Here is a 288,358-nt window from a genome sequence, read left to right on the forward strand (position 1 = left end):
GAGATTTACTCTTACTTTCCCGATGGCCCAGTATTTGAGTTACACTCAGGTAGTGAACCCCATCCAGCACAGGCTGAAGGGATTCTCTCTGCCTTTCCAGGCCTCCGCGTTGTCCTTTCTGAGGACCTCTTAAAGGAAGTAAAGTCAGGCTCCCCTTGGATCCTGTCTCCCTTTCAAATGCTGTGTCAAGGCTATGACAGTATTTCTCCTAAGCATGGGCGGATTTCGCGGATCCACGATCCGTATATTTGCGTATTTAAGGATCCGCAAAATCCGCAAATTTGCGGATTTGGATTGCGCTCGTGAAAGTCAAGGAAACAAAGGCCTCTATCCAGCATCACAGCTGATTTTCGACGGTAGATTTGGGAAGAAGGCACACCTGCCCAGCCTCGACGACGCTCACAATTGTTTTTGGGCTGATGAATAAATCACTGAATTTGAGCTTCAACTAGTTCCAGCGACCATGTGTGTGTTACTATGCAATCGCCCCGAAGGGCGCAGGGGTCCCTTGAGTGAGCTGTCAACCTATAATCCTATAAATATTTTAGGATGGCGCCGGCAAGCTGTCAGCGCCATCCTAAAATAGTTACTAAATTAGCTTCATCAGGAAACACTAATAGATAAAATAAAGCCGGTGCTCGAGCACCTGCTTTATTTTATCTATTAGTGCTTCCTGTTGAAGCTAACTTAGTAACTATTTTAGGATGGCGCTGGCAGCTTGCCGGCGCCATCCTAAAATAGTTACAACTTCAAGCTTGAAGGCTAGAACTTTTGCCCCCCGAATCCGCCGCTCGCTGATTCGCGGATTTTCGGTAAATTCGCGGGAGTTCGCGGATTGCGGATTTACCGAAAATCCGCTAAACGGATTTTGCGCTCACACTTAATTTCTCTCACCTTAGTGGACTTGTTAAATCTCTCCCTCGTTCGTGGACAGGTTCCAGCACAAAGGAAGCATGCTGTGGTCATGCCACTTTAAAAAAAGTGAGGGTTAGACCCTGTCTGCTGTAGCAACTTTAGGCCAATCTCATTGCTGCCAGGCTCCTGGAAGCTTCTGGAGAAGCATATTAATAGACATTTCTGCACCGACCTTGAGTCCAATGAAATCCTCCACCCAACCCAAACGGGGTTTAGGCCACAGCATAACCCTGAATTTGATTTTCTGACTTTCGTTGAGGAACTTACATACTTTTTGCCTGAGTGCGGCCTTCGACACAGTAGAACATGCCACTCTTATCCATAGGGTGATGTGTCATTGGCCATGCCTTCAAATGGCTTTCCTCATTCGTGGGGATAAATCATTCTAGGCGCTGGACCTTTCTTGGTTCTCTCACAGTCTCCACCTAAACTGTGGAGTGATACAGGGGTCCTCCCTGAGCCTCACCTTTTTAATCTTTTCCTTCTATCCCCATTGCTGAGATTGTTCACGCCTTTGATTTGTCATTGGTGTCCTACACCAATGACACTGGTTTCCTGTCTTCATGAGGTGGCCAGCTGAATGGCCAACTGTAAATTAAAGCTCAATAAAGAGAAGATTATGCTAGTGGGCTTATTACCTCATTGAGAGTGTTCTAACTCTTGTGCCTGATTGCTTGGAAGGACTCCCAGCTCCAAAGTGATGATAAAGAGTCTCAGAAGGAGGCTCGATTCCAGTCTTACCACGGAGCACCAAGCAAAAAAAACTGGTGGCTAACTGTTTTGGTGCCCTTTGACTGCAAAGAAAAGTGCTAAACCTAGCCAGAAGACTAATAGTTCAGGCCGTCATTATCTCCCGCCTCGATTATGGGAATGTTTTGTACCTTGGGCCACCTCAATATGTGACAAAAGGCAGCACACATAGAAGTTGCAAAATGGCTATTTTATTGATTGTTTATGTGCAGGAAGTGACACCACTCTCCACATAAACAATCAATGGCATTTAGCTGCTTCTATGTGTGCTGCACACCGCAACACACATAGAAACAGTAAAAACAGGGAGAAACAAGATATTTCTCCACGTTTCACCAGGGTAAGACAGGTTTTCCCTGGTCTTAATTTTGTCACTGCCTCATATTTACCCCACCCTTGGTAACATGGTGCAGCATCCAAATCAATGGGTGTTGTGGTGGAACGCCCACTACAACACCCATTGCCCTCCCCTTTATTTATTTATTTATTTATTTTGGGGGTTTAATATAGTGCTGGCTAGACCGGAGGTATCGTAGCACTTTACATAAGAGAGAACATGGGCTGTACATCGGTTACAAACAATAGACACACAACATCAATTTCCAACACTAAAAGTAAAGAGTAAGGGAAAGATCACAGTTACATTTAGCAAAGTGGAGAGGGGGCACTGGAATAAGGCAGATGGTATTATGAAGGAGAGTTCCAATCCAGCTGACCGTCCCCAACAGGGGGCGGTGGGGGGGGGGGGACCCGAGGTCAGTCTATCCAACCAGGCACGAACATAGGCAGTCCAATATGAGCATGGTGAGCAACCCACAGGAGGGTTTTGGTTGAGGCCAGCAGCGCAGTTGGAGAGATCTGTTTACCGCGCCGAAAACAGCCAAAGCCACTGCAAAGGCTGTTAGAGGGGGTAAAATTGCCACTTTGCCGTCCCCCGTGAAACTCACCAGATAAGGAAAGGCTGATCCTACACCTGGACCGCAGGGGGGCAGCCAGGGAGGTGAAAAAAACGGCTGAATACAGAAAAACCAGATCTCTCTCTACCCTTGAATCTTGGGAAATCCTCTAGGTGATCGCAACATCTATGGCAGGAAAACGATCAAGGCCGCTGTCTCGAGGGAGATCCACGTGAGTGAAATCCAGTAAGAAAATAGTTGAGGCAGGATGTGGATTATAAGAGTAAATTTGTCCGTGTTCGGAAGGTCAGTGATAGCCAGGAGGAAGACCTGATCCTGTCTCCTCTCAGCTGCAAAGCGCAGCTCAACCGGACGATCAGCCAAAGTATAGCGTGAAAGGGTGCTTTATTAACAAGGCAGTGTTAAGCCACATTAAGTGGCTTAACACTGCCTTGCAAAATAAGGTGAAGCCCATATCGCCACAGAAACCCCACTGCAAGTGACGTTCATGTGGTGATAGGGGCTTGTAAATATTCCCCAGAGTAAATTTAATGTTTCAAACGGCATAGTAGATTCTGTATACAGAGATGTATACTGGATAAATAGTCAAGCTGAGTGAATTCACGTATACTGTTGAAGGTATCTATTCAAGTCAAGTCAAGTCAGAAATTTATATAGCGCGCTACATACCCAGAGGGTCTCAAGGCGCTTGGGGAGGGGGAAGGGAGTTACTTGTCGAATATCCAGGTTTTATGTTGCTTTCTGAATGCTAGGTGGTTCTGTGTGAGACGTAGGTGGTTGGGGAGAGAGTTCCAGGTTTTAGCTGCAAGGTAGGAGAAGGATCTACCTCCCATTGTGGTTTTAATGATGCGAGGAATGGTAGCAAGGGCTTGGTTGGAAGATCGAAGCTGGCGAGGGGGGCGTAGAAGGAAAGTCGTGTGTTGAGGCATTCGGGTCCAAGTTCGTAGAGTGCTTTGTGGGCGTGGGTTAGGAGTCGGAAAGTAATCCTCTTATTGACAGGGAGCCAGTGGAGGTTTTTCAGGTGGCTAGAGATATGGTCTTTGCGTGGGATGTCTAGTATGAGTCTGGCTGAAGCGTTCTGGATGCGTTGGAGTTTTTTCTGGAGTTTTGCGGTGATACCGGCGTATAGGGTGTTTCCGTAGTCCAGGCGACTTGTAACAAGTGCATGGGTGACTGTCTTTCTGGTTTCGGTGGGGATCCAGCGAAATGTTTTTTGAGCATGCGGAGGATGTTGAAGCGTGAAGATGAGACAGCGTTGACTTGTCTGTTCATCGAGAGAGAGGAGTCCAGGATGACGCCCAGGTTGCGTGCGTGGTCCGTCGGGATGGGTGCTTTTCCAAGGCCCTCTGGCCACCAAGAGTCATCCCAAGCGGAGGGGGAGGTGCCTAAGATAAGGACTTCTGTTTTGTCTGAGTTCAGTTTCAGACGGCTGTGCTTCATCCACTCTGCTACTTCTTTCATGCCTTCATGTAGGTTGGTTTTGGCGGTGCTGGGGTCTTTGGTGAGTGATAGGATCAGTTGGGTGTCGTCTGCATAGGAGATGATGTTGAGGTTGTGTTGGCGAGCGATGGTTGCGAGGGGGCTCATGTATACGTTGAAGAGGGTGGGGCTGAGTGAGGAACCTTGGGGTACGCCGCAGATGACTTCAGTGGCCTCGGACTTGAAAGGTGGGAGGCGGACTCTCTGGGTTCTTCCGGTGAGGAATGAGGTGATCCATTCCAGTGCTTTTCCTTGGATCCCGATGTTGTTGAGGCGCTGTAGGAGAGTGCTATGGCAGACTGTGTCGAAGGCTGCGGAGAGGTCGAGGAGGATGAGGGCGATTGTGTCTCCGTTGTCTAGTAGAGTTCGAATGTCATCTGTTGCTGCGACGAGAGCGGTCTCCGTGCTGTGTTTGGCTTGGAAGCCGGACTGTGAGGAGTCGAGGGATTTGTTGCTTTCGAGGATGGCGGCAAGCTGGTTGTTGACGGCTTTTTCGATGACTTTGGCCGGGAATGGTAGGAGCGAGATGGGGCGGTAGTTTTTGAGTTCGGTGAGATCCGCTGTGGGTTTTTTCAGAAGGGCGCTGAGTTCGGCGTGTTTCCAGTTTTCCGGGAAGGTGGCGGAGTTGAGGGAGCAGTTGATGACGTCTCGGAGGTGTGGTGCTATGATGGAGTCTGCTTTGTTGAAAATGTGGTGAGGACATGGGTCTGTGGGGGATCCTGAGTGGATGGAGTTCATCAGGCGGATGGTGTCCTCGGTGGAGATTGGGTTCCAGTTGTTAAGGATGTTCGAGGGGGGTGCAGGTACGGCAGAAGATTGGGTGGGATGGTTTCCGGGTTGGAGGTCGAAGCTGTTGTGGATGTCTGCAATTTTGTTGTGGAAGAATGAGGCTAGGGAGTCGCAGAGGGCTTGCGAGGGGGTGATGTCGTTGGAGTTGGCTGAGGGGTTGGTGAATTCTTTGACGATGTTGAATAGTTCCTTGCTGTTGTGGGCGTTGTTGTCTAGTCGGTCTTTGAATGCAGCTTTCTTGGCAGTCCGGATCAGTTGGTGGTGTATGCGGGTGGCGTTTTTGAAGGCGTCCCTGGTGCTGGAGTTTGGGTCTTTTTTCCAGGCCTTCTCCAGGGAGCGACAGAGTTTCTTGGATTTCTTAAGATCATCATTGAACCAGGAAGCGTTTTTGCTGCCAAGTTTGATTTGACGTTTTTTCGGCGGTGCTAGGATGTCGGCGCTGTTGGATAGCCATTGGGTGAGGTTAAATGCTGCTTGGTCGGGGTTTGAGGAGTGGGTAGGTGGGTTTTGAAGAAGCGAAGAGGAGATCTGGTCGATGGTGATTTTGTTCCAGTTTCTTCGTAGAGTAGGTTGAAGTCGGTTGTGAGTGGTGGTTTTATTGTAAAAAAAGTGTACGCAGCTGTGATCCGTCCACTGGAGGGAAGTGGTGTGACTGAAGGAGACATGTTTGCTGGAGGTGAAGATGGGGTCAAGTGTGTGACCTGCGATGTGGGTGGGCGTAGAGACAAGTTGTTTGAGTCCGTGGTTCGCGGGATTCTCCCGAAGGGAGGTGGTGTTGCTGTCGTTGCTCTTTTCCAGGTGAAAGTTGAGGTCTCCCAGTAGGATGTATTCCTCGGAGGGGAGGGCGTGTGGGGTGATGAAGTCGGTGATAACGTCGCTGAATTTTGCACGGGGTCCTGGAGGCCTGTAGAGGAGAGTGCCTCTGAGTGTAGTCTTGGGGTCGGTGTGGATCTGGAAGTGAAGGTGTTCGGCGCTAGCTAGGTTGACGTCTGAGCTGGTTGAGATGCGGATGGAGTTCTTATGGATGATAGCGATGCCTCCTCCTGTTTGATCGATGCGATCCTTACGGATGATCTTGTATCCTTCCGGGATGGCAATGGTGATGTCAGGGGCTGATGAGGCGTTCATCCATGTTTCTGTCAGGAAGGCGATGTCGGGAGAGATGGTGTCTAGTAGATTCCAAAGTTCGATGGCGTGTCTGTGGACTGAGCGGGTGTTGAGCAGGATGCATTTTAGGTGGTTGGAGTCGGGTCTCAGCTTGGAGTCGGTGGATGTGGAGTTGGTTTTGGTGCCGTCGAACTTGCAGGAGTTGCATGAGAAGGGTCCATGGGTGTGTCCAGGAGCGGCTTGGACGCAGTTGGGGGAACGGCCGGGGTTAAGGGCTAGGAGGGTGGAGGCGTCGTAAGTATTGCGGGAGGGTTGGACGTTACGAGGACCAGGGGCTCTGGCGCTGGGCGCGGTCCAGGCGCGGACGGGCGTAGACGGGCTTACCTTTGGCGCACCTTCGGCGCGACTGCGGCGCGATCGCTGCGCGTGACCGCTACGCGGAAAGGCATCTGTCATATATGGGTAGCGGGAGGGGGAGGGGCGAGGTAGGATCCTATGGGAGGCGGTTGCGTGGTGGAGGGGGCGGTCTCAGGGCAACAACAACAACAGAGCAAATGGCGGCGGCAATACCAGGCGAGCAGACCGACTTACAGGCAACTTGGAGCGTAATAGAATAAAACACTATCTCAGCAGTGAGCAAAGCAGCTTTCATGCACAGGGTTACAAAAACATGAGTCTTAGCAGATACAATTGTGCACAACCCGGCAGGCACGTTCGAGCGCTAAGCGTGGGCAGCAGCGCTATGTGGGCTGAGTTTCAAAGTGAGGAGAGCAGCGTTAGCAAGGCTAGCAGCACAATGAAAACGATACCAGGTAGCTGAGTCAGCGAGGGCAGGAGGGAGCGACCGTGCTCAACCAGGTCGAGGCGGTCACGGCGCTATGGAGGACAGGGGTGAGCCTAAATACAAAGTAGTCGAGGGATTACATCTTGTATCAGGAAGCATTGCATTCCATGTGCTTGGGACAAGACCAGAAAAGAAGCAGTTATAAGTTTAATTTTTGTTGAACTTCTGTGACTTCAACCCTAGAAAATTAGTACTTCTTCGGGGACCACTCTCACCAGATAGTTCAATTTTTTTTTGCCAAGTAGATAAGAGTGTTATGATGAAGAGTCTTATGCGTCATGCAGGCCATCTTCAACTGAATCCATGCTTCACACAGGAGCCAATTGAGATGTATTGGATCTAGTGCAATGTGGTCACATTTACTGGATTCCGTGATGAGCCTTGCAGCCAAGTTCATTGTGGCCCTATATGGAGCCAGCCTAGCTTTGGGTAATCCTGCATATGTTTATTAGTGCCATGCACACTGGTTCATTTAACTTTATTTTTATTAGCAACCCACCCTGTATGAATATAATGCTTTTTTGTGTTTGTTTGCTAGCAGAGATTTTATTATTGTGTCTTTTTTTAATCTGGTAAATAGAGTTCCACCTCAAATGAAGGGAGGTTGTATGGAGTACGATCATTCGTCACATCACAATTGTGATATCTGAGATACTTCACTCAAAATAAATCAGCTTTATTCGATTTCATGTTAAGAATCATAAAAACATACAGATGATAAAATGTTTTTGCACTTTATCAGTCTATGTTTACAAAATATATTTAATGTAAAAAAACAGACAGACATTTTAAGTGCAAAGTGCGAAAAAAAGTCTGGGTGCCAATAAAAAACAAAATTCTTGTCACCACCATGCAGCCATTCTAAGCAATAAAATGTTCCTGCGCTGTAACACAGTACAGAAATAACTAGCCACAGAGAGCAGACCGAAAGAGACAGAAACGATTGCGGGAATAAATAGGCGGGTGGCATTGCTTACATTTTAAATCACATCAAATAGGTAATATTAAACAATTTCTCAGGTTCTTAAAACACCACCAAAGAACAAAGTGTGCAAATAACTATAAACAAATATAATATTACATGGGCATTTGGGTAAATCAGACCAATCATTTTAAATTGGAAATGATACCAAGCAGTGAAATATGTTAAGTCTGAAGCGAGTCAGGACAAACTTTTGACAACTGTTATGAACATATTTAAGATAAAGTTGCCAATCAAAGTAAACAAAATAAATTATTTTTTAATGAAACTGGGTTTTGTTAGTTCTGTAGCCACATCTTGTGTAATTACTTCCTGGATATTGACATTAAAGTATTAGGGTGTTCAAAAAATCAGGATGCCCCACATCCAAGCACATCTGTTTAACATAATTCAGCCATGGCATTTGAAAGGATGCCTACAGTTTAAAACAATCATCGATCACCTTACGGTTTTAAAGAGTGTTGTCGCAAGACCAAATGTTATACTACAGAAGGATTGGATGGGGTAGAGCCATGTCAGCTATGGATGACGCGTATTTAGTTCTGAATGACAAACCAGGGATGAACAACTCTGGGGTACTGAGAGTAAAATCTAAAGAAATCATTCTGAACTAATCGGAGGTAGTTGGTGTCACCATATCCCCACCCCATACAGTGCGATTGATACACTCTTGGGGCCCCATTAGGATGGCAGGCGGATTGCCCCCACCAGGCCGGCGGTTGTCATCGCCGGCCCCACTGGGGCAATCTGCCTGCCATCAATGCAGAAAAGTCACCCCCACCATATTATTATGGCTCGGGGGTCCGTGGCGGGCGGAAAGACCGTCTGCTGCATTTCCGCCCCAGTCGACTTGCGACCGGGGCGGAAAAGGCTGCAATATGTTGGTGGTGTCTTTCAGACACAGCCAGCCATATTACAATGTGTGTGTGGAAATGTCTTTCCATGGCAGTAACGCCGCCACGGAAAGGCATGCAGAGTCTGCTAGGGGGGGTCTGATGCGGGCCCCCAAGGTCTGTGGGGGGTGCACATGGGTGGCACCTATGGCATCACCCCATGAAGTTCCATGCGCAGCATGGAAGGCACCACGCAGTGCCTGCCATGTTGTGCATGGAAGTGCACAACATACCTCCCTAACATTGTGGCGGGCGGTGCTGTGTGCACCGCCCGCCACAATGTTAGGGATGCAGGATGCGCCAGCCACTGTGGTGGGCGCATCCTAATGGCAGGCCTTATGGCCTTATGGTGGGCGGTCCCTCAGTACGACGGGATGGCAGGCAGATCTTATATATGGTTAACATATTGTTCACAGGTTTTTACCAATTTTGTGTGAAGTTTAACAGTGCAGAAGTGACTTTTGGGAACTTTAACTTCCTGGCATTGATGGTATGCTTCCTTTAGCCACTCTCCGAGAACAAAATTCCCAGATAAGAACACAAGGTAGTAAACCTTAATTTGGTTTTAACAACAAAGAGGTCTAAACATCTCACAGTACCCTTCCCAAATTTCATTAAGAATGTCTTACCCAAATTAATTGTTAAGCCCAGGTCCTGCATACAATTAGAGAAACTAGTAAGTAAGTGTTATAGACCTGTAGGGGTACAAGTCGTAAGAACAACATCATCCTCAGAAAGAGGGCTGGAAATTGGGGGATGGCCAATCTCAGGGAAATCCCTGCAATTTTGCATCAAAATAATAACTGTTGATATTCAGGGTAAACATGAACGGTGCAAGGACGAAGCCCTGTCTAACCCCGGCTCTACTCTAAGGAGGAACTACATTTGCCCCTGACACCATACCATCCTCTAGCCCTACTCCCTGAGTACAGTTCAATAGGAAACACTATTATGGGTGTGTCTACTTCTAGTTTTACGAAAATGGACAACAATGTATCATGAATAATGCAATCAAACTCACTATATAGGCCCGCCAAAGCTAAAAACATATTACTATTCTTACCAAGTGTGTACTTCCCAATTAACAAATTAAGATTTAGGCCTTGCTCAATCAACCCCAAACCTCCATGAAAACCATACTAGATGTCTGACAGTATCTCATTAATTCCTGCCTACTCCTCTAGTCTATCCAGTAGGATTCTGCCTACAACTTTTGTCAAAGAATTGAGTACAGAAATCGTGCAATACAAGCTGGATTAGAGTGATCACCTTTCTTATAATTGCGGATGATTAGAGAATCTTACCAGGTACTCAGGAAACCTGAACTGCAACATGCCTTTAACACAACAGTTAAGATAGACCCCAAAATAATATGTTGGTTTTGAAAAAATCAACTTGAATGCTATCAGGGCCTGGGGCTTTACAGCCCTTACTGGTCATAAGGGCCCTGTTTATCTCCGATAAAGTAAAAGGAAGGTTGGATGAACTGCAAGGCAGATCCATAGAGACAGCTAGCTTGGCAGCCTCCTGCCCCAGTAGCAATAATGTAGAATTCAAATACATTTTTACAGAAAGGACCACCCACCCAGGGTGGTGATGTCAGTCTCCAGTCACGGAGACCTTTCATCCCTTAAAAAAGAGCTATTTATAACACGCCAAAAAGTTGAGCTATCTTTAACTAGACAAGATTCTATTAATGCATCCCAGGTTCCAGCCATTAAGTCATATTTTCTATTCTTTAGGGTCTTGCCTAAACATCTGCACCTCCATGCTACACCGTGGAGATTAGTGAAAAGCAGCTTTAATTTCTTATGTTCCTTGGAACATTCGAAATTGAACCATCCTTGCTTAGGTTGACTTGCCTTGGGGGCTACCGCCACACAGACATTCTTTAATCCCCTTAGAAATATTGAGGAAGGTGCTCACACTGTCCTTGGAATTGGATGGTTCATCCAAACAAATGACACAAGTTCACCCTATATTTAATAACCAGATTTTCCAAGAAATTGTTCAAATTCATCTCAGACCAATGTAAGGAAATACTTAATACACATAATTACATGATGCTATTTCAGTATTCTCAACAACAGACAGATTATCTATATTCACTTGGTTTAAAAGGGAACTACAGTTGAGACTAGTCCAGGATGACCACAATATCCAAAATCCCTCTCCATTGTGTTTCAAGTTACTTTGGTTTTAAAGCATTCACTGTTATGCACTCCAAAATTCCTCCAAACTTGAATATCCTTATATCTAACTCTCTAATTGCAGTAAGCATTTAGCAGATCTAATTGGACTTGTTATTTCCTGTAACTCAACATCTTTTAACAATGCTTTATCATGTAATCATGACAGATACCCCATATGCAAGGGGTTTCTTGGATTTTATTTAATTTATTTATAAAGTTTTATATAGTGGGAACATGACCCACGGGGGTATCAGAGCGCTTTACAGTACATAATTATCAAATATTATTCATACAATCGGGGAATCGTATATGATACAAATGAGGTAGACATTGCTGTTTTAGTAAAATTGGTGGCAATTAGGCATCAGAAAGTAAAAGGTTTAGGAAGTTAATTTGTTCAAGAGAAATATTTTTGCTTCTTTTTTGAAGGCAGTAACAGAGAGATTCTGCGTACGTCTGCGGGAAGGTTGTTCCAAATCTTCAGTGCGATACCTGAGAAACCTCTGCACCCAGTTCTCTTTTTGTGGAAGGATTGAGGTGTTAGCAGTAGTGAGCTCGCGCTTCGCGAGTGTCTACAGCCTCCCGACCGCTCTAGCTTTTGTGCTAAATTGCGGGGGGTGTTGCTATGTAGGGCTTCGTGTGTCATGCAGGCGATCTTTAGTTGTATTCTCGACTCGTAAGGTAGCCAGTTCAAAGCCTTAGGGCCGGGGTGATGTGGTTATTTCTTTTTATTCTGGAGATCAGCCTGGTCGCAGCGTTAAGTGATGCCCTGATCGGAGCTAGCTTGTATTTTAGAAGACCGCATAGAGTGGTGCTTCCATAGTCTAGTCTTGGTTGTACTAGAGCTTGGGGTTGAGAGAATGATTGCTTCAGCTTAATTCTTTGGGTTCTGTTGCTTAGGAAGGAGGTAAACCATTGTAACATTGGACCTGTTAAGCCCATCCTTCGTTCAAGTAGGGACAATAGATTGTCGTGTTTAAATGCGTCGAAAGTGGAAGATAGGTCAAGAAGTATCAATAAAGTGCAAAAAAACTATGGATTTAGGCCCAGATCTCTGTACTGGGGTGAATGTATGACATTGTTTTGCATTCTGTCCATCAACTGTTGTTTTTGCATTTGTCACCCCAAGTGGGATGGGTATGCTCAGACATGAGTCCCATGCTCTCTCCAGCACCGGAGTCAAGCTATCCTGGCTGAAGACGGCTGATAGCCAGAAACCGGTCCTAGGATGCTTGATTCCGGTCCGGTAAAGACATGGCTTGGCAGTTCGGACTGGACTGTTTCCATGAGGCACAGGGTCAAGGCTGATTTGCATATGGCCATGTCTGAAGTGGGGTGGTGTGGAGTGCAAAAAAACGATGGATTTAGGCCCAGATCTCTGTACTGGGGTGAAAGTATGACCTTGTTCTGCATTCTGTCCATCAACTGTTTTTTTTGCATTTGTCACCCCGAGTGGGATGGGTATGCTCTGACGTGAGTCCCATGCTCTTCACAGCACTGGAGCCAAGCTATCCTGGCTGAATACGGCTGATAGCCGGAAACCAGTCCTAGGATGCTTGATTCCGGTCCACTAAAGACATAGCTTGGCAGTTCGGACTGGACTGTTCCCATGAGGCACAGGGTCAAGGCTAATTTGCATATGGCCATGTCTTAACTGGGGTGGTGTGGAGTACAAAAAATGATGGATTTAGGCCCAGATCTCTGTACTTGGGTGAATGTATGACATTGATCTGCATTCTGTCAATCAACTGTTGTTTTTGTATTTGTCACCCCGAGTGGGATGAGTATGCTCAGACGTGAGTCCCACGCTCTCCACACCACTGGAGTCAAGCTATCCTGGCTGAAGACGGCTGATAGCAAGAAACCAGTCCTAGGATGCTTGATTCCGGTCCAGTAAAGACATAGCTTGGCAATTCGGGCTGGACTGTTCCCATGAGGCACAGGGTCAAGGCTGATTTGCATATGGCCATGTCTGAACTGGGTGGTTTGGAGAGCAAAAAAACAATGGATTTAGGCCCAGATCTCTGTACTGGGGTGAATATATGACATTGTTCTGCATTCTGTCCGTCAACTGTTGTTTTTGCATTTGGCACCCCGAGTGGGATGGGTATGCTCAGACGTGAGTCCCATGCTCTCCACACCACTTGAGTCAAGCTATCCGGGCTGAAGACGGCTGATAGCCAGAAACCGGTCCTAGGATGCTTGATTCCGGTCCAGTAAAGACATGGCTTGGCAGTTCGGGCTGGACTGGTTCGGTGAGGCACAGGGTCAAGGCTAATTTGCATATGGCCATGTCTGATCTGGGGTGGTGTGGAGTGCAAAAAAAAAGGTTGGATTCAGGCCGGGATCTCTGTACTACAGGTGAATGAATGACATTGTTCTGCATTCTATTCATCAACTGTTATGTTTGCATTTGTCACCCCGAGTGGGATGGGTATGCTCAGACGTAAATCCCATGCTCTTCACGCCACTGGAGTCAAGCTATCCTGGCTGAAGACGGCTGATAGCCAGAAACCGGTCCTAGGATGCTTGATTCCGGTCCAGTAAAGACTTGGCTTGGCAGTTCGGGCTGGACTGTTCCCATAAGTGACAGGGTCAAGGCAGATTTGCATATGGCCATGTCTGACCTGGGGTGGCCTGGAGTGCAAAGAAACGATGGATTTAGGCCCAGATCTCTGTACTGGGGTGAAAGTATGACATTGTTCTGCATTCTGTCCATCAACTGTAGTTTTTGCATTTGTCACCCCGAGTGGGATGGGTATGCTCAGACGTGAGTCCCATGCTCTCCACACCACTGGAGTCAAGCTGTCCTGGCTAAAGACGGCTGATAGCCAGAAACCGGTCCTAGGATGCTTGATTCCGGTCTAGTAAAGACATGGCTTGGCAGTTCCGGCTGGACTGTTCCCAAGAGGTACAGGGTCAAGGCTGATTTGCATATGGCCATGTCTGAACTGGGGTGGTGTGGAGTGCAAAAAAACGATGGATTTAGGTCCAGATCTCTGTGCTGGGGTGAATGTAGGACATTGTTCTGCATTCTGTCCATCAACTGTTGTTTTTGCATTTGTCACCCCAAGTGGGATGGGTATGCTCAGACGTGAGTCTCATGCTCTCCACACCACTGGAGTCAAGCTATCCTGGCTGAAGACGGCTGTTAGCCAGAAACTGGTCCTAGGATGCTTGATTCCGGTCCAGTAAAAACATGGCCTCTCAGTTCGGTCTGGACTGTTCCCATGAGGCACAGGATCAAGGCTGATTTGCATATGGCCATGTCTGAACTGGGGTGGTGTGGAGTACAAAAAAATGATGGATTTAGGCCCAGATCTCTGTACTTGGGTGAATGTATGACATTGATCTGCATTCTGTCAATCAACTGTTGTTTTTGTATTTGTCACCCCGAGTGGGATGAGTATGCTCAGACGTGAGTCCCACGCTCTCCACACCACTGGAGTCAAGCTATCCTGGCTGAAGACGGCTGATAGCAAGAAACCAGTCCTAGGATGCTTGATTCCGGTCCAGTAAAGACATAGCTTGGCAATTCGGGCTGGACTGTTCCCATGAGGCACAGGGTCAAGGCTGATTTGCATATGGCCATGTCTGAACTGGGTGGTTTGGAGAGCAAAAAAACAATGGATTTAGGCCCAGATCTCTGTACTGGGGTGAATGTATGACATTGTTCTGCATTCTGTCCATCAACTGTTGTTTTTGCATTTGTCACCCCGAGTGGGATGGGTATGCTCAGACGTGAGTCCCATGCTCTCCACACCACTTGAGTCAAGCTATCCGGGCTGAAGACGGCTGATAGCCAGAAACCGGTCCTAGGATGCTTGATTCCGGTCCAGTAAAGACATGGCTTGGCAGTTCGGGCTGGACTGGTTCGGTGAGGCACAGGGTCAAGGCTAATTTGCATATGGCCATGTCTGATCTGGGGTGGTGTGGAGTGCAAAAAAAAGGTTGGATTCAGGCCGGGATCTCTGTACTACAGGTGAATGAATGCCATTGTTCTGCATTCTATTCATCAACTGTTATTTTTGCATTCGTCACCCCGAGTGGGATGGGTATGCTCAGACGTAAATCCCATGCTCTTCACACCACTGGAGTCAAGCTATCCTGGCTGAAGACGGCTGATAGCCAGAAACCGGTCCTAGGATGCTTGATTCCGGTCCAGTAAAGACTTGGCTTGGCAGTTCGGGCTGGACTGTTCCCATAAGTGACAGGGTCAAGGCAGATTTGCATATGGCCATGTCTGACCTGGGGTGGTGTGGAGTGCAAAAAAACGATGGATTTAGGCCCAGGTCTCTGTACTGGGGTGGATGTATGAAATTGTTCTGCATTCTGTCCATCAACTGTAGTTTTTGCATTTGTCACCCCGAGTGGGATGGGTATGCTCAGACGTGAGTCTCATGCTCTCCACACCACTGGAGTCAAGCTATCCTGGCTGAAGACGGCTGATAGCCAGAATCTGGTCCTAGGATTCTTGATTCCTGTCTAGTAAAGACATGGCTTGGCAGTTCGGGCTGGACTGTTCCCATGAGGCACAGGGTCAAGGCTGATTTGCATATGGCCATGTCTGAACTGGGGTGGTGTGGAGTGCAAAAAAACGATAGATTTAGGCCCAGATCTCTGTACTGGGGTGAATGTATGACATTGTTCTGCATTCTGTCTATCAACTGTTGTTTTTGCATTTGTCACCCCGAGTGGGATGTTTATGCTCAGACGTGAGTCCCATGCTCTCCACACCACTGGAATCAAGCTATCCTGGCTGAAGATGGCTGCTAGCCAGAAACCGGTCCTAGGATGCTTGATTCCGGTCCAGTAAAGACATGGCTTGGCAGATCAGGCTGGACTGTTCCCATGAGGCACAGGGTCAAGGATGATTTGCATATAGCCATGTCTGAACTGGGGTGGTGTGGAGTGCAAAAAAATGATGTATTTATGCCCAGATCTCTGTACTGGGGTGAATGTATGACATTATTCTGCATTCTGTCCATCAACTGTTGTTTTTGCAAGAAGTATCAATAGGCATGATTTTTTATGATCTAACATTTTTAAAATGCCATCCATTATATGGGTGAGAGCAGATTAAGTACTGTGGCCTTGATGGAAGCCGGATTGGTGCTTATCTAGGAGGTTGAAGTTCTTGATGTGATTGCAAAGCTGAATTTGTACACATTTTCCAATAACTTAGCTAGAGTGGGAATGCTGGATATAGGACAATAGTTGTTGAGGTCTGTGGAGAGGGAGTTGGCTTTCTTTCATATAGGTGTGACCTGCCCTATTTTCAGACAGTCCGGTATGGAACCTTGCCTCAGAGAAGCGTTGACAATTTTCCCCAAATTGGTAGAATGGAGAACGATAGTGGTTAGTGGAGAAGTGTGGATAGTGGAGAAGTGTGGCTCAGGGGTTAGAGGCAGCAGACCCGGAAGCTGAGATCGGCCCTGGACCAGGGTTCAATTCCCCGCCCCGACGGGGGTTGGGCTCAATAATTCCAAGGACTCGATAATTCTCGCTCCGGTGCCTACTCGACTCACGGGTTCACACTCTGTGACTCTGGGCAATAGCTTGCTTAATCTCCACAACGGCCCCTCGCGGCGGGATGCCTGGCTTTCACCTTGTGGATACCCTGCCGGGGTATCTCACAGGGGAATACCAGGACGGGTTCCCTAAGCAAGCGCATAGATGCCTGCGATGTGGGCGATTTGCGCTATATATATACATGTACATTTAGAATACAGATGGGGGTAGGGGATCGGAGAAATGATTGGAAGGGTTGATCGCTAGCAGATTTCGTGTTCAGTGATGGGCGAGAAGTAGTGCCAGTTGGTATTGATCTTTGGAACTTCGCTCTGCAGGTTGAAAAGGTCCCTGATCTGTGAGTAGAGAGTTTTTTCCTTGTCAGTAGATAGTTGGTGTTCTTTCTTGGATTGGATGTCATATTCAATGGTTCTAGTCTTTTCTAGGCAGAATTTGGCAAGCTCATCGCAGTCAAGGTAGCCGGGTTGCTTATGATTTGTTAGCTGCAGCTCAATCAAATTAGTTTGTACACAGAGAGGAGGAAAGTCATTAATGGCTGCGGAAAAGTAATCCTTTTTGCCCTGATCACCCTAATTTGTTTGACTGAAACTGGTGGTAACTGATTCTGACTGTGCCATGGGCTCAGAAACAAGGCTCAAGGCCAGTGCTCTGATTAAAACCTATTTGCTAATTAAGTGTAATTAAAATTGATACTGACAACCTGTAAGTCCCTGGTATTAAGTAGGCCATGTAGGTTTAGTGGCTTGGCAGCTTTTAGTGCAGTGCTTTGTTGCCTGCTGTCATTTTAAATGTCAGCCCTGCTTTGTAAGCATTTTTAAACTGAAATTACATCCACATTCGATTTTTTATTTAAAGGTACTTCCAAGTATTAAACAACCTTGCCTTTAGATATATGTCACCCTTAAGGTCTACCCTAGTTGACCCCAGGGTAAGGTGCCATGTTGAAAATAGGTTGGACGTTTTAAACAATGTTTTATACGCCCTGGAGAGTAAAAAACTACCAACTTCGTTTTTCCCTATTGTAGCATTTTAGCTCCATAGGCCAACATGGGAATACTGTAATACAGTATGACTATTGGTAGGTGTGAGCTAAAATAATGTTTCACGGACTTAAAATATTGGTAATGATAAATCCATCAACTTGCCAGTGTTGAACCTATCATGACTAGACTAGTGCAGAAAATAAGTTATAGAACTATCTTTTCTGAGAGCCACAATCCAGCTTTCTAGAAGCCTCTTCTGTTTGGCCAGTCTTGACAGACTGAGACAAACTGCTTTGATGAGGGGATATGTGGCCTGTATAGCAACAGAGATTATCTGGTATGGGGAGCTCTGCATCAGCAGAGAACAGCACATGAAGGGGGCTGGGTAAACAGACTGTTCTTTAAAGAGAGCAGGACGTTAAGGAATGCCAGGGAGGCGTACCACCTCTTCCTGCAATCCCAGGCCAGATGGGAGACCCAGGAATGGAATTTGCAGGGGGTCTGTAAGGAATGTGTTAAGACAAATGAGCCACACCACTAGGTTGGTTTAGCCAGAACCTAACCCCAAAGAGAAAGTTTCTGCATTTTGAATTTGAAAGTACAGTGCTGTCATACTTTTGGGTGACACTCGGTACCTCATTGGTCAGGGGTGCCCCCGTTTGTCGTCCCAGGACACAAGATAAATATGTGAGAGCTGCATAGCCATTCAGATCCCCTGCCCTAAACTAAAAGAAGAACTGCCCTGCTGGAACCCTGGCCTGCACCAAATCTGACTGCACTACAAATGACTGCACCCGTAGCACACTAAGGACCTAGAGAACTAAGGACTTTTCCTTGATTCAAAAACAAAAGGAGCAAATTCCCTGTAAGCAAAAGCTCAAGAAAAAGCTCCACCTGCATCATGTCCAGTATAAAAAACCCAGCTGACCACCTTCTGCTGGAAAGATTTGGCCAGGTGCATTCTTAGAACTCTAGTACCAACTTCTGAGGAACAACTTGGAGACTCTGGAACCTTTGATTTTGTATGTGAACAACTTGAATCCCCAAAAGAAACTTTAGGAAGCACCTCCTGAAGTTTGGAGAACTTTTGTTAAAAAACTCCATAAGGTACCGACTCGTCGATTAGAACCACACCGCCGATGTCAAACCGCAACTCATCTTGGATTTCAGATTCTGCCCGCTGAAATCTCTGGAGCACAAGACTTGCAGGATTTCACAGAGGCCTTGCGCAAATCCAAGCTGACCTCGTTGTCGACTTGAACCCTGGCCTGTAGAGGAGCCTCACTCAATGACGGGTGAAAATCTTTCAGAAACTTTGTGTTGGTTGTGGATTTTTATTGATTAGGATTATTATGAAGCTTATTAATATAATTAGGCAATCTTTGGGGATCCTTGAAATATTGGTCCTGACGAAAGCCCCTGTATCTTCTAGGAAGGCTGAAACATGTAGATCACGAGGAAGTATACTTAGGTAATTAGACCCCTTATAGTATCCACATTTGTTTTGACACTGCCAAAACAATATTCTGATAATAAAGTTTGGTGCAGGTATGCCTCAGGCAGCCTTTTAACCATTTACTGCTAGGATCCCTTGAAATATTTATGAGTGCACCTTGAAAGAGATCAGGTCGAAGCCTGTTGTGAAGTATTAGACTCCAGTATGAAAACTCTGTAATTAAGCATGCTTTCAGGATTTGATGGATGAGAGTTGTATAGTAAAATCACCCATGTGCCGGTACCATCCAGACAGACTGTACTTGTAGGGGACCCCTCGTTTTGATTTACATATGGTAATTTAAGGGAATTTGGGGGATCCAAACTGGTCATCTATCTTCCTCCCTTTAATCATTTAGGACCAGAACCATACATCCTGCCTACTATACAAATGTCTGAAACAAGGAAAAACACAACATTGGAAACTATATAACACTATATAACCCTTGGGTATCCTTGGACATAGGGCCTGTGAATCTTTGGAGGAGTGCTAATAATTCAAGCACTGTTTCTGAAAAAAACCGTACCAACTCTATTAGTGGCATGCTTCATCATCAGGTCAAATTCTGTTAGACTAGATACGTAAACGTAAATGGTCGACGTAAATGGTCGACCTTCTTGGACGGAGCACAGATATTTATTGTTGTGCAGGGGGATATAGAGAATACAAAATGCCTAGGGACTGCTTTGGTTTTACTACTCGAAACGTCATTTCATCTATTTTCAAGAGCTTGGACTAGGCACCGGCTTTGTATGCGTTCTTTTGTATGATCCATCTCCTTTGGTTGATGATTAACCTTAATGTTAATTAAATGTTTCAGTTTATGTCTGAATAAAACAGACTGAGTTAATTCACAATCCATTGCAGAATTATAAGGATGGCTTAACTTTCAATGGAAAACTCTGCATGGGACGAGTTCCATGCTCTTCAAAGCGTTAGTGCATTTTGGATGCTAAACTGCAAAATGTGTCTGGACAGAGTAGTATTGGCAAATTTTCCACACTCAAAACCTAGATGTAGCACTTTCCACCCAAGTATCACTCTTTAAGTGTTCAAGTCATAAAACTGTCACATTGTGCTATGCAAATAATATTTTTTATTCTAAAGAACTTCTCTTTTAATAGAATCAAAAACAAAAAAAACACGTGTTCCTGTACCGAGAGAGAGAGGGAAAGAGCTACAACTGTTGAATTTCAGTGTTTTTTTTGTTAAAAAACTGACATTTTCACCTAACAATTCCCTCACTTTAATCTACATATACTCTCTTGTAGTAAATGGAAATAGAATTAGCACTCTAGATAAATGGGATTGTAAAACTTTTAGCCTAATTTCAAACTGTCTTCAAATACTGCCAACATGTGTTACACAACTGTGTATGTAAAGTACGTAGATCAAAGGCTTTGTTGTTACTAACAACATAAATTAGATTAACATGGTCTAAATTTGTTGACATATGGATCATCATTCAACAAATAATCACTTTGTAATCCAAACTTTAAAACATATCCTTGTTATTATTCACTTCAAATCTTTAGACTCACAATGCATCACTACTCATCTTTTCGTTTGTGAGATTCCCATGTCCTAGTACCTGAAGTATCCACCATCTCGATTGTGTCTGAACTCGTGGTGTCTGGTAGACGTTTATAACTTTTCTAAGTTACATTTGAAGTTATTTTCACTTATTAAGCGATGTGCTCCAAGGCCATATGATCTTTAGAGCTGAATTTCACATATCCAATCAGTTAAGGGACGTACATTCACTCAGGAAGAGAACTAGCAACCTGTGAATAGCCTTTACTTAGTAAGAGAGCATGACATCATTTTTATATTAATATAGGTAGCCAAAAGCTCTCTTATCTTGTATTGATCCACACTCTAAATAATAAGTACATTCAAGTTGGTATAGTGAATCTGCCTCATTACAGAACCGATTTTTGTTAATAAAAGGCAATCTTATATTGCTTGATTCTTAGTCTGATGGCTGACAGCAATTCATGTAACCGTGATCATAAGGTGTAAATCCTACAATTATAATTTTGACAATTGTAAATTTTATATGGAAAGAATTAGGTTACATGAACCTTAATATCGTGACAAGGACCACTGCTGAGGTCAAATGTGAATATTTAAAACTGTGCATATTTAAAACTGTGTGCATTCAGATATGACTTGATAGCAGGCCTCAATGCATGAAATGAAATGCCTGGACCCTGCGCCGGTATATGGATCCATGTTAAAATATCAATATCAAAATTATCAATGACAAAAATATCGATGTAAAAATATAGATAACAAAAATATCGCCCCCCCCCCCTATAAACCCTTAACTGCTGCTGACGGCCAACGGTCGTCACGAGCACTACCTCCCCAGTGCTGTGCACGACCGTTGGCCGTCGAGCCAGCATTCGTTCTTCGCACGTTCAGCACTGGGCGCTGAACGTTCGAAGCTCTGATGAGGTTAATTAAAAAGGTAAGTAAAGTAATATCGACTCAAAAATGCTGATTTAAAAAAATCTAGAAGGAAAAAATATCGACTTTAAAAAATGGCATAACTGAAATTAAATTAATTAAATATTATTATTATTATTAACAAATTAAATTAATTTTAATATATATTTTAACTAATTATAACAAATAAACTAAATGTATTTAATATAAACACAAAAAGTGTACATATACATAAATTTACTTAAATAAATGTTATTAACTATTATCTTTATTTAATTTATAAACTTTATTATTGTATAAAAATAAAATAAAAACATATGAATAATTAAAAATAAATAAGAATATTTAATACATTCTATATTTAATTAACACATTAAACTAAAAAATAATGCATACCGTATTTTCCGGCGTATAGGACGACCCGGCGTATAAGACGACCCCCTACTTTTCTTCATGAAATGTAGGTTTCATGCTATACTCGCCGTATAAGACTACCCCCACTTCCAGCGCAGTACTGTATTGCCGGCGGGAACTTTCTACAGTCCCCTTTCAATGCCCATGAACTGAGGAGATGACGTACGGTACTGACGCTCCTCTCCTTCCGATGAACGTGAGTTTTATGGCCACATCGGAAGGAGAGAGAGACGCCAGATCAGCGCATGTGCCCGCTGTAGCTCTAGACTGAATACGCAGTTCGAAAAAACCGAAATGCCCCGTGAGATCCTGCTCCCATCGGCACTACTGCACTACAGGACTGTAAGAGACTGCGCACTATTGTCATTTTTGATTCATGTGCCGTAACTTAACGTAACGTTTGCTTTTGTAATTTGTTCTGTTGTAATTATCTCCTCATGTATCATTACTAGTCCTATTGTGAAGCGCTCTGACACCTTCGGGTAAAGTCCGCGCTATATAAAATCGCATACGGTAAATAGAGTACCGTACAGCTAGAGGGGATTGTAGTATGACTCACATAAGCACGAATAGGGTATAAGGGGGATCAGTAGCAGGGAGCGAGAGATTAGAGAGACGCCAGATCAGCGCAGAGAGAGACGCCAGATCAGCACATGTGCCCGCCCGCTGTGTCTCTAGACTGAGCACGCAGTTCGAACATACCGAAACATTGCTTCCACTCCTAAAAATTTGGTACCCGGCGTATAAGACGACCCCCGACTTTGGAGAATATTTTAAGGGGTTAAAAAGTCGTCTTATACGCCGGAAAATACGGTAGTTAAAACATTACATAGCGGGAGGATAAAAAGTTACTATTCCCACTCCAGTGAGTGCAACAGTAGGGAAAGTGCTGGATAGCGTAGGGGTAAAAATTACTATTCACACTCCAGCGAGTGCAACAGTAGGGAAAGTGCTGTATAGCATAGGGGTAAAAATTACTATTCCCACTCCAGTGATTGCAACAGTAGGGAAAGCGCTGGATAGCGTAGGGGTAAAATGTACTATTCCCACTCCAGAGAGTGCAACAGTAGGGAAAGCGCTGGATAGCTTAGGTGTAAATATTACTATACCCACTCCAGTGAGTGCAACAGTAGGGAAAGCGCTGGATAGCATGGGGGTAAAATTTACTATTCCCACTTCAGTGAGTGCAACAGTAGGGAAAGCGCCGGATAGCGTAGGGGTAAAATTTACTATTCCCACTCCAGAGAGTGCAACAGTAGGGAAAGCACTGCATAGCGTAGGGGTAACATTTACTATTCCCACTCCATTGAGTGCAACAGTAGGGAAAGCGCTGGATAGCGTAGAGGTAAAATGTACGATTCCCAATCCAGTGAGTGCAACAGTAAGGAAAGCGCTGCATAGCGTAGGGGTAAAAATTACTATTCCCACTCCAGTGAGTGCAACAGTAGGGATAGAGCTGGATAGCATAAGGGTAACATTTAATATTCCCCCTCCAGAGAGTGCAACAGTAGGGAAAGCACTGGATAGCGTCGGGGTAAAAATTACTATTCACACTCCAGTGATTGTAACAGTAAGGAAAGCACTGGATAGCGTAGGGGTAACATTTTCTATTCCCACTCCAGTGAGTGCAACTGTAGGGAAAGCGCTGGATAGCCTAGGGGTAAAAATTACAATACCCACTCCAATGAGTGCAACAGTAGGGAAAGCGCAGGATAGCGGGGGGTAAAAATTACTAATTCCCACTTCAGTGAGTGCAACAGTAGGGGAAGTGCTGGATAGCGTAGGGGTAACAATTACCATCCCCACTCCAGTGAGTGCAACAGTAGGGAAAGCGCAAGATCCAAAAACAATAACCAATAAAAATATCAAACTTTTTCAATAAATTTGATTTCTAATGTTAACATAATTAATATATAAGTACAAATATACTATTAGTAACAAATATTAAAAAAATAATATTTAGCACTATAAAATCCACAACAAACACCTACAATTAATTACACAATTACATTTAATATTTACTAATTATTTATTGAAAATTCATTTTTTATTATTTAATAACTAAACAATTCATTATTGCCAGCTGTCACACCATTTACACATATAAACACAACACACACCTAAAATTAATTACACAATTACAATTAATATTCATTAAATAATTAATAGATATTAATGTTAAACTATTTAATAATTAATCAATAAAAAAATTAATTACCTACCACCCATCACACCATTTACATATATAAACACCACAACACACACCTAAAATAAATAACCAATCAACATACTTAATATTTAATTAACAAATTGAAATTAATTACCAACGAATTATTAAACTATAATTAATTAATAAATTAACACATTAATTAATTAATACATTAATTAATACATTAATTTCACATAATAAAATTACTTCCCACCCTAAGTCCCCTATAAACACTACGGAACTAATAATGCAAAATTAAACTTAAAATAAATAATAATTCAAAACATTCTAAAATATAATAAAATGACAAACATCTTATTAAAAACACTAAAATACATAACATTAGTACAAAATCGATATTTTAGTAAACTATATTTTTGTAAACAAAATTTATTGCAACAATATTTTTGTAATCAATATTACTTACCTGTCAGTCGACATTCTTGTCATCTATAATTTTGTGGTCGATATTTCTTCCAAACGATTTTCCTGCGGCAATATTTTTGTCCCACGATATTTCCCCGTCGATATTCCTGCTCTGCACCCCAGTATATGCCCAGACATGGGTCCCAGACTCACTTTGCCATTGGATTCATGCTAGCCTGGCTGATGTGGGGTGTTACCCCGAAACCGGTCCCAGGAAGACCTGGATTGACAGTTCGTGCTGGACTCTTCTCATGAGGAACTACGTCAAGAAAGATTTGCATATATCTGGGTCTGAACTGGGGTGGCAAAGTGAGCTAAAGAATGATAATGGATTTAGCTCTGATCTGTGACTCGGGGTGAGTATCTAAAAAGTTTCAGCACTCCATCTATCATTTCCTTGTGTTCGCTATCCATGGAAGTGGCAGCTGTGGAGGTCGCTAACTGGAGTCTGGTTGGTAGGTTTGGTTCTTCATTCCCAGTGGTCTATGGTCGTTGGCAAGATATCTTACGGTCACAGCGTAATTCAAACTGGGTCAGAGGTCACGGGCCACAAAAGGCACTTTTCAAGGTAGTAGTGAAGCTCTGACATCACTCTCAGCAATGAGAAAGTGGCTTGGTCCACAGTGGGGTCAGCCTCTAGGTACTTGAGGACAGGGACATAGTTGATGTCCCCTCATCTCTGGAAAGTTGGCTGTTATGCAGACATGAGCTCCAGTTGCACAATAATCATCTCAATGTTCTCTGATGCAGCCCCTTCTTTGATCAAAGAGAACTTGAAACTGAAACAAGTGGGTCAGTATGTCTAATGTTTAAACAGATAAAGGAAACAAAGTATCAAGATCCTCTGTGTGCACTCTCAGAACTGGTCTGGGTTAGTTCTACTTTGCCCTCGCCAGTCTGTCAGTGAGACCAAGTACTGTCAAGTAATCATCCTCACATAAGGGTCAGCTCAAGTTTGGAGCACCCACAACAAAGGCATAATAAAGTATGAGCTTTCTTGCGTCAGGCTATCAATAGCTACTCTTATCAGTAAAATAGAAATAATTCTTGACATATCACACTCTGAAGACCAGAGACTGTTGACCCTCACTGTAAGAAAGTTGGTTGTTAATTAAGAGTGGTGAGGACCCTACTCAAACAACAACCACAATCCTTGCCAGGGTGAACCACAACAGTCACCAAATTACCTTGTGCTCAATCCTCTAATAACTTGGCACACAAGCAGTCAGGCTTAATTTAGAGGCAATGTGAAAAGTATTTATGCAGCACACAACCAGGAGTAAAATGAAAACACAAGAAAAATCCAAACCCAATTTTGGAAAATAGGATACACATTAATGAACTAAAGTAACACCCAAAAATATCCAATCAGAAGAAGTGAAATTATGACTTTTTTTTTTCTTTTTTGTGTGTGAAATCTAGTTGCTGAAAGATCAAAGTGCCAGCTGCATGTATCTGGCCACATGAGATGGGGACAAAGTGAGAAGTTAACGCTGACAGCAATAAAGCACAGGCCGCACACACACAGTCTATTGGGCTCAGTCTCAGCGAACCTTCGGACTTAGAAAAAATCCTTAAGAAAAGTGCAGGACGAGGTAGAATAGTGCAGGGTAAGGCAGCATGCTGTGTCTGAGGAGCCAGCGATGGCGGGAAAAGGAACAGAGCAAGAAACTAAGGATTTCCAGGCTGAGCAGGTTGTTGTCATCGATAGGGAGCCTGTCACCATCAAGTCCAGTGAAGATTTTTACCTGCAGACTTAGACAACGTTTTCAAAGTATAAAACATCCAGTGGGATGAAGCTGTGGAATATAGCCAGGAGACCTGAACAGGATTTGCTGTTGTGGAGAAGAACGTAACAGGAGCTACTGCAAAGTCAGGCTGACTTGCGATGCACCTTCGGCAGATTGGATGGAAGGTAGGGCCCGGTCTTCTGTTGGTTCTTATGGCACTTTTCGGTGAAGTGTTTTCTAAGTACTAAGTTTAGGTTTAGGCATGAGCAGCACCTCTAACACATTTAGGACCTGGAGGCACATCTTAGGGGGTTTGGGCTTAATCTAGCAAAGTCCATTTGCAGGGTTAAGCTCTCCAGACTTTGGGCCAGATGTAGGTATCCAAATACCAATCGGAAACGGCCGAAAATACCGATTTTTGGATGTTTCCGACTGGTATTTGGACATTGAGATGTAGGGGCATGTTAAATTACAGAATCAGTAATTTTACTGAATTTGTAATTTTTCCGATTCGTTAAAATATTGAATTGGTAAAATTACCAATTCTGTAATGCAACATGTAGGTAACACTGTAATCAGTGCTACTAGAGTTTAAGAATTCGTTATTTACCACCAACTAGAAGTTGGTGGTAAAAAGCATTTTTTTTGCTTTAAAAAACGTGCCATGTTGCAGACATACATGCTGGGCATGTATGTCAGCAACATGTGCACCCATGCACAATTGAGGGGTGCAACAGGGTGTCAAAGTGAAACCCTGTACCCCTTGCAAATTCGGGCCCATAGGAATCAATGCCAATTACCAAATCGGTAAATACCGATTCGGTAATTACCGAATCATTGCGATTCGGTAATTTCAAAAGTGAAATTACCTACATCCCATTTACCTACTCTTAAATACCGAATCGGTATGATTCAGTATTTAAGAGTAGGTAAATCAAGATTACCTACATCTGGCCCTTTGTGTCCAGCCAGGAGGCCAACCAAATAGCCCATGGAGTCATTCTGGTGATCCTGGAATCAAGGAGATTATACAGTTCTCCTTCAAACTGCAAGGCAGGCATTCAAGCAGCAGAGCAGTCCTGCCGGGAGCAAAGCAGCCCTTAATCAGAAGGATAGTCCTCTGGTGGTAACAGGACAGTCTTCTGGGCACAGGTCAGGCCACAAGTAGCAGGGAAGTCCCCTGGGGAACAAGGTCGACATTCTGAAGTCTTCCACAGGTTCAGAAGAGTACTGAAGAGGTGTTCTGAGGGTCAAATATGTATGCCTGGTTCCAGTCGTTGAGGTGGAGGAATTTTTCCAGACCATCAGTATGTCTTGTTCAGGAAAGTTGTCCCTTCCCCTCCCAAGGGTTGAAGAAGTCTGGGGTAACAAAAGGCTAGTGTCAGGTTCCTTTGTGTGTGCTGGAGGCAAGCCCTTTGCAGTGTAAGTGTAGAAGGGAACAGCTATGCCATCAGCCATCCTGGCAGGATGGCCTCTTCTGCCAACAGCTGGCCCCCTTGGTATCACTGTCTGGGACGAATACACAAAGCCCACAGGAAATCCATTCACAACTGTCATCTGAGAAACAAGCAGCAGGCACCAGATGGTTAGGAGAAGAAAATGTCAACTTTCTAAGAGTGGTGTTTTCAGCATTGTGACATAAAATCTGACTTTGCCTTTGAAGAGAATTTTAAATTACAAACTTGACAACCCTATCCTGTATGCTGCCAATCACAATGTTACACTTACTAAATGTAAGGTAACCCAATGTTATCCAATGGTAGAGATTGGCTTTACAATAGTGAAAAACAAATTTAGGAGTTTTACACTACCTGGGCATGTATAATTTATGAACATGTGTACTGCTCTTTAAATACAATACAGACACTCTACTGGCCTTTAGGGGCTGCTACATGGCTGACTAATATATGTGAAAAAAAGGAAGATTTAGACCAGGCAAAAGCTTTATTTCGCTATGTTGAAATGGCAGTTATAACTATTATCAGCTGCAATGGCAGGTTTGAGAAATGTTTTAATTAGCTACTTTTGTGGGTGGCCCAATTAGTGCAGCAGGCCCACTAGTAGCATTTAATTTACAGGCCCTGGTTACATGTGGTACCATATACTAGGAACTTAAAAGTAAATTAAATGTTCCAATCAGATGTAGGCCAATTTTAACAGGGTTTAGCCCGCAAGCACAAGCACTTTAGCACTGATTAGCAAATTCAAAAACAGTGGAGTGAAGGCAAAAACTTTGGGGGAAGACCACATAAGTATGTCAGGGCTAGCACACAGGACCACCTTTCCATCTACCAAATTGCAGTACTCAGGGGGGCTAATTAGCAGCACCTTGCCGAAACAAGACCTAATCAAATGTCTAAAGAGAGCCCTGACTCCAATTTCCACACTTCACGATCTAGGTCCCTTCCCTCCAGCTTCAGGATTGTCAGCAATATTGTTCAAGATTTTTTGAAAACAGCCTCACCTCCATAAGGCACACATGAAAATGGAACCGCAGACCAACATTAATCTAGTTCAATCACAAACATAATATATGCACCAGGCAGGCCACCCATAAACATTGCAATGGTATGTTAACACTAGGACCCGGATTATTGTGTAGCAGTGGAACTTTACATGAGTTGGCCAGTCTATCTCCACTCCATTGACACAGAGAAAATGTTCTGGTCAAAACTAACTGTAGGAAATTGGGTTACTGGTTGACGTGGTGAAACACTAATCAAGCAGCAACCACAATTCTTGTCAAGGGGAAACACAAGCAAACCTTCAATTAACCTGTGCTCAACTCTCTGGTAGATTGGCTCAAAAGCATTGAGGCTTGGTTAGAGGTAATATTTACAGTATTATGCAGCACTTCAAACAGTAATAAAATGAACACAACACAAGAAAAATACCGCACTAATTTAGAAGAATAGAGTAGAATTTAATAACTTATTTGAGCTCAAAATAACAAATATTCAATAAGTAAAACTGGAGATATGCAATTAAAAAAATGCAAGTGACTAGCATGCTAAGTAACACAAAGTGCCAACTGTGGGTATCTGGTCGTGCCGGATCAGGACAAAGTTTTAAGTACAGGCCAGCCATAATGGATCTTGCACCAGATACAGGGACCAAGTAAGGACTTAATTCCTGGTGTGAGTTTGCCTGCGTCAAGTTGCATTGCATTGTGCTGGTTCTGTTGAGACTCTGTTACAAGGCTTTGCATGGCTTTGAGTCAAGCTGCATCAGTTTAGATGGACTGTCAACTGAACGTAGAGGGTTGGCAGGACTTTGCGTTGCTCTGCTTCAATTCCGTTGAGGCTAGCAGCTGTGCGGCAAGGTTCTGCAGGGCTTTACCTTACTTGGTGTCTGATCTGATGAAGCTTGTAGCTGTGCGGCAAGGATTTCTGTCGCTTCTTACCCGATTTGGTGTAGATCACAGCTGGGCTGGGCAAGCACCTCTATTCCAACTTCCAAGGTTCCAGGACTGGAGGGGCATCACTTGTGGGGTTAGCACTCACATCAGGCAGAGTCCAGATGCAGGGTGCTAGAGAGCTTGAGCCGTTTCCGTCCCTGAGGCTCTGATCAGGAGGACTGCCAACTATCCCTTTGAGTCTCTCTAGTGGTCCTCGGTTAAATATCGAGGTCCAGTCCTTCTCACTCAAACAGCAGGGCAGCAGAGTAAGAAGGCAGCAGAGTATCAGTCCTTCATGAAGCAGAGCAGCACAGCAGTCCTTCTGAGTGTGAGCCACAGGCCCAGAGGTGTACTGAAGAGTTGGGCCTGAGAGTCCACTATTTTTCTTTGGTGCCAGCTTTGAAGTAGGAAATGGTTCTGGAGGTTTTCACCACCCAGATTTTCAGGGGGCACAAAAGAGTAGAGCCAACCCCTTTGTGAGTGTGCTGAGGCAGGGCCTATGTGATGTGTGAGTGTAAACTCCGTCCCCATATCAAGTCAGAGCCAACACCTATTCTCCCTTTGTCTCACTGTCTGGGAGCAGTCCACAAAGACAAACGCTCAGCTACATTTAATCATTTGACCCAGGATACAGGATACAGGCACCAAATGGTTGGGACAAGAAAACCACAACTTTATAAAAGTGGCATTTTCAGACTTTGTCTTAAAATCTGACTTTTCCAATGAATAGGGTTTTATAATTCCTTAGAGACCAAACTTGACTGTCTTACCAGCTCACAATTGAAAGTTATCACTTATTATATGTGATAAGGTAAGAGGGAGAGGAAGGCCTTGCAGTAGTGAAAACCCCATTTAACAGTTTTTCACTAACAGGACATGTAAAACTTTTAAAACATGGTGTTGGAAAATGGCCCTTTCGGCAGGGTCACGACAAACTTTTTCCCTACCTCCTCTACTTTTCTGACCTTGGTTTTGCTGGCTTTAGGAGTATGTACACTTTACCACTGCTTAAAAGTGCTAGCGTGCCTGTGCTCTCTCCCCTAAAGATGGTAATATTGACTCAACCCCAGTTGGCATATTTACTTTCCTTATAAATCTCTAGTAAAGTGCACTACATGGGCCCATGGCCTGTACCTGTAAAGAGCTGAAAACTCTCCTGTTCCATAAGTCCTAATTTTCCAGAGCATGTCTTGAGATACCTCTCTAAGCTGCTGTTCAGTCCTTGATAGCGCGGGGACACACCGCCAGGTGTAACCAGGCGCTTTAAAAACTCAGAATTATTATTATTATTATTATTACTTTAAATGCACTGCTTGTGCCACTCTCTAACCATTTCGCAGGCCTGCCTGTGCAGTGCTTCTGTGTGAAGTTTACATGGCCATTTTGACTTAGCAAGATAAACCTCTTACCAGGCTCAAACCTTCCCTTTGTTTTACATATAAGGCACCCCCTAAGGTAGGCCCGGGGCAACCTAAGTGGCAGGGTCCAATGTATTTAAAAGGCAGGATATGTACTTTTAGGTTTCAACTGTCCTGGTAGTGAAAAACTCTCAAATTCGTTTTTCACTATTACAAGGCCTTGTCCAACACTACATGACTCCCAAAACATGGCACGTTGCCTCCATCGCTCTTAATGATAACCCAAGACACTGAGTTATCCACTTTTAAACAAATGTGGGCACGCTTTATGCACAACTCCTAGTTCATTACATGTCCAAGACCTCACTCATATCAAAGGTCAAGCCTAGGCCTTAGTGCACACTAGATTACCGTAAGGCTGGAACCAAAATCAAAAACCAGGATACCAGATACTCACAGTGGGGTATTATTATTATTATTATTGCATTTATTGAGCGCACAGCTACCCGGAGGTTTCCCGGCGCTTGCCTTGGGAACCCGTCCTGGCTTTTCCCTGTGAGATAGCCCCTACAGGGCATCCCCAAGGTGAAAGCCAGGCATCCCGCCGCAGGGGGGCCGTTGTGGAGATTAAGCAAGCTTAATGCCCAGAGTTACAGAGTGAGAACCCATGATTAGAGCAGGCACCGAAGCGAGAATTATCAAGTCCGTTGACATTTAAGCGCAAGACCCTGCCGCGTCGGGAATTGAACCCTGGTCCCGGGTCTGACCTCAGCTTCCGGGTCTGCCTACTCTACACCGTGAGCCACACTTCTCAGGAACATGGATCACAACTATACGCCATGCAGTAGAACATTCATGTCCCAAGAAACTATGTGACTTGTTAATCTTAAATTTCCAATATCTAGAGAACTGTAAAGACTAGAAACAAGTTTCAAATTGTTTGGAATGCCGGACATCCTTCTATATCCAGCAAGATCGGGCTGCACTGCAGGGGTGTTATGACCAAAGGACTCCTGGTCTTCAGTGGCTGAGAAAAGTTAGGAACTGGCATTTCTTGTTATACAGCCTCAGTACTTTAGATGTTGAAGGTGATGGAGCAAGTCCTGATCCATTTAATGGTCTTCCTTCCACATGGGCAGCTGAACCAAGGTCACCATGTTGCTAATTGTTAGGTTCAGATCATCAATCTGTTCTCAAGACATGCTTTCCAGTCAACCTGTTATTGTGCTAGCTTCTTGAAGGTCAAGTCACACATCATAGAAGATGTAATGCTGCTCCTTTTGCAGGCAGTTTTTTTTCTGCAAGATCTGACCACTGCATTTCATACTGCCTTCAATGAGATTTGATAAGGACAAAACAAAAAAAGAGATGTTGATCCATTGACTGACCCGGCACCGCATCAGAGACCAAGTCCACTCTTGACTTAATTGTTTTTTATATGATTGAAAACAGGCAATAACAGTTGCTCCTTATCTTTTAGCTTTTACACCTCTTACTTGAGGGGTACCACAGGGCTCTTTCCTCATCTCCATGCAAGTATAACCTTTACATCTGTCCTATAATCCCTCTCTACAAATAGTTTTGCTTTTCTTTTATGACCTAGACTAATGATACCCTTTTATTTGTGTCTTTTAAAGATTACTGGTTAATGGACATTGCCACAAAATGTCAATCATATGTCTTGGAGGAAGCCAATTGGATACCACTAAACTCCTTGAAACTGTACAGTGATAAAACAGAAGTTATGTTTTGAGGCAGACCTCCCTCAGTTTTAGATTATGCTTGGTAGCTGCCTGATCTAGTTAGTTCCTCCTCCTGTTCTATAGAACCATTATATAGAAATGATCTATGATGCTGCACATTCCTTTGGAAGCCATCAGAAAGCTACTGAAAATCGTGACTTTTCTGTGAGATGTAATATATAGCAGTATTTTATGGTAGCAACATTTATTGTTAAAATGAATTTAATGTCAAGGTTGCTGCAGATGAATAATGTGCTTTACAAATTCCAAATATAAATAAATAAATATAACCAAGACAGCAACAACAAGTTTCTTTCATCTGAGTATTGTACATAAAGCCATCCCTTTTGCAAACTGTTTGTTGTAAAGTTGCCATTAATGCAAATATTACTGGAAGGGTTGTTTATTCTAATTTATTTTTTCTGGGTTTCGATTCTTACCGCATTCAACAGCAGCAGCTGGTAAAAAACACCACTGTCTTTTTAATTGGATTCCCTCATTGCTCCTCCATCTCAGAGCAGTTAGTTCATGGCTTTGGTTACTAGTGGTCAACCACTCAGTCTTTAATGCCCTCTCTGTGTGACAAAGTCCCTGTTACCATTGCTCCTTTCTATCTTCAAAGGCTTACTGCTTGGCGTACCCTTCCTGGATTGTTTTACTCTGGCTCAGCCAATTTTCTTCAAGTCCTTAAATTTAAGAGATCCAGATGAGGCGGCACATCTTTTAATGTTCTTATAGAATTTGTTTTTAATAGTATATAACTGGGAATTTAGTCAACTTCGAATCATTCTCAATTTAGAAAAAAAGTTGAGACTTGGTTGTGCTCAGTAGTACAGTTGTTTAGCACTGCTTGGCACCAGCACATTATGGGGTAGATTCATATTCGGGAAACAAATCTGTACTATGATTAATTTTCGTGGCCGTTTCCGTACGAATTGCACGATTACGTCTGAATCGCATAGTATGATCCATTGCGAGAAAATACGTCTGAATCATTGAGAACTGTACAAAAATAAAGGGTAAATCTGTACGACATTGACCCACCCATGAACTGTACGATTTGTAAAAATGCTTTACGACCCGCCAAGTACGATCCGGACTGTGGAATGAGTACGCGATTTGTACGGTAAATGTTGCATATGAGCAATTCCTACACTATCACATACGCACCGTACCCTTAAAATCAAGGAGTGTACTCACGGGGTGTACGCACCGTACACCTACGACCTTGGGGTGTACGAACCGTACCCCTACGGTCCATACACCTACGACCATGGGGTGTACGCACGGGGACATATGCACCGTACCCCTGAAATCCAGGGGTGTACGCACCATACCCCAATGCACCGTACCCCTGCAATCATGAAGTGTACACAACGCACCTGGGGGAGTCAGTTTCGTACGCATTTCAAGGCTAAATCTGCTTTTACGGACGTTTTAAGCTCCCGTAGAAAAAGAGTTGTACGGAATGTTGTTGATACGATTCGTACTTGCTCGGTTGGATAATGCAGCTTCGATCCGTACAGACATCACGTACTGCACGTTCCGAATGCGATTCGTACGGATTAGTGAGTTGTACGGTCTTCGGTATGATTCGTATGGAGAACTGCACTGGGTACACATCGTACTACATCGTGCGTACGAGTACGGTTCTGCATACGATTCGTATGGGAAAAAAACTCTGTACGGCTATTCGGAGGGCATTTTACCGAATCGAAATTGGCTCCTATATGTTGGGCAGAATACACTTTATAAGTGATGTTCATACATTCATTCATTGTTTTATTTTTTCGGCCAAACACCTTGGGGCATATTATCAAGGAACGGCATTAAAATTATCGCTGCTTTAACGGTGGGAAAATGCCGCTAAAACGGCAATAATGGGCTTGATAATATGCCATAGAGAATTCCAATAGAAGCCCATGTTAACACCAGAACATGAGCTTCTATTGGAATTCTCATGGGCATATTATCAAGCCCGTTATTGCCGCTTTAGCGCTAGGAAACTGGCGCTAAAGTGGTGATAATTTTAACACCGTTCCTTGATAGTAAGTCCTCTAGTTTTTACAGATTTAGATCCCGCCTGAAAGGAGAATGTCAACCCAGGAGGTGTTTTGTTCCTGGTATTGCTTCCTTACATATGTGCAATGTTCCCTCAAGTTGTTTTCCTCTATGTGTGGTAATGAAGGAGATCTGTGAACTGCAGCTTGGGCTGCATACACTGAAGACCAGCAATAACTTAATACTCAAGCATGTACGGTGTGCAAGCTACCGAAATTAGTAGCATAGTAAGGGTGCCACGGGCCCTAATGCAAACCAGAAAAGAATACCTTCCTCCCCTCTTCAATTGGTATTAAAAAACACTCAGTTGCATTAGCTTAAAAGTAAAAACACAAATTGTCCTAATAATATTGACAAATACCTGGGTAGAAATTCTGATCCAGATTTACTAACACTTTGTGCTGAGTTCGCGTCACAAAAGTGACACAAACCCAGCACAAGTGTTGTGGTAGGATTTACTGTCCAAATAAAATCATGATTTGTGAGGGGAAGTTGCCTTCAGAAGCGCAAAGTAGCAGTTTGCCCTACCTTGCTCTACTTTGAATCAAAGAGGCGTGACAAGGGTGGTACTTGGGCAACCACCTGTGAGTTTTGAGACAAATCCCTATCTACTAACATTTATAGACAGGAGTTTGAGCCAAACAATTACTCCTTGAGGCAGGTGTAACAGTGAAGCCACCTTAAAAAGTCTCAATATTTTTCAAACTTTGCATATGTGTTGCACTGAACAGCACACATACAGTGGGAAAACTCTTAAAGGATGTTTTTTGTACTTGAAGACTTCCCTTCCAGTACTAACGCCTATGCTTGACAGAGTGTTCACACCCTTGGACTAAGGTCGGGGCCACTAGAATTATGCAATTCTGCTTCGGTGACCGTTTCCTCATAACTATGGATTTGCCAAATTTCAAACAAACCCTCCAGATTTTAAACCCCAAAAACTGTTTCTAGCGCAAATGGATCAAAAGTTTCCTAACCGGTGACTAACCGTATTACTGCAAAGCGGAAGACCTTTCACAAATATTGTCGGATCACCTTTCGGTTGCTAATTTGTATATTTGGGAATTTAATTGGTGCGTATGCCCAGACTGTTAGCATGTGTGAAAATGACAAAATAATAAACTTTACTGTCAGGTCAACATAGATAAACCAAGTATTCGCTGAAGGTGCCAGTATTTTCATGCCTCTTGTAGACAAAGCTTGCTTCAAATGCCAATCACTCTTTAAGGTTTTAGTGATCTTGCAATCTTGTAGTATGATTGCATCTGCGGTTTCTGGCCCTTTTATGTGCAGATTTCTATCAGTTACTCTCTAGGGAAACTTTTTCTGAGGACAAGGCTGGGGCCCTCCCTCACCCACTGGGAGCACACATTTAATGAAGGGGACAAAGAATGCATGAATTGATGTCTGAAATCAACTTGCTCGATCAAGTGTTTAGTTTGGCCAAAAGAGATCCACTGAGAGTCCGCCCATTTAATGTCCACAAGCAGATTTTGCTAACAATAAGGAAAGAAGAGGGGACCAGAAGGAGAGAGAGAGAGAGAAATAGAAGACAGTTGTCAATATGACCCAGTTAGGTGACAAGGTCTTCACACACACAGGGTTTTCAGTCTGGGGTGCTCACAGAGTTAAAAGGGGAGAATAGGGTTAGCTGGACATCTTGGTGCACTACTGCACAATAAATAAAGCAATTATTTGAACCCCTTAGCATAATTCAAAGCGGATGATGTTTGACTGAGTACTCGCATAAATGGGAATTACTGGAGAACCCTGGATGTGAAACAGTGGTAAGGTAAGGGACGTGCTGAAACAGCAGGATGTACAGACACACACAATAATAGACAATGGCACCGACTTTTTAAGGGAATCAAAAGGTATTACCAGAACAATTTGAAGGGAACAATGATGCTGGGTTTGAAAGGTGACAAACTAGTCAGCCAACTGACTATCATGCAACTGTCTTATTTAAATTGTTGCTAAGCTTCTTACTAACGGGCTAAAGCATTTAAGTACTCATGACGCCATAGTCAATCCAGAAGTCAATCCAGAAGTAAGTGCTCAACCCAAAAGAGAGTGATTCTCAAAGTCTAGTCTTCAGTTACTCTGACTCTCCAGCACTTTTCCTTGCATACTTATGTATTTCCACAAGGCCAGCACTGATGTCATTTAGGGATTGCCAGGGGTCACAATCGCGACCCCTGGCCTGTCCTTTGCTACCCAAGGCCTGCCTTTTGCTACCCTTGGCACCGCTATATTCTAGAGCCATGAGCCGTATTTACTTTCGAAATCTTGCAGTTACCAAAGACATCAAGGCCCTCATTTATAAAAAGTGACGCATCACTGCGTGAAAACAGCAATGCGTCACTTCTCATTGCTCCCTCCTTACAACATGATGGATGCGCCATATTTACTGTATGACGCATCATGTCGCAAGGAATTAAAGATATGTCAGTTTTACTGACATATTTCTCAACTCAAACATTATCCATTGCTGGAGTTGTGTCGGAAACTTGACGCAACTCCAGCAATGCAGGCAGGAGGCTATAAATATAGCAGTGCGTCACCCTTATGCCTTCCATGAGGCAGGCGTTAGGTTTTGACGCGTTTGTGTCCTAGAAGTGGTGCAGTGAAATCTCCTAGATTTTACTGCGTCACTTCTACAAGACTTACTTGGGTCTGAATGCCACTCCTGTATACATTATACCTGACGCAAGTATAATGTAGCGCAGAGGTTTACAAAGTGACGCCTTTACTTAGATGCTGATGAATGGGTGAAGATGCCTTCAAGGGAATTTATTTCATGCGTACTTGATTATTTAGACTAATTTTAGGAAGGATCGGTTAGTGATCCTTGTTAAGAATCAATCAAAAACTGTGGAATTTCAATTTAAACAATTTGTTTCAACAAGACACAACATACAAAAAACAACACAAGGTGTATTAGAAAAATATAATTTTATCCAAAAGAATTTTTAAAGAAATCACTTCATATACAGATAAGTGAACAAACAGAAAATTAGGACTGTGGGTACACACATAAGTAAATTAATACGTGACTCAACAGAACCTAAAAAACACCTATCCCAAATCACACTGAATAAAACAAGACAGGGATAAGATGAAATGTCGACGTTTCGGTTTCCTATGAATTAATTACGGAAACCATCTTCAGGACTGAAGTCAATTGGGATCTGTATAGAAAAAATTGCAATCTGACTTCCTAGCACTGCCCGACTATGATTGCTTGAGGGCTGCCACGGTCTAATTTCAAGGTGGAACCGCTTCTATTTGGTATGTTAGTTGACTTCTTGACTTTAAAAACAAGTTTGTGGGCTTCGCTGTATTGATGCTGGCTTTTATTTAAAAGAAGGGAGGTTTCTGGCCACACCTGTTGATAAGCGGTATGTTGAATGAAGCTTAGACGCGGTGAGCAGAAACTAATACCGGTACATAGAGAAGTTTTTTCCACATGGAGAGTTCAGACACAGATGTGTAATCAACCATACGGCGATAATCTAATAAAAGTAAATTGCAGTGTGGTTAATATTTAGTTCAAGATAGTTTATCGCTGTTCAGCGGTATGTGAAGCAGTGTGTACAGCTCCAAGCCTCGCCGCAAGTAGAAAGTAAATTTCACAGAAAGTATTCCAGTAACCATGCGGTCGTGGTCTAGTCAGGGCAGCAGTGGCAGAGTGCTGCGCAGCATGTAGTCAGTTCCGAACAAGTGCGTCACCCTTATGCCTTCCATGAGGCAGGCGTTAGGTTTTGACGCATTTGTGTCCTAGAAGTGGTGCAGTGAAATCTCCTAGATTTTACTGCGTCACTTCTACAAGACTTACTTGGGTCTGAATGCCACTCCTGTATACATTATACCAGATGCAAGTATAATGTAGCGCAGAGGTTTACAAAGTGACGCCTTTACTTAGATGCATCACTTTGTAAATGGGGCGCAACAGGGAGCATGTTTTACGCCCCTGTTGCATCACAAAAAGTGACGCAACAGCAGCGCAAACTGTCACAAAGGCCTCATAAATAAGGCCCCGAATGTTTAACCAATACACTGCAACAAAATGTCGGCATAAAGGCATCTCCATTTCTTTGGAAAATCAGCGTCAGAGAAACAGGAGTGAAGCCAGAAGAGAATGAGAGAGGAGAGGGAGGTGAGAGAGAAGAGAGAATAGTAGAAGCAGAGAGAAGATAGGAAGAGGACACTGCAGAGTTTCAGATCAGTGGCAGACAAAAATAGTTGTGTTGGTATTTTTGTATTTTATGTGCGAGAGAGATAACAAAGAGACAGGTAACATGAAGGAGGCCAATTAAAGAGTGATAGAGCCCAACAGGAGTTAGAATGGTTGAGACGCATGAGCAAAGTGAAAAAGACACAGTCTGTAACAACAGATGAGAAAGACATAGTAAGAGCGACAGAAAATGCTTTAGATAACTGGGAAAAAAGTGATAAGGAGACGGATGGCTGAAAGAGATAGCTGAGGAACTGTGGAAAGGCCAGAAAGACAATTTGGAGAAGGGAGGTGACGTGGGTGAGAGAGGTGATTAAGAGGCAGATTAATGTGAGAGAGATTCGAATAATGAGGGGAGAGGCTGGTGAAAAAGTGGGGCCATAAAGAGACTAATGATGAAGAGGGTAAGACAGTGGGAACATTGTGATAAAGAGATGGAAATGTAAGAGACCGCGACAGCTTAGATAGGTGGTGCGGTAGGTGTGAATAAGAGCAGTAATTTAGAGACAGAGACAGGTGAGCAACAGATGGAGTGGGACATGCTCAAGGGGAAAGGTGATAGAGGCTATAAAGAGATAGATGATAATGGTCATATAATTTCACTTCCTTTGATATCATCTGGGACAAAGGACATGTGATGTCATTCCTGCTACCCATTGCATTTTAGTGAATTGACGTCCATGAAGGACAGTGAGTGCCAGTCGTTTTTTAATCACATAGTGAATGTTTCCTGCCCTGCCTGAGTCCTGGCACCCAGCCCAAAGAGACTACTCTTTTATTCAGCAGACACGAGTGGGACTAAATACTCACCAGTAAACCCTACACAAACAACCACACCTTTTATGCATGTTTCGGATATTATGAAGGCCAATGAACAACATCATAGAGACTGAAAAGACCTGCTACAAGCGAGAGCTGAGATGCAATCTCTCCAAGGGGAAACAAGTAAGAACGGAGGTTCTGTAAAATTCTGTTTTGTCTCGTGAGGTTATGGTTCCATCACGATTTTGGTGATGTTGTACCGTATTTAGTAAGTGCGGCTAATATGGAGTGAATTTGTCGCGTTAACTAGCGAGTTCATTACTTATTCAGGGACTTTGTTTTGAATATGGGTTCCATTTTGTCAGTGCCTCCATTTTGTGTTGCCATCACGTAGGCCCGTGGGCCCGTGGAGGTAACGGAACGAACAAAGTTGCATGGGCTTCGCTGTTCATGCACTTATTAACTAGGCCTCTTCTTGACTCTTGAGTGAACTGTAAGAAACTGACCTCGCTAAGCCAATTTCCTTTGTTGATCATTGTCTGAGATTGCCAGTCAATGTTCAGGGCATAGTTAACTTTTAGGTTCTTTACACATGCTCTATCTTGCTCGTTATCTGCCATTGTTTATTTTTCTATGCTCTTTCATTACATGCATTGTGCTTTCAATTATGGGTTTGTCCGGCTTGTGGAGATTGGATTTGGGACATTCCTAATAAATAACTTGTGAGTTAGGGCAATGTAAACTGAGGTTTTTGCTATGTGATACTTTGTTTGAGAATGTACCTTATTGGGTAGAATTTTGCGCAGTGAGTGTGCATTTGTAATGTGAATTTTGGCATAAAAAGGGATGTCTTTCCTTACAAAATTGAACAGTCTACTGAGTTGTACACCGTGTTGTATTTCTAGGACTTCTGTTACTAGCTGCAGCTAATAAATTTGGTCTCTGACGCCACCCAGAAGTATTCTGTGTCTCTGTATACCAAGACAGGTGACTTTGGGCGTGCCCCTGGCGCCACTAGGTTTAAGAACCCGGTTCTTCAATTGGTGCCTGTGAGACTTGGCCCTTTCCCCAGAAATTTTTCGCTTTTTATCCCCTGTTAATTTAGAATGCCCCTATTGAAACAACAGTGTGTAGGCCTTGTGTGGTGGAGAAGGGCCTGTGTAGTGTAAAACTAGTGTTAAAGTACAGGTACTTCCTACCCCTAACATGGCCGCCACAGACCACTGCTGCAGCAGCGTGGTTTAGAGGGCGCATTCTAGTAGCCAGGGGCTGGCTGGAACCCTCAGGCAATGTATCCATCTTAGCCTGCCAGCCTGTCCACAGGTAGAATGGTGGAACCTCCTGGAAGCCTCTGGAACCTTCTGGGAGAGGTGAGGTGACACCAACTGACACTACCAACTGTCAACTGGCACTATAAAAGGAAAGGGAGGGAACTTTCCTGAGGAGAGAAGCTGAGGGGAAGACCTGGGGAAGTACCTACGCAGGAGGATAGGCAGTGGGGGTCAGGGCAGGGTCTTATGATGCTGGAATGACAGGGCCTAGTGTGCTGCTTTACAAGTGTTGAGGTATCCTGTTCCCCCCCCACTCACCTAGCCCCGCGGCAGGGAACCCCCAGGGACCACTTGAGGGGATTGGCTGAGGAGATCCAACACCAGCCACCAACTTAACCCCCTTCAAGGAATAAGAAACCAAAGGAAACAAGAACCCAACTGCTACTTACAAGGGCGCAAGAAACAGCTGCGCCAAGAAGAAATCAAGGAACCAGTAACCAAGAAACTTACAAAGGCGCAAGGAACATAAAGCGCCAAGAAGAGACTGAATCTCCACAGGACATTTGAAGAGCCACCCAGGTATTGGCGCTGTGTTGCTCCCTGTGCCCCCTGACGCCACCTGGGGTCCCTGCGCTAACCTACCGCTGCTGTTTGGCATGTCCTGTGAGCTGCCTCTATTTTAAAGCAACTGCTGATGAAGCGCCAACCTAGAAACTGCCTAAGCGCTACATTGCCCTCCAAGCGCTTGACTGGTGAAGAATTGCTGTGTCCTGTGGGAGCGCTGTGAATTGCCTGCAGGGCTGTGGAAGTTGCCCCCCCTGTAAAGCGCTGTGAAGTGCCCCAAGTGCTAGGACTGCCTGCTGAAGCGCTATACTGCCCGGGAACTGCTGTTTGAGCGCAAGCTCCCAGAACTGGGGTGCCCGTGGAAGCACTGTATGCCAGGAGATGGCTGGGGCTGAAGCACCGCTTGTCCCCACGAGGCTGCCCCCCTGTGAAATGTGATGAGGGAGAGAAGCGCCGTGAAACCCCCCTCAAGCGCTCACCTGCCACGTCCTGGGAAAAGCTGTTACTGGGCCCCATTGGCCACCATTGTGCCTCCAGCACTCCCTGAACTGGGCGGAGGCCCGGATTGTCTGGTGGGCCCTTAAAAGTAACCCCTGGCTAGGGGAACCTGACTTCTTGTTGTCTGAGGCCTGGGACAGCTTAGCCATTATGGAATGCTTATTTAGGCCTTAGGTATGGCTAAGCCTAGACTAATGTATTGTTCATCTTAGCCTGATGCATAGATTATCCGGGCTTAAGGAGATGTTTCTATATGCATAAGGGAAGGTTTTATATGTGCAAGCCAAGTTCTTTAAGCTCATTCTTGCTAAACGAAATGCTTAACTTGTCTAATGGAAAGTTCTTCCCTAACTAGGGCCTGGTTCTCTATGTCTAAGGAAATTGATATTCTTCCATAGGAAGATGGTGATTAATTACCCACCAGTAAATGAGGAGATGTTCCATGCTGGGTTAATGAAATGCTGGGGTTGTTATACTGAAATGTTTATTGGAAAATAATGAAAGGTGATGCCTTTATTGAATGTTGATGCATTGGTGAATTGCTTCCTTTACTCTAACCCAAGGAACTGTGTTGTTGAACTGCTTATCTTTACTGCAGGAAATGTTTACCCTGGTATTGGACTGGTTGAGAGGTCCCAAGGCCCATAGTTTATAGGCCTCAATTCCTAATTGGGTAACCCCCCCCCTGTTTAGGGGCTGTAATGGAAAGCCTACCATTCCCTGATGAAGAGAAATAGCGAGTGATAGACCCAAACCCAGGGATTTTCCATATTCCGCCTAGAGTCCTGTTCAGCCTAGGCCTTATGAAAGGTTTACCTATTAGTAAATGTTCACTAATGCTTGAAGCCTGACTTATTTTGGGATTATTGAACTGTTGGGCACTGAATAAGGAAATGTTACCCTTATCCGCTGAAATGTCATTCCTGGTTAAGGAAGGGGTCGCTCCTGCCAATTGAATGCTTTACCCTCATTTGAGGCACTGTTTATTCCTGCGTTTTAGGAAATGTTATTGCTGAGAAATGCAGTGTTTGTGCTACTAATGAAATGCACATATTACAATAGGCCTAGTTATTACTGCCTTATTTAGGGGAATGCTCTGCATAGGCCCAATGGAATGTGCAGGTCTGAGGCATGAAATGGTTGATCTATTATTAAATGTTTACTTCTGCTAAGAGAAAGGCTACCCTGATTGAAGGAAATTCTTACTTGATCAGATAGGTAATACTGACCTAATGAAATGTTTTACGTTGACTTCACAGGAAGTTCTTCATAGGCGTAAGAAGAATGATAACTCTGATCTACAGTTATTTATGATACGTCATTTATGCCTTCCTAAGTTTTACCCCTAATAGGGGAGGAGGAGCCTAAGGCTGAGGCTAATAGGATGTCACACCTTAAGTGAAATGTTTCCTCATTACTTAACGCAGTGTTGTATTCATGACCTTATAATGTATTTCTTACAGGTGATGATGAGAAACCAGGCCAAGGTCAGGCCTGTGGTTATTTAATATTTAATATTTATTATTTATTCATCCAGTATTTATTGCCAAGTGTTCTCACACATGTATTTTAGTGGAAAGTTAATAAGCTAATTTTATGATGAATTCCTAATACCCTGACCCAGCTCTATCTTAATAAAGTTAACTTGAGTTTTTACACAAACTCACTGGAGTGGTGTCACTAATTGCGTGCCCAGGTTTCTGACTCAGTGGTTGCGTGTGCTGCATGGTTGCTTAACACATATGCTTTCTGATGCCTACCCGCTCGTGCCATGCTACCCTAGGGGACTGGTGACCCCAGTTCCAACATATTGGTGTCAAGCGGTGGGATCCAGGACTTGTGACCATGCAGCACCCTCCATTGGGACAGGGTGCACAGCAATTGGGCTGCACAATTATTGTGTGTGTAAGCCAAAGTAATTGACCCCTCCACTGTCTAGCCTGTAGAGTGTATCAAGATCTGTTTGACCTAAACCTGTCATTCACGTCCTGGTATCTTTTCCCAGATTTATCTGAGTCCCCACCTGGCATAATGGAGTGTTGTCAGGGGATGGGGGTGCCTGTTGGGCGGAGGGAAGAAGGAACTCCGTACCACTTTGGGGGCACGGGTAGGAGCCCACCCAGAGGGGAGAGGGGATGGGGAACAGGAGGGGCAGGTCACACCCAGGGAGGCGGGCACACCAGAAGACCCAGGCCTACTCAAAATTGTTGTGTCTGACAAGGTGCTACCGGGAGGATGTTCTGGGGCAGGGAGTAGAGTAACTGGGGGTGTGCGTCGTCTAAGATGATAGAGCATGAGAGGGAGAGTGAGAGCCTTGCAATGGATGAGAGGAAGCTGGTGCACAGGCTTCAGCTAGAAGAGTTAGAGCTGAAGGCCTTGGAATTATGTGTACCAGGTGCTTCCAATGGTGGCAGCGTACCCGAGGTTCGGAGTTTAGACCAGTCACAGAGTGTAGGACCTGGACTGGGGTTTCAGGATCAGGAATTGCCTGACCTGGAAGGTGGGGTACCGGTAACTAAGGACCCTACCAGAGTGACTCTCAGGGGTACCTATCCGGGGAGGAGGGTGCGGAACCCTGGAAGGGGGTGCAGAGGGAGGGAGGACTCTCCTCTGGCACCGGTCCAGCCACGGGGTTAAGATCCTGGGTTGGGTTGCTAGGTTCAGGGGTTGCCTGACCTGGCGGGAGGAATCTCTGTATTCAGAGTTCCTCCGGTTGTGACTTCCAGGGGTACCTATCCGGGGAGGAGGGTGCGGAACCCTGGAAGGGGGTGCAGAGGGAGGAAGGACTCTCCTCTGGCACCGGTCCAGCCACGGGGTTAAGATCCTGGGTTGGGTGGCCAGGTTCAGGGGTTGCCTGACCTGGCGGGAGGAATCTCTGTATTCAGAGTTCCCCCGGTTGTGACTCCCAGGGGTGTCCCGAGGTGCCCCAGCTGTGGTCACTGGGCCTGGAGTGTTCTTTAAGAGAACCCCAGGTTGGGAGACTAGGCTGTCCCGATGTGTCATCCAGGAGGGAGGGTGCGGAACCCTGGGAGGGGGTGCAGGGAGAGGTAGGTCTCGCCCCTGTCACCAATTCAACTTAAGGGTTTAGACCCTAGGTTGAGGAGGAGAGTGGAAAAAGGTACCACGGGCCTGGGGCGACTGCCCCCCACTCTGAGAGAGAGTAAGGGCCAGAGACATCTGGAGTGGAGGTCTGTCCTGGCCGCATCCCACTAGGAACACCAGTGGGGTGGTTGGATTAGCGAGGATGTCATGGTGGTATTGGGCCTGCGTCCACCTTTTTCCGCCCCAAGCAGGGAAGCCCGTCAAGGGAATGATCAGTCTACCCTGGCTTTTGGCTGGGGGGGGAGATGTGTGAGACTTGGCCCTTTCCCCAGAAATTTTTCGCTTTTTATCCCCTGTTAATTTAGAATGCCCCTATTGAAACAACAGTGTGTAGGCCTTGTGTGGTGGAGAAGGGCCTGTGTAGTGTAAAACTAGTGTTAAAGTACAGGTACTTCCTACCCCTAACATGGCCGCCACAGACCACTGCTGCAGCAGCGTGGTTTAGAGGGCGCATTCTAGTAGCCAGGGGCTGGCTGGAACCCTCAGGCAATGTATCCATCTTAGCCTGCCAGCCTGTCCACAGGTAGAATGGTGGAACCTCCTGGAAGCCTCTGGAACCTTCTGGGAGAGGTGAGGTGACACCAACTGACACTACCAACTGTCAACTGGCACTATAAAAGGAAAGGGAGGGAACTTTCCTGAGGAGAGAAGCTGAGGGGAAGACCTGGGAAAGTACCTACGCAGGAGGATAGGCAGTGGGGGTCAGGGCAGGGTCTTATGATGCTGGAATGACAGGGCCTAGTGTGCTGCTTTACAAGTGTTGAGGTATCCTGTTCCCCCCCCCACTGACCTAGCCCCGCGGCAGGGAACCCCCAGGGACCACTTGAGGGGGATTGGCTGAGGAGATCCAACACCAGCCACCAACTTAACCCCCTTCAAGGAATAAGAAACCAAAGGAAACAAGAACCCAACTGCTACTTACAAGGGCGCAAGAAACAGCTGCGCCAAGAAGAAATCAAGGAACCAGTAACCAAGAAACTTACAAAGGCGCAAGGAACATAAAGCTCCAAGAAGAGACTGAATCTCCACAGGACATTTGAAGAGCCACCCAGGTATTGGCGCTGTGTTGCTCCCTGTGCCCCCTGACGCCACCTGGGGTCCCTGCGCTAACCTACCGCTGCTGTTTGGCATGTCCTGTGAGCTGCCTCTATTTTAAAGCAACTGCTGATGAAGCGCCAACCTAGAAACTGCCTAAGCGCTACATTGCCCTCCAAGCGCTTGACTGGTGAAGAATTGCTGTGTCCTGTGGGAGCGCTGTGAATTGCCTGCAGGGCTGTGGAAGTTGCCCCCCCTGTAAAGCGCTGTGAAGTGCCCCAAGTGCTAGGACTGCCTGCTGAAGCGCTATACTGCCCGGGAACTGCTGTTTGAGCGCAAGCTCCCAGAACTGGAGTGCCCGTGGAAGCGCTGTATGCCAGGAGATGGCTGGGGCTGAAGCACCGCTTGTCCCCACGAGGCTGCCCCCCTGTGAAATGTGATGAGGGAGAGAAGCGCCGTGAAACCCCCCTCAAGCGCTCACCTGCCACGTCCTGGGAAAAGCTGTTACTGGGCCCCATTGGCCACTATTGTGCCTCCAGCACTCCCTGAACTGGGCGGAGGCCCGGATTGTCTGGTGGGCCCTTAAAAGTAACCCCTGGCTAGGGGAACCTGACTTCTTGTTGTTTGAGGCCTGGGACAGCTTAGCCATTATGGAATGCTTATTTAGGCCTTAGGTATGGCTAAGCCTAGACTAATGTATTGTTCATCTTAGCCTGATGCATAGATTATCCGGGCTTAAGGAGATGTTTCTATATGCATAAGGGAAGGTTTTATATGTGCAAGCCAAGTTCTTTAAGCTCATTCTTGCTAAACGAAATGCTTAACTTGTCTAATGGAAAGTTCTTCCCTAACTAGGGCCTGGTTCTCTATGTCTAAGGAAATTGATATTCTTCCATAGGAAGATGGTGATTAATTACCCACCAGTAAATGAGGAGATGTTCCATGCTGGGTTAATGAAATGCTGGGGTTGTTATACTGAAATGTTTATTGGAAAATAATGAAAGGTAATGCCTTTATTGAATGTTGATGCATTGGTGAATTGCTTCCTTTACTCTAACCCAAGGAACTGTGTTGTTGAACTGCTTATCTTTACTGCAGGAAATGTTTACCCTGGTATTGGACTGGTTGAGAGGTCCCAAGGCCCATAGTTTATAGGCCTCAATTCCTAATTGGGTAACCCCCCCCCCCCCCTGTTTAGGGGCTGTAATGGAAAGCCTACCATTCCCTGATGAAGAGAAATAGCGAGTGATAGACCCAAACCCAGGGATTTTCCATATTCCGCCTAGAGTCCTGTTCAGCCTAGGCCTTATGAAAGGTTTACCTATTAGTAAATGTTCACTAATGCTTGAAGCCTGACTTATTTTGGGATTATTGAACTGTTGGGCACTGAATAAGGAAATGTTACCCTTATCCGCTGAAATGTCATTCCTGGTTAAGGAAGGGGTCGCTCCTGCCAATTGAATGCTTTACCCTCATTTGAGGCACTGTTTATTCCTGCGTTTTAGGAAATGTTATTGCTGAGAAATGCAGTGTTTGTGCTACTAATGAAATGCACATATTACAATAGGCCTAGTTATTACTGCCTTATTTAGGGGAATGCTCTGCATAGGCCCAATGGAATGTGCAGGTCTGAGGCATGAAATGGTTGATCTATTATTAAATGTTTACTTCTGCTAAGAGAAAGGCTACCCTGATTGAAGGAAATTCTTACTTGATCAGATAGGTAATACTGACCTAATGAAATGTTTTACGTTGACTTCACAGGAAGTTCTTCATAGGCGTAAGAAGAATGATAACTCTGATCTACAGTTATTTATGATACGTCATTTATGCCTTCCTAAGTTTTACCCCTAATAGGGGAGGAGAGCCTAAGGCTGAGGCTAATAGGATGTCACACCTTTAGTGAAATGTTTCCTCATTACTTAACGCAGTGTTGTATTCATGACCTTATAATGTATTTCTTACAGGTGATGATGAGAAACCAGGCCAAGGTCAGGCCTGTGGTTATTTAATATTTAATATTTATTATTTATTCATCCAGTATTTATTGCCAAGTGTTCTCACACATGTATTTTAGTGGAAAGTTAATAAGCTAATTTTATGATGAATTCCTAATACCCTGACCCAGCTCTATCTTAATAAAGTTAACTTGAGTTTTTACACAAACTCACTGGAGTGGTGTCACTAATTGCGTGCCCAGGTTTCTGACTCAGTGGTTGCGTGTGCTGCATGGTTGCTTAACACATATGCTTTCTGATGCCTACCCGCTCGTGCCATGCTACCCTGGGGGACTGGTGACCCCAGTTCCAACAATGCCCAATGTGGGGCTACTTCAGCGGTACAGGCCCAAGCCCGAAGATCGTGAGGATCTTCGGGAGGAAATTCTGGAGGAGGGCCCCCACTTCATCGACCCCTGCATGTCGACTGTGGACCGAAGGTCTTTACTGCGACGCTTCCCCTTTCCGACGGCTCCGAAGGACTGCTGCCCTGACTGTTGCCCTGTCTTGGACCCATTTGTGATGATTTGTAAGGCGAGACGATAGACGGTCTTATGGTGGCGTGACAGACATTTTGGTTAAGTACAAGTGGGTCGCTCCCACGACTTTGTTTGGCTTCTTGGGTTTCTTTGATTTGGTTGTTGCAATTACCAAAGCCGAGGGGCTCGTATATTTGCGAGAATATCGTTTTTGATAACCCCTTGAAGTTTGAAGCTAGATTAGTGAGCTATAAGATGCCTGATCTTAGCAAATTTAGGAAATGGTTTTGTTGTAGTTGTAACAGGGATTCCCGTTTGGAGGACTCGTGTCCGATACCTCCGATTGGAACTCCAACTTATGAGCTCTATTCAAAGCATGGCGTGGGTCCAATTACGTTTAATGAAGTATGGATCCGTTATACAAAGAAAGATGGTGTCTTACGATGGCCCCAACATGGTAGTTTTTAATCAGAGGTTTTAGACAACCTAGAAGTTGCGCTATTTAGGAAGAAAGCCCGGCCGGCAATGTTTGACTCTTTCCGCCTCTGGCGTAAGGAAGCCAAACAGCGAGAAATTAAGCAAGCTAAGAACGATAGGAAAGAAAAGAATATATCGATAATGCAAGCTGCTAAGCAGTTTAAAGAAGATGTGATTGAGGTCTCAGATAGACAACATTGCATGGCCATTGACAAATGTTATCAGGCTTTGCCACCTCTTTTTCCAAATGCGACAAATGACCCTGAAAAGGATCCTTTGATGTCGCATTTGTTGAAATTACCACCCCCTTATGCGCAGAGTGCTACGGCACCTCCGTGACCCCCAGTTGTTTAACCCCCTGCTGTTGTTGTCCCGCCAGCTGTTCTTCCACAGTTGGTTCTTCCTCCATTGGCGCAGCCTTCTCTAGGGCCGCCAGCTTTGCTACCAGTTCTGCCTCAAACTCCTTTGCCTTTCTCTCCTTTTCCTTTGACTTCCTTTTCTACTGACCCTATGTCTTTGTCGCCTCAAAACACTTTGTCTCCTGTCCTTATGTCAACTTCTTCTCCTTCTACTTGAAAACGGATGACTGAGACTGTTGCTAGTCTTTTGTCTCCACTCTTTGGGTCACTGAGTATGACCCCGGTTTCGGAACGTAAGCAGAGTCGTAGTCAGCTTCCTGGTCCTGAAGAGCGGGCAGTGTTGGATTTTTTTGGCTCGTAGATGGATTTTAAATGCTTCTAGGTATGATTTACAAGCACTTATGGATGTTTTCTTGCAGTGGGATCCACCTAAGCAAAGGTATGTTTTTGATGTAATTTGTACTTTCCTTCGTGAAGAATGGGAAAATAATCAGTTGGGTCTGATTCCACAGGAAGTGCTTGATGTTCAGTCTGAATTTGCTAAAGGGACGATAGTGGGTCTCGATGTTGAGGAAGCGCTAGAGACGCTTCTTGCGTTTAGGTGTAGACTTCCTTCTCAGTCGTTGTTTGAACCTGATCCTTCTGTTAGGAGGAAAGTGAAGCAGTACCCGATGACAGAGGTTCATCCTGTATGGAGAGAGGCAGTTGCTGCTGATCCTAATAATGGTATTGTAGCTGCATCGGCTCATTTTCAGCGAGTGTGGGTACATGTTCCTTGGAAGAGAGCAGAGGTCCTGGCTCTTAAGCAGACTTTGCCTGACCCCCGTAAAAATCCTGCTGGTTATTACAAGGAGTTGTCCCAGACAGTTGATGCGTGTGTTATGAAATTAGCTGATGTGGATATGTTGTTGGGTAATGTAGTTCCTCAACCTTTGTGGGCGAAGATCCGTCAAGAGGATCATGCAGTAGAGTTAGGAGATACGTGGATTAATATTGCTGATGCAGATGGTCGGCAGGTAGGAGGTGCCAAACCTGAGCCTTTAGTTGCAGAATTACCTGGTAGGATTATTAATCTAATGAAAACCTTAATACCTCCTATGCGAGTGAATTGGGACAAGTTAGCAGCATGCAAACAAAAGAAAGACAAGAGTGTGTTTGATTTCTTCCCTAGGTTTGAAGAAACATTTATTGATCACAGTGGTCAGGACAAGAGTACAGAAGGTGGTCAAAGATTTTTTGTGGACAAGTTTGTTTTTAATTTGCTCCCTGAGCTTTCTAATAAGTTGAAGGACTCTGAGAGTTCGTGGGCTGTTTTTTCTTCGGCCCAGATATTGGCTACCGCACAATATTACAAGAATAGAGATAAAGATGAGAAGGATAAAGCAGAGAAGAAGACTAAAGAATTGAAGATGAAGGTTCTTTCACAGCAGGTGTATCCGCCTCGCTCTAATCAGTGTCAGCTTCAGCAACCTTCCCAGTTTCAGCAGCCCCCACAGTTTCAGAGATTGTTGCAGAAGCCTGAGTCTTTTCCTTCGCGACTTCCGCTAGGCCCTAATCAGTGTGCTTATTGTAGGGAAGAAGGTCATTTCAAGAATAGCTGTCCGGTTTTGCTACAGCGTATGAATGGTGTGTCTGGTCAGAGAGGTCGTGGTGGTTTTCAACAAGTGCCTAGGGGTAGAGGACGTGGTACGTTTTCTCAGAATGAAAGTTCCTTTCCCCCTCAGAATTCTAATAATTATTTAGATCAACAGAATGTTCCATCTGTTCAGTCTGCTCAGTACTATACTGATGACTATTATGTTGAAAGCGAGAGTAATGGTTTTAATGATAGCTAGGACAGCCATGGACAAAGAGAGGGAGTAGTGTCAGTTCCAGTAGACCAGAGTGGACCTTATGTTGAAGTAATTACATCTTTTCTTTAGGATACTGGTGCCGCTAAGAGTTCTATCATGCACTCTAAACTCCCTGGCGCACCTTTGTCTGGCTTGATGAATGTCTCGGTAGGATTTTCTGGTGCCCCAGTTCGTAATCCGGTTTCTAGTCCTTTGCCTCTTTCTATTGGTCCTTGTGAATTGGAAGCACCCCTTATTCTAATGACAGGTTGTGGTGAGAATTTGTTGGGTTTGGATTTGTTGAAAAGATTGTATGCAACATTACATTGTTCTCCTTCGGGAGTACATCTTACATTGGGTGGGAGAGTGATCTCTCCGATGTATTTGTCTAAAGATCGGCTTCCACTGGAATTGCGTTCGCTCCCTGATACTCTGTGGGCTACAGGTCTGAATGATGTTTGCCTTTTGCAGATTCCACCCTATGTTGTTACCCTCAAGTCGAATGCTAAGCTACCTCGCATTCCCCAATACAAGATCTCTAGTGATGGTGAATGAGCTCTTTTAGCGATTATTTATGATTTGGTTGAGAAAGATGTGATTGAAGAAACGAGAGGTAATGTGTGTAACAGTCCTGTTCTGCTTCTCCTTAAGCGTACTGACCGTTCTCAGCCATCTGTGTATCGGTTTGTGATCGACCTTCGAGAGGTCAATAAAATTGTCGTGCCACAGTTTCCTGTTGTTCCGGACATTACTGCCTTACTGACTATGATCCCTGCTTCAGCTGCTTGGTTTTCTGTTATTGATCTGAAGAATTCTTCCTTTAGTATTCCGATTGCTGAAGAAAGTAGGGATATTTTTGGCTTCTCTTTAGGAGGCCGAAGTTTCCGGTTTAAGCGCGCTCCTCAAGGTTATTGTGAGAGTCCCTCCATCTATAGTCAGGCTTTGAAAACTCAGCTTGATGCTTTTGTCTTGCCTCCTGGTGTGACTCTTGTTCAGTACGTGGATGATCTGTTGGTCGCTGCTGATGATGAAGAGATTTGTAAAGCAGCTACGCTTTCTTTGTTGCAACATTTGTCTGACCTTCACCATAAAGTATCACCATTCGAAGTTGCAGTATTGCCGCCAAGAAGTGACCTACTTAGGTCATCTCTTGTTGAAGGAGGGAACACGATTGACCCCAGAATGTATTCAAGTGATTGCTCAGATGACTGTGCCATCCACACAGAGAGAGAAGCGTGCGTTTTTGGGTATCACTTCGTATTGTAGGCAGTGGATTCCTAATTTTTCTCTATTGGCGAAACCTTTGTTGGCACTTACCCTTAAGGATAAACCAAATCCTCTTTCTTGGTCGGATGAATGTCAGAAGAGTTTTTCTGAGTTGCGTGCTGCATTGTGTTCTGCTCCGGTGTTGGGTACTCACGACTACAGTAAGCCTTTTACACTCTACGTACACAAGAGAGAAGGTTGTGCGTTGTCAGTGTTGACGCAACAATTTGGAGACAAGCAGCGTCCATGTGCGTATTTTTCAGCTGCTTTAGATCTGGTAGCTAGAGCGTTGCCGAGTTGTTTGAGAGCTACAGCGGCAGCAGCTGTTTCTATTCGACAGTCTGCTGGTTTGGTGTTGGACAATACATTGATTGTGATGGTCCCACATGCAGTGGATACCTTATTGAATAAAACGAGGACTCAGCATCTTACTACTGCGTGTTTGTCAGGTTATGAGTTGACGCTTTTGGCTAGTCATGTGCACATTACGCGGTGCAACATGTTGAATCCAGCTACATTGTTGCCGATTTCTGTGGAGACAGATACTCAGGAACGGCATGATTGTTTTCTCCGGACAGAGGAGGAAACGAAGGGTAGAATTGATCTGAAACATACTCCTCTTGAGAATCCAGATGGTACCCTATGGGTAGATGGTTCATGCTTTAAGCTTCCGAATGGCAATACGACTGCAGCGTATGCGGTTACGACTTTGCACACGATTGTTGAAACTGCACGTATTACACAAAATTCAGCTCAAGCAGCAGAGTTGGTTGCACTGACGAGAGCGTGTGTGTTGTCGAAAGGAAAGAGAGTGAATGTGTGTACTGATAGCCAATATGCATTTGGTGTTGCTCATAGCTTTGGACGTTTGTGGAGAGAGAGAGGATTTCTTACTTCTCATGGTACGAAAATTCAGCATGGACAATTAGTGAATGAACTTCTTGAGTCACTTACTTTCCCGACACAAGTTGCGTTAGTGAAATGCAGTGCACATAGGAAGGTTACGGATGATGTATGTTGTGGTAATACGTTTGCGGATGAAGTAGCGAGAGAAACGGCGAAAGATGTGACGAGTCGTATGTATGTTGCAGGCCCTGCTAGATGGGTTATGGCAGGAGGAATGTATGAAGACACAATAGAAAGTGTGAAATCGATTCAGGCAGAAGCTACTGAGAAAGAATTGAGTGTGGGGAGAGAGACTACGGGAATGTTGGATTCGACTGGCTGTTGGGTTGAGTTGTCGGACAACCAGCGATGGTTGTTGCCTGATGCGTATGTGCTCCCAATGGTTACAATGGCTCATGGATTGGCTCACATCAGTTCAAAAGGGATATGTAAGTTGTTGGCTCCAGTATGGCAGAATGCTGGAATTCCTAAATGTGCTGAGAATCTGGTTAAAAACTGTATGATTTGCTTGATGCATAATCCTGGCAAGGGAACCCCAACTCCAGCAGGTCATTTTGCTCCTCCAACGTATCCGTTTGAGGTGCTACAGCTGGATTTTATTCACATGGAAAGATGCAACAACCTAAAGTATGTCCTTGTGGTTGTTTGTGCCTTTTCCAGATGGATAGAGGCCTACCCCCTAAAGGATAATACTGCTTTATCTACTGCCAAGGTTTTGCTCAAGGAATATTTCCCTATCTATGGTTTGCCGAGAATGGTATGGAGTGACAACGGAAGTGAATTTGTGGGTCAGATTATGAAGAAAGTGTGTGCAGGTTTGGGAATCAAACAGAAATTTCATGTTGCGAATCATCCCCAGTCAGCTGGTCTGGTCGAATGCTACAAAGGCACTCTTAAGCTTAAATTGGCTAAGATACAAGCGAGCACTGGCCTTACATATCCCAATGCTTTGCCGTTGCCACTTTTGTCAACGAGGACGACAGTACATTCTCGTGTGGGACTTAGCCCATACAAAATTGTTTTTGGTATCCCAGCGAATGTTTGGAGTGTGCCGAGGCCGAATGAATATAGCGACATCGAGTCTCCTATGTTGGTTGATTACTTACATGACTTGACTGCTAAATTGTGTGTTCTTCACCAACAGGTGCACAATACTTTACCTTCAGCTTTTGTGGATGCAGGTCACTCGATTCAACCTGGTGACTGGACTCTAGTACAGCATTTCCAGAGGACAAAGAATCTGGAACTGAGGTGGACGGGTCCATTCCAGGTGTTACTGACAACTAGGACTGCCGTCAAGGTTTGCGGCAAGAAAACGTGGGTGCATGCCACCCATTGAAAAAGGATACCTTTGCCCTTACCATATGACCAATGGTTCAAAAAGGGTCTTGCTGATTCCGAGACTGAAAGGGTCCCAAGATTTGTGCCTTTTAGTGATGCATGTTTGAAATGGACTCAGTCGGAACGTGAGGATGACAAAGTTTTGCAAGAAGCTGTGCCATTGCATTTGAGACTTGATACTACGCAACCAGAGTTGCTTTTTCAGGATCAGACGGTGTCTGGTTAAGAACGTTATAATCTGAGATCTAACATGAACAAATAAAATTCAAATGTTTTGTTTTTGAGAACTATACTCTTTCAGACAAGAATTTTTTTCTGTTGTTCTATTTTCTTTTTTGAGCTACCATCCAAGCTCAGCTGCAGGGTCACAGTATAAGTTCTTAAGGGGTGACCCGCGTATTGACACAAGGTCTGCGGTTCTAAGGACGTCTAGGACGCCTGGACGCACACTTAAGTGAAGAGGGAAAATTGCTGTGAGCAGCACGTTAGAGGATAGAGTTTTTTGTAACTGAGAGAGTTGTTGATGAAATAGATTTTAAGATGAGATTCTATACATTAATACGTAGCAAATGTTTTATAATATTGTGTTCTTTTATGTTTTTAAGTATCGCATTAGCTTGTGTGGTTTGGATTGTTTATGCTACATCACTAAAATCTGCACCCACTTCCCAACCTATGCTTTCCTTTACTACTGTTTCTTTGCACCAATTTTATAAGTTGCCTGAACAAGAACAGACAAGGAGGTTGGAATTTGTTAACAATTTGTTTATACAGCTGTTGCATCAGCATCAGTTGGTAGTAAATACCACTAATTGCTTGGTTTGTGGTCTTATGCCTCCTACGACAGATAGAGGTATGCCTTATTTGGTTTTGCCTTTTTCTTTCAATGGGTCTGTATGGGCTTTTCAGACTATATTCATCTATGCAAATGAGGTATATCCCTTACGTTCCGTGAAAGACAATGTTATGGTATGCTATGTTATTAAATCATTTATTGAGCGCACTAACACTGATTAGTTTCTTGGCGCTAAAATTGACAGTAACACATTTGGAGGTGGAAAAGGAGGGTTAAAAAGCTTGTCTAAAAAGCCAGGTCTTCAGTGCTTTCCGAAAAGGTAAGAGATCTTGGCAAGACCGGATCTCCAGGGGAAAGGTGTTCCATAGGCAGGGGGCCAGTGTTGCAAATCTGCGTCCACCAGAACGTTTAAGTTTAAAGGGAGGGGTCTGGAGAAGGGCTAGATGGAGTGAGCGAAGGTTGCGGGAGGGGACGTATCTGGTGATCAGTTGATTAATAAATTTAGGGCTTTTGCCGTGTAATGACTTGAAGATCATACAACCTGCTTTGAAGTAGCAGCGTTGTGTGACCGGAAGCCAATGCAGCTCAATGAGAAGAGGAGTCGCCGCCTGCCATCTTGGTTGCTTCAGGATCAGCCTAGCAGCATAGTTCCGCACCATCTGGAGACGCTTAAGTAACTAGTTAGGGAGACCTAGGTAGATGGCATTCGCGTAATCCAGATGGGACAGGACAGTGGCGATCACAACCTGGGTAATTGCTTCAGGCGTTAGTCGCCTGACCTTCCTGATTTTTTTTAGCTGGTAAAAGCATTTGGATACCACTTGTCCTACTTGTGCTTTTAGTGAGAGATCACTATCCACAATGACTCCGAGCGTTTTAGCCGAAGGTGATGGTTGCGGTGCTTGACCCAGTTCTGAAGGCCAATAGTGAGGGCCCCAGTACTTAGCACTGTCCCCAGTCAGTACCAGTTCGGTTTTACCTGGGTTTAGTTTCAGTTAATTTTGATCCATCCAGGATTTAATAAACCTCATGGTTGACTGGAAATGACTCATAGAGTTTTCGGAATTATCAATGGTGAAGAGTAACTGCAGGTCATCTGCGTAGTTAAAAACTCTCACCTGTTTGTCCCTCAAGGTTTGTATAAGGGGGAGTATGTATATGTTAAAAAGATGGGGTGACAGGGAGGATCCCTGTGGCACTCCACAAGGGATGGCCTGTTTAACACCGGTCAAGTCCCCCAGGCGCACCGCTTGGAAGCGGTCCTCCAAGAAGGACCTCAACTAGCAGGCCGCCACGCCCTGTATGCCGGCCTGTCCGACAATCCGAGTAATAGTGCCTTGATAAAGGGAATAGTAGATATGATCTGAGATATTGATGCATATAATGCTATCCCTAAGGATGAGGTGCAGGCTTACGTTGGTTGGAACGTGACTGAGACAGAGACAGAGAAGGAGAGACGAAAAAGGTCTCCCCCGATTTGGATTGTACCTCATTGAGGCCACTTTTGTTTGCAAGGTAGTGGTCGAAATCCGAGATGAAATAGATTTTAAGATGAGATTCTATACATTAATACGTAGCAAATGTTTTATAATATTGTGTTCTTTTATGTTTTTAAGTATCGCATTAGCTTGTGTGAGTGGGATTGTTTATGCTACATCACTGAAATCTGCACACACTTCCCACCCTATGCTTTCCTTTACTACTGTTTCTTTGCACCAATTTTATACATTGCCTGAACTTGAACAGACAAGGAGGTTGGAATTTTTTAACAATTTGTTTATACAGCTGTTGCATCAGCATCAGTTGGTAGTAAATACCACTAATTGTTGGGTTTGTGGTCTTATGCCTCATACGACAGATAGAGGTATGCCTTATTTGGTTTTGCCTTTTTCTTTCAATGGGTCTGTATGGGCTTTTCAGACTATGTTCATCTATGAAAATGAGGTATATCCCTTATGTTCCGTGAAAGACAATCCGAGTAATAGTGCCTTGATAAAGGGAATAGTAGATATGATCTGAGATATTTATGCATATAATGCTATCCTTAAGGATGAGGTGCAGGCTTACGTTGGTTGGAACGTGACTGGATATAGTACCAGCTTGACAGAGAAGGAGAGACGAAAAAGGTCTCCCCCGATTTGGATTGTACCACATCGAGGCCACTTTTGTTTGCAAGGTAGTGGTCGAAATCCGAGAGCTCAGCTAGGTAAGAGTGTGTGTGTTCACACCTATGTTTATTCATCTCAGACTTCTCCCCCATTCGTGCCAGCTAAAGGCATGTATTTTGTTTGTCACGATAGAGCCTACACATGGTTGCCACCTGATTTCTCAGGAATTTGTTATGTGGCGTTTTTGCTTCCCCCTACATACACTGCTACTCCGTACTATCATAGGACAAGAAATGGTAGAGGTGTCTTCGATCAGGAAGATACCGCAGCACAGGAAGTAGAAGTCTTTTTTAAGGGTTTCCTACCGTTTTGATGTCCCATGGCCAATAGCAGGAATATACGACAACTTACGAAAGTGGTTGAGGCCACTATCAATGAGACTGCAGGTGCCCTTAGTAAAGTTACCGTTGAGCTTCAAGCGGATCGTCTTATGATGTTACAAAACCGTATGGTTTTAGACATTATACTTGCAGATAGAGGATGGGTATGTAAATTGATCCAATCTAGTTGCTGTGTTTTCATACCAGACAATGCCCCTACAGTATACCAGGCCATTTCTAGACTGCATAAGGTTTCCGAGTCTATTCATGTGGATGAAGGAGACTGGTCATTGACTGGATGGTTTTGGGGACTACTGTCCAAATGGGGATGGAAGATTCTGATGTTTTCTGGTATGGTTTTAGCTATTCTCTTGTTGTCTTTGCATCCAGTGTGGTCCCGCCGTTTGTAGTCTTTGTGCTACCTTGTGTGTGCGGAGACCTGTCTCGAGAGAAGTAGAGAATAGTAGGATGATGCTCCAGCAACATCTTGATGATCTGATGAATATTGATATAGACCTAGATTCAGATTAATGTGAGTTTGGGTTATTGCCTACGTAAGGGCAAAAAGAGGGTCTGAGGTTCTGTAAAATTCTGTTTTGTCTCGTGAGGTTATGGTTCATCACGATTTTGGTGATGTTGTACCGTATTTAGTAAGTGCGGCTAATATGGAGTGAATTTGTCACGTTAACTAGCGAGTTCATTACATATTCAGGGACTTTGTTTTGAAAATGGGTTCCATTTTGTCCGTGCCTCCATTTTGTGTTGCCATCACGTAGGCCCGTGGGCCCGTGGAGGTAACCGAACGAACAAAGTCGCATGGGCTTCGCTGTTCATGCACTTATTAACTAGGCCTCTTCTTGACTCTTGAGTGAACTGTAAGAAACTGACCTCGCTAAGCCATTTCCTTGGTTGATCGTTGTCTGAGATTGCCAGTCAATGTTCAGGACATCGTTAACTTTTAGGTTCTTTACACATGCTCTATCTTGCTCGTTATCTGTCATTGTTTCTTTTTCTATGCTCTTTCATTACATGCATTGTGCTTTCAATTATGGGTTTGTCCGGCTTGTGGAGATTGGATTTGGGACATTCCTAATAATTAACTTGTGGGTTGGGGCAATGTAAATGAGGTTTTTGCTATGTGATACTTTGTTTGAGAATGTACCTTATTAGCTAGAATTTTGCGCAGTGGGTGTGCATTCGTAATGTGAATTTTGGCAGAAAAAGGGATGTCTTGCCTTAGAAAATTGAACAGTCTCCTGAGTTGTACACCGTGTTGTATTTCTAGGACTTCTGTTACTAACTGCAGCTAATAACTGTTGTCTCTGAGGCCACCCAGAAGTATTCCGTGTCTCTGTATACCAAGACAGGTGAATCCGAAGACTTTGGGCATGCCCCTGGCTCCGCTGGGCTTAAGAACCTGGTTCATCAGAACCCATGGCAGCCGGGATAGATCAACTTTCCCAATACCATCAATCATCCTATAGCCTGAGTTGAGAAAGCAGTAGTCACAGTTATTCAAATGAGGTTACAATTTGGGTGTCCCCCAAGCTTGATGATTGGGGAATACCTGATAAAAAGAGAAAGGAAATTGAGCACCTCCAGTAAGTAGCCTTTCTTGATTGTCCCACTCATGGAGGAAAAACACTGGACTGTCCGTAAAGGACGACACAATCTCCCAAAGCCACATAAAGGACTTTTGTGCTAACATTATTATTATCTCATATAAATGCAGCCAAGAAAGATTAAGTGCTAGATTAAAACACTGAGCAAATCCAACCACCCCAGGTGTTAGTATATAACTGACTGAAAATAAAATACAACGTGCTACAATAAATTAGCTTTCAGGGCCTCACAGACCTCTTCCAGGTCCTCCTGTACCTGTAAGCAAATTTACTGTTCAACCATGGAGTTTAATTTTCCGTTGCCGAGCAACCCCAAAAATCTATTATTTTTTAGCAGTTTGGAATTACACTTTTAGTTAGCCCAGCATCTGATTGTTTAACTGCAAAAACTATTCTATCCTGGGGACAAACATGGTCCAAGATATAGAAAAAGTATTTGCAATACCATGGCGTTGGCAATGCTAGCATCAAGGGTGGAAGAAAACAAACATGCATTAATGTATTTCTGTTTTGTAGATTGTAGTGGCCCATGGTATATGCTTTTATAGTACGGAATAGATCCGAACCAAGTGCCAGATAACCAGAACCTGGGCTTCTATGGTAATTCACAAGTGCATATTATCAAGCCCAATATCGCCGATAAAAGCGGGGATAATGTATCACCCTTTCTTGATAATATGGCCCCGAGTTTGTTGCAATAAGGGTTTTCATGAGAGTACTTTAATGGATTAAAGTACAGCTTAGGCAAAACGGAGTTGTTACAAGAAATATCTGTCAGCAAAAGGCCTACAGCAGGGCTGCATTTCAGCACCTTATATATTTAACTTATTTATTGTATTCTTACTTGACCATTTGAAACTGCTTTGCACTTAAACTGCGTATTACATGTTTCTATATGAGCATATGCTGCTGGATTTTTTTTAGTTGAAGGTACACCTATAAAACAGCAGCACCTTTTCACTCCCCTTGATAAATGTGTGACTGCAAAAATCCTCTACCACGTGTGGGTCAGGGATCATCGCTCATAGGAAAGGTCCAGGAAGGCAAGAGCATTAGGCCTCATTATAACTGCATGGCATGAATGTGTAGTTTGGCAGGGATCAGAGTAGCCCTGAGGAAGGCGGGAAACCTGAACGAGCTTCCTGTAGAACTGAAATATGTTGGCATAATCACATAATAGACATTGTACATCATCCTACACCCAAAATACATTCAGTTTTTAATCAAATATTAGATACCCACTATAAAAGGATAATTTTAAGGAATATTTCAAGATATTTTCCATTTTCTATTGGATCTCTGCATTAATCCAGTATTATTTATCTCAAAACTCTCAGCAATGGTTGAGTCCACCATGTTGTGGAAAATCACCAATGATGAAGCATGCCCCAAGAAGTTGTGGGTGAGGCAATTTTTTTAAATCTTTTGAGATTCCAGTAAAACAACCCCAAAACCCTTCTACTGACCTGACATTTTTGTTGAAATTAGATTGTGATGTAGAGGACATGACCAGGTAATTTTCCTCTTTCTCTCGAGATAAGTGCAAACGCGGCATTCCCAGCACACTCCCCAGAACACTAATGGACCTGTGAAAGATCATAAGAGAATTCTACTTGTTTTCTGAGTTATGAGAAGTGCCTTGAAGATCTAGACGTGGTCTTCCACTTCAACTCAGGACAAAAGAGTGGACTGCAAGGGTCATAAGGCTGATCTTCTGTTCATGCTATAAGGACACAACAAGCTACAAGATGACTTTACTGCAACTGCCCACGTATGCTGTAGACAGTAGATTCATCCAGCCTGACTTCTAGGCTTTTGGATATTAAACAGCACTTTAATTTGGAGCTGGTGTTGGACTGTATTCAACCCCTTGAAGCAAAGAAACTGTTTCTACAATTTAGGCACAGGACTCTCCCTCTCTAATCTTTTACTAATAATTGGGCGGGTGCTACTAAAAAACTGTCCCGGTGCACGGTAATGGAAAGAACAGAAATTCATGTGATATTTTTTTTGCCCGGCCTATAGAAGGGCAATATCTAAATGGGTGCTGCAACTCTGTAGAATCCTGGGTATAAGACATTATAGAGAAGTCTTTAGGATACTAAAATATGACACTCACCCAGTTTTTGTTGTTGCAATTTCTAAATTTCTATTTGCAATGTGGTGCAAACGTAGACATCTATTGAAAGATTGAGTTGCGAATCTGGGTAATGTTGCCTTTTTATGATCCATTTTGTGACACAAACTTGTACAAAGTTAGGGTTTGAACTCTTTTTAATATCTTTTGTTTAACTTATATTTTTAAAGAGTCTGTTTTAATTGTGTATATTATCTTAACTGTTGACAATGACGCCCTTATTTCATCAATTTGCTCATGTTTGCTGCCCCTCCTGTGATAATTGACTCTAGGGGGTGGGACCCTCTACATATTGATTTTCTATAACTGTCAAGGAGTGGTAATGACGATTTGTATCTTTTTAGTTTTTAAATTATTCTGTTGTTTTTTGATGTTCACTTGAAATGTTATATAATATGTGCTTTTATGGCTGTAATAGCCGAAATAAGGCTTTTTGACTGACTGATTGACTGGCAACTGCCCAGCTGACCAGTTCCAACTGGAACTGCTCTGGACCCTACTGCTGGCCTCGGTTTAAATGAGTCTTGACCCTTAAGCACTGTTCTTAAGGTCCTTGAACCCTGGGCTGTGTCAAAGTGTACTCCTCCTAACATCCTGAAAAACCTGGGTGTTAGATCATTCATCCTTGTTGTGGTCTTCCTAAAGCGTTTAGCGTTTTCCCCTCCTGTTTTCCTGAATTTCATTTTTGTTAGCATCAGTGTACTTTACCTCTGTTAACCAGTGCTAATGTGTTGTGCTCTCTCCCTAAAACATGGTACAAATGTCTAACATCTGATTTGCATATTTAATTTACTTATAGGTCCCTAATTTATGGTACTAATTGCATCCACGGCCTGTAAATTAAAAGCTACTTGTGGGGCAAAGCACTCATTGTGCCACCCCTTTGAGTAGGTCTTAAAAACATGTCTAACTGCTAATTAGACCAGTATTATTTATCTAAGAACTCTCAGCAATGGTTGAGTCCACCATGGTGGTATTTGCCTACAATGGTGTGGAAAATCGCTGATGATGAAGCATGTCACTAGAAGTTATGGGTGAGGCAATTTTTCAAAATCTTTTGAGATTCTAGAACTACAACCCCAAAACAACTCTTCTAGTGACCTGGAATTTTTGTTGATATTAAGTTGTGATGTGGAGGACATGACCAGGTCATTTACCTATTTCTCACAAGTTATGTACAAATACGGCATTAACAGAACCCTACAGGACCTGTTAAATATCAGAAGAGGACTCTACTTGCTGTCTGAGTTCTGAGAAAAGCCTTGAAGAACTTCCTCTTACAATTAAGCAAAGGAGTGGACTGCAAGGGTCATAAGGATATTCTTTTGTTCAAGCTACAGCAACGCAACAAGCTACATGATGACTTTACTGCAACTGCCCAGCTGACCAGTTCCAACTGGAACTACTCTGGACCCTACTGCGAGTCTCAGTTTAAAAGAGTCTTGACCCTCAAGGGCTAGTCCTGAGGTCCTTGAACCCTGGGCTGTTTCAAAGTGTACTCCTCCTAACACCCTTTCAAACCTGGGTGTTAGAACAGTCATCCTTGGTTTGGTCTTCCCAAAATATTTTGCTTTTACCCCATCTGTTTTATGAATTTCATTTTTGTTGGCAGCAGTGTACTTTACCACTGCTAAATAGTGCTAATGTGTTGTGCTTTCTCCCTAAAACATTGTACAAAAGTCTAACATCTGATTGGCATATTTAATGTACTTATATGAAATGAAATGAAATGAAAAAGAAATTTCTAAAGCGCACTGCGGCCAAGCGGCTTCCTGTCCCTAGTATATGGTACTACTTGCACCCAGGGTCGGTAAATTGAATGTTACTTGTGGGCTGCAGCACTCATTGGGCCACCCCTGTAAATAGGTCTTTAAAACATGCCTAACTGCCAATTAGAACTGTCAAAAGAAACCTTTTACTTGGCCTAAATCTTCAATTTTTCTTAAAATATAAGTAATTCCTAAGGTAATCTCTATACAGCCCAGGGGGCAGGGGGCATGATATTTATGAGATAGGACATGTGTTTTTAGGTTTTACATGTCCTGGTAGTGCAAAACTCTTACATGTGATTTTTCCTGCTGCAAGGCCTTTCTCTCCCAATGGATAACATTGGGTTACCTTATTACATTTTTTGATTGGGAAACGATAGGGATATCAAGTCTGGGCTCAAATGAATTGTAATTTTAAATCGTCTGTAATGATAAAGTCGTATTTTATATTGCAATTATATTAGATCCAATTTTAAGAAGGATATTTATTTTGTGGTGCCTGCTACCTGTGTCACTAGTCACATGACTGTGAATTGCTTGGCAGTTGGCCTATGTGTATTCCCATAAATAATCAACAGACAAGTGAATCCTGACAGGATGAAGAGCGTTGTAAGAGGAGTCACTCTTATTTATTAGAAGAACCCTCACTCACCATGCTTCATCATGGGGTCCCACCATAGAGACCGAGTGCCTCTCTGGTGTGCTATAATGCCTGCTTACAGCGGATCAGGTTTTCAATTTTGTAGAGGTTCAAAAAGTGATAGTGTGATGAGATAAAATTGCCTTTACCTGCCCAAAAGAATTTATTGGTGGAGAGGTAAGGCAAGGTTAAAATGCTAGTGAAGAGGACGTGTGGAACTGGTTAAATTGACCAGAAAAATCCCCAACTGGTAGTAAAAAGTGCTCTACATGTTTCAGTCTCCTAAATGCCCATAGCGAGGCTTTCTTCAGGACCAAATGTCACTGTGGTATACACACGCTAAGGTGTACCCTAAACTGTGTCATACAAAAACGCATTATTTATTATTACCATGAGGCCTTCAGCATTCATGAATGCAACGTGACACCACGGACATCGGGATCCTGAATGTCGGGTATTCCGGGTGCCTTACGGGCGTTTGGCTTTGGCATATATGTGACTTCAAGCCACTGCCCCTGCTAGGATCCATGATGTGAGGGAATCCTACATTACAAAGTCACATTGCTTTAACTCACATGTGTGCCGTAGAATGAACCAGCCTACATAAGCGACAGATATGAAAGGGTAGACGTGTTGCATGAAAGACCACCAGCATATGAGAAGCTGCCAGTCACAAACCCTGAGAGTGTATTATCATTTTCACAATTCCAATCTGAATTTGAATTACACAACTCAAACATTCAAACACTCGCAAGAAGTGAGCTAGAGCAGTCACCATTAGAATACAGAATATTAGATAATAGGCAATATCATGCATGTATGTCACTCCAATGGTGAAAGGTCTGGAGAAATTGAAGACAAGATGGGAACGAGATGCAGGTAATATTGATAATGACTAATGGGGCTAGCTTTGATGTATTCAAATTATGTAGCAGTGAGATCAACATTGGGATTAATACAGTTTTAAATTATCCATTGAGTATATTACACAAAGGTCCAGATAAAAACATTTGTCAAGTTCACCAATGAGGTCTTGGGAGATGCAGATTGAAAGGCACTTTAATACACGTACTAAAGTTGCCCAGTAATAGAAGAATATTGGAAATTGAGGGTCTGCACTGTCAGGCCTGTGCCCACACCCCTACCACCACTGAAAGCATTTACCATAAAAAGCAGGATTTACTCAAGTTGCGAGAGTCACTACCCATAAATGGGGTGCTCACACCACTCCAACAACTGAGGACTGCTTTTGCTGCAAAGATTGGTTCATTTAGCCTAAAACATAATGTATGCTAGCAGGGTTTGCTCTACTAAGTAATTTAAGAAGATCTGGGAGACCTTGGTGGAACACAGCGGGTAGGGGTGAAAGTAATTGTTACATTCTGGTGATGGAGGTGTATTCCTGGACAACTGCCTTGAAGATTGCACATGTGAAGGTCAGACTGCGCCATGCATATTATTACCAATATAGCATAGCCCTGGTATTTCACTTGGACATATATGGCAGAGTAGTATTGCTCTGGTTATATTTATTTGTATCTAGGAATATAGAATGACTAACATATCTTTGTAAGATCAGTTGACTCGTGATTTAAGATCTGCACTTTTTATTATGACTTATTCAATGTAAAATCCAACAAAATATTTTATAAAATATAAATGTAGACTCAGAGTCCCTGTTAGAAAAAAGTAAAGAATGTGCCAGGAATGCCAATAGCCAGCTGGCTATCTTTATTATCAACTGGGAAATCCAAAAAGTGACCATACTATTAGGTCGTCCATGACAACCTTTTGGGGCCACCAAAAGAAATGTATACAACCTAAGCAAATAAAGGGGGGGAGGATCAGGAGCCCATGTTTCTGGAAACAGCAAGTCTTGAGGAGAGCCATAAAGAATAAGCATCACCTAGCTTGCCCTCTGTCCCACCAATGTTCCAGAAATCAAGGGTGCACAAAGAAGTGTTTATTATCACAAGCTCATGCATATGCCACTTTACCAATCTCTCTAAGCATATTCAGATGTCACCCAGCTCTATTCAAGGACAGTATATGACCATGACATCACTGAACTAAAGATCTGCTGTGCAACCATTTGAGCTTGGCTGTTCAAGACCTGTGCAAGCTGATCACAAAAGAAGACTTTGTGACCTTATTGTCAATATCGGTTAAGAAATATTAAATCCAGAGACAAATGCAGTAATCAATTTGCTCCCAGGCTACAGACCTAGCAGCAGACCTATAGGGCCAAGGTCATTTAGAGATGGGACAGCTCCGAAGTAACAGATTTTTCTACACATACCGGTGTGCTTTGGGGAGTTCTAGTGCAGCTTTAGGATATGCAGGAGATTTAACACGATGAGAACTAGACATACTTGCATGGCGCACACGCCATTTGACTAACCCCCCAGGCTAGTGGAGTCCCTAAAGCAGTCCATCCACACAGAGGAAGTTATAGCGGCCATCCCGTCATGAAACCCCTAAATTCCCCTGGCCCAGGCGACTTTTTATACACTGTTTTACAAGACTTTCTGTTAGACCCTTGCGCAGATTCTCACCAGGTTGTATAACTCATTTGCGGATATGGGGTTGCTTTCCCAGTATATATATAAGGCTTTTATTATAGTAATCCCAAAACCACGGACCGACCAACTTCTTGCGGCTCCTAAAGAAAAATGTTGCTGGTAAATGTTGATGCTAAGCTCTTCACCTGTATTTTAGCGGTGAGTCTCAAACCTCTAATGCCATCCATGATTGACCAAGACCAGGCAGGATTTATCCCTCAGACAGTGTGGAAACTAAACCAAATAGATCCTCACCTGATAAAGCTAGGGGCTCTCAGAGGAAGAACATGCTCCTGGCAATCGAAGCAGAGAAAGTGTTTGATAGTGTTGGCTCTAACTTGCAACAACCTTAAAGCACTTCAGATTTGGAAGCAGATACAGGGGCTGGACATTGAGTCGATATGGGGCCCACCGACTGAGTTGAGGGTCATCAGAGTCAGCTCGGACATGTTCCCTGTACGTAGGGTGATTCAACAGGGCTGCCGGCTGTCCCCCTTGATGTTTGCACTTTACATAGAAATCCTGGCCCGGCGAGTGAGGGACGACCCGGGCATCACCACAGGGAACTGGTTTGTAGAGACACTCACACTATCAGCATTTATGCTGATGACGTTCTGGCAGTGCTCGCTGGCCCTCGGCATTCCCTTCCAGCCGACTTAGACAAGCTCTGACTCTTTGGAGAGGTCTCCTGCTTCAAGGTCAACTTGCAGAAGTCTCAAGCTCTCAACCTCACTGTACCACCACAGACTCCCATGGCTCAGACACCCTGATTATGACAACTTCATAGAGCCTTCTGCCTATTCTGTTAAAGTAGCTCCAGGCAGAACTTCTTCACTACTTGTGGAATGGTAAATGTACACGTATGCTTCGAGCCCTGGAAACTGACCCAGCTGTCAAGCAAGCATAGGGCCTGAGGTCTTTACTCATCTCATTGCCTATCATAGGAACCACATCTCATCCAGGGATTCAAGAGCAACACGCCGGGGCTGGACTACATTCCCCTTACCAATGACGCTGGCCTTTGGCAAGTCAGTCTTCTACCTGGGTCTACATTACACGGCCTTCGCTGCCTGTCATCGAGTGGACTATAAATCAATATGACACTTCTTTGGCACAATGGGATCATGCCCTTTGATCAACATAAGGCACACTATGGTTTCCCGGAGACGGAACGCCTCTGCTATCTTCAGATCGGACTCTGGGTTCTGCATCCTACCTTGGAGCCTGGTACCCAGAGATGTCCAAGACCCATCGAGAATTGTTTCCTACTAAAAACGGCAACAAGCGACTCATCGCCAAAATCTACCCCTTCCTCACCCAGGCCACTTCAGGAGAAAAACCAACAGTGAAACTGAGCTGGGAGCAGGAAGTGGGGCACACTCTTACACATAAGAAATGGGAGAAATATATTACTGTGAGCGTCACACCAAATGCAACACAGCTAGCACAGCAATAGCTATAATATTAGCCACATGTCGTTATCTCACACCAGCCAGCTGCATCAGAGCAACCTAACACACGGGGCACTTGCTTGCGGGGCTACACAGGGCACTTGCTTGCGGGGCTTCACAGGCACATTGCTGCACCTCCTATGGTCCTGCCCCAAATCTGTCCAGTACTGGGAGGAGGTGTTGACAGATATTGACACACACATGAACACACAGCTGCCTCATCTCCCAACATATATTGTGCTTGGCCTGTCCAATGTCTTAACCTACTCACTGAAACCTAAGTGAGGGCGTCATACAGGCGAAAGTAACAGCAAATACAACTTTGCAGCTTGGTCAGGATTTAATTAAGCTTTTAGAAAAGGCAAACCACAACAAAGGGTTTCCTTGAAACCCTAGAAATAAAATAGGAATAGCGACGCTGCTACACTTTTTCTTCCAGAAAGGATCACAGATAAGGCAAAACCATCAGTACAAAGGATCTGAATAAGTATCAGCCCGGAATGACTAAAAAGATGGTACTGAATTTCCCTACGAAAATTTACTATTTACATAACAGAGTGATATGTGATAGAAGTTGAAAGAGGACTGATCAAACCCATGTTACGCACAAAGCCTATCAATTCTTGATAGTCCTGAAAAACATGAACCTCACACAGAAGAATAAAGAACTATCATTCACAAGCAAGGCATTGAAACATGAGTTCTTAACCCTTTGTAAAGTGAGTGCTTAGCCTATGATTGACAAGCAAGGCTTTGCAAAGTGAGTGAAATGGACATGATTTGAGATCACTGATGATAATTCCCTTTCCTTTGCTTAAACAAAATCATGTGTAGTCTCATCTTCAAAAGGTAAAGCTTACAAGCCTAATAAACCAACAAGAAATTAGTACAATAGTCGACCAACATAGTGTGTGGGTTGGTCTAATTAGGTTCTGTCATGAAGTTTGAGATACATTGAAATACGAGATAATAATAGCACCAATAGTTACTCCATGTGTCAGATAATTAACTAAGAACTTTACATAAAGGTTTTACAACACAATGTTCTGGCAAAATAAGCTACCCAGCCAGACATACAGATGTGTGCTAATGTTCAAACTTGAATGTGGTCAGATGCCAAACTGATGTGCTTCACTGATGACAATGCGTAGTATAACAACCTTACCATGTGGCAATGAATATTAAAATACTCACTGGGAGCAAATTACTTTACTCAAATCCAAAACTGATAATGTACAGATAAGTAAATTATGGTAACCTTCGAGTTTAGGAGAATAAAAATAAACAAGATGCCAGTTGTCGTATATATTTTGTAGGACATACCATTAGATGTGCTATTGGTGTTGGAAGCATAGGAGGTACATCAAAGCCACTTGTCACATCAACTCTAAGTGAAACCTGAGCTATTTATGAGGGTTGGCCTATGAAACAAGTGCTCTGTGTGATATTCTGTCATAATCCGTTATTTTATGAATTACAATTTAAAATTAGTAAGTACATAAGCAGAGAGCTTTTTGTGCACTTTAGATATTATCTGACTTGAAGAGTCACATGAACAGGCTATCAATTACAACAATGACTGGAAATTAGTGCAGTACCTTCAGCTGAGCACATTTTATGTTCTACATATTGAACGCAACTCTGGTCTGCCAGCCAATGGGTGTGTGTGCAAGCTCAATGATAAACTGTAACAGTTTCCAACACCCTCAAATGATAAGTTTACTCGTTACCGAGAACTTTTAGTAAGGGCGCCAGATGAACAGCCCCAAGATCAAGTGTTTGTGTCCTCATAGTATCCCGTGCAATAAGACTAAGCAGATATTTCATTGTTGAATACATTCTTGTTAGGAGTGATTTGCTATTTATGATTGAACACTTCTCTAACACATAGCGGGAAAAGGCGCTCATTATGCCACAGTATGATTCACATTATGTGTACGTGTAAACAAAGGGTTCTAATGTGTTGCTTGTGTCGATTAAATGTAATTTTGTTCTTAAGCCAATGGGTATCATTGTGATTTTTCACTCTACGCTTCAACTTTCTCTTCCAGTGATACTTTTTCTTTACAGCACAAAGTGTTTAACTGTTGGACCTGGCCCTTTTGGCAGGTTCACCCTGAAACTTTTTGCTTTTTTCCTAGCTTATTTCTGTAACCTGGTGTTGGTGATTTTAGGCCTCTGCGCACTTTTTCACTGTGGTCCAGTGTAAAGTGCGTGCGCTCTCTGTGTATGTGTGGTGAGGGTGACCTGCCCTCCCATAGGAATGCATGGGGAATATGTGTGACTATGGTTGTTCCTGATGGGTTTGGTATGCGCGAACCCGTGAGATTGAATGCTGCGCGATGATGTGTGCGGCTTTATTGTGTCTGGTGTGGAAGTGCCACTTGTAGAAGTTGGCATGTCTGTGCAGTGAATGTGAATTAGCTGTCTGGCTTGTGATTGACTGGAGATGGTTGGTGCGCCAGGCTCCAGGAGTCAGGATGGGTCTGCCCCGGTGGTGAATGGGAGATCTGCATGTTGATGGCTGGGGAGGAGTGCACCTGGGACCTGAATAGGGCTGGGCTTTCCCCACGCAATGCTGGCTCCACCCCCTGTGGTGCGACTGATGACCCTAGCCTAGCCTGTGAATAGAGAGAGGGGCTGAGCAAAACAAAGTGCTCAGGAACCAGTTGCATCTGGTTCGCCCCTTGCCTGCACCTTCTACAACAAAGGATTTTGCTGTATAAAAAGGGGGCTGTGACCCCATGAGAATGTTCTTGTGTTCCTACTTGAATCTACCAGGGGCGTGCTGCTGCTGGGGTCCTGGGGAAGGCTTGCCTCCCTGGGCTCTGCCCAGCCCCTGGATTGCAGGGGGAATTCTTGTGGACCCTTCTGCCTGGCCTGAGGATGGTTTGAGATTCTTCCTTGCCCCAGGAGCTTTGTTTTGAGTTTCTGGGACCCTTCTTGATGTAGGGGTCATCTCTTGGGACTTTTAGGGCTGTCCGTGCCCCCAGCGAAATGTGAGCACTTTATTTTTCATTCCTGGGCAGAGCGCTGTCTTTTTCCCTCGAAGGGAAGCGCTCCTGCCCTTTTGTGCCCCGAGTGCGCAGGAGCCCACCCTGCGTCTTCATTGTGATTTTATTGTTATTTTTACTACGGGTGCCCACCCCGTTTTCAGGAGCCTTAGCGGGGGCCCACCCCGCTTCTATGTTTTGTTTTTATCACAAGAGTGCCCACCCTTCATTTTCCGCTGTTTAAATCACCGCCGCAGCACCGGGATTGAGGACGCCGGCAAAACAGGAAGTCAGGCGATGTTTTGCCTGACGGCGGGCGGGACTTCCGGTTTTGTGAGGAAATTCTTACGACCGCCGCCGGCTCCAGAGAAGAGAAGGAGGAAGTCCAGCGAGGCGGCCATTGTGGGGCTCCCGGGAGCCGGGAAGAGCCCCGCAGCTATGGTGCGCAGAGGTGGAGGGGGCGTGAGGCTACCCCCACCGTGGGCAAAGAAAAGAAACTGCAGCACGATGCTGCTGCCCCGCTGAGCAGAGACTGGTCCCTGCGCCTGGAGAGCCTGGTAAGTGTGGGCCTCTCCGTGGTAGTGGTGCCGGGGGTAGATGGAGTCAGAGCGGCCCTGTGTGCCCAGTGGGCCGCTCCAACATGGTGAGAATTGTAGCACTGTAGCACTAGCTGCCCCTGGACTGGCGGCCAGTGTGAACACTTTGGTCAAGGTTTGCTCTGAAGATGGCCCGCAGTGGTCAAGACTGAGCTGCCCTTCAACCTCAGTTATAAGGCTGTCTCCCAGGCTGGATTGGGCTCTGCACCAGAAACAAGGACAGCAACAGTCTGTGCCTAAGAGCGCATATGGCCACCCTGAGAGAGAGAGGTGGACCCGGGTGGCAAAGGCCCCAGTGTTCCTTCCGATCACAGACCACGGATCAGCGGAATGCCTGACTGCCAGTGTAATCATTAAGAAAATGGGGTAGCCCATACGGCATGGACCTGGGTATATATTGTTATAAACAAACAGTGGTCCTGAACCTATAGATTTCAACAGTTGACTTAATCAATAATGAATCAATAATTAATGTTGAGCAACACTGTCCAGTCTGTTCTATAGTACTCAAATACTTAATACATAGAAAAACCTTACACCACGGTTAAAGAAAATATATTCCTATTTTATTTTTAAATTTTAAATTTCGTTTCTGTATTCATATTTTTACTTTTTACAATAGATTTTTTTTTTTAGTAGGTAAAAACACATAGGTTGCCCCAAGACAGGAGCGTGCAAAGAAAAGATGTGATCAGGAAAATTAGACAAGTGAAAGAGAAGGAAATACACAGCGGTGGTCAAAAAATTATTCACATACTTTTGCAATCAATATCGGACATGTAATTCGCCGTATTGGATACCTGGCCAAAAAATGATTTTTGTTTATATTATTGCAATCACATACATTGTAATAAATAGGCCTACATATCCTATATTTTGCACTATGTACAATGCTGGTGAACAATTGGTCCAAGGTTGTGTAATACAGGTATCGACGTTTCGACTCGACTTATACCCGAACGGTGATTTAGACCTGGGGATTGCAAGTCTTCATCAGGACCGTAGAAACAAACAGGGGCAACCAAGGGATTTATGTTAACCCCTTCAGAATAGAGCAAGCGGTGGGAGTCGATCCAAATTTACAACTTCCCAACAGATATCCTTGAGCCCATATCCTCATTCATGTTGGGAAGGCGAAACTTCATGTGTATAACATGGCGATTGGATACCTTGATAAGAAAGTCTTTAATCAAGAGTTCCTGTTGATGATTGAGGGTCGCTTGTAGCGGGGAATTCAATGCACCTAAATGAGTGGGTCCTAATTTTCGGACTCCTACTCCTGGATTCAAATCACTGGTTTTTAAATTACGTTTTCATAGGCAAGCTGGTGATACAAGATACTCTTATTCGTCTTCCCGATTTGTCCGGTGGTTGACAGTGTAGACATCTGAGCCTCACGGTGCTTCAGGATGCCGCCAGTGTAATCAGGCGTGAGCTATGCCGTTGTGTGACTATGACCCACACCAACCGCCGCAGGTTTCCCCTCGCTCCTCAATCCGGCACTCAAGCTCTCAGCACCCGGCAATAGTCGCAATGAAAACAACAATCCCTGCTGCAATGTAGGCGACGGAATCTCGGCAGTGACATCACAGCAGAGCTCTACGACATGCGAGGGACTGAAGAAGCAGCACACAAGCTTAGACCTCGTGTCCTGCAAGAGTGAGCAGTTCGTTGTGAGGCAGGATGTTCCATTGGAGAGTGACAGGGGGAATTGTAGTGGAAGAAAACAAGGGCACAGAGGAAAAGGTGAAACAAGCATTTGCAATGCAATAGGACTTGCATATACGCAAGACCTATTGCATTGCAAATGGGAGTGCTGGTGGGCGGGGAGGAGGGGGGCGAGAAGGCACAAATAAAATGAGTCGGGTGGGAGAGAAGGCATGGACAGTGGGAGGGGGGCACAGGAAGAAGATAGTGCTCATGCAACATGAAGTAAAGGGGCCAGTAGCCATGGAAGGATACACGTCCGTCATAAGGAGGGACTAACAGCCTATAAACCAATCGAAAGACAGCATTTAGAGTGGACAAAGACACCAGCCAATGAAAAAGTGGAGGGGGGAGTGGGTGTTTTCTTCTCCCCCATACTCTACTACCACAGATCAAGCCCAGAGCAGCGCTTGTGCACTGGCTCAGGGCTCGATCTTAAAAGGACCAGCTTTATCGAAAAAGCAGTCAAAGTCATGATGGTCTGCTTACCCCACCAGGCCACCATCCCTGGGAGTGCTAGACATTCCCAATGGGGTCACAAATTGCACTTGCCTCATGAATATTGATAAGGCATGCAATTTGAAATCCCATTGGGAATCACAAACAGTGTCTCAGACACTGTTGTACATTGCATTTTTCGACTCGCAAATTGCAAGTTGTAAAGTGACGCAATTTGCGAATTGCAAACTTCAAGCATCGTACCTCTGGGCCTTAGACTCTTGCAATTTGCATTTTCAAACTTGCCGTACATGTTGCACCCCAGTTTGATACTTACAATGCTGGATTTTGTCGGCTGAAGAGAAGTGAAACTGTACACTAAGGCAGATTTGCCCTATGTGTATAACACCGTGGAACTGCAAGAAACTCTACTGATCTTACCCATGGATGCTCACTAATGTTATTAGGTCTAGCCTAGATCAACATCTGAACTTGGAGAATCCTAGGCTACCTGTGCACAGTTAAGGGGCTATGCACAGCGGAGTCTCACAGCTGCGAATTACACATATATGCACATGCGTGTGCACTTGTTCATGTGAAACCAGCCAAGTACCCCTTAACCTATCTGCGTCATAGGTTGCCTATCGTAAAAGGCGGACATTGATGGTGAACACTTACCTTGGATTACAGTGGGTGAAACACGTAGTGAGACTCATCCACAGTAAAAAGTCCAAAACAGAGTGATCCAAAAGTGAAAAATCCAGGCGGATTAAATGGGCAGAACTCACTTTACTAAACACATCTATCAAATCAGTCTCAGTGAAAGAACTAACTAGGACTATTATATTTATATTATTTTATTTCAATGTATTGTACAAGATTAACATCATCAGGAGTCAGAGGTACAAAACATTTTCTGTGGTTAAAAATACTTTTTGCACTGTACTAAACTTAGTTTGTGATTCATAACTTTTTCTGACTCCAAAAATCGGTTTAGAAATGAATAAGGAATCACTATTTTAAAGGGTTTTGTTTTAAGTGCCCCTTCCAAATACCTATTCCTATTTATGTGTATCAATGTTTTAGTACTGAAATAGAGGTAATGAACCCTTAAAAACTTATAGACTCAGAAGATAAGGTGATAATCCATTTGCCAAAGTTAAAGGATCCCCTTTCTGACTGTTATTGGTGAATAGGCAGTGCTCCAAGGGACCACTTCTATCTCGCAAACAAACCTCAATAAAGGTAAACTTATCTTTTTAGACTGTGTCTTGTTTCCTTTAAGTAAAACGGATGCATTTAAAAAATGTTTTACATGACTGAATGATAATCCCAGACATTGTGGTCTCTTGACCTCAACCTGTCACCATACCTGTGATTGCCCTGAATCAGAGAGAGACGCAATTTGTGACCTACCTCATGAATTAATGAGGTAGGTTTTGAGATAATGGATTATTAATGGGAGTGGGTGGTAGTACCCCACACATAATAATGTCACTGTTATTATTAGGTGGAGTAAAGGAATCAGTAATTTAAACTGAGCTCAGGCCCTGGAGCCATGGCACAGAGAAGAAAGGATTGACTTGAGAAATTGGGTGAATCATTTAGAAGAACCAGAATGGATGAAAATACAACAAAATAAAAATCCCACTCACATTTATAAAATGGAGACTATTTTAATGAACAAAATGACATCAAAAAGATAGAAATCCAGTAGGGGAAACTAGAGAGGCTCACTCTCTTTCACCTCTCCTCATCTGTGACAATGAGCATGGTCATGTAAGTCCTGTCAAAGTGAGGCTTCAGAAGATTGACATTAATTACCCAGTGGAGGGGGTAAGGGGGTGCCAAGGTCTGCCAGGTAGGTGATCTCACCCATCTTTTCCAGTACCATTCAGACCTAGTCAATTTCTCCTTGAGGGCTGTGGGAGCCATAAGCACCACAACCCACACTTTCTGACTAGTCTGATCATACCAGATAAGATCCTGGTTTTTGTTAGCCCTCTTCATGTACTCAGCTATGAGGAAATGCAGACTTGGCACATAGTCTACAGTGTCCTGTTTTGGTTCCTCGAGAGGTTTCCCCTACCCTTCTGGGACAATATTTAAGGGATCTTTGATAGGGTGCCCATAAAAAGTTCAAAGGGGCTGAAGCCCACTCTTTTTTGTGGTATCTCCCTGTAGGCAAATAAAAAGCAATAGAGTAGAACATCCCACTTTCTCAGACAACATCAATATTATACCTTGTTAATTCTCTGCATAAGACTGTTGGTTTCCAGTGATAAGGAATAGGGAACTTATAAGTCGCCCCCCCCCCCCCCACACTCATTCCACATACCCTTCAATAACATAGACATGACAGTTGTTGTCCCTATCTGAGATTACCTCTTTGGCGAACCCTACTTTGGTAACAATATCAAGCAGGGTTGTGACCACCACCAGTGCAATTACCATCTTCACCTTTTCAGACATCTGGGGCCAGTATATGAGGTTGAACAACCTGCCCCAGGGTTTGGTCTGCCCCAAATACCCAGCCAAGAGGGTATCATAGACTAGGTTTAAGAGGAAGGCCCTGTAATGTTGTTAAATGACCCATATCGTGTTTGCACCAGACTTATGGCCTTTAGCCTCAATGAGCAGGGCACCTTTCCCCAAGTGCTCTGGATTCCACTGGTATTCCCCTGCTCCTAGACTTCAGCCTGGCATCTAAGACCCTCAAATGTTAGGCATTTTCTCTGTCCTGGCAGAATTCCTCCCTGGAGATTCTTTCTGCCCCATGAAAATTGGAGAGATCTGGTAGGTCTCTAAGGGTAGGCTTGTCTTCCTGTTTAGGTTCCAGATCCTTTTCCTGAGGGTCAGATTCCTTCTTGCGCATGGGAAGTTTTGATGTTGGTTACCTATACCTCTTGCCCTTCCTCTTAGTTAAGTAAACTTGAACAATTGTTCCAAACTCCAGGCTCCCTTGATCTTCCTGATGGCCTTTTGGGACCCTTGTGGCCAAACAAACCCACTCAGGCAGATCCAAAATTTTTCCTTGAGAAATTCTTTTTATCTCAGCACAAGCAGAGGTTTCTAAGTTTTTACCAACAAACACTCACTGGAATGGAAGGGCTCACTGCTTTCTTCTTTAGGCAAGTAACAACTCCCCACTCGAAAGTGAACATTGTGATAGGATGATGAAACTTATGAGGAGTATCTATGTTAATTTGATTCAGAAAAAACGGTAGGCCCACCACTGTTATCCTGCTGTATCCCTCAGAGCCTATGCCTTGTACCCATTTGTGATTGAACATTGCCTGTGCTTTAGCATGCTGCAAGGTAAGGTGGAAATGGTTTCAGAATCCACCCCACACACGGAGACTTTGGTGGCTTCATCCAAACCCTTGGTTTTCCCTGGGCAAATCTCCACCTCAATTCCCACAATAGCAGTCCCCTGGGACTAATCATCAGTGGAGGCTTCTTGGAACAGACTGAGTCTCCTGCATTTGACAGTCCAGGCACACCTAAGCCTTCACGGGGTCAAAAGGCTTCTTCAACTTTTACCAACCCACTTGGCATTGAGAAAGGCACAGGTCTCCCCCTCTTGACTAGATTCTTCGAGTCCTGATAGGAAACTTCTTCTTTTTTATCCTTGTGGCGCTCCTCTTTCCCCTGAGGGGTGCTGAACCCAGTTTATTGGGATCACCATCCTCAGACTTCTTAGAAACCCTGGAGCACACCCATACATTAGCTACTTTTCTAACCGTCCTGTGGTCTCCTAGATCTACTATATTCTGGTGTAGCTCTGAATGACAGTTAATCAAGATGTGCTCCTTCATGATCAGATTTTTTAGCACCTTATAAGTACTGACTGTTTTACTTTCATCTAACCCTCTAGTGCCTGTATGCATCTGCAAAATCAAACCAGGATTGTTTTGTGTAAGTGTAGGAGACTGCTACCCCCTTTTCTAGAGACAGTACATTGGTACTAACTCCCATGGCCAGGCTTCCCAGCGCTGTTGACCCATCGTCCACTTTCTCAATTAAAAATAAATTTTTGCTTTCTGTTCAATTTTAGGATTTTTTATCTACCTTAATAGCTGAGTGGTACTGTTAGACATATGTTCTGGATCCCACTGCTGGACAGCAATGTGAGAAAGTGGGCTATTAATTGTAGTTGATGATAGTCCACCAGAAGTAATAATGTCACTATTCTACTTGTCCAGAAAAGATTTTAATAATGTAAACGTTAGCTTAACCCCTGGTAGCAGCTGCTCAAAGCAGACAGGTTCAACTCAGGAAAATGTCTAAAACATTTAGAAGTACCAAAACAGTTGAAATCACTACTCAATTAAAGTTCTGCTTCAATTTATACAAGTAGGGAATATTTTAATGTACAAAATGACACCGAAATGACAAAAATCCAGTAAGGCAAACTGGAGATATGAATTTTCAAATATGAGGTCAAAATAGCGGAAAATATCTCGAAGTGTCAACCATGGGCACGGGGTTATGCTAGATTTTGATAAAGGTAAGTTCCAAGCCTGGCCATGATGGAGCGTGCATCAGATACAAGCACTTAGTTGATTCTAATCAAAGAGTAACCTTCCAACACAGAAACATATATGGAAACAAAGTTGTCGTCAACAAGTCATCAGCAGGGCAAGATGAATTTGAAGCAGGGTTCGACAACGGGGTCCCAGTGGAGTCGTCATCAAAGGTGGGAAAGCTCAGAGTGGGTGAAGTTGAAAGCCAATGCCCTAGAAGGACTCAACATGGATTGGATGCTGCTCAATGCAGCGGATTTGTTAATATTGCTACATTCAGATGTAGAAACCTTCCTGAAAGTCAGATTTCCTTCAGTGGGACAAAATAGCAAGCTGAGTCTGACAAGCGATTCGACTTCAACAGCTGTGGCTCTTACAGAACCCCCAAAATCCATCGGTTCTAAAGGTAGAAAGTTGACAAATAGTTTGTAAATTGAAGCTTTTGCAGTTTGGGCAGGGGACGTACACTCTAACACTACCAAAGGTTCCAGGTCCTCAGGAACACTGCTCAGGATGATGACTCACTCTGACAGAAGCCACACACAGGGTCCAGGGCAGGTCAAGTTGATGCTGGTCAGTTGGGCTCTTTTGGACTGGGCCCTTTTGGCAGGTTCACCCCAAAACTTTTTGCATTTTCCTAGCCTGTTTCTGTAACCTGGTGTTGGTGATTTTAGGACTCTGAGCACTTTTTCACTGTGGTCCAGTGTAAAGTGCGCGCGTTCTCTGTGTATGTGTGGTGAGAGTGGCCTGCCCTACTATAGGAATGTATGGGGAATATGTGTGTCCATGGTAGTTCCTGATATGTGGGGAGTGCAGGTGCGAGTTTGATATTTGCGAACTCGTGAGATTTAATGCTGCGCAATGGTGTGCGCAGATTTGATGTGTCCAGTGGAGAAGTGCAACTTTTAGAAGTGTGCATGTCTGTGCAGTGAATGTGAATTGACTGTCTGGCTTGTGATTGGCTGGAACTGGCTGGTGTGCCTGGCTCCAGGCACACCAGTGCCGGTGGTGAATAGGGAGATCTGCATGTTGATGGCAGGGAGGAGTTGCACATGGGACCTGAATAGAGCTGGGCCTTCCCTCCACAGTGCTGGCTCCACCCTCTGGGGTGCGTCTGATGTCCCTGGCCTGTCCTGTGAATAGGGAGAGGAGCTGAGCAAAACAAAGTGCTCCAGAACCAGTTGCATCTGGTTCGCCCCTTGCCTGCACCTTTGGGGACAAAGGATTTGGTGTATAAAAGGGTTGTGACCCCATGATTTTGTTCTTGTTCTGATACTCGAACTACCGGGGTATGCTGCTGCTGGGGCCCAGGGGACGGCTTGCTACCCTGGGCCCTGCCCAGCCCATAGATACCCTGGAGACTTTTTGGGACCCTTCAACTTTTCTGCATCACCTTCAGGGCCCCAGAGAGACTTTTGAGGGCTGTCACAGCACCTTGTGAGTACTGACTTCGTTTTGGGGCCACCTAGCTCCTCATGGCTGCATTTATAATGGCAGTGCGGTGCCCACCCCGCTTATTTTGATATTTACAAGCAGGTGCCTACCCTGCATTATGCCCGTGTTTTTGATGTTTTAATTGCGCGGGTGCCCACCCCGCTGCTTTGCCTGGATTCCTATTTTAATTCAGAGTGGGAGCCCACCGCGCTCCTAACTTTGTTTTGCTGAGCGAGCGTGCCTACCCCTTGTTGTGCCCCAAAGAAGTTCACCGCTGCGGGCAAACAGGAAGTCAGGCACCGTAGTGCCTGACGGCGTGCGGGACTTCCAGTTTGGAAGGGAAATCCTGCGCCTGCCGCCGCGCTGTGATTGGAGGAAGCCGGCAGAAGTGGCACGAGTGTTGCGGGGCTCCCCTTAGCTGGGGGGAGCCCCGGAAGAAGAATGAGCCCAGAGCCTTAAGGGCTCCACATCCTGAGTCCCAGTCCCAAGATGAGGGACCTGGTGAAGATCGGCACATTGTGAAGGCGCGGCTCTCAGGGGGAGAGAGCCCCGCAAGCGCAGCCGCCGGAGCCGTGCTGACCGGGAGAAGCGTCCTGCCTCCGCCCCCACTAGGTGAGTTTACAAGCGAGTCCGGGGGGTAGAGGCATAAACAGAGCGGCCCCGTCATGCACGGGCCACTCCAACCTATGGGGGGCATGTTTTCTGGTGCAGAGCCTACCTGGCTCCAACGGGGCAAATGTGGGCAAATGTTCAAGAGCCTAGAGGGCTACAATGTGGAGATGATTGCCTAGAGGGCCCCCACGGGGGTCCCATTGTCCATGGGCAAGTCCTTCTGGCGAGTGTGTCTGTTTCCAGGGCCTATACGTGGCTCCAACATTTGGGGGCATCTCTGATTATGTAAGGAGCCAGTGGGCTCCTAGAGCAAGTTTATTTTTATCACGAGTGCTCGCTCTTAGGGCATTTCATGATTCTGAGCCTGAGTACTTGTAACGACCGGATTCTCGGACCAGATAGAATCAGCTCATCAGAGCACCACCAACCCAGCCGGAACATAATCACCTCCCTCCTTAGGACCTATTTACAACAGGTATCTATGTCTCCTACCTAAGGATGGGGAATTAGCAATGTACATGCATAAGTTTTCTACGATATCACACTCACGCCAGCTAGTCTTGCGGCAGCCCGGGCCCAGACTAGTCTACCCTAGGGCAGTTCTGATTAGTTACCATTACACACTGACCACAATCAGTGCCCACCCAAGCCACAATCCTGTGGGTATAGACTTACATTCCAAGCCGCAATCTTGCGGGTATACGCACCAGTGTCCCCCCTGGTATTCTCTTACTTACATTCCAAACCGCAATCTTGCGGGTATACGCACCAGTGCCCCCCTTGTGTTCTTATTAACGCCGCTTACCAACGACGATCACTTTCCTATGAATACCATTAGGAGGAATCTTTTGTTATCTACTAGGGATATGATACTACAATATTATAGATCACACAACGGTTTACCGAATTAGATGATGTACAGCTTATTCTTCACTTCAAGGGCCCCTCTCTCCCTCATTGCTCAGTCACCCTTTACCTGATCGGGAATCACGTCCGTTCACGAAAACAATGTCTGACTAGAAGAACAGGTTACCCTGATTGTACAAGAATAAAAGGCACATGCTGCTTCACTAAGAACTGGGGTACTTTATTACAATAATCATAACAACATAATACTATACTATAACATATAGCCCGCAAAGGAAAATGAAAGGTTAGAATGTGCACACTAGGAGGAAAAAGGTCGACGTCACCTGATTAATGTGAAGTCTGGATTCAGCAGTCGGTACACAGACAAAATATCGAGTTTTTAATTTCGATATACAATTATATCGAAGTTTAAATATCGATGGGACAAAATATCGAAGGTAAGTAATATCGACAGTCTTAATATCGATATTAGTATGATATCAGTAATATCGAAGTTTTAAATATCGATGTCAATAATATCGAAATAAATAACTTCGATGTTACTAATATCAATTTTTAAATAAATTTAGTGTATATTATATTGTATTTATTATGTTTTATTACTTATTTTTAATGTAATTTAATTAAATATTGTCTTTTACTACTGTAGCGGGTTGTGTGTTTATAGGGGAATAGGGTGGAAAGTAATTTAATTATGTTAAATTAATTATTATTAGTAGGAATTATTAATTAATTAATTGAGAATTAATTTTTAATTAATTTTAATTAATTGAATACTTGATAAATATGTTCTGTAGCGGGTTATGGGTTTATAGGGGAATAGGGTGGGAAGTAATTTAATAATAATTAATTAATTAATATATGTTTGTACATATTTTAATTAATAATTAATTGGTAATTAATTTATATTAATTAGTTAATTAATTAATATAATTTTGTACATATTTTTAATTATTAATTAGTTGGTAATTAATTAATATTAATTAGTTAATTACATTAATTAGAGCAATTTTTTTTATATATAATTTTTTGTTATTCTTAATTAATTAATTGGGAAAAATAATATTAATTATTAAATTAAATTAATTACAGCTAATGTGCTAATATATTTACTTTATTGTTATTGTTAATTAATAATTGATTGGTAATTAAATATTATTAATTAATTTTGGGTAAAGGAGTATTTTTAGGGTTCAGGGTCAGTTTTCAGTTTTTGGGTAAAGGGGTATTTTTAGGGTTCAGGGTCAGTTTTCAGTTCTTGGGTAAAGGGGTATTTTTAGGGTTCAGGGTCAGTTTTCAGTTTTTGGGTAAAGGGGTATTTTTAGGGTTCAGGGTCAGTTTTCAGTTTTTGGGTAAAGGGGTATTTTTAGGGTTCAGGGTCAGTTTTCAGTTCTTGGGTAAAGGGGTATTTTTAGGGTTCGGGGTCAGTTTTCAGTTTTTGGTTAAAGGGGTATTTTTAGGGTTCAGGGTCAGTATTCAGTTTTTGGGTAAAGGGGTATTTTTAGGGTTCAGGGTCAGTTTTCAGTTCTTGGGTAAAGGGGTATTTTTACGGTTCAGGGTCAGTTTTCAGTTTTTGGGTAAAGGGGTATTTTTAGGGTTCAGGGTCAGTTTTCAGTTTTTGGGTAAAGGGTTTTTTTTAGGGTTCAGGGTCAGTTTGGGGTTTTTGGGGTACAGGGATATTTTTAGGGTTCAGGGTCAGTTTGGGGTTTTTGGGGTACAGGGATATTTTTAGGGTTCAGGGTCAGTTTTGGGTTTTTGGGGTACAGGCGTACAGGGTAAAAATAAAATAAAAATTACATTAAATCAATTAAATGAAATTAAAAAAAAATGACATTAAATTATTAAGTGTTTTATTTATTTTAAATGTATATGTATTAGTTTTAATTTTGTTTTAATATTTTTATTTAATATTTGTAAAATTATATGTATTTTAAAATTATTTTTACATTATTATTAATACATTTAAAAAAACGATATTTTTAATTTCGATATTTTTGTACTACGATATGATTTTTTCGATATATTTGTACTTACCTTTATGAAGATATGACTCCGATATTTTTGATGTCGAAATTTTTGTGCCGATATTTTTGTATTTCGATATTCTGTCTGTCGATATTATGTCAGACATTCTCAGCAGTCATCTAGGTTCCCTTCTCGTCTGTGCCTTGGCTCGTCTTAAGGTCACACTTCTGCAGTCACGGATACACGTCTGCACCGCTATGCTCTGTCTTCTCTGCTTCCCTCCAAGTCACTGGAACCTTCCTCTCATTAGCTGCTATCTCTCTGGCTGTTCTGCACGACTCCTCTCTCCTCTGAATCACGGACCATCTTCACTTCTCGGCTTCGATCTTATAACTCAGTTTCAACCACTCTGGTATTCGTTCTCTTGACTAACTGCTTCACTCGGAATGCTCTGATCTTTAAAGGTCAAAGCTCGCCAGCTGCTCCAGCTAAAATAACTTCAATCTTTCTAAGAGAGTATCAGCTTCTTGGTCTTTCTCGGACTTCAAAATGCCTGGAAATAATTAATGATTCAGACAATGGGGTGGTGATGAACAGAGTGTCTGAATTAAGCAGACCACTCTTACCCAGTCCAAAGATCAGGGCTTGATCCATCACCGTTATTTATCTCACTGCACCATCCCAGCTCAGAACCTGGCTATATGCAAATCAGTCTGTCCCTGGCCCAGTGCATCATGGGAACAGGGCAGACTAAACTACCAAGCCAATTCTTCACCAGAAAGGAGACAAGCTACCGGGGACCGGTTTCTGGCATTTCAGCCGTCTTCGGCCCGGCTTGCTTGAATCCTGATGGTGCAGTGAGAAAGGGACTCATGTCTGAGTATACCCTGCCACACCTATAGTGGCCAAAAACGATTCAGAAAATGGGGTGGTGATGAACAGAGTGTCTGAATTAAGCAGACCACTCTTACCCAGTCCAAAGATCAGGGCTTGATCCATCACCGTTATTTATCTCACTGCACCATCCCAGCTCAGAACCTGGCTATATGCAAATCAGTCTGTCCCTGGCCCAGTGCATCATGGGAACAGGGCAGACTAAACTACCAAGCCAATTCTTCACCAGAAAGGAGACAAGCTACCGGGGACCGGTTTCTGGCATTTCAGCCGTCTTCGGCCCGGCTTGCTTGAATCCTGATGGTGCAGTGAGAAAGGGACTCATGTCTGAGTATACCCTGCCACACCTATAGTGGCCAAAAACGATTCAGAAAATGGGGTGGTGATGAACAGAGTGTCTGAATTAAGCAGACCACTCTTACCCAGTCCAAAGATCAGGGCTTGATCCATCACCGTTATTTATCTCACTGCACCATCCCAGCTCAGAACCTGGCTATATGCAAATCAGTCTGTCCCTGGCCCAGTGCATCATGGGAACAGGGCAGACTAAACTACCAAGCCAATTCTTCACCAGAAAGGAGACAAGCTACCGGGGACCGGTTTCTGGCATTTCAGCCGTCTTCGGCCCGGCTTGCTTGAATCCTGATGGTGCAGTGAGAAAGGGAATCATGTCTGAGTATACCCTGCCACACCTATAGTGGCCAAAAACGATTCAGAAAATGGGGTGGTGATGAACATGCTCATTGCACCATCAGGATTCAAGCAAGCCGGGCCGACGACGGCTGAAATGCCAGAAACCGGACCCCGGTAGCTTGTTTCCTTCCCAGTATAAGAATTGGCTTGGTAGTTTGGTTTGCCCTGTTCCCATCATGCACTGGGACAGGAACAGACTAATTTGCATGTAGCCAGGTTCTGAGCTGGGATGGTGCAGTGAGCTAAAAAACGGTGATGGATCAAGCCCTGGTCTTTGGACTAGGTAAGAGTGGTCTGCTTAATTCATACACTCTGTTCATCACCACCCCCTTTTCTGAATCATTTTGTCCACCATAAGCGTGGAAGGGTATACTCAGATGTGAGTCCCTTGCTCATTGCACCATCAGGATTCAAGCAAGCCGGGCCGACGACGGCTGAAATGCCAGAAACCGGTCCCCGGTAGCTTGTTTCCTTCCCAGTATAAGAATTGGCTTGGTAGTTTGGTTTGCCCTGTTCCCATCATGCACTGGGACAGGAACAGACTAATTTGCATGTAGCCAGGTTCTGAGCTGGGATGGTGCAGTGAGCTAAAAAACGGTGATGGATCAAGCCCTGATCTTTGGACTGGGTAAGAGTGGTCTGCTTAATTCATACACTCTGTTCATCACCACCCCCTTTTCTGAATCATTTTGTCCACCATAAGCGTGGAAGGGTATACTCAGATGTGAGTCCCTTGCTCATTGCACCATCAGGATTCAAGCAAGCCGGGCCGACGACGGCTGAAATGCCAGAAACCGGTCCCCGGTAGCTTGTTTCCTTCCCAGTATAAGAATTGGCTTGGTAGTTTGGTTTGCCCTGTTCCCATCATGCACTGGGACAGGCACAGACTAATTTGCATGTAGCTAGGTTCTGAGCTGGGATGGTGCAGTGAGCTAAAAAACGGTGATGGATCAAGCCCTGATCTTTGGACTGGGTAAGAGTGGTCTGCTTAATTCATACACTCTGTTCATCACCACCCCCTTTTCTGAATCATTTTGTCCACCATAAGCGTGGAAGGGTATACTCAGATGTGAGTCCCTTGCTCATTGCACCATCAGGATTCAAGCAAGCCGGGCCGACGACGGCTGAAATGCCAGAAACCGGTCCCCGGTAGCTTGTTTCTTTCCAGTATAAGAATTGGCTTGGTAGTTTTGTTTGCCCTGTTCCCATCATGCACTGGGACAGGAACAGACTAATTTGCATGTAGCCAGGTTCTGAGCTGGGCTGGTGCAGTGAGCTAAAAAACGGTGATGGATCAAGCCCTGATCTTTGGACTGGGTAAGAGTGGTCTGCTTAATTCATACACTCTGTTCATCACAACCCCCTTTTCTGAATCATTTTGTCTACCATAAGCGTGGAAGGGTATACTCAGATGTGAGTCCCTTGCTCATTGACCCATCAGGATTCAAGCAAGCCGGGCCGACGACGGCTGAAATGCCAGAAACCGGTCCCCGGTAGCTTGTTTCCTTCCCAGTATAAGAATTGGCTTGGTAGTTTTTTGGTTTGCCCTGTTCCCATCATGCACTGGGACAGGAACAGACTAATTTGCATGTAGCCAGGTTCTGAGCTGGGATGGTGCAGTGAGCTAAAAAACGGTGATGGATCAAGCCCTGATCTTTGGACTGGGTAAGAGTGGTCTGCTTAATTCATACACTCTGTTCATCACAACCCCCTTTTCTGAATCATTTTGTCCACCATAAGCGTGGAAGGGTATACTCAGATGTGAGTCCCTTGCTCATTGACCCATCAGGATTCAAGCAAGCCTTGCCGACGGCGGCTGAAATGCCAGAAACCGGTCCCCGGTAGCTTGTTTCCTTCCCAGTATAAGAATTGGCTTGGTAGTTTGGTTTGCCCTGTTCCCATCATGCACTGGGACAGGAACAGACTAATTTGCATGTAGCCAGGTTCTGAGCTGGGATGGTGCAGTGAGCTAAAAAACGGTGATGGATCAAGCCCTGATCTTTGGACTGGGTAAGAGTGGTCTGCTTAATTCATACACTCTTTTCATCACCACCCCCTTTTCTGGAAATAATTAATGGCATTGATGCTAACGGCTAGCTGCCGCCTACGGACTGACTCACTAACTGCCTCATGCTTTCACTAATATGGAAGCTCGTTCCTGTAGCAGGGTTTCTGTTCTCCCACAGAACTGTGCTTAGAGATCTATAACCTTAGTGAATTAGGGTGACCCAAAACTCACCTTAGTATCAGAAATCCCCTTACCGAGCTAGCTACAGTGTCTCATTGGTCATAACGAACTCCCAAGGACTTAGACAAACCAGAACATGAACTTTGAGTACCTCAGGTATCGTGGAACACATGAACACTCTTTTGCTCTATAATCATTTCAAACCACAACGGGGAGTAAAAGAACACACGTGCAAGTTTGAAATTTTTATTTTTCAATGCAAGGTTCTCAAACGCAGTATCTTATATGATACCAACATACATATTATAAAAATCAGAGTTATCAGCATAGTCACTAATCTATAGTAAGCGAACGGTGAAAGCATATTATAATGCAAAAATCTATAGAAATCTGTATCACCTATATTTCGCACACCCTATTTAGCATACTATATTACATCTAAGAAGGTCTCATTTGGGTTTTAGCAGGGCGGGCCCATACCTCTAAATTTCAGCAGAAGAAGATCACATCATCAGCTACCTACTCTCTGCATGCGAAGCACCATCAAGTGTGTTTTTGCATTCTCGGTAACTCTATCTTAAACCCGTTTAGAGCCCAATGTTGGCAGCAACATTATTTGTGTTATGTCTAATGTGGTGCGAGGATCAAACCTCCCAGCAACCTTGTGTTAGGTTATTCTTAGAGGGTGCAGTTCTCAGTGTGCAGACAGTGTACCAAGTGTACCAAGCACAACTGATATCAGAGCAATAACATATTATTCTCGAATAAATCACATCTTTCGTCTAGGTTGAAAGCTACAATAACAATTATGTGTCGTGTGCAAACTGAAGCCGAAGGAAAATATGTTGTTTAAATCTTTACTAAACTCATGCTAACTTAACACAATATTTAGAAAAGCAGTAACTATATGACACCCCCCCAATGATCCGAGGACGGTCAAAAAAAAGAACAAGCCAATATCATAATAAAGGCATAACATGAAAGCAGAGTTCAACAATATTGAGCCAAGCTAAATGTATATAGATGTATATAAAAATTAACAATACAAAATATGTATGAATGCCTATAGTGGCCAAACAAAAATGTAATAAAAGTCTCGAACTTGAGGCCAAATATAAAATCATAGGCCTAGAACATATAAAAGTCGAATGTTTGTAAGAGAAATGGCACCATTCAGAATTACTAAAAAGTCTCCAAAGCCACTCATGGGTGGATAGAATATGCAAAATAGGTAGCCACAGCTTCCAGCATGAAATCACTGTCATCATCCGAAAACAGTTCAGCCATCCAATTAAGCAGTGGGAAAGAACATACGTGCTCCTCCAGCACCGGACCCTCTAGCAACATCAGAGGACAATTCAGTGGGTTCTCAAGAACGCTATGTGCCAGAAACTCATGCGCCGCTGCGGGGATGTCCCACTGACCCATTAGTCCATGCATCGCTGCCAAGGCCATAATCCTTTCGCCAGAACAAACCAACTCGTGAGCAACTACGGGGCCCATCAGGTGATTAAAATCGACTTCAGGAGATAACGGCAAGCAGAGACACAAATCAATGGCCCAGTCAAAATCGCAGCTCAGGCAATGAAACACAGGCTGGACACATGTGAAATAGGAAAATCGAAACGATAATCCAAATGCCGTGCTTAAGGTCGCAAGTGGCAGGGTGCCATAGTAATCAAGCATCCGGTTGCGAAACAGTGTCAGAAGGGGCTGAGCGTCTTCTTGTGCAGGACGGGCATCCATGTTTTAGGAAGCAGAATAATATCAAAACGCCTGCAGCTAAAGCCAGCAAAACAGGGAATCCGCCAAACAAGCTCGAAAATATTGAATGGAAGAAAGCGGGATTAACACCAAAAATCTTTTCAAATGTAGTCATGAGACCACTGCTGACCAATTTAAAAAAATGAGCTAACCCAGACGTGGAGGAGGCATTAAAGATTTGATTAACTAATTCGCAGAAATGAAATGGCAAGTCAGTATTTAAAAGTGCCTGCACCTCTGTGCATGTGTTAGCTATGTGAAGGACATAAGTTTCACGGGCCGAGCTCAGGGCCACTTCTTTTTGAGACAAAAGAGCCCTTATTCGTCTCATACCATTGAACTCCGCTTTCAAGGTTGGGATGAGCGGCCAGATGGAAACATCTGAATTCCCATGCGTGGGTGGATATAACACGTTCTTGCAACACACCACACTTTCTGATACAGTAACCACATAGGCGATACCGACCATTAACTCACAACACTCCTCGTTATTCAAAAGTAAATAACTACCGTTTGTCAATAAAGTGAATGTGGGAACTATTGCAGGAACCAGTATGCCCTTTAAAACACAGGCTAAATTAGGCCGGTCCTGATTACAAGAACCATGCAACTGGATGTGTCTGCCAACGAACGGTCAGGCGACTGTGTGCATTCTTCACCATTCAGATGCACTTACTTTCCATCCTTCAGGCATCTGAACGTGTATGGTAAAGACCATGCCTCATGTAGGAAAGCACTGCCTAGTGGTTCATATCGCCCTATTGCAATATATTGCATACAATTAGTAAATTTATATAAAGCAAATGGTAAAGTAATAACACCATGGATAAGCCATGTAGCAGCAGCTGCCTCAGCTACAGAAAAGGGCAAAGATTCTAACTTTTCAATGTGCAACATAGAAAATGATGCATCCCGCATGGAAAGCACGCGCTGCTTGTCAGTCAAATTAAATGGGGCAAATAGTGATGACACGTTCATGTAACTCCAAGGCACGCGACCCTCTTTCAGAGTCTGTAGTGTCCATGCAAACTGCATCACAGAACGCAATTGATTTTGTCCATGGTACAATACAGACACTTCATCATTCACAATGTCAACTACAGAAGAGACAATATTGTTCAACGTGTAAATTCGGGAAGAAAGCATGTTAATACTGTTATCGACAACTGCAAGCACTTTTTCCAAATTCGCTTGGTCAATTGCCCTTAGGCGCTTAGCAGCCTCAATTTGCGAAAATGTCTAAATTTCATTGTAAACTGCATAAATCCACCGTTTAGACCTACCCTTAGCCGGGCCTTTTATAAAATCATTTAAATCCACATTTTCAGTCAACTGAGACAGATGTAGTTTAACTGCAGCTAAAGTGGAATGTTGTAACCAATTCTGACACAGTTTCCCCACAGAGTAAGTGGTGACAGTATAATCAGTTTCAAAACGGGGATCAGGTCTGACTTGTGTGAACCCTTCAGCCAAACCCAGAAAACGACGGCAAGAATCAGCACTTCTTTGCCATATCAGCCAACCCTTTGGATCCAAACTGGATACATTAAAGCATGAATTGTGTAATAGAGTCTGTAACTCACAACTAGACAATTCAGAAAAATTATCCCAACCTGAATATTCTTCCAATTCGGGGATAATTGGTGTATTTAATTTTTTAGAAGTAGCCAATCCAAAGCATGTTGTTTGGGAAATAGTAGAATTTAGAAACAACATGTGATTCGGGATGAGACATGCACGGTGCAAAGCCTCAGTGCCTTGTACCTGCCAATCTTTGATACCCCAAACCGATTTAAGGTCAATTATTCCCTTCCAGAACTCGTAGCCATCTACAGCTAATTTGTCTAGAAAGGACTTCGAATACAGCAACTTTGTATCGGTAAGTCTAACTTTGGACATGGGCTTTTGTGTCATTCTGAAATAAAATGACTCAGGATTCGATTGATTAAAGTCTGTAAAATAAGTGTATTTTTTCAGAAATGTACTGGAGCTGCCTATTAATGGAGCTGGACAGTGTTCCCACTGTGTGTAATTCACAGCAACCCTCCTGGAATTCGTCTTATGCAGAAAATGATTACCATAATATTGGAAGCAAAACAAATCACCATAATTAACAGAATCTAAATATAAATTCTCAGCATCAAAAGCTGCATAATATTTTAAATCAGAGAATAATGCTTCTACAGCCTGAATATCCCAATCATCAGAACTTATATTTTGTTTAATCACATCCCCCATGTTTACTCTAAGCACATTCAGAACATTAATCTCTTCAGTGGGCCCATGTATCTGAAATCTACCCGCATCCCACACAATCCCATCAAGGACAGGCCAAGCAGTAATGTTGACCGTATTCAAGTCTCGTTTCAGTCTGTGTGCTGAATGTGAAGAGGAAAGAGGGGCCAATGTTCCATTAAGGTACCGAATTCCTGTTCTTTCTTTAACATAGTGGCCATCGATCAGGCGGAAAAAATAAAACACAAAACCAATTGACATAAAAAGGTAAAATGAAAATAGAATCAACCAAACGTATGTCCAAGGGGGAATCAAAAAATGTTTTTTAAATAAGGTGGCATATTTTTCAATAGTTGAGGGTTTCTTTGAAAGTTCCTAAACAGAGTCAAAAGAGAATCTGGACTGGTCGGCCAAACGAGTCTGCAAATCTGGCATAGATAAGTCAGCAGGATAGGTGTAGTTCAGCTCATCAATGTTAGTAACAGGAATAGTATTTAATAAAGGACTGGATACAGCAGGCATCTCGAGGGACACCTCATGTTCTGCACCAGAAGTAATAGCCAGCACAGAATGCCTCACCATGGAAGGACAGGATACAGCCGGTTTCATGCTATGAAGAATCGGCCACCCTGTGTGTCTTGACATTGTCAATAGAGATAAATCTGTTTTCCTTACGACCTGGAAGTGGTGGTAAAATGACTGTTCTCATGCCCTTCACTCCAAGAACTCGAACCGGTGCAGGATATGAGGGACCAAACTCTTTCTTGTTATCGATCTTCTCTCGAACTCCAACTTGGGGTAGCCAGCCAACTACCGGGATCTGCAACGCATCATCCGACGTGGAGGGCAAATGTTCCTTTGCAAGACTGTCTCTGGTCTTTTGTAGATCCTGTAAAACATTGCAATGTTCATCTACGTCAAAGGCTGTGGCCTGGGCCTTGCAGTCTAGACTGTTGAGGTCGGGGACGTACATCTTGATACCAAAGAGCATTTCGTATGGGGTCCACCCACCCAGAGACCTTACAGGGAGGTTATTAAGCGCACGCTGCACGCCATTGAGGTGGGCTAACCAGTTTCTGCCAGTGCCTATAACTCGAGCTGTCAAAGATTGCTTTAAGTCACGGTTCATTCGTTCAACTATACTGTTTCCCTCGGGTCTGTACGGAGATGAAAACTTGACTTGGACCCCCAACGAAACCATAGCATCCTTATACGCCTTAGAGGCGAACGCCAGACCCTGGTCCGAATGGAAGGTACCACAGGCAAAAATCCCTACAAAGACTCGCAATTCTTAATGACAGTCCGTGAATCAGCGCTCCGATGGGGCCAAACCCACACAAAGCGTGTGCATGAATCAACTGCTACTAAGATATACTTATATGCAGTATCAGAAGAAAAAGGACTGCATTGATCTAAATAAACGCACCCCAGTGGTTTATTAGAAATGTACAACTGTGTCTGAGGCGGACGCGCAGCAGTTGAAGGTTTAATCTGCTGGCAAATGTCACATTGAAGGACATAATCGCGCGTATGTTTGTACAGTCCCCGCCACCAGAACCTCTGTTGTAGCTGAGTTACAGTGGCCGAGACGCCCGCATGCGCAGATGCCACACCTTCATGAGCCGCTGTAATCAAAGAAGCCCTGCGATCCGAGTTGGGAATTAAACGTTCACCAACTTCAGGAATTTTCACATAAGGAACCTTATCGGGACTTAAGTGGTATGTGTACTTCGAAGGGAACCCCGCAGGATATTTACCTCCCTTCTCAGTGGCAGCAACAGCCGCCAAGATGCCATCATCTATCTTACTTTTGGACCTCGTGACTGCTGCAACTAAGTATTTTGATACTGCTGACTTTGCTGCTTCATCAGCAAGCGAATTTCGACAGCGTGGACCCCCACGCGCTGATGGCCAAGAGTATGAATTACAAACAGGAGTGGCAACTACTCTTTGAGTTCCGCCACTCGGACCCAGATCATTTTATGTTTTATAGTGCTACCTTTGGAATCACGAAATTCATTCTGAATCCAAAAGAACAAGTTCTCATTGTAAGACTGGACACAGTAGTAAGAGTCACTTACGATCAAAGTCGTCACACTCGGATCTGCGTACTCCAATGCAAGCATCAGAGCACGAAGCTCAGCCAATTGTGCGGTGCAGTCTCCAAGCATTTGCTTGTGCACAACACTGGACTTGAACTCATCGTTCACCATGGCACCGACCACAATGGCGCAAGCGGAAACGTAGGCATGTTTAGAGCCATGTACAACCTGCGCCGAACCATCAGTATAAATGATGCAATGGAAATCCTCCAACGGCCGCATTGCTAAAGGAGCAGAATGAACAAATTCATACTGTAAGAACTCCTGCGACCGTAAAGTGGCGTCAAAAATAAACGTGACATCCTGGGATGACAAGGATGCAGCCCATTGAATCCACCGAGGGTGCAAAGCTTTAGAATTTGGTACACTGGCTTTCGTAACTGCCTCCAAGGCAGGACACGGGGTAACCACCAACATGCGTTTTCCCTGTGACAGGGCACGTTCCTTGAGAATTGCCATCTGCACAGCCGTCAAAACTTTCTCCACAGTGGAAAAGCGCAATTCAGCCGAAGTGTACAAGTGTGACTTGTAAGCCATAGGTACTGTATCTCCTTCATTAAAAGTTAGGTACGTGAAACCTACCGTCCCCGGGACAATTCTTATTACCAGGTTGGTCTGGTTATCACGAGTCTGTAAGTATTCAGAAGCGAGCAAATCAGCTTGCAATGACTGCAGAATAGCTGAATGCTCAGGCAGCCAGCATGATTTGAAAAAGATGGTTGTATCAAAGCATACAAAGGGTTGATACGCTGGGCATATTCCGGAATGTAAGTCCTTCCGAAATTCAAAAAGCCCAGTAAAGACTGTATTTTTTTCAGTGTTGTCGGAGAGCGCAACTGTGCGCACTTCTCCAGGAAGTGAGGAGCCAAGCCTTTTCCTTCATTAGTTAGTTCATAGCCTAGAAACAACACTGTGTACTCTGCATTGTGCGATTCTGCAAAATTAAACTTGTAACCCATGTCTGCGAAGTTACAAATAATACTGTTCACTCGACACAGATGCTCCCAAAGTTCGTCGTCTGTGAGATAGATATCATCCACATAGGAACAAGCATCTGGGTCGACCCTCTCCAACAGAGAGACAATGCGTGCGGAAAATACTCCAGGACTATTCTTATAACCCATTGGGAGACGCCAAAACATTTTTGGACCCCGCCGCATGTGAAAGAAGTCCATTGGGAACTTAGACTGTCCAATGAATGGGCATAAAAACCATTGGAAATGTCAAGCGTGGTTTTGAACCGCTTACGCACAAGACTATTTACAAGGGCAGAGCCGTGAGTATTCTGTACTGCACAGTTACGGCAATGCGAGTTTAAATGCCGGTAATCCAAAACCAAACGGTAAGAGCCATCCGGTTTGTTTACAGTAAAAAGGGGGTTATTCATCGGTGACACTCGTTTCAATTACACCTTGATATTCAAATTGTTCAAGGATCGCTGCGACTGAAGCTTTTGCTTCACGTCGTATGGGATATTGAGGTTGAGGCTGCGGCTGAGACCGTAAAGGAATTTCGTGGTTTGGGGACAATTTATCCCAGCCACACTGATTACGGTACACAGCCGGTGCAAGCGCCAGAGCCCACTCTTCTGCAAAGTGCAGCGCTTCCACTCTCGAAACTGTGTTCGCGAAATTGGGGAGGATTACCTCCTCCCCTCGTGGAGCTGCGAGCACAAAAGGTGGGGGCCAGTCAGCCTCCGAAAGCAAAATGTCATATGTAGACGAAAGATTTTCCCAAAATACCCCTCTAACGGTACGCTGTATGTCACCTTCAATTAACAGGACAATTTCAAAAAGTCTATCAGGGGGAGCAACTCTTGTATCTGCTGTTTCAATCACAACATAAGTGTCAGTCGCTGTCACCTTCAGTACTGGACGGAGGGCCTCTCTCACTATGGTAATCTTCGCCGCGCTGTCCAGCAAGGTCAGAGCCCAAGTCAGATTCCGAATCCTCGTTCTCACAATCTGGGGCATATCGATGCGCTGTTAAGGCTGCGACTTTCTTCTTGGCAAACTGCGGTCTCCGAGGCGTAGAGCCCTCCTGCTTGTCTGCACCGTTGCGTGGGCGGGGCTGACCACGTCCTTGCTGGCCACCCCGGCCCCTGCCGCCCCCTCCACCACTGGTTGACGGAGCCGATGAGTCCTGAAAGGAACGAGGAGAGCGTTGGTCAGAAGCCTGAAAACGTTCAGGTGATTTAATCATCGCGCGGTCGCGCAAATCATAAACTCGTTCCGACTGCGCAGGCAACGGAGACGCAGGTCACGAAACCTGTGTTTGTTGTTGTTGCTGTTGCTTACGCTGATTCTGTTTTTTAGGCCAATTTTGTTTTTTGGACTTGGGCTGAGCATTCGCCTCCGAAGACTGTCCCTGGGGCTGCTTTTTCTCTTTATCAGAAAAAGACTTAAGCCCCTTGGCATTGCGGCCAACCATTTTATAAGCCGCCAAAATTATCCTTGCTAACTGACAGGGTTTGTCCACGTCGGGAATCACCGCTAATGCGTTAGCCACCTGGAAGTTCACTGCAGCCCCCTTGACATTCGCAAGGATCAGATCACAAACCACATCAAAGGAGCCACACAGGCGCATACCCAACTCAACCGCTGCCTCCGGTCCGTGATCATCTTGAACACGTTTAAGGACCGTAGACAGGTTGGACATAGACGGGGAGCCAAAGCACCTCGAATAGACCGCTGCAAAAGTCTTACCCCATGTTTCACAGTCAACAAGCTCAGGGGCCAAATCCGTCGGCAAACTAAGCGTAAGAATCCAGTGTTTTTCACCAGGATTCGTATTAGGAAACACAGCCTCCAGCTGGTCGAATTTCTCAGCAAGCCAGAAAGGAAAGTCATCCTTATCCTGGGGTTTCTTGCCCATTACGGAATTCACCATGACAGGACTGATTTTCAAACCAGCCTGACCTGCTTGAAGCTGCGCACCCCTAGGGGGCGCGCCTTGAACATTACGACTCGTGTAATGAACAAGTGCCCTAATCACTTCAACCGCGACCTCGTGAAGACGTTGCAGGTCACCCACATTACAAGTGGCGCGATTAGGGTGAGGAGTAAATCCAGCCAAAGCGGGCGAATTTGTGCCCGGAATGGACAAAGGACCTAACCTCGGAGCAGTTAAAGCGTGTGGTAGGGCGCCACCAAACCAAACTCCATGCTGCCAAACATCAATAGGTACTTCCTGTGCTCTGTATGGAGCATATGCAGCAGGTACAGGTGACGGAGTGTACGAGTGGAACACACCAGAATTCGCGTCCACTGGCGGAAATGTCACCCACGAATTAAACAGTTCGTACGGGTAAGCATGTTCCGCACTCACCACCAGAACCACAGCCAAGCCTTCCAAAGGTACATCATAAGTCCGCAAATGATCATGCACCGCAATGCGACTATGCAGTGGGATGTCCACGGCTTGTGCCATGACTGCACAGGAACGTGAAAAAACAAAGATTACTTTGTAACACAACTGGGTAGTAATTCAAGGAAACCGTTTTAGATAGATTCAAGCTTGAAAAGACCCATTTTAAAAATAGGTAGGTTTTTCCGACACCGCCGTTTTCCGGAAACGGGAATGAAGGGGTTAAGGTTTGAATGATATACTACTCGAGTGTCATGATATAAGGCCAACAACCGTTGGGCGCCATGTAGCAGGGTTTCCGTTCTCCCACAGAACTGTGCTTAGAGATCTAGAACCTTAGTGAATTAGGGTGACCCAAAACTCACCTTAGTATCAGAAATCCCCTTACCGAGCTAGCTACAGTGTCTCAATGGTCATAACGAACTCCCAATGACTTAGACAAACCAGAACATGAACTTTGAGTACCTCAGGTATCGTGGAACACATGAACACTCTTTTGCTCTATAATCATTTCAAACCACCGACTGGAAGGCGCCGGTCAATGGACACAATCGCACAGAGACCGAGGAGCGCAGACCCCCTGTAGCAGATAGCGGACACGACGCTTCAAGGCTTCTGGAGCACGTTACAGATTCACTCAAGACGGACATAGATAAACGTGAACTCCCTGCGCTACCTACAAAACACAACCTACATCTACCCAAGCTGCTCAACAATTGCACTAACAGCCGCATTAGGCGCAACAAGATTGTCTTCCACAAAAGTAAAGTCGCCCATTGAGAGGCACTTGGTCCTGATGAGATTTCCCCGAAACCAGGGGTGATCGAAACGCGTAGACTTCTTCTACTCAGCATTAGGAATCCTTGATCATTTCAGAAAATAATTAGTTTGTTGATCTGCTGTTTTCCAATGCTTTATGTTTCCACTGTGACACTATATTGTTTGTAAATAACTGTAAATATATCTTGATTGTCTTGTATGGTATGAATGACGAGTATGAGTGGATATTTGTCTGTCTAATTACCGTTTTTGCCTAATGTCATTTGTTTAGAATTTGTGTTCAGTTTAAGAGAGTTGAACTAATGAAATGTTTCTTGATTATAAAATACAAAAAATCGCATACGAAATAGACACATGCATTTAAATCAAAAAATAAAATAGAAATGATTTATTCTGAAATCTGGTTCATTGAGAATTACTGCTTCATTCAGTCATTCGAGTGATCACCCGGGATCCATTTTAGAATAACGTGGCAATATTGGAACCTGCTTTTGGTTTATCATTAGACAAACCAGAACATGAACTTTGAGTACCTCAGGTATCGTGGAACACATGAACACTCTTTCGCTCTATAATCATTTCAAACCACAACGGGGAGTAAAAGAACACACGTGCAAGTTTGAAATATTTATTTTTCAATGCAAGGTTCTGAAACGCAGTATCTTATATAATACCAACATACATATTATAAAAATCAGAGTTATCAGCATAGTCACTAATCCATAGTAAGTGAACGGTGATAGCATATTATAATGCAAAAATCTATAGAAATCTGTATCACCTATATTTCGCACACCCTATTTAGCATACTATATTACATCTAAGAAGGTCTCATTTGGGTTTTAGCAGGGCGGGCCCATACCTCTAAATGTCAGCAGAAGAAGATCACATCATCAGCTACCAACTCTCTGCATGCGAAGCACCATCAAGTGTGTTTTTGCATTCTCGGTAACTCTATCTTAAACCCGGTTAGAGCCCAATGTTGGCAGCAACATTATTTGTGTTATGTCTAATGTGGTGCGAGGATCAAGCCTCCCAGCAACCTTGTGTTAGGTTATTCTTAGAGGGTGCAGTTCTCAGTGTGCAGACAGTGTACCAAGTGTACCAAGCACAACTGATATCAGAGCAATAACATATTATTCTCAAATAAATCACATCTTTCATCTAGGTTGAAAGCTACAATAACAATTATGTGTCGTGTGCAAACTGAAGCCGAAGGAAAATATGTCGTTTAAATCTTTACTTAACTCATGCTAACTTAACACAATATATAGAAAAGCAGTAACTATATGACATTCCTTCATGGAAAGTTACGGCCGGTAACCTGCCGCCCACCAAATTCTTGTACCTCCCCGTACCAAGGACATGTTTCCAGCCAGCCGACCTGATGTTGTGTCTTGGGAGTGGAGAAAAATACAGTCTTTCAATAAGGGCCAGCCTGAGCCGGTTCTCTCCAAGCGAACAACACCTCGTAACTAAAACATTACATTTGACCTAAAAGCATCTTAAGCTGCCGGGGCAGTAAGAAAGATGGAGTCTCTCCCGTTTGAGGCCTACAAGGCCCGAAATAAGCATAACTCCATAGAAGGTATACTAACACTCTTGCAAAAGGACGAATAATCACTAATAATAATGAATCTATCCCCTAACATAAATTTATAAGCCCTGATCTAAGGAAAAGGGTACGGAACTGTATTAATACGCCTTGTGAATAGGCCCGGTCTGCGGTTCTAATCCTTGCACTAGAATGATAGTAGACTGAAGTCACCTCCAATCATCTTCCCTCAAAGGAGGGCCGAAAAAGTCGGTCAGAACACTTCCCTCTTGACTTCAGTCTATTAATCATTCGTTAAATGGAACTCACATCTGTGGAAGAATAATATGAAACAAAACTAACTGATCTATTTTTCGTGCCGAATCTACAGTATTGAAGTAGGGAAGGAATGCACTAAATAAAGCAGCAAATAGCTACTAAAATGCTAATAGCAATCATAATACCCCCTAATATCTGTCGTAAAGAATGTAAGTCAGGTAACCAATTGAAGAGCCAGTCAAACCAGCCCTGGTCAATGTGTTTTTTGCAACCTCTTCAGTCAAGTCATGAAGTTTATCAATATGAGCCTGAATGGATTTAGTATGGTCTGATAGGTTGAAACAGCAAAGACCCTCAAAGTCAGAACAGTCATGTCCATGTTTGAGTAAGAGATAATCAATGGCAGCCCGGTTCTGCAAGATAGCTCTGCGTTCACCCTGGGCGTCTAATAACATGTCAGATAGAATTGTAGAAGTATGATTAATGGATGTTACCATCCAGCAGGCCATCTTCCCTATAGACTTAGCATTATAGACAGCCAATGCTGGAACACCAATAATCGAAATAGCTAAACTAAGGTATTCAGACTTGGAGTAGAGATGTAAGGAAGAATCAGTCTTCATGTAACATCATAGCATCACGAACTATGCGGGAATAGGTATTGGGATGTGAAGAAAACATCAATAAACTTAATCTAGTGATGGCACAAGGGCCTCCGGAAATATTTGCAGGAATATAGGGCCAGGAAGTATTACCACAAGAGAAAAGCCATCCAGAAGGTAACAACATTGTGCCATAATGGCTAGGGGCAACTACTAGACTTTTACAGGTCATATTATTTTTAACAGAAGTACATGACTTTGGAGGTCTTCGGGAGCACAAAGTTCGTTCATGAGCGGAAAAAGAAGTGGCCGCTCTGAGCTTTAAACGCATACATTCGGTAATTGCATTGGGATCACAGGTAAGGAAAAAACACAAGTCTCCTTGGGTGATATTATATGTAGTAATTTGGGAATGAATCGGGGGCGTTGAATCTGAAAGTATGGTACATAAAGGACAATATTCATGTGCGGCAAAGTCACCAAGAATTACATTGGGACGGGCATTTGATATATTAAAAATATGCGTTAGAGTTTCCAACGAAGCGGGGACAGCAACCAGACAGGTCGCTAGAATGTCAGTCACCGAGCGCATCGGTGTCAGGCAAAAATGTGGAGAATTGGTAACTCGTTTAGCTAAAGTAGTCCAAAAGTTAGATGATGAATCCCACGCAGCAAAGGAACGCGGTACTCGGGTTCTCGAATCAACCAAAGTCTGTGGGTTCTCTTCTCTCCCGACGTAGCAGACCAAAAAGGAGTCCAACGCCGGCACATCCTGCAGCAGCAGTCCAGAGAATGATCTGAAAGAAAATCAAATACAGGCATTATTTATTCTCGTAAGTAACATTTGTCAGCCGGGACAGCTTCCCAGCTATCTTTCCCTGGTCTCATTAATAGAATGGTGTTATCATGACCAGTTGCAATAATTTCAGCTTGTTCAGGGGGATTTTTAGGTGATTGCACCCATACTCTCGCTCCCGGGTTATCCGTAGAGCCAAATCCTTTCTGTCCACGTACAGTTAGCAACGTTGGGGCAGTGCCTTTCTGAATCTCACCACTGAAAACAGGCATAATTAGCAATTGAGCAATTCGGTCAGTCTTTTGAATCGATAAATCAACCTCACTGCTGTTCAGCAGGAGAACCTTAATCTCTCCCTGATAATCGCTGTCAATGACTCCTCCGAGTACTTGAATGCCTTTTAAGGGCAGGCCCGATCTAGGGGCGATCAGTCCAATATTTCCAGTTGGTATACAGACACCAACACCAGTTTCAATGATAACTCGATCTCTGCTCTTAATCACAGTGTCATTCATGGCATGCAGGTCCAAGCCTGCGGAACCTGGGGTTGCTCTGCATGGAGCCAGTGCTCCAGGGGAAATTTCCCAGTACATTACAGTATTGCCAATGGAATTGGGCTTTGCATCAACAGCTGGAGGAAACAAACGCATTAATGGAGATTCAGCATTCAAAAAGGGACGATTATTTAATATTAACAGTGCTTGAAACAAATAATCTCTCCAATTCTTATATTTATTGTCAGTTAATTTTCGTAATTGATCATTTAGAAAACCATTCGTTCTCTCAATAAGGCCTGATGCTTGTAGATAATATGGTATATGAAACACCCATTCAATGTTATTTTCCACACAAAATTCCTGCACCAATCTTCCACGAAAGTGGGATGCATTGTCAGATTGAATTTGAAATGGAACACCATAATAGAGCTTAATTAATTCCAATGTTTTAATGGTATTCACTTGGGTAGCTTGCTTACAGGGAAAGGCCACTAAAAGGCCACTGTATGTATCGACAATTGTACAAACGTATTGGCAGTTTTTACTCATAGGGAGTGGACCAATATAATCAATCTGCCAAATTTGAACGGGCGATTTAAAGGAATATAAATTCCTCGATCGGCGGCCCACCTGCTAGTGTCTCTTTCTCCAAAATGTCCTGCTTTCTGGTGGGCCCATTTCGCAAATCCCGCCAAATCAGAATCTTGCATGTCCACCACTGCCTCAGCAATTTTAGATTTCTCATCTGCAATGTTATGAAAGAATTTGTCAAGGGAGTCTATCGGGGTATGAGCATCCACATGAAAGATTGTCACAGTACCCTGTGGGAGCAATTTCTTGCCTTAGTTCTTTTCCCCACAGTTCTTTTGAATGCAGTTCCCAATTATGAGAATGCCAAGTTGGTAACCAGACCGCCAGTCCATTAGCAGTGGACCAGGAATCAGTAAAAATATGACATGTGCCAGGTAATTCTTGTTTCAAAACTTGGTAAACAGCATATAATTCAGCAAATTGACTACTCTTTCCCTCACCAGTTGTACTCAGCAATTTTTGTGTGATCGGATTATAGGACATTGCCTTCCAATGCCGTTTCTCTCCTATGAACCTTGCTGAACCATCCATAAACCACACATGGTTTCTGTCCTCCACGGACAAATCATCAAATGGCTTACCCCACTTAACAGGAGATTCCTGTACTACAGGTACAGAGCAATCACTCTCAGTCTCAATCGATGGCGCCTGCGCCACTTGCTAATGTAAGGATGCTACACCTTTCGGTCCCACACGTGCCCTATCTTGAATGTACCACTTCCACTTGATCACACTCGCTTCTTGAGCATGTCCAATTCGATGAGTTTTCGGCGAACTCAAAACCCACTGCATGTTAGGAATTTCAGGTCTCAAAATCACATCATGTCCAAAAGTCAATTGCTCAGTATCCACCAGAGCCCAATAACATGCAAGCAACTGTTTCTCAAAAGGTGTATAACGCTGACCAGCCTCATGCAACTTTTTGGTCCAGAAACCTAATGGTACTTTATGTCTGCCTTGTTTTTGCCACAAACTCCAATTTGCATAAAGACCTTGCACGGACACATTCAAATCCACATCACCATCGCACACAGGCCACAAATCCAAAGCATACTGAATCGCTTCTTTCGCCAAATTGAACGCATCTTGCTGTGGTTTACCCCATTCAAACACATTCTTTTTGCGAGTGACTCGATATAAAGGGGCCAATATCTGACTCAAATGTGGAATATGCTGACGCCAAAAGCCAAACAAACCAATGAAGCTCTGGGCTTCTTTCCTGTTTCTTGGGACTGCAAAATCAAGAACTTTCTGTTTCACCTGTGGAGTCACCTCTCTGTGACCTTCATGCCAATTGATGCCTAAAAACTTTACACTTTGAGATGGACCTTGTAACTTATCGGGATTGATTTCCCAACCTTTCTCGCGTAAGCACTCAAGGATTTGATCTAATTGGGTTTGAACGTGGTCTTGTGTCTCACCTTGAATCAAAATGTCGTCAATATAATGACATATCTGGATTTGCGGGTGTACAGGTATTTCGGACAAGTGTTCCGCCACCAACCGGTGACAGATCGTAGGACTGTGTACATAGCCTTGGGGAAGGCTTCTTAACGTCATTTGACGTCCATTCCATGTAAAACTGAATTGTTCCTGACACTCGGGGGCAATCGGAATTGAAAAGAAAGCATTAGCAATATCAATGGACGCATACCATGTACCTGGATGCTTTTGAATTCTTTCAATTAAAGTAATAATGTCTGGTACTGCAACAGTCAAAGGGGGTGTATGTTTGTTCAGTTTGCGATAATCAACAGTCATGCACCAAGAATTATCACTCTTACGCACGGGCCAAACTTGATTATTCCAAGCAGAAGTAACCGGAGTTATAACTCCTGCATCAACCAAATCCTGAATAGTAGCACTAATCTCTTCATGGCCACCTGGGATACGATATTGCTTCTGAGAAACAACTTTTGTAGCCTGAGGAATTTTTATGGGGAGCATTCTTAAACGGCCAACCCGTACGGGTCTGGATGATATATAATGTTTAGTTCCAAATTGATAACAGCCGTCATCCAAATGCAAAGTCATTCCTTTCAAGATGTCAATTCCAATTATGTATTCCAAGAGTGGCACAACTAATACAGAATATTCTTTTCGGGGAATTCTGCCTATTCTCATTTCAAGTGCAGTTTGCACTGCGGGGGTTTCTTTTCCACCTAAACCAGTAATTGTTAAAAATTGGCCTTTAAATTTCTTTGATTTTCCATGAATAAGAGTGGCCTCCGCTTCTGTATCTACCAATGCTCGGGCCCTTTGGATATTACGATGTTTCCAAAAAATTTCAATATCTACATAGGGTCTATTGTCTTTGTGAGCCCACCTTTGTACTGGAGCTTGACCTATTTCCTAGTCATTTTTACTGCATTCTGTCAACCAGGACAAATCAGGGTAAATGCTCTCATATTTCTTGTGTATCAAAACATCATGTTCATATCCATCTCCATTACGAAATGGGTTCCTGTCATCTGTACGGTACTGTGAGTTTCGATTGGAAAGTCTGTGTCGATCCTCCCTTCTCCTCAACTCAGGGGACTGATCCCTTTCATCTCTATATCTGTTGTGAACATGATAATTTCTCCCCCTTTCTTTTTCCCCCTCTCGCCCCCCTCCTTTGTACGACGAGGAGACACATCACGCTCATACCGCCGTTCACCACGACGATCAGAATCATCACCACGCCTGTCGTCTCCACTGTCATCGGGCACCCTCCTATTGATCCAAACCATGCCTGCGAAACATGTCCCACAAGCGATTATTAGGTTCACCATCAATGCCTTACTTTTTCACACCATCACCCAACAGTGCATGAAACATATAACGTCTAGAGAACTTATAATCTCCAGCAGTACGACCCTCGGGTCTGGACCAGTCACCCAACTCACCATGCTGACGAACAGATTCAAGCACCATAGATAAAGGATTTCCAGTCTGATTGATCAACAAAGTCATCATAACCTGCTTATAAGCAACAGGGGAAGAACGGATAATGCGATTCCGCACAGAAGAGGTCAGCAAACCATCCAACAACCTGTCAGCAGTGCTCAGAAAAATCGCAGTTTTCATCACCTCCTCTTTCAGCCGTTGCGACGCATCGCGCAAGGTACACCACGGCTTGTCATTCACAGGCCAATCAGATTCAGTCGGGTATTTGCGATTACAGCCATCAGTTGCTAACTGAAGCAAACTAATCTGGGCAGCACCATTAAAATTCCGAAAATGATCTTGTACAGTAGAATCGGAACTCAAAGAGCAAAATCTCAAAGCATCACCAGCATCTAACATGATACCTGCAGCGCCTAACTCATAAAGGCGTACCATCCACGTAAGCAAGGCCTCACCAGGCCGTTGTCAAAATCATTGCAAAATGTCACTAACCTCCTGTTGAGTAAAATCTTCAATACTATCCAGATGAACACCATTCGGATTACCAGGAGCTTGTTGTAATTTCCGACGAAAAACCGGATGCGCAGAAACCTCCGGACGGGCAACCGAAGAAGCCCGATCCATAGATTTAGAGGAACAATCAGAATGAGAAACGTCATTAGAACGGGAAGAGCGACCATGGTCGCCGGAATCATCATGTGTGTCACAAGAAGTAGATTTACAGTCACGTCCGGAGCGAGAAGACTTGCGCCTGTCAGACTCCTCAGCCAAGGAACCAGAATCATTCGAGTCCCAGATATTACCATCCCATTCATCGGGGTTCCAGTACAGTCCGGCTTTCGCCACGACCAGACGCACCTTCCGTTTACAAACACGACCGCGACGATTCTTATATTTGTATTTCGCAATTCGAACAGCAGCCCTTTCGGCAATGGTCTGATAAGTTTCAAGTTTGTCGGCAAGCAATTTATTTTGACATCACAAAAGAGTATGCGCATTCTGCACTTCAACAAACTTTTCTTCCATATCCACAAATCGTTGCTGTAACTTCAAAAATTTCTCATGTACAATCCTGTATGCAGTCAAAACAATCCAACCTCTGCGTCCTAAAATAGGAAGCTCCTCACCCATCACTACTGGTGCCCTCTGTAAGCAAGAAATCACATCAGCCGGCTCCGCCAGCTCCAAACAAGAAGTCCAATTCTCACTCAAACCAGTAGAATAGGCCCACTCACGGGCCAAGGCCTCGTAAGGCGTCGATTCCCAGCTGGGAATTTCAACAGGCAATTTGAAAGTAGATTTCGACTTTCGCGAAAACATTTTGACAAACCCCAAAAAAATATATAAACAACTATAAACAAATAATATACAAAATAAACCACGTACAAGCCGAGCGCAAACCAACAAGATAAAAACAATACAGCGCACACAGGCTTCATAAACAGTTCGTGACGCCAGATGTAACTACATAATTCTCGGACCAGATAGAATCAGCTCATCAGAGCACCACCAACCCAGCCGGAACGTAATCACCTCCCTCCTTAGGACCTATTTACAACAGGTATCTATGTCTCCTACCTAAGGATGGGGAATTAGCAATGTACATGCATAAGTTTTCTACGATATCACACTCACGCCAGCTAGTCTCGCGGCAGCCCGGGCCCAGACTAGTCTACCCTAGGGCAGTTCTGATTAGTTACCATTACACACTGACCACAATCAGTGCCCACCCAAGCCACAATCCTGTGGGTATAGACTTACATTCCAAGCCGCAATCTTTACGGGTATACGCACCAGTGTCCCCCCTGGTGTTCTCATTAATGCCGCTTACAAACGACGATCACTTTCCTATGAATACCATTAGGAGGAATCTTTCGTTATCTACTAGGGATATGATACTACAATATTATAGATCACACAACGGTTCACCGAATTAGATGATGTACAGCTTATTCTTCACTTCAAGGGCCCCTCTCTCCCTCATTGCTCAGTCACCCTTTACCTGATCGGGAATCACGTCCGTTCACGAAAACAATGTCTGACTAGAAGAACAGGTTACCCTGATTGTACAAGAATAAAAGGCACATGCTGGTTCACTAAGAACTGGGGTACTTTTTTACAATAATCATAACAACATAATACTATACTATAACATATAGCCTGCAAAGGAAAATGAAAGGTTAGAATGTGCACACTAGGAGGAAAAAGGTCAACGTCACCTGATTAATGTGAAGTCTGGATTCAGCAGTCATCTAGGTTCCCTTCTCGTTTGTGCCTTGGCTCGTCTTAAGGTCACACTTCTGCAGTCACGGATACACGTCCGCACCGCTATGCTCTGTCTTCTCTGCTTCCCTCCAAGTCACTGGAACCTTCCTCTCATTAGCTGCTTTCTCTCTGGCTGTTCTGCACTACTCCTCTCTCCTCTGAATCACGGACCATCTTCACTTCTCGGCTTCGATCTTATAACTCAGTTTCAGCCACTCTGGTATTCGTTCTCTTGACTAACTGCTTCACTCGGAATGCTCTGATCTTTAAAGGTCAAAGCTCGCCAGCTGCCCCAGCTAAAATAACTTCAAAATGGCGACTGTCTGCCTGGAAATAATTAATGTCTTTCAAAAAAGAGTTTGGCCCTTGTGGACAGAAGTGGGGTAAGGGCCCAAATACTTTATAAAAAAAGAGGAAGGGACCCACACTTCATTGTATTTCACACCATTCAATTTTGGATGAAAGGATAAACAAAACTTAATATGTTTATCAAGGCGATTATTTACGCCGTTTTATTCATCAATTTTGTGAAAAAAGCAACTTTTGGTGGATATTATTTATGTCAAGAGAAATACCACTGCTATTTACGTACTGACCAAAAAAGTTGTGATGCCTAATCTTTACAACACAAAACATGAATCAAAATACATAAACAATATGGAGACATATAACTAGTTTAGGCTGGGGGTCGCGTAACTAGTTAGCATGGAGGAGTCTTGTTCGTTATCGGAATTAACCAGACAAATCGCTCCACCAACTAAGAACGGCCATGCACCACCACCCACAGAATCGAGAAAGAGCTATCAATCTGTCAATGCTTTCCGTGTCCGGGCCGGGTGAGGTTTCCCACGGGAAACCTCACCCGGCCCGGACACGGAAATAACTAGTTTAGGCTGGGGGTCGCGTAACTAGTTAGCATGGAGGAGTCTCGTTCGTTATCGGAATTAACCAGACAAATCGCTCCACCAACTAAGAACGGCCATGCACCACCACCCACAGAATCGAGAAAGAGCTATCAATCTGTCAATCCTTTCCGTGTCCGGGCCGGGTGAGGTTTCCCCCGGGAAACCTCACCCGGCCCGGACACGGAAAGGATTGACAGATTGATAGCTCTTTCTCGATTCTGTGGGTGGTGGTGCATGGCCGTTCTTAGTTGGTGGAGCGATTTGTCTGGTTAATTCCGATAACGAACGAGACTCCTCCATGCTAACTAGTTACGCGACCCCCAGCCTAAACTAGTTATATGTCTCCATATTGTTTATGTATTTTGAGTCATGTTTTGTGTTGTAAAGATTAGGCATCACGACTTTTTTGGTCAGTACGTAAATAGCAGTGGTATTTCTCTTGACATAAATAATATCCACCAAAAGTTGCTTTTTTCACAAAATTGATGAATAAAACGGCGTAAATAATCGCCTTGATAAACATATTAAACATATTAAGTTTTGTTTATCCTTTCATCCAAAATTGAATGGTGTGAAATACAATGAAGTGTGGGTTCCTTCCTCTTTTTTTATAATGGTGGGTTCCTTCCTCTTTTTTTATAATGGAAATAATTGATGGCATTGATGCTAACGGCTAGCTGCCGCCTACGGACTGACTCACTAACTGCCTCATGCTTTCACTAATATGGAAGCTCGTTCCTTCATGGAAAGTTATGGCCAGTAACCTGCCGCCCACCAAATTCTTGTACCTCCCCGTACCAAGGACACATTCCCAGCCGGCCGGCCTGATGTTGTGTCTTCGGAGTGGAGAAAAATACAGTCTTTCGATAATGGCCAGCCTGAGCCGGTTCTCTCCAAGCGAACAACACCTCGTAACTAAAACATTACATTTGACCTAAAAGCATCTCAAGCTGCCGGGGCAGAAAGAAAGATGGAGTCTCTCCCGTTTGAGGCCTACAAGGCCCGAAATAAGCATAACTCCATAGAAGGTATACTAACACTCTTGCAAAAGGACGGATAATCACTAATACTAATGAATCTATCCCCTAACATAAATTTATAAGCCCTGATCTAAGGAAAAGGGTACGGAACTGTATTAATACACCTTGTGAATAGGCCCTGTCTACGGTTCTAATCCTTGCACTAGAATGATAGTAGACTGAAGTCACCTCCAATCATCTTCCCTCAAAGGAGGGCCGAAAAAGTCGGTCAGAACAGGACTCCAACGAGGGGCCATTATTTCTTGGAGGGCCCAGAGGGGCCATGTTTTCAGGGCCCATGCGCCATTTGCCTTTGCTGATCCCAGCTGCCCTGCGAGAGCGTGGGCGGCTGCAATGTTTAGGCACAATTCTCAAGAGAGTCCCTGAGAGGGACAAAAGTGGCATAGAGTAAGTATGGGCGGAAAATCCATTTCGCTCGCGGATTTTGCGGATTTTCGGTAAATTCGCAATCCGCGAGATTCGCGAATCTCCCACAAAATCCGCAAATCCGCGAGCATCGGATTTTATGGCTTGCTCGCACTGTTCGCGTGAGTTCGCGGCTTCCCAGTACAACTTCGCGCCCCGCGAATAAGCGCTAAATTGCAGAAATACGATCTTAGCAAAACTGAAACTACTTACCAGGTTCAAAAGTTCAGGCTCATCATTAGTAGCCATTTCCTGTAGTGCTTCCTGAGGGGCCCCTCCAGAGTTCAGTTGCGTACTTGCAACTATTATGTGACCCTGCTCTGAACCTCAGAATAGTTACACATATGCCACAAAGGTCCTGAATTACAGCTAAGGGAGACAAGCAGAAGCCAGGCTGGAAGTTCAAATCCATTAATCAGCCCCTAATTCATTATTGTCAGTTGGGGCAGGGCAGGTGTTGTAACTAATTTTGCAACAATGAAAGCACTTAGCAAGTGCAAAAGATCACTAATCAGGAAGCACTAAGGAAGCAGGTGCCAGCAAAAAAAATATTCTGTGACACATTAATCAGCCCCAAATTAATTCAGGTCACTTGAGGCAGGGAAGGTGTGCTTTGCTTTGCCACAATAATGTACACTGACTGGACAACCAGAGGGTGCTGTGATGAAACAGAGGGTGGCATGGGTGGGCCAGAGGGTGGCATGAGTAGTCAGAGAGTGGCAGTGGTGACAGAGAGTGGCAGTGATGAAGAAGAGTGTCCCAAACAGGCTGGACACGTAGAAACAACAAGTTCGCAAAACTTGCGACCCGACTGGTAAGTTCGCGTTTGCGAAATTGTACAAAACCCTCGCGAACTGGCAGAAACCCGCGCGAACACAAAAAAAAAATCCGCAAATTCGCGGATTTTGCGAATTGCTAGTTCGCAAATCCGCAAAATTCGCAAACGCGAGATTCGCTAAATTCGCCCATGCTTAGCATAGAGGTGACAGGTCTTCGCCAGCTGCACAGCACTTAGTGCAGCTGCATCGTTTAGGCCCGGTTATTGATCTCAGCTGCCCAGCAAGTAGTGGGCAGCTGCAAAGTTTATGTTTTTGCTAAGTGGCACAACCTTGACTTTTGTTGCATTGGCTGAGTACCCTGACATTCTGGACACAGGGCCTTTGAGCGCCTTTGAGCGCCTTCTAGGATGGCCAGTTGGCCATGGGGCTGGTAGATGTATAGAGCGCAAGGCCCTAATGTGATTATGTGCTAAAGTGCTGTGCTGTGGTGCTAGGAAATGTATTGTGTATAGTATGTTTTGCGCAGCCTGTATCTGATACCTCTAAACTGTGGTTTATGATTATGAGGTTATTTTGCATTCCACGTGGGATTGCTAGTGACGTTATGTTTCGCTGTGTGAGTTACGCCCCTAATGTGAGTTATACTTAGGAGGTAGGGTTTAAGGTGTTAAGACTAGTGAGGAGATTGCATAATGTGTTTATGCTGGTGAGGTTGGCGCAGAATGTAATTCGCGCCTGAGGTGACTGTGCATAATGTAAAGTTATGTTACAGGTTGCGGTAGAGTACAGGGATTACCAGTGGCTACTGGTTGTATGTTTATGATCTATATTCACTTGTACCAATTTCTGCTAAGTGTTGATCCTGACAGTGGCCCACGTGGCCCTGTCCTGTGAAAATAATCCCTTGTGAATATTGCCCATGCCAGTTGGCACAATGTATGTTGTGTGATTACTATCTGATGTGTTTTGAGAAAACAAAGGCTATTTTATATAACCTTGTGTGAAGTTCCTGTTGTGGTGTGCCTGGGATGTTGTTGCTGTTGTGTGCATTCGCAAATGCTTTACACATTGCCTCCGGGATAAGCCTGACTGCTCATGCCAAGCTACCAAGGGGGTGAGCAGGGGTTATCTTTGGCGTGTAACTCCCTTGCCCTGACTAGAGTGGTGGTTTCTTCCTGGCTTTGGTGCAAGCCTTAGCCCACCAGAAAACCCAGTTCTAACAGGCTCCTTCAGCAAAGGGATTTGTGTGCAGTTTTTGTGTCCCTGTAGCTTAGCAGGAGGTTTAACAACTGACCTATGGAGTCCCCTTCTTAGATCTGGGTTAGTTTTAAGGGGGACCAGTGGGTGCCAAGAGGTGCCACTTTCATACCTGCCACTAGCCTGTTGGTGGGGATGACTCCTGGTCCCTGCCTGACCAGTAGGCAAAAGGTTCCTATGGGTAACCCTACCCACTTTGCAGCACTTTCTGAGTTCCTTACTACAAACATTCCCACAGTGTCCCTCCCTACCTAAAACCAAGATGGTAGCACTCTACTCTCCTTGTGTAGAGCTCCTGCGCCCACCCTTGAGGTGTGGCCCATAAAATAAGCAAACTTTCCTTGTGGTCGCTCAAAATAAGTTTTGGGGACAGCTCCTCTTGCACTGGGATTGGGGTCTGGCTGGCAAGTTAGACAAAAAGGAGGCAGACCCAGATGTGAACTATGTCTGCAAGTGACTGGCTAGGCATCCTTTGAAGATGTGTGAGAGGCTGCCTGAGGCTGCCCTCAGGCTATCCTGTCAGGGGTCTACTTCCAACTACACCCAGGCCCTTTATCACAACTTTGGAGCGAATTTGCACTTAATTTATTTAGCTTCTGGGTGACAGATGAAAGCTGAGCAAATGGGCTTCCATAGGCTTTAGGAAGGCTAAAGGTACCTTTTCAAAAGTACTGTTTGTATTCATTTGACAGAAATCTGACTGTACCATTTGATTGGATTTGTAATAACTATTTCAAAAAGTCCACAAAGTATTTTAATCTGGTTCCAAAGTAGAAATAACATTAACTCTCAATACTTTCATATGGAGCAGCTAAATCTTCTACAGTGACAATAGCGTTTGAGGCCTTTTCACTGTATGTAAGGTTTTGTTTTACTTTAAACTTTTATATGTCCTACTTTTAAATACCATGCACCCTGCATTATGGGCACTTGGGCCTAACTCAGGGGTGACTTTAATATTTGTAAGGAAGTTATTGGCCTGTTAAAATGAGTTATTTTTACAGTTTGAAACTGCAGTTTAATAATGCATAGCCATCTACTGGTAGCAGGCTTGCATTCATGTTTTGGGTTGTCACTTTAGTGGTGGCATGATAAGTGCATTTAATTTAGAGGCAACGGGTATACTTAGTACCATATACTTATTACAGTTTTCTAAGGTATACTCGAATATATTATACGTAAGTTACATAGGCCAATAAAGAATATAGACAAATTCAGCATGTTTTCGAGCTCAGAGCACATGCACTGCAGTGAACAGAGTAAAGGAAATGGGAATCATCAGTCAAAAAAACATGGTGGTGAGTAAACCAAAAATAGGATTATCACGGACAATTGCTTAGTGAATGCAAATACGTTTTTGATTTTGGTTAGTCCAATATAAGGCACCATATCACAAGGTTTTAGTCTATTTAAATGCCCCTATTTTATCAACCTCAGAAATGTACAAAGTCTGAGTTTATCCTGCAAGGATTCATATTTATTAAATGGAGGCTATAAACTTGTGTGCAGCATCACATTGGTACTGAAAATGCTTGCATTCATGTACCATGCAGCATGCTACATGCAGGTAAATATTATTCACAATAAACCCAAGCCACCATACACAGATTGAAACTGAGTGCCAACATGAATTATATTTCAAGCTCATTAACATGTTGATACTGTCTTTCGAGGATGGAGAGTTGTAGTACCTACAGATTTTTGCTCACACATAGCTCTCTCTCACAAAGTAAATCCCTCAGCTATTTTACGTGGATCAAACAATGATTTTTACAGGTCTGGGAAAAGGTATCTAAAGCAGATCTATAGCCACACGTAACCTATCATGCAAACCTCATGCATACTAAATTCAGCTGAACTACGGTGTGTTAGAAGATATGTATAGCGCATGGCTGCCCCAGCGACGGGACGTCTCAGCCTTGAACCTAGATATAGCATTGAGGGTGAGAAAACAGGAGGCAAGGACAAGACAGGAAAAAGGCAGGTTTTCTGAAAACTTCTGGTACTCACCGGTAGAGAGTTCCAGAATGCTGATGTCAATGCCCTGAAAGAGCGTTATTTTGACTGCGAAAATATATAAAGTAGATTGGGACACACAACTTTCCATTGGCATTGGAAATTGGATTCTGAAGGTCAGATATTTGCGGCATAGTCTCAACTTCCCGAGGCTCTGCATTGTGGTAGAAACCAAGGGCCTCATTTATGGGAAATAACGCATCGCTGCGTGAAAGCAGCGATGTGTCACTTCTCAGTGCGCACTCCTTGCGACATTCCTGATGCGTCATATTTAATGTATGACGTATCATGTCGCAAGGAGTTACAGATACGTCAGTATTTCTGACGTATCTGTAAGCGCAAAAGTGACGCATTGCTGGCATGTGTCAGAAAAGTGACGCAACTCCAGCAATGCGTCCTTTCACATGGGGCAAGCCCCATGTGAAAGGGACTGCGTCAGTCTTACGTCTGCTGTGAGGCAAGTGCAAGATTTTGATGCAGCGGCGTCCTAAAGTGACGCAGTGAAATCTCATAGATTTCACTGCGTCACTTCTACGACCCTTCCTTGCGTCAATACGCCCCCCTTGCATACATTATACCTGGCGCAGGTATAATGTGTTGTGCAGGGGTTTACAAAGTGAGGCATCTACCTAGATGCGTCACATTGTAAATATGGCGCAACAAGGCGCATTTTTTACGCCACTGGTGCGTCACAAAAAGTGACGCACCGGCGGCGTAAAAGTGACGCCCAGCCTCATAAATGAGGCCCCTAAAATCTGCAAGTAATATGGTTTGTGGCATCATTTCTTCGTCACTGATAGGTTAGATTATTACTGTAACATCTTTATATAACTAAGCGAAACATTTTGACATACATGCGGTTTTCCTACAACTTGCCTTTATTACATTCTCAACTGTAGTTTGTATAAATACTTGGATAATGCCTTTGACACTGACATGCCGTAGGGTGGAAATTATATTCATGCTACTTAAGGTTTACTTTGTTTACTATAAATTATGGAATAGAAGGCGTGGGAGACTCAATTATAAATGTGTGCAAACATTTGCAAACACCATCTAATACTAGTACTCTGATACCTTTTTGAATTGTGGGTGTATTTTTCTTTGTAAGAAGATACCGAATCTAATAAAGAATACTGAATGTTTTTTCAACTGCAAAGCAGTGTTTATACCAGCGATGAACCCTGCAGATGGTTCACTCCGAGATTTATTCCTTCTCATTCTCAAGAGGAAACATCAGTCCTAGTCCTCAACAATATTTTTCTTTCATGAATCTAATCAATGGAGGATTGAAAGGGCTCACATTTGAAAGAGCACAAAAGGTAGTAGAACAGCACATTGGGATCTTTCTCTCTATGTAGCGATGTGTGTGTGTGTGTGTGTGACATATGAAGCGCAATTTATTATGTCAAGTTTCTATATTCAAGCTATATGTAGTCTACAAGAAACCTTAGATGAACTGGCTTCTATTATCAATCTTTTATGTTTTCAGAAATTATTTTTAATCGATAATCACTGATGTTTTATGGTTTGCAATATTGCAGCATTAATAGTTGAAGCTAGGGATGTGCAAAATGTTGGTAAATTGTTTAAGAAATATGGGGAGATTACATGAAATTACACGTCATACCTCAAAACACAAATCAGTCATTTAGCATTGTTCTGGACTGGGAGCAGTGTCAAGTAGTTACCTGGAGTAACCCTAGATATTCCACTCATAACCCTATGCTTCACTGTAGTTGTGTCGAAGTAACTTTACACTCAGATAGCCAGTAACAACAATTGGCAGGATGGGTTTTGGACTTGCAACACCGAAATATATTTTCTAACCCATACAGCCTAGTTTAATCCTCTGTGTGGGATAGATTTCACTTTGACCCTGCAGAACTATGTTAGAATAATTTGAATAGAAGCCATGGGAAAGAAAGATTGATGACGGATAATGACATGTAATGTACATGCTTAATTTTCTCATCAAGACTTGCCCCTAATTTAAGACAAAGCCAGCAGCACAGTCAGAGACCCTGATTTGTTTATGACCGGAATGCCTGTGATGGAGCAACGTTTCACATATACCGAAACTTGCTAAGACTCAGCCCTCTCAAAATAACCTGTAAAATATTAATCAACCTGTTTTGTCCATTAATATTTGCATTACGCAACATTTTAGTATCTAGGGGAAGCTTGCCTATGTGTTTTTATTAACGGTAACTCAAGTGTATTATTATGGCCGCCGAAAAATTGGGAACTTTACTGCGCATGCGTCAGCCACATCTACGTGGTGTGACGTCTTTCTGCTTTGGATGAAATTTCTCGCTTCTGCGCACTAGTGCCAAAAATGGCCGCTTAAAATCTCACATGCTCACGCTGATACTGCAGCTTGTACTAAGCTTGTTCGTCTTGCTTAACCATTAATGCAAAAGTTAAATTAAAGTAATGGGGTTAGAGTCGAGATAGGTGGTATACAGGGCATTAATTTATTTTTCTATTCTAATGTTTCTCTTTGACTTTGTTACTACCACATATTTGGGCTTGAGGGGTGACTTGAATCGCCATTTTGAAACCCTTTCTGCGCATGAGCCGGGAGAAATGAGTGACCTCAAACTGTGGCATTGAAATTGTGCCAGGGATTGTCTTACCCGCGATGCGCCTGAGAACCTCACCCCATGACCTGGGAAAAGGAAGAAGACTTACAAATTGTATCAACATTGTATGCTAAAATGAAATAATATCGGTGGGCGGAATAAAAATGTGAGAAAGTAAATTGTGGGTGGGAACTTGATCTTGTGATGACCTCTCCTTGCCTTTCTGACCATTCACTGAAGGGGAACCCCTTCATTTGCAACATTTAGGAGTGGTACATTGCCTTCGAAGTGGTATAACTAAGGAAGGTTTAGATAGAGAAATTGTCCGACCTGTCCGAATAGCTGACCTGTCACTGACCCAATGCACTCAACAGGCGATCGAGAGCAGAGGTGCTGCTGGAGCACTCTGTCAGAAGAATCAATTACCCAATCGGGGTACTAATCGGCTTATCCTAGAGAGAGGGGTGTGATGCTGGCTTTGCACTTAGAGGAGGTCACCTGTCCTGATCTGCACCTGTCTTGTCCCATGGACACCTGATTAGTCAGGAGCCTAGCCCGGGTCATCTCCCCCGGCCCGTGCCCATGATTGGTCATTCTAGGTAAATATAATCTATGTGGTATGTCCTTGTGCTATTTCTCACCCTTCCCAGGTACCAATGTCTAAATGTGTTACTGTGATTTCTTCAAACTTTATGTACTACTGGTTATATTCTTGCTTGTACAATTCATAGTTACGAGACTGTGGCTCTACCAATTTGATTCAGAAAATCTCTCCTAGATAAAGGTTTTAAAACTTTCCTCCAAGATGGTGGTTTATTACAGGAAAATAAATGTGTTGGCTATTTAAACTTAACTCACTTTTCGATCCCTAGGACGTATAGCAAAAGTGACAAGAATTGGTAAGTCATGGTTTACAGGTATAAGTCCAAAAAGGACTCAAAGCACTGATAGGGTGTTTACAATTAGTAATTAGTTAAGCAGGACTACTTGTTCACAGTGTGAAGGTTTTATGGGCCCAGGTGAGTATGGTAAAACTGAGCTAGTTGGTCCCTGTGCGCTCTATCAGTATATAACAATCCATAGAGACAAAATAGCATAACAACCTTACTAAACTTAAATGTAGTTAACAAAAGTACATTCAAAGTAAATCTAAGGGGTAGGAGCAGTTGGGGAGATGGCATTGTGAATATAGATACAGGATTTTATAACAAGCTGACAAAGTAAAGTTGTTTACTGGCACTAAGAGTTGTATATGTGTGACACCCACACAATTGGGGTATCCTTTTTATCAGGAGACCATGGGGAACGCTGGGTGGTAGGACATTTGTGCCGGTGCGGAGATCCCAGGCAGAAATGTGGGGCAATTTTTATTTTTTAGCTAAATGTGAGGTTTGCAGAGGAATCCGGGTAGGAAAACCTTGGGGGATCCTTGCCAGGCATACCTCACTCAACTCCAGTGAGTGTCCAGTTTTTAGAAATGTCTGGGTTTGGTATCTTTTCCTAGATACCCGCTGGTCCCGGGACCAAAAACGCAGGTGGCCCCCTTGCAAAACCAGGTTGTTGTGTGAGAATGTTGATGTCTCCACAATATATTTTGGGCCCTTTCCTGCCACGGTTACTTACCCACCCACACAAGTGACATACCATTTTTATTGGGAGACCAGGGGGGACATTGAGTGGTAGGAAATTTGAGTCAGCCCAGTGTTTCCACAATTTTTACACTCAGAAATGTGACACAAATTTGATTTCTTCAGCTAAATTTGAGGTTTGCAGGGTATTCTGGGTAGAAAAACATTGGGAATCCATGCAAGCCACACCTTCCTGGACTCCTCAGGGTGACTAGTTCACAGAAATATCTTGGGATGGTAGGTTTCCTTAGATGGCCACAGAGTCCAGGCCAAAAACACAAGTGCCTCCCTGGCAAAACCAAGTCTTCTTTTGATCGATGTATTCTCCACAGTACGTTTGGGCAATTTCCTGTTTGCAGGTGCTAGACCTAACCACACAAGCAAGGTTCCATTTTTATTGGGTGACTTGAGGGAATGCTGGGTGGATGGAAGTTTGTGGCTCCCCACACACTGTATAGTTTGAGGTTTGCAGGGATTCTGGGTAACAGAACTTGGTAAGTGCCACACAAGTCACCCCACCCTGGCATCCCCTGGGTGCCTAGTTCGCAGAAAGGTACAGGCTTACTAAGTTACCCTGGATTTTGGCTGAGCTAGGTTCCAAAATCCACAGCTAGGCACACTGAGTAAAAAGGGTCAGTTGTCAGTGGGAAAATGTGATGTGTCCATGTTGCGTTTTGGGACATTTCCTGTTGCAGGCATTAGGCCTACCCACACAAATGAGGTACAATTTTTATCGGGAGACCTTGTGAAATGCTGTTTGTGTGGAAAGTATGTGGCTCCCCCCAGTTTCCAGAACTTTACATCACAGAAATCTGAGGATTTTTTTTTTTACAAAGTTTAAGGTTTGAAAGGGAATCTGGGTAACATAACCGGGTGAGAGGCACACAAGTCACCCCCTCCTTAGTTCCCCGGGTGTCTATTTTTCAAACATGTACAGGTTTGCTGAGTTTCCATAGGTGCTGGCTGGGCTAGGACCCAAAATCCACAGCTAGGCACATTGCCTCCACCCCATGTATAAATAAAAATATTCCCTGGTGCCTATTGAGTTTTGTGCCCCCCACTGTTGGGGGGGGGGGTCGAAAGACTGTAGAATTTTTTTGGGGGTGGGGTAATTGGCATGCCCTCTCTGGGCAGCCCCATCCCTAAATTTTGAAAACAAATAATTCTTGGTGCCTAGTGGGCTTTTGGTCCACCCATGGGGGAGGGCAATAATTGGCTATGTCCCCAATTTGCTTCCTGGGGTGGAAGAAAGACTGTTGCAATTTTTAGGGCGGTTGCGCATTGGCATGCCCACTGTGGGCAGCTTCCATCCCTACATATAATTAAAAAAAAAAATCCCTGGTGCCTACTGGGCTTTCTGGCCTCCATGGAGGGGCAGATCAGGGGCTATTGCCCCATCTGCCTCTTGGGGGGGGGGGGCAGAAAGACTTTGGAATTTGTTGGGGGGAGGGTGTGGGCACTGGCATGTCCATTTTGGGAAGCCCTCACCCCTGAACTATTAAAAAAGAGTCCCTGTGCTATCGGCCTTCCAGGGCAGATTGGGGGCTACTGCTTCCATCTGCCCCCCCGGTGGGGGCAGAAAGACTGAATATGCCCATTTTGAAATTCGAGTAGCAAAGGCCCTTGTCCAATGGGTCACTACCCCTCCCTAATGTCAAGTAGGTGGATATCCGCTTTGGAATCGCCCTTCTGCCGCGATCCCCAGGCAGGGATCCACTAAGAAGGGGTACCATTGAAAAAGAGAGATGCTCCCCCGTGTGTTTCACTTTGATAGCCCAATGAGCAACGAAACAGTGACACTAAAACAAAGTTTCAGTTTAATCCTCAATGTATTGACATCAGAGCTCCAGGCGCGCGATTGTCATTTAATTGGAACCAAATAAAAATGCCTCGGGAGGTTGGAGAAGCTCTTCCCCAACTTCTGAGGCAAAAAAATATTAAACCATCCCCTGTGTTTTCAACAGAGGGATTTTATGCTAGTGTGCACATGACGGTATGCTTCCGTCATGAGCACAGGAGCACTGGTGCTCATGACAGAACCATTCTGTCATGAGCACCTAAGAGATTAACTTAAAACCTTTTGGTAGATTTATTAAAGCGTATTTTTTATTGAAGTGTTTCTTGATGCACAGCCTGTGGAGGACAACGTTGGTAGAATAGGAAAAAAGATAAATATTAAGCAAAGTTTGCCTCTACCCTCTTCTGTAGATTGCAAAATATATATTTATATATGAAAAATCACAATCCCATAACTCTGAATATTCAAAAACACAGGTACAGACCACACTGTGCCACAGGTTCAATTTAAGTACATATTTATTCCGTGCGCATCTGCATGACGCATTTCGGCCGTGTTGCCACGACCTTGATCATATGTATAATTTTACAAAGTTGCTGAGCCTGTTTTCTTGCCTGCATTTGGGTAATTGCAGAAATGTAAACACAGTGATAAAGCAGCAATCGGTTGAGACCAGCCTTCACTGCTGCCCTGGCCTGGACAATTCCCAGGCGCGCGCCTAACCCCCACAGCAACCTGGCTTGATAAACAGTGCGGGGAATGAGATTTTGATATCAATTTATGATTATGATCAATTTAATAATTTATCTCATTCGTCACTTTCGGATCGAGTTTTATCTGTCATTGAGGAAAGGACCACCCCCGCATAGGTTAGACAAACCCCATTAACTGACGCCACTCTGAAGAACCACTTACAACTGATAAAGTTTAAGAGTTTTATATGAAGTAATTTTTGAATGCAATACAATCCACTTAGGATAAAATCTCAAAGTATACAAAATACAAAATCAGTTACAATATCAGCCGCTTAAGCTTCGATGTGAAGTGGTTCCTTCGGCGTCATCTGCAGTAAAATAAAATAATCAAGTTAAACTGTCCCTACTCTATGCTACGTGACATCCCTACTTCGCAAGTTTCTTCCCTAAAAAGGTGTCAGCAGTTTGACTTCCAAAGAAGTTCAAACTCTCTTAGCCTCTAAAGGAATCTTAAGTTTCAGAAACAGTACCGTAACTGCCTACCCATCCGTTCTCTCTAAGGGTCCTCGGCCTACTGCTCCCTTGCGCTCTGATCTCTCAGCGCATCTGCTCAAGGCATCTACCCTTGTCTTCGCTCTCGCCTTAGCCTAATGCTAATTGCTCTGCTGATGGTTCTGCTCTCCTCCCCGGGGTGCTGTCCCTAAAATACACAATCACAGTGTGGGTGGAACGCCCCTTGACGCCCACCACGGACTTTCCCCGATGATGTCAACTTCCTGCTTCTTTCATTGGTCCACTCCTTGCGTCGTTCGTTAAGTTGACCTTTCTCCTTAGATGTCATCTTCATCATCTCATTGGCGACTTTTACTGACTCTTTCGGATCAAATGTCATATGAACTTAGACAAAACTTTAACTTATACTTGCAACTCTTTAACCTTCTAGATCCTGTGAATGGTCTTGTCAAAACATAGTTCACCTCAAAAGTGTCTCTCCTCACGTTCGAGCAATAAGCTCCGTCCGGCATTGTCACCTTAAATCTAACAAGTGCTAGACTTCTTGGCTCTCACGTCCACATCAAGCTATTTACGACTTTTACAAGCCCTCTAAATTACATACATTCGACTATGCTCCTGCGAACTCTTGGTCAGTCAGGTTACAATCACAAATGACCTAAACTCCTCTAGCATTCCTGAAACCCCTCTACACAGTATAACCTTTGGCATACATTTATATACTCGTACTTTAGCAAAAGTCTTAGTTATACTTGAATACATTTTACATAGAATATATAACACATAGAATACGACTGCGTAGAGTATAACTTATGCATTCTCCTTGGTTACATCGTCATGTAAGTTCTCTATACATTTATCCACGTTTCTTCATTTAAAGTTACATACGTACACGAATTCTACTGTGCGCGTTCTACATTTCGTAGACACTTCTACACATTCCTATATTTACCTATCATGTATACGGGCCTTCTAAATCTAACGCATGTTTAACATGTGAATACATTTACATTTCCTATACCATATTATCACGTTAGTTGGCCTTTATGCTATAGTTGTCAACTTTACATTACGATATGCGTTTCATTCCTACGTTTATAACATATACGTCTAGATATGGCTATGATATACTTTATATTCAAATTGCGCTCTCTCAGTTCCCCCCTTTGATGACTTTTAGGAGTCATCACTAAAAGCAATTTGAATACATCTTTTATACAGAACTAGTTACATCCGTTCCTCTTTTTATCGATTCAAGTGTTCTCAGGCTTTTATACTGTTGATCTTGTAGAACAGCTAGTCTCCTTTCCTGGTCTCTCATCGATCTTTGTAACTGGTTCGACCTATACCATTTATACAATTTTACTAATCCTAATAATGTAATTATACAAATTAATACTATTAATACAGGCTTTAATATATACCATATTATTCCTTTGCCAAGATTAGCAAACCAACTTCCAACCTTTCCCACTCCATTTCCTACTTTTTCCCAAACTTTTATTTTTGATAAATCTTCGATTTCTTGATGAATCTGTGTAATGTTCCGTATGACTTTCTCAAGTGGTTTTGAATTATCAGGAATATAAGTACAACATTCCTGAACCTTCAAGGCTTTACAAACTCTGCCTTCTTTTGCTAGTATTACATCTAAAGCAAGTCTGTTCTGTAAAACCATTGCTCTGATCGACTGCATCTCACCTTCTACTAACATTAATGATCTTGCAGTACTGGCAGACAATCTATCCACGACTGTCGCTAACCTTCTAATCTTAACATCGTTAAGAATCAAACCTAACAATGGAAACATCGCTCCAAATACATCTCCTACTACCTCTGCATACCCTACTTCCCTTTTCGTTCTCGTCGAAGCCTTTCCTTCTATTATCGCCAAATCCTTTGCATGATATATTTTGGGGAAGACAATTGCCAAGTAACACGAACCATACCAATTATCAGGTAGTTTTACATAGGCATTTCTCCCACATACAAAATACACATTCGGAATAGCTTGCATCCCTTTCATAAAATCTTTCGTGTAGTACTCTAGTTTAAAAGAGTGCTCGCAACTAACTTCACCTACAAATTCACTCTCATAATACGTTTTGCTTCGAGCTAAACATAACTTTCCTTTCTGCGTTTTATCCAATGCTATTGGACCATTGCTACCTTTCTTTTTATGTGCCTTCTCTTCTTCTGTCCAATCTGTTTTCCATTGCCCTGACATTTTTAGAATCTTCTGCCGTCTGCATCGGTCATCTACTTGTGCTATAAACCTTTTCTCTACCTCTGACACTTTGCAAGTCAGAATATTTCTACGTGCATATGATGTATCTAGTGTATCCCAAGGAAGAAAGAATTTAGCTAGTCTATCCTCCTTTTTGTAATAGTCCCACTTATTCATTTGCTTATAATTCGGAACTTCAGGCAGTACCGAATCATAATTTGAAAAGTAGTACTCAAATCCTTCTCTACCATAAAATATACTAAGCAGTAAACTACATGTTATCCCATAAGTCAATGGGAGATGGTGATATCTAATGCCTTCGTCTACAGAAGCCGGCAATTGCATACAAACGTAGCAATCTTTGGCCTCCATGGCATCGATATATTCGTACAATAATTTGGCATATGCATTTGACCTAAAGTTTCCCTGTGACTCGTCTACGTGTAATCTACGAGCTTCATCTGTAAGTAACGCCTTTTCACGTATAACAGTGCTCTCCTCCTTCTTTCCCACAAGAGCAGGTTTCAAAGTCGTTACAGTTTTTTCATTCGCTATTTCTTTATCATTCTCATGTCCTGTCATGTAAGATATCGTTACTACTATGATTATGAGGAATATCACTATTGCTATAAGTGTACCTACTATACATCTAGCTTTTCTGTTTGGGTTGCCGTTCTCCATGTCATCAAACAGCGTACCTCGTTCTCCAGCGAAAGTTCTCCTTTCCAGTCTTTGGTTGCTTGGTTGCTTTCTCAGTCTTTAAAGTGCTTTTTATCAACAAAGTCTCTCCCTTCACAAAACTTTCACTTCTCTTTTTAGCAGCAGACAACCCTAGCCCTTCTCCGTCCTCTAAATGTAATCTCTAATTTTATTCTTCTTTCCACTCGGCGCTAGGTTATCTTCTTCCTTTATAACTTATATACAAAGTCTTTAAGTATCAACAATTATTCTCGTACCTGCAGCTCTTGCAACAAGTTCCAACAATTCAAACCGAATGACTTTATCTTCTTCCTCTGATATTTGATGACCAAATGTTGGAAATTGTAATCTGTTCAACACTAAATCTGTAATCCGACTCAAGTAAGGGGGTATGGGAAGTGTGAAAGTCAGTAACCCCTCAGTCTCGAGTCCAGGCGTCAACATCCATATCTCCACTGCCACAAATGGATCGAGATCGATTACTTTCACACTCTTCACTCTCCCAGATTTCTGTCCCCAAGACATCTGCTAGATAAGTCCACTCTGGGGTGGCGTACCTTCTGCAGGGCACACGTACCCTTCTCGATCTTCGTGGACTCTCAGTTCCTGAGTCTGTCGTTTCTTCCTCCTGATCCGATTCTTCAGCGATCGGGGCAAGAGTTCTTTCTTTCTTTCCTTCCGAACTTGGCCTTTTCCGTCTCTCCGGCCAACTGGCTTCTTCACTCTTTGTCTTTCCGCTCCTTGTTCTAGGACCTGTCTCTTGGTCACTCTCAGTTTGCTCGATATCTGTGTCGGACTCCCAATTACTTTCTTCTCCTGAGGCGACTTCGGTCCCACTAGTGTCCTGACCTTCGTCTTCCTGTTCCAACACAGTTTCAGTTTCCTCGATCACCTCCACAGCTTGGTTCTCCCCCTCTATGGCTTCTCCGCTTCCCGCCGGATTCTCATCCGAGAGAGGAGCTGTGTCTTCTGGAGGTGTTGGCACTCTTCGGGTGTGTGAGGCATGTATCCAGTTTGGCAGACCTCCACACTTCACTGCGGTATTCGTTACAAGTATGACTTGAAACGGTCCTCGCCAACGCACGTCTAAGCAGTTCTTCCTGACATGCTTCTTCACCAGGACCCAGTCTCCTGGACTCAGGTCATGGCACAAGTCTTGCACTGATGGAACCTCTGCAGCCTGGACCTGGAGGGACACAGAATTAACGGCATCAGATAGTCCCTTGCAGTAGTCCAAGATCAAATCGTCTGTGATGTTCACTAGCGCTGCAGTCGGAACCGATGGCAATCTCATAGCTCTCCCCATTAGCACTTCGTGTGGAGAGAGACCTGTTCTTCTATCAGGTGTGCTACGTATGCTCATAAGAACTACTGGAAGTGCGTCTGGCCAACTCAGGGATGTCGATGAACAAACTTTAGCCAGTCTGGACTTGATAGTACTGTTAATCTGTTCTACAATCCCTGAAGCTTCTGGTCGATAGCTGCAGTGTAACTTCTGATCGATATTCAAAGCTGAACACAGCATCTTCACCACTTCGCTATTAAAATGAGTTCCTCTGTCCGATTCCAAGGAGGATGGCACCCCAAACCTCGGTATCAACTCTCTAAGTAACAATTTTGCTACTGTAAGTGTATCGCACCTACGTGTAGGGTAAGCCTCAACCCATCTAGAAAATATGCAGACAATCACTAAAACGTATCTAAGTCTGTTGCATGGAGGCATTTCTATGAAGTCAATCTGCATCCTATTGAAAGGCCCCCCAGATCTCCCAATGTGACTCAATGTAACTGGTGTTCTCTTTCCCACATTTAGTTGCTGACAGATCGCACATCGCTGACACACTGCTTCTGCCGCTACTCTAAACTTAGGATTGAACCACGTCTGTCTGAATACTCTCACCATAGCATCTCTTCCTATGTGTGCTGATCCATGCAATTTCCTTGCCATTGGACTAACAAGTTCATTTGGTAATACTGCCCTTCCGTCGGCAGAAACCCAAAAATTCATCTCACTTTTCTCGCAACCTGCTGTTTCCCAGCTCCTTTTCTCATCATCAGGTGCATTTTCTTGTACAGCTCTCAATTCATCCCATGTATCTACAGTATCTAGTAACATGGTCAATTCCGTTCTTTCCTGGATTCCCCCCACTTTTACATCAGTGTGAGAATATCCCTGCTCTGCGCAGTAACGCGCTACTTCATCTGCGTATCTGTTTCCTAGTGATACAAAATCAACATTTTTGGTATGCGCAACACATTTGACCACAGCTATGGCCATAGGTTTTTGCAAAGCTTCTAACAAAAGTCTCACGAATTCTCCATTCCTAATGGGAGAACCCGAGGAGGTCATGTAACCTCTTTGAGACCATAACTGCCCATAATCATGAACTACCCCGAAACCATACTGGCTATCGGTGTATATGGTGACTCGAAGTCTATCGCCTGCTAAGCAAGCACGAGTCAAAGCCACAATTTCAGCTACCTGTGCGGAGTGTACTCCTTCCAGACAAGCGGCTTCTATAACTCTGGTAATCGTGCATACTGCATAAGCTGCTCTCAGCTGACCGACATCGTTTCTTACGCATGAACCATCAACGAAGAAAATTTCGTCTGGGTCTGTCAATGGCTCATCTACGATATCAGGTCTCGGTTTGGTACATAGTTCAGTCACATCGAGGCAGTCATGATCTGTACAATTTTCATCGTCCACTTCATTCGGAAGTGGCATCAAAGTTGCAGGATTCAAGACAGAGCATCTCTTTAGAGTCACATTCTCGGCAGCCAATATGACTTGCTCGTAGCGTGTGAGCCTGCTATTCGTCAGATGCTGAGTCTTGGTCCTAGTCATTAACAATTCCACAGAATGCGGCACATACACCACTAACTGGTGTCCCATTACTACACTCTCCGATCTCTCAATGCTGACACCCGTTGCAGCTACGGATTTAAGACATCCGGGCAACGCTGCGGCTACTGGATCTAATGTAGCCGAAAAATACGCCACTGGCCTGCGCGCATCTCCGTGGATCTGAGCTAAAACCGCTAACGCGCATCCCTCTCTCTCGCAGCAGTAAAGCAAAAAAGGTTTGGTGTAATCTGGCATTCCCAACGCCGGGGCGCGACACAAGTCCTCCCTCAGCTGCAAAAATGCCATCAAACACTCTTTGTCCCATGGTACCGGATCACTTACTCCTTTGTGCGTCAGTTGCAATAACGGTTTGGCCTTCAGTGAAAAGTTTGCTATCCACTGTCGACAATAACCAACCATGCCTAGAAACATCCTGACTTCTCTTTGTGTCGTAGGCGCGTTCATTTTCATAATCGCCTCTATTCTGTCTGGAGACACCTTCCGCTTTCCCCTTTCAATCCTATGCCCCAAGTATTGCACCTCAGTCTTACAATATTGCAATTTACTTGGAGACACCTTGTGTCCGTTCTCGGCCAAGTGATTTAACAAGGTGATGGTGTCTTCTCTGCAAGCTTCCTCAGTCTCTGACGCAACCAGGAGGTCGTCTATGTACTGGACCAGAACTGAATTCTTGGGCAGTACTAGACTCTCAAGATTTCGTTTCAATAACTGGTTAAAGATCGACGGGCTTTCTGTATACCCCTGAGGGATACGACACCATGTTAAGACGCGATCTTCCAGCTTGAAAGCGAAAAGATACTGGCTCTCTTCGTCTAACGGTATCGAAAAGAAAGCCTGGCACAAATCTATCACGGTAAACCATTCAGCTTGGAACGGTATCTGAAATAATATCACTGATGGATTCGGTACCACTGGACAACATGAGACAACAATGTTATTAATCTTTCGAAGATCCTGCACTATTCTGTATTTTCCACTAGGCTTCTGCAAACCCATGATCGGGGAGTTACATGGACTACCCACGATCTCCTTCAGTATTCCTTGCTTGACCATGGATTCGATCACAGGCTTTATTCCTGCAATCGTCTCTGGCGTTAGCTTATACTGTGGTGTTCTTGGATACTCAGCGTGGGGTCTTACCAAGATCTTTACCGGTTCTACTCCTTTGATCAATCCTATTTCTTCCCCAGTAAAATCCCATACCTCAGCTGAGACTTTCTCCCTCAAGTCCTGCGGAAGCTCCTCCACTGTTAAGGTAGGATATAGTTCCACACACTCCTTTGAGTTTACGACTTTAAAATCAGCATCCTCATCATTGGTCTGCACTTCTACTCCTTCTGGTGTGCAGTGTATCGTGCAATTCAGTTTGCACAGCAAATCTCTCCCTAGTAAGCACACAGGACTAGAATCGCAGATCACAAACTGATGTTCGTCACTGTAATTCCCTATCCTTACTGACACTGGTTCGGTCAAGGGATTTGTCATCCTTTTGTTCGCGACTCCTACCACCTGAACCATTTCTCCTGATATTGGCAGACCTGGGACTACCGCAGATCTCAACGTGGATCGAGTGGCCCCTGTATCCACCAAAAAGGTTGTAGGACATCCCGCTATTTCAGCCTCTACGTATGGTCCTCTCTGATCTACTTCCAAGGCGGCTCCTAGAGTACAATCTTCCTCCCTATTCGCCCGCTGCCCTGTAAGTGGATCAACGTAGTAGCATTCCTCTCCTCCTACAAACAATGGCATCTGTCTGTAGGTTTTCCCTCCGTTTGAGATGCGAGGTGGTTGAGGAAACGGGGCTCGAGGAGTCTGAGTCCCCCCTTTGACAAACTTGCCCTTCGGGACTGTGGCCCCCTTAACCACGTTGTTCTGAACCTCTTCCTCCTCCTGCTCTAATTCCCCTGACTCAACATTGTAAGGACACTCGCGTCGCCAGTGTCCCACCTCATTACACTGATGGCATCTCGTCGTCTTTTTCAGTGTCGCGATATCCATTCTCGGTCTCGGTCTTTCTTCCTCATCTCTGCTCTGATTATTCTGTTTCCTTGCCTGCGTTCCTGTTCCCTGCTGCCGCGGTTTATCCTTTCCAGCAGCTTGCATTTGCACTAGCATTAACTTTTCTTTAAGCTTCTTTGCCTTAGAGTCTATCTCGTCACTACAGTACCTTGCATACCTCAGAATTTCATCTAAAGGTTTGTTCTGCCAGCAGATCAGATGCTGTTGTATCATCAGGCTTATATCTGGTCTTAGTCCGAGGACGAACTTTGACACGAATTGTCCTATGTCCTTAGGATCCATTACATCTAACCCACTGTACTGCTTGAATGCTTTCAGCAATCGCTCATAAAACTCATGGACTGTTTCCTTCGGCTCCTGAGTAGTTCGATCTATCTTTACCCAGTCTATGTCGTGTACTGGCACTTTCTCTTTTAGCCATGTTATGACTCTTTCGTATTTCTCCATGACTCTGACTGATGGACCATTCGTCCGAGTATCTCTCGGTGGCTCGCAAGTAGGCCATTCAACACTAAGCTTGCATGCCGTCCACAAATCTCCGGGTACTACGATATCGAACAACGTGTTCAAATTGATCCACAGTACCTTCGAGATCTTCACAAATCTTTCTACCTGCTTGTACCATTCGACGGGATTTTCCCTAAGCTTTGGGAAGGAATTGGTAAATGCCGCCAAATCCCCCCTACTCCAGGGCACGTGAACGTAGCTTCCATTCGCGATTTCTCGCAAAGGGAAGGCTTCCATTCGCATCAAGTCTGCATCCTGAGACTTCCCAAGCACACTCCGTCTAACAGAGCCCTTCTTGGACCATCTTTCTTCCCATCTATCCAGATCTCTCCATATTCTGATACTTAAAATCAACTCCCTTATGTGTACCTTCAGCGCGATCGTTCTACGCTCATCCAGATCCCGATCTGTGCAAGTTAGCCTATGGTTACTCTGTAAAGCCTTAGTTCGTGACAGGTCTACCATATACCTGTTTGCCAAATTAGATAAGTTCTCATGAGCTGACCTCGCTCTTCGAGTAATATCCTTGGATAGGAACAGTATTTCGTCTGGTGTATACAAGTCTAATCTCTCTAGTGCCACTGTGCCATCAATCAATTCATCCAAATCTGACTTCAAACTCATTACGTCAAGTCGCTTTGCCTTTATTTCAGCTTTCAGCATTTCAGTTCTGTGTTCTTCCCTCATATCCCTCTCACCTCCACTATGCGCCCTACGCCTGAGCACAGGTGAGTTATGAGGAGTCTTCCTTCCTTCTCTTCGTTCCCACCCCTCTAGATCCCAAGCCTTTCCATCTCCACGTGGGGTCTGGTGGAATAATGCTCCGTCCCCCAACCCTACGTTCCGACTTTTCGGCTCGGTTTCTCCAGATGTGAGATAGGATCCACCGTTCTGTTCTAACCCACTATAACTTGCTTGCTGTCTGGTGTCGCTTAATAAAATGAAAGGCCCTCGCCGGTCTTCCATGTTCCCGTGATCTCTTTCCTGATCACCGGATGGATGGCGAGACGTTTCGCGACTCCCTATGTTCTCTTGACTCCGTCCACTATCGCCGGATGCATGTCGAGACGCTTCGCGACTCTCCATGTTTCCGTGACTCCAATGTCTCACATCTTCCCCTGGGGCATGGTGTGTGCACCTAAAGGTATTCCGGTACTCCTGTGTCCTACGTTCCCCTTCACTGAAGGTGACGCAAGGCACTTCGCCACACCCTGCACTTCTGTCTTCGCACATTAGCCTATTGCCGCTATTGGTAGGACAAGTATCTCTTCTGCTCTCTTGGCTTCCTCTCTCCCACTCGGGGCTGCTTTCGCCAGCTCCACAATGAGAGAGAATCCTGTTATCCTGCTCTCTCCACTCGGATCCCGTTTCTAAACTCCTATTCCGAGCTTCTTCGGCAGTGTCCCAATCCTTCAAATATTCTCTTAAATCTTTAAAAGTCTTTGGTTTAGGACCCCTCAAATCCATTGGCCCTCTTTGACCTCCCTGTTCTACCCTGAGACCCGTTGCAGAATCTAATGGGGTACTCCGACTTATTGGTGCTCGTATTTGCCTGTGGGAATTCATTGTGGCATTCCTATTCTCCACTTCTGCTCCTTCACTGTTCCATCGTGCCTGTTCATCCTGCTGGACCCCTTCTGGGTTATAGATTGACACAATAGGGCCTATGGTAACCGGAACCTGCAAAGCGTCTGGCATTTGGTACGACCTTGCGCATTGCGTCTCTGGAACCTTCTGGACCACAAATCTTCCCACTACTCTCTGTTCAGAACTAGTTTGGGGTATTTCCTCAGTCTTGTTAGCGTCCCACTCTGTTACTGGGATCGACTTATATTCCCCCCACCTAGCTCCGTCTGTTTGCGGTAATATGGGACTCGCAAGTTCACCGCTGTATGGAGGTGGTCTATCTGTTAACAACCTTTCTATTAGATCCTCCTCCGACTCGCTTTCCTCATCTTCTTGTTCTAGAGGTTTCCTTTCTCCCGTGGCCTCTATCATGGTGAACAGTTTGTCCGCTTCTATCTTTTGTACTCTCCATTTCTTAGCTTCTTCATCCCATTTAGCATCCTGCACTGCCTTCACCGATCTTCTCACTCTTTCTTGGCGCCTCTTTACGCCCCTTTCGTGTGCTGTTCTAAACCACACACCAAGAGCTTCAAATTGTGTTGGCCTCGGTAGAGGTCTCATTGAAAGCATCGTCGCCTTCAGTTGGTTCAACACTTCTAATTTAAACGTTCCGAATCTTGGAAACGCCAGTTCTTTTTGCCCTTCTGTTAGCCTATGCCACTCGGAGATCCATAATATCGAATGTAAGCCTACGTTGACTGCCATATGATATGCTGGTGTGCCTTCTGGTGGAGCTTCTTCTCCGGCATATAAATTTCTCCTTTTTCTTTTAAAGATTTTACCTAAACCCTTAAAACACTTCATTTTGATCACGTACGATATTTCTTTCTTGTTTGCGTCTTGATAACAACCACCAATCCCTGTACGACTCTCGCTAATCAGCCTATCCCAGCACGGTTCTACACCAACCGACCAATCTCTATGCGACCCTTCGCTGACGTCTGACAAACTAACCAATCTCAGCGTGGTTCTATGCTGACGTCACTCGTTCCCTCTTGCAGCAATTCTCCTCCGTTCTCAATTTGTCTCACGATTCTACATGCGTTTTCATTCATACACTGAAAAATGACTACTTCCGTCCAAGCGATCACTTTTCTCTGACTGTACGGCCACAGTCTAACTGTAATTGCTACCTCAACTGGCACAGCGTCTTTCCTCTTACGGTCGGACACTTGCCTCAACTGATAGGTTACTTACACACAGTAAACGTACGACCAGCGTCCGCTACTCATTCACTCACACATACGCTCCCCCTATCATCGGTCTGTCGGGAAATCAATGGTACCTCATGACCCCCTTTCAATGGTAGACAAATTACTCTGGGTGTTCGATACACCCGAACCACTTAAGTCCTCTGGACATAAGATTTCATCCGGTTGCGCGCGCTCACAACCTTCCCTCAATCACACTACAGGCATTCAACTCCGCTTGACATTACAACACAGGAACAACATAAAACACCGCAATCTTACAACGCATGACCCTTATACTCACTCTCGACCGACTCTGCTGCTTTTCTCTCGACGCACCGTCAGCACCGTCTTCGGCTGAAATTCTTCTTCTGGTCGACGATGACTAGGGACCTTGGGGTAAACTAACCTGGCCTAGGTCGTCTTCCTCAAGAAGATAACCATCATACTCTGCTACCAACTGCGGGGAATGAGATTTTGATATCAATTTATGATTATGATCAATTTAATAATTTATCTCATTCGTCACTTTCGGATCGAGTTTTATCTGTCATTGAGGAAAGGACCACCCCCGCATAGGTTAGACAAACCCCATTAACTGACGCCACTCTGAAGAACCACTTACAACTGATAAAGTTTAAGAGTTTTATATGAAGTAATTTTTGAATGCAATACAATCCACTTAGGATAAAATCTCAAAGTATACAAAATACAAAATCAGTTACAATATCAGCCGCTTAAGCTTCGATGTGAAGTGGTTCCTTCGGCGTCATCTGCAGTAAAATAAAATAATCAAGTTAAACTGTCCCTACTCTATGCTACGTGACATCCCTACTTCGCAAGTTTCTTCCCTAAAAAGGTGTCAGCAGTTTGACTTCCAAAGAAGTTCAAACTCTCTTAGCCTCTAAAGGAATCTTAAGTTTCAGAAACAGTACCCTAACTGCCTACCCATCCGTTCTCTCTAAGGGTCCTCGGCCTACTGCTCCCTTGCGCTCTGATCTCTCAGCGCATCTGCTCAAGGCATCTACCCTTGTCTTCGCTCTCGCCTTAGCCTAATGCTAATTGCTCTGCTGATGGTTCTGCTCTCCTCCCCGGGGTGCTGTCCCTAAAATACACAATCACAGTGTGGGTGGAACGCCCCTTGACGCCCACCACGGACTTTCCCCGATGATGTCAACTTCCTGCTTCTTTAATTGGTCCACTCCTTGCGTCGTTCGTTAAGTTGACCTTTCTCCTTAGATGTCATCTTCATCATCTCATTGGCGACTTTTACTGACTCTTTCGGATCAAATGTCATATGAACTTAGACAAAACTTTAACTTATACTCGCAACTCTTTAACCTTCTAGATCCTGTGAATGGTCTCGTCAAAACATAGTTCACCTCAAAAGTGTCTCTCCTCACGTTCGAGCAATAAGCTCCGTCCGGCATTGTCACCTTAAATCTAACAAGTGCTAGACTTCTTGGCTCTCACGTCCACATCAAGCTATTTACAACTTTTACAAGCCCTCTAAATTACATACATTCGACTATGCTCCTGCGAACTCTTGGTCAGTCAGGTTACAATCACAAATGACCTAAACTCCTCTAGCATTCCTGAAACCCCTCTACACAGTATAACCTTTGGCATACATTTATATACTCGTACTTTAGCAAAAGTCTTAGTTATACTTGAATACATTTTACATAGAATATATAACACATAGAATACGACTGCGTAGAGTATAACTTATGCATTCTCCTTGGTTACATCGTCATGTAAGTTCTCTATACATTTATCCACGTTTCTTCATTTAAAGTTACATACGTACACGAATTCTACTGTGCGCGTTCTACATTTCGTAGACACTTCTACACATTCCTATATTTACCTATCATGTATACGGGCCTTCTAAATCTAACGCATGTTTAACATGTGAATACATTTACATTTCCTATACCATATTATCACGTTAGTTGGCCTTTATGCTATAGTTGTCAACTTTACATTACGATATGCGTTTCATTCCTACGTTTATAACATATACGTCTAGATATGGCTATGATATACTTTATATTCAAATTGCGCTCTCTCAACAGCATGCCTCGTTGAAGAAGCGTAACTGTAAAATGCTTTTGACTCAGGAAAACATTAACCAACTAACTGGTATGTGTGAAAAGTTTGCTGCTGAAAATAACTGTTTTATTTGGTGCAAGCAGCCTGTCTCCTCTACGTTTGGTGACGTACACCTAGTTAGTTATATTGTGGTATGATAAGGTCTGCAAAATGAAGTGGTGCATTACATCATCTATTGTGTCACTGGTTCTAAAGTGCAACTCAGTGAAATAGTCCTGCATTGATATGATTTCTAAAGATGTTAGATTTATAATATGGCAATAAAAACAAAACATGCAAGGACTTCTTTTGCCTAGTGGATGTCTCTGAAAAGGTCATCACGTCACAAGTGAGAAAGGTGAACAATTGCCAATGGACTCACAGCACCATGGCCTGAAGTGTTGTGACAAATGTTCTGATGTTCTGATGTGCTTTGAGTGTTGGAAGTGAGAATGTCCTGAAATATAGTTAACAATAACACCAAATACTTATCTTCCAAGGATTGAGATTGTTATGTGTGACATTTTCATAAATTCTGGATAATTACGAGTGGCATTTCAATGACTACGAGCGACTCTTTCTCGTGAGCAAATTGAGACTCTCCTCTTCCTGGCATGTCCACCACGTGTCCTTGGACTGACTACTTCAACTTGCACTGACTGTTCCTGCTCTCTCCCTGAGCGAGACCGCGCCAGAGCCCTCCTTAGGTGGCAGACTCACCCTGAGCGTCTCCAATGTGAAAGAGATTCTCCATGCGCCACAGGCCCTGGAGCGGCCTATGTAACCACAGCCTCCTGCAGGTGCACTCACTGACCTACCCACCATATGTGGGTGCCAATCCTAGGGGATCACTCCGTACAGGCCTCTAACTCAAAGGTAAGGTACTGTCATTAAGTCGCATCATCTCCTAGGCGCACACCCGCGGTCCTCTACAACCGACCACCAGTCCCTGCCCCTTGGAAGAAACAAATCAATTTTTCTTTAATTAAAGTTTTTTCTTTGGGTATTGAACAAAGGCAGGCTCAGTATGACTTAGCGTGCCACCAAGTGTAATCCCTCATGACCCTTATGAATATCAGAAAGTACTGAGGGCGAAGTCCAAAAAATAAGAAATCCGCCTCATTACATTGGTTCCATTTTTGTTGTTTGTTTCAGCAGTTTGGTTTAAATGTGAAAATTGAAGCTACGTAATGAAGGTTGAAATCAGGGACCAGTCCATTGACTTAACATTGTCCTGGGAAGGCATAGAACATACTTGATCAATAACATAAAGACACTCATAACAGACAGCCTCTTGCAAGAGGGTCCAGTTACGCACTGTACTCGCCTGCCAGTGTATCTCTCTCCCCTCTTAAAAGTGCAGGCGGGTTGCCGCCTGCACAGTAAAACATCCAGTGGTTGCTTCAAAGCTGCTCTGCATTTCACTTGAATGCACTGCCCTCTGGGCAGCACGAGTGGGTGGATGTCCTGGGGACAGCACATTCATCCTAATCTGGCGCCGTCTCCTTGCTTGTGCTAAAAAGAAAATGTGCCATATTCGTAATACGGCGCAGAATGCTAGCTGGTGTCTCTCACTCCTCTTCTAGAAGATTTTCCTCTGCAACACATATTGGGGCAGATTTATGAGGCCCTTGCGCCTCTTTGAGCCGCAATTGCGTCACTTTATTTGACGTAACGGCGGCGCAAACAATGCGCCCTATTTACAACGTGACGCATCTAGGAGATGCGTCACGTTGTAAAGCCCTGCGCCATAAGGAGGCGTTCCTGCGCAGGGGGGGGCGTTCCTGCGCAGGAACGCCTCCTAAAAGTGTCTGAGTGAAATCTATAAGATTTCACTCAGTCACTTTCAGGCCAATGCTGCGTCAAAACCCTGCGCCTGCTTGAAGCAGGCATAGGTCTTGACGCAGCATTGTGAAGATGGGGCACCCCCGAGCCTTGCTGGAGCTGCGTCGCGCTTGCGACACAACTCCAGCAATGCGCCACCTTTACGGCACAGATGCGTCACGCATCTGTGCCGGTTTTTCCCCATGGTGCGCCGCATTGTAAATGCTTACAACAAGGGGTGGTGAGGGACAGAGTCTCTGTATTAAGCAGAAAGCTCTCACCCAGTCAAGAGATGATTGCTAGATCCAACACCGTTTTTTAGCTCACTGCACCATCCCAGTTTCAGAACCCGGCTGTATGCAAATTAGTCTGTTCCTGTCCCAGTGCATGATGGGAACAGGGCAAACCAAACTACAAAAGCCAATTCTAACACTGGGAAGGAAACAAGCTCCCGGGGACCGGTTTCTGGCATTACAGCCGTCTTCGGCCCGGTTTGCTTGAATCCTGATGGTGCAATGAGCAAGCGTCTCACATCTGAGAATACCCTTCCACGCTTAGGGTGGACAAAAATATTTACAACAAGGGGTGGTGAGGGACAGAGTCTCTGAATTAAGCAGAAAGCTCTCACCCAGTCAAGAGATCAGGGCTAGATCCAACACCGTTTTTTAGCTCACTGCACCATCCCAGTTTCAGAACCCGGCTGTATGCAAATTAGTCTGTTCCTGTCCCAGTGCATGATGGGAACAGGGCAAACCCAACTACAAAAGCCAATTCTTACACTGGGAAGGAAACAAGCTCCCGGGGACCGGTTTCTGGCATTACAGCCGTCTTCGGCCCGGTTTGCTTGAATCCTGATGGTGCAATGAGCAAGGGTCTCACATCTGAGAATACCCTTCCACGCTTAGGGTGGACAAAAATATTTACAACAAGGGGTGGTGAGGGACAGAGTCTCTGAATTAAGCAGAAAGCTCTCACCCAGTCAAGAGATCAGGGCTAGATCCAACACCGTTTTTTAGCTCACTGCACCATCCCAGTTTCAGAACCCGGCTGTATGCAAATTAGTCTGTTCCTGTCCCAGTGCATGATGGGAACAGGGCAAACCAAACTACAAAAGCCAATTCTTACACTGGGAAGGAAACAAGCTCCCGGGGACCGGTTTCTGGCATTACAGCCGTCTTCGGCCCGGTTTGCTTGAATCCTGATGGTGCAATGAGCAAGGGTCTCACATCTGAGAATACCTTTCCACGCTTAGGGTGGACAAAAATATTTACAACAAGGGGTGGTGAGGGACAGAGTCTCTGAATTAAGCAGAAAGCTCTCACCCAGTTCATCACCACCCCCTTTTCTGAATCGTTTTTGGCCACTATAGGTGTGGCAGGGTATACTCAGACATGAGTCCCTTTCTCACTGCTCCATCAGGATTCAAGCAAGCCGGGCCGAAGACGGCTGAAATGCCAGAAACCGGTCCCCGGTAGCTTGTCTCCTTTCTGGTGAAGAATTGGCTTGGTAGTTTAGTCTGCCCTGTTCCCATGATGCACTGGGCCAGGGACAGACTGATTTGCATATAGCCAGGTTCTGAGCTGGGATGGGGCAGTGAGATAGATAACGGTGATGGATCAAGCCCTGATCTTTGGACTGGGTAAGAGTGGTCTGCTTAATTCAGACACTCTGTTCATCACCACCCCCTTTTCTGAATCGTTTTTGGCCACTATAGGTGTGGCAGGGTATACTCAGACATGAGTCCCTTTCTCACTGCTCCATCAGGATTCAAGCAAGCCGGGCCGAAGACGGCTGAAATGCCAGAAACCGGTCCCCGGTAGCTTGTCTCCTTTCTGGTGAAGAATTGGCTTGGTAGTTTAGTCTGCCCTGTTCCCATGATGCACTGGGCCAGGGACAGACTGATTTGCATATAGCCAGGTTCTGAGCTGGGATGGGGCAGTGAGATAAATAACGGTGATGGATCAAGCCCTGATCTTTGGACTGGGTAAGAGTGGTCTGCTTAATTCAGACACTCTGTTCATCACCACCCCCTTTTCTGAATCGTTTTTGGCCACTATAGGTGTGGCAGGGTATACTCAGACATGAGTCCCTTTCTCACTGCTCCATCAGGATTCAAGCAAGCCGGGCCGAAGACGGCTGAAATGCCAGAAACCGGTCCCCGGTAGCTTGTCTCCTTTCTGGTGAAGAATTGGCTTGGTAGTTTAGTCTGCCCTGTTCCCATGATGCACTGGGCCAGGGACAGACTGATTTGCATATAGCCAGGTTCTGAGCTGGGATGGGGCAGTGAGATAAATAACGGTGATGGATCAAGCCCTGATCTTTGGACTGGGTAAGAGTGGTCTGCCTAATTCAGACACTCTGTTCATCACCACCCCCTTTTCTGAATCAGCATTGTAAATGCGGCTCACCAGGGGTGGCGGAGCTGTGGTGCACTGTGGCGCACATTAACTGGCGCATCCCTGAGAATGCGCCAGTTAACATAAATCTGCCCCAGAGTGTTGGACTTCAGTCAATCCTCTTAGAGAATCTCTTATTTGCAGGTGTGGTTTAAGGAGAGGTCCACTTTGTACCCCGAATCAATGCACAAAGAAAATGGATGGTATTTCATGATTATTATTATGCAATTCCTATCAACATAATGAATGCATCAGAATCATTAACAACTCATCAACTAATATGCAAATTAGTGTGAATTTGAAAAAGGTCCCAATCACGCTTTCCTAGCCTAATATTGTATTCCCGACCCATTTTATCTATATTAGTTTTAGATATCCAAACGCGCTAAACATGCCTTTTGCCTGCCGTGAGGGGAATGGCCATATATTTGTATTGCCTGCCACTATTGTGAGACAGCAACGCCGCGAGGGGAAACGGCTCGGAGGGGACTCCATCTCCCAGAAGCCTCCCTGTGGCGCCAGTGAGGACCTCATCGTTGGAGGACTGCTGCTGTTTAGCCAATGTTTTAGCCAAAGTATACAGGACAATAATCAGTCCAGCCCGAACTACTTATGAGTATAAGTAGTTCGGGCTGGACTGTTCCCATGAGGCACAGGTTCAAGGCTGATTTGCATAGTGCCATTGTCTCACCTAGGGTGGTGTGGAGTGCAAACAAACAATGGATTTAGGCCCAGATCTTTGTACTGGGGTGAATGTAAGACATTGTTCTGCATTCTGTCCATCAACTGTGTTTTTTTGCAATTTTCACCCCTAGTGGGCTGGGTATGCTCAGACGTGAGTTCCAGGCTCTCCACATCACTGTGACTCAAGCTATCCAGGCTGAAGAAGGCTGATAGCCAGAAACCGGTCCTTGGATGCTTGATTCCAGTCTAGGAAAGACATGGCTTGGTAGTTCGGGCTGGACTGTTCCCATGAGGCACAGGGTCAAGGCTGATTTGCATATAGCCATTGTCTGACCTAGGGTGGTGTGGAGTGCAAAACAACAATGGATTTAGGCCCAGATCTTTGTACTGGGGTGAATGTAAGACATTGTTCTGCATTCTGTCCATCAACTGTGTTTTGTGCAATTTTCACCCGAGTGTGCTGGGTATGTTCAGACGTGAGTCCCAGGCTCTCCACATCACTGGAGTCAAGCTATCCAGGCTGAAGAAGGCTGATAGCCAGAAACCGGTCCTTGGATGCTTGATTCCGGTCTAGGAAAGACATGGCTTGGTAGTTCGGGCTGGACTGTTCCCATGAGGCACAGGGTCAAGGCTGATTTGCATATAGCCATTGTGTGACCTAGGGTGGTGTGGAGTGCAAAAAAACGATGGATTAGGCCCAGATCTTTGTACTGGGGTGAATGTAAGGCATTGTTCTGCATTCTGTCCATCAACTGTGACAACAGGACGCGCTAAACATTCCTTTTGCCTGCCATGAGAGGAATGGCCGTATATTTGTATTGCCTGCCGCTTCTGTGAGACACCAGCGCCGTGCGAGGAATCGCTAGGAGGGGGGACTCGCCAATCATTCCTTTTTCCTGCCGTGATGGGAACCGCCGTATATTTCTATTAACTGCCGCTTCTGTGAGACCCTAGCGCTGTGAGGGGAATGGCTAGGAGGGGAATCCATCTCCTAGAAGCCTCCCTGTGGCGCCAGTGAGGACGTCATCATTGGAGGACTGCTGCACTCATAAGCAGCCAAGCACCACCGCAGCGCGGGATGCGCTAAACATTCCTTTTGCCTGCCGTGAGAGGAACGGCCATATATTTGTATGGCCTGCCGCTTCTGTGAGACACCAGCGCCGTGCGAGGAATGGCTAGGAGGGCGACTCGCCAAACATTCCTTTTTCCTGCCGTGAGGGGAACGGCCGTATATTTCTATTACCTGCCGCTTCTGTGAGACCCTAGCGCCGTGAGGGTAATGGCTAGGAGGGGAATCCATCTCCCAGAAGCCTTCCTCTGGCGCCGGTGAGGACATCATCGTTGGAGGACTGCTGCACTCATAAGCAGCCCAGCACCATCGCAGCGCAGGACGCGCGCCGGGCTAAGCCCGGGCAAAGGATGGGCCATCTGTGGCCGTCAGGGGCCGGAAGAGGCTGGGCTGGGCCACCCCACTAAGCAGTTGGACTTGGTACCTTTTAGTAGTTTTGTGGTATTGTTAATTTACTGATTATTGTCCTGTATACTTTGGCTAAAACATGAATAAGATCAATACTCCCAATAACAGATCCGTGGTAGGGACCTTAGACGCCTTTTTGTTAAGGGCAGAATCCGTTCTAAATCACGAAATTGCGCTCACTCAGCGAAGATTGTCTCTTGAACCCCCTCTCCCGCCGAGTAGACTCTCTCTGACACCTACGATGTTGCAATCAAATGTAATAGCTATCGATTGCTGGTTTTCCAGGTCAGGTGGGACTTGATTCCCCCTTAAGTACTAGTTCAGTATCATCACCTAGGCATAATAAGGTAAGTACGCATGTAATAACTAGAGGGCAAAAGGCGAAATGTAAACACAACCATATAAACAAGGAAGAACCCCCTGTAAATAACCCTAAAGGGAAGGGTAATCCAAATCAATGTATAGTCGTTGCAAATCCCCTTGGAAGGATAGTGAAAAAGGGTATAAACGTAGGCAAACCCAAGGGCCACGTAGATAGTGTTCCTGACCGAATAGTCTAGGTAAGCCTGAAGAGGATGAGAACTTTTGGGGAAGAATGGAGACTCTAATGATGGCCTAAAAATCACTACTATAGAAACTCGGGTAGCTAAAATAGAGGAGAAGTTGATTACCATCTGCCATCCTGCCCAGATGGCTCATACCAACATTTTAGTTCATCCATACCCCGATAAAATGATAGAAAACCCTAAGGGTCTGACTTCGGTTATGGGCTTTGCATGTCAGTGATATTTATCACTAATGACATGCAAAGTGGGCGTGCCAAGATGTTAGCGACTGGAAACAGTCGCTAACATCACTATCTTCTATTACCAACTTTTGGAGATATTCGAGCTAAGCGCGAATATCTCCAAAAGCTAACACCTGCCCCAGAGCAGTTCTTAGCCATGTTATCCAATGGGAGGTGGATAACATGGCTAAGAGCATTAGCTCGGTCATGCATGAATATCACTGACTTTACAGCGATATTCATGCATTTCGGCCGATTTTTATCGCTTAGGAGATAAACCTTGATAATAGCAAGGCTCCTAAGCGATACCAACATAGCGATAATTATCGCTAGTTGTTGGTAATATGCCCCAAGGTTAGTTCTGCTGAAAAAGTTACCTCTTAAAATTCGGACTTAGAGAGTTGCATTCAGGCTGGAGAAGGCCATGATGAGCAGGGAGTCCATCGTGGTTGTCGCTGTAGCATGAAGAGCAGGACTGGCAGCATGGGCTGTCATCACTATAGAACAAAGAGATGGTTGAGTGTCTCGGCTGGCAGTTGTTGTAGCTTTGCTTTGGCCATCACTGAGGGAAGTTCTTTGCTGTAACACAAAGTGTAGATCTCGCGTTGCAGGTCATCGCTGACGATTCCTGTAGTGTGAAAAGTCGGGTTAACCAGAGCGTTGCATTGTGTTGCTTCCACTAGAAGTGTTTGCTGTGACTTTACTTTGGTGGACATTTTTGTTTGTTGGAAAATCAGATTATATCAGCTTGATTGATTGGGAATTATGTGATCACCATTGTTTGGAATATGACTTTTGGGAGCCCATATTTATCCCAGGAAACATGGGTACTTCTCTGGAAAGCCAGGAGTCAGGACTTCTTTATTATTGTGATGATTGAACTACTGAAATAATTTCCGGGTCAGTTTTAGTTTATAACCAAGTTACAACTGCGACTTTACATGTCCACACCTTTACAGCAGATTTCTCAGTCTGATAAGCTGCAGAATTGCATTATGAGCAGTTTTATTTATGATGATGGGCCAATGTGTTCTCTCCATCCACCAACAGAAGCTGCCTTTTGAAACCAGCTATCCATGCCCAGGGCGGTCTAGCTCTTATCATCTTCTCTCAATACTATTTGTTACCATTGAATTCCCAATGTTTTAAATCAACATTGTTACCTATAACACAAAACGAATTGTCAGCTTAATGCAGGGCTTAAAGGTCAGCATTTAAGTTTTCCTGTGTATGTCACCTTTTAGTGTCACATGTGTATGCATTATTTTAAATTTTGATTTGTCGGAAACTCCATACACAGCCCCTTAAATAGGGCAATACCACTGTTTAATGCCCACTTCAGGCTGCCTTTCTTGCGTAAGTTATTACCATGGCTTAACTCCACATGGTATGCGTTCCCCTCACGGGTGACATGGGTGAATGTCATTCAATGCTCCAGTGATGAATGTGAAAGACAAGTTATTGTAGTCCAGTAAGACGCTATTGAAAAGTATGGAGGCTGGAACATTATCAAAGTTGCAAGGTTTATTACTTATGACCGGGAAGGAGACCAACAGCTGACTGACACATTAGCTAGGTCCTTGAGCCTGGTGATAGCCGCATCCCAGAACACTCAGTGAACATTTTGCAGGCTATTACTTATAAGAACACTAAATATGGCCATCCTTTAACAATTTCAACAAAACTAAAACAACAAGAAAACACAAATAACAATAAAATGAAATAAAATAACATATAGCAATTAAAGGTTATCAGTTTAAATGTGAGCAACAGTTGTTCCCACACAACTTAAGAACTCTACGCAGGTGTGCAAATTACATCACAAATTCATCAACATTTTTGGGAGCTTTAATTTCATTGCAATCCCTAAGGACTCTGGACATGTCTTTTCCACACACACCGGATCTGGATTCATGATCCAATTCACCTTGACCTCTCTGTTCGTTTCTCAAAGTAGTTTTCTCTTTTTTTTTTCTTTTTTACATCTCTCAACTAAAGTTTGTATTTGTACACTTTCTTCACCTGAAGTGGCTCAGACTACTTAGATTGTCCTTTACTAACCATGCGGCCTTTTCATACTCAAATCCAATCACCACTCACATAATCACCATCGTAGCCGAACTCACTCTCCTCCACCACCTTCATTTATTCTGCGCCTCTGGACATTAGTGCACTGGCTCTACTGCCTCTCATTGCTTCAAATTAATATTTTCCAGTTACAGAGTGAGATCTGGTACAGCAAGACCGCAACACCTTTCTCATCGCCACTTTCTAATCTTCACCTCCAGCCAAAGCCAGTTGTAATACCTCTTTCAATGTTCTGTTCCACCTCTCCACAAGACTGTTGCTTTGGGGCTAGTACACATGAACGAACATGCTCTATGCCCTGTGCTAAAAAAAAAAATTAACTTGCTGAAAAAAAAACTGGGTGAAGTTATCCAAAATCATTTCCGGCACTCCTCTCATAAACAACTCATATGAAAACACAATAACTGGCTCCACAGACACTTCCCCATTAATTATTACTTCAGGCCATCTAGAAGAATAGTCAAGAACTACAATGGCATATCTGGAGCTACCTCCCATCACATGCAGTGGATCAGTAATATCCATTCCTATTTTCTTCCAGGGACCAACTTATTTGTCAGATTCCACTGGAGGGTAGCTTACAGTTTTCTGTGATTTGTCACTCCAAGCACATAACACACACTCTCTGATCCACATTACGATCTAACCCAGGCCACCAATACTCTTCTCTTACCCGTCCCTTGGTAGCACTTATTCCAATGTGTGCATCATGTGCCAGTTTAACTGTCTTCTCGCTTAGTACCGAAGGTACTACCAGTAAATCACCTCTCATCAACACACCATTTACCACCACCAATTCCTGACTACCCTGTCGGAAACACTCTGCATCGAAAAATGTACTCCTGTTCACAGAAACATTTTCTAATTTCACCAAACACATTGTCTCCTTTAATGGCATCCAACCATTCTTCATGTGATATTCTGCCTTTGGGTATAAAACAACCATTTATCTTCCTCACTCAAAACACCACACTTATCTCCTGATGGCAATCTTGATAAACAGTTGGCTAACACATTGTTTTTCTCAGGATCATATTCCATGTGTTAATCATATTCCAACATTCCTAGTCTATTGTGCAATTCTCGGAGATACTCTCCTCCCCACTTGCTGTGAATACTTCTATAAGTGGTCGATGGTCCATTCTGACTGTGAAATTTGTTCCCCACACATATGTTCTGAAATTATTGAGTCCCCACCATGCAGCCAACAGCTTTATGGTGGAGTAGTTCTTCTCTGCACCCATTTTGTGGTCTGCAGTATAAGCATAAGCAGTATCGCATGGATACTCTCACCCATTACTTTAAACTTGTGTTATTGCCTTATTTTTGTCAATATTCAGGTCATGCAGGCACATCCCCACTTGGGACCCAGAAAATACTATATTCTACAATACTTACCCAAGGTAGAAATAAAACTAACACTTATCACTTGCTGAGAGCACTTATACATAAACAATTTTCCTAGCGACAAGCCCTTCGCATAAGGGAAATAGCCCATCCTCTCTGCCACAGAATACTCACCAAGGAAAAAACACATAGTACATGATACACAGTAGAACAATATGTACCACCTTTAGCCAACAACCAACTAACAATTAGCAAGCAGGAAAACATATATAGAAGTATATGTATATAAGTATGGTACCTGAAAACAGAAGGAGATAGTGAGCAAGAGCAGTAGGAAAATTAGAAATTAGTGGAGCACCTCACCACTGTCTAGTACACAAAATAATCCAGTACTCCAACAAATGGTATAAACTCTTATAATAAACACATTTTCCGAAAGAAATCAGCAGGTTATGATGTAACTTCTTTATTCAGTATTCTTTTCTTTAAAATTTACGACGTGGAGTAGCCAACGCTTTTGTCCTCACAGACTTCTTCAGGGTGAGATTATTCCTGTAATATCCTTTTTTATGATTCTACTTCTAATTTTCTTTTTAACATGTAAGAAAAGTACAAGATTTCAAAGGGATTCCATATGGAACCTTAGTCTAAATAATAAGGTAACTTTATTCCAATCTGCTCCTTTGAAAAATTTCAAAGTGTAGTGTTCATGTATCTATAATTGCCCAGATTTGTGTAAAAATGCCATGTAGGCAAGGATTGTCTCGGCCGGATTCCGCGTGTCTGTTTATCCTGTTTCCACTTCGCCAGAGGAGAGTCCGGTTCTCCAGCCTAACCAGGAGACAGTAGTGACACTATAAGCTCCACTGCCACAGCTGCATGTCAGCCCTGTGATGAACTTCCACCGAACAGAACCCAGACACCTCCTTTAGTACGAGTGTAGATGTAAGATGAAGCTCCTGTGAGCCTCGCCCCCTTTTTCCCATTGGAGTCCGTACCACTCCACACCAAGGCCACAGCTTCAGCTGGCCAGGTGTCTGTTATGGCTTCAGAGCAGAGCGAGCACATTATCTGACAAAATCCAGTTCTCTCTGGTCAGTAGACAGCGAAAAACAAGTGAAAAGGGAAACATGGCCTTCTCACCCAGTAAAGCTCAGAAAATGGCAACAGCTCAGAAAATGGAGTCACTCAAGTATAAGCCTCTATTCACGCAAAAGAGCAAAATTAGTATGCAAGATGATATGAGAGCATGTCAAAGGCAATAGTAAGCACTGCCGTTCAACAAGATCAAGTCAGAAACAGAAAGGGACGTAATCAAATCCTGCTTTGTAACTTATTCTTAATAGGCAGGTCTACACATCACTATATTATGCTAAAATATGCTAAATAAGACTGAGATGGTGATGGGCAACAGTCATTATCAGGCTATTTATCCACATAAATGGCACATTTATTACATTCCACCCATGACCATCGTCCAACACCATCAAACATACAAAAAACGTTAAACAATATGCAAACCATCTCTGGAATAATATAAAACATAACCTACAGAATGGGCGAAAGCAATCCTAGGACGGGGCATAATAAAAACATTAGGCACACATTGAATGCAACAGTATAATGCAATTAGAAAACAAATGACTAAGAGTGCACCACCCAAGATAGAACAAAGCATACCAAAATCAGGTAATCACCCAAAAAAAACAAGTCCCACCCCCCTTTATCAATGTTCTGTCGAACTTCAGATGATAATTTATGCAAAGCAGTAATATGAGACTGGATGGATCTAGAGTGGTCAGAAAGATTAAAGCAGCATAACCCATCAAAATCAGAATAGCCATGATCATGTTTCAACAGCAAATAATCAATAGCAGCCCTATTCTGCAAAATAGCTTGTCGTGCACCACGCATGCCAAGCAGAAATTCAGAAAAAGCTATTAAGGTGCGGTTAATAAATTTAACCATAAGACAAGCCAATCTACTAATAGCTCTAGCCGTATAAATAAACAGTCCAGGAATCCCTACAATTGAAGCAGCTAAATTAATATATTCAGATTTAGAAAACAGAATGGCATTAGACCACGACAAAGCGAATAGGCCAAAGTCATAATTCACCTAACCCAAACAACATTATACACATATTCCCTCAGTATCCAACATTGAGCACATGTGTGCACCATCACCCACAACACTGCACCTCGACATCCCACACCGTCTATTCTTGGCAAGACTATTCTACTGAAAGACAGCAAGATTATCGAACAGAAGAGAAGCCGGCATATGCAAGACCATTTTACATTAAGGTTAGGGTAACATAACACACTAAAGTTAGTACAAAATGGTGGTGGTGGAGGTGTCAGACCACAAAAGTGGCTCATTCACTACACCTTGACATCCAGAAAGTCTATACATTTGGTCTCTGTCCTGCTAGTCAGTTGTAGATTCAGATTGTTTTCTCCTATCCTCTCCAGGACGGCACAGCTATCTGAGACAGCAACGTAATACAGCAGGGTCCTGGCTTAGAGAACTACTAGGTTTCTATAGATGTGGGAGATGCAAAGCTTGTGCCCATAGTGCAAAGACATATCTCTAACCCACAGGGAGTTGAAGTTAAAGATAAAAACCTTTCTCAACTTTAAGAGTGACTATGGTGTGTATGTCTTGGTGTGCGTATGTGGCTTACGATATGTAGGCAGTAAAATCTTGCCAGTCGAAGAAACGGTTCTAGGAGCACCTTCGTGCTATCAAAAACAATGATTCCAGTTACTCAGTTGTAATACATGTAACCAGGTACACGGACCGAATTGAATGACATTTCATTTTTGGTGTTGACAGGATCCCAGTGAATCCCAGAGGAGGTGACAGAGACTGGTTTCTAAGAACATTGAAGTCATAGTACATAGTTCGTCTCAACAGCAAATTTTCCAGTGTCTTCAACCAAGATGAAGGACTTCATGCCCATTTGGGATAGATTCACCTCTTTGGTTTGATTTAATCTTTCTGCCAATAGTGTCCCTTAGTTAAAAATATACGAAGGTACGTAACATTTATTTTTGCTAAACAATTGCATAATTAGGTAGCTAACTAGACAAGCGGTCTCCCCACTAAGAACATTCGGACAACTCAGTATTCACCATTAATTATATTTTCTGTTTTACACACAGGATACGCTTTAAATGCCTGATGGATTAATAGACACTTGACTTCAACAGATTTCAAAAAGAGCGTTCTGCATTTTTTCCTTAATTTTAATTATTTTCATTTTGTATTGAAAACAGTAAAAGGAGAGTGTGCGTGCATTATGACATTGGGAATGTACACTTTTATGTTTATTTGTATTTCATCCTGGCAGCATCCATTGTAATGCATTGACAAAAGCCTTTTTTCACGCAGGGGTTTCTTCAAAACAAGACTAGTCCCTTCAGTCTTTCTATTATGTGTATTTGCATACAGTGACATGGATGGTTTGCATTTATTGGAAATAGGACGCTGTTATTGTTGGTTTTGAGAAAGACTATTTCGGTCAAAACGTGTTAGCCACAGCAAACTCACTTTACCATCTCTCTGGAGTGCGGGCCTTACTTGCGCTGCTGTAAAACATTAAAAAGGCTCTTGCGCCCCACTGTCCTATATCGACCTCGCCTGATGAATAAGACCAGAAGAAATGCATGGGTATTTGAGTGGGTCTGTGAGTGAGTGAATGAGTTTATGAGTAGGTCTGTGAGTGGATGTGTGAGTCTCTGCATGGGGCTGTAACTCGGTGTGTGAGCCTGAATGGGTCAGTGAGCAGAGGCATGAGTCTCTGAGTGGGTCTGTGAGTGGGTCCATGAGTGTCTCTGCATGGGTCTGTGAGTGGGTGCATGAGTCTCTGAGTGGATGTGTGAGTGTCTAAGTGCTCTCTGTTTTGCCCCGTTATGCTGTTTTGTCTTTTATGCTAATTTTTCTGCCCTCTTTTTTGCCTTTTCTTCTCTTTTTTTCCCTCTGTTTGGTTCTCTTCTGCTCTGTTTTGCCTTTCTTGCTCGTTGTTTTACCCTTTTTTACCATTTAACCAAATTTTTCTACTCTCTGTTGTGTCTTTATTGCTCGTTTTTCTGGCCTCTGTTCTGCCTTTGCTGCTTATATTTCTCTCTTTGTTTTCAATATGAAATGGGGAGGAGTTCCGAGCGGCCTCCCCAGGGCTTTAAGTGGGATTAAAAAACTGGGGGGGTCTCTCAAAGGGGCGTGGCAGTGTAATTAGGGGCGTGGCTTTGAAACACTTATGCTAAAAATCTGGGTTTAGCACAGTGTGCCGCCCACCTTGTATTTAGCTGTTTCTGCCATTGCATCCAGGTATGTGATACAATAAGTAACATCGTATCTACAACAAGTAAGGACTATTGGCGTTGTCAATGGTTGCGAGTTGCATAAGATAAATAAGCTGCAACTATGGCTTGTTACATATAATATTGAAAACGCTTCCAATTAAAGCCCTGGTGAACCTACCACAATGTTGCTGCTCTTGCGTTTCAGAAAGAGAAGGGCAATCCAGAAAGAAAAGAACTCTTTAAAAGGATTTCCCTTCCCCCACAACCCTCAACTGGCATGACGTCATGCCGTAACTTCTCTGCTAGTGAGAAGTGAGCAGTGTGGGCAGCGCACATCGATGTGCCTGCTCTCTCGTAACGGGTCTCTATGGGCTGTTTTGCGCCTTGGCTCTTTTTTCCGGACTGGAGTGACCGCAAACTGCTGTCACTGCAGTACGGAGAAAAACAGACCGTCTGTGCCAGTGCACAAAACAGAGCCCGATAGAGACCCGTTTCGAGGCCCCTTTTAAAAAACCGCCGGTGCTCAGACCCCTGGAGACCCGGCCCACTTAAAGCCCTGGGCCTCCCTCCTTGAGCCGATTTGGGCCATGGGGACATTATCGCCAGGGGCCCTGCCTTAACATATACATATATTCCAAAGGGGAGGAGAGCCACTCCCCATCCACAGCAGAAATGTGATGGGGGACAGGGCAGTATGGTCCCCTTCACCAGGCTGATTTCAGCCTAGGGAAACCCATACCCCGGGGCCCAGCCATGTGTCTCAGGGTGCCCTTGTCTCAGCCAGGGCACTCAGTGTGCATGATGGGGACCACAGGAGAGCCTCAAGGCCTCCACAGTCCCAGACAGCACCCCACCTCCTGAGTGAGCAGGCATTGCTACTACACTCAGGGACCTGCTGAAAATCCATCTCCCTCCATGTAGGGGCAATAGTTTCATCTCTTGCCCGCCCTGCATGTCTGCAGGAGGGAAAGGGATGAAACCTCCCCTTCCAACTTGCAGGAGCATTTTGACAGCTCTCGCCCACTAGAACCGGAGTGTTTGCTTTTGCTTGATGGGAACTGTCAGATCTTGCAAAGCAAGAAAAAACAGTGATATCCCAGGGAGGGCACCCCAGTACATAGCAGGAGCCAGCCCTGGGGGGAAGGAGGTTCTCAAGGCCATATATGGCACCAGGAGGGAGCTGTGTGACCCCCAACGTTTGTTGTTCATGGACAGGATCCTGGAAGGTGGTGGTCCCTGGGCCAGATATTGCTGTTTTTGGCCCCAGGGAGGTGCTTGTTCTTGGGCCTCAAGGGGGTCCTGGCACCCTCTGTACAATTTATTGTTTTTTGCCCAGTCGGGGTCGGTGGCCTGTCGCTAACTGGGAAGACATTTTCCTTATTCTAGATGATGCTAGTGAACCAACCAAATTATTTTCATTCTACATTATATACAGCTACACTAACAAAACACAAAGTTAGTGGAAATCCAAGACAGGTACCATCATGATAAAACATGAATTAGCAACACAGTGTACACTTTCTATCTAAAGTAAGCTTAGCAAAGCCGTCAAGTTTCAATATAATTCATGAGACAAAGATTGTGGTGAAAACACTGCATGCACACTACCTACCATTGCGCAATCATTGGTGACATTTATTCTCTGCACTATGATGTCACTTTTTTATCTAAGTAGGAGGGGTGGTTTGGGTACATTTTCAGTTTTTAGACACCTCCTCCTCCACTAAGAAATTGCATTGCTTAACCACATCTGCCCAACCAAATGTGAGATCTGGTGATGGCTGGAATTAACGACAGAACAGATATCACAACCTGGGGGAAGAAGGTTAGGGATTTCATGACTGGATAGATAGAGTCAATCAGGGAAAGTTGAGAGAGAGACCAGCACAACATTCATTAAGTCCCATAAGCAGCACAAGAAGTTATAGCTATCTTGGAAGAAAGAGGACAGTTTAGTTACCAAATTCAAACAGCCAATTCTTTGGCAGCCCGCTGACTCCCAGTTTAGCTATTCGATGCCTACAAAAAAATGCAAATTAGGGAAAATAAAATGTATGCAAATGTATGCTGTTCCTATGTTCTTCTGGAATTTTCTGTCTTAGGTTCATAGTTAAATCATTGGGCAGGAGGCCACCAAGCTTTCCTGCCTAAGGTAAGGTCTCTGGAACTCAAAAAGAAAATAGCAATATTGGCGAGTCATGGTATGCATGGTTTCCGAGGAGTGCTAGACCTGACATCCTTGGCATGGTATTCCCCCAAACATTTTGCCTTCACCCCTCCTGTATTGCTTAATGTGTTGCAACCGGCTTTTTAGACTCAGTGCACTTTACCATTGATAACCAGTGCTTAAATGTGTGTGCTCTCTCTTTCAAGAATGGTAAAATTGAATTATACTGAATTGGCATATTTAAATTGCCCGCAAGTTCCTAGTAAGTGGTGCTATATGTACCCAGGGCTTTCAATTAAATGCTTCTAGTGGGCCTGCAGCACTTACCTTGCCAACCACTAAAGTAGTACTGTAACATGTCTCCAGCCTACCACTGCAGCCTGTATTATAATTTTAAACTTCAATTTGAATTGTTTTGCCTAAACCTTCCTTTTAAATATGTATAAGTCACCCCTAAGGTTGGACTTATAGGCTCGTAGGGCAGGGTGCACTGTATTTTAATAGTAGGACATGAGTACTTAGGTTTTACATGTCCTGGCGGTGAAAAACTCTGAATCTCATTTTCACTTTTGTAAGGCCTATCTCTCCCATTGACTGACATTGAGTTATCTTATTACATTTAATAAGTGAGTACTTTGGAATGGGAGCAGATAGAAATGTGTTCTTTGCATTTAAATAAGTTGTAATTTGAAATCCTCCTATTGGTAAAGTCGGATTTTAAGTCACAACTCTGAAAATGCTATTTTTTTAAAGTTGGCACTTTCTTGCCCTAAACATTTGTGACTTCTGCCTCTGTCCTGGGTCACAAGACTGTGAATGGAACTGTTCTTTTGGTTTGTGTATCCCTCACAGTGACACGAAGGAGGCTTAGGTTTAGACAGAATGGACCTTCCTGGCACGATGACTGGGTAGGGTATATATCCAGCCTCACTTACACTTCAAAGCACTTTGCTACCTGTCCATGCAAAGGAATCTGACACAAGGCCTACCATGCCTTTTGTCACCCCTAGATAGTTTGGAACCTTAAAAGGGGGAGGGGAAGAACATCCAGAACAAGATATGGTGGTATGACATAAAAACTCCCCACTGAAAGGCTAATACCAGGTATAAATATTGGACCTCCAAAGCCACTCTTAATTACACTCCTGGACCGGTGGAGGTTACAGAAGAAAGACTGTTCTGTTGCCAGACCTGTCAGGCTGCTTGAAGAACTGACTTTCTTTCTGAGAAGGATGACTACCTGCTTGCTTCAATGCAGGCTAAGTAGTGTGGCTCCAAGAGTCAGTTGGCTGACCTCCTGTGTGAGCAACGTGGACTCAACAAGCTTCAGGGGCCTCCCTGCATTATCCCAGCTTACCTGCTACAATCCGACCTGCCTGAATCTGCAAGTGGAGATGCTTGAGCCCTGCTGGCCTCTGCTGAACTGATTCCCTGATCCCCAGGAGGTGTCTCCCCAGGTCCTGGACCCTTGGCTGACATCAGAGTGTGCTCTTCTCAAAGGAAGGGTAAACATCCTGAATTTTGAGCTCTTTTCAACTGCCAACAGGCCAGTACGTGTCAAGACTCTTTTGCCGTTGATGACCGCCAATGTTAAGCTCCAGTAAGACCTGTTCCTCACTTTGACAGCAACCGCCAGCAGTGACCGCCAATGTGAAGCTACAGCAAGGATCATCTGAAACACTAAACCAGCACTGTCGGCTACAACGACGTTCGTCTGTGACACTCAACCTACTCTTTGTACTACATCAATTACCATCTACCAGGTTCAGCTTGCCCCTCGTGACCTCCTCCAACATAAATGGAACCCTTTGCGCCTTACTCAGAAGGTTACTTCTCAGTGGGTCTAACCTGATCCCAGTATCTGACCCTTTCTTCATTAAAATCAGCCTGAACTTCTTTCCTTCTCCTGGTCTAGAGTGATCAGATGACTGCAAGTTCCACTTTGCTCTTTTGGGGGCTATGTTGACAAAACACTTTAGGGCAAATTATTAAGGACGGCGTTAAAATTATCACTGCTTTAGCGGCAGAAAACTGCCGCTGAAGCGGCGATAATGATACAGAAAAGGGGGTGGTGATGAACAGAGTGTCTGAATTAAGCAGACCACTCTTACCCAGTCCAAAGATCAGGGGTTGATCCATCACCGTTATTTATCTCACTGCACCATCCCAGCTCAGAACCTGGCTATATGCAAATCAGTCTGTCCCTGGCCCAGTGCATCATGGGAACAGGGCAGACTAAACTACCAAGCCAATTCTTCACCAGAAAGGAGACAAGCTACCGGGAACCGGTTTCTGGCATTTCAGCCGTCTTCGGCCCGGCTTGCTTGAATCCTAATGGTGCAGTGAGAAAGGGACTCATGTCTGAGTATACCCTGCCACACCTATAGTGGCCAAAAACGATACAGAAAAGGGGGTGGTGATGAACAGAGTGTCTGAATTAAGCAGACCACTTTTACCCAGTCCAAAGATCAGGGGTTGATCCATCACCATTATTTATCTCACTGCACCATCCCAGCTCATAACCTGGTTATATGCAAATCAGTCTGTCCCTGGCCCAGTGCATCATTGGAACAGGGCAGACTAAACTACCAAGCCAATTCTTCACCAGAAAGGAGACAAGCTACCGAGAACCGGTTTCTGGCATTTCAGCCGTCTTCGGCCCGGCTTGCTTGAATCCTGATGGTGCAGTGAGAAAGGGACTCATGTCTGAGTATACCCTGCCACACCTATAGTGGCCAAAAACGATACAGAAAAGGGGGTGGTGATGAACTGAGTGTCTGAATTAAGCAGACCACTCTTACCCAGTCCAAAGATCAGGGGTTGATCCATCACCGTTATTTATCTCACTGCACCATCCCAGCTCAGAACCTGGCTATATGCAAATCAGTCTGTCCCTGGCCCAGTGCATCATGGGAACAGGGCAGACTAAACTACCAAGCCAATTCTTCACCAGAAAGGAGACAAGCTACCGGGAACCGGTTTCTGTCATTTCAGCCGTCTTCGGCCCGGCTTGCTTGAATCCTGATTGTGCAGTGAGAAAGGGACTCATGTCTGAGTATACCCTGCCACACCTATAGTGGTCAAAAACGATACAGAAAAGGGGGTGGTGATGAACAGAGTGTCTGAATTAAGCAGACCACTCTTACCCAGTCCAAAGATCAGGGGTTGATCCATCACCGTTATTTATCTCACTGCACCATCCCAGCTCAGAACCTGGCTATATGCAAATCAGTCTGTCCCTGGCCCAGTGCATCATGGGAACAGGGCAGACTAAACTACCAAGCCAATTCTTCACCAGAAAGGAGACAAGCTACCGGGAACCGGTTTCTGGCATTTCAGCCGTCTTCGGCCCGGCTTGCTTGAATCCTGATGGTGCAGTGAGAAAGGGACTCATGTCTGAGTATACCCTGCCACACCTATAGTGGCCAAAAACGATACAGAAAAGGGGGTGGTGATGAACAGAGTGTCTGAATTAAGCAGACCACTCTTACCCAGTCCAAAGATCAGGGGTTGATCCATCACCGTTATTTATCTCACTGCACCATCCCAGCTCAGAACCTGGCTATATGCAAATCAGTCTGTCCCTGGCCCAGTGCATCATGGGAACAGGGCAGACTAAACTACCAAGCCAATTCTTCACCAGAAAGGAGACAAGCTACTGGGAACCGGTTTCTGGCATTTCAGCCGTCTTCGGCCCGGCTTGCTTGAATCCTGATGGTGCAGTGAGAAAGGGACTCATTTCTGAGTATACCCTGCCACACGTATAGTGGCCAAAAACGATACAGAAAAGGGGGTGGTGATGAACAGAGTGTCTGAATTAAGCAGACCACTCTTACCTAGTCCAAAGATCAGGGGTTGATCCATCACCGTTATTTATCTCACTGCACCATCCCAGCTCAGAACCTGGCTATATGCAAATCAGTCTGTCCCTGGCCCAGTGCATCATGGGAACAGGGCAGACTAAACTACCAAGCCAATTCTTCACCAGAAAGGAGACAAGCTACCGGGAACCGGTTTCTGGCATTTCAGCCGTCTTCGGCCCGGCTTGCTTGAATCCTGATGGTGCAGTGAGAAAGGGACTCATGTCTGAGTATACCCTGCCACACCTATAGTGGCCAAAAACGATACAGAAAAGGGGGTGGTGATGAACAGAGTGTCTGAATTAAGCAGACCACTCTTACCCAGTCCAAAGATCAGGGGTTGATCCATCACCGTTATTTATCTCACTGCACCATCCCAGCTCAGAACCTGGCTATATGCAAATCAGTCTGTCCCTGGCCCAGTGCATCATGGGAACAGGGCAGACTAAACTACCAAGCCAATTCTTCACCAGAAAGGAGACAAGCTACCGGGAACCGGTTTCTGGCATTTCAGCCGTCTTCGGCCCGGCTTGCTTGAATCCTGATGGTGCAGTGAGTAAGGGACTCACTGCACCAGTTTGGTTTGCCCTGTTCCCATCATGCACTGGGACAGGAACAGACTAATTTGCATAAAGCCAGGTTCTGAAACTGGGATGGTGCAGTGAGCTAAAAAACGGTGTTGGATCTAGCCCTGATCTCTTGACTGGGTGAGAGCTTTCTGCTTAATTCAGAGACTCTGTCCCTCACCACCCCTTGTTGTAAATATTTTTGTCCACCCTAAGCGTGGAAGGGTATTCTCAGATGTGAGACCCTTGCTCATTGCACCATCAGGATTCAAGCAAACCGGGCCGGAGACGGCTGTAATGCCAGAAACCGGTCCCCGGGAGCTTGTTTCCTTCCCAGTGTAAGAATTGGCTTTTGTAGTTTGGTTTGCCCTGTTCCCATCATGCACTGGGACAGGAACAGACTAATTTGCATACAGCCAGGTTCTGAAACTGGGATGGTGCAGTGAGCTAAAAAACGGTGTTGGATCTAGCCCTGATCTCTTGACTGGGTGAGAGCTTTCTGCTTAATTCAGAGACTCTGTCCCTCACCACCCCTTGTTATAAATATGAAGCGGCGATAATGGGCTTGATAATATGCCCTGGAGAATTCCAATAGAAGCCCATGTTCACACCAGAACATGGACTTTTATTCGAATTCTCAAGGGCATATTATCCAGCCCATTATCGCCGCTTTAGCAGCAGTTTTCTGCCGCTAAACCGGCGATAATTTGTAACTCTGTCCTTGATAACAGGCCCCTAATAAACTGAATATCTCCAGCTCTACTGATTGGGTTTTTGTCATTCTGGTATCATTCTATTTATTAAAATGTTACCTACTCTCCTAACTTGTTTTAAGATTTTCTTGTATTGTGTTTTCATGTTATTACTGCTTGTGTGCTGGATAAATATTGTACACATTGTCACTAAGATCAGCCTGACTGCTCTTGTGCCAAGCTACCAGAGGGTCAAGCACAGTTAATTTAGTGACTTTTGTGGATCATCCTGACAAAGATTATAGTTGTTGCTTGAGTGGTGTTTTACCAACGCACATGCATCCTTTATGATCTTTAAGAGAGAATTTAAAGTATTATTACTTGAGGGATATTGAAGCCAGCATAGTGGAATAGTTGAGTCATATATTGCTATTCAATTAATATGTAAGTTAATATGGAAGCGCTAACTCTAATGGTTAATTTCTATTGTATCTATCATAATGTCCTATAATGGTGGGTACTCTCCTGAATGAGGGAGCACTACAGATATGCTAACAGTGTATTTGTGCATATATAGCTTGTTGTGCTTAGAGGGGTGTTTTTTTATCACTCAAATTCTAAACCTCAAATGTGGGAGCAAAATGCTGTTGTTAATTGTAAAATGCTTTCATACCCTTGGGTCATGTTTCCACTATATACAACTCTAACAAATCAAAAAATCTACTTATCCCTCTAAAATTATCCCTAAAAGCTGCAGAGAAAAAAAAGTAAACTCAATATCAACCATGTCACACATACACAATCTCAAAAACAAAAGGTCGCAGAGAATAAAGGAACACGTTTGGCTGCATGGGTGTTAACTCCAGGAGCCACCCTGATTCTACGCACCAACTGCTTTATGCAGACAAAAAATTACCTACTTTTTGCATTTAAATAAAGGCCACACACAAGACATTACATTAGAAAATACACCCAAAGACTATTGCAGGACAGACTGGACCCAAACAGTAAAACAACAGCATAGAAAAATGTTAATAATTCCATAGAAAATTCACAGAAAACACAAGGAGATGCAGAAAATGTATATTACGACACAAGCCTCCACCATCCCAAAAACATGTGACCAATACCCCTTAAAAATATAACCCCACATTGGCCCCTACTCCTAACTCCAGGTCATCCAACAACAAAAGAAACAAAAGAATAAAAAAACAGTGGTGGATCCTTGAGGGAGGGCTGCAGGGTGGTGGGGCTGGGAAGGGGAAGGGTAGGGGGTAGTAAACTCCAGCATACGGCTGAATGGAGGTAAGTAAGTAGATAAATAAATAAAACGAATTACATTGCGTGCTCTGCAACGCCACTGAAAAAAAGGAACTAAAATAGTGGTTACTGCCTTGCCTCAAACAACAACGTTTTTGCAAAGTAATCATTGAACTTACGTATTGTTTCCCAAGAATTAACAATTCCATGTGTGTTGATGCAGCAGAGTTTTCCCTCCAACATCCAAATCCAAAATGAGCAAGGGTTGAGGGAGGAATCTACAGGGCAGGAATAAAACATTGCTACTTGATGCATTGTAGCTTCCCTGTCGCTTTCTTCCTGTTAAAAAAAAGAAAAGTAATTTTTCCACACACAAAATTACCCAAACGGTCAATTTGAGCAGAAATTCACCTCAGAAATGTCTTTTTGATTGCTTTTTCAACTGCTCGTATTAAAAGAAGTGCGTGTATCATCCAGGAGTGTAGTTTCATACTCGAAGAATTACCGAACCAGAATCAGCCTGAAATTTTTGGTGACCACTTCTTACTTTAGGATTTTTCCCTGAACGGGATTTTGTTATGCAAGGTAGGGGCATATTCACAAGGAGCTATCGCCGAATTAATGGCACATTTGCTCAGCCAAATTTGTGATAAATTTACCCCACCATTCAGGTGCTAACAGCCCACAGCACCAGTTTTCCGACATTAGCATCCACAAAAAACATCGCCACAGATGACCCCCACAACTATCGCTAATGAGATGCAGAGTAGGCATTCCCTTGACAAAACCCGCAACAACACCACACCTCAACATTCAGGACCAGTCAGATTGGCGATAAGAACAGAAAACACATGATAAGTGAAGAACGACTGGGACTGCTCTGCAGGAGTTGTTGACGGTGCCCCTGCGATGTGAAGGGTGTATTACAATGTGTCCACATGCGTGTAGCTGCATGGTACATGTTGGCATTCAGACAGCATGGCATTGTGCACTGTGACAGTCTGTAGATCTGGGCAATGACCCAGAGTCATTGTGGGTATGCAATGTGCTCTGCTTGATTGTGCATGTGTGCCATTGTGCCCATCTCCACCCGTCCCCCCAGTAGCTGGTGGTTACTCACCCTGTTGTTGTGTTGTGTCCTATCGAGCAGTGTCCGATCTCCCGACTCCGGCCACAGTCTCCACACTGATGCCTGTCTATACCAGCTCCTCCGTGTCATCCTGCTCGAGCTGTGGCGCTGGGCCCCCACCTCCAGTCTGCGTTGCTGCCTTCCGGTTGGCAGAGAGTTTCTCCTTGGTCCGCCGCTGGATGTCATTCCATCACCTCTTGACCTCGTCCATTGCCCTCTTGTGCTAGCCGACGGCATTCACCGTGTCCACGATGTCCTGCCATATTCAGTTTTTGATGCCCAATGACACGTTGGAGATGACGAACAGTTGTTGATGTTGTTCCATCTCCTCCGTGACTATGATCCTGTTCGCCTGCAGACTGAACTTGGTCTTCCTCTCTTGTCCTTGCCCTTTCCTGTACCTGAGTTCCTGGGCTGGTTGTCCGGGGTGATTGTGGGGTTGCGCTCATCCTCTGCGCCTGCTCCGGCTGCCTTCATGGTGCTTGGGTGTTGTTCAGTTTGTGTTTGGGTGTTTTTTCTACCTTTATGGTGATTTTTCCCGCCTGCCAGGAGTGTGCTGCAGGCCTGGCGCAGCTTATCGCTGGTTTCCTCATCGCGCTTTTGCCCATCGCAGCTTTTTTGGGTGTTTTTGTCTCCATCGAGGAGGTTGTTTCGCGGGCAGTGGCCGTGATTTCGGCAAACTATTGCATGCTACCGCTGTGTTGTGAATTCCACGTTGACACAGGGTTATTTTCCAGCGATAGGCTACCATGTTTAAAGTTGGGTTACGCTAATATACCCCGTAGTGTCATGTCACAATCCCGATAATAAGGTGTAACATTTGTTACATAAAATTACACCAATCATCCTGGCACAAATAAAATGTTGCCTCTGGACAAATCAGCAAAACCTATAAATAGTTATGTTATCACTGCTTGTTCAGAATTTGTTCATCTGGGATCCTTTGGGAATGGACTATGATTCACAGATATAGTTTGATTTTGTTAATACAAATTTTTAGACTTCAAATTGGTGTGTAAACAGATTTTCTTTAACGACCAAACTTGCATGAGAAACCACTAAGAAATGACGGAGGAGTAAATCTAAAACCCATAACTGTTAATAATGCAACAATTGCAATATTGGTGGATATACGAAAAAATACACTATGATCTCTGTTCATTTTAAAGGACGCACGGATGATCTAGTAAATATAGCTCATCAAAGCGCCCTCTCCTGTTTATGCGAGTGATTGATTCATATGCTGTGTGTTCTGTTCTTGCAAGAGCCTGTTCTGCCTTTGCATAATTGCCTGCTAGAATGAATGCGCGCTCTGGAGGCAGCATGTCGAGAATGAGAGATCCAAGATGCGATTTGCAAGTTAAATATGTGCCTGCGAAGGCTGCTTGATGAATGGAGCTGCCAGACTTTGACTGACTCCGAAAGATAGAGGGATGGGGTTCAAGGATAGTGTGAAGTGCGCCTTCCACCATAACTGCTCAGCTCTGCACCCTTATGCAGTTCTTTAAGATCAGATTGCACAATTCAAATGCAGGTGTGGTACCTATAATCTAAAAGTACAAATAGTGTCTCCTTTGGGGTTTGTGAGGTTTTTATAAATGTAAGTTGCCTCTGGTTTTCTCTATGTTTCAATTACTGGTTTCAGTTTTATTGTAAGATAGAAAGATATATGTGTGAAAAATGTATAGGCTGTGAGTAATTATACTTTATAATTAGGTTTACGTGCATAAACCTGATATTTGATACATATCTATAAAGTATGGCCTTATAAGTAGCTACCATTGCTTAGATTTGCATTTCTATAATTATATGTGTGGGGGAATCATTCAAGGCTGTTGTGTCTTAAAGAAGTGTAGGACTGATGTTGAAATAACTTTGATGTGCACAAAATTAGTGTTCTTCACCTAGGTTAATAGTACAGAAATAACACTGAAAGCTTCAAGAGCAAATAGATTGAATTCACAATGCAAACAGGCACTTGCAAAAGCAAAACATGACCAGCAGTGCAACGCAGCAGCTGCTTGCAAGTGCTTTAGCAAAAAATCCAATAAATTGAAACCACCATGCAAATCAATATTCCCAAAAAAGTAAAAATTGCAATGAATGAAAGGGATGTAAAAACAGGCAAAAGAGATAGAATAAGGTTGACCCTTGTCATCCAGGTATAATAAACGTGTACAATAAAATAATTTTTCTCAAATCTTTAAGATGATTGTACCCTACCTACTGGCGAAACCAGCCGCCTGCGGGCCAGTTGGCCTTGGAACTGTGGAATCAGGTTCTTGGCTTGGTGTGAGCTCAGAATTCTTTCTTATGCACATTCACTTATTTTTCCCATGTCAACAAAACAGAAAAACGTATCTGACCATATGTAATTTAATCTGGTACTTATTCAAAATGCTCTAATGCCTGTTAAATTCGATCTTCGGAAGAAAAACCTGCAAAATAGAAAAAAACACTGGCATTTAGAGGCAGCAGAGGAGAACAAATTAAAGATTTTATGTTGCAATAGTGTGAAGATCCAAGCTACAAATCATAGATTGTCAATCAATCAATCAATACTTTATTTCGCATTAATTTCCAGTGCATAAAAGTTCATAAGCCACAGTATATCAAACACTTGAGTTACAATAACAAATCATAAAATATTAAATTTCAAACATAGAAAGCGGTAAAAATAATTGTATTAGTCAAATTACATCATATTCATCAAATCGCTTAAAAACTAAAATAGTTATATAAAGGATTGTGATGTTCCTCTTTCAGCCCCTTTCACATCTCTCATCATTGTGAGGCATCTCAATTACTTCTCTTGGTGCATGGCCTCACCTATCATCATGCAAATATCTACGTTTCATTACTGCCCATAAAAAGGATTGAAATGCATAACATACAAATGAGTTTTCTAGTTTTTGAATAAAAGCAAGATCCAGGCGATAGTGCCTAAGACTGCACTTTTTTAAAAGTGGTACAGTGAATATTTTCATCAGCGGGCCATAAAGGGAGCAAAAAAATTAAAGATACAAATTAGATTGTGCTGCCCTCCCATCACACGGGCAAGATGGTAAGTCCTTCATAGAATGTACATTTTTAAGGAAGCAAGGCATGAGTGGAAAACAGTTTAGGCGAAATCTTCTCAGTATATATCTATGCTCGGAGTTCAATGCAAAGGTCAAATAAGCATTGGTTCCGATGTTCTTAAGGGGCGATTTGATTAGCTACCATGCTTTTATCTTTATTTTTCTCTAATCTATCTTCTAATGTTTTTGTTAAAGAAATATTCCTTAAAGTGGCCTTCGAGAAGCGTACACAGGATGATGGGAAGACAAAAGGATTTTGTAGACCTAGAGCTGTAATTCTGTGGTGTCTTATAAGCATGCTCATTTGTTTAACAATAACTAAGCACTGCTTGATTCAGGGGAACGCTTTCTCTTTTCCAAACCGAGAGCCATACTAGTAATGGGACCAGTTTAAGATGTCCTCAAGGTATGAGGGGCCTAATTCAGTATTGGAATATATTTATTGTAGGAGCGACTAAGTGATAACAGTCTTTTGCAAAACGGATCCTCCACCTGCTGCAATGGTCCCACATCCACCATGCCCCAGACCGCAGCCCTGTACAGAGCTGCAGCTTTAGCCAAGTATATGTTTAAGATCTCAGAAATTGGTTTAGCATCCAATTTTCTGGTACATTTAAAAATAGCTGCAATACTATTTTTCAGAAGGGTCGCCCTGTATGAAGCCATATTTTTCCATGATGATTTCTTGTCGAAAAGCACTCATAGGTACAGAAATGCATCTATCACTTCCACCCTCTTTTTATCTCTAAACAATCTTGTTTTTTATGTAGTCCCCACAATAATAGCATGCAATATGGTCTCATTTACACGCAGGTCCAGGGAAGCCATACTTCTGGTGTACTCCTCTATGAGCTTCTGCAGTGCCAAAGGCGATCCTGCCAGAAGCACTGCATTATCTGCATAGAGGATAATTTGAAGGGAGGATGTTTCGATATATGGGGTGTTCTTAGCTGTCTGTCTCAAAAATCCATCCAGCTTGTTAGTATAGAGAGAGAATAAAAACAGGGCAAGGACGCACATCTGCCTCACATCTCTATCAAAATTAACGTTTTTTGTGCACTTCCCCTCTTTTCCATACCGGGCAAACGCAGTTGCACCAAAAAACTGCCTTATGAAGATAATAATGGCAGGGTCAACACCCATAGCCTCTGTAATAGCCCATAATTGCTGTGAACCTCGCATTCAAATGCTGCCAATAGATCCATGAAGGCCATGAACAGCGACCCTTTTTTGCCATTGTATACTTAGAGATTGTCATGGAGAGATTTAAACATTGATCAATTGTTCCATTACTCTTCCTGAAGCCATACTGGGCCTCAGAAAGGATTTTATTTAGGCTTGAACATTCTTCTAATCTTTTTAATAATATTACTCCCATCAATTTTGCTGTTCCATCAATAAGGTTTATGGGCCTAATATTTATTTATTTATGATTTATAAAGTTTTATTTAGCACTTGCTAGACCCGAAGGTATTCGAGCGCTTTACAAAATCGTGACCAGAAAATACAGTAGACCAGACATGTGAATACAAACCAAGCGAGAATTCAAAATAGAAAATATTAAACATCAAAGAAAATAAAAGCAGTACCAAAGACAAGAGAAACAATTTGAGAGGATCTCATATACAGCCTAAAATAGATAAACAGTCTATGGTGTGAGGGACTAGGACTGTACAAGTGATAAATTAAACAAAGTCAATAATCTAGGAATTAACATATTTGTTGATGAGGAGTTGTTTCAGGTTTCTTTGGAAGTTAGGGAAGAAGGGGTTGCATCAAAACTTACAAGCTAAGGAATTCCAAATGCTCAGAGCATTTCTGGAAAAAGAGCTAGACTTGGTTGTTGATTTTTTTACATTGGCAGGCTTGAGTAAAAGAGCATTGGAGCTTCTCAAAGATCTGGTAGATCCAGCTTTCATTAGCTTGTTTTCAAGGTAGTTGGGAGTGTGAATGAAGTGCTTTGTGGATGATGCTAGCAGCCTTGTAAGTACATCTTCCTTCAATGGGAAGCCAGTTTTGGATCTTGAGGGCAGGAGTGATGTGTTCAAATCGTTTGATGTCTGAAATTAGCCGGACTGCTAGGTTAAGGACTGCTTTAGTGGGGTAGAGATGAGATTTTGGCATCTCCTTGAGAACGGCATTACCATAGTATAGTTTGGTTAGGACCAAAGATTGCACCACAGTCTTGAAATCATTGGTGGGAATGAAAGGTTTAATTTTCTTAAAGTTGTTTATACCTTCACAGTCCCTGTCCGCCACCTTCTGACCACTGTACAGAGGTAATAGTGTTTCTACCCTCCCCTCTACTACTTTGTTTTCCCATACTCCCTTGAAGTGCATCACAAAATGGCTGACAACAGTGTACCGTTCCCATACAAAAATGAGCGAACTTGTACTCTGAACACTTTAGTCAATAAAATGTCCATGGTGTTCTGCAGGAGGGGAGGGTATGGCTGCCATCACTTCTACTTTTAATGATGCACAGCCAATAAACATTAAGCTTGTGAAGGTCCTTCTTGGAACACGTTACCCAATATGATGTGCCTGGTACTCCGCGGTGGGGAAGGGATTGTCTGGCAACACTTCTACTTTCACTCGTTTACAGCCAATCAACATTAAGATTGGGAAGGTCCTCCTTGGAACACATCAGCCAATCAGATGTCCCTACTACTCCGCGGAGGGGAAGGGAATGACTGGCAACACTACTACTTTCAATGGTTCGCAGGCAATGAACATTAAGCTCGTTGTTGGAACACCTCAGTCAATTAAATGTTAATTTTGTTCGGCGCACAGGGAGAGAACACTCCCTCCCACATAAAATTACATTTCCTCTAACAAAATGTCCCTATCAGTGATAAAAGTGAAAACTGCATTATAAGTAAACATTACTCCGCATTGATTAAAGGAAGGCCGCAATATGGCGCATTGTTGTTTTCCCAACATGATTTCCACAGCCTACTGAACATTGACGCAATAACGCGCATCGTTGTTTTGCGGACGTGATTTCCATGGCCTATGCAACATTCACACTACCTGTGTGTGCACCCTACACTCTGTTTCTCGCAATACAGTGCATTGTTTTCCTGACGGGCTTTCCAGAGACTACGCAACCTTGCCGCATTACTGCATACCATTGTTCTGCGGACATGACTTCCACTGCCAATGCAACATTCAAACTCCTTGCCTCTGCACCGCACTGACTGCTTAAAAGTAACTCCACAGTGTTCGTACAATACCCTCTTATGCAATGTTTCCCTTTTTTCTGCTACTTCTTTCTATTGAGTCACAAAATGGCTGCCAACACGTCCTAGTTTCAACCATTCGCAGCCAATGAGCCGCAAGCTCGTACTCGTAACCCTTCAGCCCATCAGATGTCAGAATTCTCAAATATTGATATCTGTCAAATTTGATATTTCTCAAAAACTACTGAATGGATTTACCCGATTTAAACAAAGGTGTGGGTTCTGAACCAATACATTTCTCCCTGCCAAATTTGGCCTAATTCCGTTCATTAGTTTTACCTGTACCCTTGTCTAAAGCTTCCTATGGAAATTGCATGGAGAAAACATGTTTTGGGACCCCACTTTTTTCTCAGCCTCCCCCTTGACCAATCACCCCCAAACTTTCAGGATAGTAGCTGATCAAAAAAGAGAAACTTTTGGGAAATTTCCTAAAGATTCGGCAAACGACGCCAAAGTTATAAACACATGAAAAAATGCTCTTCCTATGGAAACGTGGTAGGTAATGAATATAAATATAAATATATATATATTTATATATATATATATCAAAGCTCACTATCCGTCTGCTCTTCTTCACTTGCAGCCGGGTGCTTTCAGTGGCGGGAGACGGTACCTCGCCAGTCAACTAGACAAAGCTCAGATGCAAGAAGCACGCAGCACTCACGGGGGACTGTTCTAATATAGTTTATTGGAAAAACACTCTCTCAAAGACGCATTTCGGCCACCGCCTTTCTCAATTAGAGGCCGGCGCCACCCTTAGACAAGGTTTAAATACAGCCAATCAACAAAATAAAGAAAGGACATGTATATTGCATTCTTACCACCATTTCTAAGTGGTGTTTTCAGTTGAATCACTGACAAAATTGCGCCCTGGATGGGCAATGAACACACAAATAATAGTTATTTAACAAATTCAGCCCTGAATGGGCATTCCACAAAAATATATATATATATATATATATATATATATATATATATATATATATATATATATATATATATATATATATATATATATAAATCATTACAAACAACTCACAGATATAAACATAAGAAAATCATCAACAATGCAGAAAAAACAATCAATGTGAGACTCATAAATGGACCGCTAACTCCTCCCCAGTATTCAGGCCGCCCGGTTTCTTGGTCTGATTCTCAATGATATGGCAAGACTCTAGCCTGCGTAGCTGAAGCAGCCTATTTCCTCCCCTTATATCTGCTGGTACTTGGTCCATGCAGTAGAAGCTAAGGAGTTCTCGGTTGCTTTGGTGAGACACTTCATAGTGCCTCGCCACTGGATAAGTGGGATCTTTATTTTGTATGGCCCGCAAATGTTCTAAGATCCTGATTTTCGTTGGGTGAGTGGTGCTCCCAATATAACGCAGGCCGCACGGACATTCAAGACAGTACACTGTGTGGCTTGTATTACAATTCATTAAACTAGTGATCTTCTTGGGCTCCTTCATCCCTGGTATTTGGTAACTAGTCACTTTTCTGCTGTTGTAACATGCCTTGCATTTAAGGCAAGGATAAAATCCTGTCACTTTCCCAAACGGTGGAGGTTTTCCCTCTCTCTTACAGTGGCTTTGTACAATGTTTGATCCCAATGACCTAGCTCTCCTGAATGTTATTAATGGGGACTTAGGTAAGTCCTTACCGATGACCGGATCAGATTTAAGTATGTGCCAATTCTTCACACACTTTTTTCTTATGTCCTGGGCATCTATAGAATAGTTCATGATCATCCTCATACTATTCTCATTACAGTCCTGTCTCATGGGTGACATTGAACTGTCCTTTGAGATTAGATCAGATCTCAATTTCTTATCAACTTTCAATTTGGCCTCCTGTAGTACCTCCCTGGTGTATCCTCTCATTCTGAACCTCGACAAACTCTCACTGGCCGCCTTCTCAAAATCGTCTTGTCGTGTACAGTTCCTCTTAATTCTCAAAAGTTCACCATAGGGTATACTAGATATGGTTTTCCCCGGATGGCAACTTGTAAAAAGAAAGAGAAAAAGAAAAAGAAAAGCAAGGGTTGAAATAACATCAAACATTACAAATAATGGTGTAACTCATCAATAACATTCAAACCGTTAGGGGATCTCGAATCTAGCAACAGAATAAAATATGCTTCCCTCTGCCTGAGTAATCTTTCTTGGTCACCACCTCGTCCGGGGTTAGGGACTGAGCACAGTAAAGTATATTTTAAATCCTTTCGTTTGTTGTCATGCACTGCCTTGAAGTGGCGAGCCACCGGATAGTTTATGTCTGAGTTCACTATTGCACGTATGTGCTGTAAAATGCTCTGGTTGGCTGGCAACTTGGTGCTCCCAATGTATGATAATGCACATGTGCATGTCAGTTGGTAAATTAAATATTCACTTCGACAGGTTAGATGTTAATTTATTTTTATAGGCCTATCGCTGAACGCTGATGTGTAGTGCGTGCCATTAACAGCAAATGTGCAGGCCCAGCAAGACGTGCAACTAAAAAAACCTGTTTTAGCAAACCAAGGACTTTTAACAGTAAGCTCAGGCTGGGTTTTGTCCAATGCATCTTTCAAGGAGGGTGCCCTCCTAAATGTGATTGCTGGTGACTTAGGTAAAATTGGGCCTAGAATCACATCAGTAAGAACAATTGGCCACTCTGCATTGATGATTTGTCTTAATTTACGCTCCTGAGAGCAGTAGGTGGTGATAAGGCGGACAGACCCCCTAGAAGCTGATTCAGAGGTTTCAATAGTTCTAGGAATCAAAAGTTTGTCTCTCGAACGCCTAGATGCCTTTGAGAGTGTGCGATTTAAAAGATCTTTTTTGTAACCGCGCTGCAAAAACCTTTGCATACAATCAGCCAAGCATTGGTTTGTTGTGTTAGAATCACTGCAAATTCTTTTAATGCAAATGAATTCACCAAACGGAATGCTATTGATGGTATGTGGAGGATGAGCACTGCGGGCATGAAGGATAGAATTACCCGCAGTGCTTTTCCTGTGTAATTTGGTGTGAATCTGACCCTGTTCAATGTAGACATGCACGTCTAAAAACTCAGCTGAATTTGATGTTATGGTAGCAGTGAATCTCAAATTGCGGTTGTTGTTGTTAATGTCATTGACAAAGAGTGCTGCCTTTTCCTGTGTGCCCTTCCAGATGATACAAATATCATCTATAAATCGCCAATAGTAGGCTAGATGTTGAAGCCAGTGGCGATGGGCCCCATGGAGAACGTGCTCCTCGCACCAGCCAGCATGTAAACATGAATAACTGGGGGAGAAGCACGCGCCCATAGCAACCCCGCGCTCTTGATGGAAAATGTCCTTGTCAAACTGGAAATGATTGTTGGTTAAACATATACGTATCATCTCCAGTAACATGGCATTGTGTTCTCTTAGCGTTGCATCTCTCATGTCAAGATAATATTGGATGGCTTCCAAACCGTGCAGATGATGGATGCTAGTGTAAAGGGATTCAATGTCCATAACCAGGAAACAAAAATCAGAACACCAAGGGCCCGATGTAGGTCGGTCGGTAACGGCCGAAAATCGGTATTTTCGGCCGTTACCGATCGGTATACATGATTTGACATGTAGGTGCACTATTTTACCGAATCGGTAACTTTACCGAATCGGTAAAGTTACCGATTCTGTAAAATACAGAATCGGTAACTTTACCGATTCGGTAAAGTTACCGATTCGGTAAAATACCGATTCGGTAATTTTACCGATTCGGAGCCACCCATATGTAGGTGGGACTCTTCAGAGTCCAAGGAGCCTTAACGAATCGGTATTTTACCATCAAATCCTATTTGATGGTAAAATACCGATTCCGGTGTGCATGCACATGTGTGCATGCACACCTATGCCATGTGACAGGCAGACCTGCCCTTAGGGCAGGTATGCCTGCCACATGGCACCTGTGCCTGTTTTGGGGGTGCCAGAGGGTGTCAAAGTGACACCCCCTGCACCCTTGAGAAAATCGGTATTTACCGATTCGGTAAATACCGAATCGGTAATGCCCATTCATTCCTATGGGCTTCAAAGCCCATAGGAATGAATGGGCATTACCGATTCGGTATTTACCGAATCGGTAAATACCGAATTCATCCGATTCGGTATTCCAGCACATCTGGAATACCTACATATCGGACCCATTTATTTACCGATTTTAAATTACCGAATCGGTAAAATTCGGTAATTTGAAATCGGTAAATCAATTTTACCTACATCGGGCCCCAAGTGACTTGCTTAATTTTAACAAAAAAATCAGTGGTGTCTTTGAGGTAGGAGGTGAGGTCATGTGGAGTTGAAGGAAAAAATCGACATATTTAGAAAGATTTTCATTGATGCTACCTTGTGCTGAAATGATAGGCCGTCCGGGAACTGGGGTGGTGCATTTGTGAATCTTGGGTAGGAGGTAAAAGAGAGGGGTGATTGGGTGTGTTACACTAAGAAATTTAGCCTCTTCTTTTGTGAGAAGCCCTTGTCTTTGCCATTGACTAATGCTTTTTCTGATGGGTTCATGTGTTTTTAACATGGCAAATTTAGTAGTCTTAGTATAACATAGGGGGTCTTCTAACTGGCGAGCTTCTTCCTGAAGGTAATCCAATTTAGCCCACAAAACAGTATTCCCCCCCTTGTCCGCATTCTTCACTATCACATTAGGATCACCCTGTATCTTTTTTATAAGCATTAAATAATGTTGATTATTATAGTCATTTTGTTTCCTACTACCCAGCACAGATCTGTTCAAAGTTTTTAGTTCAGTGATGACTCTATCACTGAACACATCCAGTGCGTCCCTCGGCATCAATGGTAAAAACGTAGACTTTTCCCGAAAAGGACTTAGTGATGCTTTATTAACTGCAATTACTTGGCTGACTGTAGGAGCTTGTTGAGAACTGTCCTCATGTGCTAATGAAATAAGAGCTTGAAGACCTCCTAGATTTTTAACTTGTAGTGGTTGTTCTTCAGATACTTCAACAGGCGTTTCAGTGTCTTTATTAGCTAATTGAGGATGGATTTGAAAATATTTCATTAGCTTAATTTTTCGAATAAATTTTAAGACATCAATTCGTGCCTGGGTGTATGATAAGTCATTGGGAGGACAGTATGAAAGACCCAAAGATAAAAGTTGTTCTTCTGCCTTCGAGAGTTCCAAGTCAGTCAGATTAATTACAGTATTTTCGTGTGTTGATGTTACTTGTTCCAATTCTTGCGCAAGCTGCCCCGTGCTGTGCCGCGCTTTGGTATTGTGCCTCCTGATGCGGCGCTTTTGGCTGCCGCTTTGCCTACTGCTTGAGGAGGGTTCCGGGAGTGCAGGGAGTACCTCCGGTCCTCGCTGACAAAATTCATCTCGTCGACTAATGTAAAGTTGGTTAAGTCAATTGGAACAGGAGTAGTGGTTGTTAAGCTTTCATCAGACCCACTGTAAGAAGCTACTGATAAGTTATCTTCATTTACGGGGCAGTGTTCATATTCGTCGTCTGTTCGACTCCTGCTCCTGGTTTTTGTTGGACTGACATCGCTTTGCGTTTATACGAGTCGTACTTCCTTGCAAAAGTGAAGATACGACCCGTGGCATAGTCCTGCTGGTCTCGTGCGAACTTCTGTATCTTGCGCTCCTGAATGGTTTGTTCAAGTTTAGTCAGTCTCTGTTTAATTTCTTTCCGGGTTTTGTTAATCAAATCAGTTTTCCCTGTAGCTTCCAACAGCCCATTGACACGGTCTATCTCAATCAATAGGGCTTCTCTGTCTGATTGGGCATACTTGATCAAGATATGCAACATATTTCTGGAGGATTGAAGGTTGTTTTCTGCCCATTCTTGTAGCATTCTTGGGTTGGGGTTCTCATAAGTGGGGACAATTAGAACCCTCAAGCCCCTTGGAACACTATTTGCATCTCTGTATTTCTCGAGGGACTTTTTTTCCCACCATTTTGACACCTCGTTACGGAGTAATTTCTCCAAGGTCTTTAGCAAATCCCTAGCATTGCTGATAGTAGGAGTAGCACGATTTTCATGAGGTGCTGTGACATTACCAGCTGGTAAGTTCTGGTAAAGGGCATCAGCCGCTGTTTCCCTACTCCTGAGCGCGTCGCTGGAGATCATTTTAGCTAAAGTACACGGCTTTCTCAGTATTGTGCCGTCACACCGCTGGATGGCTAGAATATTTTGAATGAATGTCTTGGGAGATTTCCCAAAGCCCGCTTTTAAATAACTTAATTAACAGTCAAAGTGCACCAGGTGCCTTACCGGACTTCACCTCAAGGATTCACAGCGGCTTCCTGGTTTCCTGCTCTCTCTTTCAAAATTCAAACCAAGTTTGCTAAGGCGGAGTGGGGTAGGCACCCAGGGACACTGCAGGAGCCGGTCCTGGGGGGTGGCAGTCCCCAGGGCCATCAATGGCTCCAGGAGGGGGGCCCCTCTTCTCACATTTTCAAAGCCCTGGGGAGTGGTGGTCCCTGGGGGTCCATCAAGGACCCCCTAATCTAAATATTTAGAGCCCCCGGGAGGTGGCGTTCCCTGGGGTGTGTGGGGGGTTTGAGTCCCCCCACACAGGGTATTATTTTTTTAAAGCCCCAGGGGTGGCGTTCCTTGGGATGCGGGGGGGCAGTTAGCCCCCCTGTCATTCTTTGTAAAGAAGCCCCTGGTGTGCTGGTCCCTAAGGCTGGGAGGGCTTAAGAGCCCCCCAACTAATGTAAGAAACTCTAGGAGGGGTGATCCCCGGGGATGGGGAGCCTGAGAGCCCCCCCACCTAATTCAAAGAAGCCCCGGGGTGGCAGTCCCCGGGATTGGGGGGCCCCTTTGGGCCCCCCTTTACATGATAAGTATTGCCCCCAGGATTTGGCCCCCCCGGGGGCTAATTAACAATGAAGCGCAGGAGCCCGTGCTAAGTTTTTTTTAGTTTCAGATGAAATTCAGGCTGGGTTTGCGAATCTCGACAATTTTGTTATTTGTAAATGCATTTTTTGGCCTTGGGGGTCCTTGTGGGAACCCCTGAGCACGCCTAGGGGGTCAGGGGGTCTCTAGCATGTCCCCTTTTAGCATTTGCGAAGTTTTTTTTCTGCTTTCTTGTGCCTCTGTACTACTGAGGAACAAGATGGCTGCCAACACTTCCTGGTTTAGAGTGTCAACAGCCAATTAGCATAAAGCTCGTGCTCGGTAGGGTGCGCGGATCCTGTGCAGTCATAGATGTCACTATGATTTTACTTTTGAGTTTCTCAGGAACTACTGAACGTATTTGCACCATTTAACCAAAAGGCAAATTTGGTGTCATTTTGTTCAGCAGTTCGTGCTGTAGCTGCGTTTAAAGGTTTGTATGGGAAATTACATGAGGAAAACACGTTTTCGGACCCCCTTTTTTCTCGGTCCCCGCTGGACGAATCACCCTGAGACTTTCAGGATAGGAGCGGACAAGAGCGCACCACCAGTTTTAAGAATTTTGCTTAGATTCGTCAACTGGCACCAAAGTTATTCCAAATATAATGTTGTGGATTTCCTATGAATAATAGGTCCTAACTATAACTACCTACTGGCAACCGCCAGTAGGTAGTTATAGTTAGGACCTAGTTTCCACAGGAAAAGCGTTTTTTTTTCCCAATAACTTTGGCACCGATTGATGAATGCTTGCGAAATTTTCAAAACTAATGGCCCGCTCCAGTCAGCTCCTGCTTTGAAAGTTTTGGGGTGATTTGTCAAGCGGGGCAGAGAAAAAAGGGGTTCTAAAACCTGTTTTCCCCATATAATTTTCTATAGGAAATTTAAGACACAGCTACAGCCCGAACTGCTAAATGGAATTACACCAAATTTGGCAAAAAAAGTAGCCCTTGGTTCAGAAAGAGTCCTTTTTGTTAAATGGTGTAAAACCATTCAGTAGTTCCTGAAAAATTTGAAAAAGAAAAAATATTTATATCTAGGGATGCGGTTGAGTCCCGACCCATCTCGAGCACAAGCTTCACTAACATGACATGGTCAGTGACATCACTGATGACATTTCAAATGATATTACTGATGACATCACTGATTACATCATCCATGTGATAATCTGATGCACCTCCTCATGCCCTAATTTAACCTTTGATACACCCACTGTAAAAAACAGACTACCATTTTTGAAATCATAGACACACCAATACCAGTTAGTATATACCCACTTACTAATTGCCAGGTCTACACACACATCCACACATTCACTCATACAGTCACTCATACATGCAGTCAACCATCAATACAGCATTATCATATGCACTCACATATCTATACACATACTCACACACCGCCACTCATCTACAGAGTTACTCACAAACCTAGTCAGTCATGCAAACAATCAATGACACTACCATTTACTCACCTATATAGTTATACACACACCATCTCACTTATTCAAACATATACTAACACATACTTACACTCTAATACAATAACCAATACAAGGACACACTAATCCATACAGCCGCTCTCACAATTACTGACTCTCACATATACTCATTTATACACTGCAACACTTACATATAATGCCTTTCACATATGCAGTTACTCACACATGCACCACTGAGGCAACCATTCACTCACCAACACACCCATACAAACAGTCATCCAGCCATGCAGCCCTTCACAGATATACTCTTGAACCCATACACCCAGTGAATCATCCACTTACAGATCTATGAACAGAGTCACACCCCCACCCACCCACACAGACACTCAGGCACCCATACAGATACTCAGACAACCAATAAATAACCCACAGAGATCCTCATTTAGCTACTCACCAACCCATGCAGCCTCTTACACACCAACTAACAGACTGATCCAGACGTTCACAGTTTATTAACTAACCCATGCATTCTGTAAGACATGTTTAATCACTCACTTATACAGTCAGTCACACACATAATAAATCTTCAATTCAGGCAGTCATACACCCACTCACTCTTCAATAAACCTTGACCTACAGAAATATATAAAACATATTTAAACTTTACAGAAACACAAACTTACTGGATGATGTCCTTAGTAATGTCAATTGAGATGTCACAAGTGATGTCACTGACCATGTCATGAATTATGTGATATGTAACGTCATCAGCAGTGCATTGGGGAGGCGCGAGTTATAGTTAGCTAATCTAACTATAACGGCTGAATTTCTCTGGTTTTGTAAGAGTGACTTGTCCACCTCCCTATAACGTCGCTGAAACCTGTTTATTTCACTGAATTTCTAAGGTTTCTTAAATGCTCATTTCTAACTATAACGTCCCTGAAAACCATGGGTTTTTCATTGAATACATATATATATAATATAAACAACATGAAATGGATCCAAAAACTTCATTTAATTAATTTACAGCAGCTTGCCAGCAGGCTCTGCGTCACAGGTGTCCTTAAAAAAATGAAAAAGCCAGACGCGTTTCGAGAGCCATGGCTCTCTTCTTCAATGGCATAGGTTGGGATAACAAAGGGACGCCTTCAATAGTGCACATGTTCAAACAGATCCCGCCCCACTGGGCGTGTCCTTCCACTGCGGCTGTCTGGGATCTGTAGTGCCCAGTAAATTCCAAGTGGATGCATCTCTTTGTAAATTAAAACCATTTCATTTTGGCAGGTAAGGTCGTTTTTTAGGATGTCATTCACAGCGCAGAGCAGATTGAACATTTTCCAGACCCACTAGGGTTTTAACTTTGAAGTATTATTTCACTCTGGGAGCAGCTCACTGCTGCATGATTTATTGAACTACTAGCACCAGCAGGCCCCGGGGGCGCCAACGCCCACTGGAGCAGTTGCTAATCATTGAAAAACTCTGAAAGCTCCACACAGAGTTTGCAGAAGCCTCTGAAGAAATGCTCAGGGGAGCATGAAACGAGTCAGGCTTGTAAATAGCATGGACTCTGTTCTCATCTTTCCACGCTGTTTTCCTGAAAACAAAAACGAAATTACATATCCTACCTGAATGCTGGCTCTTTAAAGTGGGACAACCTTTATGTTGGATATACACATGTATGTATATATATATATATATATATATATATATATATATATATATATATATATATATATATATATATATATATATATATATATATATCTATCTATCTATCTATCTATCTATCTATCTATCTATCTATATATATATATATATATATATATATATATATATATATATATATATAAATAAATATATATACATATAAATAAATAAATATATATATATATATATATATATATATATATATATATATATATATATATATATATATATATATATATATATATATATATATATATATATATATATATATATATTGCTACACGTTCCTCCTCTCATCCGTTGGTTCGGAAAGAATACGGCTGGCACACTGGTGTCCGATTAAAGAATTTATTTACACCAAACCCCCGCTGCTAAGCATTTGCACTTTATCATGTACATACATCTATTGTTTTAGTGTGTAAACCATTGTATTTGTACAGTTATTATGCGGCGTATTTGCACAATTAACAATTTTTGCGTATTTGCACGTGTAGTATGTTTACATCAATGCTGCTTAAAATAATTTGCATTTTTTCTCCTTGCATAGTTTGTTAAAAGTCGTACCACGGGTGTTGAAACTATGGGTTGATTCTTTATTGTATATATTTTCCAATGTTTGTGCACAACTACTTTGAATTTGGCTCCACTGTAATATGGCCGAACCATTATTCGTATTTAACGTAAAAAAGGTTGTAGCTTTAGTCCTCTCTTTAGTTCAATGTTACTGAATGAGGCTTTTTGGCGCGTTTTGAACAATCAACCAATGTATTTAAACCTTGTATATACCGCTTACCCGCTGACAGTGAGCAAGGGCGTTCACGCCCGAAACGCGTCTGTTTGGCAGTGTGTTGCACCTCTGCACGTAAGATGTAATAAAGGACGAAGAAAATACCTTTAAAAAGTCTGGCTGTGGATTTATCCATCTGTGTCTGCGTACTGGGTCTGTTGTGGAAGCGCCGCAACCTCCGGTTGGAATTCATATATCACAGGACGTGGTCGGCTCCTGTATGCGCAGACCCTTCCTTCAGAATCAAGTAGGCTGGGAAAGACGGACCATCGAGGAGAGTGTTGCTGGGAAGCAAAACATACCAGCCCCCTGCATCGAGGCAACTCTCACGGAATTGTTCATTCCAGTGTCCGGGTTTTTGGAGTGCCGAAGGAACCGTCGGAAGTCGGAGCCATCTGGCACGGAAGCCCGGGCGCGTTGGACGACTACGGAAGTGAGAAACCGAGGCAGGTCGAGGAAGTATCCGAGCAGCCAGCGGTAAGGAGACGCACGAGGCGAGAGCAGTCTCTTTCATTTTCTATATATCGTATGTGCATACCCATTGAGGAGCAACCATGTCAGAGGAGCGGGATCGGGAGGAGGCTTTCGAGCAACTGTTTTCTAATTTGCCCACAGTCAAACAGAGCGGCAATGTGAGCAAAAACGCCATGGGGGCCAAAGACAGCGATGTGAGGAAACTTTTACGTGAGCTAGAAAAACGCATGAGAAGCGAACTCACAAAATGGTGGGAGATTCGCTCACTGGAGAAGTACCGAGAAGTGAACCGGGTGCCTAGGGGCCTCAGAATTATGCTGGTTCCCAGCTTCGAAAATCCGAATCCATTACTGCTGAAAGATTGGGCAGAAAGTAACCTGGAAGCATCTATGAGGCTTTTGTGCTTGTTGGTAAAATATGCGAAAATCGATAGGGACAGCGACCTGTTAGAAATAACGAGGATCAATGAAGAGTTGGCCAAAGACATGTTTTCCAATGACAGTGTCCTTATCGAGCAAACGCGAAAGGAAATAAAAGAGCGTTTGAGCAAGCACGAAAGCACAATCAAACAGAGAAAAGTGTACAAATTTGCAAGAGATGAGCAGGACTACAAATTGGGGCAAATTTATACGTTTGCAAAAAAATACGACCATCTGCGCAAACAAAGAGCTACAGGGAATAAACAGCCTAAACCTGTGCCAGCACCCCCTCAAGCCCAATCTAATGAAGCAGGAGCAGGCTGCCTCACTGCCTCAAGCTCAGCAGAGAGCCTTGTACCTAGCAGTGAAGAGTCGGATGGAGGAGCCCAAGGTTCAGAAGAAGGGGATTTGGGGCAACTCACCCTGGAAGAAGAGATGGAGTTCGTGAGGACTCAAAGGAAAGGTACTCTGCGCTCAAGAAACGCGAAACCAAACACCGCAGAAACCAAAGACGTAGGGAACGTCGGAAATGCGCAAAAAAACAAAGGGAGGCCGCAAAGGAAGAAGAACGCTGCGAACAAGTAGCAGCGATCGAGAAATCTATTATCAATTTGACCGATGTACAACTTGATCAAGCAGAAAAACAACTGTTAGCTTTAGGACTGTCCTTTTGCCCTGAGAGCAATTTTGACTATGGAAATACGCGAGTGGATGTCTTCAAGTTTATTAGAAAACTTAAATTGCGAAAATACTATGCTATTAAGGGGGACTCAATTCAAAACAAAAAAAACGGCCCTTCTATATCCAATCCAGATAGAAGTGGGTTGCAGGCCAGGGATATACCTCTTTTAAAATCGATGCATGGGTTACGCAATGAAGTGACATCCACCCCCTGCACTCAGGAAATGGCCAATGAAGAAAATCTTGATATTGGCCAAAGTGAACCCAGTGGTTTTAAACCTGCTTCTACGTTCATACCTTCTATGCCCAAGGATGCCATAGACACCTATGCAGATTTAATAACGGATGAATTGAAGAAATTACATATCCAAGTCTGTAGACAAAAAAGTGTCACCAATGCCAAGATCAAACCATACAATGACTTGATGAAAAAACTGCAATCTGACAATACCATCATAATTAATCAGTCAGACAAAGGTGGTAATGTGGTTCTTTGGAGCAGAGCTGAATATATGGAAGAAGCATTTCGCCACCTCAATGACACAGTCTGTTATGAACCTTGTGACTTTAAAACTGTCAAGAACATTCAAACAGCATATTGGAAGCAACTAAATGGATGGAAATGGGATGGTCTTCTTACCAAGGAAGAAATGAAATATCTGTATAAAGATCATCCTGTCATACCAAATTTATATTTCATTCCAAAGGTCCACAAGGGGGTAAGACCAGTACCTGGGAGACCTATAGTATCTGCCATCCACAGCCTGTTTGAGAATACGTCTAAATACATCGATCATTATTTGCAAGGCTTTGTGACCACCTTACCAGCATATATTAGAGACAGTACAGATTTTTTGAGAAATTTGGAACAATGTGAATGGTCTACTGACTTTCTATTGATCACCATGGACATTGCCAGCCTTTATACCAGCATATCCCATCACGATGGTTTGAAGGCTTTAAGCCATTTCCTCGCCAAAAGACCAGTGGAATTCCACAAACATAACGCAATGTTATTAACCATGGTTGAGTTGTGCCTCAATAACAATGTCTTTTTGTTCGATGACAAATTGTACAGGCAGCTAAGGGGGGTCGCCATGGGGGCATGTTTCTCCCCGACCTACGCGGGGCTCCACGTGGGATGGTGGGAGGAGCATGTCCTCAGGACACAATTTGCAACCATTTGGCAAGATAACATCATTAAATATATGCGTTACATTGATGATATTTTCATCATATGGCGAGGGAGTAAAGAAGAGGCTATCAATTTTGTCAATGCCATTATTATTAATGATGCCAACCTCATTTTTAGCGCAGACATAAGTGAGACCAACGTTAGCTTTCTGGATGTTCAAGTCAGTATAGTTAATGGTGGTATAACAACAGGCCTGTATAGGAAGAGTACAGCTGGCAATACCATTCTGCACGCGCAGAGTTTCCATCCAGGGCACACTATTAGATCCATCCCTTATGGGGAGTTCCTCAGAATTCATAGAACTTGTAGTTCATCTGAGCAAAGGAACCTCCATCAAATAGAAGCGATGAAAAGGATGGAAGCGAGGGGTTATAAACCCTGTGCCCTTAGATCGGCAATGGATAAAGCTAATAAATTGGATAGATCCAAACTTTTGCAGGCCCCTAGCAACTCCACTTCTGTTATTGATAATTCAGTTGGCAACAGCAATTCCATTAGATTGATTACAGGTTTCAGTCGACAGGCCAACCAAATTTCCAAAATGGTCAGGAAACAGTGGTCAGTTATTCTTACAGACCCAGTTTTGAAACAGATAATGCCCAACAAGCCTGAAATTACCTATAGGCGAGCTTACAGCATGAGGAATGCTTTGGTTTCTAGTTCCCCCGAAACTGCTAGCAAGGCAGATTGGTTGTCATCACGGAAGGGTTTCTTCCGTTGTATATCTTGTAGGGCGTGCAAATTTGTAACCAACACCAAATCGTATATGACGCCTTTTGATGACAAACCTATCAATTTAAGAGCCTATTTCAATTGTAAAACAGAGTTAGCTGTATATGTTCTCACATGTACGTGCAATCTGAGGTACGTCGGGAGCACGAAGTTACCAGTGCACCAACGCATCCTACAGCACCTGAGAGCTATAGTGAACTGTGATAAAAGCTATCCAGTAGCTCGCCATTTTGATCAATTCCATAATCGAAACCTTTCCCATCTCAGTTATTTTGTAATTGATGCAGTTAAGACCAGCAAGAAAGGTGGTGATTATGAAAAACGTCTAAGGCAGTTGGAGTCCCTATACATAGTTTGCCTCAACACTAAGACCCCGGGAGGTTTGAACATGGGGGAAGATCTGAGCACCTTTCTGTAATCATTGGCAGTTCAGTTGCAATGTTGTGAATTTCTCGTGGTAACTGGTAACTTGGATGTCATTTTACATTTCCTGAGCATTGCTTTATTAGCATTATCTGTATGTCATTGCATTTTCTTTCGTTCCATGGTCCCCCTAGGCATCTTATATAACCACCATGTAAGCTGTCGCTTTGCTTGACTTGTGGACAAAGTAGTATCTGTATGTATTTACATATTTTAATTCACTGAAACAGTTTTTTTTGGAATTTTTTTTCCCTTCACATCCTGATGTCCTCTCTGTGATATATGTAGGACATTCTAGCACTCCCTCACCATTTAGTTATATTTTTTTGTATCTGAGCGGTAGAGTAATACATTGGATGTATTGGTGATAATACTATACGCGCCGGTATACAGATTAGCCAACACACCAGGGATAACCAATTCAAGTTTGTGCATTGGATAAAGTTTGGACTTACAATTGAATCGTTAAAACATTGCCCATAAATTGTGGACAGTTTGTGGTATGCTATATTTACATGCAAGGACTCGATTTCAATTTCTCTGTTGTATATATATGAGATGCATATTTTATTCATTACGTATTTGTACGTTTTAATAATTTTGCGTATTTGCACGTATAATGTTTACAAAAGACCAGGCTGCTAAGCATTTGCACTTTATCATGTACATACATCTATTGTTTTAGTGTGTAAACCATTGTATTTGTACAGTTATTATGCGGCGTATTTGCACAAATAACAATTTTTGCGTATTTGCACGTGTAGTATGTTTACATCAATGCTGCTTAAAATAATTTGCATTTTTTCTCCTCGCATAGTTTGTTAAAAGTCGTACCACGGGTGTTGAAACTATGGGTTGATTCTTTATTGTATATATTTTCCAATGTTTGTGCACAACTACTTTGAATTTGGCTCCACTGTAATATGGCCGAACCATTATTCGTATTTAACGTAAAAAAGGTTGTAGCTTTAGTCCTCTCTTTAGTTCAATGTTACTGAATGAGGCTTTTTGTCGCGTTTTGAACAATCAACCAATGTATTTAAACCTTGTATATACCGCTTACCCGCTGACAGTGAGCAAGGGCGTTCACGCCCGAAACGCGTCTGTTTGGCAGTGTGTTGCACCTCTGCACGTAAGATGTAATAAAGGACGAAGAAAATACCTTTAAAAAGTCTGGCTGTGGATTTATCCATCTGTGTCTGCGTACTGGGTCTGTTGTGGAAGCGCCGCAACCTCCGGTTGGAATTCATATATATATATATATATATACATATAAATAAATAAATATATATATATATATATATATATATATATATATATATATATATATATATATATATATATATGAAGAAGACGCCATTCACATCCAAAGTCGGGAAAAATGACGAGAGTGAGCCCAGATTCCGTGCTTTTTTTCGGTGATTTATTTAAGTATTCCACCAGCCATCCGCCATATATATTGCTACACGTTCCTCCTCTCATCCGTTGGTTCGGAAAGAATACGGCTGGCACACTGGTGTCCGATTAAAGAATTTATTTACACCAAACCCCCCTCACCCCAAACAGACGCGTTTCGCCTTTACAGGCTTCGTCAGTGTTAGGTTTGTGCCACATACAAGTCACCATTTTAAACCATTAGCCAGTCAAGCATAATCATGGACATAGAAGACGGCTACTAACATTCAAAAAGATGGGAGCCATCTTGTAACATGCAAATTGCATTAAAGTGGTGACTTTAAATAAAGTGCATAGTGCTGATTAAAAACATTGTGACCCAAAACATTCATAAAACAGTTTGTAAACACAGTAAATTTCATAAATGCGTACAATTCTGTTACTTTATAAGTTCATATAAATTTTCTATTTTTGGTATCTCTTATAGATTTTAACCAATGAAGTGCAGATTTACTAGGCTCCATCTTTTCCTATAACGTATTGTACTAGTTATTCAGCCCTGGATGGGCAATTATGTCAGCAGCAAAGATAATCAAACAAGGACATATAGTTTAGTAGAGGAATGAGGTTGTTATCTCTAGGGGATGTTAGATGATTGTAACCCTTGTGTAATATGTGTCAGATTGTATTTACCTCAGAGGTGAACCCATAATTCTTCATTATTGTTACGTCCCCACAGAGTCATGGTTTTAAGACTGATGATACACTTCGACTCAAGAATGCGTAGGGCCTTGTCTCTGTCTCCTCCCCGCTCCAATTTAGGAGCCTGCTCTATGCAATAGAAACTAAGTTTCTCCCAGTCACTTTGATGATGTTCGGCAAAATGGCGGGCAACAGGATATGTCTTGTCCATATTGGTAATTGCCCGCATGTGCTCCAGGATTCTTAGTTTAGCAGGTTTTATAGTGCTGCCAATGTATCGCAGCTTGCAGGGGCAGGTTAGACAGTTGATGGTATATTCTGAGTTACAATTAAGTAACTGTTTGATTTTTATATTGGGTTTCTTATCACCAGTACGATTAGGATACTCTGACACTTTACTACTAAATCTACATGCCTTGCATTTTAGACATGGAAAAAAGCCCGTTGTTTTAGATAGTTTGATGGGTTGGACCATTGTTCTGAAGTGACTGTGGACCAGATGATCTGCCAAAGATGGACATCTTTTATATGTGATCAATGGTCTCTGTGGCAGGTGGTTTTTCAGTGTTTTGTCTGCGGTGAGTATATGTCAGTGCTTTTTGAAGATGTTTACAATTTCCCCTGATTTGGAGTTGAATTCTGTGATCATTCTCACCTCATCAGGCACATCTACTTTCAATTTTGGTGTCAGGAGATCCCTCCTGTTGATGCCTGAGGCTTTTACACTGGCCTGTTGTAAGATGTTCTTGTTGTACCCTCTTCTCTCAAACCTCTCTTTAGCATCCTTGCTAGCCTGCATGTAATCTTGTTCTAATGAACAATTCCTCTTTAGGCGGAGAAATTCGCCATAAGGCACATTCTTCACCAGGCTCTTAGGGTGGTAAGAGCCAGCATGCAGTATTGCATTACCTGCCGTAGGCTTTCTATATAGGCGGGTTTGTAAGGTGTCATTATGTACAAATATTTCACCATCTAATTAGTTGATGCTACTGGCACTGATGGTGCTAGTGAATCTTAGGTTGAGATTGTTCGTATTGAGGGTAGCAATATAATTCTCCGCAGACAGAAGATCACCATGCCAGATAAATATATATATATCCAAAACGTTTTTTTGCTTGTACACAAAAAGTTCCTGCCCACTCCCAGCTCAGTTTTTCAATAACGACAATAAATCCAAATGTGCTTGCTGTTATTTTATTCCATAACAGTGCCTCCAGCAACACTTCTTGACGCGTTTCGCGGCACACGCTGCTTTATCATGAGATGTTTTAACAAAGTGTTTGTTTTGTTTTAAATAAAGTACAAATTTAAAAAATGTGGTGTTCGTGAAACAGGAAATGATGTGAACCCTATCACTTCCTGTGCAGGCCGCTAAGCATTGTGGTATATGTAGTACATATTATTTTTTCAATTCTCATAGTATGCTTTCACAGTGCAGTCATAAATCCATGGCTGCTTAGGATTCCAGATATCAGGGAGGAGTTGGGCGCGCAAACCGGTTATTTTTTGGAAGAAAATGTAGGATCTGTCACCTCAGCACAGACGATCTGGGAAGCATATAAGGTAGTACTGAAGGGACACGCCCTCTTGTTGAAAACACAATACATTGCAAAACGCCGAGAACTATTGACACAGCTAGAGGACGCGTTAAAACGGCTTGAGAAAGACTACGAAAGTCAGCCTTCAGATGATTCATTACACTGCCTAATACTTAAAAGGGAGGAATATAAATTGAAAGCCCATGAACATATGTTAGATAAGCAAACAGCTGCCCACCATAGGCTGTACGAGCTCGGGGATAGGGCGGGAAGGATGCTAGCCTGGTTGGAGAGAAAGTAACAGTGCTCTAGAAGGGTGCCCAGATTACAGACACCTGTAGGAGTGGTTGTATCCTGCTCTGATGCAATAGCGGAGACTTTTGCTGATTATTTTGAAGGGGTGTACTCACCCTCTGCTGTGTACACTGCGGAAGAGTCACTGCAACTCTTGGCGGAATGTGATGTGCCAGCTCTATCGGATGAGGAAAGAGATCTATTAGAGTCAGACCTCGCAGATGAGGAAATCTGGAAATCCAGAAGGCGATTAGCCAAATAAAATCAGGCAAAGTAATGAGGACAAATGGGACTCCGATAGAATTCCTAAAGGCGATGGCCTCCCGTCCCAAGTAGTCCCGCACCTGAGGGGCATGTACCAAGAAAGCTGGGATAAAGGTATCTTACCCCCGGATCAGCGACTGGCTAACAATGTCGTTATACACAAGGCTGGTAAGACGGTAGATGATTGTGGTTCCTATAGGCCGATCTCATTAATTAATGTAGAAGCGAAGATACTGGCGAAGGTGCTTGCCACAAGACTTGGCACTGTCATATCTTCACTGGTGCACCCGGATCATACGGGCTTCATGCCCGTGTGCAACATGTCCCTTAATATTTGTCACCTCAATAATGTGTTGGCTAGGAGGAGGAGCTACGCGGGCATCCAAGATGGTCGCGTGAGCAGAGGGCTCCCGAGACCCGCGCCGCCCTCATCTATCTATCCTTCCGATATCCTGAATATTTTGATGGGCTCTTGAAGTTCTACTTCTGCTGATCCTGCTGCACCTTTCAGGGCTGAGATCGGACTTCGGGAACCATTTCTACGTCGTCATACATTTCTGGCCTAACCCCGGACGGGACCGGGGTCTCTGCTGCTCTGGCTGGCCGAGACGCAACTCAACAACAACGGTCGCCGGACATCTGCTCCACCGGTGCCACTGTCACTTTCACTTTCGGTTTTCCTTCTACCTCCGAACTGGCTGCCTAGGATGTACTCCTCATTCCTGACCGCGGTAGCCTGACCCGCTTTGCTTTCTGACCATAACCCTGGTCTCGCAGACTACAAATCTTGGCAGAAGTGCTGCTTTGTCGACCTGCAGATCGCTGCCATTTACACCAGGTCCAGGAAGACCCTTCGGGGCGCTGATTCCAATATGGCGACTAAACTTGATACTGAGAAGCGCAAAACAAAGGTGCCGACTCGTGGGGGCTCGGTCCAGTCCAACGTTATGGACCGCTACACACATCCGGAAGGCTCCCCCAGTGCTGCTGGCCGTAGTCTTGAGGACCCGAGGACGAACCTGGCGGCGACGTCGGAGGTATCCCTCCAAGATCTCATGGCCGCCATCGCTGGGATCAAGACGGACATGGGACAACAGTACGAGGCCATTGTATCGAAGATTGAAATGGTGGCGGTTGATGTCACCCTCATTAGAGTGGACTTGGCTAAGACCAATGAGAGGGTCAAGCCTTGGACCTTAAGGGCCTCCAGTCTTGTTACCGACATGGCGGACGCGCAATCGGAGATTGGCAACCTGCGGTCATGGCATGATCTAATGGTCAGACGTCTGGAGGAGTACGACAATAGGGCCCGACGCAACAAAATTCGCTTGGTTGGGGTACCTGAGGACAGTGGTGCTACTTCTGTGGATCTATTGGTCGAGGACTTAATTGTGACCCATCTTGCTCCCGCAGGCCTCAGTAAGTTCTTTGCGGTTGAGTGTGCGTACCGTTTCCCGGGTGGACAGACCAAGCCGGGGGCTCCCCAAGGCCTATTATCGCTAGGCTATTCCACTTTCGGGATAGGGACGCTATCCTTCAGGCCTCTCGTAGGCATGGCCCACTGAAATTCGAGAACAGCTCCATTTCTATTTACCCTGATTTCACTCCTCAAGTGCAGCGGCAACGGACGGGATTCCAGGGAGTGAAACGTCGATTGCGGGACTTGGGACTTAAGTACGCGATGCTGTTTCCAGCTCTCCTTCGCATCGAGTACCAAGAACGTACTTTCTTTTTTGACCGACCGGACAGTGTTGGCGACTGGTTAGACTCATTGCATAAGGAGGACGCCAGGGTGGAGGCCCCGGGGGCGCGGACGGAGGTGCATCGGCACAAGAGTGACATTTTGGTTCCGGAGGTCCGGTTCTGGGTCGCATTTATTGACAGAGTATTGTTTATATTTTCTTACTGTTATGCCCGGGGGTGGGGCGGGGTGGGACTGTCTCTCTCTTCCTCCTCAGGGATTCTTTGTGTAGAGTTTTATGAAGGGGCGACAGGCACACTGCAGTTTGGGGTGGCTTCTTAGTCAGCAGGGGTGCAGGGTGGGGGGTGTTGTAACAGGTTGTTGGTTGGGGTGGAGGGTGGGGTTGTTTTTGTTTTTTGTTTTTTGTGTATGTTTTCTCACGTGGTACCATCTTATTTATCTTTATCCTTCTGTTCTGGGGTTTCGAGAGAGGGTGGTTCGGGGGCTCCTCTGGGACGGGGGGGTGAATTGAAATTGCTGTCTTGGAACGTTAATGGTCTGGGTGACAGGATTAAGTGTGGTATTGTGCTTCAATTTGTTAGACGTCATTCCCCTGATATAGTTTTGCTACAGGAGACCCATTTGATAGGGAACGCTTGTAAGGCCCTTGATCGACGAGGCTACCGACTAATGGCGCATGCTGGCTTTACATCCGGCTCCCGGGGGGTTGGCATAATGGTTAAGTCCTCCCTGCCCCTTGAAATCGATGAGGTCGCCCTTGACGATCAGGGCCGTTATGTTGCTGTCTCGGGGCGGTGGGAGGGGAAACTGATTATAATTGTCACTGTTTATGTTCCCCCAGGACTCCAGGCCACCACTTATGCCGATCTTGGTAAGACTCTCCTAGGGCTCCCGGATGGTATCCTTGTAGTGGGTGGAGATTTCAATTCGGTGGTTTCGGGTGAGTGTGACCGGCTGCCCCCCAGGGTTTTGCCGTCGTCCCAGTTGTGGCTGACTGAGTTGCTTGCAACTTTTGGGTTAGTGGATGTCTGGCGGATGTTGAACCCCACGCAAACTCAATACACTTTCTACTCTGGCGCACACAGCAGCCTCTCGAGGATTGATTACTTTCTGATGTTAACTGCCCATACCTCCTTGGTGCGTGAGGTTCATCATCTTCCTAGGGGTATCTCTGACCATTCCCCCCTGATGCTTGAGGTTTCGGTGGGAGGCTTTTGTGGGGGTAGGGTCCCCCCCCTTCATCCTTGGCACTTTAGGAATCCTCATCTCCGTTCGGAACTTGTCAGGGCTATTGACTGTTATTTTGATGAGAATGAGGGATCCGTCTCTTCCCCTATTTCCTTGTGGGAGGCCTTCAAGACCGTCATACGGGGTTCTGCACTGTCCTTTATTGCCGCTGACAAGAAGGCCAAGAGGGAAAACTTGTTAGCCCTTGAGGCCGAAATTACCTTGCTTGAAAGTGAATTGGGTGGTGATGATACCCCTGCAATTTTGCACTCCTTAGCTCTGAAACAGGCTGATTATAGGGCCCTGGTGACCGATGCTGCTAAGGTAATGCGCACAAATCAACTGGGCAGGCTCTATGATGTGGGTGATAAGGCTAGTAAGCTGTTGGCATGGTTGGATAAATCTGAGAGAATGAATCGTGTGGTGCCCGTGATAACCCGTGAGGCTGGGGAATGCGTGTCTGATCCGGGGGGAGATTGTCGAATGCTTTGTGGACCATTTCCAAACAGTATACCGATCGGTGAGTGATAGAGACGAAGCTGACTCCCGCTTGCTTTTGCGCGATATTGCGCTGCCCTGTGTGTCGGAGGAGGATAAGTCCGCTCTGGACGCGCCCATTACCGTGGATGAGGTTGCAACCGCCATATGATCCTTGCGCTCGGGTAAGGCTATGGGGCCTAATGGTCTACCCATCGAGCTATATAAGCTCCGGCCTGACAAGATGGCGACCCATCTGCGCGATTTGTTCGTTGATGCCTTTGAGGCTGGCCTCCTTCCCCTTGATCAGCGCTTGGCCACTATAGTTGTCATTTACAAGGACGGTAAGCCTCGTGATCGTTGCACTTCTTATCGCCCTATTTCGTTGCTCAACGCCGAGCCTAAGATCCTGGCTAAAGTCCTTGCTAATCGCTTACTAACAGTTATTTGCGACTTGATCCATCCGGATCAGTCCGGTTTCATTCCTCATCGGAATACGCCGCTCAATCTCCGTAGACTTCACGGCGTTCTCGCGAGAGCTGGGACCCTTCCTGAACCCGCTATCTTAGCCTCACTTGATGCCACGATGGCCTTTGACACCATTGAGTGGCCGTATTTGTGGGCGGCCCTCTCGAAGTTTGGTTTTGGCCCTAACTTTATCGCGTGGGTACAGCTTCTGTATGAACGACTGTTGGCCCAGGTAGTAGTTAACAGCAGAGTCTCTGGAACGTTCACGTTGGGGCGCGGCACCCGACAGGGATGCCCGCTCTCTCCTCTCCTCTTTGCTTTGGCATTGGAACCATTGGCGGCGTGGCTTCGATGGGAGCCTTCGATTAAGGGGATCCGGTGGGCCCCGGACCTTGAGGATCGCGTCTCTCTCTACGCAGACGATATTCTTCTTTACTTTACTTCCCCTCAGAAGTCCCTTAACGTGCTCTTTGATGTCCTTACCTCATTTGGGAAGAACTCGGGCTCGTTATTAACTGGACTAAATCGTGTGTGTACGTTATAGCGGGGGAGCTGCCTCCGCTACCCGTAGATTTCTGATCCAAGTGGCAGAGACTGGGTTCAAGTATTTGGGAATTTTCATCTCCCTGGATCCCTCTGTGCGATATGACCGTAATCTCTATGTTCCTCTCCGGCGCCTTAAACGGGACGTTCAACGGTGGCGTGGCTTGCCTTTGTCCCCATTGGGACGTGCAGCCCTTTTCAAAATGATGTCCCTTCCTAGATTTCTGTACACCTTGCAGAATTTCTTTGATCCTGTTCCCTCTCGCTACTTTCGGGAGGTTGAGAGACTTCAGAGACAGTTGATTTGGGACGGGCGGGCTCGTATCTCCTTATCTAAACTCACTCTTCCATGGTACGATGGTGGCATAGCCCTCCCGGACATCGAGTGTTACTATTGGGCCTCACAGTTGAGTGCGATCAATCACGTGACGTATTCCCCGGGCCCTGTTCGCACCTTCGCTATGGACATATTGCTGTTGCCGGGCGGCAACTTCAACAGGGCTTTGTATTCGAAGGCGCCATTCCGACTTCTGACTGGACCCACAAAATGCGCTTTGCGTGCGTAGAGAGATGCGACTGTGGCCACGGGTTGGAGTGATAGGATGACACGGATGACTCCGTTGTATGACTCAGAGCGGTTGGGCGGCCTGTGGTGAACGAAAGGGTTTGACAGATGGGAAATGATCGGTATTAGCAAGGTGGAGGATCTTTGGTCCAAAGGCACAGTTAAGTCCTTTGAGGCTCTTAAGATGTAGTATCAGCTAGACAACAGGGAGTATTTTTGATACCTCCAGATGCGCCATGCCCTGCTCTCCGTGTTCCCTCCTGGGACCGAGATCCCCCAGTCGTCTCCGCTTGAGGATCGGATTCTGGACGGCCATGTGCTGGACAGTATGATTTCCTTGATTTACAAGAAGCTTATTAACACCAGGGCTGATCTTCTGGTGCGGCTTTGGGCCTCTTGGATTGCGAACGGCCTCGAACTAGACGACGAGGATTGGCAGATAGCGATTTCCTGCCCTAAAGAAGTGGCTATTCCAGCTCGACTTCGCTTTGTGCAATTGAAGATCCTCCATCGAGTTTACATGACTGGTACGCGTCTGGTTCATATGGGGTTTTCGACTGATGGGCTGTATAAGGGTGGCTGTGGCATGGATGGCAACTTTCTCCACATCATATGGGAATGTCCGCTGGTCTCCGCTTTCCGGTCCAGAGTGCATGATATAATGGGGCGGGTCACCGGGGTCTCTCTTCTACCTGAGGCGCTTCGTTGCCTGCTTAATGTCTGGGAGCCTACGGATTGTACGGCACATAGCGCAACTCTGGGGCACCCATAGACCGCCTGGGATAATTGCTTGGAAGGAAAACATGGACTGGTGCATGTTTCGGGAGAAGACGGTCTATGAGGCTCGGGCCGTCCCAGGAAGTGGGGCAGGATTTGGTCACAGTGGAATGAATACCGTGGAGATATCTGCACCCCTCCACTCGATTACACTGCTGATATTCCTTCGTCCCCATAATTGACTGGCCAATACAATTTCCTAGTGATCCTTTTCGCCATCCCCCCGCCCCTTGATAGTAGTCGTTCATTCTTAGCAATTGACTTCCCCCTCCTCCCCACCTCATACCCCAGATATTGCTCCTACCATGTGAGTGTTTGTGTTGTTTGTTCTAATTTCATCAAAATCATAAAACAAAACCTGAATGATCCTCTCCTTATGATGTTTTACGCCAGTGCACCAAAGTGTTGCGATCTATGGCTTTACTGCTATGTAGTGTTGTCTAGTATCCTGATGTTTGTCATAGCGGCCGGCCCGATTGGGTTGTAGGCAGACGCTGTGTACTGTGCAATCGAAAATAAAGGTTTTAAAAAAAAAAAATAATAATAATAATGTGTTGGCTAGAAAGTGTTACCTGGAGGAAAATGCAGTCATACTTTCCCTTGACGCGTCCAAGGCGTTTGACTCCATTGAGTGGTCCTATATGTTTGAGGTCCTGGAAAGGATGAGTTTGGGCCTAAATTTAGACGCTGGGTCCAGCTTTTAATATACTGATATATCAGGACAAATAAGAGTGAATAACTACACCTCTAGGCAGTTTTCCCTCCGGAGGGGCACCAGGCAGGGATGTCCTCTGTCGCCAATGCTGTTTGCTCTGATGTTAGAACCTCTGGCGGCGTGGGTATGGAGAGATGTCATGACCAGAGGCCTGCGGTGGTTGCACGACTGTGAAGATCGCATATCACTATATGCAGATGATGTAGTGCTTTATTTGACAAAGCCATATAGATATATCCTCATGGTCCTAGATATTTTACCAATTTTAGAAAAAACTCCGGCTATGCTATCAACTAGGAGGGATATAGTCAAAAAGGTAAATTAGACACAATGGAAACTATATTGTAAATTGACTTACCCAGCCGGGCAGAGGTCTAATATTTAATTTAGAACCACAATATTAGGAGATACCTTCAAAAATTTCTTGGAGATGGGCACAAGCCTGTGCCCAGACGTTTACAAATTGTCACGGTTAGCGGAGTGGATAGAAGGTAGAGAAAGGTTTTTAGGCAAAAGCTATTGTTTTCTGTGCATGTAGCAATAACAGCCTAATCATTCCTAGCCATGATAGCCTAAAGGAAAGGGAGGAGAAAAATAAGGAAGTTTGTCCAAGAGAGGACACATTTTAGTTATCGCTACACACTTACATTTGTAATTTAAACATAAGTGACATTCAGTTTTTTTCTTATTGTGCCTGACAGAGAATAATGACCTTCATACTGCTGTGTGCCTAGTTGGTGCCCATGCCATGTGCTAAACACCAGAGCGGCACGTACTCGGTACTAAAGAAGTAACTTTAGTACCGAGTACGTGCCGCTCTTTCTTCGCCGAAGTAGAAGTCCCTGTGCGTTACATGCATGTTATGCACGCCTTAGGACACGCACCTATCACTACAGCAGGATCTCGCCAAAACTCTGGTGTTTAGCAACAACACGGACGTTGAATGAATGCACTAGCTTTAAAGCAAAGTTTTTAAATTCTTTTCCTTCACTTCTCGTGCACAAAGCCTTGTTATAGGCCCTTAAGGCAACACTGAATGTCACTTATGTTTAAATTACAAATGTAAGTGTGTAGCGATAACTAAAATGTGTCCTCTCTTGGACAAACTTCCTTATTTTTCTCCCCCCATTCCTTTAGGCTATCATGGCTAGGAATGATTAGGCTTTACTCAGTCCTGATGATGATCCCTGTAACTATGTAATGGGATCGAAACGCCGTCGACAACTTCTACACCATATACTCTGTTGTGTATCTGTTACTACATTTCAAGTAATGGTGTAAATGTGAATTATGTTATTGCTATATGCACAGAAAACAATAGCTTTTGCCTAAAAACCTTTCTCTACCTTCTATCCACTCCGCTAACCATGACAATTTGTAAACGTCTGGGCACAGGCTTGTGCCCATCTCCAAGAAATTGTTGAAGGTATCTCCTAATATTGTGGTTCTAAATTAAATATTAGACCTCTGCCCGGCTGGGCAAGTCAATTTACAATATAGTTTCCATTGTGTCTATATTTACCTTTTTGACTATATCCCTCCTTGCATAGCTCCGCTGTTGTCTTTACTCATATGTTCCCCGAGGTCCTGTGCTGACTCGATTGGGTGCCCTTGTTGTTTTTTATAAAATTCTATCAACTAGAACAAGTCGGTATTATATGTCCTGCATGGAAGTACCCTGCGCCTCACGAGGGATTTTGGCATGCAGGTGTTGGAAGACTGCTTTCGATATCTAGGTATTTTTGTCATGCCTGATCCAGCTCTCTTTTATGAATACAATCTGGTGCCAGTGTTGACGAGACTGCGAGCAGATGTCCAACATTGGAGATCCCTCCCTTTATCACTGATTGGCCGTGCTGCCCTTTTTAAAATGCTTGCTCTACCACGGTTTCAGTATATTTTGCAAAATTGCCCGCACAAAATTCCGGATGCCTACTTTACAGCGGTAGAGGGTGAAGTGCGCACTTTGTTATGGGATGGTAAAGCCCCGACGATAGCGCTACAAAAATTAATGAAGTTGTAGTACGATGGAGGTATCGAACTGCCAGATATACGATTATACTATTGGGCCTTGCAATTAGTGGTAGTAAACAGATGGCGGTATGCCCCGGCGGATGACCCGGCGTGCGCTTTAGATAGGTATCAGACGGACAGAGCTGGATATCTTGGGGCGCTATATACTGGCCCGCGTAGAAAACATATCATAGGGCCTGCAAAACACACATTACAGATATGGAGATTAACTAACTCTAGACTGGGTTGGACGGATAGACTTACCAGAATGACGCAGTTCTGGTATTCAGAGAAGCTGGAGATGCTTTATCATCATCTGGGATTTGACAAATAGAACATGATTAGTATTTCGTCTGTAGGAGATATGGTTAAGAAGGCTAAAATTAAGCATGGGCGAATTTTGCGAATCTGGAGTTCGCGAATTTGCGTATTTGCGAACTCGCAATCCGCAAAATCCGCGAATTCTCGCGAATTTGCGGATTTATTTATTTTTATAGTGTTCGCAAGGGTTTCTGCCAGTTCGCGAGGATTTTGTACCAGTTCGCAATTGCGAACTTACTTGTCGGCATGCAACGGTCGTGACTATGTTGTTTCTACATCTGGTTCATCATCACACGTTCACAGCTCCCTCTGTTTCAACACTGCCACCCTCTGTTTCACCCATGCCACCCTCTGGTACATCAATGCCACCCTCTGGTTCATCATCATCACTGTAGATTATGGGGGGGAAAAGCAAGCACACCTGCCCTGCTTCAACTGACATGAATTAATTTGGGGTTGATTTATTAATGTGTCACTGTTTTAAAATTCCAGTCTGGCACCTGCTTCCTTATCTGTAATTTGCTTTCTGTTGCAGTGCAATTTTTTTTCCAGGACCTTTGTGGCCTACTTGTAGCTATTCTATGATCCGGCTGTGAGGGTCAGAGCAGGGTCATACAATTGTTGCAACTAGCAACTGAACTCTGGAGGGGCCCCAGTCAGGAAGCACTACAGGGAATGGTTACTAATGATGAATTTGAACTTTTGCACCTGCTGAGTGCTTTCAGTTTAGCAAAACTCGTTTTTCTGCAGAACAGCAAATGTAATGCCCCAAACAAACTTACTTGTGAAAGTTGATTTCTAATCCAAAAGTGATCCAAAGAAAGTCAAAAGGCCTCAAATCCAAAAAAGGGCAGGCAAATGTCAACCTGAGGAGTTATTCTGATAAAAATCATCATTTTCAGAAGGTATATGCTGCTTGCTAGTGGATTTCTTGTGCAGAATTGCAAATTTTGTAATTTCGCGAGTGCAAGATTGTTGCTGCCCGCCGCACCTACATGTTCGCAATTGCGAACTTACGCCAAACGCCGCAAAATTGTATCACCAAGAAAATAAAATCCACTGCGTGCAAATTAGCGGATTTTCGGTAAATTCGCGAGCGTTCGCGGATCGCAAACTTACCAAAAATCCGCAAAATACGCGAGCGGAACGGATTTTCCGCCCATGCTTAGCTAAAATACTTCGGTTTGAGGAATTGCAGAAGACTTACCAATTAGCGCCAACCGAAATTTTCCGCTATTTGCAAATAAGACATGCTTTGATGGCGGCTTTCCCTAACTGTAGTGATATACCAGAGTCCTCTCCATTAGAGGATCGCCTGTTAGATGGACAATTGCACACCAAAGCTATCTCCCTCACCTACAAGGAGCTTCATAATAATATACCCGACTCTTTTGGACAATTAAAGGCAAAATGGGAGGATGATTTAGGGGTCATTGAGGATGAGGATTGGAGACAGGCGCTAATGTCTTCCAGGGAGGCTGCCATCACAATTAGGTACCGCCTTGTTCAACTTTGCGTCTTTCATAGATCATACATGACCAGAATTATCTTGGCAAGGATAGGGACAAAAACTGACAATCTTTGTTTCAAGGGCTGTGGGCAGTCTGCCACCTTTTACCACATGGTATGGGGCTGTCCGGCAATACAAAGCCGCTGGGGTAGGATCAAAAAACATATGCACTCTGCCTTATGGAAGGTGATTACCTTGACTCCGTGGCTGGGTCTGCTGAACATCTGGGAGGCGACAGAACTAACTGAAACGGAACAGCAATTGGTGACTTTGGGTTTCGCATTGTTTAAACGAGAAATCGCCAGCAGGTGGGGTGGGGTCACACCACCGGCAGTCACAGTTTGGAAAAGGGAAATGGATAAATGCATGATAGCCGAGAAGGAAGTATTTATAGCTGGGGGTTTCCCGAAAAAATGGGACAGGAAATGGTCAAAATGGAATCTATACAAAGGAGATATTTGTGTGTCACCAATGGTAGAATTAGAACTGGGGAGGACTAGTACTGAAGCACAATCTATGCAAAAGTATTGCTGTCTGAAATTATTTTTATGTGTCAGCAATAATATGTGACGTAATGGGGTTTCAGCACATGACTGTAATGTTTGTCATTTTTGTTAAAATGATTAAAAATATATATTTTTTTAAAAACATATGTTAGTCATAAATTCTGTACATCAAACTCTATATACATTAACCTTTGAATATAGGGGTTTTATATACACTAAACTAGTAAAAATAACCATTACTTATCACCAAACTAGTTAAAAATAACCACTGCTCTTCTACCAAGTAATCTGATGCAGCGCTTACCCAGAAATGTCATCAACCCAGGGTCCAGGTCACTCCGATGAGACCCATAACACCGAAGTACAACACACCTAGTCACACACACTTTAACCCAGACCCTTGCAAATATATATATATATATAAATAATGGGTTGAGTGAATTCTCTCCTTTGAAAGGATACCTTTAAGCACAGATTTTAACACCAACATTTGTTGTCATCAATAATTCTACTAAACTAATCTATGCATCAATGTACCCGGCCAATTAAGCCGATGGACCAATTAGTTGAGTAAGTTGATGGTGATTGTCAAGACCAGCTAAACCTCACTACAACAATACATTGATTTGCATAATTAATTGACTCTAAAATAATCACAAACACCTGAAATCATTTTAAAGATTTTATGTAATTAATTTGCATTAAAAAAATTAGCATCTATTCTGTGATTGTTAATTCTCACTGAGCATTGCCATTTATTCAGTAAATAAATCAAGAAAATTGTTTAATAAAAGACATGAAGAGAAAATTCAGGTTCACATTAATTCCATTATTCTCTAAATAAAAAGATCAATCAATCCTTGGTCATGTAACTGAAAGAGAAATTCTTTATGAAAAAGATCAGAAAACCATAGTTAAAACATGCATTTAATAGTAAAGATTTCTACACTAAAACATTCCTACCCAGCACTAAAACCCAAACTATACTTATTAACCCAGGCCTCCTCGGGCGCAACTTCATACACAGGCTAGTTTTCCATTACCTTCTGGCAAAGTTTCAGGCTCCCAGCATCTCTGCAAACAGCTGCAGTACAAACAGCATCTCTGTGTTCAGCTTGTCTCGCTAAACCTCAATGTTGGTCTGATATTTATACTTTATTCTGCGTCTCTGCCCTCAAGTGTTTCAACTCTTGTTGTTTCACTTTCTCGGATTGTTCATGACATTGCAGTTCTTAGCTCTCAGGATGTCCGTTAATTGACAATGTATTTTTTTAACTTTCAGAATGTCCATGAATAGATTCCTCATTAAAAAGCTCACAGATACAAATTCGACTGCTGATTCATTTCTCAACTTCGAGGATGTCTGTGAATAACTTTGTTTCACAAACTGATAAATACAAGTTTGACTGTCCTCATTCATCATCAGGCATTTAAATGTTCATTGGCAGTGATTCAGCTGTTTCCACGAGGTCATTTTTTGGAAGGCATTTGACTTTTCTCTTTGGCAGACATTCAGCTTCTCGTGGTTATCATTTTGGCCCACAACCACTCACCAGCATTCATATCAAATGGTCTTGAAATTAGTCAGCTGAGGTTGCAATGTTTTCAGTGAAGCACAGAGCATGCAATCGGTTTTTCTCAATCAGATGATGTAAGCATTTTCTACTGAGCAGAACCGGGAAAAAAACAGGCATTTTGGAACTGGCAACCAGCCAAACTATGATAAACACAAAAAGAATACGTAAATACACAGAATATAAGTGTTTTCTGCCCCCACCCACCAGTGCTAATATTTATCTTTTAAAACTGTTACCTAGCAGAAAAGAATCACACTGCAAGCCATTAAAAATTAAGCAGAAAAGCAGCATGCAATGCACAATGTACATTACAAAATAGACATGCACTATTACACCACTTAAATGCACAAAATAGATTAAACATGCGTTTTACATCTTTAATTAATATGTTAATCAAACCTGTTAGTGCAAAGCATTTCCCACATGTAATGTGTGTGTTTTGGTTAGTACACATCAATCAAAATTAATGTATTTTCTTTGTTATGGGGGTGATTGATCTGAATGCGGTACACAAAAAATCCTCTGTACCTCGCTCTATCACACATCACACATTCCATCCATCACTATTTTATATGCTTTAGGAATTATTTTCTATCAATGATATTTGCTTAGTCCTTTGTAACCAAACTGAGCAGCATAAGAAGCATACCCAGATGTTCTCATGGCCATATTGAGAACAGAACAATCGTCACTCAGAGATATTTTCATTTTCCTAACTGTAGGATGTGGAGGCACTCTGGAATGACCTGCAAGATTCAAGGACATTTGAGGATACTGTCTGAGACAAATCTGAGTCATGTCCTAGATACATTCTGGTTAGATAACAAGGAATAAATATCTTTTATACGTTCTTTCATTCCTGCAAAAGTGCTTCCTTATCAACAGGAGTGACTGGTACAGTCTTAAGACTAGATTAAAGAAACTGAGAAAAACTGTAGAAATTGTATGAGGTTGATTAATTGATGACCCCTAATTTGTTGTTAATGTGCCACAAGAACAAAATAAAACTTTTCTTGCACGCCAACCCTCCTTTTGGCTTGGGAGGAGGACAGAAAGAAGAAGATAAAACAGGTGAACCTTACAAATGTTGGTTTCATCTGGGCCAAAGTTTCAGTTACCAAAGATTTTCTTTGTGCTTAAGATAGGCCTAATAACTCCCAAACACTCTCTGTGGTAGTGTTCTCCCGAGGGAGAAGCATCTCTCCTCGAGCTACTAGACCACTGCTCTCCCGTACTCCTCAAGTGCATGTAGGAGAATCATTAATTAAACTGCATCAACATTTTAAATCCTGTAGCACAGCCAAATGACTCATCTGGGCACAGGAAAGTCGGCAAATATAGCACAAGCTCCTCTCACAAATCTCGCAACTTGCACACTTCTCAGTACACCAGTCAAGCCAAAGGCCTGCAGTCATCCCAACCCAAATAAAGAAAAGCTAACATCACTGTGATACAGATAGTTGAGTGGTGACATCGCTCCTGCATCTTTCAAAGAGCTGTTCCATCCGCTGGAACCTTCCCATGGTAAAAACTCCAACAGTCCAACTCCAGCACAGAACCAGCGGCAGACTCCAGGTCTTGACACCTGGCCCTGTCACCAAGAGCCGGAGAGGAAAGGGACACTAATGATGAGGTAATCTCTCTTCTAGGGAGAGCTAGGGACATCTTCCCTGGCTTTTGTCATAAATATTTGCTCTTAACCGCATCGCTGCGGTGGTTATTTTTCCGCTGTGCGGCAAAATTTAAACACCAATGTTACATGACGAGCTCAGCTCGTCATCAGCACACGACCACCGTGGCTGATGACGAGCTGAGCTCGTCATCAGCAGCGAAGGGGTTAAAGTGTAAATGTGCACGTTTGTAGCATTTTCATAAGGCAAACATTTACACACAGAACTCTATACATGCTTCACAGACATGATTTTAAGCACATATTTTTTAGATGCAAGTTGGGAGAATATCTGCAATTTTGGATCCCATAATTGCTCAAACTCACTGCAAACAATTACATCTACTTTGGCAAATACTCAAATAAGCCAATTTAAAAACAGAAACTCTTTATATTTTGAGGAAATACATATGTAGCTGACAAGTGTAATTAAATAATGCAAGTGTACAGAGAAATTTTCAGAGTGAGGTCATTGATGGGTCACCAGAGTTGGTAGTTTTGGTGATAATCTGTGCCAAGTATAGAATTAAATGTAATATAATCAAGAGGGCCAAAGAAGAGGTGGTTACTTGTGACAAAGAGGTCAAGCTTTGTGAAAGGCATAGACCAGTTGAGAATGCCAGCTGTCCTTTTCTCTATCTGGTTGCATCAATGACTCATAAACAACACAAGAGAAAGAAAGGAAAAACAGGTATTGGCAAGAGAAGACATAGGAGGGACTGCTGTTGTAAGGCAGCATTGGAAAACCTCTGGATAGACTCACAAATCATCGTAAACTATTATGCTGGCCCATTCTCAGGGGTGAAATGGAGTGAATGCTTGATAAGCACAAGAAAATACACCTAAACATACCAAAATATGTGAGGTACAGTGAGGCATTATCAACAATAGGTTCAAAAAGCTTACCCAATACCAGGGCAAAGGAAAAAGTAATGAGACCTATATCTATTGATATCAAAGAACTCTGTTGTCCATTTTTTGAGGTGATCAGTAAATCTTTTATCCATTATTAATTTTTTTTCAAAAGACCAGGGATTTCTTTTTCTTTTCAAGTAGTTCACCTCATATGTTATTATTAGAGGATTATGGTCCGAGATTACCTTCGGGAGTTTCATGATATTGACTTTTGACATCTCCGAGGAGGAGATAAGGGCATAATCCAATTTTGTATGTTTCTGGGCTGGATTGGAGAAATATGTATACCCCGGAAGCTGTGGATGTTTAGATAACCATATATCCTGTAACCCATGGGAATTCATAAAGGCATCAACAGATTGATAAACCTTAGGTTTCCGTCCTATATATGTTTTTGGGGTACCCCAGTCTGCCGAGATATTAAAATCGCCAGTTACTATTAACGGGGTGGGCCAACCAACTAACTCTGTCTCCAAAAGGTCAAATATTTCAGGGTCATCTTGATTTGATCCATAAATTACACAAAGTGTAACACCCAGTTCCAGTTCTGCTATTACCCATCTGCCGTTTGCATCCGCCAATACTTTTTTTGCCTTCCCCAGTGAAGTTCGAATCATAATTGCTACTCCTCAAGTTGTAGAGGTCTGGGTTGAGCAGGCAACTAGTTCAAAGCCATTGAAAAAGAGCAAATTACGCTTAGCCCAAGGAAGATGGGTCTCTTGTATACAGAAGATGTCGATATTCGGAATACAGTGTGGGATACATTTAAGGCTGCGCTAAGAGGGGAAACAATAGGTTATTCTGCAAGACTTAAGAAAATTGATCGAGAGCAAGTGGATAATTTAATGATGAAATTAGGGAGAGTTGAGGAGCAACATATGAGAGATATTGTGTTAGGAAAAGATTGTGCAGAGAGCTTAAAAGCTTTAACGGTAGTGAAAGCTGACCTACAGAAAGAAATAACACAGAAGGCAATTAGGGAGTTCCAATCATCAAGAGTCAAGACATATGAGACAGGGGAGCAGGCAGGTAGGGCCTTAGCCCTGCGGCTAAGGCAAGCAAAGGCAAAATCTACTATCAGTCATATTGAAGAAGAAGACATCAAATATACGGAAGAAAAGGATATACGTAGGGTCTTTGAACATTTTTATCAAAGGCTGTATGAATATGAAAAACCTGGAAGTATTGAAGGAGAAATTTGTGATAGAGGTCCTAAATTAGACAGAATTTGTAAAGAAGATCTAGATAGGGACATCACAATGAATGAGGTCCTTACTGCATTTCGAGGACTAGCCTCAGGGAAGGCCTCTGGACCAGATGGTATACCTCTGGAAGTCTTTAGAAACAATAGAGGATGAGGTTTCTCCTCTAATATTGGACTTGTTTAATGGGATTTTTTACTCTGGTCAGGTTCCTCAGTCTTGGAAAGAAACAACTATTATAATTTTCCATAAAAAAGGGAAACCGGCGAGCAATCCGGGCTCCTATCGACCTATATCTTTAATAAATTCAGATATTAAATTATACTCCAAAATATTAGCTAATCGGTTGAGTGGGATCATTGGTGGTCTTGTGTCCCCGTGGCAGCACGGTTTTGTCCCCAGTCATGGAACGACAGATCATGTAATTAGAGCCATTAGTCTATTCGATGCTAGTGCTGCTGCGGGGGGGGAGATGGCAATGATCCTGCTCGACGCTGAGAAAGCTTTTGTCCGTGTCACGTGGAGCTTTCTTTGGGAAATATTGGAAGGTAGAGGTTTTGGACCCAAAATTATTGAAGCCCTTCGGGCAATGTATGTGAATCCAAGAGCTAGAGTAATGGTCAAGGGGGAGAAATCCGGGATAATAAACATCAATAGAGGGACGCGTCAAGGCTGTTCCTGCTCCCCGATTCTCCTTGCCCTGTATATTGACCCCCTTATTCAGGAGATTTTAGCAAGTCCAAGAATTCAACCAGTTGTTTATAATGGATACGCTAATAAAATCTTGGCGTATGCCAATGACTTAGCCGTGATCACTACTAATCCACAGCAGGCACTACCTATTCTGGTCCAGTTGGCAAAAAGTTTCGGTTTAGAATCAGGATATTTGCTAAATGACACAAAAACCCAGATTATCTGCTCTAAAAATATAATCAGGACTGACTATAGATTTGTAGAATCAGCAACTTATCTTGGAGTCAAGATCAATGCCTCAGTGGATAAAATGGTTGAAGAGAATTATATCCCCTTGATAAATGCTATTGACAAAGAATTAAGGAGAATTGATGAACTTCACTTATCTCTGATAGGGAGGGTTAATGCTCTCAAAATGTTAATGTTTCCTTGTGTATTATATCTATTCAGAGCAATCCCATCACTAATAGATGAAAAAATCCTGAAAAGTTTGGAATCCACATTTATAAGGTTCATATGGCAGTATGGGAAGATAAGGCGATCCACCAATCTTATGTCTCTCCCGCAAGAAAGGGGGGGTATGGCTTTACCAAATTTACGACTATATCACTGGTCATGCCGTTTGCTTCAAATGCACATTTTAGTCCAGTCAAAAAACAGAGACAAGAATTGGACCCTTACTAGAAGATAATTCAACCCTAATATTTAGAATGCTCATGGGTGATAGAGCTTCAGGGTTGTTTTGAAGCGAATTAGAACAGAGATTCTATAAAAATACACAATTAAAAATGTTGTTTAGCCTGTGGCAGACTTGGAATACAGTTTTAAAAATGTTTCATGTTTCTAGAATCCACCCCCACTTACTGCTATGTAATTCTAGTATCTTCTTTCAGCTGAAAGGTGATAGGAATCTTATGATATGGGACAGAATGGGAATAACCACTCCGGGAGACATTATTGAAGAAGATAAGATCTTGGGATTTGAGATACTCCAGAGTAGATTTGGTATTCCTAGAAGTCATTGGCTTCTATATGGCCAATTAGCTCGAACCATACAATCTTTAAGACCTAGAGCTTATTCCTCACAAGAATCTCCAATGATTAAGCTTTTGGAAAGGGACAGAAATAAGATTAAGACTGTTTACAAATGTTTATTGGAAGGTGTCCCTGATGATTTGGAAAAGATGGAAACCAACTGGTCCTCTAAATTAAATGATCCAGAGGTAGATCTAGATCTAGCTTTGATTATGAATAAACGAGTATTAAGAGCATCTAATTTACGTGCACAGCAATATAAAACAATCTTTAATTTATATTATACCCCATCGAAACTATTTGCCTGGGGTTTGATTGAAAATGATAATTGTCCTCATTGCAATGAGAGTCAAGCAGATTTAATGCATATGTTTTTTTCCTGTAAATGTCTTGAGTTTATTAAAAAAGAGATGGGGAGATTCTGGGAAAGGCCTGACCGGTCTTAACATTTTATTAACCCCGACATTGATGATTACTGGTATTGATGCAAACTTGAAAATGGGGAATGATGAAAAGGCCTTGTTGTTCATTTTTGTGGCAGTTTTTCGTATATTGATTTCAGCTCGATGGAAGGATGCAAACCCCCCTTCTTTTCAGATGTGGCTCACTAGATTGTTGGGGATACATAATATTGAAATGTGCTTATATGAATATAAAGGTATTAGCAAACGTGCTATGGGAGAACGGATATGGACCCCCGGTAACAAATTGGAGGATAAATAGGATTTAGTTAATTTAATATCGAGTTAAAGCTTATATTGATTTATAATTGTTAAATGAAATATGTGAAGATATGCTTGCATATGTATACCATGAAGTTTACTTTCTTTTGATGTCTTTCTTTTGTCTATCCTCTTACACAAATTCCAAAAAAAAAAAAAAAGGAAACAGTAATGGGACCAGACTTCTACCAGGGTACAGTACTGATTCGCAGGACACCCAGAAGAGAAGAAGGGGACCAATGAACAGCAGCAGACTGATGATGAAGAAAACAAATCACACATAAATAGGATGAGTTCTTGGCAAGGATTAACTTGCAAGCTGCAGAGAAGGGAAAAGCCAGTAAAGTTGGAGGAATGTTTAAGAGCTTTTATATGGTAAAGGAGAGACAGCCTCTCCTCATCAAGCCAGTACTGGGATTAGGAAGCAGAAGAGGAGGCAATGCGCAAGCAAATTGGTATAATATTTGAAACAGAAGAGGGGCACAGATTTTCAAGAATTATATAACGGGAGGAATGTCACTAGTGAGCAAATACCAAAGAAGCCAAGGGCAGCCCTATGTTTTACATACAATGCAGTCACTATGAACAAAACTACAAGAAGTTTAATTCAACAGGAAGGGAAGGTAGAAGTGGTGCTCAGCAAAAAATTCTCACATCGGGGAAAAGAGCAGTTGCTACTTTATTGAAGATTCCTATTGCCACTGGTGCCTCCTGCTGTTGGTGTGCTGAGATTTAGGAGGGTTTATGAGATGCTTCGACCGGAAGCAGTAGTGCTGTATCAGACATCAAACGTGGAAATCTGTTCCATTGAAGTGCACCACAAAAGAAATATTTACACCTGTCCTTGCAGAGCACATCTGCTATAATTCTTTTAGGTCAACAAAAATCAATGCATCTACTGAATGCCACCAGGGTAGAAATACAGAATACAGGTTTTGCTTGGAGCTAAACAAATCAAGTAGATCAAATACAAGAGCCTGATGCCTGAATGCACAAAAATCAACACATGTTTGTTATTTTATGTTATGTTACGTTTTGCCGATTTGTATACCGCTGTAATCACCCAGGAGTTTATGCATGCAGATGAGCAGGTGCGTATGTGTGTGGTGTGGTCCCCATAGAGTTATTGGAAGAACTCCTGAAGAGTATAGTAGGCTTTGAGGTGTTGTGGGAGGTTATTCCATGCATCGGGTGCGATGTAGGAGAACAAGCGACCTCCTGCTCTGATTTGTGAATTCAGGGTGTGTGTGAGTGAGAGGGAAGCTGAGATTTGGTGTTTGGGAGGCTGATAAAAGTATATGAGACTGTTCAGGTATGCAGGTGCAGTGTTGTGCAGGGCTTTGTATGTGTTCGTGAGGGGTTTGAATTGGTTTTGTTTGTGAATAGGGAGCCGGTAGAGCTTTCTGAATTAGGGTAAGATGGGGGTACAGCATGGAAGGTTGATACTGAGTCTTGCGGTGGGGTTCTGGATGGTCTGAAGTCCGTGTTTGAGCTGTTTGGAGATTCTGGCATTGAGTGAATGGCTGAAGTCGAGTCTACTGTGATTACTACTTGCTTGATAGTATGTCTGGTGTGCTGTTACAACCACTTGAAGATCTTTCATAGCACACGTAGGATGTGGAAGCAGTCAGCACTTAGGCATCAAGTTGGGCTTGCCGTCTATGATAATCTTTAGATTTCTGGCTTTGTCGGTGGATTTTGGTCATAGCTCTGAAGGCCACCAGGTGGCGTCCCACAAGGAGGTCCTGTTTCTGAAAACCAGTACAGAGGCCTTGTCAAAGGTGAGCTTAAAGTAGTTGATTCCCATTCATTCTGCTCCCTTGATCATGCGATTGGTAAAGTTGGCTATGGTGGTGATTGTCTTGTTCATCAGGGAGAGGATCAGTTGAGTATCATTGTCATAGGAGATGAGAGTGATGCCTTTGGGTCAGATGATGTTGGCAAGCGGAGTCATGTAGATGTTGAATAGGGTAGGGCTGAGAGACAATCCTTGGGGGACTAAGCAGATCAGGGTTTTGGTCTCCGAAGCGAAGGGTGGCAGTTTGTCTTTTTGCGTTTTCCAATGAGGAAGTAGAAGATCCACTTAATTTCAGGTCCTTGTGGAGTCTTTGGACGAGTGTGATGTGGAAGACAATGTCAAATGCCACGGTGAGGTTAAGTGAGGTTAAGTAGGATGAGGGCCACTGTTTATCTTTGGTCCAGGATGGTCTGGATGCCGTCAAAGGCTGCTCTTTTGTGCTGTGGTTTTTAAGAATCCTGATTGAGTGCTGTCCAGTAGGTGGTGTTATTAGAGGTGGTCTGTGAGTTGCTTGTTGATGACCATCTCTATCACTTCGGCTAAGTAGGAGAGTAGAGAGATAGGACGGACGTTGCTACTCGAACATCTTCTTGAGGAGGGCATTGACTGCTGCATGCTTCCAGTATTCTGGGAATGTAGCGGATGTGATGGAGGTGTTGATGATGTTGGTGAGGGTATTGCTGATGGTTAATGCTCCAAGGTTGAAGTGGGGCATAGATCTGTTGGGGCTCCTGAATTGATGGTCTGCTTGATCGTTTGTCGTATCTTCTCTAGTGAGAGTTTTACATTCGGTCAGGTGGCATTCTTAGTTGGTGACGGTCTTATTTGAGTTTCAAAAATGCTCCTCCGTGTGACCTGATTACCGTTGTTCTACCGCTTGCTGCCAAAAAGAGAAGGAAGGATTTATCTATTCCCCAGATCTACTGGCTGTAGAGACCCCCCACCGCCTACCTCCCGCCGTCCTGCTGTGTCTCACAATCCGACACCGGGACCGCCGAGTGGAGTGAGGCGAGGGGCTGCCTACAACTCCCGGCAGCCCTCGAGGTCTCCAGCCACACCCCCTCCAGGACGCGCCAGGTGGCGCTTAAAGGGCGTCATCGCTGCACGGAGCTCTGAAACACTCCTCCGTGTGACCTGATTACCGTTGTTCTACCGCTTGCTGCCAAAAGGAGAAGGAAGGATTTATCTATTCCCCAGATCTACTGGCTGTAGAGACCCCCCACCGCCTACCTCCCGCCGTCCTGCTGTGTCTCACAATCCGACACCGGGACCGCCGAGTGGAGCAAAGCCAAGGGGCTGCCTACAACTCCCGGCAGCCCTCGAGGTCTTCAGCCACACCCCCTCCAGGACGCGCCAGGTGGCGCTTAAAGGGCGTCATCGCTGCACGGAGCTCTGAAACACTCCTCCGTGTGACCTGATTACCGTTGTTCTACCGCTTGCTGCCAAAAGGAGAAGGAAGGTTTTATCTATTCCCCAGATCCACTGGCTGTAGAGACCTCCCCACCGCCTACCTCCCGCCGTCCTGCTGTGTCTCACAATCCGACACCGGGACCGCCGAGTGGAGCGAGGCGAGGGGCTGCCTACAACTCCCGGCAGCCCTCGAGGTCTCCAGCCACACCCCCTCCAGGACGCGCCAGGTGGCGCTGAAAGGACATCATTGTTCCCTCGAGCGGGACACTGGGCGAAGCCTGGGCCAAGGGTGGGCCCGTCCTAGCCCGTCACAGACCGGAGGCGACTGGGCTGGGCCCACCCCTCTAACACCTACCACCAGGTATCATACATCCACAAATTTAATTGTATGTATTTCAAGGAGGGTTGGCTGAATACTCATCTCTCCTCCCAAGAGTTACATGTGATCATCCTTTACTCATCTACAGCCTTAATTTACACACAATGTCAACAAGAGGATCAAGGAGTAAAACACTGAAAAATATGACGTCCTCTACTGGTCCCATAGACCAATTTCTCACCAAGGTGAATCAAACAATAGACCATACTGTTATGTTGATTGACAGACGTGTTTCTTTTGAACTTGAACAAGCAAGACGCTCATCAATGGGTCTCTTGGCTCAAGCACGAACACCAACAGTACAACCACATGATATCATTACATTGGATTCACATGCTGATATTCATGTAATTCCAAATATAGTTTATCTATCGGTATCCTTACAACTCTCGGATACACAGTTGTCTCAGGGCTTAGAGCAAACGCCAGATATATTCGCAAGTCCTCAGTTACCTCTAAACGACCCCTCTCAAAGTGAAACTAGAGGGATACGGGAAGGTGCTATCCCGAAAATTCCAACGATTACTGAAACTCATAAAGGTAACCATGAAAAAACCAAAGGAATGACTTCTCAACTTAATGTATTACCAAACCCACGTGACTTAAATAAACTTCAAAGTGCGAATAATATCAGCAACACAGCACTTACAGATCAAGACAGTAATACCAATGAAATCTTATTCACAAGAGAAGTACATAATGGTAGTAATCCTGCCCAAACTCACCAAAATAAATTGATGCGTACGCAAAGTAGTGACTTGAATACTGTTAATTCACAATCTTCTTTAATCAAAGAAATAGAGGACATAGTTAAGTATCAGCTACGACCCATACAAAAAAGCCTAGAGCTGATAGAAAAACAGGTTGCGATATTAGTCGCCCTATCAAAAAAGACCACAAACCCACGATCTCAAGATCCAATAATATTGGCTCCACCTAAAGCCCCAATCGTAAAGGCAAAATCTGTTAATAGCACAAAACAAATAGCCAACAATTCAACAACAATAAAGACTCCTAATATAAATACAGGCCAACCAGTAAAAACCCCCAATAATTCAACTCTCTTAACCAAAGCTAAACCACCTCAAGAACTCTCAAAACCAGCACTAGGCAATCAAAATCAACCACCAGCAAGTGCTTCCTTAGACAAAGCTCCTCCAGTAAATGTGTCTCCCAGACTACCTGCGACTTCCATCTCACAGCCAGAGCGCACACAAAGGCACTTTAATAAATCAGAGTGACCAAAGAAAAGATGGACTAGACCAGTAAATCTCCCCCCGGAAGCAGCCCCCTTTGTAGTCATTTTAACGGGGGTTCCAGAACTAAGCAACAATACGGATGAACCTACCTGGTCTCTGCTTAATAAAGCCCGGTATTGGTTGAATACCAACAGACCTAATCATCCCAATAACATCACCAGGATTACCACGGCTAGAAGGGTCTCTTGGATAGGTCATCAACCTAAAACGATCCCCGGTGACTGTATAATTGTCAATCTTGAGAATCCTCACGCTGTGGATTATATATGCTCCTGGGAATCACTGGAAGGTAGCGGCGGAATAAATACCAAACGCCTATCTTTCTTCTACCCTCGACAGAGTCATCACGCTGAGGATCCTAACTGGCCATCAAATTGGTCCTGGAACCAGCCTGAGCAGAGAAACAGGAACCAGGGCGAATGGGGTTTCGGAAATAACCTTAGGAGTAGACCACAAGGAGATTGGGGGTTTGATCAAAGAGATCGGAATGATTGGAACACCCTTGGCTGCAGGGGACAGCAACCACCACAGAGGGAACCATGGGCCGGATTACCAACCTTTAATACCTATAGTTGTTTAGAGATGGTTGACTGACCATCACCACAGTTTTACGATAAGCCTCCTTCCATGGAAAACAGTTTCGCATCAAATAACCTAGATAATTTTCCTTCAAGCAATCTATCCATCAAGAAACAATACATACGAAAAACAAAGATTAAAAAACTCATCAAGACGTCAATAGTTCAAACTAAGGCAAATACGACACATGATCCATACTGTCATCCAAAGACTTATACAAGCCCTTCACCAACGTTGCCAACACCTAACAAGTTGCAGGAAACCGCTTTAAACGTGACATCTGTTCCGCAAACCATTTACCACGAAGAAATTACTGCCCAGAATATGTCTGTCAAGCCAACCTTAGAAAAAGCTGAGATGAGGGTGCTCTTCTGGAATGTCGCGGGACTGGCGACCAAACATGCAGAAAAAAGTTTCCTTGAAATAATTGAAACGATCGACGTTCTGTGCCTCCAGGAGACGTGGCTAAATAACCCAATCCACCTACTGGGTTACAAAACATTCTTCTCCCAAGCCATAAGATCAAACTCTGGGAGAAGCAAAGGTGGTCTAACAGTATATACCTCGAACCTATGGCCATGTCACGAAATAACTTCCATGATACTACACCAAAATTACCAGATCATCAACCTTCAAGGCAACCATCGCAAAGTTTTTACTATCATAAACTTCTACAACAATATGAATAACACGGAATGGACCAAAACCTTAAACGAAATCCAGCACCACACAAATGTTCTCAAAACAAAGTACGTTAAGGTCTCCCATACAATAATCTGGGGTGGAGATTTCAACCTCCACATATGTAACGAGACAAAAACTTTCATCTGTGGAATACTAGACGATGAAGAAAACTGCCTCACCCACTTCTCTCACACCACCGAGGGGAATAATATGCTGACCGTAATGACCGAACTAGACCTAGGGTTTGCCAACCTGTTAAAAACCCCTATTACCGAGTTCACCACCACTTTTCATGGAAGAGGCCTCGAAACTCTAATCGATTATATTCTGATATCCACTAATAAAGCCACACGTATCAAGAACTTTGAGGTACTTAAGAACGTACTCGTGATCACTTTCCATTAAAATTGACTTACCAGGAACTGAGCCATCGAAAGAAAATAGATAAGGCTAATACCGGAATGCTCAACCAGGAAGCACTTACATTAAATAGACTTAACGGATATACCCTTAAATGGTGTAAAATTGATCAAGATGCGGTCAACACAAGAATAATTGCTACCTGCAAAGACCAAATAGACAAATGCCTAGATCCCTCTTCATCTCCCATAGAGGTTATGACTAATTACGAAGAGATCGTGACAAATATAAGAAATGAATTAACTAAACCTCACAAGCCAAATAAGGCTGTAAGAACAGGATGGTTTGACACAGAATGTACCAAAGCTTATTCTGAACTAAAGAAGGCCCTAACAAAAAAAGAAAGAAATAGACAAGAAGTATCAAGGCTACGAAAAATCTATAAGTTAGCAATCAAGAAAAGGAAAAAGGACCTGAAAGCTAACCTCTGGGCACAATTACTAAAAAGCAGCTTGCTAAAAGATAGTTCAGCCTTTTGGGAGATAGTAAAAAATCCTTTTTTAAGAGACACAAATGAAGAACCCTCCATGGATGTAGCTATTAAAAGGGGGGCGTGGCTTGGGCGCCGATGGCGATGGTCGCCTGAGAGCTCGGCTCCGGGACTGAGCCCGGGATTATCCTGTAAATCGGAGGCCGTGGGGCACCCTCACCCCCGCAAACTGTTGATCGGACCGGCTGGGACCTGCCTGGGCACCTGGCGCAACCCGAACAGGAGGTGATCTGACGGAAAATCAAAATTTGTGGGTCCGCGGAGTGCGACCCAACATGGCGCCCGGACCCCTTTGTCCCCTTGGACGGGACCATTAGACTGGCGGAGCAGCGCTAGCTATAGCGTGCCCTCCACCTTTTCATCTCCCTTCATTATGAGGGTCTGGGTATCGATCCGATTGGACTCTGGCAACGGGGATCGCGCCTAGATGGTCGGATGCCCTCACTATAGCGGATTTCGGCACACGGACGCTTGGAGGCCCGGGACGTGCCGCCGACCCCTCAGGTCGCACTTGGCTGCATCTCCCCGATTGACCCACTCCCATGGGAGGCACAGCCCCTTGGCGCCACAGAGTCTCCGGTGGTGTTGGTGACCCTCACTCCGGGTCCTCATCGGCCAGACGGGCCTGCCCGACCTGGTGCCGATTGTCTCCGCCTCAGTGCCCTCCGACGACGTGGTGGTGGCGCGGTCCAAGGCTGTGGAGATCCAGCGGGCCCTGGAGGCGAGGTTCACCGGCCCTCGACCCGAAGACCAATAACCGAGAGAGACATAGCCGACGCCCGCACTCGATGACACCTCTACCTGGGTCCTCACTGTGTGATTCCGGCGACATGGGGAAACCAAGAGGAGCCAAGGGGACTACCCCAGCCGCCTCAGACTCGGAGGCCCCGGACAAGGAGGAACGAGGAGACCAGGAGAGTTCTGGTGGTGCGCCATTGCAACAACAATTTGACCGTGTCTTAGAGGCGATTGCGACCACACGTTCGGCCCTCCAGCAGGACATTGCCCAAGTGGCGGCGAGCCTGTGCCTCCTCAGAGCGGATCACGGCAAACTTTCGGACAGGGTCAAGGAAGTGGAGGGCTCGGTGAAAACTTTGGAGCCGGCGCAGAGAACCCTGGCCGCGACAATGAAGGATGCCCTCTCCCGGATTACTGCCCTGGAGCAGCGGGCGGAAGATGCGGAAGGCCGCAACAGTCAATCAATCAATCAATCAATGGCATTTGTAAAGCGCGCTACATACCCGTAGGGTCTCAAGGCGCTGGGGGGGGGGGGTGCCGCTACTGCTCGGACAGCCAGGTCTTCAGCTTCTTCCTGAAGGAGAGGTGGTCTTGGGTCAGGCGCAGGTCGGGAGGGAGGGAGTTCCAGGTCCTGGCGGCCAGGTAGGAGAAGGACCTTCCTCCTGTCGTCGCTCTTCGGATGCGGGGGACGGCGGCGAGGGCGTGGTTGGCTGATCGGAGGTGGCGTTTGGGAGCGTAGAAGTTGAGTCGGCTGTTGAGGTAGCTCGGGCCTTGGTCGTGTAGGGCTTTGTGTGCGTGGGTGAGGAGGCGGAAGGTGATTCTTTTGTTGACGGGGAGCCAGTGAAGGTCTCTCAGATGTCCGGAGATGTGGCTGGTTCGTGGGATGTCGAGGATGAGTCTGGCTGAGGCGTTCTGGATCCGCTGGAGTCTCTTCTGGAGCTTGGCGGTGGTACCGGCGTAGAGGGCGTTGCCGTAGTCCAGTCGGCTGGTGACGAGGGCCTGGGTGACGGTCTTCCTGGTCTCGGTGGGGATCCACCAGAAGATCTTCCGTAGCATGCGTAGGATGTTGAAGCACGCTGAGGAGACGTTGTTGACTTGCCTGGTCATGGTGAGGGAGGAGTCCAGGATGAAGCCCAGGTTGCGTGCGTGGTCTGTCGGTTTGGGTGCGGTGCCCAGGGCGGGAGGCCACCAGGAGTCGTCCCAGGCGGAGGGCGAGGAGCCCAGGATGAGGACCTCCGTCTTGTCCGAGTTCAGTTTCAGGCGGCTGGTCGTCATCCACTCGGCCACCTCTTTCATCCCTTCGTGCAGGTTGGCTCTGGCGGCGGCGGGGTCGTTGGTCAGGGAGAGGGGGTCAGCTGGGTGTCGTTGGCGTAGGAGATTATGCTGAGGTTGTGTTTGCGTACGATGGCCGCGAGGGGGCTCATGTAGACGTTGAAGAGGGTGGGGCTCAGAGATGATCCTTGAGGGACGCCGCAGGTGACTTCGGAGGCCTCTGACTTGAACGGTGGTAGGCGGACTCTCTGTGTTCTTCCGCCGAGGAAGGAGATGATCCATTCCAGCGCCTTGTCCTGAATTCCGATGTTGCTGAGGCGCCGTACTAGGGTGCGGTGGCAGACCGTGTCGAATGCCGCGGAGAGGTCTAGGAGGATGAGGGCCACTGTTTCTCCATTGTCCATCAGGGCTCGGATGTCATCGGTGGCGGCGATGAGGGCGGTCTCGGTGCTGTGATTGGCTCGGAAGCCAGACTGTGAGGGGTCGAGGGATCCGTTCGTCTCGAGGAAGGCGGCCATCTGCTTGTTGACGGTCTTCTCGATGACTTTAGCTGGAAACGGGAGGAGCGAGATGGGGCGGTAGTTCTTGAGGTCGGTGGGGTCTGCTGTTGGTTTCTTGAGTAGAGCGCTGAGTTCGGCGTGTTTCCAGCTCTCGGGGAAGATGGTGGTGTCGAAGGATGTGTTGATGATGTCTCGCAAGTGGGGTGCGATGACAGCGTCGGCCTTGTTGAAGACGTGGTGAGGGCAGGGGTCGGTCGGAGATCCGGAGTGGATGGAGTTCATCATGCGGATGGTGTCTTCGGTGCTGATCGGGGTCCAGGCGTGGAGGGTGGTGGTGGGGGGTGGTTGTTCGGTCATGGTGTGCGTTGGTTGGTTGTTGAAGCTGTTGTGTATGTCCGTGATCTTGTCGCAACAACATTCGAGTGGTGGGCCTGCCGGAGAAGATTGAGGATGGCGACATGGTGGCCTACTTGGAGGCCTGGCTCCGAGACACGGTGGCCCCAGAGGGCTTATCCTCCTTCTACACCCTGGAGCGAGCGCATAGAGTCCCAGCAAGGCCTCCACAGCAGGGCCGTGCCCCGCGACCGGTGGTAGCACGGTTATTGCACTTTCGGGACAGAGACCTTGTCCTCAATGCCGCCAGGAAAAATGGCCCATTCAAGGTGGCGAACAGCCAGGTGAACATCTTCCCAGATTACACCTATGAGACCCAACGCAGGCGGTTCTCATTCTTGGCGGTCAAGCGCGAGCTCCGGAGCGAGGGCATCCAATACTCGCTCCTATTTACTGCAAGGCTCCGCATAATTGTCGATGACAAGACTCAATTCTTTGATACCCCGGAGGATGTTTGTACTTGGCTTGAACTCTATAGAGCCGGAAAGGATGGTTTTGGCTCCTCATCTCAGCTAGAGGTGGAGCCGGGACAGCGACGGCGGTCCAAGAGGATTCGGAGTCGCCGTGGCCGATCAGGTGGACCCTCAAGTGCGGAGACATCGACGGAGCGGAGGGGAGTGCTGGAGGTGTTATCTGCGCTATCTGGCTCACGGGACGGCACCATCGATGAGGAAGCGGACCCTGGTGACGAGGGGGTGCCATCGGACTCGGAGGAATCGGTGACTGATAGCGTCCACACGCCGGTGATCACACCGAAATCGGTTGAGGACCTTCTGGATGGACAGGGTTGACGGGGTGAGCTGCATTCATTTGGGTGGGGGCCCGAAGCGGGGGTGGCGGGAGCCGACGATTGATCATGACCCCCGGGGAAGGGGGGGAGGGGTGCCACGCTCGAGCCCTGAGGGTTTCTTGTACTGTTTTGGGCTTGCTTTAGTCCTGGTAGCCAGAGCATCGAGGGCCCACTGCCAACGCCCAGCCCGCACCTGGCCCTTAAGGCCTTCCTACGGTGGCGACCGCAGGATTAGTCGGGGACAGTGGATTTTTTGAGGGTATGGTTTGGATGGGAACTAGATGGTGCTATTTGGGTCCTGTTCTGGGGAGGGTGGGCAGGGGTTTGGGTCGAATAGGGGTTGTTGAGTTTTGGTTGGGGAAAATGGCCGCCATCAGTGCTAGGTTGATTGTTGCTCTTTCTTTGTTGAGACCCAGAGGGGGAGACATTGTACGGACAATATGGGACAATGGCTGATGTTGCTAATGTGAAATGTATTACTTGGAACGTGCGGGGGCTTCACACCATGTCTAGGCGCCACAAAGTCCACGCTTATTTAGTGCGTAGAGGGGTACAAATGGCGCTGCTGCAAGAGACCCATCTGAACAAGGCGGAAGGGGCGGCGCTACAGCGTAGGTGGAGAGGGCAGGTCTTTTGCACTTCATACTCCGCGTATGCCAGGGGGGCGCTAATTTGGATTAGAGCTGGGGTTCCCTTCCAGGTCACGAAGTCAGTGGTGGATCCGGAGGGGCGGTATGTGGCCGTTTCGGGCACTCTTGGAGGGAGGGACCTAAACGTTTGCTGTGTTTACGCACCCAATGTGGACCAGATTGCCTTCCTTTCCAGGTTATCGGGTTCGTTGGCCCACTTTTTCTCCGGGCCCCTCCTGCTTGGTGGGGATTTTAATTCGGTAGTGGATGTGGAGACTGACCGCTCGCACCCGCCTCTCCCTGACTCTCCGGTCCGTCGTGTAGCTAAAGGTCGTAGGGACTGGCAGACGCACTGGGGCTTGACGGATCTTTGGAGGGCGCAACACCCCGACACTAGAGACTATTCCTACTTCTCGGGCCTGCACGAGTTGCACGTTAGATTGGACGGATTTCTTGGCTCGACTGAACTGGTTTCAGCGGCCGTCCGTTCTGAATATTTGACCAGGACCATCTCAGATCACAATCCCCTCCTACTGGATCTTCGCTGGTTTCCTGGGGTGCCTGCGATGCCTACCTGGAAGTTGCGTCCCGAGATCCTTGAGGACGGTGTATTCAAAGCGGACCTAGGAGATAAGATCTCAGAATACTTTGCGTCCAACAGGGGTACTGCGAGCTCGAGAGCGCTGGAATGGGACGCTTTTAAGGTAGTGGTGAGGGGTTACTGCATTTCCAAGAAGGTGGGCATGAGGCGAGTTATCCTTGACGACTTAGATACAGCTGATCGGAAACTCCGTGAGATGGAACTCCGCCGACCCGGGCGCCCTGAACTCCAGGACCGCACGGTAGAGGCGAAGGAGGCGGTAGCGGCGGAGGTCGAACGGCTGCGCTGTTTCGACTACAAGGCCTATACGGTTCGGTCCCTCGCAGAGGGGGATAGGTTGAGCGCATTGTTGGCATGGCTGGCTAATCCAACGCGCCAGGCCTCACTGACGACGTCCATGCGCATGGCGGATGGGACTGAAGTATACACTCAGCCTGAGATTCTGAGCTGTTATCTGCACTATTACGAACGTCTGTACCGCAGCCGATCTGCCAGAGACCCTGACCTGCTCGAGGATTATCTACGGCCCCTGGAGCTCCCGACAGTGGAGCCTGACGTGGCGAAAGCCCTGGGGTCCGACATAGAACTGGGGGAGATCCGCAGCGCCATTAAAAAGATGGCGAGGAATAAGACTCCGGGCCTGGACGGCCTTCCTATTGAATTTTATGCCGCTTATGCTGATCTCCTAGCACCAAGGTTATTGATAGTGTATAGAGAGGCGAAGAGGCTTGGTCGGCTCCCCGAATCGATGCGCGAGGCCTTAGTGGTTCCCCTCCTCAAGCCAGGAAGGGACTCGTCCGATCCGGCGTCCTACCGTCCTTTATCTATGCTGACGGTCGACTATAAAATACTGAGCAGCATCTTGGCTTCGAGGTTGCTAGGTCACATGAGCGCTCTGGTACATGAAGACCAGGCTGGATTCATCCCCAAGCGAAACACGACCATGAACATCCGTCGGTTGTTCCGCTTACTGGGAGAACGCCCCGTGCCCAGTTGTCCTATCGGTAGACTTGGAGAAGGCTTTTGACAGCCTGGAATGGGACTACCTGCGCACAGTGTTACTGCGGTTCGGCCTTGGCGAGGGTTTCATCAGATGGACCACGGTCCTGTATGCCTCGGCATCGGCCAGGGTTCGGGCAGGCCCGCTGATTTCCTCACAATACCCAGTGGAGAGAGGCACGAGACAGGGTTGTTCGTTATCCCCGCTTCTATTTGCGTTGGCGGTGGAGCCTCTGGCGCTGCTACTCCGATCGGGAGCCCATTATAATGGCTTGTGGACACCTTCGGGCCCACACTACATTTCGTTGTACGCCGATGACCTGTTGCTCTTCCTTGAGGAGCCGGTTGCTGCCCTGCATGGGGCCGCGACGGCGCTCACGGCGTTTGGGGAGGTCTCGGGCCTTCGTGTGAACTGGGCCAGGACCTGTTTGTTCCCGGTTCGCAGAGGCACACCTAGTCCTGTTATCAGTAGATAGATTAGATGGGAACCTGATTGCTTTAAGTACCTGGGGGTGTACGTTTACCATGAACCATCTGACCTCCTGGATGGGAACATTGCTCGCAGCACTCGAGCGTTACGGGGTAGTATGGACTTCTGGGCTACGCTACCGCTCTCGGTGGCAGGACGGATCGCTTTGCTCAAAATGGTGGCGCTCCCCCGGTTGCTACATTATTTCCGGGCGCTACTGGTCTGGGTCCCGCCAGCCACATTTCGACTATTACGGTCAATGGTGGTCGGATTCCTCTGGGGCTCGGGCCGCAGACGAGTGGCCCTCAAGACCCTGATGAGGCCGAAAGCCGAGGGTGGGCTTGCGGTGCCGGACTTTGAAAAGTACTACTTGGCGGCGCAACTACAGACCCTCACCCAGGAGGTCGCCAGGGAATTCCGGGGTCCGGTGGATAGGAGAGGCACGGGGATGGCCAGGCATGTTCTCTCCTTCATAGCGCTGCGACAGCGTTTGGCCTTACAGGACTTGTCGCTGGAGGAGAAGACCATTCGCCTGTGTTTGAACCGAGTCCACGCCTGGGGCCAATTGCGAATACCGTATGCGCCCGAAATACCTTTGGGTATGCTGACGGCCTTGCCCCATGGCGGTGATTGGTCGCGGTTAGCGGGCTGGGAGGACGCGGGCCTACAATTGGTGGGTGACCTCTACGAGGACGGGACGCTTTTGCCCTTCCAGGAGCTCATTGATCGCTTCGAAGTTCCTCGTGGCGACTTTCTATTGCACTCGGCCCTGGTCCGAGCGATCCAGGTGCACTGGAGGCACGGGCAGGAGGAACCCCCTGTATCTCCGGTGTGCCAATACGTTATGATGTCTGCGGGAACGGTGAAGGTGGTCACTTGCCTCTACGGTAGACTGATCACTGAGGGGCTGGCCCCCCTCACTATCTTAAGAACCCGTTGGGAGGAGGACATAGGTAAGGAGATCCCAGAGACGACCTGGTCCCAGCTTGTGCGGCGAGCCTGGAAGGGCACGCGCCACGCCCGCTTTCAATTGGTCTACTACTACGTACTCCATAGAGCATATCTGACCCCGGCGAAAATCCAACAGTATTTTGCTACGGGGTCGGCGGACTGCCCCAGATGCCAGGCGCCGGAGGCAGACCTCCTTCACATGTTGTGGTCTTGCCCAGGATTGTCCTCCTACTGGATGGAAGTGGGGAAGACCCTGGAGGAGGTGACAGGGAGGTCCTTATCGGTTGACGCGGCGGTGGGACTCCTACACTGGTTTCCACATACCCCCAAAAACAAAATTACCAGTAAATTCATTGATTTGGGGCTTCTCCTTGCTAAACGAGAGGTGACCAGGAACTGGAAGGCACAGGCTGGTCCGACGGGGGGCCGATGGCACGGCGAACTCTTGAAGTGGGCAGCGGGAGAAAGCACACTGAGGTACCAGTTAGCCAGGAGACAGCATAGCGAGAAGGCACAAGAAGCAGCGCTGGAGTGGGAGACATTAGTGCAGGCTCTAAGGGATTATTGCGCCCCCAGCGACTCCGAAAGCGAGGAAGCAGATCGCCCCGAGTCCCGATAGGCGATTGCACTTTGTAAATCTGTTACTATCCTCATGGGTCCTCTCACACATCCTATTGCGGTTATTGCCGTGCACTGATGGCGGGGTTGGGCAGGGATTAATTTGGTTTATAGTGTTTTGAGGGAGGGGTTTTCCTTTGGTTTTGTAGGCTTGTTTAGAAAAGCAGATGACGGACAGTGGATCATCCGGACCAGCTTCAACTTCCTTCTGTGCCCCCTTTGGATTTCGCCGCCCGACCATTTGGTTGTGGGCTGAATGGCTGTGTAAGGACGCATATTGCTGGGGGACGGAGGGTTGCATTCCACTGATTTTGTTGGATCTATAACGCTGGTCGAATATGTAACAATTTGCTAATTCCTGCAATAAAAATATATTTAAAAAAAAAAAAAAAAATGGATGTAGCTATTAAAGCACAGGACTGGGTCCAACATTTTTCAGGAGTATTTGGTGAGGACCACTTTGTAGACCTTAGTGTCCAGGAATCCTTTCATCCCTTACCTCCGGTGAAGTATCCAATTGACATCCACTTCACACTGAATGAAACAAGGAAAGCCATTGAAGTGGCTAAGTCGGGTAAAGCACCGGGACCTGACTCGGTCCCAATGGACCTCTACAAACTTTTACCGGATCTTTGGGGTCCGCTTCTTAACAAAGTATTAAATGCAGCAAAGAACACCAATCTCCCTGACTCCTGGTCCACTTCATTAATCATTCCCATCTTTAAGAAGGGTAACAGGGACAGTCCATCCTGCTACCGCCCAATTTCCCTTTTGGACTCCATCGGAAAGATGGCAGGTCGCATACTTTTAGACCGCCTCCAGGAATGGTCGAAAGAACAAGGCGTATTATCAGACCTGCAATACGGATTCAGGGCTGGACTGAGTACCGTAGATCAAGTCTTAAATCTATTACTATTGGTTGGAAAATACGTGAACGCAAAAAGATCCTGCCTGCACATGGTTTACGTCGACCTCACAGCAGCATTCGACTGTGTGAAACACTCAAAACTTTGGACAATAATGCTGCAAATGGGGATTGAACCACCAATAGTAGAGTTTCTCCGTGAACTATACACAGGAGCTACAGGTAAGGTTAGATTTGGGTTAGATGGCCAATTGACAGACAGTTTTCCTATCCAGAAGGGGGTCAGACAAGGTTGCGTACTGGCCCCCTTCTTATTTACGCTTTACACCAACGGGCTCGAGAGGGCAATGCTAAAGGATGTGAAAGATCTCCCCGAAGCAGGTCGTCGGCAGATTCCTGCGTTATTATATGCCGACGACGCGGTAATTCTCGCCCAGACTCCAATCCAACTTCAGCGGGCCCTAGATAATTACTGCTCCTTCATGACAAGTTTAAACTTGAAAATTAACATCTAAAAAACGTACGTGATGCATGCGGGCACTAAGGGGAAAAAAGTAAAGACTATCTTTGTGGACAATCTACCCCTTGAAAGGACTAATACCTACCCCTACTTAGGCATCACCATGGACGATGATCTTAACTGGAAAGAAGCAGTAAACTCACGGAAACTGTCTCTAATAAGAACAACTGGTGCACTAAAAGCCTTTTCCCTTCGCCTGGGAAAAAGACCTCCCACTGAAATGATTAAGATTTATAATGCTAAATGCATAAGCGCCGCTACCTATGGAGCGGGGGTCTGGGGAACAACTAATGTCGAGCAATTGCAAATACTCGAAAATTCATTCCTAAGATTTTTGTTGGCCGTCCCGTGAAGTACAACAACTTATGGATGCCATCTTGAACTCGGGATTGAATATATCTCTGATATTATAAAAATCCAGCCCATCATGTGATGGCGTAGAATATGGGCCACGGATGAGTGTCACCTTACAAAAACAATAATCCAGGATTGTCTGAAATTAGATAAAGCAAGAAATATAAAATGGCTGGCTTATGTGGAATCCTTTTTCACAGACATTGGTCTTCCAGGGTTTTTTGATGACCCATCGTCGGTCACAGATATATCAAAAAAGGAACTTAAATCAATTTGTATGTCACATTTATCCCAACTCCGGCTGATGACAGAAATAGGGAAGCCTTCAGTTCAGCATTGCTTAATGAATCAGCTGGTCCCTACCATCCAACCTTATTTGCAATATGATTTGACACAATTTGAAAAATTTCTTCTCACCCGTTTTAGGTTTAACTTATTTCATTATCTGGTTTTGTTTCCCAAACAAAATGATTGAACACACAACATCTCAGTATGTCCCAGTGACCTAACATCATCACAGTCTACCGTTCATGTTTTATTCTTTTGCAAATGTTATATTCCACTTCGTAGACGATGGATAATACCAGTACTAAAAGTACTAAAAATCCGTAGATGCCGCCCTGCCTATCTGGCATTACAATTCCTGGAAAACAATTTGATGACTAAATCGATTGCACAGTATCTTAAACTTTGTTTCAAGCATCGATTGAACTTATGAACTTGTTAGATGTCCAACATTAAGCTTTATGAATTACCAGAGCTAAATTGAATGTATTTTTAAATATTTATTGTGTTTTTATGTAGTTTTATGGTCTTCAAAATACGAAAACCGAATAAAGTTGGTTTGATTTGAGTTTCAAATCCTTTAAAAAACAGAAGACAAGAGGCATTTGGCAAAACAGGAACAGGTTGTTTAATGAAACATTACAGTCAGGAAACCAGTAGCAGGCAAAAGGTCCAAGGACTGTCTCAGTTTGCAATTTGTAAAAGTCCTTCTTCCATATTAAACATGATGAGTTGTAAAAGTTTCCGGCGTACCATATATGGTGAGGTATGCTAGTTGCTTCCTATGGAATCATAAATTAATTTGGTTACCACAGGTGGGTCTTAATCTCATGTGGACCCAATGCGGCCAGTGTATATCCTGTCTAGATGTCCACAATTGGGAGTACGTAATCACTATGTGTGCTAGGGCCTGATTGACTATGCGTTCCTAACTCATGTGGCATCTGACTTTAGGATGTTTTAGGAGTACTTGTGCCTTCTCGGGACATATTTGCTTTAATGAGGCAATCTCCCCATACCATTATAATGTCACTGTGCGACTGATCAAGAGTTTCCTGCTCGTGTGTTTGCCTGCTAGCTACACACGCTTCTATCTGTGACCTATCAATCACAATCCAGGGCTTAGGTCTCAGGGCCTGCTTGACTACATATATGTGAGTCAGAGTTGTTGTGGTGTTCACAAAGGGTGAGATTTCATTTTTATCATTAAATTCACCGATTTCCATACTAACATTGGGCTGAGATCACTGTGGTCCGGTTGTTGTATATGTTTGAGATGTTGCTGTGGAAGAAGTTTGATAGGTCGTCACAGAGTTCTTGGGAAGGAGTGTTGCTGTTGAGTGGTAAAGTTTTTGATGATCAAAAAGATCTTTTTCCAGCTTTTGGCTCTTTCAATGCACTCAGCAAGTTCTCTTTTCTTGCCATTTCTCAATTGCTGGTGGTAGTGTCCGAGTGCAGTCTTGTAGGGTTGTATGTGGTTCTGTTTCTGGTTTCATGGCTCGCTCTCAATTTTCTCTCTAGCTGTTTGCAATGTTGTTTGATGTCTCAAAGGTGTTCTGAAAACCAGCTTGACTTATTGTTGGTTCTTCGTTGCTTGTTAGGTTTGATGGGTATGAGTGTCTCTGCACAGTTCTTGATCCCTATGTTGAAGTTGGTGATGTTCTCATTGAGGTTGTCTGTGGGGTTAGGTATATTGAGCCAGTCTGTATCTGAGACTTTAGGCTAATGCTGGTGGGTGCGTTGACTTGCAGTGTGTTCATCTGGAAGTGGATGATGTAATGGTCGGTCAATGCGAGTTGGAGTTGTACTTGATGCTGTCGCTGGTGATAAAGATGGGGTCTAGTGTTGCCTATGTGTTGGTTCTGTGACAAACAATATTGTTCAGGCTTTCGAGGAGTGCTGCCGAGCAGGAGTTGGTCCTGACATCTAAGTGGAAGTTAAGGTCACTGAGGAGTTTGAAGACTTTGGCATCAATGGTGTGAGGGGCAATGAAGTCTGTGATGTGGCAGATGAAGGAAGCTTGTGGTCCATAGGCAAGGGTTCATTTCAGGGTGAAATGTTCGGAGATTTTCAGCTTGAAGTGTAGATGTTACATGACTGGGATGAAACACTCTGTGGCCATTGACTACTTGACAGAATCTTTGTAAATAGCTCTGAGTCCACCTATTGGCTTGTGAAGGTGGTCCTTTCATGCAATCTTGAAGCCCGCTTATGTTGTAAGATGTCGATGTGGAGTTGAGCCAGGTTTCTGCCAGGAAGAGCAAGTCCTGTGTCGCTGCTCAGTAGGTCCCAGATTTCAGTTATGTATTTGCTAAGAGATTGTGTGTTGAGAAGCATGAATGTGAGTGGGTGTTGGGGTGCTGGTTTGCTCTAGCATGTGGTGTTCGGTGAAGGTGTTGATAATGTTGCTGGTAATTGCCTGAGTTGTGTGGATAGGCTGATGCAAGTGATCCAGTAGTAGGTGTAAGGGAAGGCTCCCACTGTGTCATGACAGCAGTGGAAGGAGATGCAACCTGGGTCAAGTGATCAAAGAAGTGCTGCGGGGTATCGCTGGAAGGTATGACTGAAGGGTTTGTGGCACGGGACACAGCCAGGCATAGCCACGTGCAGATGAGATTGACTGTGGAGCAAAAGGCACAGACAGGTGAAAGTGCTTGGCAGAGGCCAAGGATAGGGTGAAAGAGAAGGGCAAGAAAGAGCTAATCAAAAGTGGACAGAAGAAGAGAGAGAGCAGAAGGAGTGAGGCGGGAGCCTTGAGGCAAGGAGCCCAGTCCGAAAGTGGCTTTACCTGTCGGAGGTCCATTCAGAGGTAAATGGGAGCAGGGCCTAAGAACCTTCTCAATGGGGGTTTGCACACCAGCCTGCATCAAATAGGTCCTGGGAGGGGGGTAGAACAGGGGCACTGGGTGTAGTTAGAGACACAGGAAGTAGATGAGGAGAGAAAATGCTGGAGGAAGAGCTGGTATGGAGTGAGGGGGGCAGAATATGGAAAAGGACATGGGGAGGGGGCAGAAAGCTTGAAACGGATGAAAAAGTCACAAGAAAACAAGTGGGTATGTCAAAAAAACACAAGGAATAAAAGAGAAAGCAAGCAAACAAAACATTGAAAAGATTGACAAAATGTGTGAAAAAAGCATAAAAGTATGGGGGTGAAAGAGAAAGCAAGCACAAAAACAGGTGAAAGTTGGACAAAAATGAATGAAAAGAGCACTAAGGCACAAGGAGTCGAAGAGAAAGCATTCAAAACAAGCATTTGCAATGCAATTGGTCTTGCCTTTGGGCCCTTATATGTATTTAGCTAAGCAGCACATTAGCATGGGTGCTGAAACTTCTTCTGTTCTTTAACATGGAGGGAAAGTAAGCACCAAACTACGTGACACGCCAGGTATGGGAACACAGGGAGAGAAATATTGCCTTTCAGCTGGAAACGGCATAGTCCAAAGCCCTGATTTTAATATAATAGCAGACCTAAGGTGGTCATATCACTGAAAATACAAGATTTGAAAAAAATATTATCGTCTACGGGTGCTCGTGGAAGACAATTTCTATCGACTGGAAACTAGAGCATGCTAAAGTGATTCTGGTATTTTACTGACCTCTGCAGGTCGTTTTCTATCAAGAAAGTTAAATAGAGGCACTTGCCAAAAAAATTAAAAAAAGAAAGTCCGACAGTAGAAAGCAATTCTGGTATTTTACTGACCTCTGTTGGTCGTTTTCCAATACGACAGTCAAATAGAGGCAGTTGAACAGAAAAAAACGTCCCAAGTGGAAGCAGACAAGTCCTAGGGCTGTTCTCCAGAGCCCACAAAGTACATACACAAAAGTATATATACTAAAGTATATAAAAGAGGTCTCGAATGCTCGACCTAAAAACTTGTGAAAGATTGAGAAAGACGAGTTATAAGAGCACAAGAAGGACAAAAAATGGGTGAAAAGATTGACACAGTGAGTAAAAAGAGCATAGAGGCACCAGGGGTGGAAGGGCCTGCCAGAGAAAAGGACTCGGGTAAAAGAGAAAGGAGAAAAGGAGCTGATCAAAAGTGGAAAGCAGAAGAGAGACACTAGAATGAGCGAGCTGGGGGCCTCGAGGCAAGGAAGCCAGCTCCGAAACTGCCTTGACTAGTCTGAGGACCGGTCACAGGTAAGTGGAGGATTGGCTTACTTTGTCCTGCATGAGCAATGCTAAAGGCAGATTTAAAGTACCATTAAGCCATCTTTGTTTTATTGCATATGTTGGAGTATCATTGCCTTGCACTAGGTGTTCCTTCTCTACTACACGAGTGTGAATATTAGAGCAGATATTACATTCTGTCTCTTTTGTTGGAAGCTATATCTTCGGAAGGGACTGTACACAGAATAGTGAATTAGCCTAGTTCTGAACAGGATAATCTATGCGATAACTTCAAGATAGCATTTTTACCTGAAGCTCCTCAATGTTGATTGCAGTTAGATGCCACTCTCCAGTGAACTCCTCCCTCCCTGCTGACTTAATGAAGCATACTCAGTAAAAGCCGATCGATTTACACGTTTGAGGGACAGCTATGAAGTACTGTTTATTCTTAAAATAAACAGATTCCACTCTTCACCACTCAGCCATAGAAATTTTGCCCCACTCGTCAAGCATTGTTTTACTGCAGAGGGCGTATAATAACACAAAGTGGTGTAATGGCGTAATTTTGCATGACAAGCATAATGCAAAACTGCTGAAAATACACAAATTATGTGGCACAATATACGTTTCTTCTATGTCCAAATATGTCCCCAATTCCCAGTAGTAATTATACAAAAACACCCAAAATTGGTTAATCTGGGAGGCAGAATCATAATAAGCATCAACTATGCTGAATAGAGACCTGCACTTTCACAAGCACCTGAACACGTTACATTATTGTGGGAAACAGGAACTTTGCACATTTCTATTTTGCAAGGCAAACCGTTGATGAACTTCCACCTCCGGCAGTATCATATACAGAGGCTGTTACAGAAGTAGCACGCGATGGCCTGATTCCAAACACACAAATGGTTATGTGTGGAATGTTTGAAACAGTGTAAACAACTGGTAACCACTCCCTGTGACTTTCACGTACTGTGACGCTTTAGACCATAGATACAAACATTTTCCCAGGGCCCGCAAAGTATGGTCTGTGGTGTGTCCGAGGGCCACATTGAAGCTAGCAGGATGGGATTGGGGCTGTGTGGGTAGTTACATTTTGCAGGATACATTATTAGATTATTTTTCTTTACTTCAGGTAGCTTTTAAATAAAAGCTTCCCCATTTATTTAACATCTTTCTGAATGTAAGTGCTCCCTGAAGTAAAAAGCAGCCCAGTACTGTTGTTAACCCGGTGGCCACGTGTGAAGGTCAGGCGGTCTGCAGGTGGCCCTGGGTTGTACTCTGAGTATCACTGCTTTAGACAATGGCATACCATGACACCAAACAGGTGTCTGAGAAGAAAAGAGCGGGATCCCCAAAAATGCTACAGCAGTTAAACCTTTAACCAAAAATAATTTTGTGCATACGCTCTATTACATTTTTCACATCACAAATTTACAAAATAAGAACTTTCGAATCTGACTTAATGTCAGGTTTTTCTTGAAACAGTGTTGAAGTTTATTATCTTGCACTAAGTAAGGTCGCTATGCCCAGACATGGGTCACTTGAACACTGCATCACTGGAACCAAGCTATACCTGGCTGATGAGCCCTAAGTAGGACAACACCTGTCCTAGGTTGCTTGTTGTCTGGTTAAGGGAGGACTTGGCCTGGACTGTTCCTACCAGAGCAGGCTCGAGACTGATTTGCATATGACTGGGTCTAAACTGAGGTCGTATACTGTGGAAATACTGATGGACTTGCATGATGGACTTGCATGTGGCCCAAGTAATCAACAGTGGCTGAGATTAATTCAAGCATTCCATCCATCACCTTTTTGTATACGGTGGTGTGTCACCCATAATGGGATGGGTATGCCCAGACGGGGGTCCTGTGTACACTGCACCATTGTAACCAAACTATACCTGGCTAATAAGCCCTAACTAAAGTGAAACCATTCCCAAGTTGCTGGAGTTCCAGTTCAGGGAGTATTGGACCTGGCAGTTCGGGCTGGACTGTTCACATTGGAGTACGGTTGGGACTGATTTGCATGTGGCTTAGTGCAAACTTAGGTGGCATGGTGTGCAAAAAAAATGATGGACTGGGCACATTGATTGCATTGTATCCATCACTTTCTTGCATTGTTTCTTGAAGCAGAGATATTCCTGTGTCAGAGGTCACGAGCATCAAAAATAAAACATACCGGGTTGCAGCATCTATATCGGTGGTGGTGGGGAGGCCTTGGAGGTTCCTGAGGATTGGTGCTGCTTCTTCTCATTTGCTGGCTTTTGGTCAGCCAATGGGAGGAGGCATCAGTCTCTTATTCATCGGATTGGGATGGGGTCAGTGAGAATTGCTGGCCCCACCCCACACTGTGACAAGTGTCAACAATGAACACTCGGCCTTAAAACCGAAGCTCTCAGGTCCAAATCTATCTGTGATGTAACCCCTTATCATGAGGGGGGGACCTCCAAGCTCTTTGCTGGGCTGAAGCAGTCATGCCCACAGGGCTGTGAGATCTTCAACCGGGAAAGGATCAGCTCAGGCAACTAGGCGCCTGCACATTTAACACGCGCACAGCGCCTAACTGCCTGATCTGAAAGGGAGGAGTGGCTGTGTGGCTGACCTTTGCTCACACTTGTTGTCTGCAAAACGGTAGGGTGGGGGGTCCGGGCAAAAGACCCAGAAAATCTTTGTTTTGAAAAAACGAATTTACTGTTAACTCACCTGTGGCAATCTGCATGCTGCATGGGGAAGAGAGGGTTCACCCTTATTTGAAACCCCTCTTGCTTCTGCAGTTATTTGTCCCCTATGAACAGCATTTCAACGCAGCACACAAAGCATTCTGAAGCATAAATAAACAAGCACCAGGAGGCATAAGCTAATCTTTTGCATATTTCACAAGAGCCGAATTGATTTATGGGGCAAGCAATTGCTAGCAGCATTCTCCCTGAAGGGTAAGCAGAAAGATGCACTACCCATTTACGTTTATAAAATATAACCTTTCAACATAACGCATTGAAACATTACTTTGGAATTTACAAGCGATGTGAGACTCGTGCACAGCTCCTGCATGCCCCTTTGAGGATCACAGCTGTATTTTTATTTCTTAAGTGCCCTTTTTCGGCGCTTTAATATATGCCTCAGAATGGCAGTGCTTTGATAGAGCTTTTTCCGTATGAAAGTTATGTAGGCACATTCCTCTCGAGTGTTGCAGTCACTTTCTGGGTCTCGCTAAAGACATCTTTAGCATTTTTCCAAAGTATATGTCTTCGAGTCATCAACAAAAACACCACCAGAGAGGGCCGTTGGGTCAACCGCCATCAGCCACTGCTTTAAGTTTAATTCATATTTTTGATCAGGCCAGAGGACTGTTTCAGTCTCATGGTTTGCTACGAAACATTTGATGTGTGAGTCTGCCTGCCTAAAGAGGCCTTTCATTAAGTGAATGGACAGTGACGAGATCCGTCTCTGGGCTGCAACAAAGGTGCATTTGTGTTCCTAAAAGTGTTTCCACAATCGGGGTAATGCTTCACCAACAGAGATTTATAGATTCTATTAAGAGAGAAGCCTAGTAACCTTGTTTTTATAAGCCATACAATGTCTGTTGTGCTGCTAAAAGCAGTTCTTTCGCCTGCCTTGGTTGTATCAATGATGATTTTGCACCTAAAAGTATTTTCACGCAAGTTATTTTGTAGCTAACTGTATTTCTAAACATTAGAGTGATGTTGGCTCCTACAGGTACTCCATAAACCGACTGATATTCCCCAAGGCAGAATTGCATCTAATTATGACTTTTTTTTGGTAAATGTTTTCATGCACTAGGCTAATGTTTCACCTAAAAGTGATTGGGCACCTACATGTTATTTTTGCTTCTATTGCCCACATGCATCAAAGTAATTTTTTGCGTTCTCTAATTTGCGAAAATTAGCGAAACGCAGATTAGGAATCGCATAATGGTATGCATCATTTTTTTCGCATTTTTTTTGCGATTCGGTAAAATTCGCATTTTTCTCCGAATCACAAGAAAAAGGCAATTTTTTCCGGTGCGACTTCGCACATTGCGAAATCGCAACATGCGAATTAGCTTTTTCATGCATACCAATGAGGACACACCCAGGAAACCAGTACACAGATTAGACACAGCTGAAGTTCAGTTTAAACTGGGAGTGGCGGTTGGCAGTTGGAGCTCTGCTTTCAGCTACTGGTGGAGTGTGTTTGGTGTGCCCTTGACGGAGAGATGGCTGCGGAAAGTGCCGTTGAAGACGTGCAAGCAAGGAAGCGAAAATTAAAGTTTAGTGACCAGGAACTGGAAATATTAATTGAAGAGGTCACTCTGAGGCATGACCAGCTTTTTGGTAAGGATTCCTTGAAGGTACCAGAAGGAGTGAAGAGGAAACTGTGGCTGGCCATTCAATCGAAAGTGAATGCGGTGGGGGTTGCCCACAGAGATATTACAAACTTACAAAAACGCTGGTATGACTTGCGCAGCCGTGCTAAGGACAAAATTGCATCCAGGATAAAATATGCAAACAAGACAGGTGGTGGTCCCCCAAAGGATAAACCAAACACCCCACTGGAGGAGATGGTTGAGGGGACCCTGCTTACTGAAGCAGTGGTTGGAGTGACCAACATAGATACATCTGAAAAGCCTGGTACTTCGCAAGGTAAGTGTGTAACTGTAAATTTTATTACTTAACATATGTCACAGACATTTGCCTACTGAAAAAATCTGAAATTTAATATTAATTTACAGCATGTTCTCTGAAACACACACTAAAAGAGTCATAGGAATAAATGGGAGTCTGCAATGCATCAGTGCATTTTGGGAGATGTAGTTCGTATGAAGTTTAATCTTAACATTTGTTTGAATGAAACATTCACAAATGACTTACTAAGTCAGAGGACTGAAGAGTAGTCGAATTGCTACATAAAGAACACGCTTCTTTTATTCAAGAAAAGCATTTTATTTGAGTTAGAAGGTAAATGACATAACTTTAATAATGTGAATCATACATTTTTTTTTAAATTCGTAGATTTATTTCAAGATAAGGAAATCACAGATTTGGAGAACACTGTCAATGCAGACATAGAGGACATGCCAGTCCATAGTCAAAATGTTCCTTCTCCAACAGTATCTCTAAAGAAAAAATGTAAAAGGATACGACAACTGGAAGAGTCTGACAGTGATGAAAATATCAATACACAGGACAATTTGCAAGAACCTGTTGGAAGTAATGTAACGAAAATGATAAATCAACGCAGTAGACTCAAACAATTTTACAGGAGAAGATCACGTCCTGATCACCAGGCAATGTCCACACCAGATGACAGCCAGGCCAGTGTGGTGGAGAAAAAGCTCCTCAAAGTTCAAAGGCTGCAAGGCAAAGACATCAGGGTTATGAAGGGCCAACTTAGCCACATCAAAAGCAACATTAGCACCATGAGTGACAGCCTTGTCAGAATGATTTCTGTTTTTGAAAATGCACATTTGGCCAATACTTCACAATTTGAGCGCATGGCAACAGCCATGGAGAGAATGTCTGATGCCATGGAGGCACAGAACATTGCGAATGCGAATAGGCACCTGAGAATGTACTCTAGTATACACACGTACACCAGAGCAATACATCGTATATGCAACACGAACACCACACTAATTACAACAGCAATGTCTATGCAAAAGGACATAAAGAAATGCTGCAAGGCCCTGTCAGTTAAAGTGGCTGCCAAAAGTAATGCCAAGGAGGTGATGCTGGAAAACGTGACTGTGTTTCCATCAACAAAAGGGTGCAATGCAAATGATGGTGCAGAAGTGATTACAGCATCAAAAACAGAAACGGTGGTTGGCCGACGTAGTGCCAGACATGTGACACTGCAGGGCCACACATCTACATCTACATCTATCAAGAGTAGTAAATCCAAGGCTTTAGGTGTAAGAGGACGAAAATGAATGTGAACAATGATGAATGCATCACAACTTGCCAATAGTGGGTTTAAGCAGCTGAAAATTGAAAGCTAGATGTTCTTTAATTTACAACTTCTTTTGCATTCATGTTACATTGGTTTGGCATTATTGCTAATTTCTTCTACAATTAAAATCAATCTGAACACATGACATTATCTGGTTTCTTACCTTTTTTTTTAAAAATAATGCTCTGTGATTTCTGCTCGTCTTCGCCTTCCTTCTGCAGCATCAGGTCCACGCATTCTTGCATGAGGTTGTTGAGGCTGGTTGTCATTATTTGGTAGAATGTCTTCTGCATCCAGTTCCAAGCCTCTCCGTGTGGCAATGTTGTGGAGGATGGCACATGTCGCTACAATTTTGCAGCATACATCTGGACGATATTGCAATGCTCCCCCAGTTTTGTGAAGTATCCTGAACCTAGACTTCATTTATTTTACATATTTATAGAGCACTCTAATACCCGGAGGTGTCCTGGCGCTAGAAAGATAGACTGGTGTGACGGCGCGTGCTTACTGAGTGAAGAGCCATGTTTTTAGACCTCTTCTGAAGGCCATCAGATTGTGTGTCTGTCTAAGCGCAAGTGGAAGTTTATTCCAGGCCTCAGCCGCCCCAAGAGAAAAGCTCCTGCCTCCCCAGCGAGCTTTTTTAATTCTGGGGACCTTCACCAGAGCCAGTTGTCCTGACCTCAAAGTTCTTGCTGGTTTATGCCAGCAGAAAAGGGATATCAAGTGCCTGGGTCCCGAGTCATGGAGGGCCTTGAAGACCATGCATACTGCCTTAAAAGTGATTCTTTTACGAATCGGCAGCCAGTGTAGCTTAACCAGCTCCTGAGATACTGAGGCAAATTTGGGTGTGTCAGTGATTAGGCGGGCGGCTGCATTTTGCAGAAGTTGGAGTTTATTCAGTATACTCTGCTGGGCATTTAGCATCAGGCTGTTGCAATAGTCTAGGCGTGAGAGCACTAGACCAGTGACTATTGTTTTCCTGTGTTTCTTGTCCAGGTAGGGTAACATTTTCCTGATGGTTTTGAGTATGAAGTGAAGGGAGGAGGAGAGGGCGCCCACCTGGGATTTAAAGGTCAGAGTGGTGTCCACCAGTATACCGAGATTTTTCACTTTGTCCACCGGTTCTGGGAGAGGTCCCATTTCGTCTGGCCACCATCTCGGGGACCAAAAGTTGTCTCTGTCACCAAAGAGCAAAACCTCGGTCTTTGAGGAATTCAGTTTAAGGCAGCTTTGTGCCATCCAGCGGCCAACTTCGAGCATGCAGTTTCTGAATCTATCGGCGGCGTTTTCTGTGTTGCCGGGAAGGAGGGACACCACAATCTGAGTGTCGTCGGCGTAGGCCGTAAGTTGAAAGCCGAACGATCGAATCACTGGGGCGAGGGTAGACACATATACATTAAAAAGGGTTGGGCTTAATGAGGAGCCCTGGGGGACTCCACAGGGAAGTACAAAGGGTTGAGATTCGTAGCTGCCCAGCGCCACTGTCTGGGATCTATCAGATAGGAAGGCTTGTAAGATTTTTAAGGCCTTACCCTGAATTCCACAGGTCCTCAACTTCATGACCCCAAAGGTCCGCTCCACAACATTTCTAGTTGAAATATGGGCATGGTTGTAGTTCTGCTGCTTCTGGGTTGATGGATTCAGGTATGGTGTTAGTATATATGTTCTCACACCATATGCACTGTCTCCTATGAGAGTTGCAAATATTGGAATAACAGTTAAGTCTTCATGTAACAGTAAGAGCAATGTAATTTGAGTAGTAAGGCATGACTTACCTAGCAAATATCCATCTCCGAATTCACCAGACAACAGTCGCCCATGGATTGCACTATGTTTGAATATATATGAGTCATGGGCACTCCCAGGAAAACTTGCAACTAGGTCAGTGATTATTGTTTTGGAATTGCAAGTTACTTGGATGTTTAAAGAGTGGTAGTTTTTTCTGTTCCGAAAAATATACTCATTGGTAGATGGAGGACATATGGGAATATGGGTTCCATCTATGCAACCAATGACATGTGGGAAATTGGCCATGTTGTAGAAGTCCAACTTGGTTTCCAACAACTCTTGTTGATTTCTAGGCAAATAGATGTGATGCTGTATCCTTGTCAGCATTGCATTTAGGAATTCTTTGAAAAATCTAGAAAGTGCACTCTGTGAAACCCCCCCAGCAATTGCTATTACTCCCTGGAAGGAACCTGAGGCTAACAGGTGTAGACAACATAAGACCTGCACATGGGTAGGTATGGCTTGGGTCCTACGTGTTTGTCTGCGTAATATTGGGTCTAATTCCGCAATGAGATCTATTATGGAGTCACCATTCAACCTATACTTGTCATAGATTTCGGCCTGTGTCTGTCCAAACAAAGTGATGCGCAATCTAAATATCCTTTCACTGAGCATCCTCCTTCTCCTTCCTGCTGCTCTCAACCTCCAGCGACGGGCAAGAAAAATGACTGCTGCCATCCTCAAAGAGGTGTGCTGCTCATTGACAACCCCTTAAGTACCCAAATAATTGCTTTCACATGTTTCCTCAAAAAAAAAAAATTTACCGACTGCTCCCAGTACTTCTAATTTGAGAGATTCCTAAATGCGAATCCTTTGTAAAAACGCAATGTGCGAATTTTGATGCATACACATTTTTGAGTTTTTTTTGCGATTCCTTAAAATTGCGAGAATATAAGGAATCGCAAACGCATTTGCGAATTCGCAGATTGAGAAAAATACCATTTTGAATGATGCATCTGAAAAACAGGATTTGCATTCGCAAACGGCCGAATTCTGCGATTCGCACCGTTTGCGAATGCAATTCTGTTTGATGCATGTGGGCAATAATGTTTCTGCTGCTAAAAGGTCCGCCGTACTACTGTTGACGCTGCACCAAGAACAATTCTGACCCTTAACATATTTAGCACCCAAATGTGTATATGCACTTAAAAAGGTTTCTATACTACTGATTAAATCGGATCTAGATATGTTTTTCAGCTAAAAGTGATTTTGCACCAAATGTTGTTCCTATTCCTCCAGAGAGAAAGTCTATGATGGTACTCCTCTTCAAGTAATAATGCCCATATTCATTACTAAGACCAGTCAGGCCTGAATAATTTAAACCCAAGCTCAACCCTTTGTATCTATAGCACAGAGCAGACAGGCAAATATAGGGGAAAGGTGCGGAGCACTTAACACCAACATTGTAAAAAAGTAAACAAACAGGACACAGTAAAGATCTCACTCCAATTTATAACAATCATTGGCAAAGCCGTTTTCTCATAGTTCGGCATAACAGTAGGATCCTCCTGAAAAAGACTCATCAGAGCCATGTCTTGCGGGGAACATGGGGGCTGGCTAAGAAGTCAGCTGTGAGCGCTCGTCTATCCAGCAGCTTGCGCACTTTGATGGACGGAGCCGATAGCGCAAAGTGACGTCGTAGAGCATTGGTGATCACTTTACCTTTGCTTTTTCTCCCTGGGATATCTTCATCCCCCACGATGGCGGGGAGAGATTTCTCGACACACTGCCACCGGAGATGCCATTCAACGTGCAGCCGGCCATGCATGGTTTTCCGTGTGTCCTGGCTGCTCTACTGCTACACCGAGATCGACGGGCTGTCATAAGCGTTTCCCTCTGCAGAATCAGCAGAAGAGTGCAGGCACAATAAACTCTTTCACAATCATCGTTGGACCTGCTTGTGCCTGACCTGTCTCAGCACATGAGCCCTAAAAGCGTGCCAGCGCTAGCGAAAGAACAGAAGGCATTAGGAAAATCGTCCTCACCCGCCAAGTCATTACAGAGGAAGAAACCAGAGGATAAACAGTTTGTTTTACTGGTGTAGCCAAAGGCACAAAGAACAAACAGTTACACATTGTGGAACCAATGTATTGATATTGTTGAAACCCACTTAGCGCATGAAGAACAGAGTAGTGGCAAAGTATACCCTCCAGTTATCTCCCCTATATTTCAGGCACCCAGCTGCTTGTCAGGAGCATCTCGCAAAGTTTACACCCCTAAACATACCCATAGAAACAAGCATTGGCATAGCCAATAGTTCTCGCCTTTGGGACCTTATAAGTGTTTAGTTATCCAGCACAATATCCTTGGTCCAACAACATCAAGTGTTGCATGGCTAAACACTTATATGGTCACAAAGGCGAGACCTATTGGCTATGCCAATGCTTTTTTTGAGTGAGTGGCTCCTGCAGGTATGCCACTGTGAGGTAGAGATGTGGTGAGAGTGGATGTGGTGGTGGCCGTGGTGGTGGTGAGCATGGTGGTGGATGTAGTAGTGTTTGACGTGGTGGTGGTGGATGTGGTGGTGGTGGTGGATGTGGTGGTGGTGGAAGTGGTGGTGGTGGATGTGTTGGTGGTGGTCGTTGTGGTGGGCGAGGTGGTGGTGGTGGACGTGGTGGTGATGGATGTGGTGGTGGATATGGTGGTGGTTGACGTGGTGGTGGTGGACGTGGTGGTGGTGGACGTGGTGGTGGTGGACGTGGTGGACATGCTGATGGTGGACATGGTGGTGGTGGACAGGGTGGTGGACATGGTGGTGGACATGGTGTTGGTAGATGTAGTCGTGGTACATGTGGTGGTGGTAGATGTGGTGGTGGTAGATGTGGTGGCAGTGGATGTGGTGGTGGTGATGGATGTGGTGGTGGATGTGGTGGATGTTGTGGTGGGGGATGTGGTGTTGGAGGTGGAAGACCTGGTGGTGGTGGACCTGGTGGAGTTGGACCTGGTGGTGGATGTGGTGGTGGATGTAGTGGTGGTGGACATGGTGGTGGATGTGGTGGTGGTGGACTTGGTGGTGGTGGATGTGGTGGTGGTGGATGTGATGGTGGGCATGGTGGTGGATGTGGTGGTGGACATGGTGGGGGTGGAAGTGGTTGACATGGTGGACTTAGTGGTGATGACGGACTTGGTGGTGGTCGTGGTGGTGGTGGGCATGGTGCTGGTGGATTTGGTGGATGTGGTGGTGGATGTGGTGGTGGTGGTAGACATGGTGGTGGTGGATATTGTGGTGGTGGTGGATGTGGTGGTGGAGGTGGTGGTGGTGGATGTGGTGGTGATGGATGTGGTGGTGGTAGACATGGTGGTGGTGGACATAATGGTGGTGGTGGACCTGGTGGTGGATGTGGTGGTGGATGTAGTGGTGGTGGACATGGTGGTGAATGTGGTGGTGGTGGACGTGGTGGTGGTGGACATGGTGTTGGTGGATGTGGTGATGGGCATGGTGGTGTGCATGGTGGTGGATGTAGTGGTGGGCATGGTGATGGACATAGTTGTGGCGGAAGTGGTTGACGTGGTGGACTTAGTGGTGGTGATGGACGTGGTGGTGTTCTTGGTGGTGGTGGTGGGCATGGTGGTGGTGGATTTGGTGGTTGTGGTGGTGGACATGGTGGTGGTGGATGTGGTGGTGGTGGATGTGGTAATGGTGGATGTGGTGGTGGTGGACATGGTGGTGCTGGTGGACGTGGTGGTGCTGGTGGACATGGCGATGGTGGGGGTCATAGTGGTGGTGGATGTGGTGGTTGTGGATTTGGTGGTGGTGGATGTGTTGCTGGTTGTGGTGTACTTGGTGGTGTTTGACGTGGTGGTGGTGGACATGGTGGTGGTGGACGTGGTGGATGTGGTGGTGGAGGTGGTGGTGCTGGATGTGGTGGTGCTGGATGTGGTGGTGGTGGATGTGGTAGTGGTGGACATGGTGGTGGACATGGTGGTGCTGGTGGACGTGGTGGTGGTGGTGGACATGGCGATGGTGGGGGTCATAGTGGTGGTGGATGTGGTGGTTGTGGATTTGGTGGTGGTGGACGTGTTGCTGGTTGTGGTGTACTTGGTGGTGTTTGACGTGGTGGTGGTGGACATGGTGGTGGTGGACGTGGTGGATGTGGTGGTGGAGGTGGTGGTGCTGGATGTGGTGGTGCTGGATGTGGTGGTGGTGGATGTGGTGGTGGTGGACATGGTAGTGGACATGGTGATGGTGGTGGACGTGGTGGTGGTTGATGTGGTGGTGGTTGATGTGGTGGCGGTGGACATGGCGATGGTGGAGGGCATAGTGGTGGTGGACGTGGTGGTGGTCGACCTGGTGGTGGACGTGGTGGTTGTGGATTTCGTGGTGGTGGACGTGTTGCTGGTTGTGGTGTACTTGGTGGTGTTTGACGTGGTGGTGGTGGACGTGGTGGTGTACGTGGTGGTGGATGTGGTCATTGATGTGGTGGTGGACATGGTGGTGGTGGTGGTGGTGGACGTGGTGAACAAATAGCTGGCACATTTGCTATTAGGATCCGCACAGCATGGATTCTAACTGTAAATTCTGGTGGTGGTCCACTACCATGTCCACCACCACTAGAATTTACATCGAGTTTTGCTCAAGAATAGACAGATGGCACCACCATGTGTTAAGCTGTCATAAACATGTGATGATGTATATACGTAAGTGCTGGTGCCAAGCATTGGCAAACACAGGCACAAAATAAGTACTTGCTGTGTGTTGTCCCCCCATCCCTTGTGTCTCGACTGCTCTCTCCTTTATGTTTTAAACCTTTAGCAGCTTCACTTTTCCTTCTCACAGACTGTCCCAGCACCTCCCCCAAATTATTCATTCACCCATTCATTCAGTCTTGCACCCCTGCACTTTTCCCCAAATTATTTCATTCACTCACCTGTCACTGCCCCTTGTCCATGCACAGTTGTCTCACACCGCTCTCTTTGCTTGTAAGAATGTCATTGTCAGAAACACTGCCTGACGTATGTTGTACCCTAAAATATTGACCTGTTAGGTGTAGAATTTTTATTATTAACTCACTGGGGGTGATATTTTGATAGCTGATATTTACAAAAAAATATTTATGTTGGTCAATTTTCTGACAACGTTATTGGAGTATCCTAATCTACCTTAAAAACCTGGCTATTCACTAACTAGGGCCCCCTGTTTTTTCTTATATTCCGTTATGTTGCTGCCCTCTGCAGACCTCTTCGCCAAAGCGCCGGGACACTCCCTTGGAGTAGCCATTGCGCTATAGAAGAAAATTTTAACATAACATAACATAACAACCTTCAGTTAGTCAGCTTCAAATCCCCAGCCTCTCACACGAAGTCTCTGCCCATTTATTCATTCAATCAATCATCCAGTTAACCAACCCGAAAGCACCTCTATGTAAGTATACGATGTACATTGTTTTTATCAGCTCAAAAGGTGTTCACTCGCACCAGATCTAGTGAAGAAGTCCTTGCCCTCGTTATAGACCACAACTACTGAATTTGCCAATGCTTGTTTTTGTAATCTCATTTCCTTTCTAATGCAAGCACACACAGCACCTTCAGTCAGAGATGCTCCTCTTGACATTGAAATGTTTGATGCAATGTGACCTGCTGCAACTGGAGACAGCTTCTGCTATTTCAAAATCTATACTACTATTATAAAGAGAGAACTTGCACCTTTAGGCAAGGTAAACTCAGGAACCACAGCGCCAATCTACACACCCGATACACCGTTGAAATCGGCAGGGTGTGTAGATGGTCATAGGCTTTAAAAATGTAAAAAATAAACGTTATATAAAAAGTAAAATTTTTACAAAAAGTAGTTTCCCCAAAGTAGCGCTGGCCGCGACTGTGCGTCGTCACGTCAGGAGCAGGGGAGGAGCAGCGTCCCAGGAGCGGCGGACATGGAGCGCAGGGGAGGAGCGGTGAAGTGAGGCCAGCGGCGGAGCGGAGAGGCGGATATGGCGCGGGGAGGAGCCGCGGCGGACAGGTGGTGAGTGGCAGAGCGGCGGAGCGGCGGAGCGGAGAAATATGGACCGGCGGTGTGAGCAGCAGCGGCAAGGTAAGAATCCGGGGCAGCCAGGGTTGGGGCGGGCGGGCGGGGCACGGGCTGCTGGGGAATGTCAGGGCAGGCGGGGGTAGGGGAAGCCAGCATTTCAGGTTTGCGTGCTCTCCCGCCCCGCCCCCCGCCCGCCACAACATTGTCCGGGACACAGACAATGTCGTGGCGGGCAGGGGCCTGGTCGGGAGAGCACGCAAACATGAAATGCATCCCCCAGCCCCCTTCTACCCCAGGCAACGCTGGGGCGGGCTGCTAGTATAACATAAAATAGAGCTAAACTTTGAGTCGCAATCACACACACCTGCTGGAGCAGCAGGTGCATTATCCCACTATACTAAATATCAGGTATTGGATTATGTGACTTGTAATGAATGCACATGTCACTACAGAATACACTCTAGCTCCTAGGCAATGCGATTGGCATCAAACCTGCAGGTGGCACTAAAATTCGGAAAAGTAGATTTTCTGAGAGTTTAACATTAAACTTTAGGAAAACTTAAAGAGCAGAATGTATAATGGCTTTATTGGGTGGATATGACATGCATATTTTAGCCAGTAAAAAAGCAGCTTAAGCTTTGAATATTAAAAGTAATATATTTTTGGCAGTTGTAGGTAGCGCGGACTTCACTTTGAGGGATTGCAGGGCTTGGTGCACCAGTTACAATATGAAATCTCATAGGCAGTCTGCTGGGTCGGGTGAATATCCTAGCTGTCAGTTTCTGGTGGGAGAGAGCGCAGCCTTCAGTGGCAGGAGGAGGACGGGGTGAAACCAAGGCAGTTGAAGAGGCAGCCTTGCGGGGGCTGTGTCTGTTTACTGATGCAAAGTGAATAAAAACAGGAATTACTGCCATGCAGACGAGGCTTTAAAACTCTCTTCCACCTGGAGGGGTCGTACGTCTGCTGTGACTTCTAGTTCAGCGGATACTTAAACAGTTGGCCAATGGGGGGTGGGGGTTGAGGGGGGAGAGGGTCGATGTGCCAGGGCTGCAGCAGAGGCAGTGAAACATCAACACCCAGCTTCTTGTGAAATGTTTACTCTCAGAGCGTTTTGCTCTTGGGAGACAAGCGCAGGCACGATAATTAAAACCAGATTCCCCTTGCGCGCGCTGCTGGCTCCCGAGAGCAAATCAATCTGGGAGTAAACATTTCACAAGAAGCTGGGATCTCCACACGCCTTTGGCCAATTGTGTACTAAAGCTAGATGCAAAGGCCAATGGCGTGTGAGCCCCACATGCACAAGCTTTTAGGAAAGCTGAACTGATGGCAAGAGGTCGTTTTCCTAGCTGCGCTAGGCTCGACCTAAAAAACGAGGTGCTAATATTCCAGCTCCAGCAGAGGGAGGATGGGGGCGGGGGGTGGAAGGGTGTCAAGATTTAAAATACCCCTTTATTAGGTTTCTTTTTTAAGGTTAGTGGGAGGGGTAATACACTTGCCAGTGACAGGGGGTGCATCAGACCTACCGGGTGACACCAACACTATGAGTCGACAACTGGCCGGAGAGACTCAGAAAACACCTGATCTACCTCTGGTTAACAGGTATCGGTCCCTAGAAGAGTGCACTTCATTTTCCCGATCTATGCCTCCCATGAACCAGTACTGGCTGTGTCTTCGCCAGCAGAGGGGGCACCTCTACATAGTTTGAGGCAGGAAAACATTGGAGAGCTATTGCAAATGCTTTCTGAGGAAATAAAAAATAGATTTGCAATTTCAGAAGCAAACCAAGCTAAAATCTGTGATGCTTGTGTGAATCTTGAAAAAAAACGTACTGGTTTGACTGACATGATTAGGAACCTCGAAACTTCCACGGATGATATGAGAAGGGAGGTAGCTGGCAACAGCAAAGAAATACAACACTTCAAGGAGAAAGAGAAAGATCCCCAAGAGAAAATTTAAATAATTTGAAGGCTCCTCAATGTATTGGAGGGAAAGGAAGGTAAGGATTTGAAAAGGTTCCTCAAAACCCTGATTAAAGAAATAATACCAGAAGTCAGGGACTTAGATCTCTCTCAGGACATCCAACAAATTCACAGAGATCCTTTCCGATGAAATCCTAATAGAGACAAGCCTAGGAAAATTCTCCTCAATTTCAGCACTTCATCTATTAAAGAAAATATACTCACTAAAAGCTGGATCCTATAATAAAGATGGATGGTCTTTTCGTATACGTTCCGACCTTGCAAAAGAAACTCAAACACGGGAGCTGGGCAGGTACATACAGGAACTTAAGTCCCTAGGAGCTACCGCCCAAATAAAATTTCCAGCTAAATTAAAAATAGTGTGGGCCAATAAAATGCATATCTTTAAAGACCCTGAGGATGTGGAAAGCTTCATCAAGCAAATAAGTAAATATTTATTTTATTTATTTATTTATGTATTTATAGTGTTTTGTATAGCGCGGACAAGACCCGTGGGTATCAGAGCGCTTAACAAGGAAAGAATTACATATAGACATTATATTAGCAGTACTAACAACAAAAGAATAATGAGGTAGAAGGCAATATACTGTATGGACGAGATTAGATATATATATTCATAATGTCTGTGCAATTAGCATTATATGGCGAGCAAGGCTTGGCTTGTGTCATGGTAACAAACCATGCTCGTTGAGGTAGGGTTATAAGGCGTTCCAGTGCATATCAAGGATAATATGTATAAATAAATCAAGTGAGGTAGAAGTTATATAGTATGACTGTGAGATATAGTTATAAGTTCACACGTATATGGATAAATAAATCAAGTGAGGTAGAAGTTATATAGTATGACTGTGAGATATAGTTAAAAGTTCACACGTATATGAGGTAGCAGTAATGTGTAAAATCTCGGCTTGAGCATGGCATCAGTTCATTATCCGATAATGATCTTCCAATTTTCCATGAAGAGGACAGCCCTCTGTTAGCGTAAATGATCATCCCAGTAATCCGTAGGTTTCTCTAAGTAGGGTATTTACTCATCAAGTGGCTCTTCAGTTCTCGTTTGAATGTAACTGTATTTTGAATCTTCCTGATGTTTGGAGGGAGTGAGTTCCAGATTCTGGGGGCAGCTCCGGAGAATGCTCGGTTGTAGGTCTTTCTCTTGTGGAAAAAGGCTGGTCGTAATAGCAAATCTTTTGCGCTTCTAGTTGTTCTGTTACCTCCTGATAGCGTAAGTTTCTTGGCTAGGTATCTAGGCGTGTTGTAGTGAACCGCTTTATGCGTAATACAGGCCATCTTCATTTGAATTCTAGCCTCGTAAGGTAGCCAGTTTAGTGCTTTCAGGTGAGGAGATATGTGATCGAATTTCTTCGTTCCCGTAATGAGTCTCGCCGCTGCGTTGAGGCAGGCTTTTAGTGGTGCTGTGGCTGTTTTCGGTAGGCCCGCTAATGTGGTGCAGCCGTATTCGATCCTCGAGATGACTAGTTATTGGATAGCCAGTTTTAGATCTGTCTCAGAGATAAAGGGTTTCAGTTTTCTTAAGTAATTCAAGTGGAAGCGGGCGCTCTTGGCCATTGAGTTAATATGGTTTTTCATGTCGAGGTTTTCATCTAGTGTAATTCCTAGTGATTTGGCTGAGTTAACTAGGGTCGGGGTGCAGTTTAGCACTGTCACCAATTTAGTCCACTCTTTAACTTCAGATTGGCTCCTTGTCGGTGAGATTAGCAGGAATTCTGTTTTCTGGGCGTTTAGTTTCAGATGGTTCATTGTTAACCATCGCAAAGCTCTCTTTAGTGTCTTGTTCATTAAGTCAATGTCCTCAAGGGAGGCGATCTTTATGTATAGTTGCGTGTCGTCTGCATACATATGATAGGATATCTGTGATTTTTGAAGGATCTCCGTGAGAGGTTCTACATACAAGTTGAATAGATCTGGGGATAGCGTTGAGCCTTGTGGGACCCCTATTGCATTGGGTCTCAGGGAAGAGATTGCTTGGTTAACCATGCATCTCTGAGTCCTGTTCTGTAGGAAAGAATTGAACCATTTCAGCACGTTTCCAGACAAACCCATCCTGTCTTGTAGCCTGGTCATTAGCACTTCGTGCTTTACCGTGTCAAATGCTGATGACAGGTCTAGGAGGATCAGTAGGCAAGTTTGATTTCGGTCTAGGGCTTGTAGGGCGTCATCGACAATATGCAGGATCGCAGTTTCAGTACTGTGCCCTGTTCTGAATCCTGATTGGCAATCGTCCAGTAGCGAGAATTTAGCGATGTGTTGACTTAGTTGGCCCTGCACGCATTTCTCAATGAGTTTAGCCAGTAGAGGGATGTTGGTCACTGGTCGATAGTTGTTCGGGTCTGTTGCATCAGCTGTCGGTTTTTTGAGGATGGGCATCACCTTCCCTGTTTTTAGGCAGTCAGGGAGGGTTCCTTGTGCAAGTGAGGCGTTTATTATCTCGGTCCAGATCGGAACTAGAGTGTGGCTGATTTCTCTTACACACTTTCCTGGTAGAGGGTCTTGATAGTGGTTGTTCGGTCTAAGTTCCGCCAGCGTTCTGGCGATCTTTTCCTGGTCGTATAATTCAAATGTGTCCCATTTTGCCTTATTTTTAGTTTGGAGACTCTCTGATGAGACATTGGCCTCATTTTTAGGTGGAGGCAGTGTCCTAAGGTTAGTTGCTGCAGTTGTGAGTTCAATTTCAAGCAATTTAGATTTTTCCGTGAAAAATGAGGAGAATTCATCGCAGCTTATGGGAGTTTTTGTATTCTCTAGAACCGTTTTGGCTAGTTTATTTGACTGTTGTTTTAAAATCTCGAAGAGTTTTCGTGGTCTGTTTATGGCACTGTCCAATTCAGCTCTGATAAATTCTTTTTTGGAGTTGATTATTTTGTTGTTGTATTCTTTTCTTGTTTTTCTGAGTGCTTTCAGCTCAGGGGAGGAGGGATGTTGTCTCCATCTCCTTTCGGCCATTCTCAGTTTGCGCCTGTCCTCATTCAATGATTTATTAAACCAAGGATTTTTTGGTTTCTCTGATACTTTTTTCAGTTTTTGGGGCATGGTGTCATTGACGATATTACCGATCGAGGTTATGTAGTGATCCGTCAGCTCATTGACATTTTGCTTATTGTTGGGTGGCTTCAGGTCTTTCTCACACCTTTCAACCAGTAGTTCAGTATTAGCCTCTTTTGTGTCTCGGATCAGTTTCTTGAGCTTGCGTGGTTGCACGGTCCTGTCCTTTATCATTGTAGGTATTGTGAATGTTATGACGTGATGGTCAGACCAGTCACATGGGTCTATAGCGAGGATAGATGCCTCATCATTTCTTGAGATAATCCAGTCTAAGGTCGCTCCTTGTGAGTGAGTGGGTTGGTTGCATGCTTGTACAAGTTTTAGCTCACTGAGGAAGTCTTTAAGCGAGTTGACCAGTTTATCATCGCCGTCATTCCAATGGAGGTTAAAGTCACCTAGGAATATGTTATTGGCGTCCGAGTTAGAGTTGGTCGTTATGATCTCCATCAGTTGTTCTGTGAACTTTGCGTTCTCTCCTGGTGGGTGGTAGAATGCATGCAGTTTGCAGCTTTGATTCTTTGGTGTTCTCACATTAATACCAAGGTATTCACAGGATTCTAGGGGGTCAGATTGGAATTGGCAGACCTCGATCTCTGAACGGTGAATGCAAGCTATGCCTCCTCCCACATTCCTTGGTCTGTCTAGCCTGACGATGTTATATTGTGGAGGTATTAAGAGATCCATGGTAGGAGATGATGATTCATTGAGCCATGTTTCCGTGAGGATGGCCAGGTCAATTTCCTTATTGATGATGAGGGCGGCTATGTCTGCTGCATGTTTAGTTGCCGAACGACAATTAAGTAGAAGGCAGTTCAGGGGTTTCTGTGATTTAACGAGTTTTCCATTATCCGATTCGGATGCAATTAGCTGAATATGTTGTAGATTTTGGTGAATTGCTTTCCTGTCATTCTTTCTGGACGTTCTACTAGAGTCAATAGGTACTGTTTTGATATTCTCCTCCTTACTACGGGCAGGTTGTTCATAAGACCTGAGTAAGGCCAGAGTTTCTTCATTTGACAAGGGCTTGGTCCTGTTAGGTCTGTTGGGTCTGAGTACCAGATTCTGGATGTGTGAGACCTTGGTGTGCATGCTTATCGCCATCTCCCAGATTTTTCCAATTATCTATGAGACTTTCATCGAGTTTTGCGCCAGGTTACCTACGAGTTTCTGGAGCTCCTTGACTTCTTTCTGTGTTCGGGATGAATTCTTGTGTGAGGTAGACCTGGCTGGATGAGTATTGCAGTTTGCTCTTCTCTGCGACTGATCTGATCTCATTACCACAAATCTTTTCTTGGTATCTTTAGTTTGGTTGTGATTTCTGACTCTATTCGAGGTGTCCCCATTCATTCTTATGTTATGGGATGTAAGGGGTGTTTTTGTGGATAGGGATCTGTAGGATTCCGGTCTCGTATTCGAGAGAGGATAGGGAAGGTCGATATCATCTACCTTGCTCATTTCGTTAGCTTCATAGAGGGATTCGCTTGGAGCTGGGGTACACTCTTCAAGCGCGGTGGAGTTGTGCGTTAGTGGCAACGGCTCTTTCCTTGGGACCTGATTCTTCTCTTTGTTTCCAAGGTTGGTGGACATCGCTATCCTTTCTCTATCAGTCTCTGGTGTTACCATCGTGTTTTCGGTTAAATCTCTGGTGTTAACGGTTTGGTTGTTCTGGCCGTCCGATTGATTGGTGTCTCTAGTATTGGAGTCGATGTTTTCAAGTGTGACATCTGGTAGTGTCAAGTTTTGTTGGAGGTTTGGTCCTTCTATGTATTCCTTTAGGTTTTGGAAAGTTATCTCAAATTTCTCGAGTTCTCTGTTGGTTGCTTGAATCAGCACTATTCCCGTTTTATACATAGTAATGCATAATTCTGTCTTACTTCTTTTAGTTAATGTGGTCATTATCTTAGTGCCATATGGTATGTTTTTTATAGTTTTAGTGAACAGCATTTTTGTAAGGGCGTTGCGCCATTTCGCTGTTTTGTCTGTGTAGAATATAAGATTGTTCATCTTGATGCCTTTGACTCTGTCAAAATATGGGTCAGAGAACAGCATGTCCGGATTTTTTCTCAAAGTATTGTGTTTGAATATTTTGGCAGCATTTTCGGATAAAGTTGAAGGGTATTCTATGCTCTTTGCACTAGACCCAGTCGATCCTTGGTGTCTTCCATCCATTTTCCGCTTCGTATTAAGGGTCTGCAGAGGCCTATTGCCTGTTTTGTACTGTTTCGATCCCAACTAGTGTAACCTGGAGGATATAGTGATCAAGTAACTCAGTACTATGGTTTCGAGGTGGAGGTATAGATTCCCTTGTGGTATAGTTTGCTCTTAATATTAAGCCTTTGTAGACGTGGAAGTAACTCAGTACTATGGTTTCAAGGTGGAGGTCTAGTTTCCCTTGTGGTATAGCTTGCTCTTATTATTATACCTTTGTAGAAGTGGGGGATATAGAAGGTGAAAAGTGTCTTCCAAAGTACTGTTATATATTGGGTCATCCGGTTAATTAATCCTTTAATTAGTTGTGTTACTTTGTTCTAATCATTACTTTGTAATTATTATGATGCCATCAAATAGTCATTGATTAATAATTGACTATCCCTAGTTGTGAGAGCTAGTAGTCAGGTGATGAGTAACCAGTACACTTTTTTCTTGAAGTTGTTTATCCCCTTTTTACTTTCCTAGGTCCTTTCTTTCTTTCCACTTTTCTTCTTTAAGTTGGTTAGTCCCTTTTTTACTTCCCTTAGTCTTTTCTCTCTTTCCACTTCTAAACTTGTTTTGTCCTTTATTAGTTTTCTTTAACGATTGGGGTGGGTTCTGGGAAGTCTCCTTTCTCTTGCTCAATTACTCTATTTCAAATAATTGCTCCTTTCTCTATTTCAATTTCACTTATTGGAGTATTTGGACCCTTTTCTTGGCGGTTCGTTATGGTCAGGGATGTCTTCCTTCCCTGGCTCCAGCCGTCAGTCCTATTACAATGTCTATGTCTCCTGGATGGTGATTGGCGGGTTCGGTTAGGTAGCGTGAGTTTGGTAGTCCTATGCGGCCGCCATTTTAAGGACAGGCGAGCCGCTTCTCGTTCCTCCTCTGATGCAGTAACCCACCGTTTTTTCCCTATGCTTGTACCTCGGGACGTTGTGATCTCGAGGAGTTACCAGCTGGTGGGGTCGCGCTGGGGATGCGGACGATCCTACCTTTCCTGTCCCGCGCCGAGGTCTCCCAGCTCCGCCTTCCGATGGTCAGTCAGAGTTCACAGGTACCGGAACCTCCGCCGATTATTCTTCAGAGTCCTCAGGCCCGCTTACATCCGAGGGAATGTCCGTTGTGGGTGCAGCTGGTGGTCAGCATCATGAGCATCCGTCGTCCGAGGAGTCCGTGGCGGGGAGTCAGCCTTGTCCACTGACCAGGTACCGGTTTCTCTCCAGCGTCTTGCGTCTTCTATGATCGTTTTTGCTATCAGTTAGCTCAAATCATCAAGTAATGGTTCCACTTGGTCCTGGGTCGAGATTAGGGGTTATTCAGGGATATAGTCCAGACTTGGAGATCCCTAGCCCCGGAGCTCCTCACTAGGGCTCCCCTTCAGCGGCCATCTTGCTTTCATCACCTCATAACCTACATAAATAGGTTAAGTCCATAGACATTCCTAACATACATAAATGTTTGGAGAGATGAGGGCGGCTGGGTAGACTTTATGCACAATCTTGTTAAAGGGAGGGTTCCACAGGGTGGGGAAGTGGGGGTAGCAAGACTAGGATATGGAAGCTTTGCACATATTATGTAAATAGCATAAAAGGTTGGGAGCATGGGGAGAAAAATTAAATGTAGATATGGTCCTCATATACCAAAATCAAACACAGAATAGGAAGCACAGGAACTGTGTTGCTATTGGAAGATTGCTAATCTAGATAAAAAACACATCCTCAGGACATTAAGTTGGAACATAAATGGGTTGAGAATAGCAGATAGGAAAAGGAGAACCTTTCAATTTCTTAAACAATCAAAAAGTGAAATAATAATGCTACAAGAGGCACATCTGCGACATGTAGAATGGGAGTCAATATTTAAGGGGCAGAAGTGGATCCAACAGTTTGCATGCACTAACCAGAACTGCAATGTCAAAGGAGTAGCAATTTTGATTAAGAATTCAGCCCATGCTAAAATAATGAAAAAAGTTTCCGACCCTAAAGAGAGATGGGTCATTATTACAATTAGGGTGCACAACACAACATTTTCAATGATAAGCTATTATGGTCCAAACATAGATGACCCATCAACATTACAGGATCTGTTTCAAGATTTTAAATGAGGACAGCCCCATTATAATGGCGGGGGATTTTGACACCCTGCTCGATCTAGAAGTAGATAAACAACTACAAGCCCAACAGTTAACACCCCGGAAGATGAGAGCTGTTATACAGAACATTATGAAGAACCTGGGATTGATAGACCCCTGGAGACAGAAAGCCGGAAGAAAGAAAGGGTTACATACCAGAAAAAGAAATATGGTCATGTTTCTTGTATATATTCTTGTATATACTATTTACTGATTGACTTCAGACTAAGTAACAAGGTCAAGGCGTTTTTTTAACCAGCCAGCCCACTTATCAGGTCAATCAGTGGTAAGCCTTGAGTTAATGTCAGATCCCCAGTTGCCTAGATCTAGATGGACAATGGATAGGTCCCTTTTAGGTGAACATGAGATACAAAAAACCCAGAAACGAGACACTAAAGAATACTTTGAATTCAATGTGGGGTCTGCCCCTTTACGTGATATTTGGAATGCATATAAAGCATTCATCAGAGGTAGAATAATCAGCTATGCCACCCATAGGAAGAAAGAAAATGACAGCAAAATCGAGGAGATAGAGAAGAAAATAACTACCTGGCAAAAATATCTGTATGATGTAGTCGATTTAGATTCAATGAATAAGATACAAGCACAAATTGATGATGAGAAAAAAGATCTAGTAGAGCACCTCGAAGGTATAGTAAAGAAAAAAATGGTTGACCAGTAAACTCTTACACTATGAATATGATGAGGGATGTGGGCAGCTACTGGCATGAAAGACCAAGAGGGACCTAGTACGGAACTCAATAAAATAATTTGTCTTGGATGGGTCAGGTGAAATGTGCTAAGATGACCAAGATATTGGGAGCATTTTCATTGACTCTTTCACAATCTATATAAGGAAGAGACACTAATGTCTGATGAGTAACTATCTATTTGAATCCTAAGTGTTCCCCAGCCAAACTCACACAAGACAAGAAACTTATTCTTAATAACCTAGTAACACCCAAAGAAGCATCTACAGCAATCAAAAGCTTAATGAATGGGAAAGCCCCAGGGCCCAATGGAATTCCCAGTGAAGTTTATAAAGGCTTGGCAGATGAAATCATTCCCGTATTAACCTCATTACTTAACTGGGTTTACTTTGAAGAAACAGCTGTTCCGGATTCCTGGAATTATGCCACAATACCTCTAATCTTGAAACCAAACAAAAATCCCCAAAAGTGCGAGTCCTATAGACCGATCTCCTTACTTAATAATGATTATAAATTATACACAAACATACTGGATAAAATGTTAGATAAAGTTTTAGGAAATCTCCCTCATGACTTGGTGTGCTCCATAGACTTGGTGTGCTCCATAGACTTGACTTCCATCAGCCATTTTGACTGTTGACACTGCAAAGGCATTTGACAGGGTTAGCTGGCCCTTCCTTTATGCTGTACTGAGTCAGAATGGGTTAGGGGATAAGTTTCATCAGCAAGGATCTCAATCAACGATTCCCTCACTCAACAACTGACTATAGGCAGATGCACGCAGCAAGGATGCTCCCTCTCCCCCTCACTGTTCTACCTAGACATTGAGCCCTTAGCTAGAAGAATCAGACAAGAACAGAGGATTTGACCATTTCAACATCAAGGCTGGGTCAAGAAAGAGGCTCTCTACGCCGATGACCTAATCATAGATACGCTAAACCCCATATAATTATTTCCAATTATCATGCATATATAGTAAAAGACTTCCGAAAGGTAGCAGGATATCAGGTCAATGAAGAAAAAACAGAGATATTGGCTTGGAATGTACAACTTGGTGCCACCCTGGAAAAAAACGTGAAAAGAGAGATAAGATATTTAGGAGTCCAGGTGGTCAAAAATGTTGAAGAAATGGGTGAGATAAATTTTCAGAAGCTCACAAGAGAAACTAAGAGGCTTTTACAACTTTTGTCTCACCTACCTCTTTCGATCATTGGCAGGGTAAACTTGATTAGGATGATGATTCTCCCGAAGTTCACCTTCATATTTATTGCTTTACCACTGCACTTTAAGATAAGGTTGTTCGGCAAATTACAAGGTGACTTGATCAGTTTTATTTGGGCTAGCAAGAGTCCAAGAATTGCCTGGAAAAAGGTACGCAAAAAAAAGATACAAGGTGGGCTTGCCTCTCAGACTTCCAGTTATATTTTTGGGCTTTTCAGTAAAAAATCCTAAAACACTGCTAACTACAGAATTGTCTCGATTCGACCATGCTATGGAGCTCTAAATTATGACTTTGCTGAACAAGGTAGATATTTCCTGTTAAAACAAGGGCATCTCAAATTATTTAAAAAGGTACGTCTAAAGGTTCTGAACACCGCATGTAAACTGTGGATTCAGGTTCCGAGAATATTAGACTTACCTTCCTACAGCCAGTTGGCCCCAATCTGGAAATCACCTGGGACTCCTTTGTGTTTACAAGCTTCATAGTCTATACCACTTATGGAAGCCACAATTGAGAAATGAGGCCAACTAATGAATGAACATAATGTAATCTCCTGGGACTACTTATCAAAGAAAACCAATAACCAGTTGTCCAGATTTAAAAACTTGCAACTAACAAACTGGGTTTAAAGCTAAGCACCTGTAGGTGGCTCGAATAACTGGGAAACAGCATAATGTGATAACCCCTTACAAAAAAAGAGGTCACTAAATGGTACTGGATTGATGGTTCAGGAAAAAGACTGCCATAACAGACCCCGGGAGGGAAAGAGGCGCTAGGTGCCTCCATTGTAAAAAAGGTAAACAAATAAGGGGAAAAAGCATGCTGCCACCTTTTTTTTTCTATTTGTAATGCTCATACGTGTTCTTTTTCAAAGCTGCCCTTTACATGTGCGGACGCTTGCTGTTTCTGCTCTCTTCTCGCTGGTCTCCCAGTATTATTGTTTTCCACTATCACCGTGTGCTGTCCCTTTGCACCCCTTGTTTGTTTGAAGAAGGTTCTATTTAGCTAGTTTGTGCTTGTGTATTACATTAGCGCCCCCACACTGGGATCCGCACGCCCTTCTGCTTCAAGTGACGTTTGCACGCTGCCCCCAATCGCCCACCTGTGTCTTGTGGTAGCGGTTTTTAAAAGTGGATGCCATGCCGAATGGGGAAAACAACTGTGAATGTCGGACCAAAATGTGGAAGCTTTTTAATTTACTATACATTGGCTGCTTTCCACTTGAGAGCCGGCTTGCCAGCCACTTTTGCAATGAGGAGAACTTCTTAAAATAAAAATGCTAGTTGTCGGGGATGCACGTCTGGGATCCATTTGTATGGTATTGTCAGTAGGCAGATACTGCTTTCCCATCCCTCCGTGTGGATTTCATGGTGTGGCCGCCCGTCCCACAACACCCTCTCGCTTTGCAGTTTCAGCCTTCCCTACCCTCATCCTTGCTTGTTTTAGTTCCTGTCCCAAGACACAAGCTGATGAGCACCAGGACTGCCTCTGTGTGCGACATGCACATCACAAGGGGGCTCATTCTGCATTCGGTATGTGATGTTACAACGTTTTATATAGAGTACAGATACCCCGGCAAAGGGGCGACCCAGCGCTGATATCAGAAAACTGCAGAACTATAGACTACACAGGTGGCCTACAATGGAGGGAAGAGGTGAGTTTTGATTACCTTACGGAATGCCAGGTAGTTTTGTGCGCTGCAAATGCCAATGGGGAGCGCGTTACACAGTTTGGCCGCCAGTACACAGAAGGAATAACCATCAGCACAAGCCCTCCTCACACACAGGACAACTGCCAGATGCTGCCCCATAGACCGAAGTTGACAGGAGGGGGTATGGAGTGTGAGCAGATTGGCCAAAATGCCTGGAGAGGAACTATTTCGAATTTTGAAAGACATGCAAAGGACCTTAAACTCTATACGTTTGACTACAGGCAGTCAATGTAACAGACAGACTTCACTAGTGATGGGGCATGTCCTGGGCAAACCCAATAGAGTTTTCGCTGTAGAGTTTTGGACCCCCCATTGCAATCTCACAATTTCTGCCTCATTGGATCCCAAGTATAACAAATTGGCATAATCCAATCTAGACAGGATGGACGTTGTTAGATTTGGGGGTCCCTAGTTGGCATAGGTAGGTACCTGTGACAAGTAAGGACCCTGGCGTCTAGTCAGGGTAAGGGGATACACTCCTAAAATAACCCCTGCTCATCCCCTTGGTAGCTTGCCACAAGCAGACAGGCTTATCTCAGAGGCAGTGTGTAAAGCATTTGTGAACACATACAGTAATCCAGTGACAACACTACAGATGGACACCACACAGTTGTGTATTAAAAATAAGTATTCTTTATATAGATTTAACACAAGACTACAAACGACAAAAATCCACTATACTGCACTTAAAATGGTAGAATGAGCTTAGTTCTCTTTAGATCTTAAAATGCGACACTTTGAGTCAATACACCTTAAGATGCGTAATGCAGGGCAAGGAAAGTGTTGCAGGGAAGGTGATGCTGTAGTCCCTTACACGCAAGGATGGTGATGCATTGAAGATCTGGTGCAAAGAAACAAAGATGGCGCTTTCTCCTTGATGTGGCATGTTTCCTGTTGATGCGGCGGAGTCTGCTGCGACGTCGATCCTCTTCTACGGCAATGCAAGATGCTTTACATGATGCGAGCTGCAACAGGCCCTGTGACATGCTTCCCAGTGATGCGGCAGAGTCTGCTGCGACGTCGATCCTCTCCCCTGGCGATGCGAGTTGCTTCCACAATGATGAGAGCCACGACAGGCCCTGCCACACTCTTCCTGGTGATACGGCAGCGTCTGCTGCGACGTTGATCCTCTTCTCTGGCGATGAGCCACGACAGGCCCAGTGACAGGTATCTCGGAGATGCGGCGGCGTCTGCTGGGACGTCGATCCTCTTCTCGGGCGATGCGAGGCGCTTCGTGTTGTGAAACGGCAGCGGCAGTTCAGCGACACGCTTCCTGTTCTTGAGTCGCGTTTCCAGCTCCTTGCGACACGCATGTCCTCAAAAAGTCCAGCACAACTGCAGGCACTTCAAAAGAACTCTTGGTGAGCTGGTGGGTGAAGTCTATTGTCCCTGAGACTTCAGCAGGAGGCAAGCTCTTTCTCAAGCCCTTGGAGATCCTTAGACAAGTTGATGAAAGTACACTCAAAGTTCCTCTCTCCTTTTTTTGGCAGTCAGGCAACCACTGCAGGCTAATCCCCAAGCAGCACTTCTGCTTAGAGATAGTCTCTCCTCAGTCTCTCTGGTTCCACTCCCCAGCAAAGGTTTCTTCTTGTTGTCCAAAAGAGATCTAATTCTCTGGGGTTTGGGTCCCCTCTTTTACACACAGTTTCTCTTTGTTCTCTGACGCCAGAGAGGCCTTTGCCTAGTCCAAACCGGTTCTGGTCAGTCCTGTAGCACTCTGTTGACCAGACTGCTTCTTTCCTTTCACAGTGCAGGGGAGAGACATCAGACGCACCACAGGAGGTGGTGCCAGTATTGTGGTGGGAAGTCACAGCCCTATTCAGGTCTCAGGTGCAACTCCTCCCGTCCATCTAGGTGCAGATCTTTCTATTCAGCACTGGGCTGACTCACCCTGTCTCCTGGAATCCCCCAGCCCCTGTCACTCCAACAAGGAATACACACCTACAGTATTTTATTTACAAGCCCTGGGCACACTCAGTGCACTGTACTAGGGTCTGACAAGTAAACCAAACCAGCCAATCATGGAGTCACTAATCCATACATCAATTTACAATAGGGAGAGCATATGCATTTTAGCACTGATCAGCAGTGGGCCAAGTCCAACAGATGCCTGGACAGTACCATGTCTAATAGATGGGTCAAAAAACCTAGCAACGGTTTGAGGCCCCGTAGAATGCCGAAGCAAGTTCTTGCTACTTTCTTTGCATCTGAAAGCTAAGGGCAGAATCAATCCACACACCAATCTAAACACCTGTTTAGGGGCGGGTGCACAGCCTAACGTGGCCAGCCACCAACGCTCGCTCCACAGCTCAGGATATCTCCCTACTAACAGTATCTCAGACTTGTTGGCATTGAGCTGGAGACAGTTGGCAGTCATCCACTTAGAGATGGCCTCAAGATCTCTCTGAAACGTACATTCGTCCTGCACAACGTTGTCCCCATTTGACACTGCTGTAAGCCCTCTGCTCTTGGCCAACACTGCTAACGATTGAACATATAAATTAAACAGTGTTGGACTCAAGGCAGAGCCCTGAGATACTCCATATTTGATGGTATGAATCTTGGAGGCATATGGGGGGACTGCAACTTGGAAGGTCCTTTCCCCTAAAAAAGAGACAAACCACTCCAGGGCAGAATCCACGATGCCCGCCTCTTCCACCCTCCGCAGCAGGATCTGTTGGGAGACCGTGTCGGATGTGGCACTGAGATCTAACAAAATTAGTGCCAATATGGCCCTCATCTAGAGCCCTCCTCAGATGCTCGGTCACAGCTAGGAGGGCTGACTCCATACTGTGACCCGGTCAAAAGCCATTCTGAGAGGGGTCCAGTATGTATTTCTCCTCCAGATGCCCTGTCAACATGGAGTTGATGTAGTACTCCAATATCTTGGAGACCCAGGGCAGGAGAGAGATAGATCAAAATTTCTCTGATTTTGCAGTGTCAAGGTTGGGCTTTTTTAACAAAGGAACCACCCTAGTTTGCTTTCAGGATCTAGGCACAATAGTTGTAGACAGGTTGATGATCTGGTTCAAGGATGGTAGAAGCACAGATAGAGATTTCAGAAATTGGTCTGGCTTAAGAGGGTCAGCAGGAGAACCCAATTTGATACTATGGCAGAGCACAGCAAGCTCTTCTTGAGTGATTTGCGGAAAAACAGCCAAGGTATGCTTGCAGAGAGTCTAGAGACAGGACCCGGACATGCTGCATATAGGGGGAAGGATTTGTATATAGTTTCCACTATCTCCACAAAGAACGAGGCAAGGGCCTCACATAGCGTATCGGATGAAACTGAAGGTGTTGTAGCCTCTGCCGAGGTTTTGAGGTCTTTCACTATTGAAAAAATTATTTTGAAGTGGAAGACTTTCTAAAGGCAGGGTGCCAGTGGCCAGTCTGAATGCCATAGTCATAGCCTGACCGAGGGGGGTAGCCCCGCAGAAGCAGTATAACTCTTAAACATAAACAATGCGGCCTTCCCTTGGATCGCCCGTATGATAACCCACCAGATTACATACCTTTGTATGTAATAAACCTGCAGCAGTTTTTCCCACAACAAAACTTGTGTGGTGTGTATTTGTTTGCATGCATGCTGTTCACTTGGGGGTGGGGAGTATCGCCATGATGGTACTATGCAGCTGCCCGAGGCCACCGCAGGTTCCCACTCAAGCCCTTTAGTACCATTGGGAGCTCCTCAACCCTCTCCATTTTCCCCTATGGGCAGGGACTCTCGCAGAGTCACCTCCTGGGTGCAGGCAGGGCCACGTCATGTCCGGTGGGTGGGGTGAGGGGGGTATTTATGCCCCCCTCACTACGCCGGCGACCTCTTTGCTCGCCCGGACCTGCGCGGCTGCTGCCTCGCGGGGACACGCCGTCTCCCACCCTACCGCTTACCCGGCGTGGTCGGTGGTACGATGCATGGTGAGAACATTGTAATCTTGTACCTTTTTTCGTTGCAGGCGGAGTTACAGGGCGATCTGGACGCAAATGGGTACAGAATGGTACCTCTGGACGGCACATAGGGGTGCCAGAGCCAGAGCCCAGGAGCCTCATGAGAGGTTCCCGGAAACCGTGTTGGCGCCCCATTTGTCCTTCAGGCGGTTGTGGCCCTGAACAACCGGGGGCTTGCCTTGCTACACTTCGCCCTGGAAGGGGCGTGAGTAATAAGTGTCACGTGACCTGGGAGGAGGATCACCAGAAGGGGCAGCACAGATGGCATTAGCTCCAGTGCTGCTTGGCTCATTTGGCGGGCAGGTAGCGAGAATGCGGCCTGCCCTTGAATCGCCCGTAAGATAACCCACTAGATTACATAACATTGTATGGAATAAACCTGTAGCAGTTTTTCCCATAACAAAATGTGTGTGGTGCGTATTTATTTGCATTCATGCTGGGTGCTTGGGGGTGGGGAGTGTCGCCATGATGGTACTAGTGTAGAATACTGTGGTGGGTCGGCCGCGCCCGGGAAAAGCCCAGACAAAGAGCCTGACAGAGACTGGGCTGGGCTATCCCCTTGAAAATTGCTAAGCGAGGATTGAGAAATACTTCTGTGTGACAGGATTCTTTTATTCTTGTTTTGGCCCAAGAATGGGGAAACGAAAGGCAGGGGACTTTGTTAACCACGATCATAACATTAAGAAATCAAAGAAATCAGGTGCAATCAACCATGGGGTTAGACTAGGGGCCACAGCTCGTGATCAAACCACTCTGGGGGACATTGATACATTAATTGGCGAAGTTGAGCAGCTGCTCACATCAGGTAATACTAAAGGTAAAATCAAACCGGTGAAAGTTCCGGATATGTTTAAACCACCAAGTGTCCCCAGGGCTACTAACTCAACCTCAACCTTGTCTGAGAGCTCTTGTTTGCTACGAGCCTCACACTCTGGAAGCCAAACTATTGAGCCTGCCCCTGTTTTAGATCAGGCTCTTGCACCGTCCAAATCTGCTGATACAATCTCTGCTGATTACTTGACTAAGACCCCATGTCCTTTATATCCAACTATCACAGTAATCCTGAATGTCACCTGCTCTAACCGGTTTGGTCCTATTGAACCTATGGATGAACCTGTTGGAGTTGAACCTTTCAAAGCTATAACTCTGGGTTACCAAACAGTTGTCAGTGCGTGAATCTTCAATCAGAAGACAACCGCATAATTCTGCCTTTTCTGTGGTCCTCCCTTCTCATACTATGTCAACTGGCTCTGCTTCTTGTCCTCCTATAAGGAGGTTTTCTCCTGAAGTCTGATCACAAATTACCTAGGGACAAGGGTAAATCTAATAGGTCCATTTACATGGGGTGTATGTATGTTTGTATGTATAGCATATTTATATAGTGCGTACTGTCACCCAAAGGGTATCCTGGCACTTTGACTCCATAATCGCAATACAAGCAGAGGAGGATCAGACAGACCCTTGGTACAGGTTCCAAAATTGAATGCAGGTGACAGGGAGGATACGGAGGCATTGATCAATAGGGTGATCTATTGGTTAACACACAAGCAAAATTGTCTATCTGTAATAAGACCCGACATGGTTTTTGCAAAAAGACACTCAACTCCATTCTTGCAGTATGATCATATCCACATTGTCCTATGTACTAATCATTTAGTTAAAAATGTAATCAATTTTGTACTACGTACTTGTGACTATGCTGGGAAAAAAACTGGAATACAATTAAAAGCAAACTCCTCACTACAGAGGGCTCAGGCGGGTCAACGGAATGAGGGCTATGTCAATGCAGCTCCTGTTCCTAATACTGGCACTTCTTCCCTATTGTCTCTCATGAACGCACTGGACTGACTATATAAGAGGCCTTTGTGCTTAAACAACAGTTTGGGCAGTAAGAGCCCTGGAGTAACAGGGGTTATAAAGAGTGACTGGAGCTTATCCCATGCTGTTGATCAAACGTCCTCTTTGGGTGGTCTCAATATTAAGGTTGCTTTGCAAGGCAAGGCCTATAGTACACTTGGGCTGTCTCTGAGAATGGTGATTGTAATATATTACGACCCCTCAATGAGGATATTAGACCACAAGGTATGACAGAGCCTAGTATCATTACTAATATAGTTGATGGCTCTAATAATTTTCTGAGCCTAAATTTATTGTCCTGGAATGTTGCAGGTATTAGCCTGAAACTATGTGTCCAGGTTTGGCTGAGTTATATTGCAAGTTATGATGTGTGTCTACTACAGGAGACATGGGCTACAGAGAGAGTTCATATAGATGGATACAGATCTCTAAATGTAGATGCTAAACCAGCGCTTCACTTTTGTAGAGCTAGTGGAGGGCTCTTAACTTTGATTAAGAATGGTTGCTTCAGCACATTTACAGCTAAAGAAATAGACTGCTTAGATTTAATGAATAGGAACTTTAGTTACCCTACTCTCTGGTCTTTCTTTGGCAATATTTAATATTTATGTCATGTCAATTTGGTCTAATGACTCGTCTACGACTCTAGAATTATTAGACACTATACTGGATAACTTATCCCCGGATACAAGAATGATAGTGGCGGGAGACTTTAACACCCGCTTTGAACCCTGCTCTTTTTTAACTGAGATCACTGTGGCGGAAGACGAGAAGTGGGGAATTCCTAAATTATTTGCGCCCCAAGGAAAAACCTTACAACATGTGCATTCCAAATAGTCTCACTGGTTATTGGCAGAGGTCTTAGAGCCCTCAATAGTCATACTGTCTCTGACCCTGTGCAACAACATTTAAGAGAGGTATGTGTGCCAGTATAATTGATTATGTATTAATTGATGTGAGAATGTGACCCCTACTAGCCGATATGAAAATTAATGTTAGGTCTGATAGTGATTATAACTCTCTCGAGGTGACACTTGTTGGAGAGCCTCTGGTACATGGATGTGCTGCCATGAACATGAATGTCCCTGTAGCACTGGTAACCAATAATCGTCGAGCTGTTAAATGGCCTAAAGTTATGGCAAATCCAGAGGTCTACTCAAAACTTTACAAACAGTTTGTTACCTCTTTTGACCAATATGAGGGGATAGATCCAGCAAGAATACCTATCTTATCAGTCCACACTTAGCTGTTTGATGGCCTCCAAAAGATATTTCATGAAGAAGTGACTAATATGAATACAGTGCATTCTAGGTATCACGTTCGGTTTGACTCTGCTTGTAAAGTAGCTAAGAGTTCACTAAAGTCTGCTGTTGCTGAGGGTGATAGAGGTGAAATTCGCATCGACAGAGGAATCTACAAATCCCAACTTAGACAGGCTGGGAGAGATTGGGAAGACACGTTCTGGCAGGACCTACTCATAGCTAGTAAAATCAAGGACAGTAGATCATTCTGGAAATTAGTAGTACAAAATCACCTTGAAAAAGCTAAGTACCCAAGTTTTAATATATCTCCCGAAAATTGGGTGGCCCATTTTTCATCACTTTATTCTCTAAGGAAGCCAGATTACATTGATAGTGTGACTGATATAGTAGAGGATGATACTTTACCTTCCATAGTGCAAGAGCTGTATAGCTGCCCTGTAATGTTCAGTCTTGAAGAGACAAATAGTGCAATACAGTCTCTTGAAATCGCTAACGAACCGGGGCCTGATAAAATTCCAGGTGACCTTTTTAAGTCTGAGCCACTTATTTGGTCAACTTATTTCAGCCTTTTATCGAATGCCAGCTCGGCAGGGGGAGTGATCCCTGAATCATGTAGGGGGGCAGAGATAATAACTATTTTTAAAAAGGGGGATACTAACAACCCAGCAAATTACAGGCCAATTAGCCTGTTAGACAATGCTCAAAAAGTTTTTAGTTGCCAATTACTAAACAAGTTAACAGAATGGATGGAAGAAAAACAAATGTTTTCTCCATTTCAAGCAGGCTTCAGAACTAAAATTAGCACCATAGACCAGATTTTTTAGATTTATACAATTGTATTGGAAAACTGTGCTTTCACGTAAGGGTATGTTGTATGTAGCATTTATAACCCTTAGAACTGCCTTTGACCGTATCCCCTGTTCCAACTTGTGGCATGTTCTTTCTAATATAGGCGTTCCCAGTAATCTTGTTCATCTATTGACTAAATTACATGAGAATAATTATGCCCAAGTACGTTGGGGACCAAGTTGAGAACTGACTAATCGTATTGCAATTGAACAGGGTGTTAGGCAAGGCTGTGGCTTGCCCTTTGTTTTCTCTTTATCTAAAGGATGTGGTCAAGGTTTTGGAAAGTTGTGTAAATCACTCTCCAATGCTAAATAACAGGAAGGTACTGATCCTACTCATTTCAAAGTCTCACAATGGTCTCCAGACCCTGGTTAATAAATTCCTAGGCTTCTGCAAAGAGAGGGGACTTGAGCTAAATGTTAACAAAACAACATTTATGATTTCAGGCAAGGGGACCAAGAAAGGTATAATGACTATTCAGGTTGGTAAAGACGTCCTTGAGAGGGATGATCATTTTGACTACTTAGGAGTACGATTTATGGATAGTTTTAAATGGCTAGATCAGTTCACAAAAAGTAAACTTCTTATTGAGCACAGATCAAATGCTATTTTGATAACACAAAAAAGGACAGTAACTCACATAGTATCCCCCTTCATGGAGATTTACCGTGCTAAGGCGCAAAGGGCTGCCCTTTACGGGGCTGAAGTCTGGGGTCATGTTGATGTCCAGCCCCTGGCACTGGTAGAAAGTAGATTTGTAAGGAAAATGTTATGCCCTCCCCATAGAACACCCCTTATTCCACTGTATTTAGAACTGGAATTAAAAAGAGTAACAGATCTAGTGCCCCTGAAAGTATTAACTTATTGGATTCCTCTCTGATGTACACTGGAGCCTGCTGATTATAGGGATTCCCTGTGTGAAGTTCTATATATACCAGGTGCCAGATCACTTCAATGTATTAAACTTTAATTTGTTGTTGGGAAAGTTAGGTCTTTCCAGATTTTGGGCAGATCTTACTACATTAAAGAAAATTGATATACACCTCCTCAAAACTACCTTTTGGAATTTTATTAATGAATGTATATTCGGAAAAAGTTCTGTAGGATCTTTGACTAACACATTTCTTGATTTTAAAAATACTCCACTGCTAGAGGATTACATGGATTTCATACTCTTTGCTTTCCTTAAAAGTCTCATCCTACGGTTTCATTTGGGGATATTACCTATAAGATCGTTTACCAACAAATGGAATAAAGCACAGCCAGTACTGACCTGCCCATTGTGTAATCAGTGTGACAAAAATGAATCACATTTGATATTTGTCTGCCCGGACTATTCCTCCCCTCATAGGAGGTGGATTATTCCAAGTTGTCGCAAACTGGGGATTGCACAATATCAAATAGAACTAAGGATTCTAAAAACTGACCTCTCTCCTAGAACTGTTGTAGCTATTAGCAAATGTTTAGTGGCAGTTTAGCACAAGCACAGTGCAATTTTAAAAATTAGACCTGTGTGAAGATCATGAGTTGTACTTTGCCGTTTACCTATATCAATGAACTGTTTTTCTTCTGGTACTGTTCTATTTGGAGTCATTTTATGGTACTGTTTGTAGCCTAGTTTTATATAAAGTTTTAAAGCACCCGGCACTTTACATCAGGATCTTTCACTAGATGAGATTATGATGATGCATTTTATTTGTTGATTAATTAAAAGCATTACAAAAAGAAAGCATCAAATATAAACCAAACACAATAACTAATTTACCAAACAGGAATACAGTGCAAAAATAAAAATTGACCATAGTTGATTAACTATTTCCAGTTAGGGATTATAGTGCTACCAATATTTACACAGATTAGGTAGCAATCTACAGGTTCAAGAATAAAGTGCAATGTGCTTACAGAGCAATAATATACAGTGTACTAGCCAAAAATGGTCGGCGACGTTTTTACAGAATATTTATTACTGTCATATTGCAAAAACAATGCTAAAGTGACTTATGTTATCATCATAAAGAGAACGGTGCATTAAGTGCAATTAGTTAGCAGTAAATGTTCGAATATCAAAAATTTCAGTGCATGAAGTACGATAGTCTAGCAGCAATTATTCAATAAAAATGTTTAACAAAGCAAAAGAACAGTATCCCAAATATCTAAAACTAAAACCGACTAAAATACACTTGTAAGACAGAATCAATACTAAAATGGGGATAAAGTGCTTATTTGCCATTCAATAATAGTCGTAAACCTATTAAGCGGAACATTCTATAAAAAAGAATACTCTAGAAACAGCTAATATAACATGGATAAAAAGTGCCATAAAAATAATCCATCGACCCCTTAAAAACAGCAACATCTTATTTTAAAGGCATACCAAAATTTAACATTTACTTTGGTTGTCGACCTTACATAATTTCTTTTCCACTCTAAAAATGAATTGAACAAATTGTTGAATAATATAAACGTTGACACCTCTCAGGCAGAATAATAATGCAGATCTACAAGTTCTGAGTCCCATTTCTTTAAAACTAGGTTTTAAAATTGTTTTCCGTTCCTGCAACATTTTTGTGCATAATGTTACCATATGCAGCAAGGTTTCATCATACTGCCCACAAAGGCTACAAATATTTGATGCCCATTTGGACTCCCATTTAGGGGTTCTATCATTTGTCGGAAAGATTCCAAACCTAATAACAAAAATGTATTTTTAATTAGGCGTTTTTGATGAAAGAGTAAATAAGTTTGAGCCAACATTTTATCAAAAGAATTGGCTATAGACCAAAAGTGTTTTTTTTCTCAACTCATCTTTATCCTACACTTCTGACAACAAAGCAACGGTTGAATTAATTAATTTTTTATAAACCATTTTATTCCTTATTTCATCTTCCAATTTAGGGCATTCAAATTTTAAGAGGCATTCAGCTAAATAATCCTGCCAGCTTCTAGAATATTCGCCATTCGAGAACTCGCGCCAGCACATGTGGGACAACGTGCCATCATCAGATCGAGATAATGCCAATAATGTTTTTTAAAAAGTTGCTTGACGCACCAAAAACTGATTCCTTAAGCCGAACTCCAATCTTAAATTGGCACGTGGAATCTGTCTAGGAATCCTAAAAACTGATTTATATGTCCTTGCCACTATACCCTCCAGCACTTTCACATCTTTACCCTTAAAAATTATGGACCCATAGTCCAGGGAGGGAATAAGTTTTGCTTTCATAACTTTAAGCAGGTGATCGTAATTGGGACATAGTAACTTATCCCTCAGTTTTCGAAAAGTGAAGGCAAGTGAGGAACCTTTAGCTTCTAAGTTATTGAAATGCCGCCTAAATGACAATCCGTCATCAAATGTAATTCCCAAATATTTATAAGCCTTTACACATTCTATAGACAAACCATTGATATTTAAATCCTTTACCCCTAATTTACCTTTCCCTATTAACATTAATATTTTTTTTTTTTATTAATTGTTAATCCATTTTGAGTTACATATATATTGAATTAATTTATTAATCTTTTTAATCCTATCATGGTTTGGCTAAGCAAAATGGTATCATCGGCATACTGTAGGTATTTAATTTCTTTACTCTTTACAACAGGGGAATGCTAGTTTACATCAATAAAATGGGATGGAAGATCAGACATAAATAGATTAAAAAGACAAGGAGCAAGCATACATCCTTGTTTTAGCCCTACATTTGTTTCAAGGCGGCGGGTAGTATGTCTACCGTCGCCAATTTTGGCCTGCACCTAGGTATTGGAGTATAATAATTTAATCATTTTTAAAAGAGTTTCTGATATACCCCAATTCATTAACTTAGTCCAAAGAATATTTCTGGGTACAGAATCAAACGCGGCTTTTAAGTCAATAAAACAGATTTACAATTTTTGTTTCTGACATTTTGCTCTCTCTCCTAGTAATGACAATAAAATTAGGTTAGTAAGAGTTGATTCTCCCTTCCTAAAACCTGTTTGATAGATTGGGATCAGTTCTTCTCTTTCCACCCAAGTTTCAAACTCCTCTAACAGACACCTTGCAAATATTTTCGCATCTACGTCTGTGAGGGTGATTAATCGATAGTTTGAAGGATTATCCTGGGACCCACTCTTATAAATCAACTGTATAATACTTCCCCTCCATAAATCCGGGATACAACCTAACTTAAGAATATCATTGAAAAGGAGAGTTAAAAGCTCTGGCCAATGCCTGACTCTAGCTTTAAAAATAGCATTTGGAATTCCATTGGGGCCAGGTGCTCCGTTAGATTTAATTTTAAGTAAAACTTTTTTGACTTTGTCTACAAACCATAACTTAATGCTCACAGATCCTGGTGAATTCTTAGACCCGAAAGGGTGGAGAAGTGTGGCTCAATGCTTAGAGCGGCAGACCTTGATGCAGAACACTGGCCAGGGACCAGAGTTCGATTCCCGCCTCAGCGGGTTTCGGGCTTAAATTCCTCTGACCGGATATTCTCGCCTCAGTGCTGATTCTAAGCATGGGTCCCACGCTGCAACTCTGGGCAATAGCTTGCTTAGTCTCCACAAAGGCCCCTGATGCACAAGAGATGCCTGGTTTCACCATGGGATGCCCAGGAGTGGACACCCCACAAGGAAAAGCCAGGAGGGTTTCCCTTGTAGTAGGAGTACAAGCGCCGGGATGCCTCTGGGTCACTGTTAGCGCTATACAAATACGCCACATTTACATTTACCCTTCTACTGGATCCATTTTACATTGATGGTCAGAACATTCACACTCCTCGTTTTGTTGGCTTAGGGAATCCATTTTCATATTAAAAAAATGTATCCAGCTTAATTCATCGATATTGGCACTAGTACTTCTAAAATTTCCATTTTCTAAATTATTAATAAAACCCCAAAACAGTCGCAGATCCTTAGATTTACATGCATAATGGAGTTTGGCCCAAGTCTCTTCATAGTACAATTGTTTAGCCCCCCAAATTTCATTCTTATAACCCCTCTTTAAGTCTCTTATTTTAAGTGATGTTATTGTTTTTGTTAAGAGACTGTTTCAAATATAGTAAGTGATAAGAAAACCAACTTGGGTTCCTAGGGTTCAAAATTACACCTCCGGATTGTTCCCTATTCGGGAATTTATTCAATAAGGAGTCACATAAGGTGGGTCATAGAGCAACCATTGAGGTTCCTTCAGAGTATGCGTCCCGAGCGTCATGAATTAAGAGCAAGAGAAAATCAGTAATATCTTTCTCTGTTTTCTCACTCCATACTAATCTTTTTAGACTAAAAGCTGTAAGTGGGGCAGTTCTTAATAGTTTAGTTTATGAAAAATACTCGAAGGGTAAACTAATAGCAATGACTTGCGGATTATGGTCACTCTCAATTCTCGGAACAACCTCATAACTTTGAACTAAATCTGAGAGTTTATCAGACAAGATCGTATAGTCAATTATAGAGGGGCAGTCGCTTATATTAAAAGTTGGGGAATGCTCTCCATCATACAAAATCTTTAGATTTTGTTAAATAAATTCACAATTGGACCATTGGGCTAAAAGATTTGATTGGGTATCCCGCTTTTTATACAATACAATACAAGAGTGTAAAAAAAAAACAGAAATGATCATCTGTGCATCCCTATGATCATAATATACCACCTTCACCGTTTCCCATAACTGGATAAGTTGAGAGGATCAAACCTTTTTTTTCAAACTCAAATAAACATTTAACATGATCAACGATTGACTGGCTACTAATTTAACGCACTGAATCCATTTGACTTGAAGGTCTATCTCGTAATGTTCAACATTGAGACTTAAAGAAACATATATTGAAAGTACCCCGCTTGGTCGGCCATAAGCGGCGTCCCTACATGCCACGTTCAAATATTCGTAATAGCCGATCAGCAGTGTACTACCCAGATTCCATGTTTCTTGCAAAATTAACATATCAAACAATTTAAAAAAACCTAATACATTTACATCTTCTATAAGTGTGTTAAAACCATTTGTATTCCAAGAACAGAATTTAAATGCTGTTTTTACATAATATGAGGTACCCCAACATCAATCAGTCTTGACCGATTTTTTTCTAGATAGAATAGATAGAAGCCAAGTCCAATCATTAGCCGCCTCGACAAACCCTTTTAATTCCTCACACACACATGATCTAGGCTGACAGCTCTTGATTTTAATGCCACCTAACCTATTTAAGACTGAAGATGGACCTATAGCGCCTTTCAATACTATGAATTGATTAACCTCAATTAGTCCTGGAGCCTCCTTCTTCACTATAGGTAATAATGGGGTCGGGTACTGCTGACCATGGAGTCTCCATACTTTGATCCCCCAACTTTCAAAATTATTTGTATTTTCTTTACAATATCATCCTTTAGCCAGGTCATGATGGTTATCTCAAAAAACACTATATATACCTACAGTCTCTCACATGTGCGTGCGATGTAGTGTTGAAAAACCCTTTAGTTCCTCTCAACTCTCAAAGGTGTTATAGCACCAGGGAAGGCATCCATTAAGGATAAGACCCCTCACTCTCCCGAAGGTGACATGCATCATCATATGGGTCCTCCTTACCAGTGGGGAAAACCTAGTCACCACTGGGAGCTACAACTTCAGGTTTTTAAGGAAGGAGCTCAGAGATGTTTTAGATTTTGGAGTAGGATGGTAATCCCATATGCGTGCTGTTATAGGTTAAGTGAGGTATGTTGCAGCGCTGAGTAGAAGAAGGGTGTGGATTAAAACTACCTAGATAGATCACCAATAACCCTTATTCTTGTGTACTACCTGACAGGATTAAAAAGTATATATACATAAACGTTGACTAGGTTTTCCCCACTGGTAAGGAGGACCCATATGATGATGCATGTCACCTTCGGGAGAGTGAGCGTTTTTTTAATATATATATATATATATATATATATATATATATATATATATATATATATATATATATATATATATATATATATATATATATATATAAATATATATATATATATATATATATATATAATATATATATATATATATATATATATATATATATATATATATATATATATATATATATATATATATATATATATATATATATATATATATATTAAAAAAACGCTCCTTCCGACTTCCTGCTGCCCCGAGGGAATTGGCAAAACATAGCCGGCGGAGCACACCGGTAATTAATCCTTGTAGAAACAGCACTTGCGTACGCTCTCAGTAAACGTCAACCAGGCAGCTCATATTTCAAGAGTGTTTATTCCAAGAGACAACATGTTTCGGCTTACCAAAAGCCTTGTTCACGTCAAATGAAATTGTGCTCACACACAAACTGATAAAGCATTTTGCAATTGACAGAATGCAAAACATCAATATAGATAGGGGACTTATAAATGAGTCCAGCCTTAAGAAAAACAAGAGCAGCCATGTTGGACTGGGGCAATATATACACAGTTCATCATAGTAATAACACAAAACAAATTTTATCTGTCAACAACCATAAATGATAAAAATTGCTTGGAAGTTATAACGTAAAATACGCATATGCTTTAAACATGAAACAATACAAGGCTGATAATGCCCAACACAATTTTGCAGTCAAAGACCCACTTGTGTAACGCAATTCACGCGTGAAAAGGCCACAATTTACACGGTGCTCTTGAATTAAATCATCATTTACTACAGTAACCATGTTAAATACACGTGTATTTCTAGCTAAGTCTGAAGCAGCAAATTCACTCACTGTCAAACTACAGCGCTGCTAAAAAGTCATGCACAAAGAAAAAACTATTCTTGCCGTAATGTTCATCAGAAAAAATGTGCTCAAGTGATGATGAAAGAGAATTACCCGGCCCGTGTCAAGTGAATATGGTGAGTGGGCCACTTCCAATTCTCCTGTTGAGAAAAGGAAGAAACAGCAATTGTGACAAGTGAAATAATGTGAATAAAACATTAAAAACAGTACATTTTCTCCTTCATACATTGTACATGGAGGATTCTAAAATATATAGAAGAAGGAAATCGGAGGCTGTTGGACACTAATATGACTTAACATCGTAGATGGTGTACTGGTGAGAGTATCCTCAAACTAAAACCCAGGGTAGAGGATCCTAAACAGATGATATCAAAGAGTATATATGGGGTATATAAAGGTATAAAATATCTGAGGAGATTGAAGCAAACTGCACCTGGGAAAATACCTCACTATTCTCTCAGGTGTACTGCTAGTTCTTCATCCTGATTGAGCCCCCCAGGGTCTTTTGTCTGAAATTCAATTATATTTTTAGATTCTCTCTGCCTGAGTTTCAACACTCTGTTACCACCTCTGGGGTTTCTCAGAATTTGTTCTAAAATAAAAAATCTCACCTTGGATGTATCTGAAAAATGTTTGTCCTTATAGTGTCGCGCCACAGGGTACTTTTCATCATTGTTTTTTATGGCCCTAAAATGTTCTAGGACACGTTTCTTTGCTGCAAATGTGGAACGGCTATGTACCAACATTCGCATGGACAAACTATTACATAGATGACATATGTGGTACTGCAAGTGAGGAATTGTTAGATCTCTCTGTTTGTGCCATTGTAATTAATCTCATTGGTAAAGACACTATTCTTGCAGGCCTTGCAATGGCCACAAGGGAAAAATCCCTTGAGGCCATATTTGGAGCCTACTGAATATGTGGTTACATCACTGTGGACAAGTAGATCTCTCAGACTTCTCCCTTTTCTGAATGTTATACTGGGTATATTGGACAACTCATCTCCTATGACATTGTCACAATTGAGGATGTTCCAATTCTTTGCCACAATCCTCTGGATGTTATCTGACTCGGCATTGAATGTAAGAATCAGTTGTGTGTTACTTTCTTTTGCATCATTATTTTCAATGTCTTTGTCAATGGGATTATCAGGTCTGATTACTTTGTCTGCCACTTCTTTGGCTTTACGGAGGACCCATTTAGGGTACCCCCTGGCAGAAAACCTGGCAAGCATGTTATTAGACTCAGCTTGGTAAGATTCATCAGTATTACAGTTTCGTTTGGCCCTCAGCAGTTCCCCATAAGGGATTCTCCACTTGAGGGTATCTGGGTGACTGCTGAGGGTATGTAAGATACTGTTTCCAGCAGTACTTTTCCTAAATAGTGAAGTCTGTATTTTGTTTTCTATGATGTCAATCTTGACATCTAGATATTCAGCTGTTTTATTACTGATATAGCTGGTCAGTACTATGTTCTTATCATTGTTGGTCGAAATATTGATGAACGTGACAGCATCTTGTTCATTACCCTCCCAGATGACAAAGAGATCGTCAATGTATCTCCACCACGTAATCACCTGTTGGAGGTACTTGGCGCAGACGGGGTCGGCACTGATCTCTTGCTCCCAGCTTCCCATGAAAAGATTCGCGAAGCTGGGAGCAAAGCTGGAACCCATTGCAGTACTGACCACCTGTCTGTAAAGAACACCGTCAAATAAGAAGATGTTGTTGGTGAGACAATATCTCATCAGACTCAGTAACATGTTACTGTGTTCTCTAAGTCTCAAAGGACGTGCTGCCAGAAAGTGGGCACATGCCTCCAGACCATCCCTATGCACAATGATGGTGTATAGGGATTGGACATCCAAAGTAATCATCATGTACCCTTCCTGCCAGTTGATGTTCAGATTTTTATTGAGGAAGTCTTTGGTGTCTCATATGTAGCTCGGTAGTCCTGCCACCCACTCGCGGATATAGTGATCCACATATTTGGAAATGTGATCTGCTGCACTGCCCCTGGATGAAACAATCGGCCTCCCAGGAGGATTCAAAGGGTCTTTATGTAATTTAGGAAGCAAATACATCACAGGGAGGACCGGGTAATCATTCTTTAGATAACCATATTCCTTCCATTCGAGGATACCCTTGTCTTTCCACGTGGTTAATTCATCCCACAGATCAGTTATACTTGTGTTGTAGATTTCTTGGGAAACTGGGAGATAGAATCTCAGCTTTAAGTTGTCTAAGTGCTTCCATGATATACATTTGTTTGTCTAAAATGACCACGTTCCCACCCTTATCAGTGGGACGTATGACAATACTCTCATCATCCATAAGGGATTTAAGTGCCTGCCTCTGTGTAGATGTCATGTTGTTATTAACCCTATATGACTGTTCTTTTTGTGTTTGTATGTACAAAGTGCCTTACTCACACTGTCGTGAAACGTATCTAGTGAGTCATGAGGGAGAGGAGGAAGGAATAGAGATTTTGATTTAAAGCCTGAATTGGCACTGCCATCAATAATAAAATCTGCTCCCTGAAGAATTTGGGTATCACCGGGTAATTGACTGGCATTAGTTTTATATCCTACCAGGCTTGGAGTGTCACTACTAATATTCTCAGTACCTTCCTGTTCCAGAAGTACCATATTTATAATGGTATCAGTATCATTAATCATAATAGTGTCTGACTGCCCAGTACGAGTGGCTTCACTTTTCTTAGTCCACCCTAACCTTTTGAGTTTGTGCCATTTCCTGAGTTTAAGTTTACGAGTAAATTTAAACAAGTCAATCCGAGACTCAGCATAATTAAAGGGCATTGACAGGCAGAAGGAAATTCCCAAACATAAAATCTTTTTTTCATTGTCATTAATCACCTTGCTCGATAGATTGATCACTGTCCGATTGGCTGTTTTCATCTCAATTAATAACCTCTTCTGGGTTGCATTCTGATGTTCCCCTTTGCGCCCCTTGCCTTGCCTTTTGATCCATCTTTGTTGTAGTCTTTTTCCTCTGTTGTTGCCTTTCCCCGTCCTCTGCCGCGTCCTCGGCCTCTCTGTCCTCTTGTTGCAGGTGCCGGAGTCTCCTTCACCGTCCGTCTGCTCCGGCGCAGATGACTGTGCTCCCCTAAAAAATTCACCTGATGTGAAGGTTTTTCAATTTTAATGCCCCAATCAATTGATACATCAGATTCTGTTTCATTTGTTAAGGAGGGAGTGGTCTGGCGAGTTGGTTGATTCTCATCGCATTCTCCTAGAGCCGTAGCATTAGATGCGTTTAGATGATCATATTTGCGGCTAAAGGTCAGTATTCTACCGCTATCGTAATCATTGTAATCGCGATCTAGTTCTCTTTCTTTATGTGCTTTTATGTCCTCCTCATATTTTTTTAAACGATCTTTCATGGCACTGAGTTTATCATTCATTTCGCCATCAGAGATGTTTTTTATTTCATCCATCAATTATTGGATTTGTTTCAGGATAATGTCCCTATCAATCCAGGCATATTTGACTAAAATTTCAAGCATTCTTCTGGAATTCAAGGCACAGTTTAGCGACCACTCTGTAAGCATTTCCGGGTTAGGTATGTCGTACGTTGGTGTGGTAAATATCCTTAGTCCTCTTGGCACCATGTTTTGATCAATATAGTTCTGGAGTGGGATGGCCTCCCACCATTTAGAGATTTCACCTCTTTTCAGTTTTTCTAGCTTGTTTATCTTGTCATTAATAGATTGCAGAATGGCACTTTTACTGATGATTTCCCCTGGTGGTTTCTTTTTTCTTGTGAATAATGCCTGCGCTGCCGCCCTTCTTTCATTTTCTTCCTTCATGTGCACGGAACACCTTGGTAGATTATTCTTGGTTGTGCAAGTAGGCGTGTACCCTTGTAAAATACAAGTGCGCTAATACTCAAGCACATAAATTCACCATCCAGTCTCTTTGTGGCACTGTAAAAAAATAAGTCACTACACTCGTACTCACGCAATGGTATAGGCACGGCTATAGATCCTCTATGCAGTATCCATGCAGATCTATAACCACCTACATGCTACTGATTAACTTTTCCAATTACCCAGATAGTACCTATTCAGTCCAGTAATCTCCCTATCCCTGCCCATGCCCTTTTACAATGAGCCAACTAGCACTAAGGGGCAGATTTACAATAAGTGGCGCATCCCTGCATTTCAGCAGGGATGTGCCACTTATTGTGCGCCATGCCTCCGCCACCATGGATGCTCCGCATTTACCATACGGCGCACCATGGGGCAAAAACGGCACAGATGCGTGACGCATCTGTGCCGTAAAAGTTGCGCATTGCTGGAGTTGCATCGCAAGCACAACGCAGCTCCAGCAGTGCTCTAGGGGGGCCTATTCTTACAATGCTGCGTCAATCCTTACGCCTGCATCAAGCAGGCGCATGGTTTTGACGCAGCATGTGCCCCAAAGTGACTGAGTGAAATCTTGTAGACTTCCCTAAGTCACTTTTAGGAGGCGTTCCTGCGCTGGAACCCCCCCCCACCCCACCCCCCCTGCGCAGAACACCTCCTTCTGATGCAGGGCTTTACAACGTGACGAATCTCCCAGATGCGTCACGTTGTAAATATCCCGCACCATGATGCATTTTTTGCACGGCCGCTGCATCACAAAAGTGACGCAACATTGGCGTAAAAGAGGAGCAAGGGGCTTGTAAATATGCCCCTAAGTACCTATGTAATCACTCTGCCAAACCACAAGCAATAATTATTTTCACTATTACGTTGTGTTCGAGAACATTCTGCTGTCTAGTAAAGAGCTTTGGGCAGTGTTCGCACTATACATAAGTCGCAAAATAATAGAAACTGATGCCCTGCAAACAGGTCAAAACTTATCAGCATTTCTCTCAAATGAGACCAACTGGCTGCATGGTGCGAGTGCCTGTTTGATTTGAGAGTCAAGGGTACTTTTTAAAGTGCCTGCAAGGAAACCTGGACATGTAAATCATTTCCGATTCTCTCTTGAAATTGTGGGAGATTAGTATCCTCTCGGCCCAGTTGCAAAAGCAGATCCGCTGCCTCCCCCTGAAAATGGCCAGCATCCCGCTGCACTTTCCCCTGGTGGGTATGCGTTAATCATATTCAATGCTCGTCAAGTGTGGCTTTATGGCGGTGTTATCAAGAGGGAAGTTCATAAATGCTATTGTGAGTTCTGACTTTAGTTATGTTGACAGCTGCCCACTGGGGCTTGGACTGATGCCACCCGCATATTTCACAAAGACAAGCAAATTGTCCTCCGGGTTAAATGATTGTCCTTCAACGGCACCGCCTGCTGGATTTTAAGTGGAAAACTTGACGCTGGAGGCCTTTCATTTTTACGACAAAACAATGAATTGCTTTGCTGTAACATACACAACCCTTTACTCTAGAAGTTAAAACAATGGGCCCTGAGCATGTACTAAATAGAAATAGATATAAAATATTATGTTCATCTCATGATTATTACTTGAGTTTAGGTGGCTGATATGGAATGTGCTTGTGGTTTGGTTATTACACGTGAAGATCACAACGATTCATGTTTGCACTTTTTTGTTAAAAACCAGTTCATTTTCTGCTTCACATACTGTACAGCACCTGCTAAATTGCAATGCTATATTTTAGAAACTGTTGTTATCAACACTGAATTCCATGGTAGAAATAGACAAGCATTTGCAATGCAATCAGCCTCTCCCTTGGGACCTTATATTTGTTTAGCTATGCAGCACATTAGGATGGGTGCTGAAACATCTACTCTTCTTTAACATGGAGGGACAGTTAGCACCAAACTGCGTGACATGCCCGGTATGGGAACACATGGACAGAAATATTGGCTTTCACCGGGAAATGATATAGTCCAAAGCTCTGTTTTTAATATAAAATCAGGGCCTTCGGTGGTCATATCACTGAAAATACAAGATTTGAAAAAAATATTATTGCCTACGGGTGCTCGTGGAAGACAATTTGTATGGACTGGAATCTAGCGAATGCTAAAGTGATTCTGGTATTTTACTTACCTCTGCTGGTCGTTTTCTATCAAGAAAGTTAAATAGAGGCAGTTGCCAGAAAAAATAAAAAAATAAAGTCCTTCAGCAGAAAGCACTTCTGATATTTTGCTGACCTCTACTGGTCATTTTCAATCAAGACAGTTAAATAGAGGCAATTGAACTGAAAAAAAAAGAGTCTAAGCGGAAGCAGACAAGTCCTAGGGCTGATCTCCAGAGCCCACAAAGTACATACACGTATTAGTATATACTAAAGTATATACAAGAGGTCTTGAATTCTGAACCTAAAAATGGTCTGTATTACCAACATGACAGGGTTTACCCCGCTATTCACATGTCTTGCATGTTTGTCCAGGACTTCATCATTCTCGGGTCATCAAAATATTTGTTTGGAAATAGCTACCTCTCAAATCAATTTGAAAGTCAATCAACTAACAAAAATATTTACTTAATTTTTTTTACAGAAGAAACTTTACACGCAATATTTGCACTTTCGAAGACAATATCTTTCTTCAATTATTATCTAGCTATCAACTTTGATTAAAAATGGCAGGATTAGCCTATACATAGCAGTATGGAATGGGGGACAATATATAGTCATGCTGTTATAAAATTGTAAGTTATTTCTTACTCATGATGATTTTTAACACGGCTAAGCTACTGCATCTGTTGAGTAATAGTTATGTTAACATAATTTAAGTCAATCATATGTGAGATGCCATAGTCCCCATAGAGGAACCACTGAGCTCTGAAATATTGCAAGTATTAACCACATGGCTGCTGGCAGTTTTCCCGTCCTGTGCTGAAAAATTCAGGATGTCATATATTCATGACGAGCTGAGCTCGTCATCAGCACACGACACCCATGGGTGATGACGAGCTGAGCTCGTCATCAGCATCGAAAGGGTTAAATATCCTAACTCACCCCTTGCCCCATTGCGTAGGTGGATTTAGAATAAAACGTTACATTTTTTTTAATAGCCCGAGATAATACTGCAGGTTTTCTTTTTTGCGTATTTGGACTCCAAATCTGTAATATTCAATCAATCAATCAATCAAATAAGTCTTTATTTTGACATATGTCATAAAAGATTGAACAATTTATAAATACACATTTTAAAATGAACAGAGACACACCAAAGAACCCCAAGAATATCTGGGACACAGAGTTCCTACCAAAAACCTACTGGGTTTTCCTTTAAAGTGCAATCAGAATTATATTTGTTTTTTTTAAAAAGATAATATACAATTTAAAACCTAGACAATAATTTAATTTAAGAAAAAAAGGGGTTAGAGGTCGTTAGGCAGTTTGCGACACAGTAATGGTAGTACTTTATGTTAGAGGGATTAGCCCAGGTTCAATTAGAGCACAACTTTCTCCTCCTTATGTCCCACATCCAGTGCAAGAATTTAGAAACAGCGATGACAATACTTTCAGAACAATCTGTTTTAAAAATTCTTAATGCCACTGTCCCATTGGAGATCCCTTTCAACAAACATATAGACTTTAGCCACTTATGTCCTGGATGTTTGTACTCTGCACAGATGAAAAAGATATGTGCTATGCTCTCCCGCTGAGTACAACAGAATGGACATGATAAAATTTTTCCTGGAAGCCATTTGCCTGTAAAGAAATTAACTGGAAGAGTGCCCACCCTGTACTGGTGGAACTGTTTCCTATCTTCAGGAATTGTGATGGTGTCCCAATAGCCTTCATAAGCTGGTTCCTGCTTGAGCTCTAAAAAGTCTCTTGTTAATGTTGGGCCAATGCACGTTCGAAAGTTACGCATTGACACCATTGACCAGTAGTGCTCTTTTAGGACCTTGCGTGGCGGGAAGGTGTTAGCAGCTGGATTCTCCCACAGTGTGCCCAGGCACATGGCAATATAGACAGCCTTGTCTTCTCTAAACCATGGGTTTTTTTTTGCTGTATCAGTGCTCCAGAGCGCCTGGGCAAACTGGGAGAGTTCCGGTGTTACGCAGAGCCTCCTCCAGTATACCACTGGTGAGTACCTCGCCACATCCTCCAGTCGTTGGCACACCAGGTCGTAATATTGGGGCAGGAGAGGCGTGGAAGAAGGTAGACCGACTAATCCCCTCACAAACTTATTTTGGGAATTGGCTAATGGAGTGATGTTACTGAACCCCCAAAGTTCGGCCCCATACAAGATGGAAGCACTTATTTTGGTGTTATAAATTTTAAGTGCTGGTGCGATGGGTTTTGTGGTTGAACGTTGCAATTCCTTTAATAATGCTCCTGCTAGCTGAGCATGTCTGGTGGTTAGATGGTTGGTGTGCGGTGTCCATTCAAGCCTGGAACCCAGCGTAATTCCAAGGTAGGTAAAAAATTGGGTCTGTTCCAGTGGTTCACCATTCATACTGACACACCCTTTCACAAACTTGTGTTTGTGCATGAGCATGAATTTGGTTTTTGACACGTTAATGGTAAGACCATAGTCTTTGCAGAATATTTCAAAGCGCCCATTGGACTTCTGTAGCCCTTGTTGGGTCTTCGAAATTCAAAGAGTATCATCTGCGAACATTAACAGGGGTACGGACATTCCATTTAACTTGGGGGCATCCGTAGGATAGTCCTTGAAATAGTCAGCAACCCTGTTAATGTATAGCGAAAACAGCGTTGGGGCCAGGACACACCCCTGTCTTACCCTTCTGAGAATCGGAAACCTATCCGTTACTTGGCCTTGTTCTCCCCATCGAACCTGAGCAAAGTTTTCATCATGTAGTATAATTAAAAGAGAGAGTACCTCCGGTGGCATACCTTGTTCTTGGAAGACGCTCCACATCTTAAGACGCGGCACTAGGTTGAAAGCCGACTTAAGATCGATGAAAGCCGCGTATAGAGTGTTGCCTCCAAGAACAACCCACCGCCAGTAGATCATAACAAGTCTTAGGACCTGGTCTACGGTGCTCGTGTGTGCACGGAACCCAGACTGGAGAGGAGACAAGACATCAGCCTCATCAATCCAGTTCAGGATCCTTGACAACACGAGCCTTGCTACCACCTTCTGGACACAGTCTATCAGGCTGATCGGCCTGTAGTTTGCGGGGTCGGAGCGGTCCCCTTTCTTAAATATGGTAATTATCTAGTCTCCCTTCCAGGTGTCAGGTATAGGGGAGCCTAAGGCGATGGAATTTATCAGAGACTGAATGTAAGGTGCCCACTCACCTTTCCCATATAAAAAGAGGTCCGCCGGTACACTATCCAGCCCGGGCGCTCTGCCCTTTGGGACAGAGTTAAGAGCGTGTTCGACATCCTTTAAACTAAAATTTATTGGCGTGAAGTTTACAACAGGGATGAAGCTATCAGGGCTCATCCCAGAGTCATGGGGCGGGCAGACAAACTGCGTCTTGAAATGCGAGACCCACGCGTCTGGGGAGATATGATTGTGTGGGTGATCACTGGGGCTCCCCTTCCCCCATTTCACCAGGTTCCAGAATGTCACCATGTTTCTGGTTCAGCTCTCATTGTATAACTCTGATCTGTATTGGTTGTCCCAAGTTCGCTTTGCTTCCCGTTTCACTTTCTTATACGTCCCCCTTGAAACTCGAATTCGATCCCTGTCTTTGGATCTAATTGCCGCAGCTAGTGATTTATATGCGTCCCTGCGGCTTCTGCCATACCATGAATCTGCCTGGGTTTTAGATTTTTGTTTAGGACCCCTAACCTCCTTAGTAAAAAAAAGCCTCTTAACCTGTTAAAAAGAGTTGTATGGATAGGAACAACCTTGGACAAAAAGTCTTGGTCCATTGTAAACTCCTGGAGTTCGACTGTGGCCTTTGCCGCTAGTACTCCCATTGCCGCTAAATGTTCCTCTTTGAGCAGACATTCCGTCAATTTTACCCTTCTGGTATCATTTGAGGGATATATATCTACAGAGGTGGGTCTTTGATCTACCCACATTCCACCGTACAACTCCGCTGTTAATATAAGTGGATTGTGGTCATTTTCCACCCATTTTTCAATGACCATGTCTTTAATCGATGACAGGAACTCTAGATTAAAAAGGATAAATGTAAAGTCGCCATCTCTATCAGATATAGTTCTACCATTGGCTGCCCTTAGCCCATGCTCGAGGCATAGAGTTTTTAGCTGCAATGCAGCTTGCGTCCATCTCTTTATGGGGGGAATGGTCAGTTGCGGGATATCCCGTATGTGGTCTTCCTCAGTTGCTAATTCGATGTCGTTGTTATCCAAGGGTTCGAAGTAGCAATTGAGGTTTCCAGCTATCAACATATTCCCTTTACCATTATAGTAACTGAGAAGGAAATCCAACAAACAAACAGTCTCTGATTGTTTTCCCCGCGGATTACCCCTTGCGTATATATATTAAATATATACAAATCTCTAGATTTCGGACTCTGTATTTTAATAATTAAAATGTTGTTACTACTAGAAGCCAACTGAGATACTATATACCTGGCATCCTGTAATTATTCAAAAACTAGCATGATTACCAAGCATTTGCAATGCAATAGGTCTGGCATTTGTAAAAGTTAGAGCTGTTGGCATTTAAAATGACAATGTTTTTTACTTTTGTGTTTTTATTTGCTGTAGAATAATTATATTTGCAAAGCAGTATTGCCATTGGTATTTTTAATATCAACACATCTAACTTTAACAAATGAGAATGTGTGATAGAGAAAGGCAAACAATAATCAAATTCCCACAGGAGCACTGATGTGAAAACGAGCTGGAAATTGTAAAAATAAACCCTGCTACATGCCTATAATGTTACTGGGGAAAAAGACCGGGCATTTGTTGGACTGCAACTGTAAGTAAAAAATGAGGATTTTGTTGCTTGAAAAGAAGTATTAGACAGTTGACTAACCACAGCGTGTGTTTTTGAGGTCCGAGGGTGAAACAACTCATAGGTTATGACTTGTTATTTAACTTGTAAGATGTTCTATATAGGAATAAAATAATGACTAGTTGACACACTGCTCTACGTTGCTTCTGAGAAACAGCAAATCTGATGCAAAATCCCCACTTCAAGGCTGAAAACCAATCTGGTTTCTGCCTGGTGGGCATACTTGCACCTCCTATCACTAAAAAGAAGGCTGAGTGGTGGGGGCACGAACATGACTGCTTGTGTATTCTGTTGCTGTGTTCTGTGACGTGCGCAAAATAGAAATGTTTTGCTGTAAAACCGGCTTTAAAAAGTGATACATGTGCATGAATACACAAATTGTATCCCAAAATGTGTCACTCAGACTTGCGGACCCGATTGTTGTGTGGCGTTTAGAGCTACTAGTGAATTTTCCCGGTTCATGCCCTTATATAGGTACAATTCACATTGCCCGTATATAGGCATAGAAATCAATCCCTTATTTAGACATAGCCCATGCAGACCAAATACAGGCATGGCTACTACCACCCGTACCAAGCGTCACAACAATTTCTTGGAAAATCAGCTTAAGCAGTTGGGGAACTTCCCCTTGCTTGAATATTGATTTGTCCAAGAACTCATGTACCTTGCAAAGAACTATTCCCTAGGGGTTCATTCCTGACGTTATTATGCTTGACTTTACTCCAATCTATGGCATTCCTAAACACCTTCAAGGTATAAATATACCTTCACTGGCTATGGCAAACTACGGTGGTTCGGAGCAGTTCGACTATCTTCTTGCCCAACACAGCTCGCTACAGCAAGTGTAGAAGGAAACCGACCCTCAAGCTGACGCACTGATCCAGAGGATGCCCTTCTCTTGCTGAGAACCCAGCTCCAGCGTTTCCAAGCTCCCCTTGCGCGGTGTTGGGAAATCGAGTCCTGAGACAGGGATACCAGACCTCCTTCATTCTAACCAAAGTATGGAGCTGATTAGAACCTAGAGAAACCTTTGGCAGATTCTTGGCAAAAACAACTAAACCTATGCTACACAATACTTACTTCTTCCCGCGTACTAGACTTAGGTACATTGGGGTAGGCATACTTAGAAGCACCAGTTGAGTATTTTAGTCAAAGTTATTTATGAATGTAGTTTTTATATGGCTTAGAAAGCATACAATGCTTTTACAGTTTTATTTTATAATACTATTCTTGCTGTACGCATTATACTTTGCAGTCTGCTTAACGATTGCAGCAGTTCACTTTTCTTGTATGAGAAAGAAGACTGTTCAATAAACCTTTTTATTGAAAATGCCCGTCTCTCTATTTCTCCGCAAATTCTGTTGAAATAAAGCATGCACGATTGACTGAGTGAAATACTTATCTATTGTTTCCGTGACTCTTTAGATATATTTCTTATTCTTGGGAAACAAAGTTGTCATGTTTATGTGGTTGCCAGAAACTATTCCCTTCTTGTGAATTCGAGTAAGTTTCTAGTGACCTCTGAGCTAGCTGGCACTCACTGTTTAGTATATTTGATAGAGACCTAGTCGACCTCAGTCCTACGTCTAATCTATAGGATATATTATTCCAATGCGCAGAGCCTCTTGGGAATATAGGAACTACACTACACCTGATAACCAATCTGGTTATCCATCTGATCAAGGCTGATAACCAATCGGGTTTCTGCCTGGTGGGCATACTTGCACCTCCTATCACTAAAAAGAAGGCAGAGTGGTGGGGGTGTGGACATGACCGCTTGTGTATTCTGTTGCTGGATTCTGTGGCGTGCACAAAAAAAAGGTTTTGCTGTAAAACCGGTTTTAAAAAGCGATACATGGGCATGAATACACAAATTGTATCCCTGTCTGTTTTACAAATTCAAAACCCAAACATTCAGGCGTGCGGACCCGATACTAAAATGCTTCTGAGAAGGTACGTTGTACAAGCATGCCAATAACGGTATTTGTTGTGCCTTTCATGTGCAATACAGTGCAAACAAGAAGTAACTGCTACAATTCACTGTGTGTCACAAATGTATAGAAAGCACGTATTTCATACCTTCTAGGCCCCGATGATGACGGAAAAAATAAGAATGCTGCAGGGGTGGAGTATGCTCAGAGGGTGTGGGGAGAGCTTATAAGGCAAGGGGGAATTAAAAGTGTGAAACCAGCCACGCCAAAAACAATAAAGATTTTAACAAGAAGGTATTGCACATAGGAAAAATTAACTTCTGCGATGTGTTCAAAGAATGACAGATAAATATAAAAACAAGCAGACAGCGAACACAGAAAGATTTAATAAAAGTTGTGACAGCCAAAAATCTGTTACAACATGTTGCCTTTGTAGCTAAGATTTAGAGCTTACCTACCACGCAATAATGAAAATAGTAAACAAAGTACTGCATGGCATGTGTAACATATTTAAAAATGTGTCACTGGCAAGATGCAACGAAATGCAAAAGTGAAACCGATATATATAACACCCAATTAACGAAGCTCTGTTGAGTCTGCTGTGAGCAAAAGAGATGCCCTGCACGTGCACATCTACTGTCCGGGCAAACAGGAGACAGGGAGGAAACAAAGATGATACCCTTCCAATAAAATGAAAGAATTTTTGATGCGCCCCAATTAAAAGCATGGGTGGAGCTTCTACCCCGCTTCCAAAGCAAAACCGACAACAATAGTCTTTCAAGTGGCCTGCGCATGTGCTGCATCACTAGGCGAGACCTAAAAACTATAAACCACTTTCTAACCAACACTGGCAAAGATAACACACCTGACCTGTACTGTGAAGAGGCCTGCAGAGAGTTACCCAGGCAGTGCACTTTTAAGCATTACCGTGCTGGGCAAGTACAGTGAGTACAGGTGCAAGTGAACGGTATATAGGCCCTGCCACATGACTGTCAAATCTATCAGGTATGAGTGTGCATTAAGAAACAACTTTGTCTCGTTGCCTAAGCCATGATGAGAAGTCAGTAGCATAGCATAAGTATGCACAAAGTTCTATGTCCCTGTACTGATCACTGTAGTGCTTGCACTAATTAAGCGATTTGTAGCCTGATGCTAAAAATTATATTAGTATTTGCCTCAACTAACTCAAGCTAGGTCCCAGAAAGCACCACATCGAATTACTGGCAATTATAAGTCATAAAATATCTAACTGCACATACACTTTCGGTTTCACCCCCATCGATTCCTTCAAGGCCTCAGTGTTTCACAGTAGAAGAAACTAAATAAGCAATTGATTGCAATAGGTAATAGGTTTTCACGGACGTGGGTGGGGGCATCAGATTTTCCAACAATCACCCTGGCACATCTTGTTAATCACACTACATCGCTCCCTCATGATTTCGCTAGTCTCGGCAGGGAAACAAGACCGGGTGTCATGGGGATTACTCATGCTCGTGCTCCTGATGGCTAAGGGAGGTTTAGGTTACCCGGATATCACGCTATACGTCTAATGCGCTCAAGCTCGATTAGCACACTACTTGCTGCACCATACCCCTCTTCAGCCACACTTAGCGGTAGAAACAGACTGAGCAGCACCCACTCCTCTCTCAGTTGGCCCTATAGCAGCCATATAGATGTCCAATAAACAAAATAAACACGATTGAAACAATGCGCTGGGGGTGAAGAGGATTGTCCAACAGAGTGCAGCTGGAGATACTATATGCCCCCTCGATGCCCCCTTTTGTACCACCTCTCGATGCCCTTGGCAGAACCCCATATTGAAGACTGAGGTGCAGTGGAGCTAGGCGTCAACACATTTGATGACCTTTACCCAGATGACAGCTTCCGTGCCACGCCCACTCCACCTGAGGGAACAGCGTTACCACACGCCCTGCCCCTCCATGAGCCGTGCCGTATGAGCTCTCCCAGCTCTGTCAGAACACACAGCGGTCTTGTACGCCCTGTGGCCTTACCCAAGCCCTCGCAGAGGGAAGCACCAGCCAGAAACCGCGTGCTCGCTGATCACAAGTTCACTGCCTTACTGCCGGTATCCACCACTTGTGCCTGAATCGAAATGCTACTGATAGCTCCCTGTGAAGATCCTTAAGTTCAATTGCAATGGCCCAATTAGTGCGCTAGCCCCCACTGCACGCTATGCCTCAATGTTAGGCTGGAATTCTTTAAACCATTGCCATATTCAGCACATGGTCATGCTGGCTCCCTCCTCACCACCACAGAGACCTTAGCTAGTCACCATCAAACTTACTCCCACATATAAACTCCTGCACTGATAAATGCACCAAGCACCACTGTTTTTAATTCAAACAGCACGCCCTTGGCAGCACCTCATCACTGTGAATCCGAATTTTGTGAATATAGTGCAAAACGTGGCTTAGTTGACCTCTCCTAACTTTTCTGAAACCAAACCTAAATCGCATTGTTTTTCTGTTCTTTTTCCCTGTTTTCTTCCCCAACAGGCGTGTATATTATTTAACCAGGCAATTAATTTGTTAAATCCTAAAGATGATCCCCTTGTAACTAGAGCACGGGATCGAAACGTCGACTCCTTCTAGTAGACATACGTCTGACTATTGTATATTATTGTTTGTATGTGCTACTCTGGGAAACACTGATAACATTGATTCTAACAGTGCCCAGATCGCTCACTCTTTTTGCCTGAGGAATCTTTCTCTCCTACTACCTTTTCTTTCTATTTTTTCTTACCTCTCCAGTACGGTGCAGGACTGTGCCTTACTGCAATAAATTGTTCGTTGACAAATGCATCTAAACTCTTAAACACTTGATCTGATTTATAATAAATTCCCTGTCCGGCTGGGCAAGGAAAATATATAGCAGCCTATTGTGGTCTATATAGTATCAGTTTGTACTTGTGCTTAGCTTAGGACCGTTGGTAATTTGGACAGGCTTCTAGGGATACATACTCTGCTAGGAAATATTGCTTTGCAGCTATTTTAATCGTCCCAAACCTCCTCTATTCACGATTGCTGGACTATATACTGTATGATGGTTCTCCAGCACTTGGTCACATGTCTCTTTTCGGGGATGATATTTTCAGGCTGTACTACTCTCTCGGCCCATATCAGAAATCTGTAATCATCCTTGTAGGGTCACCCTCAGCTTGTCTTTCAGCATGGCATTTATTTCAAAGTGAGTGCTCTTGCCACTGAATTTAAGCAACTTTTCAAATAGGCCACAACAAGGCTGTTAACTTAGGGCTTGAGAACAATTTTGGTGGTCCTCCCATGGAGCACCATGCCAGAGGTCTGCGGGAGGAGTGCCAAACCTGTCCACACATCGACCACCAGATTACGAGTTTGATCTTGGTCTGGCAGCAGTGCTGCAGTGGTCCCACGGCGGTGCAATTGAAAGGCTCATCACAGAGCCTTAAAAAGACACCTCTGAGACCAGAGCAACGTTCCTCCCGGCATGAGTGCACCATGTTGTGCAGGAACTGGGGTACAAACATATAGGGGGCAGAAGGTGTGCCCCCCTGCAGGCATTCCAAGGCCCAGAGGCAACAGGGGACCTTTTAATGTCTATCCAAATAAAACGGAGTGAATTACATTTATTAAAGGGGTGGTATTTGTTGGGACTTAAATCTACTATTCTCACTCTAGTGTAACAAAAGGTGCTTACATTTTGGAAAAGGTGGGGGTAGTGTTAAAATAAAACGTATTATTTAAAAAAAAATATTTAGGTTTGATATACGTATATTTAAAAAAAATTAATGAACTACAAACTGAAATATATAGACAGCACACAACATTAAAATAAAATGTATAACATACCTTTGTAAAATTTCAGTGTTTAAGATTTTTTTTAAAACCTTTATTTTCATCATTTTCAAAATGAAAAACATACAGTCAGAGGGTAACGGCACATGTTCCACGACAGTAATAAAGAACAAATCATAGATAATACAGCCGTCAGCAAACAGGTAGGCACCTTACAGTAATCTTAAAGTTGAAAGGCATTGACATACATCAGGGCTATCATATCCAAGCATATCGAACTTTTAGAGCAGAGAGGCAAAAACGACAAATGTCTCAGAGGAAGCACAATATAGTAATCCAGACTCGTCAGTGGGGATAGGCCAACAGTCTATATAACCCATAAACAGAGCAGTAGTAGACTTATATATAGCGGGAAACCCACCCATACAATACACTCAAGTTGGCAAAGCATCATCACCATTGTTGCGTGATTCATCACATATAGAGTCTCCATCGTCCTCACTCCGAGAGAGAAGGTAGGCGGTCAGAGGACACCAAATATCTCTCTGTCTGCAGGAATAGCGGCTGTCTTTCAGCAAAGATTGCGTTTTGTTCTTGACAATATATAACATCATTAAGCCAATCCTTGAATTTCGGGGCTCTTCCCCGACCCCACCCACACGCCACCCCCTTTTAGCCAGCCAGAGGGTGATATCAAGGAACTTTCTATAAGCCTTAGGTATAAGCAGTGTATAGCCCATCAGCATCAATAGGGGGTCAGCATCCAAGGTGTCTCCCACCATGACCTCCAGGGCCTCGTGTACCTGCTGCCAGTACTCTTTAACACCAGGTTAACAATAGGATAAATGGAAAAACCCAGCACCTTCTGCATGACAACGCTCACATCTATCGTTATCAGTCAGGCGATATTTGAATTTTTTCTGGGGCTTGTAGTATAATCTTTGCAGAAACCTATAATGAATATTCTTGAGTCTACAACTAGCAGAGATTGTGGCAGTGATGTTACAACAATGAAACCACTGCTCGTCGGTGATCTCAAGCTCCAAATCTTCCCCCAATGCAGACGAGCAGATCCACCAAGACTCTGTCTCTGCGTCCTAATCTGACTATACATGCCTGAAACTAGGTGTGAGCCATCCTGTGATCCCAGCATAAAGTGCAGCAGAGCAAAGTTGTCAGGTTCCTGTGGGTAGTTCGGCAATATCTCCTTCATTTCCTGTCGCAGTCTTATATGATAAAAAGTGTCCAGGGTGGTAGGTCGGTGATTCCGGAAAAATTGATCTAATGTAAGGAAGCGCCCGTCAACAAAAATATCCCCCCATGTTTTCACGTGGAGGCGCTGGCACAATAACTGAAAGTCCTTTTCCTGAAGCAGCGCCAATTTAGGATGGTAGGTCAAAGGCATCCGTGCCGAATAGAGCAAGGTACAGCACAGTACTATAGCTATACTCCGCCATGCATCCAAAGTGCATGTGACCGTCGTGTAGGGCGTCTCTATGGACGAGGTTGGGGCCTTTATAAGGCCGCTCAAGGGAAGGGGATTCACCACCCAGTCTTCGGCTGCCAGCTGTGGCATGAAGGGTTGGGGTATCATCCAGTGGTAGGCATAATGCGCTTGGGAACTCATATAATAGACCTCAAAGTCAGGAAGGTCAAACCCCCCTTTGTCATATTGTTGTGCCAGTAACGACCAGTGGAGCCTTGGCTGCTTACTTCCCCAGAACAGACGTATCAGTTACGTTCTTAGTGTTTTGAAAAAGAAGGAACCAGGATAGTAGGGAATATTTAAAAAAAGATATAGAAAATGAGGTAACTCCACCATTTTGATGAGGGACGCTCTACCCGCCATAGACAAGGGGAGTGACAACCATCTATCAACCGATGTAGTCAGTTTGGTGATAGCGACGCCATAGTTAAGCCAAAGCGTTTCCTCTCTGTCTCTGGAGACCTGTATACCCAAGTATCGGAGATCTGAAGGGCACCATTCTAACGGAAAGTCTAAGGGGAACTCCGACACCGCATCAGTAAGAGGTTAGAACTGTGACTTGTTCCAATTAATCTGCACCCCCGACAGTCTGCCAAAAACAACGAACTCCTGCAGCAAGGGATTTAAGTTGTGAAGAGGGTCAGTGATAAATAACGTTATGTCATCCGCGTACAGTGACACCGCCAGCTGACGCTGAAAGCAACGAAAGGCTCTGCCTGGGTGTAGCTGCCGGAGGCGACATGCCAGTGGCTCAATGGCAACGGCAAATAGGAAGGGAGAGAGTGGGCACCCCAGTCTAGTCCCATGCGTGATATCGATTGGGGGGGGACAAGTGGCCATTGATAAGTATTCTAGCAGTCGGTTATGTGTATAGCAATTGGACTCAGGAAATGAACAGCTTGGGGAAGCTCATGCGTTGTAACACAGTAAAAAGGTAATTCCATTCAACCGCATCAAACGCCTTGGTGGCATCAAGGAAAACCGCCGCAACAGGGAATTCAGGGGCAACCGTCGGAATCAGTGAGAATAGGGTTCGCAGATTGTACGCGGTAGACGGCCCAGGGACAAAGCCAGATTGATCCGGCAATATGATTTTGGTCATCAATAGGGATAGGCGATTGGCCAGGACCTTGGCAAGGATCTTCACATCACAGTTTAGAAGAGAGAGCAGAAGATACACATCACAGGACTTGGGATTTTTCCCGGGTTTCAGGAGGGAAGTGATCATGACTTCTCGCATCGAGCGTGGAAGAGTCCCCACTTCCAGGGCCTCCTCAAATACTTCGCGAAGGACAGGGGCCATAATGTCAATATATGCTTTGTAAAACTCAACTGGGAGTCCATCCAACCCCGGGGCCTTGCCTTTCTTTAAGGACATAATAGCTTCTCTGATTTCGTCCAGCTCCAATGGAGCGCTTAGAAAGGTCCTATAGACGTCACTAAGCCAGCATAAGGCAATTTCATCAAGGAAGTTACCATAATGCACATGCCTTGGGTTGTTGGTGGTATATAACTCAGTATAGTGCGACATAAAAACATGTAGTATCCCCTCGGTGTCTCTAACCACCTGCCGATCTGAGGGGTCAATTTCTAGCACTGTGTTAGTAAAATGCGGGTTGTGAGTCAAGACTTCCAGTGCTCGTCCAGGTCTGTCACCCTCACAATATTTCCTGGTCGACCAGTGATTACCCCTAAACTTGGCTTCTCGTGCAGCCTCTTCTTCGAACTGCGTTAATTTAGTCCGGAAGGAGGCGTGCACCTGTGTCACTGCACAGCCCACCATCTTTGTCTCTAACTCTTTCATTTCACGGTCAAGGGTATGTATCGTCCGTTGTATATCTCTCAGGATCCCACAACTTTTCGATATACAATATCCGCGGACCGTCACCTTGAAGGCTTCCCAGATGATCTCAACATCATTGACCGATCCCTTATTTCGAGGGAAGAAATCAGCAATTTCCTCCCCAAGCTCAGCCCTGAATACCTCATCCAGTAATGCTGTAAGTTGCAACCTCCATTGTGGTCTGGGCCTATCCCATCCTGGCATATGTAAGTGAATTAGGACCGGGCTGTGGTCAGAGTACGTTCTGGGCAAGTAAGTTGCCCTTTCCAAGCCCGCAAGGAGACCCCTGGACAATAGGAAATAATCCAGACGTGCCCATGTGCCTGTAGTCGATGTATAGTGAGTGCCTTCCTGACGGAGAGGGTAAAGATGTTGCCACCCATCTATCAAGTCTCCTTCCTCCATTATTCCCGTCAAGGCCTCCCTAGTCCTAACCTTGTAAAGTGCAAAGCCATCTGCCCTATCCCGTGCAGGTATCAGTGCCACATTGAAACCCCCACCCATATAACGTGTGATGAGCCTATAACTACAATCTTGCCCCATAGTGACGTGAAAAATGTCCTTCCCAAGGCGTCCCCATAGAATAACATACCGACCAGCTGGATCAAGGACCTCCCCCAGCAGCACAAATGGTACTGAGCACTTAATCAGAATCGCAGTACCCCTGGCGTAAGTGGAGTAAGAAGAGAAGGATCGAGTAGCTGCCCATATACTGGCAAACTGCGTGTGTGATTGGGGAGCCAAGTGTGTCTTGTTGCGTGTTTATCTAGGTTCCTGATCGATACTGTGACCTTATGCCCCTATTCGGCTATAAATCCATTTATTCCCTATATTGGCATAACCGTTCAAGTGCGATTTTCTGAAAAGTCATCTCTGGCCTCACACGAACAGAGCCACATTCCAGCATAGTTCCCTCTGCCACTTCCTTTGCGACCAATTAGTGCAATGACAGAGCAGTAGTCACTATCTGATATTCCTAGATAACACTCCGAGTTCTTCAACAAGATAAAAACTCAGCAAACCTGGAAATCCCCGCTTGCTATGTTTTGATTAGTAATAGAACTCTAATGAGCAACTGATAACTATCACTTCCTAGTGACATCTTTAATTGACGTCTTATGTCCAGCAAACTTGCGTCAAACCCGGCACCTGTCAGGTATAAATATTACCAACGTTGCCTTAAGCAATGCCTGTTGTACGAGCTACTGAAGCCAGCTGCCTGCACGACCCCGTGTTGGTAAATCTAGCACTCTGTCGCTGCAGCCTGCTATCCTGTGGTGGTGAAGCTGCTGATACCATTATCGCCGCTAAAGCGCGAACTATGGTGCAGTACGCTTAAGGAGCTGAACAGCCGTCCTCTGCGAAGACATCCAGCAGATTCCAGCTGCCCGCGGACGCTGTCCCCCCTCCTTCCTCGACGCGCTGAAGAGACCCGCTGCCTTTCTCGTGCAGAGAAATCCAGCCACGGCGTTTCCGGTTTACCCTCGCGGGTGACTGGGATATCGAGAGAGACCCCTGAAGGAGATACCAATCCTCCATCATTCTATTCAGAGGTATGGTGTTGACTAAACCCTTAGACGAGAATTCTTGAAACAAACCTTGGCAAAACCAACTTAACTTAAAGCTACTTACTTACTCCCCTTTCACGTGTTAGGCTTAGGTCAGGCACACTGGGGTAGGCTTAGTTAGAAGCACCAGTTGAGTATGTTAGCCTAATGTATATATGACTGTATATATGTTTTATTACTTTTAAACCATTGTATGGCTAAGAAACCATATCAATGCTTTTACAGTTCTATTTCGCAATACTTATCTTACTGTACGTACTTTTTATAATAACAATTATTGCAATTGTGGCAATACATTTCTCTTGTACGAGAAGAAAGACTGTTCAATAAATGTTAACCCTTTATTGATAAACGCCCGTCTCTCTATTCTCTACATCTCGTGAAAGTAAACTGCACTAGACTGACTGAGTGAAATACATGTCTATTGTTTCACACGACCCTAGAGATTGACTCTTGATCTGAGGAGCAAAGTTGTCATGTTGCACGGTTGTTGGAAAGCTGAATCCCTTCTTGTCTGTGCCAAGGAAGCTGATCACTTCCTATGCAGAGAAGAAAGTTTCCAGTGACCTCTGAGCTAGTTGGTAACACAACCCAATTAAGTTTAGCATAGTCAGTGGAGGCCTGGAATATCCGCAGTTCCACGTCGATACTACTGTTTATGTTATTCCAATGCGCAGGGCCTAGTGGGAAACTAGGAACTACACTACATGGCGCCCAACGTTTGGTAAGGCGATAAACTAACGCAAGACTTGTAGAGTAACTCAGTCGTGCATATTTCACACCCCTTTCTCCCGTAAATACTCCAATAGACGTCTGGAGTGGGTGAAAGGTTAAAATCCGCCCGACCTTAGTAGGAAGAGATTCCTATGTAAAGCTCTGGTTTATTCAACGTTGAAGGATACAGTGTTCCAAAATATTGTGCATCTAATCTTTGTCTCCTTGGAGACCTACTCTGCAAACCTTGCATTTTTACAATGCCAGAAAATAACGGAACCACTGGGGCCGCAGCAGATGCGACTCAGCAAGGTCCCGAATACACAGACCCGGATGCTATTATCATCCCGATCCACTTAAGAAGATCTATAACGTTAAAACTTATAGAGAACGGACTGACACCTCAAGGTGGTACAGTAATTTTCGTGATAGAGGCTCACGAGTATCGGCAGACAGAGGTATTCTATTCATGGATAAACTTTCCAGCGGTAAACACTATAA

Source organism: Lissotriton vulgaris, chromosome 5 (genome assembly GCF_964263255.1).
Source record: "Lissotriton vulgaris chromosome 5, aLisVul1.2, whole genome shotgun sequence".
Lineage (NCBI taxonomy): Eukaryota > Metazoa > Chordata > Amphibia > Caudata > Salamandridae > Lissotriton > Lissotriton vulgaris.